This window comes from Lissotriton vulgaris, unplaced genomic scaffold (assembly GCF_964263255.1).
Source record: "Lissotriton vulgaris unplaced genomic scaffold, aLisVul1.2 SCAFFOLD_1555, whole genome shotgun sequence".
NCBI lineage: Eukaryota > Metazoa > Chordata > Amphibia > Caudata > Salamandridae > Lissotriton > Lissotriton vulgaris.
Genome location: NW_028240693.1, coordinates 117,447 through 405,804, shown reverse-complemented (window position 1 = coordinate 405,804; position 288,358 = coordinate 117,447). Strand labels below are relative to the sequence as shown.

General features: G+C 47.0%; 1 protein-coding gene across 2 annotated transcripts; it reads right to left on the bottom strand.

Moving 5' to 3' along the window:
- Positions 1–63,728: 63,728 nt before the first annotated feature.
- LOC147672903 (E3 ubiquitin-protein ligase TRIM39-like) lies at positions 63,729–286,120 on the bottom strand. 2 transcript variants are annotated; one of them, XM_086947932.1, is made up of 6 exons: positions 285,650–286,077; positions 226,234–226,329; positions 108,094–108,324; positions 95,468–95,490; positions 90,313–90,362; positions 63,729–69,021 (listed from the first exon to the last, which is right to left on the bottom strand). In XM_086947932.1, the coding sequence occupies exons 1-6, from the start codon at positions 286,049–286,051 to the stop codon at positions 68,486–68,488; spliced, it is 1,338 nt and encodes a 445-aa protein (XP_086804058.1). In that variant the 5' UTR covers positions 286,052–286,077; the 3' UTR covers positions 63,729–68,485. The 2 variants fall into 2 exon arrangements, with proteins under 2 accessions (XP_086804058.1, XP_086804059.1); XM_086947933.1 differs by lacking the exon at positions 108,094–108,324 and having other exon boundaries at positions 285,650–286,120.
- Positions 286,121–288,358: the final 2,238 nt, after the last annotated feature.

Here is a 288,358-nt window from a genome sequence, read left to right as displayed (position 1 = left end):
TTTTTACCTGCACCAGACTTGAAATGTGCATATTTTAGTGCTTGCAGTCACATACGGAACATTGCAACAGTGGAATACAAAATTTGCTATTCACCCTGTGCTAGAAAGGACAAAATGTAGAGATTGTATTGACCAATCGAAAATGTAATGAGATTATTGCAAAACGATGCTTTTTTAATTTAGTTTGTCTAATTTGCCAGGTCAGCTATTCAACACTTGAGCTATGTGTTGTTTGGCCAGCCTGGGAAGGAGGGTCACGGGCTGCAGAAGCATGCAGGAATTGAAGTGTGTCTGAGCCATGGTCGGACTGGCCTTTAGCTTGTACGACGTGTCTGTGTGGAACCTTGTACAGTTTGCAAGCATGTCACTTAATGATGCACTTTTATTTTCGTGCCTGGGCCTAATGTCTTTCTGTCCTAGTCTGACTCTAGTCGAAGTTCACAGAGAGTCACCGGCAGTGTGATCTCTCCTCTCTGGGAAATGTTAATCATCCGGTTTCTGCGAGCCAAGAGACAGACACTAATTATGTAGTGACACTTACAGGACCACGCGTGCCCCCTCAAAAACACTCAACCACGGCAGCACGAACTCTTCTGAATAGCGGAATAAACAAGACACGGTTAAACCCCGACCCTAATAGAAGACGCTCAGTTAATTTACACACTTCGCACATTACCTTTTCCACGTTCCCAAGACGTGCGCGGCGCCCCTGGCGAGTTCTAACGGCGCACTGGGGCGTCGCGGCGCACAGTTTGGGAACCGCTGCTATATATCATTAGAAAGGGTTCCCCGCAGCAAGTCCAACAAGACCAAACATGACAGACTTCTTAGGTCCCTGTCAGAAGTTATCCCACAAGGGGGGGCTCCCAATATTAGCCTATGGAGGATTAGCCTTACTGCGGTAGCAGTGGATTGTGGCAGATATGCCAGCCTCACAAGGTTTTAGGGGAGAGCACCTGCACCTCAGCACAGTTTAGCAGTGGTGAGGCACCCTGAGTCCTAAGTCCAACAAAATGTAAGGTAAAAATGGGAGGCAAAAATGTAGGGGAGACCACCCTAAGGCTGACAGGTCGAACATGAATACACAGCTGTGCTCTCGCAACTACAATAAGGTGTTACAACAATAGTACAATGACCAATGTAATATGATGAACAGAAGCAGAATCTTTCGTGTGTTTCTTATCACAGCAAGGTGATGGTTTATTGTGTCCAGACTTGAGGAATGTCACAGTAAGCCGACACGTGTTTCGTCGTGTACAGTTGAGTCAACACGACTCTTCAGGGCTTTAAGCTCAACTTGGTTGAGAATAGTCTGGACCTTGTAGTTGAGGTCTAAGTAAGTGGATTTGGAGAGAGACACTGAGTCTTAGAACAAGTTAGTGACTGAGTAGGAATGGTATATCCAGTGGAGTCACGTGCAAAAAGCAATGCTTGCCATTAGATTCCGCCCTATTAGGTGGGTCAAATTCTTCAAGTTTTAGCACTGAATACGTGTGCGTATCAGGCGGTAACCGGGAGGGGATCCTTCTGTGGAAATGCTTCGGGAAACGGGTTCGTTTCCTCCTTAGCGTAGTAGCGTAGTGCCGTAGTGCGGTATCCCTCCTCTTTTGGTTCCCGGTCGGCGTCTCTCGTGTCCCCCCCAGCTGAAAGTGGGGAGAACTACCCAACCTGCAGGGAGTTCTCATCACTAAGGCAGAAAAACCGAGAGAGACCATCAGCATTGCCGTAGTCTACTCCGGGTCTGTTTTCCACCCTGAAGTCCATCCCCTGTAGGGAAATGAACCACCTCAACAATTTGCGATTCTCGCCCCTCATTTGCATGAGCCATCTGAGGGGCCGGTGGTCAGTCTGAATCAGGAAGTGGGAGCCAAACAAGTATGGCCTCAGCTTCTTCACAGCCCAGACCACCGCAAAGGCTTCCCTCTCTATCGCACTCCACCGCTGTTCTCGGGGAGTAGCCTCCTGGAGATGAAAGCCACCGGTTGGTCCCGTCCCTCCTCATTGAGTGGCGAAAGTACTGCCCCTATGCCATGCTCTAAGGTGTCCGTTTGACAATGAACTCTTTGGAGAAGTCAGGGGCCCTGAGCACAGGAGCTGTGCACATGGCCTGCTTTAGAGAGTCAAAGGCTTTTTGGCTTTTTGGCAAGCCTCTGTCCAAATGACTTTTCTAGGGTATTTCTTAGAGGTTAGCTCAGTCAAGGGGGCCACAATGATGCCAAAGCCCTTGACAAATCTGCGGTAATAACCTGTGAGGCCCAGGAATGCCCTGACCTCAGTCTGTGTTTTTGGAGGCTCCCAGGCCAGGATGGTTTCTACCTTGGCCTGTAGGGGCTGCACCTTGCCCCCGCCCACCAAGTGTCCTAAGTAGACTACCGACCCCTGCCCTATCTGGCACTTGCTGGCTTTGATAGTCAGGCCTGCCTGCTGCAGGGCCTGAAGCACTTCCTGGAGGTGACTCAGATGGTCCTCCCAGCTGCTACTGAAGACAGCTATGTCGTCCAGGTAGGCAGCAGAGAAGGCCTCTAAACCAGAGAGGACCCGGTTCACAAGCCGCTGGAAGGTGGCAGGAGCATTTTTCAGTCCAAAGGGCATCACTCTAAACTGGTAGTGGCCCTCTGGGGTGGAAAAGGCGGACCTCTCTTTAGCTCCATCTGTTAGGGCGATCTGCCAGTACCCTGACGTGAGGTCAAAAGTACTCAGGTATCGGGCAGCCCCTAGTCGGTCAATGAGCTCATCCGCCCTAGGGATGGGATGAGCATCAGTCTTGGTCACAGAGTTCGGTCCTCTGTAATCCACACAGAACCTAAGTTCTGGTGTGGTGCCCGGTGGGGCAGCTTTCGGTACCAGAACCACCGGACTGGACCAAGGGCTGTTGGAGGGCTCTATCACCCCCAACTCCAGCATCTTAGTGACTTCACTCTGGATGCTGGCCTTCACCTTATCTGACAGCCTGTAAGACTTGGACTTGACGGGGGGCTGTCTCCTGTGTCCACATCATGGATGCACAGGTGGGTAATCCCAGGGATAAGAGAGAACACTGAGGAGAACTGCTCCAGGACCAGGCGGCAGTCCCTCTATTGCTCAGGAGTCAAGGATGGGGAGAGGACCACTCCCTCCACCGATCCATCCTTCTCTTTGGAAGCAAAGAGGTCCGGGAGAGGTTCACTTTCCTCTTCCTCGGCCCCATCAGTCACCATCAGTAAGGTGAGCTCAGACCTCTCACGGTGGGGTTTGAGGCGGTTGGCGTGTAGCACCCTTGTAAATGTAAATTGATACTTGTATAGCGCACTACTCACCCGCAAGGGTCTCAAGGCGCTTGTAGGAATACCGCTGTGTAACCCATCCTGGCTTTCCCTGTGAGGCGTCCACTCCTGGGCACCCCCAAGGTGGAGGCCAGGCATCCTTAGTGTTGTGGGGGCCGTTGTGGAGATTAGGCAAGCTATTGCCCAGAGTTGCAGAGTGGGACTCCATGATTGAAATAGGCACCGAGGCGAGAATTATCAGGTCCGTGGAATTTTGAGCCCAATACCCGCCGAGGCGGGGAATTGAACCCTGGTCCCGGGCTAGACCTCTGCATCAGGGTCTGCCGCTCTAATCATTCAGCCTGTGGGGCTGCCTGGGGGTCTTAAGGTCCACTAGGTAAGTGGTCTTACCCTTCTTCTCCAATATCTAATAAGGGCCTGTCCAGCAGTCCTGGAGGGCACTGAGCTCTCCAGGCTCCATGACCCACACCTTCTGTCCAGGCTCTAGCTCCACAGGGTGAGAGTTCTGGTCGTACCATTCCTTCATCACCGCCTGGCTGGCCTCTAAGTTGTCAGAAGTTTGTTTCCACAACTTAGCCATTTGGCTACTGAAGGCCAGCATGTAGCTCACTACATCCTGGGGAAGCCTCCTTGGAGTCTTCTCCCACCCATCCTTCACTAGACTGAGAGGTCCCCTAACGGGGTGACCGTACAAGAGCTCGAAGGGGCTGAAACCCACCCCCTTCTGCGGTACCTCCCTGTAGGTAAACAGCAAACAGGGCAAGAGGACTTCCCACTTTTTCCTCAGGCCCTCAGGCAGACTCCTGATCATGCCCTTTAGGGTCTTGTTAAATCTCTCCACTAGACCATTAGGCTGTGGTCTGTAAGGGGTGGAGAACTTATAAGTAACCCCACACTCCTTCCACATGGATTGCATGTAAGCAGACATAAAATTGGTGCCGCTGTCGGACACCACCTCTTTCGTGAAACCCACTCTCGTAAAAATCCCCATCAGGGCCCGGGCCACTGCAGGTGCAGTGATGGTTCTCAGAGGAATAGCCTCTGGGTACCGGGTGGCGTGGTCCACCAGAACCAGGATGAACCTGTGACCAGAAGAAGTCGGTGGATCCATGGGCCCAACAATGTCGATGCCCACCCTCTCAAAGGGGGGTGCTAACGACAGGCAGTGGTTCCAGGAGAGCCTTCAGCTTAGCCCCTATTTTCCCACTAGCTTGGCAGGTCAGACAGGTCCTGCAGAATGTATCTGAGGAGACCCTCATCTGCGGCCAATAAAAATGTGGGACAAGCCTAGCAAAGGTCTTGTCTTGGCCCAAGTGTCCTGCCAAAGGGATCTCATGAGCAATTCCAAAAGAAAGGCCCTGTAGCACTGGGGGACAACTAAGGCCCTTGATCACCCATGCACAGGAGCCTTGGGCTCACTGTAAATGAACCCATCCTCCCAGTAAATATGATACTTCGTGGAGGCATTGCCTGCTGCTTGGGCTTTGGCCTGTCACCTCATGCCCTCAAGGGTGGGAAACTCCTGCTGTGCCCGGAAAAACTCCTCCCTGGTGGGCCCTCCTTCCACCTGCCACTCTGCAGGGGTAGGTAGGTCCCCCAAGGGAGCAACGTCCCCCTCCATGGACTCCGGTGCAACCTCCTCAGGTGCCCCATCCATCTCACGGGGTGACTGCCCCGGGGCGGGCTTCCCACGTCCTCTGGCTTCTCCCTTCTTAGCAGCTGGCTGGGCCATTTTTCCAGGCTCCAGCCAAGGTTGACCCCCTTTCCGGGCAGCCATAGACCGCATGGTAGCACAAATCCACTCCGGTAACCCCAGCATCTCCACATGCGCTTTGAGCTCTACCTCCTTCCAGGCAGTATGCTCTAGGTCATTCCCTAACAGACAGCCCACTGGCATGGCAGGGCTCACGGCAACTCTTAAAAGGCCTAAAACCCCTCTCCACTCGAATGGAACCTGTGCTATGAGATAGTGACCCCCCCTGTTGTCAGCCATCACAACTGGGTGGAACACATCCGGAATTATTTGCTCTGGGGACACCAGCTGACTCCTTACCATAGTCATGCTGGCACCTGTGTCCCTCAGGGCCTCCACCCCCGACCATTGAGGGTGACCCACTGCCTATACTTGGCAGTATTTGAGGGCAAATGGACCTTAGGAACCATGCCACTGTCTCCCAGAGACACTAGGACAAGCCCTGCCCCCTCACTCCCATCATCTAGGGACAGCTCCTCCCCAAGCGCTACACTAGCCACCCCGGGGTTTTTACCTCCAGTGGCCTGTGGTGCTATCTTGCGACACTTGGGATCCCCCTTGTAGTGTCCAAGTTCACCACACTCATAGCACCGGACAGTTCTGGGCTGCTGACCTTTGTCAGGATAAGTGGGCTTCTGGTGGCCAGATTGGGGCTGGGACCCAGACCCTTTCCCTTGTGAATTATTTTGTGGGCCTTTGGAGAAATCTTTCTTTTTATCTCCCCCCTCTTTCTTCTGGTGGGAACCCTGACTACCCCTTTGGGAGTCCTCCCCAGAACCCTTGTTGGACACCCTGGTACTGACCCAGGTACAGGTGGTAGTGTTCCCAAAAGGGAAACGCCCGCACACACTCTACAAGACAGTTTTGGTATCTCCAGATTCAGTACACATCAAAGTATATATTTTATAGAAAAAGTAATGAAAAAAGGGTGCTAAAGAAACTCAAGGCACCTACCACCTCGAGGTGCCGTTAGTGCACACAGAAGTGATACACATACAATCAAGCAAAGTTTTGAGCAACTATTAACAGCACTCCTGTAAACAAATAATGCTAACAGTTAGGGCAAAAGTTATAAGCCCTGCTTATTTCCAATATATCAAGCTCTACTCGTTATAGAGTTTTACAAAAAGGGACACTGATGACAGAGTAATATTCAAATAAGTGTTGTCAACACAGGGGGTTCCAAAATATAGTCCACTTGTTTCGTTTTCTTCAATCTTTATTCTTTCAATTTTCATAAAAACAGATATTTCCAGCAATAAATAAAGATCACCAACACGTGTTTCGTCCTACACAAGGACTTGAAGAAAACGAAACAAGTGGACTATATTTTGGAACCCCTTGTGTTGACAACACTTATTTGAATATTACTCTGTCATCAGTGTCCCTTTTTGTAAAACTCTATAACGAGTAGAGCTTGACATATTGGAAATAAGCAGGGCTTATAACTTTTGCCCTAACTGTTAGCATTATTTGTTTACAGGAGTGCTGTTAATAGTTGCTCAAAACTTTACTGACCCAGGTGTCCGCCTCCTCTGCAAGCTTTCTAGGATTGGTCAACTTGCGGTCAACCAGGTGTTGTCGCAGCTCTGGAAAACATTTCTCTAGAAGGTGCTCTCTTAAAAACAAGTTATACAATCCTTCATAGTCATGCACATTGCTGCCCCGCACCCAGCCCTCTGAAGCTTTACTAGCGTAGTCCAAGAAATCTATCCAGTTCTGTGTGGAAAGTTTGTGGCTATTCCTAAACCTCTGCCTATACCTCTCAGGGGTAAGACTGAACCTCTTAAGAAATGCTTCTTTCATAACAGAATAGTTGGTCTGGTCTTTCTTTTCTAGGTTAAGGAGTGTGTCCCTAACTTCCGGAGGTATGTACTTGTACAGACCACCCCCCCAGTGACTCTCTGGGACCCCATGGGCTCTTAGTGACACCTCATAGGCAGCTAACCACTTATCAATATTATCCCCCACCTTAAAACTGGCCATCACATCTTTAGGCATAAAGACCCTGGACTCACGTGAAGCTTCCGTAGGTATGCTGCCACCACTCTTGATGCTGTTCGACCCTGCTTGTAGGGCTCGAATTTCCAGTTCCTTCAGGTTGAGCTCATGGGTAAGTTTCTTCTCCTCCATGGCCCACCTTTCTTTCTCACGCTCCCTTTCCAATTTGGCGAGTTCCAATTTAAACTGTCTCTCCTCTCTCCGGACCTCCAATTCCTCTGAGGACAGGGTCCTTACTGACACACTACTGCCAGCCCTGGAAGGTACCCTTGTACCTGGTAACCAGTTGCCATTTTCCACCAAGGGCAGTAGGTCAAGTTCTCCTGTGGCACCTTGCTCCGCTCCCTGCCTGTCCCCTTCTCCTTCTCCTTCTGGGTGGGTCGTTACCCATGCCCTCAAGGCTTTCTGAAGCTCTGTCTTCTTAGCGCCTTGCTTAAAGGGCACCCTTTTCTCCTCGCAGAATTCCTTGAGCTGCGCCGCCGTGTAAGTTTCCAGGTTGGCCAGCTCAAATTCCATCTTGCCAGGTAGGACCTCAGACGTTCGTAGAGAAAATCAAATGGGACTTAGGCAAAAGGACTTTTAAAAAGACAGCCAGTCAGGGAGAATTAAAAAAAAATGCCAATTGGAGAGGGTAGACAAAAATTCAGTGTAGTCAGGTGTAGGGTTATGGTGTACACTGTGTCCCTGCGTGATGTTACACAAGCACAAGTCCTATCCCACCGCTCGATCACCAATGTTGGAACCGGGGTCTCTAGTTGGCAGGGGTATGCACCCCAGTCCAAGTAGGGGCCACAGCTTCTGACCTGGTAACTTGGCGCAGAGCAGCAAAGGCGTAACTCCAGAGGCAATGTGTAAAGTATTTGTGCAACACACAACGGCGATGACACAGTAAAAACGCTCACAAAAGGAACACCACACCAGTTTTGTATAAGAATAAGAATTTCTTTATCTAAAAGATATGTGAGAACCAAAAGCAGGTAAATCCAGCTCCAGGCAAGATCAATAATAAAAAAGATTCCAGTTTCCAAGCAAGATCAATAATTAATAAGAATGAATCCAATTCCCAGGCCTGATAAAATCACCAAAAGCTCAGGTGTGCCTAGGGCTCATGCTGGTAATGTCTTTCTCACAGTGTCCTTGGATGGCAAAAGTTCACTTGAGGTAGGTTCTTATGGTCAAAATTCACTGGGGGAAGGTTCTTTGGCCAAAGTTCCCTCGTAACGTAATAAGTGTGCCTCTCATAGAAATGATGCTCCCAGCGTAGGAAGTGCGGTTGCCCAGGCACTGCTGGTAATGCAAAAAAATGCCCCAGTGTCAATTACCAAGTAATTATGCCCCGTAGGCCAGTCAGTGAAGGACGGTTCCCAGCCAAGCACAAAGCTCACACTCCAGGTCCCCGGCCAACCCGCACCCCGCCCCCTCGTAGCAGCCTGGTTGCACTGAGGCGTTACCTGGGGTGGTGGTTGCGGGCGTGGGTGCGAGGCTCCTCTCCCCCTGGGGCCTCGGCTCAGCAGGGGCTGCACGGGTGGGGGTCACGGCCACACAGCGCTCCTTTAGCCAAGCGCTTAACAGTGCCTCCAAGTCCGGGGCAACGACGGAGCCTCCTGCCACAAAGCGCTTCGCTTCTCAGCGCTACACAGCGCACTCCGGTCCCAGTGGCGGTGACCTCAGGCCCAGTTTCAGTCAGCTTGCGCCAGAAGCAGAGGCAATCACAGGGCCCTCGGGAGGATCACGGGGCAAGCAGTGCTGAGGGCAGGCACAGTGTTGCAGGGCAAATCTTGAGAGTGTTGTTGCTGTCCCAAAGGGCAGTCTTTAAAACACTGTGGTCCAAGGACAGATAGTTTCCTTTAGCTTAAAAAGGGTGCAGTCCCAAAAAGGCAATCTTTAAAAGGTGGAAGACTCTTTAAAATGTGGTTCAAAGAAAAGTAGTTCCTTTGGGATGTTGTGGAGACACTCTGGTGGTGATGTTGCAGTCTCCCATGCAGGGCAGGATCAGCAGACAGTAGGGCAGCTCAGCAGGTTGTGGGGCAGCAGTTCCTTGGAGCAGTCAGCCTCCTTCCCAGTGGCAATCCTCTTGCGCAGCAGTCCTCACTCCAGCAGGAATTCTTCCAGGTCCAGCAGTGTAACAAGAATGTGAGGCCAGGACCCTCCCATATATATGTGTTGTAAATAGGTGCCTGGAGCCTGGTATCATTTAGGTTTCTTTATTCAAGTCAGTCAAGTCTTCAAGATGTTAAGATAAGATATAAGGAAGACCCACCAGGAGTGACCAGCTTGCCACTCAGCCTGCCTGGTTCCAACTGCCAGTTGTCACCAGGCTAAGCCCCAAACACTCCATGATGTCACCAAAGGTTCTAGTGGTGACATCATGTGAATGGCAGTGAAATTCACAGGCAGAAAAGAGACAGGCTAAATACAACACATCTCCTTTCTTTAGGGAAATCAACAAGTTGAAAATAGAATAGATAAAATTAGCTTGAGTGTACACATCCATATAAAAGTACACAGTACATTCTAAAAGATAGGTTATTAAGATTAGTGTACAAATGGATTTAAAAGTACATAACACCCATTCCAAAGATAGAGTTACTAACACATCCCAAACACAACTCGTCCCAAACACAACTAGTCCCAAGTCCCATCCCCTTTCCTTGGGAAAACACAAAAACAAACTGATTTTTTTGTGCCAAAATTGATGGAGTCCACTTTGCTCCGTAACGGGGTACAACCCTCCCCGTGAACTGCACCTTGGAGTAGCCAATGCTCCGCCCCCAATTTCCTAATGGGGTACTCAACGGGGTACAACTCTCCCCGTGAACCACACCTTGAAGTAACCATTGCTCCGTCCCCAATTTCCTAATGGGGTACTCACCACCCTTAAAGTAAACACCTAACTAGGACACATATAGTCCCAAAGACCAGGACACATATAGTCCCAAACACCTCACTTCATGAATCATTTGAGTATACAGATTCTATCTCTAAAACAATGCGAGTAACTTAAGGGCACACGCCTCCCATTAATGCCCAACTTTACGCCACCCCAAAGACACCAAATTACGTCACTCATCACACGCTTGCCACTCATCACACCAAAAACAGAAAAAAATGCGTCACTCGCCACTCACTCGTCACTCACCACCCCTAAAGTATACTACACGGGGGCAACCACCTGCCACATAAAACTCTTCGCCCTCACACTAAGCACTACTAACTAATCCCTTACCACTTACTCAACCACGCAAACCACAAGACAAACATCAAAATGACCAGCATAACAATGTTAAAGAAAGTCTCGTGCTCCGGTGAGCGATCTCTCACCCGAGATCTCCTCAGGATTCGCTGTTTCCATCATGCCAGTAGCGGTATTATCCCAGTTGAAGGTGTGTTTAATCCAAAAGTCAGACGAGAATGAACAAATCTCAAAGTTCGCGACGTCTCCCAAAAAAAAACTTTCATGTAATAAAGTATTGGTGACATGGTGAAAGTAAACTGAAAATAAAGCAAGCTCAAACATTCCCATGACTCCTTCCAGGTCACATTAAACTTATGAAAAATGGTGAGACACCGGGCAGTCCCGTTGTCTAGGTGGTAATGTTCTGCACACTTTCACTTGAACCGCTTGGTTCTCTTCAGGTATACTCATAAACAATAATAATCCATGAAATGATCCTTATTTCAAACTTTCGTGTTTATTTCATCATTTTAGTTAATGTGAATCCTTTTATTTCCAGGACATCTCATATTAACATCTCCCATTTACCCAATGCATTTCGGGTCTATGGTGACCCTTCCTCGGGGGTCTCTATTAGAAAAATCAAGAAAAATGCAATCAGCCTCATAACCATCTTAGTATATACATTTACATTCAGATGCATTTATATCCACTCTGTTATTTTATGCAAACAAACATCAAAAAATCATGGCATGTAGTCACATAACGATCCCTAAATAGCCAAACTTGCAGTGTTCATCCTGTTCCCAAAAGTATATGAGCAAAGATGTCCGTTTTTTAAAAATTAGCGCTAAAAACGTAACAAACAAGGAATTCTAAATAAACGCTCCATGCAAGCCTAACTTAACCTAGTCTAACAAAAATAATAATCTTTAACAAAAAGAAAACTAGTTGAGCCCAACAAACGCCCTACTCCTCCATAGCGCTTCACTTACTAGGAAATGCAAACGTCCCTCGTTTACGCGATGTCCACCAATCCGCTGCTCCCTAACTTTCAATGTGAAGCTATTTAAAGCTACGCGCGCTCTAATTGGCTCAACATGCGATCACGTGATTGCGACGACGGACTGAAGTATAGTCCTCATCTGATTTCTCAAAACAGACTTAAATGTCGGTAAATTGATATAAAGGAATACCTGATTGAAGTAAAACTGTGATATCAAAGAATGACTAATGCATAAATAAAATTCAATGCGTAACTCAAAGCATCTACATTGTCAATATAAAACAAGCTGCATATTATTAATAATTGTGATTACACAAAGTCTGTTACTCTGAAACACTGCATCATGTTGAACACAAATGCAATAGCACATATATACAAAAATAAACAGTTGCTAAAGAAAGTGGTGTCGGCCATTTTGGGTAAGGGAATTCACACTATTAGCGTCATGCAAGGAAATATTATCGGCTTCCCAAAGTCTATTTATAAAAAGCAGGATAATTCTATCCTGTCATTCAGTCCATTCGGTTGTAAGCTGCCCATCTTCTTTATACAAAAGTATTCAGATCTCAATCTTAGTTTATGTGAATCTTTCTCAGGGTGATGTTTGATAACTTCCAGTATGGTAAACCGTAATTGTGCCACATTATGTCCTGCTTCCAACCAATGTGCAGCCAATGTAGATTTCAAGTGTTTCAAGCGGATGTTACTCTTATGCTCTGTTATTCTTACTTTTATTTTTCGTTCAGTTTGTCCTATATACAATTTTCCACATGGAAACTTAATTCCATAGATAACATTTTTGGTGTCACAGGTTCCTGAATGTAACAGGGTCACCTTCTTGCCAGTCATTGGATGTGTGAACATTTGTCCTACGATCGCATTGTTACAATGGATGCAATTTTCGCATCTCTGCATACCTTTATGATTGGTTTCATTTGGTTTATTTTTCTTCTTTAACAGTTCTTTCAAGTTCTTGGACCTGTTATATGCAAACGTTATCCGATCGGCAAAAAGTGGTTCTAGATCCGGTTCTCGTGCTATCAGTGCCCAATGTTTTCTCATGATGTTGGCTATTTTTACTGATTGTATAGAATGTTTTAGAACACATACTGTCTTTTTTGTTTCACCTCTCTCTTTGGTAACAAGTAAAGACTCTCTCTTCATATTCAAGACTTTGATTTTGGATTCTTCCAATAAAGGTATGGGATAGCCTCGTTGTTGGTACTTTCGGATCTGTTTGTCGATGGTGGAGAGTAGATCTTGAGGATCAGAGGTAATCCTTTTTTGGCGAATAAATTGAGATGTTGGAAGATGTTTCTTCAAAGAAAAATGATGGAAGCTTTCATAGTGTAGACCACTGTTTCTATCCGTTTCTTTAGTGTGCACACTAGTTCTTATCTTGTTCTGTTCAAGATGAATTTGTACATCTAAAAAAGCCAATTCTTTCTGATCCATTTGATGAGTGAATTTGATACGATCATGAACTCTATTCAATCTTTGAATGTTGTTGGTTAGTTCTTCCTTCTTGCCCTTCCATATGAGGAAGATGTCGTCAATGTATCTTTTGAATACCATTAGTCCTGTTGTCCAATTTGTGTTTTGGATTATATGGTCATGCTCGAATTTTGCCATAAAGGTGTTTGCGTAGGACGGCGCCCCCGCAAAACCCATGGAGGTCCCACTGCACTGTTCATAGAAGTTGCCTTCCCAGTTAAAGTAACTGTGTAGTAGAGCAAACTGTAACAATTCCAACATCAGTGTTTTTTCTCCTCCACTCACTTCATTGTTCAGTAAACACCATTCCATGGCTTCAATTCCTTCACTGTGTGGGATTGAAGTGTACAGCGCTGTCACGTCAATAGAACATAACCATATTTCTTCATCGGTTGGAATGTTTATTGTGGATAACATGTTGAGAAATGCGGTGGTGTCCTTTATGTGTGTGCTCCATTTTTGGACTAAAGGCTGTAGGAACCAGTCCAGGTATTGACCCAGTGGTTCTGATAATGATCCACAAGCTGAAACTATAGGTCTAAAAGGAGGTCTCTTGGGATCCTTATGTATCTTCGGGAGCATGTAAAATTGAGGTCTCCTAGGATATTTAATGTGTAAAAATTGGTATGTTTTCAGAGTGATACACTTCATCTCTAAGGCTTTGTCTAGAATTATTTTGAGTGTCATTCCAAAAGTTTCAGTCGGATCTTGTTCCAACCTATGGTAAATATTTTCATCTTGAAGATGGGCCTGTATACTCTCTTTGTAGTAGGTAGTGTTCATTACCACTATCGCTCCCCCTTTATCCGCCTTTATTATAGTGATGTCGTTGGCGTCTCTCAAAGTTTGTAAGACTTGCCATTCTTTTCTAGAGAAGTTACTGGTAGTGCCACTGGAATAGTTGATTTTTTGGATTTCAGATGTTATAATCCGTTCATATGCATCAATGGTTTTGTGTGAGGTGGGGGCACAGAATGTGCTTTTAGGTCTAAATTCCTTCAACTCCATATCTGGTCTTTCACTCGGTGGAAGTCTTCAAGATGTTAAGATAAGATATAAGGAAGACCCACCAGGAGGAGTGACCAGCTTGCCACTCAGCCTGCCTGGTTCCAACTGCCAGTTGTCACCAGGCTAAGCCCCAAACACTCCATGATGTCACCAAAGGTTCTAGTGTGAATGACAGTAAAATCCACAGGCAGAAAAGAGACAGGCTAAATACAACAATATTCTACAGTCCAGGGGCTAGAAAGTGGTGGAAGTCTCTGGAAGGGTCTGGGGCAGGGGCTTCTGGAAGAGTCCAGGGAGTTCTGGTATGTTCCCTGCCTTCCCTGACCTAGCTGTCACAGGAACGAGAGACAGGCCGTTAAGGCTACAGTGGGCAGCCCATCACAGCTCATCCCAGGGAAGAAGGTGTGAATCACCACTCCCACCTCCCAACCCAGGCAGGCTATCAGTATGCAGAGGGGAGGGGGAGTCTGCAGAGCCTAATCTAAGTGTAGGCAGGAAAAGGCCCACTTTGTAAAAGTGGGATCCCTAGCGTAGTAATGCCCAAACCCTATATATCATTGGAAAGGGTTCCCCGCCCGAGTCCAACAAGACCAAACATGACAGACTTATTAGGTCCCTGTCAGAAGTTATCCCATAAGGGGAGGTTCCCAATATTAGACGATGGAGGATTAGCCTTACTGCGGTAGCAGTGGCTTGTGGCAGATATGCCAGCCTCACAAGGTTTTAGGGGAGAGCACCTGCATCTCAGCACTGTTCAGCAGTGGTGAGGCGCCCAGAGTCCTAAGTCCAACAAAATGTAAGGCAAAAAGGGGAGGCAAAAAGGGCAAAAATGTAGGGGAGACCACCCTAAGGCTGACAGGTCTAACACCTTCTGTGAATACCAAAAGTAGTAAGTTTAGGATTTTGTCTTAAGTTAGTTCTGTGAATCGGGCCCTATGTGTGGGTATCGATGGAGTATGTATGTGTTCCAGAATGTATACATACGCACGTACGCTCATCAACACTATTACTGTTGTTCACTTGTTAAATAAAAAAAGAGGTGGACACTTTTCGCTCTGATAAATTCCTCCTTATATTTCTGATGGTTCTAGTGCATTAAATACCTTTAGGATGAAAGAAAAGTGTAAGAGCCGCGCTCTAGTGGGAAAGAGGGAGCTGTGACATCATAAAGGGATTTAAGCTAAACAAAGGAGTCACAGCTTACCCTCTTAAGACCTGCCAACCTCAAGGAGAAACTCATTATGTGAGAGGAGGCAACTAGGAGGGCGTGGCATGGTGAGTGGGTGGGGCTAAGGAGCATGGCCCTTGAGTAGGGGCAGGGCTTAATGCAGGTCACCGCCCAAGAGTCCCCCGAAAAAATAAACTGAGGCTTCAAAGGTTGCAGCTGATGTCCTGGGGAGATTGGAACAACCTGGAGAGCGTCCGCTGTGCTCAGCCTTACACACGATGTGTGTTGGAAACGCTCTCCTCAGGGACATCCAACTCACATTGTGCACCACCATGTGACAGCGGCTCCTCACTGGGTGACATGTGGAAGGAGCCCATATCATGTGCAACATATTGTGCGAGTTGGCAGGTCTGTCTCTCGCATGGGAGTGGGGTGAGATGTGAACATCACTAATGCATTTAAGATGAAGTGTGAGGTGGAGCATTTAATCTGGTCCGATAAGAAACCAAGACTAGGCTGAGAACTAAGCTACAGGCCCCCTGGGAAGGGAGGACTGGGAATTCCAAATCTCCAAGACTATTACTGTGCAGCTCAGATTAGGTCATTTGTGGAGTGGTCCCATCCTGAATCTGAAAAGCACTGGCTATTTATCGACAGGACAGTGGATGGGGGAGGCCACTGTGGAACAACCGTTTCCTAGACAAGCTCTCCCCAAGAATCTCTATCTCTCGCTAGTCACAAGTGTTGGACAGGCCTCATGGAAGGCCCGATCCCTCCCCGCATGGCGGGGCCCGGACCCCTGCTCCTCCTGTTTCCTCGACAAGGACTATCCCGGCAACCCACGGCCTATCTCCGACGGAACCCCAACTCCTGAACACCCCGGTATCGGCTGGCCCGGACCCCTTCCAGAACCCCTGTCCCCGGCCCAGCCGCCATCTTGGACACTACACGACCAGGCCGCGTGGCCTCGGATCGACCTCAACCTCGGGCCTGGCCAGGCCCCGACATTGAGGCACCACCATCCGCCCAGGGGGTGAAGAGACCACTTGGCAGGTCAATGGGAGAAGGAGTGTCAATGGCTCCCCTCCGTCAGGTGTCGATCGCCCCCAGCCTCCCCGGGCACTGGCTCCACCCCCCTGCTGGGTGTCTGGACTCCCTCAACCCGAACCTCCCGACCTCCAAGTGCGAGGGTCCGGACATCAAAGGGCGCCAGACCTATAACTGGGGCAGCCCCAGAGCAGGAAGGCAGTTGTATCCTGGAGTCGAGAGACACCGAGACGAACTCATCCTGGGAGGCCTGCTGGCGCTGCCGCGGCTCCTTCTCGTGAACCATCTTCGTAGCCTGCTGGCGCTGCCGCAGCCCTCATCATCGTGAACCACCTTCGTAGCCTGCTGGCGCTGCCGCGGCCCTCATCATCGTGAACCATCTTCGTAGCCTGCTGGCGCTGCCGCGGCCCTCATCATCGTGAACCATCTTCGTAGCCTGCTGGCGCTGCCGCGGCCCTCATCATCGTGAACCATCTTCGTAGCCTGCTGGCGCTGCCGCGGCCCTTGTCATCGTAAACCATCTTCATAGCCTGCTGGCGTTGCCGCGGCCCCTTCTTACGAACCCTCAAGCTCGAGGATTGTGAGCTCCATCTCCGGTTGCTACCGTACCAGACCAGTTCTAAGACTGTCCCGCTACCCCTCTTTCCCCAAAGAGACTAGAATTACCAGGATCCTCGGACCCTGGTTCCGCTGTACCGCCTATTACTTTGCCTCAAGAATCCTATATAAAGAGTGCCAACCTCATCTCTGTGTGGTGTCTATCTGTGGGGGGGACGTTACTTGTCTGTACGATCACCGGAGAGGGCCTTTCCCCGAAGGCCTCTCCCCTCGCTCTCGGCCGACCCCCCGGGTCTCTGTCTAACATTGGTGGCCAGCGGCGCGATCCGAGCCGACGCATAATCGTACAGAGAGTAACTCACCCCACGACACACAGCCACAATGTTGACAAAAGAGAATGAAATGACAGAAAAATTCCTGATGGAGAAACTAGAAGAGTACAGCCACAAGGAACTCAAACATTTCTGTATAGAACTGGGCATTGCTACCACAGGACTGAGTACGAAAGATGATCTCAAACACGCCTTGGAATCTTGGGCGGAGACGGAAACGCCTGTACCCCAAAACCAAAGCCTCGAGACCACCGAAACAAGCACCGCTCCTATAGAGGAAATAAGACCGGGCCCCCTGTCCGAAGAGGCCCGAGAACGGAAGAAGAGCCGGCTCCACGAATTGGAACTGGCTCGACTTCGTTTAGATGGAGAACTCAAGTTGGCAGAACAAAAAATAACACTAGAACACTTACGACTCCGAGAGGAGCGAGAAAAAAAAAAGTCAGAGAGAGCTGGAAGAGAAAAGACTAGCCTACGAGCATGAGCGCAACTTGAAAGAACTAGAAATTCGGAGACAGAACAAAGACCTCGGAGCCTCCGGGCCCCAGAACCCCCCTGTCCCTACGGACCCGAAGGTCCACATCCCCAAGGATGTTGTCAGAGAATATTACCGGAACGATGATATCCAGCAATGGTTTAAAGCTTACGAGGTAGCAATGACCTCCCACCAGATCCCACGGAGCGACTGGGGAGCCGGGTTATGGGGGAGGTTTGTCAACGAAGGGCGAGACGCCCTGCTGCAACTCCCTGACCATCAGATGACGTCCTACGACCACATGAAGGCCGCCCTCCTCACTCGATACGGGCTCTTGCCCGAGATGTACCGCCAGAGGTTCTGCGACTGCAAACGGATCCCGGGTACAACTTGGGTGGAGTACGTGAACTTCTTTAGCCGAGCCTTCGAGGGGTGGATCAAGGGCAGCCAGGTGACCACTTACGAGCAGCTATTCAACCTTATTGTATGGGAGCACCTCTCCAATAACTGCTTCGTCGAGCTCAGGCAGCACCTCCTTGACAGTAAACTGACTGACCCTCGGAAACTCGCCATCGAAGCAGACCGATGGGAGAGCACCCGAGTTCCTCGAAGCTGGCCCAGCGAACAGAACCGGACCTCCCAAGGGCTCCACCGTCCCCGAGGGGGAGGAGGAGGCCAGGGTCGGGGCAGGGACTCCGTCCCAGTGGCAACCACCAGCAGCACCCCGCCCCCGGCCGGAAGAGGAAACGCTCCGACGCGACCAGGGTTCCGAGCCAACGTGACCTGCCACTGATGCCAACGACCCGGCCACTACGCAAATGATCCCAACTGCCCGAAGAACCCGAGTACCATGCCCCGCCAGGTCGCTGCCGCCGCCCTGGGGGAGGAACACGCCCCAGAAGACACCGAAGGATATGAGCCAGACCAGCCCGAGTGGGAACCTGCCGCCATGTCCCTGGTCTGCCTGGGAGAAAGGGACATGGTTCAGCGGGCGCCCCTTCCCGCCAACACGCAGAAGTACAGCCAGTGGGTCAACATTAATGGACACCGAGCTGAAGCCCTCCGTGACACCGGGGCCAGTGTGACCGCAGTCCGCTGCCATCTGGTGACCCCAGACCAGATCTTACCAAATATACTTTGCCCAGTAAGATCGGCCGACAACTCCGAAAGCCTGTGTCGGATGGCCTGCGTCCCCTTCGAGTGGGGAGGGGTATCCTGCATGCTAAAAGTGACTGTCCGCGACGATGTCCCCGCAGACTGCCTCCTGGGGAACGACCTCGAAAGCTCCCCCTGGTCAGCCGTGGAGCGAAGAGAGCACCTGGGGATGCTGGGCCTCCCTGAATGGGTCTGCGTAACGACCCGGTCCATGGCCGCCTGCGCCACCTCCAGCCCCGAAGAACCAGAATGGCCGGCACCCCCTCCGCCGATCGTCACCGAAGAAGCAGCCCCAGGGCCCGGTTCCCCAGAGTCCAGCGAAGAAGGACTCGATCGGCTCCGGGACCTCCCAGAGCTGGCCCAGTGGCGTCAAGAGGGTGGCCCTACTCAGGAACAATTCCGACAGGAGCAGAGAACGTGTCCCTCCCTCGAGGGACTCCGACAGCAAGCCCTCACCCAGAACGCAGGAGACACCTCGGGGGCCCACTGGATTTATTGGGACAATGACCTGCTCTACAGTGAGCAAAAGATTGCCGAGGTAGGGGCCACCCGGGTATTGGTGGTCCCCCTCTGCTTCAGAGACTTCCTCTTGAACCTGGCCCACGATGTGCCTCTTGCCGGTCACCTGGGGCAGGACAAAACATACAGCCGCCTGATGACCCACTTCTACTGGCCAAAGATGCGGAACGATGTAGCAAACCACTGCCGGGCCTGCCCAACCTGCCAGGCCAGCGGGAAGAGCGGCCGAAAACTCAAAGCACCACTGCAGCCCTTTCCCATCGTCACCACCCCGTTTGAAAGGGTGGGAATAGACATTGTGGGGCCCCTGGATCCCCGGACAGCCCAAGGACACCGCTTCATCCTGGTCCTGGTGGATCACGCCACCCGCTATCCCGAGGCCATTCCCCTTCGAACTGTGACTTCGCCCGTGGTGGGCCGGGCCCTGATGGGGATCTTCTCGCGGGTGGGCTTCCCCCGGGAAGTTGTCAGTGACAGGGGCACGAACTTTATCTCCAAGTACATGAAGTCCCTATGGCAACAGTGTGGGGTCTCCTACAAATTCACGACCCCCTATCACCCGCAGGGGAATGGGCTGGTAGAGCGGTTTAACCGTACCCTCAAGGGGATGATCATGGGCCTGGAGGAACCCCTACGTCGCCAATGGGACGTGCTGCTCCCGTGCCTCCTGTTCGCTTACAGGGAAGTCCCCCAGAAATCCTTGGGCTTCAGTCCGTTCGAACTACTGTATGGACACCCCGTCCGGGGCCCCCTCAGCCTGGTCAAGGAAGGGTGGGAGGTGGCCCCTCAGAAGACCCCTCCGGATGTATACAAATACCTCCTAGCGCTCCGTAACCAGACCCGGCGATTTAGAGAACTTGCCAAGGCCAACCTTGAAGCCAATCAAGAGGACATGAAGAGATGGTATGATCAGCATGCCTCCTCCATCGAGCCGGGACAACAGGACTGGGTGATGTCCCCGGTTGAACCCTGCGCCCTACAGGACAAATGGATGGGGCCCTTCAAAGTGGTCGAGCGCAAGAGTCCAGTCACCTACCTGATCGACATGGAATCACCCCGAAACCCCCTCCGGGTCCTCCACGCCAATAGACCCAAACCCCACTTTGTGCGCTCAGAACTTAGCCTCCTGATGGCTACCGACAGTGGGAATAAAGAAGAATCCGAGCCCCTCCCGGACCTGCTGAAAACGCTCGAAAAGGACGGCTCCGTGGACGGGGTCGGACTCTCCGATGCCTTGTCCCCAGAGCAACGCCAGGACTGTCGAGACCTTCTGCTCCAATTTGCCGACCTGTTCTCCCTCATCCCAGGGGTCACCCCCTGGTGCCTCCACGACGTGGATACCGGAGATAGCCCTCCTGTTCGACACAGGGCGTACCGGGTACCGGATCGAGTACGCGCCTGCATCCAGACCGAAGTCGCCAAGATGCTGGCTCTGGGAGTAATTGAGCCATCCGACAGCCCCTGGGCCAGCCCTGTCGTGCTGGTCCCCAATGCCGCCGCCTCGGGCGTCGCCCCCGAGCTCAGGTTCTGCGTGGACTATCGGGGCCTGAACGCCGTCACCAGAACCGACGCTCATCCCATCCCCCGGGCAGATGAGTTGGTTGACCGCCTGGGGGCCGCCCGCTACCTGAGCATCTTCGACTTAACAGCGGGCTACTGGCAGATCGGCCTCACCCCCGGGGCCCAAGAGCGATCCGCTTTCTCTACACCGGATGGCCACTACCACTTCAAGGTGATGCCCTTCGGCATGAAAAACGCCCCCGCCACCTTCCAGAGACTCGTGAACCAGGTACTGGCGGGCCTCGAGGAATTCAGCGCCGCCTATCTGGACGATATTGCTGTGTACAGTCGCCACTGGGCGGACCACCTCCACCACCTCCAGGAGGTCCTGAACGCCCTCCGGCAGGCCGGGCTTACCATCAAGGCCAGCAAGTGCCAGATTGGCCAAGGGTCCGTGACCTACCTGGGACACCAAGTGGGAAGCGGCCTGGTGGCCCCCCTCCAGCTCAAGATCGCTGCCATCCAGGCCTGGGAACGTCCGGTCACCCAAACAGAGGTCCGAGCCTTCTTGGGGTTCACCGGGTACTACCGGCGTTTTGTAAAAGACTATGGCAGCATTGTGGGGCCCCTCACGGAACTCATATCTAAGAAGAACCCCAAAATAGTCAACTGGACTCCTGAATGTCAAGCGGCTTTCGAGAAACTAAAGTCCGCCATGTGCACTGCCCCCGTGCTCCAGGCCCCCGACTACGGCCGGGAGTTTATAGTACAGACGGACGCCTCAGATCATGGCGTGGGGGGCCGTCCTCTCCCAACTCAACCCCGAGGGGGTCGATCAGCCGGTGGCCTTCATCAGCCGATGCTTGCTGGCCCGGGAGCAGCGCTGGAGCACCATCGAACGGGAGGCCTTCGCCGTGGTGTGGGCCCTCAAGAAGCTTCGGCCCTATCTCTTCGGTACCCACTTCCGGGTGCAAACAGATCACCGACCCCTACAATGGCTGATGCAAATGCGGGAAGAAAACCCGAAGCTGTTGCGTTGGTCCATCTCCCTGCAAGGGATGGACTTTACTGTGGAGCACCGCCCCGGCCAAGACCACGCCAACGCAGACGGCCTGTCCCGCTTCTGCCGGCTCGGCGAGGAGAGTACCCAAGAGGATGGGTGACTCTCCCTGCCTTCAGCTGGGGGGGACGCATGTTGGACAGGCCTCATGGAAGGCCCGATCCCTCCCCGCATGGCGGGGCCCGGACCCCTGCTCCTCCTGTTTCCTCAACAAGGACTATCCGGGCAACCCACGGCCCATCTCCGTCGGAACCCCAACTCCTGAACACCCCGGTATCGGCTGGCCCGGACCCCTTCCAGAACCCCTGTCCCCGGCCCAGCCGCCATCTTGGACACTACACGACCAGGCCGCGTGGCCTCGGATCGACCTCAACCTCGGGCCTGGCCAGGCCCCGACATCGAGGCACCACCATCCGCCCAGGGGGTGAAGAGACCACTTGGCAGGTCAATGGGAGAAGGAGTGTCAATGGCTCCCCTCCGCCAGGTGTCGATCGCCCCCAGCCTCCCCGGGCGCTGGCTCCACCCCCCTGCTGGGTGTCTGGACTCCCTCAACCCGAACCTCCCGACCTCCAAGTGCGAGGGTCCAGACATCAAAGGATGCCAGACCTATAACTGGGGCAGCCCCAGAGCAGGAAGGCAGTTGTATCCTGGAGTCGAGAGACACTGAGACGAACTCATCCTGGGAGGCCTGCTGGCGCTGCCGCGGCTCCTTCTCGTGAACCATCTTCGTAGCCTGCTGGCGCTGCCGCGGCCCTCATCATCGTGAACCACCTTCGTAGCCTGCTGGCGCTGCCGCGGCCCTCATCATCGTGAACCATCTTCGTAGCCTGCTGGCGCTGCCGCGGCCCTCATCATCGTGAACCATCTTCGTAGCCTGCTGGCGCTGCCGCAGCCCTCATCATCGTGAACCATCTTCGTAGCCTGCTGGCGCTGCCGCGGCCCTGGGGGAGGAACACGCCCCAGAAGACACCGAAGGATATGATCCAGACCAGCTCGAGTGGGAACCTGCCGCCATGTCCCTGGTCTGCCTGGGAGAAAGGGACATGGTTCAGCGGGCGCCCCTTTCCGCCAACACGCAGAAGTACAGCCAGTGGGTCAACATTAATGGACACCGAGCTGAAGCCCTCCGTGACACGGGGGCCAGTGTGACCGCAGTCCGCTGCCATCTGGTGACCCCAGACCAGATCTTACCAAATATACTTTGCCCAGTAAGATCGGCCGACAACTCCGAAAGCCTGTGTCGGATGGCCTGCGTCCCCTTCGAGTGGGGAGGGGTATCCGGCATGCTAAAAGTGACTGTCCGCGACGATGTCCCCGTAGACTGCCTCCTGGGGAACGACCTCGAAAGCTCCCCCTGGTCAGCCGTGGAGCGAAGAGAGCACCTGGGGATGCTGGGCCTTCCTGAATGGGTCTGCGTAACGACCCGGTCCATGGCCGTCTGCGCCACCTCCAGCCCCGAAGAACCAGAATGGCCGGCACCCCCTCCGCCGATCATCACCGAAGAAGGAGCCCCGGAGCCCGGTTCCCCAGAGTCCAGCGAAGAAGGACTCGATCGGCTCCGGGACCTCCCAGAGCTGGCCCAGTGGCGTCAAGAGGGTGGCCCTACTCAGGAACAATTCCGACAGGAGCAGAGAACGTGTCCCTCCCTCGAGGGACTCCGACAGCAAGCCCTCACCCAGAACGCAGGAGACACCTCGGGGGCCCACTGGATTTATTGGGACAATGACCTGCTCTACAGTGAGCAAAAGATTGCCGAGGTAGGGGCCAGCCGGGTATTGGTGGTCCCCCTCCGCTTCAGAGACTTCCTCTTGAACCTGGCCCACGATGTGCCTCTTGCCGGTCACCTGGGGCAGGACAAAACATACAGCCGCCTGATGACACACTTCTACTGGCCAAAGATGCGGAACGATGTAGCAAACCACTGCCGGGCCTGCCCAACCTGCCAGGCCAGCTGTAAGAGCGGCCGAAAACTCAAAGCACCACTGCAGCCCTTTCCCATCGTCACCACCCCGTTTGAAAGGGTGGGAATAGACATTGTGGGGCCCCTGGATCCCCGGACAGCCCAAGGACACCGCTTCATCCTGGTCCTGGTGGATCACGCCACCCGCTATCCCGAGGCCATTCCCCTTCGAACTGTGACGGCGCCCGTGGTGGGCCGGGCCCTGATGGGGATCTTCTCGCGGGTGAGCTTCCCCCGGGAAGTTGTCAGTGACAGGGGCACGAACTTTATCTCCAAGTACATGAAGTCCCTATGGCAACAGTGTGAGGTCTCCTACAAATTCACGACCCCCTATCACCCGCAGGGGAATGGGCTGGTAGAGCGGTTTAACCGTACCCTCAAGGGGATGATCATGGGCCTGGAGGAACCCCTACGTCGCCAATGGGACGTGCTGCTCCCGTGCCTCCTGTTCGCTTACAGGGAAGTCCCCCAGAAATCCTTGGGCTTCAGTCCGTTCGAACTACTGTATGGACACCCCGTCCGGGGCCCCCTCAGCCTGGTCAAGGAAGGGTGGGAGGTGGCCCCTCAGAAGACCCCTCCGGATGTATACAAATACCTCCTAGCGCTCCGTAACCAGACCCGGCGATTTAGAGAACTTGCCAAGGCCAACCTTGAAGCCAGTCAAGAGGACATGAAGAGATGGTATGATCAGCATGCCTCCTCCATTGAGCCGGGACAACAGGTCTGGGTGATGTCCCCGGTTGAACCCTGCGCCCTACAGGACAAATGGATGGGGCCCTTCAAAGTGGTCGAGCGCAAGAGTCCAGTCACCTACCTGATCGACATGGAATCACCCCGAAACCCCCTCCGGGTCCTCCACGCCAATAGACTCAAACCCCACTTTGTGCGCTCAGAACTTAGCCTCCTGATGGCTACCGACAGTGGGAATGAAGAAGAATCCGAGCCCCTCCCGGACCTGCTGAAAACGCTCGAAAAGGACGGCTCCGTGGACGGGGTCGGACTCTCCGATGCCTTGTCCCCAGAGCAACGCCAGGACTGTCGAGACCTTCTGCTCCAATTTGCCGACCTGTTCTCCCTCATCCCAGGGGTCACCCCCTGGTGCCTCCACGACGTGGATACCGGAGATAGCTCCCCTGTTCGACACAGGGCGTACCGGGTACCGGATCGAGTACGCGCCTGCATCCAGACCGAAGTCGCCAAGATGCTGGCTCTGGGAGTAATTGAGCCATCCGACAGCCCCTGGGCCAGCCTGGTCGTGCTGGTCCCCAAGGCCGCCGCCTCGGGCGTCGCCCCCGAGCTCAGGTTCTGCGTGGACTATCGGGGCCTGAACGCCGTCACCAGAACCGACGCTCATCCCATCCCCCGGGCAGATGAGTTGGTTGACCGCCTGGGGGCCGCCCGCTACCTGAGCATCTTCGACTTAACAGCGGGCTACTGGCAGATCGGCCTCACCCCCGGGGCCCAAGAGCGATCCGCTTTCTCTACACCGGATGGCCACTACCACTTCAAGGTGATGCCCTTCGGCATGAAAAACGCCCCCGCCACCTTCCAGAGACTCGTGAACCAGGTACTGGCGGGCCTCGAGGAATTCAGCGCCGCCTATCTGGACGATATTGCTGTGTACAGTCGCCACATGGCGAACCACCTCCACCACCTCCAGGAGGTCCTGAACGCCCTCCGGCAGGCCGGGCTTACCATCAAGGCCAGCAAGTGCCAGATTGGCCAAGGGTCCGTGACCTACCTGGGACACCAAGTGGGAAGCGGCCTGGTGGCCCCCCTCCAGCTCAAGATCGCTGCCATCCAGGCCTGGGAACGTCCGGTCACCCAAACAGAGGTCCGAGCCTTCTTGGGGCTCACCGGGTACTACCGGCGTTTTGTAAAAGACTATGGCAGCATTGTGGGGCCCCTCACGGAACTCATATCTAAGAAGAACCCCAAAATAGTCAACTGGACTCCTGAATGTCAAGCGGCTTTCGAGAAACTAAAGTCCGCCATGTGCACCGCCCCCGTGCTCCAGGCCCCCGACTACAGCCGGGAGTTCATAGTACAGACGGACGCCTCAGATCATGGCGTGGGGGCCGTCCTCTCCCAACTCAACCCCGAGGGGGTCGATCAGCCGGTGGCCTTCATCAGCCGACGCTTGCTGGCCCGGGAGCAGCGCTGGAGCACCATCGAACGGGAGGCCTTCGCCGTGGTGTGGGCCCTCAAGAAGCTTCGGCCCTATCTCTTCGGTACCCACTTCCGGGTGCAAACAGATCATCGACCCCTACAATGGCTGATGCAAATGCGGGGAGAAAACCCGAAGCTGTTGCGTTGGTCCATCTCCCTGCAAGGGATGGACTTTACTGTGGAGCACCGCCCCGGCCAAGACCACGCCAACGCAGACGGCCTGTCCCGCTTCTGCCGGCTCGGCGAGGAGAGTACCCAAGAGGATGGGTGACTCTCCCTGCCTTCAGCTGGGGGGGACGCATGTTGGACAGGCCTCATGGAAGGCCCGATCCCTCCCCGCATGGCGGGGCCCGGACCTCTGCTCCTCCTGTTTCCTCAACAAGGACTATCCGGGCAACCCACGGCCCATCTCCGACGGAACCCCAACTCCTGAACACCCCGGTATCGGCTGGCCCGGACCCCTTCCAGAACCCCTGTCCCCGGCCCAGCCGCCATCTTGGACACTACACGACCAGGCCGCGTGGCCTCGGATCGACCTCAACCTCGGGCCTGGCCAGGCCCCGACATCGAGGCACCACCATCCGCCCAGGGGGTGAAGAGACCACTTGGCAGGTCAATGGGAGAAGGAGTGTCAATGGCTCCCCTCCGCCAGGTGTCGATCGCCCCCAGCCTCCCCGGGCGCTGGCTCCACCCCCCTGCTGGGTGTCTGGACTCCCTCAACCCGAACCTCCCGAACTCCAAGTGCGAGGGTCCAGACATCAAAGGGTGCCAGACCTATAACTGGGGCAGCCCCAGAGCAGGAAGGCAGTTGTATCCTGGAGTCGAGAGACACTGAGACAAACTCATCCTGGGAGGCCTGCTGGCGCTGCCGCGACTCCTTCTCGTGAACCATCTTCGTAGCCTGCTGGCGCTGCCGCGGCCCTCATCATCGTGAACCACCTTCGTAGCCTGCTGGCGCTGCCGCGGCCCTCATCATCGTGAACCATCTTCGTAGCCTGCTGGCGCTGCCGCGGCCCTCATCATCGTGAACCATCTTCGTAGCCTGCTGGCGCTGCCACGGCCCTCATCATCGTGAACCATCTTCGTAGACTGCTGGCGCTGCCGCGGTCCTCGTCATCGTAAACCATCTTCGTAGCCTGCTGGCGTTGCCGCGGCCCCTTCTTACGAACCCTCAAGCTCGAGGATTGTGAGCTCCATCTCCGGTTGCTACCGTACCGGACCGGTACTAAGACTGTCCCGCTACCCCTCTTTCCCCAAAGAGACTAGAATTACCAGGATCCTCGGACCCTGGTTCCGCTGTACCGCCTATTACTTTGCCTCAAGAATCTTATATAAAGAGTGCCAACCTCATCTCTGTGTGGTGTCTATCTGTGGGGGGGACATTACTTGTCTGTACGATCACCGGAGAGGGCCTTTCCCCGAAGGCCTCTCCCCTCGCTCTCGGCCGACCCCCCGGGTCTCTGTCTAACACAAGGGATCCCCTCGTAGCCTGGGAAAAAGTAGCTGAAAAGAAGGGCTTTAACAACTTTCCCATCTCCTCTGACACCCATAGTAGCAAACCCATGGTACGAAGGTGGAGACTTTTTATTGGTGGACCGGGGAGGGCTGTGGATCAATCAGCATTTTTTTGACAAGTCTCGCCCCTTGAAATTTGTGGACTTTCGTCAACACCAGGGCCTTCCCAAAAAAGAGCAATATCTTTACCAGCAAATCAGACACTGGGTGATGCACCCAGATATCCGCCCTCAGCACAGCGTCATCTGATACCATTTGAGAAATGACTGCTAGCCAAATCATCAGACACCAGCCTCATTTTGGAATTATATAGCCAGTTGAGACCCCCTCCACCTGGCACCTATCAAATCCCCTAGTCAAAGATGATGGGAATCAGAGTTGGGCCGGGAACTCACGCTATGTGAATGGGAAGACATCTATTATAGGGCTAGGCACACAGCGCGAAACGTCGGAGGCATAGAGACAGCTACCGAAGTAGCCACTTACTGGTATCTTAAGCCCTTAGGCTCCAAAGGGGGGATCCTACAAGAGACCCCTTGTGCTGGCGGGGGTGGGGGACTCGGGGAACTCTGACGCAAATACTATGAGAATGTTTAAACTTAGCTAGTTATTGGAAACAAGTTCTCGATGAGGTTGATACTTGCTCGGACACACAACTTCCCCGTTTTCAGGCCTATATTCTCTTGGGTCTGCCCAATGCTCTCATATTCCCTCTTAAATCCTGCAGTGGCAGGCAGATAGACCTATCCCTAGGGGCAGCCCTCCAAAATATAGTGGCGCAACGGGGTACAGACCGTCTCTGGCTGGTTGCACCGCATATGGTATGTCTTAAGCCTGGAGCGTATTTCTCTCTCCCTCGCTAACCAAGGGGCCTTGTTCCCAGATCTCTGGAAACCATTTCTAACAATGCTTTCATCTGAATTTAAAGAACTCACATGTACCAAGTATCTACGATCCCTACGACTCACAAAGCTGTCCACGGCAGAATCCCATTAGAGTGTACCGACACATGTCTGCAGGGGGATGGGGGGTAATGGGAGGGGGGGGGGGGTCGGGGGAATGTTTGTTTTTGATTAATTCAACAACTTCTACGCACCCTCTGTGCACACTACTTGTATAAGATTTAGCTGTTTCCTTTTGTACAACTAAATTACAAATTCAACAAAGAAATTATGAACATAAACTCTATATCCTGTGCTCTTTTCAGAAATACATAGGTTTCCTCGATACCCATTTTTCGCTCTAAATATTTCTCCATATGAATTGGTCTGTACTCGGTACACAATGAAAACCATTGTACGGTGCAGCTCAGTTGTTGGTTCTGGGTGCCTTGGGTTCTTGGTACACCTACAATCCATATATATTCCGGCAACCAGAAGGGCCTAGCGAACGTAATGGTGTATTGCTTTAGTAAATCCCCCATTGTGACAAAAAGTTACAGATGAAAACAGTGTCCCACATGCAGTTCTATCCTAATCATTTTCAATATTTCATCATTTCAACAGTTAGTTGCTTTGGAAAAACCTTGAGGGATATATGACCCCTTGCTGAAACCTTAATTTTGTAAACTTTCCAAAAATGTATAGCTTTTCTAGATCACCCATGGTTTCACACTGGGTTCCACCACAAACTGGAAGTAGGCTGAGAGTATAAGACGGGCTACCTCTTTGGAAAATGCCAAAACTGTAGTAAAGTAATGTTTTTTACTCAGCGCTGCATGTTCCTGAAAGGTGGAAAGATGGTGAGTTTAGCACAGCAAACCGTTCATTGGTTCTGATTTTTCCCAGAAAACTCCAAATGTGGCTATATTTTGCTTATTTTCTCCATCCTCTCCAGAGGAATCCACAAACCCTGGGTATTTGTAGAATCCCCAGGATGTTGGGAACAAATTTGGCATGGAGATATTATGTGGAAAAAAAGCTATGGAGCCCTAAGCGCAAACTTTTCCAAATAGCGAAAAATGGCCCGCTCTGGCGGGGAGAGACCCAGTACCCAAGGGGTTAACTTGAAGTGTGTCAGCCTGCCCTCTAATGGGGGTTGGAGCGGTGACATCACAAAGGTTTTGGAAATAATGTATGGCCACATGCTATCCAAAGGGAAAAGGGGAGATGTGACATCACAAAGGTTTTTTAAATTACCTGTGGCCACCTGCGTTCCTAGAGAAAAAGGGGAGCAGTGACATCACAAAGGCCCTTAATTTCAAGTGTGACAGCCTGCCCTCTAATGGGGGGAGATGGAGCTGTGACATCACAAGGGGTTTTGAAATAATGCATGGCCCCATGCTCTCCAAAGGGAAAGGGGGAGATGTGACATCATAAAGATTTTTGGGATAAAGTGTGGCCACGTGCTGTTCAAAGGGAATGGGGGCGCTGTGAATTCACAAGGGCTTTTAGTCGGTGACAATGTGTTGCAGCCTGCCCTCCCGTGAGGAAGGAGAGGGGTAGCAGCGACACTACAAACTCATTTAGTTTACAGTGGCAGCCTGCTCTCCAGCAGTGGAGGGGGAGCTATGACATCACTCTGGAAGACCCCTTTCCTCTGTAGACAAGGCCCTTAAGTTAAATAGGTAGCTATGACATCACATAGGCCATTAAGATCAAGCGGTAGCTATGACATCAGAAATGCCCTTAATTTAAAAGGGTAGCTAAGACATCACAAAGGCCATTAAGATCAAGCGGTTGCTATGACATCACAAAAGCCCCTAAAGTTAAAGTGTGGCAGTCTGCTCTCCAGGTAGTTGGAGGTGCTGTGGCATCGCAAAGGCCCGCTAAAGTGTGGGTCCCTGCCCACCAGTGGGGGAGCTGTTATTATTTATTATTTTGGTTTTTGTAGAGCGCGTAGTCACCCTCGAGTATCCCAGCGCTAAAACCTCGAACTCCTAAAGGGGGGCACAGGGAGACTTCGAAGAAAAATCAGGGAAAAAGGAGGGTTTTGAGGGACTTCCTAAATCGTAGGAGGTTTGGTTCAGCTCTGAGGTTCGAGGGGAGAGCGTTCCATTTTCTGGCCGTGTTTACCGAAAATCTGCCGCCGATGCGGGTTTTCTTCACCCTAGGGACAACGATAAGGTTTCCCTGTTCAGACCGGAGCGCTCTCGACGGTCTGTATGGAGTGATCCAAGTGCTCAGAATGGGGGGACCCGCATTATGCAGGACCTTGTGTGCCAGACAGAGGGCCTTGAAGGCGACTCTTTCCCTCACGGGGAGCCAGTGAAGTTTTCTCAGGGCAGGTTTGGCCGATGTACTTGCTGGGGTGTTTGTAAGCAGGCGGGCTGCGGCATTTTGGGTTTTTTGTAGTGTTTGCAAGGTGGCTTCCGGTGCCCCGAGGTAAATAGCGTTGCTATAATCCAGCCTTGCTAGCACTAAGCCTTGAATTAGCAGGAGGCGGGACTGAAATGGTAGTAGAGGGAGCACCTTTCTGCATGATCTCAGGAGCCCATAGCAGATGCCGGCTGTTTTCCTAGCCTGTGTCCGGAAAGTGAGATCTGTCTCTAGCCACACTCCCAGACTCTTGACCTCTGTCTTAGGGGAGGGGGGTCACCCATACAGACGGGCCAGATGTTAGGGGGGAGACTCGGAGTTTTGTGACCGAGGAGCAGGATCTCTGTTTTTGACCCGTTAAGCTTTAGGTCAGAGTCGCCCATCCATTGATGGACGGTGGATAGGCAGTCTTGCAGGTTGGAGGGCTTTAGCTTGGGGTGAGAGAGGGTCACTACCAGCTGAGTGCCGTCAGCGTAGCTGACGATCGTGACTCCGAATGGGGCGACCAGCTCCTCCAGTGGGGCCATATACACGTTGAAAAGTGTGGGGCTCAGTGAGGAGCCCTGGGGCACTCCACACCGGAGGGGGATTGAGGGAGAGCGGCTTTCTCCTTCCCAGACTTGGAAGGAGCGTTGGGAGAGAAAAGATGTGAGCCATCTCAGCGCACTGTCTTGTACGCCCGTGTTCTCTAGGCGTTGGGCTAGGACCTGGTGGCTGACAGTGTCGAATGCCGCGCTAAGGTCCAGGAGGACCACTGCCACTGATCCTCCTGTGTCCATGATTTCCCTCGCTTTTTCTACAGCCGCCAGGAGGGCGGTGTCTGTGCCCTGACCTGGTCTAAAACCTGTTTGGGAGTTTTTTAGGAGATGGTTTGCTTCTAAGAAGTGGGACAGCTTTTTGTTTGCGAGCTTCTCCGCGACCTTACCTATCCAGGGGAGGAGCGAGATGGGTCGATAATTGGATAAGTCCGCGGGGTCTAGCGACGGCTTCTTCAGAAGACCTTTAACAACGGCCTCCTTCCAGCTTTGTGGGACTTCTCCTTGGGCGAACGAGGTGTTAATGAGGGCCGTGAGCCTAGCTGTGATGGTCCGGGCTATGTTTTTAGTGAACCGTACGGGAACTGAGTCGCTGGGGGCCCCACTTTTCGTGGCTGCTAGAGTGGTTGCCACTTCTTCTTCTGTGACTGGTCCGAATGAAGTTAAACAAGGGGATTCGGGTTTGTCCGTGGGGTTTCCTGACGTGAGGGTACAATCCTTGGCTATTCCAGATGTGGCCTGATTGGTAGCAGGTAGGGAGGAAAGGATTTTCTTAATTTTATTGTCGAAGAAGTTAGCCAAGTTAACGCATTTCTCCTCGGCTGCTTTGGAGTCCAAGGGTATCTGCGGGGGGGCTGGGACATGGAGAAGCTCTTTAAGGATGGAAAAAGTCTCTTTAGCAGAGCACGAGGAGTTCTGTATTCTTACCTCAAAGAAGGAGCTTTTAGCGCTGTGGAGGGCTTGTTTGTAAGCCTTCATGGTTGTTTGATAGGCGTTTTTGTCCGTCGCTGATTTGTTTTTTCTCCATGTTCGCTCCGTCTTTTTGCACTCCTTCCTAAGAATGTTCAGGGCCGGGGTGTACCAAGGAGCATGATTGATCCTCTTTACATGTTTAAGAGAGCGTGTTAATGGAATGAGGCTGTCTAGGGGGTTGGTGAGCCAGCTGTTAAATTCTCTATCAGCGGTGTTAGGGTCGGTTGAGAGGGGGCCATCGGAATCCCTAAGCTTCGCTTCCCATTTTTCTGGACTTAACTTGTGCCAGCGTCGGGTTAAAATCCTGGTTTTCTGTTTAGGGACCGAGGCGGGCTGATAGGACCAGTGCATAGGGACCAGAAAGTGGTCAGTCCATGGAAGGGGGGAGGGGTCTTGGGTTTGTAGGTTCCTGATGTTGGTGAAAACTGGGTCTAGGAGATGTCCTTTCTCGTGAGTAGGTTTCGAGTTCAGGAGCTGGAGGTCAGCTGACATAAGGTCTGCTAGAAGATTCGCTGCAGTGTAGTCTGCCGGGTCTAGAAAGTGTAGGTTCAGATCCCCTAAAAGAAGAAAGTTGGGCGTTGCTATTGTTTTTAAAAGGATGTGATCCACCAGAGTGCTTGAGAAGTCACCTATTGAGCCTGGTGGTCGGTATACCAGAAGACCCGATAGTGAGGTGGTGGGGGAGATCTGGAGAGTGAAATTACAGTTTTCACGGTCCTTGACCGTACCGTCGTTGATCCTGCAGCTGAGATGGTCTTTATAGAGAATGGCGAGCCCGCCACCTCTTCCAACTGGTCTATTAAGGCAGCAGATTTGGTAGCCAGGGGGGGTTGCATTAACCAAGTCTGAGCCGTTGTTGGGGGTCAGCCATGTTTCGGTCAGAAATAGGGCGTCTAGCGAGAGGGTTAGGGTGAGGAGGTTTATCTCGTGCGAGTGCTTTACTAGTGACCTGCAGTTCAGTAGGCCCAGTCGAAGCGTGTGGCTAAATTCCGTGGCTTCGGGGATGTCGCAGAGGGGACATCCTGTGAACGGGGTGTCATCCTTAAGGATGAAATCACACTGAGGATTTTTCTTTGTGTTCCAGAGACGGAGGGTATCCGGGGGGTAGGATAGGAGGGGCTGTGAATCGGGCATAGTGTCAGGTCCTGGGGCCGTCTGGGCCCGGACGGGCCCAGACGGGCTTGCCTTTGGCGCGCCTTCGGCGCGCTGACGGCGCGCCCGCTGCGCCCGTCCGCTGCGCGTCCGGTAGTTGCACATCTTTAAATGTGTTGGAAAGGGGCGGGTGGGCGTGGCCTCAAAGTGGGCGTGGCCTCTCTCCCTCGCCGTGAATGGTGGCAGAAATGTTTGTTTTCCTGGGTTTAGAGTTGCAGCGAAGGGGTCGCTGTTTCGGCGATGCTGGGCCCGCTCCAGTGGTGGCAGACGGGTGAGTGATATTTAAAAACACAAAGAATTAGGCGGATTGTGACACAGATGTACAATTTTAAAATAGGTGCTAGTCTCCCGGCTTCCGCCTCAGGAGCTTACGAGATTCTAGTATGTGGCGCTGAAGGCAGCGTTTATATACCGTGGGCGGCGGGTGGGCGTGGCCTCAAAGTGGGCGTGGCCTCTCTCCCTCGCCGTGAATGGCGGCAGAAATGTTTGTTTTCCTGGGTTTAGAGTTGCAGCGAAGGGGTCGCTGTTTCGGCGATGCTGGGCCCGCTCCAGTGGTGGCAGACGGGTGAGTGATATTTAAATGGCACTACACAGGCATGTGCACCCAGGCCATCACTAGACGAGGTGACAACAGCAAGTGCTAAGAGCGGAGGAACAGAGAACAGGTGAGAGTCCCAACTGCAGGAGCGAGAAGCAGGCACCCCGGGGGTACAATACAGCGGTGCGTCCTACTCTCCGGGGGCCTGCACGAGTGGGTGCCTCAAATCCATCCACTGACACATGTGTGCAGGGCACAAGCCTTCCATCTACTGCGACTGGCGGAACATGTGGCAGAAACAGTGAGGAACGCAGCCAGCGTCACACGTGTCCTGGCCTTAAATATACATCAACTTTAACCCTTCCGGCTCTGAGGAAAAAAACATTGATAATCTGGGACAGCGGCGCAATTCCATCTTCCAAGTGTGGTCAAGTTTCTTTTACTTCTGAGCAAAAATCGTTTTGCTACCAAGGACCGAGCTCTAATGCATATGTCCTAGCTGTTAATATTCGGACCCCTTCCATTACGACATTAAAACACTTTCTATTTACATAACCAACCTCGAAGCTGCAGAATGCAGTAGTAGGCGCTGTGTGATTTCTGATCCTGTGGTAGAAGGGATCTCACGCTTTCATGATCATCCAGAGTGAGTTCAGAGTGGTACCCACCGCCGTAGGAAAAGGCCCCCAAATTCACAGAAGCCGTCAGTGATACCAGTGCAGGAGATGCTACTAATGTGCATGTGAGGCGGTGCTGGGGGTATGTCTCTTTAGATGCTGGGCGGTGCTGCCGGTATGTCTCTTCAGATGCCGGGCTGTGCTGACGGTATGTCTCTTCAGATGCTGGGCGGTGCTTTCTATTTACATAACCACCCTCGAAGCTGCAAGTCTGCAGTAGTAGGCGCTGTGTGATTTCTGATCCTGTGGTCGAAGGGATCTCACGCTTTCATGATCATCCAGAGTGAGTTCAGAGTGGTACCCACCGCCGTGGGAAAAGTCCCCCAAATTCACAGAAGCCGTCAGTGATACCAGTGCAGGAGATGCTACTAATGTGCATGTGAGGCGGTGCTGACGGTATGTCTCTTCAGATGCCGGGCTGTGCTGACGGTATGTCTCTTCAGATGCCGGGCTGTGCTGACGGTATGTCTCTTCAGATGACAGGCTGTGCTGACAGTATGTCTCTTCAGATGCCAGGCTGTGCTGACGGTATGTCTCTTCAGATGACAGGCTGTGCTGACGGTATGTCTCTACAGATGACTGGCTGTGCTGACAGTATGTCTCTTCAGATGACAGGCTGTGCTGACAGTATGTCTCTACAGATGACTGGCTGTGCTGACAGTATGTCTCTTCAGATGACAGGCTGTGCTGACAGTATGTCTCTTCAGATGACAGGCTGTGCTGACAGTATGTCTCTTCAGATGACTGGCTGTGCTGACAGTATGTCTCTACAGATGACTGGCTGTGCTGACAGTATGTCTCTTCAGATGACTGGCTGTGCTGACAGTATATCTGTTCATATGACTGGCTGTGCTGACAGTATGTCTCTTCAGATGCCGGGCTGTGCTGACGGTATGTCTCTTCAGATGCCGGGCTGTGCTGACGGTATGTCTCTTCAGATGCCGGGCTGTGCTGACGGTATGTCTCTTCAGATGACAGGCTGTGCTGACAGTATGTCTCTTCAGATGCCAGGCTGTGCTGACAGTATATCTGTTCATATGACAGGCTGTGCTAAAAATATGTCTCTTCAGATGACAGGCTGTGCTGACGGTATGTTTCTTCAGATGCCGGTCTGTGCTGACGGTATGTCTCTTCAGATGCTGGGTGGTGCTGAAGGTATGTCTCTTCTCTTCAGATGACGGGCTGTGCTGACGGTATATCTCTCCAGATGACAGGCTGTGCTGACGGTATGTCTCTTCAGATGCCGGTCTGTGCTGACGGTATGTCTCTTCAGATGCTGGGAGGTGCTGAAGGTATGTCTCTTCTCTTCAAATTACAGGCTGTGCTGACGGTATGTCTCTTCAGATGCCTGGATGTGCTCGCAGTATGTCTCTTCAGATGCTGGGTGGTGCTGAAGGTATGTCTCTTCAGATGCTGGGCGGTGCTGAAGGTATGTCTCTTCTCTTCAGATGACGGGCTGTGCTGACGGTATGTCTCTTCAGATGCCGGTTTGTGCTGACGGTATGTCTCTTCAGATGCTGGGCGGTGCTGAAGGTATGTCTCTTCTCTTCAGATGACGGGCTGTGCTGACAGTATATCTCTTCAGATGAGTGGCTGTGCTGATGGTATGTCTATTCAGATGACAGGCTGTTCTGACGGTATGTCTCTTCAGATGCCGGGCTGTTCCGACGGTATGTCTCTTCAGATGTCTGGCTGTGCTGACGGTATGTCTCTTCAGATGCCGGGCTGTTCCGACGGTATGTCTCTTCAGATGTCTGGCTGTGCTGACGGTATGTCTCTTCAGATGCCGGGCTGATCTGATGGTATGTCTCTTCAGATGTCTGGCTGTGCTGATTGTATGTCTCTTCAGATGCCGGGCTGTTCTGACGGTATGTCTCTTCAGATGTCTGGCTGTGCTGATTGTATGTCTCTTCAGATGCCGGGCTGTTCGGACGGTATGTCTCTTCAGATGTCTGGCTGTGCTGATGGTATGTCTTTACAGATGACGGGCTGTGCTGATGGTATGTCTCTTCAGATGACAGGCTGGGCTGACGGTATGTCTCTTCAGATGCCGGGCTATGCTGATGGTATGTCTCTTCAGATGACAGGCTGTGCTGATGGTATGTCTCTTCAGATGCCGGGCTGTGCTGACGGTATGTCTCTTCAGATGCTGGGCGGTGCTGAAGGTATGTCTCTTCAGATGCTGGGCGGTGCTGAAGGTATGTCTCTTCTCTTCAGATGACGGGCAGTGCTGACGGTATGTCTCTTCAGATGACAGGCTGTGCTGACGATATGTCTCTACAGATGACGGGCTGTGCTGATGGTATGTCTCTTCAGATGACAGGCTGGGCTGACGGTATGTCTCTTCAGATGCCGGGCTATGCTGATGGTATGTCTCTTCAGATGACAGGCTGTGCTGATGGTATGTCTCTTCAGATGCCGGGCTGTGCTGGCGGCATGTCTCTTCAGATGCCGGGCTGTGCTGATGGTATGTCTCTTCAGATGCCGGGCGGGTCTGATGGTATATCTCAATGACATCAGGATGCTGTTTTTCCAATCCTGGGCTTTTCTTTTACATATCACTGTTATCATGTGTGTTACCGCAGGTACATGTTCTGGAATGCACAGAGTTTTTAATTTATATCCCATAATTGCAAAAGGTTTATCCCTGATAAATCGCCAGAACCCCTCACCAACAGCAATTGTGATCAGCACAGTTTGTTTTTTGGCGAACATCACGGGCACAACATACAATTCATATTAAAAGTGATGGGCCTTTGGTAACCTAATAGTAGGATCTTTCTCGAGAGCCCCAAAATAACCAGGGGTTACTGGCCCCAATTTATGAGAGCCTTTTACCCAGTGCTTAATTTAAGCCAGTGGTTTCGGCACCGGCACTTAATTGCCAGCACCGGCACTTGGAACAATCTGCCACAAGGTGGTGCTGTAAAGATTCCTACAACAAGTTAATTATTAATCTATATATATGTATAAAAACGAATGTATGTCTATCTGTTTGTTCTTTATGCATTACTACACCATTAATCCGATCGCCATGAAACTTTGGGAAGTTGTTGAGTACACTCCCGCGAAGGTTTCTGCCATGATTTTTTTTTCAAGATCGGCCCCCCAGGGCCCTCATAATCTTTCGAATACTGAATTTGCAACAACGACTTTGCAACGGTACAAGACTTTTGGTGAAAAAGATGATGAACAATGTAATCACAATTTTGAATGGGAAATTCAAGGGGGAAGATGTACTGTTGCCACGTATTCCAATGATCCCAACTGATATGCCATTTAAATTCAAACGTTTACAGTTTCCGGTGCAACTCGCTTTTGCATTCACCATCAACGAAGCACAAGGACAATCGCTGCAAGTGTGTGGACTAGATTTGGAGAATCCGTGCTTCTCACATGGACAACTGTATGTGGCCAGCTCACGCGTCGGAAAACCTTCTGACTTATTCATGTACGCGCCAGACGGAAAAACAAAAAATATCATGTATCCACAAGCACTCGAATAAATGAATAGAATTCAAGCGACACTTTGAAATGTTTTCCATATTAGGATTAATATCTTTCAATAAAAATGACACAATGTAAATTGAATGTTATCATAACGAGTTTACTTGAATTTCCTTTCTTCTGAGATCGCAGCAACGCGCGACGGGTAAGCTAGTGCAATATATTCATTAAAAAACTATTGCTTGCAGCCCAAGCCATCATTATAGCTTTGGGGGCCTGAAATAATCCGAATCCTCACACTTATAGGAGGGTGATGATTAGTTGCTGTGTTGTTGCTATCATTAGCAGTATAGCAGGGCAGTGTGTGGTGGAAGCTGCAGTGGTCTTCTGACAAGGGCCCTGGCACTTACTTTTTTACGAATCAAGCACTGCTTTTTCCTCTGCAGTCCAAGGCCTTACCTTACTGTTGAACCCAAAACACCTGCGGCTCTGGGTACCGCGGTGGAGCCCCCAAGTCTTGCTTCGGGAGGTGGAGTACGATAGAGACTCGCTCGCCAATAAGAGTTAAAAACTCATTGTCCAGCGAGTGCATTCACTTGTAAACTCAAAGTGCTTTAATAATGACACCTGCAACACACGCAAACACTGCACACAAACTGCAGAGGGCAAAAATAATGCTCACAGTTACACCTCAGGAAAGCTCTGTGCTGGGGAGCCAGTCAGTTTTGACTTTAGACGACTCCAAGACTTTTGTAGTTAAGGACACTGTAATTAATCAAACAGTGTGATGTCTAATAAAATGCCCCGGCGGGACTGGTAGCATACAATATCCTGACATTCCTTCATGGCCGACACTAACATCAGTCTGGATATGGTGCGGCTGTTTGTAACTATCCCAGCGTCTCTTACTATCTGGTGTCCTGGCTCCTTACTGAGTTCTAAACATGTCCCACTCAGTCTTTAGTGTTTGTTTCAGCTGACCCTAAATAGTTTTGATTTTCTTACCCACTTTTTAGTTTTCAGCAGCAATCCTTCAGCTTGTCCCCATTGCACTGAATTTGAGGAGATCGAAACTCGGGTAAGAAGACTGTAACAAAGCCTTATGCCTGACGGAAAGTGGAAATGTTGGGATAAAGTTGTCCTGTTAATAATTCAGGCAGGCCTGAGGCTTGGATTTTTTTAGCAAGCATTGGCACAGCCACAACACTTGGTTGCTTTTTACATCTGTAAGCCAGACCGGCTATTTTTGTCAATAATAAGAACACAATTTAAATTAAAGTGACTTATCTTGTAGTCCCTAACCATTATCCCTTTTACAGTCCATCTTTGCTTCAGTACACTTTAAAGTCCACCCGCTTCTTTCCCCTGAAAGTATGTTACAGTCCCCGCCCCATATTTATGCATAGAATGAATGAATATATGTTATTGTATGATTACCTAAATTCATTTACAAATGCAATGCATATTGCTCTCATAGTTAAAAGAGTAAGTTAATAAGTTAAGAAAACAACTAAAAAGAAAAGGCATCTAAAATGAGATAGTATTTAAAAGAGAAAAACATCTAGAGACGTATACATCTGTTGATCAACCAATGCCCTAATATTAGTTCATCTTAACTTACAAGATCACTGAGGGCCGTAACGTGCTCGTGCACGTAATAATTGTTCAACGAAAATAGCACTGTTCTTGACCATTGGATTTAGCACAGAGTCACTAATGGTGATGTAGATACTCATCAACAGTCGGCACGTAGATAGGGTTATTTTTCCGTACATTGAGTTTGACATAGATTCTTTCCATCAGCTGCAAAAAACTTCCTGGCACGTGCAAGCTCCATTGGTACTGTTATAGTACATATGTGCGTTAAAGTCTCCTTGTATTTTCTTACTTTATTTAGGTTGAACATTGCCCTTAAGTATTTACGCCTCAGGCTTACCAAGGCTGGACAACAACAGATGACATGTTCGGCTGATTCTGTGTGGTATTGACACAGGCGACATCCTCTATTTCCAGTTGGTGTGGATTTCCAATGTGCCCTATAATCCTTTATTGGTAGGGTTAGTAGCCTGGTCTTCGGAATATTTTGAAGTGCTTGTCTACCCAGGCCGGCTTTCAGGTAAGGTTGCCATAGCGTGGCTTCGTGTGATTTGGCCCGGCCCTCTGCGCCACGGGTAGCTTTGATCGTATCTATGTCCTGGTTCCTTGAGATGATCTTTCCCTGTTTTTTAACAGGTTTTTCAGGCTAGCTGTTGGCAGTTGTAATATCGCTGTGTGATCAGCTGTCAGGCAGTGTTTTGTTAGCTGAAGCACGGTACCCAGCCCATTGACTAGTTTGGTCCGTGAAGAGTATTTGAAGTGTTCCCTCATGGTACCCGCACTAGCCTCGTTCACACGGTGATGCAGCTTCACTATGGTTTTTTTGCATTCTATGTCCATTGAAGTCAAATTAAACTCAAGTCGGATCAGTGTACGCCTTGTTGAGAATGGCAGCCTAAAGACTTTCTGGAAAGCCATGATATATAAGTGATCCGATTTATCGGGCAATAAGCTCGGGAAGGCCAGGTAGCTAATTGTTGAAAATAGCTTGGCTTGTATTGCTCTTCGGATACCCTCCGTTGAATGGCAATGAGATTCTAGTGTATTTTGCATAGGGCGTGCGTGACCTTTGCCGATTTTGTCTCCAGTGATTTAGCCTGGGGTGTTGTTCTACCAGTGTCTGAGAATTGTACACCCAGATAAGTATATTTATTTGTGGTTGCAATTCTTAGTGGTCCGATATTCCAGCACAGCAAGGATTTTTTTAGTTTATGACCAAAAACCAATACTTTGGTTTTATTTGCTTTGGTTTGGGGTTTATCTTCTGAGTTGTAAAGATGAAGAGTCTCCAGAGCCCTTTTAATGCCTATTGAGGTTGGGTCCAGGATGACAAGGTCGACCGCGTATTGCATAATAGGTATTCTAAGGTTACCCAATTTGGGACGGAAGATATTGGTTTTTGAGACTGGTTATGACTGTAGCCTGCTTCCAGGAGTTATATTTCTCTTGGCTTACGAGACCCCATTTTATACGTTTTATCAGTGCGGTATCTATGTTTGTATGGATCATTTTACCCGCAGTTTAATGTTCAAAGTGCATTTTTGTGCTTATATTGAGGAGGATGGTTAATGGGTTGTGGTCACTCGTGGTGGTGTTAGTCACCTTGTAATCTTTGCACCTCCTCTGTAAGTCCTGCCTCAAAAAGATATAGTCCAGTGTGGAGATGTTTTTGAAAGTTGGTTGTGGTTTCGTGTTTGGCTGCACCACTTGATTTGCCGGCTACAGGCTAAATTTATTGATGCAAGCTTCCATGATATTCTGGCCTTTATCTCCTCGGTGGCTGGCCGAGTTGCACAGATCGCTCATGTTAAAATCCCCTGTGATAATGCATTTGTGACCTGGGTTTTCGTAGAGATATTCTCTATTTAGGCTAGTGATCATCCTTGTGCATGCTGTTTTTGTCTTATTATTTGGGTTAATGTATAGGTTAATTACTGCAGTTGTGGTTGGAATTCATTCTAACCTTATTCCCTTTATGGTGACGATCTGGATGTCGGGTGAATTTGTGGGCCATTCTTCCAACTGTACTTGTAAGTTCAAATTTAACTAAATTGATACCCCACCAATAGGTCTTTCAAATATGTTTTTCTTACATGCTAAGGTGTGTACGGCCTGGAAGCCTTTGATGGGGGTTGGTGATGTTGCCCATGTTTCCTGTAAGCATAAGATGTCTTCTGTTTTGAGTAGACTTATGGTCTCCTTGTTTGCTATGGTTGATTTGAGGCCTGCAACATTCCAGCTTAATAATCAGAGGTTTGTTCTTGTTTTTACTACTTGTGTGCTAGGGATTTGCCTTCCCTTTAGTGTGCAGAGCCATTGAGATCCAGGCCCAATCTTCTGTGGTGGAGCCCAGAGTCGCTCTTGTCTCCATGCATTGTCTAGTGGCTTCCCCTTTCGTAAGTTTGATTTTGATGTTGTTGTTCCAGTGTGGGCTCGCGGTCGATCTTACGCCCTTTAGAATTCAATTGTGTGGTGATGCTGCGGTTGGTTTTTGTAGCCTCTGCATCTTTATGCGTAGAGAGTGAGGACAACGTCATCATGCAGCCTACAATTTGCAGCTCTGCATTCAATATGTGCTTCTTGTTTCCCAAATACCTATGAGGGACAACTGACGGGCCCTCTTTGTAGGACAGTAAAGTGTTTGGGACACTTAGGGCCACATTTGTGATCACAGCGGCAGGCCAGCGTGCAGCAGAGAGTCCTGAAGAAAACTCTAAAATCAATCATTCTGTTCTCAGCTAGGAATGTGGGCTCCCACTGAAGAGGAGAGTACAAATACACACAATGTAAAGCAAAACATATACCATAACAGAACCCCTTTTATTTGGACACCACTTATATTGGGGCCCTGGCCATTTCCAGGCACTGCTAAGTTTGATTTACCCAGGATCACACATTGAGGTTAAATTGAAATGCTGTGACTGGTATGTAGATCTAGCGGATCCCCATGGGTCGCTCTGCTGCAGACAACATTTGCTCATTACCCGTGTGGTAGTTCAGGGGCATCTTGGACAATCTTGATGTTTCTTGAAGCTTCTGTGCACCTACACACGTTTAGGGCTCTTTAATGACACATTAGGAATCGCGGACACTGGGATCAAATCAAATCATTTCATTTGTAAAGTGCACTACATACCCGTGAGGGTTTCAAGGCGCGGGGGGGAGGGGCTGCTACTGATCGAAGAGCCAGGTCTTGAGGAGTCTTCTGAAGGCCAGCAGGTCCTGGGTCTGTCATAGGCTTGTAGGGAGAGTGCTCCAGTCTTGGTGGCGAGGTAGGAGAAGGATCTGCCGCCGGCTGTGGTTTTCCGGGTACCTGGGACTGTGGCGAGGGTGAGGTTGGGAGAGCGGAGGCTGCGGGTGGGGGTGTAGGAGCTGAGTCGGTCGTTGAGGTATGCTGGTCCGTCGTTGTGTAGGGCTTTGTGTGCGTGGATGAGGAGTTTGAAGGTGATCCTTTTGTTGATGGGGAGCCAATGCAGGCCTCTCAGGTGTGGTGTGATGTGGCCGCATCGAGGGATATCGAGGATTAGTCATGCCGAGGTGTTCTGGATGCGTTGCAGCCGTCTCAGGATCCAATAAGGAGTTGGCCACCGTGCCCACTCCGTGCTTTTACTATTGTGTCTCTGATTCGAGTCATGCTAATATTACAGTTTGGCACAACTATGGCCAATAATACATTTTTAACATTTATAAACTTTATTTCGATTTAAAAGAAATCCCAAAGGTCAACACAGTACAAGCACAGGGGCTAAAAATCATCAATAAACATTACTATCCCGACACACATGATTGTGACTATCTCCTATAATACACTTTGTTAAAACTATAAATAATTTAATACAATGCTAAAACCCACCTAGGTAGTAGGCCAAGAACAGTTCAGCTTTAAAAAGAGCCTCAAAAAGTACAATGAAATTCATATGCAAGGAAGTAACACATTGTTAAAAAGAAAAAAGGGGGCGGAAGATTACGTGCGCCTCCCTACAGGCCAGCGAATCACCCACACCCAGCCCAAAAACTTAGCGATGGCAAACACATATCGGCCATCCACTGCGGTTTTAAATAACCTGAATGCCTCGCTGTGGGCCCTGACACAGGGGTTTTAGCCAACATCTCCTCGGGTTATCATACGCTGGACATGCAAATAGCATATGGGCCACAGTTTCATCCCTATCTGAGCAAACAGGACATTTGCTAAGATTGGCATGCAAATTAGACTACTTTGAGGTGAAGGCCTTGGTGGGTAAAGTTCCCACTCTGAACTGATGGAATAATTTCCGATCACGAGTCGAGGAGATTAGATCACAGTACTGATCGTAATTAGGTTCGGATTTAATGTGTAAGAAGGTGCTTGACAGGGTAAGACTACTGAAAGAGGTGAACTGTCGGGAATAGATCTAGTGCCAATAAGCCATCTTTAGCTACTTGGAAAGACACTTCCCTCTGGGGAGGTCTACAACCGATTCAATCCCAACTCACTGAGATTGTTTTTGACACCCCTAAACCACTCAATTTTATTGTTCACATCCATATCCCGAATTCCCTGCATGGCCAACGCATAGTTGACTAGTTCAGAGGTCACCCAGAGTCTTCTCAAGTATAATACTGATCTGTAACGGGCAACATCTCTGTTGGAGTGACAGCCCAAGTCCAAATAAAGAGGAATTAGGGGGGTTGATTGCAGCAAACCCGTTAATGATCATAAAAATGTGTTTTGTGCTACCACCAGCGCATCCAGATTCGCATGCGCCCACAACTCTGAACCATACAAAATTGCGACACTGATTTTAGAATTAAAAATTCTGCAATATTGGGGCCACGGGTTTGGTGTAGGAGCGACTATTTCTCTATGGGATTTTTGAAAATTCTATGTCTAATAACTTTGGCGTTTGTGGACGGAATTGGCTGAAATTTTCAGGAAAATGGAACATTTTGTTTCTGAGCAGCACCTGACAATTTGGGGGGGTTTCATCAAGGGGGGGGCGAGAAAAAAGGGGGGTCCCAAAACGCGTTTTTCCCATGTTAATTTCCATAGGGCGGTTGGCCTCACTTTTAGCTCGAACGGCTGAATGGATTTGCACGAAACTTGGCAAAATTGTAGGGACTGTTAGCCCGATGTGCCTTTGCTAGGTCTCAATATATGTGCTCCAGTGGATTTTAAGTAATTTAGGTTCAAAAAAAGATATATATCTGGGCGGAGCCTAACCACACATCTGATCTGATTGGCTGTCAGCACTTCATCCAAGAAGTGTTGGCAGCCATCTTGGGACCAATATACATGATAGCACCTCATTAAAAAGCATTGTAGTTAATAGAGGGTTTTAGGACTTTAGTTACATTATAAGTCATTTGTTGATGGTACCATACTCGTTTTAGGAATTGTGGTGGGTTCTAAGGTGATTTTACCATGTGAAAAAACCTTCTGCTGTGATATCATGAATATTGTTTGAAAGAAAACTAATATCTCATGATTTTCCCACAGTGGTTTGGAAGGGGATCTAAACGCTAAACTGAAAGCATATTTTCTGTAAATTCACATTATCTTTCTCAGTCATGTGAAAATGAAGTCTGACATTCTCAGTAAAACATGTACATCCAACAAGGACAGAGACTGTCAGTTGATTCCTTTGTGTTCTACTGCAGCCTCCTAGAGTGTTCTAAAGAACAACTAGAGCGCTAACAGTCCTACTTATTACAAAGGTATGGCACACCTGAAGCCATCTTGATTGGAATAAAGTGGTAACTCTTAAAACATTTAATTTAAAAAGAAACAACATGAGGGGGTATATTTTGCCATAGAAAGTATGATTAGTGCTGCAGAATGAAAAATTAGGGCACATTTTGAGTGACTTCTCAAATCCTTTTCTATTTCATTAAAATATTCTGACATGCAGTCTCCCAAAATGGCCACCAGAGACAAAAGAGCCCAAATGTAGCCCAAATATCACCCAGATGTAGCCCAAGTATAGCCCAATGACAGAATGTCCCAGAGTGTTCTAAAGAACAACTAGAGCGCTAACAGTCCTACTTATTACAAAGGTATGGCACACCTGAAGCCATCTTGATTGGAATAAAGTGGTAACTCTTAAAACATTTAATTTAAAAAGAAACAACATGAGGGGGTATATTTTGCCATATAAAGTATGATTAGTGCAGCAAAATGAAAAATTAGGGCACATTTTGAGTGACTTCTCAAATCCTTTTCTATTTCATTAAAACATTCTGACATGCAGTCTCCCAAAATGGCCACCAGAGACAAAAGTGCCCAAATGTAGCCCAAATATCACCCAGATGTAGCCCAAGTATAGCCCAATGACAGAATGTCCCAGAGTGTTCTAAAGAACAACTAGAGCGCTAACAGTCCTACTTATTACAAAGGTATAGCACACCTGGAGCCATCGTGATGGGAATAAAGTGGTAACTCTTAAAACATTTCATTTAAAAAGGAACAAAATGAGGGGGTATATTATGCAATAGAAGGTATTATTAGTGCTGCAGAAAGAAAAATTAGGGCACATTTTGAGTGACTTTTCAAATCCTCTTCTATTTCATTAAAAAATTCTGACATGCAGTCTCCCAAAATGGCCACCAGAGACAAAAGAGCCCAAATGTAGCCCAAATATCACTCAGATGTAGCCCAAGTATAGCCCAATGACAGAATGTCCCAGAGTGTTCTAAAGAACAACTAGAGCGCTAACAGTCCTACTTATTACAAAGGTATGGCACACCTGAAGCCATCTTGATTGGAATAAAGTGGTAACTCTTAAAACATTTAATTTAAAAAGGAACAAAATGAGGGGGTATATTTTGCCATATGAATTATGATTAGTGCTGCAGAAAGAAAAATTAGGGCACATTTTGAGTGACTTCTCAAACCCTCTTCAATTTCATAAAAAAATTCTGACATACAGTCTCCCAAGATGGCCACCAGAGACAAAAGAGCCTAAATGTAGCCCAAATATCACCCAGATGTACCCCAAGTATAGCCCAATGACAGAATGTCCCAGAGTGTTCTAAAGAACAACTAGAGCGCTAACAGTCTTACTTATGACAAAAGTATGGCACACCAGAAGCCATCTTGATTGGAATGAAGTGGTAAGTCTGAAAACACTCATCAGTGATGTCATCAGTGATGTCACTGACCATGTCATGAATGATGTAATATGTGACATCATCAGCAGTGGATTGTGGGTGCGCGATATATAGTTAGTTAATCACAAAAGTCAACACAGTACAAGCACAGGGGCTAAAAATCATCAATAAACATTACTATCCCGACACACATGATTGTGACTATCTCCTATAATACACTTTGTTAAAACTATAAATAATTAAATACAATACTAAAACCCACCTATGTAGTGCGCAAAGAACAGTTCAGCTTTAAAAAGAGCATCAAAAAGTACAATAAAATTCATATGCAAGGAAGTAACACATTGTTAAAAAGAAAAAAGGGGGTGGAAGATTACGTGCGCCTCCCTACAGACCAGCGAATCACCCACACCCAGCCCACAAACTTAGCGAGGGCAATAACCTATGGGCCATCCACTGCAGTTTTAAATAACCTGAATGCCTCGCTGTAGGCCCTGGTCCCCATAGAAAGACACAGGGGTTTTAGCCAACATCTCCTCGGGTTATCATACGCTGGACATGCAAATAGCATATGGGCAACAGTTTCATCCCAATCTGGGCAAAAAGGACATTTGCTAAGGTTGGCATGCAAATTAGACTACTTTGAGGTGAAGGCCTTGGTGGGTAAAGTTCCCACTCTGAACTGATGGAATAAATTCCGATCACGAGTTGAGGAGATTAGATCACAGTACTGATCGTAATTAGGTTCGGATTTAATGTGTAAGAAGGTGCTTGACAGGGTAAGACTACTGAAAGAGGTGAACTGTCGGGAATAGATCCAGTGCCAATAAGCCATCTTTAGCTACTTGGAAAGACACTTCCCTCTGGGGAGGTCTACAACCGATTCAATCCCAACTCACTGAGATTGTTTTTGAGACCCCTAAACCACTCAATTTTATTGTTCTTACCCATATCCCGAATTTCCCGCTTGGCCAACGCGTAGTTGACTAGTTCAGGAGTCACCTAGAGTCTTTTCCAGTATAATACTGATCTGTAACGGGCAACATCTCTGATGGAGTGACATCCCAAGTCCAAATAAAAAGGAATTAGGGGGGTTGATTGCAGCAAACCGGTTAATGATCATAGAAATGTGTTTTGTGCTACCACCAGCGCATCCAGATTCGCATGCGCCCACAACTCTGAACCATACAAAATTATGGCACTGATTTTAGAATTATAAATCTGCAATACTGGGGCCACGGGTTTGGTGCAGGAGCGACTATGCTCCCTCAGCAGCACACCCGAAATTTGGGCATGTCTAACCGTGAGAACGTCAATTTGGTGCTTCCAGCTCATCTTTTTGTCTAGGGTTACCCTTAGATATGAAAAAAATCTCTGTTTGCTCTAAAGCACCTTCCTGCATCCTTACTTCACCAATGTGTTTAAATGAGTTCTGGAGGACCATAACCTTCGTTTTGTCAACATTGACAACAAGGTCATGATATTCACAGAACTCTTTGAATCTTATCAGGGCACGTTGAAGACCCTGTCTTGTTTTAGATACGATAAGAGTATCGTCGGCGAACATTAGGAGTGGGATCTTTTTTCCGCCTAGACTGGGGTATCAGTGGGGCAGTTTTCAAAGTATTTCAATACCCCGTTTATATAGATGGAAAATAGGGTGGGTGAGAGCACGCACCCCTGCCTGACCCCCTTCTCGACCGGGAACCTATCAGTGGTGTGACCTACCGTATCCCACCTAACCTGGGCAAAGTTGTCTGTATGCAATTGAACAACAAAAGACAAGATTTCCAATGGCCTGCCCAGCTTTAAAAGGCTGTGCCACAGTTTGGAGCGTGGGACTAGGTCAAATGCAGTCCACAAAAGCTGCGTAGATGGAACCTCTCCCCAGAGTAACAGTACGCCAATAAATGAGAATGAACCTTAGCACCTGGTCCACTCTACTGATACATCGTCGGAAACCAGCTTGTAGGTCTGACAGGATGTGACAATTGTCCATCCATGCCTGCATTCTACCTAGTATCACTCTTGCCACAACTTTCTGAATGCAATCAATCAGGCTTACAGGCCTGTAGTTTGCTGGTAGTGAGCGATCCTCCTTTTTAAAAATGGGAAGGATAACTGCACCTGCCCAGGAACTAGGAATTACTCCCCCTTTATCGATGGCATTCATTAAAAGTTGGCTATACTTTGCCCAGGATGCCAGATCTTGTACAAAAAGCTCTGCAGGAATGCAGTCTAGGCCCGGAGCCCTTCCTTTTGGGACTTTGAGGAGGGCTACTTCTACCTCCTTACTGGAGATGCTAAGGGGAAGAGGGGGCGATTGCACAACAAAGGTGTCCTGAGCGCCCGAGTTGTTAGCGAATTGACCTTTGAAGTGGTGGACCCACTGATCGGGCTCCACATAATTAGTGGGAACTTTACCGGGGTCCCCACTCCCCCATTTCACCAAGTGCCAAAATCGTGTCATATCCCACCCAGAACAGGCAAGGAGAAGTTCCGCCCAGTGGCCCTCATCCCATTCCCGTTTAGCATTAGATTTTACTACCTTATAAACCTGCCTCTTCTCTCTTATAGAGGCCTGGCCCTTACTCCTAATTGCGGCTCCCAAGGATTTGTAAGCCTCAATTCTTCTTATTTGTCACAACACATTGGAGTTAAACCAAACATGGAACCAAGACTGTCTTGGTCCCATGTTTGGTTTAACTCCAACGTGTTGTGACAAATAAGAAGAATTGAGGACAACAGTATTGGCAATTGTTCAGTTTATGGTTAGGTCAGTGGCTTGGCCTTACTGTTGGGAGCCCGTACCCAGTAGTGTTTTCGAAGGATTTGTAAGCAGCAAGACATTTGGAGTTATACCATGATGCTGCCTTGCTGGCAGATGATAATGGGACTTTTTTGTTATGTGTAAGAAAAAGACCTTTCAATTGATTAAAAAGATGCTCCTGTGTCTGCAATACCCTATCCCTAGCTTCCCCCAATTCAGCCTCTGCCTGAAGGGTAACAATGGAATTTGCTACAAGGTTACTCATAGCTTGCAACTTCTCTGGGTCAAGTGCAACCTTGCACAATTTAAGGCGTCTGGTATCATTAGTCAGATGGCCTTCTACGAAATCCGGGCTGTTTTGCAGTCCTTGTAAGTTTTTAAGGGCAATAGCCCGCATAGAAACTAAGAGTGGGTAGTGGTCACTCTCAGGCCGGGATACCACCATCATATCAAGCAATTCTGGCCATAATTCCATATTGATAATAAAATAGTTTATACGACTAGCACGGTGCCCGTTGCTAAATGTTGGGACCCCAAGCTTGTCGGACTTCGTGCGGCCGTTAGCTGCTCTTAACCCGTGTTCTAGGCAGAGAGCTTTTAACTCGAGTGCTGCTCTGGTCCACTTTTTTATGGGAGAAAGATCCAGTGGTGGGATTGACCATTGATCGTTCTCCTCAAAACAACTAAAATTCATATCCTCACAATCAAGTGGTTCATATGTGCAATTGAAATCCCCTGCGATTATAATGTTGCTATTCCCTCTGTGTTGTGTTAAAAAACATCTAAAAGGTCGACTGTGTCAGACGCCTTCCCACCTTGCTGACCCCTAGAATAAACATTAATAAATACAATGTCCTGGGTATTACCATAGGATAGCTTGAGAATAAGAATGTCCCGTGAATCAATAACAATCTCCTCTAAATTGTAGGAGTGGGACTGCCTAATCCAGATTGACAAGCCCCCCTTCGGTCTACCCCTTTCTCCCTGGACCGCTGGTTTAGAAAAATGAAGGTATCCCTCAAAGAATACCTTGTCCACTGCCCAGGTTTCTTGGAAAAATATGATATCCTGTTCCTCAATGAATAAGGTCCATTCCGTAGAGGCTAATTTGCTTACAAGCCCCGCAATGTTCCAGGATGCTTTTTTAAGAACTGCAGGAGGCTCCAGTGGTGTACTTAATGGTAGGCCTGTATCAGAAATTGGCGTAAGAATGGGTAGAACATTATCACTGATAGTACAGAGTCGAACCATTTCGTTGGAGCAAGACCCTGGTGTGGCCAGACTACCCAAACTACTAATGTATGACACTCGATTTCCCCTACCACAGGTGTAGTGCACTCGATTGCTCCTTCTTTCCTGAACCCGTCGTGAGGAGTCGTTGCTTGGCTGGGACGCTAGATCCAGTCAATCAATATCCTCCAAATTGTTGAATGATTCCGCCGCAGCGCTAGGGGGCAGGGGGGGCCGTGCGGCGCTCGCATGCTTGTGACGGAACCGCTCCGTCACGAGCATCGGGCGCGCTGTGCTTGTGATGGAGCGGTTCCGTCACAGCCCCGCCCGCTCAATGGAACGCTCAGCGCAGGCGCGTAATCGGCGCAGGCACGTAATCAGCGCCGCGCAGGCGTGCGGAGCGGGCCGTAACGGAACCGCTCCATCACCAGCACAGCGCGACTAAGGCTGGTGATGGAGCGGTTCCATCACCAGCATGGGAGGGGTTAAAAGTTGGGACAGAGTGCTCATATATCCCCTGAGCAGGTGGTACACACTTACTAACAACCCTCGGTGTTTGCACGAACCTTGTGTCTTGATAAAAGTACCCCAGAGGTAGGATGTTTATACCTTCCTCACTTAAATACTGTGAGCCGGCCCTATCAAGAATTGTCTTGACTAGATGGGGAGACCCAAAATTAACCACCACACAGTTGCCTCTACTTGTTTTCTTTGATTTGCCTATCCACGCAATTCTGTGTGCCATTTTGTAGCCCCCGAATAACTGACCCCCCAACCTTGTTTTGGAATCTATTAAATGGAGGGCCTTGTTCCTGAGAGAAACGCAGTTTTCCTCAGCACCAGATTGTAAATGGGGTACATTAGTGAGGACAAGCGTATAGGGTGTTGCCTGGGGGGGTAGATTAAGAGTTTCATTACAGTAATGGCTATTCGAACCTCCCTGTGGGGCCCTGCAATGAATGTCGCTCCCTAGTATTTCTCTTCTGTGTGTTACTATTGTGTCAGGAACCAATTTATTGCCCGTTGGATGCTGGGGGTCTCTGCCACCATTGTACCCGCCAAAGCCTTGTTGCTAGTAGGTAAAACAGCAGGAACAGTTGGAACTGAAGCCAATGCTTCACTAGGAGCAGTAGCACAACTTAGGGTGTTACTCGATAGTTGGTGCTCAATGTTAGTTAATCTTTGACCAATATCTGACAATTTTAGTACCGATGGATCAAACTTTGCCTGTAGTAGTTCTTCAAACTTAGCGATGAGCCTCACCTCCATATCACAAGGCATCTGATTAGAGCTGATCGGGGAGCTGATGGATGTGGGACTGGGAATCTTGACAGTGGCAGCCTCTTGTTGGTGGCCTTTCTTGCCACGGGGGCCCTTTGGTTTTGGCCACTTCACTAGCCTGATGCAAGGTAGTGGGAGCCCACCCGCCTTCCTCTTTTTAGATGGAGCTGAAACTCGACCCTCACCTTTTTTGGCCTGTGTTTGGCGCTGCTGACTAGATAAGATCATGGCAGGAGAGGTAATAGTAGTGGTATGATCACTCGCTAAAGGTGAGGGTGAGGGAACAACTAACAACGAGGGAGAATGGCCAGAAGATGATTGCAGTGATAGTTCTACAGCTGAACCCACCCCCTCTTTGGGACAGATTGAAGGAGCCCCAGCAGATACTCTACGGGGATCAAGAGCTAATCTTCTTTGGGTGAGTTCGATCTCTTTAATGAGAACAGATTCGGCTCTGAGGAGAAAAGCATTGAGTGTCCCAACGACCCCCTTTAGGGTGGTCTTACTCATATTTTACTTTTAAACCCGAGACCTGATTACCAAGAAAGAGACAGGGGACTACAAAGGAAAACTTCAACAGATATCAATCACTAACCAGCACTGCATAGAGGCCAATTGAGAGGTGAAAAGGGGGTGGCCCAGCCCAGCCTCTGCCAGTTGCGGATGGGCGCGGACTGGCCCGCACTTGGCCCGGGCTTCACCTGGGTAGCGCCCAGGCATGCCCACGCGCGTCCCGTGCTGCGTGGGGTCCAGTCAGTTTTTAAGCACCTCCTGGCGCAGATCCATGATGCGTTGCGCCGCCGGGGATTCTGGGTATTGTAGTCCCCCCTGGCGCTGCAGTATGGGCACTGGGTGAAGGATCTCAGCCGCCGACAAGAAGCAGCGAGCCCCGCAGGAAGGAATCAGCAGTCCCCGCAGCAAAAGCAGAAGGCAGGGATTTCCCCCCAAAAACAGGTCAGGCTGCAACAGGGAATGAGTCAATATGGCCAATAATAAGTTTTCTTTCAAACTTTCTAACTTAACACCGACCTGGAGAACCCTTATCCAACTCAATAGTACTCTGTAGACCCGCCTCTAAAGGGCACCACTATTTAGACACTAAATGTGGATAAAAATTATTAAAATGAGCATTTTTGCCAATATCTCCTTTTATATTCATAAAACACTTTACATTACTAGCTTTGAAAGTCAGCTTGCTCTTAGTTACGTTGGTGAGTCTGCGGCTGTGTTTTGTGTGTGAAAGTATGCCAGTGCCGTGCTGTGTGCTGGGCACTGTGTGTTATTACAGGGCACAAAGGACACTATTCTTTGCGTAAAGGAAGCTTCCATTAGTTGTTGTGCTGCTGCATTGAGGCAGAGTTGTGCCAGCTTTGGGGCTTTGGCACTGGAACTGGTTCATCACCGAGGGTGGCGTCCGATCACTTGGTAATGAGCCAAGCGATTTAGAGCTGCACCTGGGTATGAAAGGCTGTGCCAGGCACAGAGGGCTGTGCCTGCACCGGCGATGCCACATCTGGGTATGAAAGGCTGTGCCTGGCACGAGGGCTGTGCCTGCACCGGCGATGCCACATCTGGGTATGAAAGGCTGCGCTGGGCATGAAGGGCTGTGCCTGCACCGGCGATGCCACATCTGGGTATGAAAGGCTGTGCCAGGCACGGAGGGCGGTGCCTGCACCGGCGATGCCACATCTGGGTATGAAAGGCTGCGCCGGGCACGGAGGGCAGTGCCTGCACTGGTGATGCCACATCTGGGTATGAAAGGCTGCGCCGGGCACGGAGGGCTGTGCCTGCACCGGCGATACCACATCTGGGTATGAAAGGCTGTGCCAGGGATGGAGGCGGTGCAAAGTGTTTTCTCTGCATGAGTTCTATTCTTGACAGGACTAGGGATAAAACTTCAGCATTAATTTAATTTAATGATAGAATAATGTGTGCCCTTCAGGGCACTGACGGGATCACAACTAACAACATACAAAGCATTTCGTTTAGAATGAACCTTCCAAGTTTCCGAACCATTGCGCCTGCGGACGACAACGTTTTGTGTGCACTTATCTTTGTATTTACATAAAGGCGCACAACTCCCACACGGGCAGAGCACATATTCAGCAGTGATGCTGTCAGAGGTACCCCGGAGGACAGCACAACTGTCCAGCAGAAGCCTGAGCAAAACATGCCTCCTGCACATAGCGCCGATCATTGAAAAGATCCACTCATTCAGCGCGTTCATGTGTGTTCACTCAATTCAATTCAAAATCTTTGTTTCGATACAAGGTATCATAAAAGATGCAATAAAAAAACTTTTCATAGCTTAAGGCGCAGGAATAAAAAAGTATTAACATTTCATCATTATTACCATTATTACGACCTCCAAGGATATATAACCACTAGATTTCATCAAAATGGATCAGGGCATCAATCATTACTAAAACCATATAAATAATTAAAAAGGCATGTCATTATATAATAAAAATTGTGTTCCCATTGAACTAATATACATCATGTTCCACATAATACAAGTTGAGCAGTACATTTTGTCTCTTCTTAACCGTGCTGTGTTGGATTTTACACCGTTTATACCCCTGACAGTTATAAACAACATATCAACTCTCTGTACAATCCTAAAGCTTCTCACCAGCCTTAGTCCTAATGTAACTTACAGCCAGCAAAAACCGGCTAACTCCGAAAACAATAACCTGGCGGGTATCAGTTTTGAAGATCCTTTCGGCTTCTCTATAAGATTTCACGCCCAAGTTTACACATAGAGGTTTAATCCATCTCTTCATAACAATCGAGTAAGCTGGGCAGAAAAATAAAACATGCGTTAGATCTTCCTTAGCTTCCCCTGTGCACAACGTACATAAGTCGGTGCAGGAGTGATCCCACCTTTTTATATTTGATTTTAACATCAGATCTCCATATCTGTACTTCAAGTACAGTGATTTCGCCAAGGGAGGGTTCACTTCATCGATAAAGGTTTCAAAACAAGGACTGTCCTTGAACAAGAGAAATTCCATCGCCAAGGATCCTTTATCACCTCCATTCGATCTATTCCGATCCATAAAAGCCCAAAAGGTTACTTTTGATGTCCTTTTCGAGTCTGAGGTTAATGACAAGGGGCTGTTCCAAAAATGGGCTAAGCCAATCTTCTTAAACCAGGTACCCACATGTTTAAACCATGCGATGGAGTTATTTCTGTCCATATCCTTGATCTCTGTTAGTGCTGCCCTATAGTCTAATAGTTCAGGCGTTATCCATAGCCTAATCCACAGCATCAACGGTCTAATGATTACCTGGTGATCTGTACGCTTGATATCTAAGTCAAGCATTAACGGAATTAACGGAGTACGTACAGGAATTTTTAGCAGGGCTCTTAAAAATGTATTCTCATTAACCTCAAATGGCTTCTTACTTGATGGGTCCCACAATTCGTCACCATAGAGTGCTGCCGATTGTGCTTTTGATCGGAAAATCTCCAATGCAGGAGTTATAGCTTTGTTATGGCTGTTTCGATCTCTTTTCAGGATTGGTAGTGTGTTTTGGGTTAATAACAACTTGCTTTTATCTATTTGTGTTTTCCATGTTGTTTTAGAATCAAGTGAGACTCCCAAGTAATTAAACATTTCCACATATTCCAGTTTTTGTCCATTAAGGGCCACATTTTCTCTAAAATGCTTGTGGGGATTTATTGCCATATATTTTGCCTTGGTGGCATTTATCTCTAACCCTTTTGTACTGCAATATGTTTGGAAAGTGTTAAGCAGTGTTTGGAGGCCATTCGGTGTTTGCGAGATAAGAATACTGTTGTCCGCAAATAATAGGGCCAGTATTCGCTCACCATCCAATTTGGGAGAATCATTATTGCAACCTTGCAAGAAACAGGGGATGTCATTAACATATAGTGAGAACAATGTTGGTGCCAGGACACATCCTTAGCGAACCCCCCGTTCTATTGGAATAGGACTGGTTAGTTCGCCACCTGGTCCCCATCTCACCTTAGCATAGTTATTTTGATGTAATCTCACAATTGGTTCCAATAGATTTGCCGGTAGGCCTAGGTTGTTAAGCGTTTCCCATAGTAGATGTCTGGGGATGAGGTCGAATGCTGCCCTTAAATCGACGAATACCATATATAGGTGGCCTTTCCTCAGATTCACATATTTCCAATAGATACACCAGAACCTAAACACCTGATCTATCGTACTTGTTTTTGCTCTAAATCCCGCCTGGAATTTGGAAAGGATTGTCCATTCATCAATCCAATAATTAATACAGTTTATAATATGCCTAGCAAAAATCTTTTGTGAAACATCAATTAAACTAATTGGGCGGTAGTTCGAGGGTTCGTTTCTATCGCCCTTCTTAAAAATACAAATCATTTCTGCCCCCCTCCATGTCTCAGGTATCTCACCTCCCTCGGCTATAGAGTTACACAGGTAGTTAATATAAGGACCCCAGACTCCAGTATCGTATTTATATAGGTCCCCGGGTAATCTTGTCTAGGCCTGGGGCTTTGCTGGTTTTAACTGTGGTAATAGCCAAAAGTGTTTCCTGGAGGTCAAATTCAAGTTTTTCTTCACTCGGATTAATAGAAAACCCGACCTCTGTGCGAACTCCATTCCCAGGGGCAGCATAAAGGTTAGTGAAGTGCTTTATCCAGGTGGTTTCATCAAGGAAGACTTCTCTAGAGCCCCTTTCGTTACCATTCCCACTTGCAACAATTTTCCAAAAGGCCGTTTGGTCCCTGCTTTGAGCTGCTACCAGTAGGTCTAGCCAGATCTTGTCATCCCAATCTGATTTAGCATTCTCTAGAACTTTCTTATAATTTTGTCTCGCACCCTTAACTATCGAGCTATTATTGTTTTTTATTGCAAAAACGAACTCCGTTTTAGCGCCCCGACAGTCTTTATTGTACCACGGTTTACCCATTGGTTTTTCTTTAGTGTTTGCACCTTTGGTTCTAGGCTTTTTCGTTACTAGTGGTACCAGTGCTTTAAAATAGTCCTTATGAAGTTCTAGAAAGATATGCTTATCTAATTCCATAATAGTATGGTCAGAAAAAGTGTTTGCCAAAGTGCTATAAACACTTGCTAGTTTCTCGCCGTTTTCAAGCATATGGACCCATTTAACAGAGCGGCGATCATTGCTGACTATAATATTATCAATATCATTGGGAATAATACCCCTAGAATCAACTGAACTGGTCAACATGCTACAGTTTATGGCTAGTTCAAGGGGACGATGATCGCTCTCCACCCTTGGTGCTATTTTAAGATCCATAGCATAACTCCACAGATCAAATGATTGAATGAAGTAATCTAAGTTACTCCTAGTGGTGTTTCTAAAGAAAGTTGGTCCTTTTAGCATGTCTGAGGGGAGGCGACCGTTACACACCCTCAGGCCATAATTCACTGGTATTCGCATTATTTGTTGTGTTAAGGCAGTGCCTGGGATAGAGTTGCAGTTAGACAAGATCGGGATCTTGTTTGCCAAATCTTCGTCTTCTAGAATTGATTCAAGCCCCTTAATGGGTTCGTAATTACAATTAAGATCGCCACCAATTAATATGCTAACACTGGTGACTAGTCCACTTTATCCAATATTAGGGACTCTCTTGAAGCTAGTCCTGGTCGATTATAGATGTTATATATGTTTAGGACCCTTTTATCCTTTGTCACTATTTTGATACCCAAATGTCTGGAGAATCTATCATTATTTGGGTTATCATAATATCAAGGGTTACCTTGACCCAAATGAGTAGTCCACCTGAAGCTCTTCCTCTTATGGATGGTATCGCTAGTGTATTAAAATGTTTGTATCCCACTCTATGTATAGTCTCTGTTGCCCATGTTTCCTGCAACATGCAGATATCGCTACTTCCAATATAACCATTCCACTCAGGATCTCTAAGGTTCTTTTTGAGACCCGCGATGTTCCACAAGACAATATTTAGAACTGGGCTAGCTTTACGGGCAGTTTTGTTTATGTGTGCTGGACTTATTACTGTCTTAACACAATTTGAGGACAATTTCTCTGCCTTACTCGCTTCGATCCTCGTCTTTCCACCCAATTTTATAATTAGCGTTTCCAAATCTTTAGTTAGCACTATAGGTGCATTTATAGTGGAATTTGGCGGATGTAGTCAATCCACTTCTTCCAGCAGAGATAGCTTGTAAAATCTATTTGAGGTTGCAGGCAACATCAAATTTGCTAGATTTTTCAACGTTTTAAATCCCACAGGTTTATAGAAATGGCCTAGTGGGACAGCGCAGATGTTAGTTTTCCAAATTGGTGTTTCCTCATGTGCCTTCAGTAGTGTGTGAACTGTGTGGGGGTATCTGAAATTTACGACAATACAGTCGCCCTGTATGTCTTTGGGAGAATCACCCACCCACCCAACCCTGCGCACCATCAAGCTTTCAATCGCTTTTTTGGGATTAAACTTTTTATGTTCACTCTATCATCAAAGCACCTTGAGGAAAGAGATAGTTTTCTACATACAAGGCAGGCCTCCCTTCCAGAGGGAACGTGAACTCCTTCACCGCATAAGCAAAACTCCTGTAAGTAGGCAAGACATGCAGAACTGAGGTCGAAACCTCGCCATCACACAGGTCTATAACTAAACAGATGTACTGTGGCTCTTGTCTTCCAGCAGGGGGGATGTGACATCACAAAGGACTATAATTAAACAGATGTACTGTGGCTCTTGTCTTCCAGCAGGGGGGATGTGACATCACAAAGGTCTATAATTAAACAGATGTACTGTGGATCTTGTCTTCCAGCAGGGGGGCTGTGACATCATACTGGTCTATAATTACATAGATGTACTGTGGCGCTTGTCTTCCAGCAGGGGGCTGTGACATCACAAAGGACTATAATTAAACAGATGTACTGTGGCTCTTGTCTTCCAGCAGGGGGCTGTGACATCACAAAGGTCTATAATTAAACAGATACACTGTGGCTCTTGTCTTCCAGCAGGGGGGCTGTGACATCACAAAGGACTATAATTAAACACATACACTGTGGATCTTGTCTTCCAGCAGGGGGGCTGTGACATCACAAAGGTCTATAATTAAACAGATGTACTGTGGCTCTTGTCTTCCAGCAGGGGGGCTGTGACATCACAAATGTCTATAATTAAACAGTATACAATGTGGCTCTTGTCTTCCAGCAGGGGGGGTTGTGACATCACAAAGGACTATAATTAAACAGATACACTGTGGATCTTGTCTTCCAGCAGGGGGGCTGTGACATCACAAAGGTCTATAATTAAACAGATGTACTGTGGCTCTTGTCTTCCAGCAGGGGGGCTGTGACATCACAAATGTCTATGTTAGACCTGACATCATTGGCTTGAGTCTCTCCTCCCCTCCACTGTTTACGATGTTTTTGCTGGTATACTGCTTTGGGCACTGTGCCACTGCTGATCAGTGCCACAGAGCAAGCGCTCCCTATGTTAAATTACTGTATTGATTGAATTCCATGTTTGGCTTATTTGGTTTACTGTCAGCCCCTAGTCTAGTGCACCAGGAGTGCCAGGGCTTGTAAATACAAATGCTGCTCGTGGGCCTGCAGCACATGTTGTGCCACCCACAAGAGCGGCCTAGTAAAAGTATGTCTACAGGTCTGCCATTGCTAGACCTACGTGCAGTCTGGTACTGTCACGCTGACTGCGCAAGTACACCTACTTGCCAGTCCCTAAACCTTCCCTTACACTTCATGTTAGTCACCCCTATGGTAGGCCTGAGGGCAGGGTGCATTGTAAGCATAAGGTAGGACAAGCCTAACCAAGTTGGCATGTCCTAATAGTGAATTACAGCCATATTCGTTTTTCACTATTGTAAGGTAACCTGCTCTCCATTAGTTAGAATGGGCTGCCTGGGTTATTAATGCTATAATCCTAGCTGGCTCGGGGAGCATGGTGCAATGTCGAGTTTGGTATCCCTGAACTTAGGGTTTAATCACGCATCCATTTGTGTGGATGGTTTTTGGAATCTGGGTTTGAAAATAGCACTTTTAGAAAGTGGCTATTTTCTTGTCTAACTAATTCTGGTTTCTGCTGGTTTGGTGTGTGTGTGACAGGAGCTGGGTGGCTCCAGAGATCTGCTGAGTCAGTGTGGGATGAGTGGGAGATTTGCATTGAGAGTAGGGGGAGATTAGCTTCTGATAGCCTGCCCTGCCTGATACAATGCTGGCTCCACCTCCTGCCAGGCGACTGATGGCTCTGTGCCTGCCAGGGACGATCCTAGCCCCACCTCCTACCGGGAGGCTGATAGCTCTGCTCCTGCCAGTGACAATACTGGCTCCACCTCCTACTGGGCGGCTGAGGACTCTGCCCTGCACAGTGAATAGGCCAGTTGCCTCTGCCTGGCTACACCCACAACAAACCCAGGATGTTGGGAAATTCCCCTGCATGGACAAAGGGATCAAAGACAAAAAGGGGTATAAGAGAAGGACCCCTGAACCAAGACTTTAGACAGGGGCGGCTCTAGGGTCATGGTGGCCCTGGGCAGGGAGCGTAGGTAGGGGGCCCCGGAAGAGGGGGCCCGGGTGGGGCAGAGCGCGGAGGGCAGTAAAGAGGGGGCGGGGGGGTCAGGGTGTTTAGAAGTGGAACTGAGCCAAATCCCTGCCAGGGGCCGCCACACAAATATGTATCCATCCTCAGAGGATAAATATATTAAGGATAAATATTGGTGTGGTGGCCCCTGGGGTTTGGTGGCCCTGTGCAGGTGCACAGCTTGCACATGCCTAAGACCGGCCCTGCTTTAGATCACTTCTGACAAGGAACCCTGAAACCAAGGACAAGAAGCCTGCTGATCCAAAGACTTGCCTACCCCTTCTGCCAGTGTGCTGTTTCCTGGGGGGAATCCTGCATGTGCTTCTTTATTTTTGCCAAGGAACCAGGAGAGAGGAACTGTGTGTGTACTCTCAGACTTTGCTAAGAAAATCTCCAAGGACTGGAAGAGTGCCAGTCTCCTGTTGAAGTCACAGGGCTAAAGGACTTCATCATTTGCTAAAAGTGCTTGTTGCTGGAACTTGTGAATCCAGCACCTCTGAAAGAAACCAGCAATCTCGACGCCGACGGACGCCGCCGAATCCAGCTCGACATCGTGAGTAACGGCTCCAGTGTCCCGCTTCCTCGACGCCGGCCGCCGGGCCCGATCGTCGCCAGCAGCAACGCGAGTGAGTAGCGAGTTCGGCTCCAGCTCCAAGGGACCCCGTGTCTGCACCGCTGCTGATCGCATCGACTTCGAGCCCTCTCGACGCCGTGAGCGCTGCTCACTCTTGCAACATCATCGACATCGACGACGACGCCGTATCCTGCTTCGCCTCGTGAGCGCTGCTCCTGCCTGACATCGATCGACGCCGCTGCAGGTCGCCCGGACTCCGAGGCCGGATCGACGCCGAAGACGCGACGCCGGACATCTCGACGCCGCTGATCATCGAGTGCTTCACTTTTCCAAGGTACTGTTGTGGGAGTCCGTGTGACTCCGGGCTCGACGTAGCGCTCCTCGCGGTCGACGCCGAACCTTTGGATTAACTTTGCCTCAACGTCGTGTGACTCCCGTGTGGGTTACATTGTTGCCAAGAACTGTGTTTTTAAGAAGAAGAGTTACTTTTGTTACTAAAGACTTTGTGCTAAGAAGAAACTACACTTGAACTATTATTTTTCCTTCCAAGAGTATTTATTAAGACTGTGGTATATTTTTGTCGTTATTTGGTCTTGTGCTAAGCCTTATATAAAAATCCTTATTTTTATAATACTACTGTGTCGTGTCCATTTGTAGTCTATTCACTTTATTACTGTATGTGGTCATAAATGCTTAACGCACTGCCTCTGAGATAAGCCTGTCTGCTTTGCCAAGCTACCAAGGGGGTGAGCAGGGGTTATCTAAGTGTGTGATCCCCTTGCCCTGACTAGAGGAGGTCAGTCCCTATTTGCCAGAAGTGTATACCTCTGTCAACTAGAGACTGCCAAGTCTAACAGTCTATAACTAAACAGATACACTGTGGCTCTTGTCTTCCAGCAGGGGGGCTGTGACATCACAAAGGACTATAATTAAACAGATACACTGTGGATCTTGTTTTCCATCAGGGGGGCTGTGACATCACAAAGGTCTATAATTAAACAGATGTACTGTGGCTCCTGTCTTCCAGCAGGGGGGCTGTGACATCACAAATGTCTATAATTAAACAGATACAATGTGGCTCTTGTCTTCCAGCAGGGGGGGCTGTGACATCACAAAGGACTATAATTAAACAGATACACTGTGGATCTTGTCTTCCAGCAGGGGGGCTGTGACATCACAAAAGGTCTATAATTAAACAGATGTACTGTGGCTCTTGTCTTCCAGCAGGGGGGCTGTGACATCACAAATGTCTATAATTAAACAGATACACTGTGGCTCTTGTCTTCCAGCAGGGGGGCTGTGACATCACACAGGACTATAATTAAACAAATACACGGTGGCAGCCTCTGCCTTGAAGGGGGGCTGTGACATCACCAGATTCTATCATTAAACAGATGTGCTGTGGCTCCTGTCTTTCAGCGGGGAAGGGGAGCTGTGACATCACAAAGGACATCATTAAAGAAAACATGAAGTGTGGTGCCTGCCTTTCAGGGAGGGGGGGGGAACTTTGACATCACAAAGGGTGTAAGATGAAGGATGCAGGATACCCCTTACACAAGATTTCTAATCAATCAATTATGAAACATGCAAATCCTGCAATAAAAACCTTCTACACTCTTTGTGGAATCACAGAGTCCATAAGTGAGTCCACGCTCATCCAAGGGTTTTCATGCCACAATAGAAGAATGTGTTGCATCCATCTCAGTATCACTCTTTTACCAGATTTGGGAAGATGAACCGTGGAGATGACACCAAGTGTTGATCTGTGACCTGAAGTCAAATACAGATCTCTGCAGTAGGTGCATTAGTCCTCTGAGCAGCAGACTCTGCTTCATAGAAGCTGCGACCGTCCTTAAACTCGGGGGACGTCTTAGCAAGCTTTTTCCTGGCAAATGGGACTCTATCCAAAAGGTGAAGGAAATGCTTCTTGTGTGGCCTTGGGCACATCTGTATACATTAATGGAATTACTGTTACGTATGAAACCAATGATCTCCTAGCCCTCTCTCGAACAGACGCCTCTCTGTCAAATAACGTTCCTAGGCTCCTTTTATAAGTTTTGATTGCGTGTCCTTTACGGAGCTTTCTAAAATTAACAATAGGCCCCACTTTGGCTTTTCGTCCACTAGTTATTCAATGAACCCTTGTTGATTGTTTAAAAAACAATAACTTGAGAAATGAGAAATGAAGCCATAGAAACTATAAACATAAAGTAATATATTTGAGCAACTGAATTATCACATTTACAATGAGATCATTATTTAAACAGCTGTAACGGCGACTCATCCCTAATTGAAAGAATATGCATTTAAATCTATGAATATATAAAAGATAATGGGGCATACCTAAATAATAAAAATATAAAGGTTACATCAATGCAGCTGGTTGTGGTCGCAGGCATTCTATACACCATGACTTTATGCTATATATTTAGTTTGAGATCGCACCTCCTTGGCCATGTTCGGAGCTGGGACTGTCTGCCGAAGACACCATTTTTGTTGGTAGTCTAGTGTTCGGCCCAGACTTCCCTACTTACTGTACCTAGAAACGTGGGTGCGCAGCGGACAGGCTTAGGGGGAGGGGCGGGGAGAGTTGCCTCAGCCAAGCCTGCATGCACCTGTCTGCGACAAGACCGCGTCAGGCGCTAGGACCCCGGGTCAGTTCTCACCCCAGGAGTCCTCCAGGGAGCTGCTGTATCAGGTCACTAAGGGGAGCCTTTTTAATGCAATATGTTCAACCCCTGTTACCACCAAGATCATTTACATTGTTCTCACTGGTTGTGGGTCTGCCAGGCTGAACAAAGCCTTTTAGTATATAGGACTGTGGGTTTTCTTACTTCAAGCTCAGGTTCTCTGGGGTTTTAGAGTGAAATGCACACTGATAAATACACTCTCTCGTATTAAGCATAAGATAGATTTTTTATTAATCACTTAGAAATACATTCATCTGATATGGCATTTTTAACTTAGACATGGGCGGACGAACGTTCACACTAAGACCTGGTTGAAGCTCTTCCAGTGGGATTTTCTATTCTTAGATTGGACGTGTGGTCAAAAGGGGGGAGGGGACTGTTGGTGATTTATCGGGTCCATATGAAAGTCACATGTGAACCGGCCTCAGTACCTGCATGTCAAGCAATGCGATTCAGGTGTAAGACACTAACCAGTCCTTTTTAATGGATTACTGATCTACCGGCCTCCTGGTCCGAAAGCGAGTTATTAGACAGTCTGGGAGACATTTTGGAATCATGTATAAGTATGTTTACTTTACTTTTTTGGTTGATTTTAATTTCCAGCCGGAAGATAGTAATACCAAAGAGTCCGAGCAACTTCTGGATATCCTAAGTGGTGTTGGCCTCTCTCCGAGGGTGTCCTCTGCTACACATATATCAGGCCAGACCCTTCCAATAATCCAGAGCTGAAGGTGGAGGATGTCTTACCTATTGGTTGGTCTGATCATAAAGCCCTCAATTTTATTATGAAACTGGTCTCGTCCACTATGGACCAAAAAAAGCAAGGGCAACTCAAAAAAAGTTCAAGCATGGAATAAGATTTGTAAAACGGATCTAGTAGATGTTTCAGACAGCTCCAACCCCTAATGTATGAAAGACACAAATCCAACAGCAGAGTCGTATTTCGAATGGTTAAGGGCAGTGGTTACTAAACTTGTGCCTGTTGAAACTATTAGAAACTATAGAAAAAATTCCTCTGCTCCCTGGTTCTCATTCCATCTTAAGGAACTAAAACAAAATGTTGAAAACAGGAGAGAGCACAGAGGAAACATTATCGGTAGGAGGAAAAGGTTAAGTACAAGGAAGTCATTCAAGAATATAAAAAACTGATCATCTTGGAGAAAAATAAATATTTCTCAGATAAAATCCTTCACCCTATGAATTCTTCAAGAGATCTTTTTAAAACTGCTCAGATTCTCTCCAGCTCATCTCCTAACGTTACCTCGGTCCCCTGTCAGCAGTTTTGTGATCAACTTGTAGACTTCTTCAAAAATAAGGTGCAGGAAATCTATGACACACTAAATGATAAATTCAAGTCCACAGTTCCAGGCTTGGGAATAATTAGTTCTGTGCTCGGTAAAAATATTTTTTGTAAGTTCCTCCTGTTCACAGAGGAAAGAGTAGCTGAACTAATAGATCTAACGAAATCTGGGGCTTCCTCTGATCCCTGCTTTCCGAAAACAGTTCCTGAGGTTATTCGGGTGATTACCCCCCCCCCCCCCCCCCCACCTGTTCTCTTGAATTATATTTGCGAATCTAGTCAGTTTCCGTTAGAGAGGAATAAGGCTTCCATATTGCCTCTATCGAAGAGATCCAACAGAGGTGGAGAACTATCGCCCTATTTCCCGGTGATCTTTTTAAGCTAAGATTCACCAAAACATATGAATATTGCCTTGTCTAGGTCTAGAGGAAAAGGAAATCCTAGATTCAGTAAAATTTGGCTTTTGGCCAAATCACCGTTCAGAGTCTGCTTTGGTTGTTGCTGGAGACAAGTTGAAGAGTATTTTATATAATCGGAGGGAAGGCAGCCTTCGACACTTTTAACTCCCGGATCGCCTGATAGAGATTGGAATAGGAGGCTCGGCACTAGATTTGTTCTGCTCTGGAAGCAACAGTTGCTGTTTCAGGAGGCAGTTGTTCAAGTGTTTTGAATCAGCAGTGCCTGTGCTTGGGCGTTGCATAGTCTGTGGCTGGAATCATCATTACGTGTGCTAGAATCAGAGGTGCTTGGAATGAGGGATGGCTGCTTGAAGTCAGCAGTGACTCCGCTTGGATTGAGGACGGCCCCTGATTGGGGTTTGCGTTATCTGTGATTGAGTGAGCAGTGCCTGTTGGTGGAGTATGAAGATATGCTTAGTGCTCAGAAGAGCATGCGCTTGGAGTCAGCGTTAGATGCAATGGAGTCCACAATGCATGTGCATTGAATCAGTATTTGTGTTTTTCATAAGCAGTGCCTGGGACTGAAACCAGCAGTGCCTGTCATGAGTCAGCGGTTTCTGAACTTTGACTAAAACATGCTTGGATATTGCAGTGTCTGTGCTTAGAGTCAGGAGTGCCGGTGATAGGAGTCTGTAGTGTCTGTGCCGGGAGCAAAGGTCAGCTGTAACTGAGTGAACAGTGCCTGTTCATGGATTAAGCAGGAACTGTGTTTTCATCAATAGTGATCCGCCGCTGGGCTTGGAGTCAACATTATCAGTAATAAGTCCGGAGTGAGTGTGTTTGGAGTCACCAGTGTGTTTTGAATCAGAATTTCTTGTAATCCAGTGAGCAGTGCCTGTGCCTGGAGTGAACATTAAGTGTACTGGAGTCGTGAGTGCATATATATGGTGTAAAGAACATTTCATTATAATTTAGTGAGTAGTACCTGTGCCTGGAGTCAGCAGGACCTGTTTGGATCCAATGCATGTGTTTTGATTCAGCAGTGCCTGTTTTTGACGTCAGGAATGCCTGTAGCGCTCATTCTGGGAGACCTGAGTGCCTGTCACTGGAGTTACCAGTACCTGAGTTTGGAAAGAGATTATCTGTGATTGAGTGAGCAGTGACTCTGTGGATTAAGCATTGACAGTATTTCACATAAGTAGTGCCCGTGTTTAGCAGCGCCTGTATTTGCAGTCAGCATTATTTGTAATCAGTCTTGAGGGTGCAGTGCCTGTGATTTGAAAGAAATGTGGCTAGGCTTGGAGTCAAGTGCCATTGCGTGGATTCAGTAGTGCCTGTGTTTTGAGTTAGCAGTGCCTGTATTTCGAGTCAGGGGTATCTGTAACTGAGGCAGCAGTGCCTGTGGTTGGGAGTCAGTACTAGATGCACTGGAGACAGTGGTGTTCTGTGTTTGGTGTAAGAATTATCTATACCTGAGTGAGCAGTGCCTGTGCTTAGATTCAGGACTACTGCCTATGACGTGAGGGTTAACTGACATTGCGTCGCCAGTGCCTGTGTCTGGAGTCAAGAGTACTTGTTATTTGATTCAGTAGTGCCAGTGGTTGAGGTCATAAGTGCCTGTATCAGCAGAGCCTGTGGTTGAGGCAGTAGTGCCTGTATCAGCAGAGCCTGTGGTTGAGGCCAGTAGTGCCTGTATCAGCAGACCCTATAGTTGAGGCAGTAGTACCTGTATCAGCAGTGCCTGTGGTTGAGGCCAGTAGTGCATGTATCATCAGTGCCTGTGGTTGAGGTCATTAGTGCCTGTATCAGCAGAGCCTGTGGTTGAGGCCAGTAGTGCCTTTATCAGCAGTGCCTGTGGTTGAGGCCAGTAGTGCCTGTATCAGCAGAGCCTGTGGTTGAGGCAGTAGTCCCTGTATCAGTATAGCCTGTGGTTGAGGCAGTAGTGCCTGTATCAGCAGTGCCTGTGGTTGAGGCCAGTAGTGCCTGTATCAGAAGTGCCTATTTTGAATTAGCAGTGCCTGAGACTGGAGACAATAGTTCCTGTTTTGAATCATGTTTCTTGCATCAGCAGTGCCCGATTGGACTCAGTGTTAACAGTATTGTAGTTAGCAGTGCCTGTGGAGTGACTGTGATTGGAGTCAGCAGTGCCTGTGCTTGGAGTTTGGGTTTCCTGTAATTAAGTGAACAATGTCTGTTTGCGAAGTAATCTTTAACAGTGTTTACATCAGTAGAGCATGTGCTTGGAGTCAGTAGTGCCTAGTCAATGAATAGGCAGTGCCTGTGACAGCAGTCAGCAGTGCCAGTGTCTGGCATGAGTGCCTGTGTTTGGAGCCGGTGTTATGTGTGAGCAGTGCCTGTTTGTGAAGTAAGCAGTGACAGTGTTTTACATCAATGCTCGACATGTTTGGAGTCAGCAGTGCCTGTTCTTGAAGTCCATGTTAGGTGTAATGGAGTCAGCAATGCCAGTGACTGGAATCAGCAATGTCCACTTTGAATCAGCAGTAATTGTGTTTTGAACCCGCAGTGCCTGTGCTTGGAGTTAGCAGTGCCCGTGTTTGGGTTCAGAAGTGCGTGGAGTTAGCAGTGCATATGGTTGAAGTCGTGAGTGCCCGTGAGAGGAGTCTGTTATACTTGTGTGCAGAGTTAGGGTTATCTGCATTTGAGGGTGCAGTGCCAGTTTTTGGAGTGTGTAGTGACAGCAGTACCCAGGGTTAGTTAGCAGTGCCTGGATTTGAAGTTAGGGATAACTGTAACTGAGCCAGGAGTGCCTGTGCCTCGAGTTGTGCGTGGAGTTATCATTATTGTTAATGAGACTGAGGAGTGCCTGTGGCTGGAGTCAGTAGTGCCTGTGGCTGGAGTCGGTACCGCCTGTGGCTGGAGTCGGTACTGCCTGTGGCTGGAGTCGGTAGTGCCTGTGGCAGGAGTCGGTAGTGCCTGTGACTGGAGTCGGTAGTGCCTGTATTTGGGTTCAGTGTTATTTGGAATGGAGCCGCCTGTGTCGGTCAACAGCAGTGCCTGTGGTCGCAGTGCCTGTATTTGGAGTCTGGTGTGCCCGTGGAGTCAGTGCTGAATGTTAATTAAATGACAAATCAGGAGCAGAAGGGGTTAAATCTGAGCTGGGAGATGGAATGTTACTACCCCTCCCCCACACAAGGAACAGCCCCTCCCCCACAGGAGTCCAGCAAGGGGTGCCCTTCCCCCAGGGACCTCTATGGGTGGAAGAGGGGAGCATGAATGCAAAGTTCAGGGGAGGGGGGCTGCAGCTCCTACACCAGCCTCAGCTCTGCTGCTCCTGATTCAGGATACAGAAACCCTTCTTCGAGATTGAAGATCGGGAAGAGCCTGTGAGTGAAGGGGGCCCGGGGGAAAGTGTAGAGAAGCTCCATGGAGTCCGCATTGTACAGGGACAGCCGCCCCCCCTCGTGGTCCAGATACACCCCCAGCTTAAGGGGCCTCTCATGGGGGGACAGAGGGGTCACAGGGGAGGTGATAGCCCAGTACAGACCCATCCACCCATGCACAGCCCAGACTCCCCCCTCAGGAGACCATGTGATCTCTTCCTTCCTCTCCACAGACTCTGCTGCGACCCCCACAATCCATCCTTTCCCCTCCTCCAGCAGCTGCACCTCCCAGTAATGTCTGCCGGATGTGAACCCCTCGCTCCCCAGCACACAGGGCCAGGAGGTGAATCTCTTGGGGGTGTCCGGCTGGGGCTGTGCTGTGTCTGTCCGTCTCACTCGTCTCCCCTCCTCAGACAAGCGGAGCTCAGGATGCGCTGTGTCTGGATCCAGAGTCACCGTCACTGCAGAGAAGAGATTCAGAATTAGAGATTCAAGCTGCAGCGCAGAGGACCAATCACAAAGAACCACACTGCACTAGACACTGCACTAGACAGCACCTACGGGGAAGGAGCGCACTGTACTGTAATTCAGTAGACAGTACCTATCCTATAGGGGCCCACTGTACTGCACTGTGCAATACACTGCACTATACAGCACCTATCTGGAAGAAGCAAACTAAACAGTACATTTTACGAGACATCATCTGTGTGGAAGGAGTGCACTGTATTGTAGTGCACTAGACAGCACCAATCTGGAAGGAGCCCACTTTAGTGCACTGTAAACTGAACTAGACAGCATCTATCTGGAATCACTGCACCATACAAAATACTGCATTACATTGTCGCTACCTGGAAAGAGCACAGTGTACTTTACACTGCACGACACAGGACCTATCACAAAGAACCACAATGTACTTCACACTGCACTACTCAGCACATATGTGAAAGGAAGACACTGAACTGTCACTATACCACACTATACAGCACCTACTTGGAAGAAGCAAACTGCACTATACCACACCCACCTCAAAAGAGCACATTCTTCAATACCGCACTAGACAGCACCTATATGGACAGAGCACACTTTTGTAATGTACACTGCACGGGACAGATCCCATCTGGCAGGAGCCCATTGACCGGTCAATATCCTGCATTACAGAACACCTGCACAAAAGGAGCGAACTGAACTGCCAATATACCACACTATAGAAGACCTACTTGGAAGAAACACACTGCACTATGCAATACTGTGCACTATACCACACCCACCTCAAAAGAGCACTAAACAGCACCTATTTGGACAGTGCATTCTTTTGTAATATGCACTGCACTAGAAAGTTCCCATTTGGAAGGGAACACACTGACCTGTACCGGACAGCACCTATCTAGAAGGTGTGCACTGTACAGTGCACAGCACTAGACAGCAGCTATCTCAAGGGACCACACTATACACTGCACTGGACAGTACCGATCTGAAAGGGGCTCACCCTACTGTCAACAGACTGCACTGTACAGCAACTACGTGAAAGGAGTGCACTGAACTGGACTGCAGTGTCGGCACCTACCTGGAAGGATACACTGGACAGCACTAGACACCACCTAATCTGAAGGAAACATACTTCTGTGTAATGTACACGGCACTAAAAAGTACTTATCAGTAAGGAGCGCTCTGTACAGTACACTGTGCTAGACATCACCTATCAGGAAGGTGTGCACTGCACTGAACACTGCACTAGCAGCACCTATCTGGAGGAGCAGAGATGTGCTTTATACACAGATCTGTTGTAAAAGGAGCAGCGCACCCACGAGGCGCTAGATATGGAACGTGAGGTGGGTGGGGCCAAGCCTAAACAGGAACCCGTCAGTGCACTGCAGTACAGAATACAATGCAGCGAGTGCAGTGTGCTTGAGAGCCATCTGTACTAAACACTGCACAACACCCACTGCCCTAGGTGAGACTGCACTACACAGCTCACTGTACTACAGAGAGCCCTGCAGACAGTACACTATACTAAATGGTAGGGTGCACAGCAGTATGTACTACTGTAGGCCACAATGCAACCAGAACACTGTGCTAGGCATCCACTGTACTAGACAGAGCACTGCACCAAATGGTAGACTGAACTAAAAAACCTCACTGTAATACATACCACACTGTAAATAATACACTGCACCAGATCGTGAACTGTACTGAAAATGGAAATTGAACTAAAGAACACTCTGTAGACAGCACACACTGCACCAGACGAAATACTGTGCCAGGTGGTAGACTGCACTAAAAAGATAATTGTACTACACAGAACACTGCTGGACAGACCACTGCACTAAATACTGCACTAGAGCATCCACTGTGCCATGAGGACACTGTCCTAGATGGAGCACTGCACTAGAAAGCTCGCTGTACTACAGAACACACTGCAGAGAGTACACATTTGTAAAGCACCCACTGTCCTAGACAGTAGACTACACTAGACAGCTCGCTGTACTACAGAGCACACCACAGACGGTGCACAGTGCTAGATTATCCCCCACTTTCCTAGACAGAACACTGTGCTTGAGAGAGCACTGTACTACACACTGTGATAGATACTCACAGTACGAAACTGCAACCTGCTCTAGGCCACTCTTGGCACTGGACGATACTCAGTAATACACTGTATAGGTTAGTATACATCTCTATGCACACGGCACAACACAGCACACTTTATTAGATCGTGCACAGCTTCGGATAGCACATTACAAAAGACACTGTACTTGATGTTAAGCTGCACAATACATCACAACGATAAAGAAAGCACACTGTACAAAATGACACAGCACATTGTTGTATAATGTAGTAGCAGGAACACTGTGCAAAGCTGCACACTGCTCTAGACAACACATAATGATAGGCAGCACACAGCAGTAGCTGGTGTACTGCACTTGACATTACGGTGGGCACACAGTTGTAGATGCACACTGCACTATTAAGCATTCTGTACTAGACCACAGTCTCCATTCAACTGAACCCTAAAATAGTGCAACAGACAGGGAACTACACCAATTAGCACACTGCATGAGATCGCTCTCTGCAATAGGCAGACCAAAGTGCTACACAATACACAATACACTGCACTAGAACTAACACTGCATTAGCACACTGCATAAGAAAATACACTGTACTAGACAGCACATAGTTCTGGGCGGCATACAGCACTAGAGAGTACAACACAATAAACAATACACTATTTCACAAAACACTTCACCAGACAGCACACTGTGTCACACTGTATTAGATGACGCATTGCTCCAGAGAGCACACTGCACTACACAGTACACTATACTACACTGACCACAGTGCTGCGCTAGACAGCACACAGTACTAGGGAGCTCACTGCACCAGATGACACACAGTAATAGACTGTAGACTATATTAGAAAGCACACTGCACTAGACACCTCACTGCACAAGTGGATTCATTGTATTAGACAGAAATCTGCACTATCCAGTGCACTGTACAAGGTGTCGCACTCTGTTGAAAGGTATGCTGCAGTAGGCATCACACTGCCCCAGAGGGTACACTGTACAGGACAGCACAACTGGCAGGAGCACGGTGCTGTGTGGAACATTGTACACAACAGTACAGTGGACAAGACAGCATTAGCAAGAACCTTGCACTGTATGGCACACTGCCCTAGAGGGCACACTGTACTCGACAGTACAGTGAGCACGAGAGCACTAGCAAAAGACTGCAATGTATGGAACACTGCACTAGAGAGAGCGCCGTACAAGACAGTGCAGTGCACAAGACAGCTCACATTGCTCTACATACCATAGTTTACTAGAGATGCCAATAACCAGATACAGCCACAATTTCAGGTACCATTTTCAACCTACCATTATTTTGGATGTTTTTAAATCGGAGAGGTAAGTGTGTATGTGTGTGTTTATAATATATTTGTAAAGCGTGCACCTGTGCATCTGTTTTCTGAATGAGAGAAGCTTGCTCTTCTGTATGTGTATATCTGGCCTGTGTGTGAGAGAAGCTTGCTCTTCTGTATGTGTATACATGGCCTGTGTGTGAGACCTGTTCTGAGTGTAGGAAGCTTGTATGTCTGCGTACGCCATCCATTCACCTACCCCTGCATGTCCTAGGCAAGTTCTGACGAAGGGAAGCTTGCACCTGTGTGTGTTAACTATTATGAGTAACGGAAGCTTGCACGTCTGCGTCTCGTGGACATGTGCACAGTGAGAGAAGCTTGCACCACTTTTGTAACTGGAAGGCCTGTTCTGTGGGAAGGAAGCTTGCACTTCCATGTATGTATTCCTGGTCTGAGTGTGGAAAATGTGAACTTTCTGAATGTCTTAGGCCAGTTCTGAACGACAGACACTTGCACTTCTGCATCTTCTAAACATGTTCAGTCAGGGAAGCTTGCACCTAGGCTAAGCAACACTACAAAACACACGGCATCAGTATACATTAAACAGCACACTCTATGAAACCGCAAACACAGTACTAGAGTGTCCTAGATAGCACACTGCACCAGACTGCATACCGAGCACATAGTGTAAAACACCCACTGTACTAGAAAGAGCATCAGACATCACACTGCACTAAACACTGCACTAGAGATGACACTGCAAACTACAGTACACGGAGTAGAGCAGGACTGCTTTTGATTGAAAGTTCACCCTATGCAGCCTCTCCCTGTGAGAGGCCTGCACTGCAGCTTATACAGGCTCCAGGGTCTGACACACTTTAGTTTTATTGTGTCCCTGATCGAGCTCCGCCCTGAAGGGACCCCTTTGGATTGTTTGTCATTTTCATGGCTCCTGTTCGGGACCACGGTCAGAGGTTTTGGACTTAGAAGGGGTCTTATCACAGACCGTGGGGTGGGGGTGGATGGGACCTGTCAGCTCAAGTCCTGTGGTTCTGCAATTCTCAAACCTGACTCCATTTTGTTTGTGACTCCATTTTAGTCTTGCCCTCACGTAGGCCTGTGATTAACTTGGGTTTTTCTGACTCTGAATGAACTGCAGAGAGAGTGACCCTTTTCACCTGAAACTGACCTTTTGCAAAACCAGTTTCACTAGCTGATCGTTGTCTGAGTTTTTCAATCACTGTTCAGGACTTCGTTAACTTTTAGTTTCCTTGCACATATCTTATCCTAATCAATATCTAAATTGTTTCTTTCCTTACGACTTTTCATTACATGGGTAGTGCTTTCAATTATGGGTTTGACCGGCTCGTGGAAATTGAATTTAGGACAGTCCTAATAATTAACTTTTGGGTTGGGTTACTGTAAATTGGGTTTTTGTTAATGTGATACTCAGTTAGAAAATGTGTCCTATTGGTCAGAATTTGGTGCAGTGGGTGTATATTTATAATGAGAATATTGTGTATAAAAGGTGATGTCTTGCTCTATGAAAATTGAGCAGTTTCTTGAGTTGTACACCGTGTTGTATTGCTGGGATTTCTGCTACTAGCTGCAGCTAATAAATTTGATCTCTGACGCCACCTAGAAGTATTCCGTGTCTCTGTATACCAAGGCAAGGGAACCCAGAGGACTTTGGGCGTGTCCCTGGCGCCGCTGGGTACTTGAAATCCCAGTTCCTCAGTTGACGCCGACAACATGGCTCGACTTCAGTGGTACCGGTCCAAGCCCGAAGATTGCGAGGAGCCACGTGAGGAAACTCTGGAGGAGGGCCCCCACTTCATCGACCCCTGTATGTCGACATGGACCGAAGGTTTTTCTGCGAGGCTGCACGCTTTCCAACGGCTACGAAGGACTGCTGACCTGACTGTCGCCTTGTCTTGGACCCTCCGATTGATGTCTGTAAAGCGAGACGATAGACGGTTTTCTGGTGGCGTGACAGATATTTGGTTAAGTATAAGTGGGTCGCTCCCACGACTTTGTTTGGTTCCTTGGTTTTGATTTGGTTGCTGCAGTACCCAAAGCCGAAGGGCTTGTATATTTACGAGTGTATCATTTTTTGATTCCCTTTAAAGTTTGAAACCAGACTAGTGAGCAAGATGCCTGGTCTTGGTAAATTTGGTAATTGGTTTGTTTGTGGTAGTAACAGGGATTCCCGATTGGAGGATTCATGTCCGATACCTCCGGTTGGAACTCCGACTTATGAGCTCTATTCTAAACACGGAGTGGGTCCCATTACTTATAATGAAGTATGGGTCCGCTACTCTAAAAAAGATGGGGTTTTGCAATGGTCCCCAGATGGTAGTTTTGAAACTGAGATTTTAGACAATCTAGAAGTTAGTCTATTTAAGAAGAAAGCCCGGCCGGCAATGTTTGACTCTTTCCGCCTTTGGCGTAAGGAAGCCAAACAGTGAGAAATTAAGCAAGCAAAAAGAGATAGGAAAGATAAGAATATGTCAGTATTACAAGCTCCTAGGCAGTTTAAGGAAGATGGAGAAGAACGTTTGAGTGAAGTCTTAGATAGGCAGCGTTGCATGGCCATAGATAAATGTTATCCGGCCTTGCCGTCTTCTCCTCCAAAAGTGAATGAAGACCTTGAAAAAGATCTTTTGATCTCTCATTTACTGAGATTGCCACCTCCTTATGTGCAGGGTGCTAGTGCGCCTCTATTACCCCCGGTTGTTCCACCCTTTGTTGTTCAACCTCCTGCTGTTGTTCAGCCACCCGGTGCTCCACAGAAGGTTTTGCCTCCTCCTGCACAGCCCATTCTAGGGTCGCAAGCCTTGCTACCAGCTTTGCCTCAAACTCCTTTGCCTTCTGCTTCTTCGATTTCTACTGTATTTGTCCCTACACCTTCCTTGCCTCAGAATACTTATTCCCCTAATCTTATGTCTACTTCTTCCCCTTCTGCTCGAAAACGAATGACCGAGACTGTTGTTAATCTGTTGTCACCATTGTTTGGTCACTGAATATGACCCCTGTTTCGGAACGCAGACAGAGTCGTAGTCAGCTTCCTAGTTCTGAAGAACGGACAGTGTTGGATTTGTTGGCTCGTAGGTGGATTTTAAATGCTCCGAGGTATGATTTACCAGCAGTTATGGATGTTTTCTTTCAGTGGGAACCGCCTAAGCAAATGTATGTTTTTGATGTAATGTGTAATTTTCTGCATCAGGAATGGGAAGATAATGATTTGGGTTTGATCCTGCAGGAACTACTTGATGTTCGGTCGGATTTTGCTAAAGGGATGATAGTGGAATCTGATATTACAGATGCCGTAGAGACGATACTGGCTTTTAGATCTAGCCTTCCGCCTCAGACATTGTACGAACCTGATTCCTCCGTTAGAAGAAAATCGAGACAGTATCCCATGAGAGAAGTTCCTCCTGTATGGAAAGAAGCAGTTCAGGCTAATGTAAATCAGGGTATTCAGGCCGCTCCGGCTCATTTTTAACAAATATGGGTACATGTCCCTTGGAAGAGAGCAGAGGTCTTGGCTCTTAAGCAGACCTTACCTGACCCTCGTAAGAATCCTGCTGGTTATTACAAGGAGTTGTCCCAGACAGTTGAAGCGTGTATTATGAATTTAGCTGGCATCGATATGTTGATGGGTAATGTAGTCCCTCAACCTTTGTGGACGAAGATTCATCATGAGAATCATGCTGCTGAATTAGGTGATACCTGGGCGAACATTGTTGCTGCAGATGGTAGACAGGAGGGAGGTGCTAAACCTGAACCTTTAGTTTCAGAATTACCAGGTAGAATTTTTAATCTGATGAAAACGATGATGCCCGCTTTACGAGTGATTTGGGATAAGTTATCAGCATGTAAGCAGAAGAAAGACGAGAGTGTATCTGATTTCTTCACTAGGTTTGAAGAGACGTTTATTGATGATAGTGGTCAGGATATGAGTACGGAGGGTGGTCAAAGGTTGTTTGTGGATAAATTTGTCTTTAATTTTCTTCCCAAACTTTCTAATAAGTTAAAGGACTCTGAGAGTTCATGGGCTGTCTCTTCGTCGGCCCAGATATTGGCTACTGCACAATATTACGAGAATAGGGATAAATATGAGAAGGATAAAGTGGAGAAGACTAAAGAGTTAAAGACGAAAGTTCTTTTGCAGCAAGCTTATCCGCCCCGTCAGAATCAGCCTCAGTTTCAGCAACCTCCACAATTTCAGAGATTGTTACAGAAGCCTGAGCCTTATGTTCAGCGATTCTTTCCTGGCCCAAATCAGTGTGCTTATTGCAGAGAGGAAGGTCATTACAAGAATAGTTGCCCGGCTTTGTTACAGCGTGCGAATGGTGTATCTGGTCAGAGAGGTCGTGGTAGTTTTCAGCAAGCACCTAGGGGTAGGGGACGTGGTGTGATCCCCCAAAGTGAGCGTTCCTCTTCCCTACAGAATTCTGCAAATTATTTTGACAGACAGAATGTTCCGAGTGGTCAGTCTGCCCAGTACTTTGTTGAGGATTACTGTGTTGGAGGTGAGAGTACTGGTTATAATGATTGCTAGGACAGCCATGGGCAAAGAGAGGGAGTAGTGTCAGTTCCAGTAGACCAGAGTGGACCTTATGTTGAAGTGATTACATCAGGTGTGGCAGAACCTTTTCTTTTGGATACTGGTGCGATGAAGAGTTCTATCATGCACTCTAAACTTCCTGGCGCACCTTTGTCTGGCTTGACCAATGTTTCGGTAGGATTTTCAGGCGCCCCAGTTCGTAATCCGGTTTCTAGTCCTTTGTCCCTTTCCATTGGCCCTTGTGAATTGGAAGCTCCACTTATTCTAACGACTGGTTGTGGTGAGAATCTGTTGGGTTTGGACTTGTTGAAAAGATTGTATGCAACATTACATTGTTCTCCTTCAGGAGTACAACTTACCCTCGGTAAGAAAGTGATTTCCCCAATGTATTTGTCTAAGGATTGTTTGCCATTGGAATTACGATCGCTTCCTGATACACTTTGGGCTACAGGTCCAAATGATGTTGGTCTTTTGCAGATTCCTCCGTAAGTTGTTACCCTTAAGTCGAATGCTAGGCTACCTCGTATTCCACAATACAAGATTTCGAGCGATGGTGTGAGAGCTCTTTTAGCGATTGTTTATGATTTGGTTGAGAAGGGTGTAGTTGAGGAAACGAGAGGTAATGTGTGTAACAGTCCTGTTTTGCCTGTCCTTAAACGTACTGATGCTTCTCAGCCACCTGTTTACCGGTTCGTGATTGACCTTCGAGAGGTAAACAAGATTGTTGTGCCACAGTTTCCTGTGGTGCCTGATATTACTGCTTTGTTGACTTTGATTCCTGCTTCGGCATCTTGATTTTCTGTCATCGATTTGAAGAATGCTTTCTTCATTATTCCTATTGCTGAGGAGAGAGGGATATTTTTGGCTTCTCATTAGGAGGCCGAAGATTCCGGTTTAAGAGAGCTCCCCAAGGTTATTGTGAAAGTCCCTCCATTGATAGTCAAGCGTTGAAAACTCAGCTTGATGGTTTTGTGTTACCTGTTGGTGCTACTCTTATTTAGTACGTCGATGATTTGTTGATTACTGCTGATGAAAAGATTTGTAAAGAGGCTACTCTTTCTTTGTTGCGGTATTTGTCTGACCTTCATCATAAAGTGTCACCTTCAAAGTTGCAATATTGCCACCAAGAAGTGACCTACTTAGGTCATCTCTTGTCGAAGGAGGGAAGGAGATTGACCCCAGAACGAATTCAAGCAATTGCGCAAATGAATGTACCATCCACACAGAGAGAAGTGCGTGCCTTTTTAGGTATTACATCGTATTGTAGACAGTGGATCCCCAATTTTTCCTTGCTAGCGAAACCACTGTTGGCATTGACTCTGAAAGATACTCCGCATCCTCTTCCTTGGTCTGACGAATGTCAGAAAAGTTTTTCTGCATTGTGTTCGGCTCCTGTGTTGGGTACTCCAGACTATAGTAAGCCTTTCACGTTGTACGTGCACGAGAGAGAAGGTTGTGCGTTGTCAGTGTTGACACAATCATTTGGGGACAAGCAGCGTCCACGTGCGTATTTTTCAGCAACGTTAGACCCAGTTGCTAAGGCGTTGCCGAGTTGTCCGAGAGCTACAGCTGCAGCGGCTGTGTCTATCCGACAGTCTGCTGGTTTGGTATTGGATAATACGTTGATTGTGATGGTCCCACATGCAGTGGATACCTTATTAAACAGGACTAAGACACAGCACCTTACTAGTGCACGTCTTTCAGGTTACGAGTTGACACTGTTGGCTAGCCATGTTCACATTAACAGATGTAATGTGCTGAATCCAGCTACGTTGTTACCGATCTCTACAGAGACGGATCCTCAGGAACAGCATGATTGTTTTCTTCGTACAGAGGAAGAAACGAAAGCTAGAGTTGACCTAAGGGATACTCCCCTTACGGATGTTGATGGTACCCTATGGGTAGATGGTTCGTGTTTTAAGCTTGAATGGTGAAACGACAGCAGCGTATGCTATTACAACTTTACATACAGTTGTTGAGACAGCACGCATACCACAGAATTCTGTGCAAGCAGCAGAATTGATTGCACTGACTAGAGCGTGCGTGTTGTCAGAAGGAAAGCGAGTGAATATTTACACCGATAGCCAGTATGCGTTTGGTGTTGCCCATAGTTTTGAGCGTTTGTGGAGAGAGCGTGGGTTCCTTACTTCGCATGGGACAAAAATACAGCATGGGCAGTTGGTGAATGAACTTTTGGAATCTCTCACTCTCCCAAAGCAGATTGCAATTGTGAAGTGTAGTGTGCATAAGAAAGTTGTGGACGTTGTTGGTCGAGGGAATGCGTTTGTGGATGAAGTTGCGAAGGAACCGGCGAAAGACATGATGAGCCGTATGTAAGTTGCAGGCCCAGGTAATTGGGTTATGGCTGGTGGAATGTGTGAAGACACAATAGAAAGTGTGAAAATGATTCAGGCTGAAGGGACTGAGAAAGAAGTGAGTGTTTGGAGAGAGACTACGGGTATGTTGGATTCGACAGGTTGTTGGGTTGAGTTGTCAGAACACCAGCAATGGCTGTTGCCTGATGCGTATGTGCTCCCAGTGGTTACAATGGCTCATGGAATGGCTCACATAAGTTCGAAGGGAATATGCAAGTTGTTGGCTCCAGTTTGGCAGAATGCTGGAATTCCGAAATGTGCAGAGAACGTGGTGAAACATTGTATGATTTGTTTGAAGTATAATCCTGGTAAGGTAACTCCAACTCCAGCTGGTCATTTTGCTCCTCCAACGTATCCGTTTGAAGTGATACAGTTAGACTACATTCACATGGAGAGATGCAATAATTTGAAGTATGTCCTTGTGGTTGTTTGTGCCTTTTCCAGGTGGATAGAGGCCTACCCCCTAAAGGATAATACTGCCTTGTCTACAGACAAGGTTTTGCTGAGAGAATATTTCCCTAGGTATGGATTGCCGAGAATTGTATGGTCGGACAATGGGAGTGAATTTGTGGGTCAAATCATGAAGAAAGTATGTGCTGGTTTGGGAATAAATCAGAAGTTCCATGCAGCGAATCACCCCCAGTCTGCTGGACTTGTTGAATGTTACAATGGTACCTTGAAGCTGAAATTAGCTAAGGTACAAGCGAGCACTGGTCTTACATGGCCGGATGCCTTGCTGTTGGCTCTTTTGTCAACAAGGACGACTGTGCATTCTCGAGTGGGACTTGAGTCCGTATAAAATCGTGTTTGGTCGTCCTGCGAATGTTTGGGGTGTGCCTCGTCCTAAAGAATACAGCAGTATTGAGTACCCTATGTTGGTGGATTACTTACATGACTTGACTGCTAAATTACGTAATCTCCACCAACAGGTCCATGACAGTTTACCGACAGCTACTACAGATCCAGGCCATTCCATTGAACCTGGACACTACATTCTCGTTAAGAATTTCCAGCGCACCAAGAATCTGGAACCGAGATGGACTGGTCCCTACTTAGTTCTTCTGGTCACTAGAACTGCTGTTAGAGTAGCTGGTAAAAAGAACTGGGTGCATGCCACCCATACGAAAAAAGTTCCTTTGCCGTTACCGTATGATCAGTGGGTGAGGGATGGTATAGCTGACACAGATTGTGAGCAAGTCCCTAGATTTGTTCCATTTAGTGATGCTCATTTGACATGGACACGGTCAGAACGCGAGGATGATGATGTTCGGCAAGCTGCTGTGCCTCCTCATCTAAGATCCCAACCAACCAAAGGGGAGCAAAGGGATATCGGACAATCAGATAACTGACCCTCCCGCTTCAGTTCAAAACTTGCACGGACCAGCCTGTGAAGCTGCTGACTGCGCCAGTAGCACTAGACCATCCCGGGAGGGACCGGATAAACACCAGGACTAAACCGGTGAGTGGTGTGTTGGCGTGTTGGTGCGGGGTGTGCAGGGGGGGGGGTGCAAAAGGGCTAGCGTTTTTTGCCACTGAGACAGCAAAATCAAAATCGCGGTCAGTGTGCACCCTAAGCCTACCCAGCTCTCCCCAGCTCCCCACCTTCCACCTTCCACCTTTCACCCTCCACCTTTCACCTTCCACCTTCCACCTTCCTCCTTCCACCTTCCTCCTTCCACCGTCTGTTGGTCGGTTGCAGCCTAGAGCCAACAGCCAACAGCCTAACATGAGATCTGGCAAGATTCGAGGGGGCCTAATGAATAAAGGAGGGCCAAACAAGCGAAAACAAAGGACTAAGCCATCTAAGGGGGAGATTGAGGCTCAGACAGACGTGTCCACAGCTATAGAGAAGAGCCCCCTACCAGAAACAATTGACCTAACGGTCTCAAGCGAGTTAACGGAGCAAATACAGGTCCAAATTGCCACGACCAAACAAACAAGAAAAACGACGAATAAAGAAGGGGGAAATAAAATGAACATAACTTTGGTCCAGCCTAAAATCTATACAAAATTCGGTTTTCTAAAGAATCCAGGGGATGTTTTATTCTCAAAGATTAATAAAGTATCAGGCCTTCAATCACCTCTTGAACCATTCCAATCCAGCCTAAACCACCATCCTAGAGATAAGCGGCCCGATTGGACGACAGCTACAGTAATAGCATCGGCAACAGAGGAGGAGACAAAAGTATATCATCTATAACACCACCCCAAAAAACTTCAACACCTCAGCGCAATAATATCAAAATGGGGCAAAAATTTGAGATGGCAGGTACCCCGGCAGGACGGAAAACGACCATAGACGCAAATTTAATACAAATACATCACCCAAAGGAGGCCGTGGAAATGCTGTCATCAAAATTGGAGAAGAAGATCTCTAACAACAACAGTAACATCGAGAATGCATCGAGCAATGAACTAGGCCATGAGGGCCACGAGGGCATAAGCAATAAGGAGGAGGGCATGAGAAAAGCGGGAACTGTAACCCCACCAGCACGGTCATTAGAGATGGAACCCTCATTAGTAGTCCTTGATACAACAAACAACGAACCCACACTAGCACCCAAGGCGTCAGAAGGGACGCGAAATATAGATGTAAGCCAGAGGAATTGCTCTCCAGAGGTGATCGAAATCTCTTCTTATCTAAGGAAAGAGGAGTGGGAGGAACTCATGGTGCCTACCCAAAAGACCTGAGCACAAGTAGGACGGCCAGTGAGACATCAAAAAGTGGAATGGCCCACCTGCAGATAAATATAGCAGGAATGGTGGGGCCAGAAATGGCGCAACCCTTCAAAATGCCTCCCGTGCCCCAGGAAGCGGGGCTCAAAGAGTGTCATGGAAACCAGGATGCAAATCCAGCTCAGGCCAGGCAAGAAAGCGCATGGCCCAGTCTCCTTAATACAGTACAACTTCTGGTGGACGCAGCACACTACCAATCAGAGAAAATGGACACCCAATTAACGTTGTTAGACACGCTGGCAGTATTCGTAAATGCTAAAGATGGGAAGCTGGGCACGTTAAATTCGCTTCTTCAGAGTAAACTTAACCAACTTGAGGATACCAAAAGGAGAAATGGCATTGAGTGTGAATGTGGCCCAATCATCGACAAACTGGCCACCCTGCCAACACTAATGTCAGACTTATGCGGACATCTCAAACGATCTGCCGAACATAGTCAGAAGATCAGCAGTGACGTATTGGGTTGCCCAAAATTAAATGGACCTGGCAAAGTGCCTACTGCACAAACAGGGGCGGCTGAGGTTGATGCAACCCTCAGCAAGGATACTGCTGCCAAACGGCATGATAAAACATCGAAGACCGGTGGCCATGATCACTCAAGGACGGAAGAGAAAACCCAGGACACAGGGGAGAACAGGATGGAGCCGATAACGCCTCTATCAGCAGGTGTCGAAGACGATGCAGACACAAACCATAAATTAAATGGCAAACAGAGGAGAGCGAAAAAACGCAAAGGGAGAAAACATAAGCTCTGCTCTAAACGTGAAGGCTTTAGGCAACTTTTTGGGCAAACTAAGACCGCAGAACAAAGCACGAGCAACTTGGTGGAAGAAATATCCCCAAACCGTGAATACGATGAAATAGGCGGCACATCTGAAGACATTGCCCAACCAGCAAATAAAAGCTCAGTGAAAATAGCAGCTGATTCACTAAGCAATCAAGCTACGGTGCCCCAACATTCTGGGTCCATCACTTCACTGGCCGACCCTGGGTCACGGAACCAGCTAACGCACAATATCCAGCCTTGCACAAAACCCATGGGAAGCCCAAAAGCTTTCACAAGCCCAAGGGGAGAAAAAACAGGAAGACAAGATCTAGGACTCACTGAAAACCAAATATCAGCTATCACTAAAGAAACGGTGTCAACTTATCTATAAGTGGACCAGCCAATGTCAACAATTGCCCCAGTAGCCCTGACTTTAAAAACGCAGCTTCCACGCTGTGAAATCTCTGATCCAACTGAACGTGCAAGGGATCAAAGCTCAGCATGGGAGCACAATCGAGAGGGCTTTCGGGCATCAGTAAATACACTAAGTAATACGAAGCGGACAGCAACACTAAGCACGGACAATGTATCTGGAGGTGCTACCAACCAAGGGGAAGTTTCGGATGCCATATGGTTCACCCCTGATTTTACCTCCAAAGGAAGACACGATATCCTTAAGAGAGGCAACATCTTGCGATTATTGGCCCATATCCCTTCACTGGCATTTGTGGCAAGCTCTGACCTGAAGTCTATTGAATTTATAGCTGCGGAAGGCACAGGAAAAGAAGCGACAAAGGCAATTTGGGCTTCGGTAGACCTGGCACAGAAGATCCTTATGGAATCCGAGACCTTTAAAAACTGGGGCATCACGTTGAAGCCCTTTACAAAGCCACAATACCCGGACGTACTGTGCTCTGAGTGAAGCCTGAACCTGAGGGAGCACGCAGAAGGCAGTAAAATCTCGGTTCTAAGGGGTGCTGTCGGGCCAAGTTGCACTGACAGAAATAGGTTCACTGGATTCACTCACGGGGAACGACATGGAAGACAAGCCCCTAACGGGTGGCAGGAACAAAGACGGTTCGTGAGAACCATAACAAACAGTAATTGACAAGTGCAGCGGACAACAACGGAGCACCTACAAGATCAATTGCGTTTATGTTCCTGGAATATAAATGGCCAAGCATCCAAAATGCTTGACTCGGACTTCACAGCTTATATTCGATCCTTTGATCTAATTGCGCTACAAGAAACCTGGCTTGCCGAGCCCCCGCACCTTCAGGGGTACCTACGCTTTTTCTCCAGCGCAAAGCGCTTAGCCAAGTATGGTCACTTAAGAGGGGGTTTGGTAATATATGTAGCTACAACTAGCTTTGCGATGGCTAAAGAAATCGGGCCCTCGGCGACAGCTGCACTTGCAGTTAACCTGACTCTGACAACAGGACAAGGCAAAACAATTAATAACTGCATCCTGGTCAATGCTTATATTCACCCCAAAGGAAAGAAAAAAGCAGCGGAGGAGTTATATGCATACATAGAAGAGTGCATCATGGGGGAAAAAACAGCGAACTTAGTACTCACGGGGGATTTCAACCTCAATCTTATGGGAACAACACAAGAGGAGGGTATCATGGCACAAAATACATTCTGGGCCGTGCCACAACAAGGCAAGCCACGAACAGCCAATCAATCAAAACTGGGAAAGAAGGTACTCGAAGCACTAGAAAACTTCAACATCAGGGCATTAAATGGCAGGTTTGCAGGGGATAACCCGCCAGCCTCAACTTTTCACTCAAGAATAGCGAATAGTATGCTAGATTATACCTTCATGTCACTTTCACTCTTCCAATTTACAATATCTTATCGGATTGGGAATCAAACAGATAGTGATCATTGTCCTCAGGAAATCACTATGGACCTTGCAAAACCAATTTACGAGTGTTCGACGGCTCCTAAAGAGTCCATCTACACCGTAAATTTTAAAAAGATCAAGTATTCGGCCGCAATGGGTGAATTTTTGATTGGACTGGCAAAACAACATTACATGGAGCGCACAGGACCCAATGAAGTAGCGAAATGGGTGCAGTTTACTACCACCCTGGGACAATATGCAACAAAGCCAAAAGGGCGCACAAGGACGAACAAGCTGGGCACCCTTCCCCAAGCATATAGAGGGAAAATAAAAGAAATGAAACACTCAATCTCTAAGTTAACTAGAGCAGTACAGCAGGATCACAATAACAAAGGGAAGCTGCATCAACTCTCTAAATTAAAAGCTTCATTAAAAAAACTAAAGTGGGAAGCAAACAGAACTATAGAGGAATAACTCTGGGCAACACTTCATGAGGACATAAAAAAGAATGACGGTGCAAGTTTTTGGAAAACAATAAATTCATTAACGCACCCTGCAAAAATGGAGATTACATCAAACATCACAGAGGCAACTTGGGCAGTATATCTCGAAAATCACTTTAACCGTGATCTGGCGGCCAATCAGAATATGAGCAAACCTTTCCCTGTACGAGCCCATGACGTTGGCAATAGGCTACAAAGGTGCCCAATTGACCAGGACACGGCAGGGGACGTAGATCATATATTACTGGAACCCATAATAAAGCGGCAAATAAAGAAAGGAAGAAGGGAAGGCGCGCCGGGTCCGAACGGGATTCCGCCCGTCCTCTTCAAACAAGATATGGACTATTGGGCAGTGGCACTTGAACCCCTTTTTCGGGAGATCAGGACCACTAACATCTTACCAGACACTTGGAAGGGTTGCATCATTGCCCCCATATATAAAGCAGGGGATAGAGGCCTTCCTCAAAATTACCGGCTAGTTGCCCTAATCGATAATGAAGTGAAGTATTTTGCAGGTCTAATACTGGAAGAACTAAAGGCATGGGCCATGAGGAAGTCTCTTATACCTGTTAATCAAACAGGCTTCTTTAAAGCAGTGGGGACAACAGCAAACATACTGACTATGGGAATGCTTATAGATAAGGCAGAGATGAAAAAATGCCCCTGCACCTCTGCTATATTGACTATAAGGCAGCATTCGACAACATTAACCGCAATCTACTATGGACAAAACTCAATGATTGGGGTATCCCAAAAGGGTTGTTGGAGCTGTTAATTAATTTACATACAGACACTTGGATTCAGATTAAGGTGGGGGATGGCTCAATGCTGTCAAGGCGGATACAAACAAACAACAGCCTTAAACAGGGCTGCGTGTTGGCCCCCACACTGTTCAACCTGTTCCTGGCGGACTTGGTGCCCCTATTAAACAACTGCAACTCACACTCGCCAAAATTAGGAGGCCTAAAACTACCATGCTTTTTATATGCAGACGACCTGGTGCTAATAAGCCATACAAGAGTAGGGCTCCAAAATCTCTTAAATACGACCCAGAGATATTCCGAGTTAAATGATTTAACAGTGAACCTCGAGAAAACGCAAACAATGACAATCAGCAAAAACAAAAACAAGAAAGTCTTCTCGTGGTTCTGGAATAACACCCGCATTAAAGACACGTCATCGTACAAATATCTAGGTGTGAAAATTGACAGTGGTGGCCAATTCAGCGAACAAAGGGCCAGCATAAGAGGCAAAGGCCTCGCTCTGGCAATCGCCTTAAAAACACTAAATAACAACCTCTCCGGCCCATCTGTGACCCCTTTACTACATGTGATATGTGCCAAACTGCTACCAACACTAACTTATGGGAGTGAGGCCCACCGAGGCAGAGATGCCGTAACACTTGACAGTACAATCGTGTCGGCATATAGAATCATATTCAGCCTACCAAAGCGAACCTCCCCAGCACAGATCAGATTGGAGTTTGGTATTCGGTCACAGTTTTTGGCACGACAGGGGGCATATATCTGCTCATGGGACAAAGTAAGGAAAACGACTGAAGGAACGTTGAACGAATATTTATGGAAAGAGCTAGAGCAGACCCAAAACTCACCAGCAGCAAAATATCTGGAAAAGAGCATAGTGAACACTGGGCTGGCAGAACTCTGGGCGTCCCCTGCAGATCACAAATCACTAAATAAATTGGTGAAGAAATCGATCAAGCTTCAGTCATGGGTCCAGGATAAAGCCACCTTATCAAAAAGATCTCACGCATGGATGGTATTAAACACATACCTGACACAAGCCCCCCAGCCTTATCTCGGTCTAGGCTATACAAAAAAAAAAAACTGTCCTTTTTAAGATACAGACTGGGCCTGCTACCATGCATCCTACACCTCCCTCACTGGCTGAGATCGAAAGCAGGAATACTATGCAGGCTATGTGGCATTGGGGCTGAAGACATGATGCATCTGCTATGCTCGTGTGAAGAACTGCAAGAAGAAAGGAAGCTCCTGCTGAAACGCCATTTTATTCTACAGTGTGTACGCACACGAAGGAGTGCAGTGCTAACCTGCTTCTCAGCACAGGACCCTCAGCTGAGCTGTAGCTTCGTGAAATTTTTAAAAGCAGCGGAAAAAAAACTACCAAAAACTGACCCATGAATAATCTCCAAACAGGACATATGATTTAATTTACATTGATGAACCATCTATGTTGTAAATTTTAATGAATTTTACGGGAAATACGAATAGCCTAATAGGCCTACAAAGTGGATGAGAAGTACAGAACGGCCTATTGTGGGCGGCAGGCAAACAAAATCATTTTTTATGCTGAATAGCTTATGCTTATCGCACTATAGTATAGAATTGATCTTAAACGCATGTTTTTTTATGAGCATTTTAACTTTCTTATTGTGTACTGTATCGCATTGGTTTTAATTAACTGTGCAATAAACTATAAACTGTAAACTGTATCATTTAAAGATTGACACCACCAATCCGGATCTTCTATTCAAGGACCAGACTGTACCTGATAAAGAACGCTACGATCTAAGACCACGAAAGACTGTACATATGGACAAATAAAAGTGTCCAAAAGTGAAACTGGAATATTTTTTTAGATAGTGAATTTACACTTTGGCAGATCAAGAAACTTTTTTTCTTTTTTCTTTTTCGAGTCACCATCCGGACTCCGCTGCAGGGTCACGGTAGGAAGTTCTTAAGGGGTGAGCCGCGTATTGACACAAGGTCTGTGGTTTAGGGTCGTTAGTACGATCTTGACGCACACTTAAGTGAAGAAGGAAAATTGCCGTGAGCAGCACGTTAGAGGATGGAGTTTCTTGAGTCTGATAAATGTGTTAGGAAAGTGGATTCTAAAATCTGAATATGTATATTGATTCGTAGCAAATGTTTTTTAATAATGTGTTTTCTTATGCTTGTAAATATTACGTTAGCTTGTGTGGGTTGGATTTTCTATGTCACACAATTGCCGCTTACATCTACCTCCCAACCTACTCTTTCTTTTTCTACTGTTTCTCCACATGAGATTCATACGTTACCTGAACATGAACAGACACGAAGATCAGAGTTTGTGAACAATTCGTTTATACAGATGTTGCATCAGCATCAGCTAGTCATAAATATCACAAATTTTTGGGTGTGTGGTCTTATGCCACATACTACAGATAAGGGAATGCCATATTTGGTTTTGCCTTTTTCGCCTAACGGGTCAGTTTGGGCACTCCAATCAATGTTTATATATGCGAATGAAGCCTCTTCTGTACGTTCTGTCAAAGACAATGCAAGTAATAATGCCTTGATATGGAGAACAGTTGATATGATTAGAGATATCAATGCGTATAACGCTATCCCTAGAGATGAGGTACGAGCATATGTCGGTTGGAATAAGACGACATATAGTGTTAGCTTGACGGAGAAAGAAAGGCAGCGAAGGTCTCCCCCTATTTGGATTATACCCCACCGAGGTCATCTTTGTTTGCAAGGCAATGGTCAGAATCCGAGAGCTCAGCTTGGTAAGAGTGTGTGTGTTCACACATACGTTTATACGTCCCAGAAATCTCCTCCGTTTGTGCCAGCTAAAGGCACGTATTTTGTTTGTCACGATAGAGCATACACATGGTTGCCATCTGATTTTCCGGCACATATTACGTGGCGTTTTTGCTTCCCCCTACATACACTGCTGTTTTCGATTATCATAAGACAAGATATGGTAGAGGTGTAATCGATGCGAAAGATACCGTCGCACAAGAAGCTGGAGACTTCTTTAAGGGTTTCCTACCCTTTTGGGGTCCTATGGCTAATAGTAGGAATATTCGTCAGCTTACGAGAGTGGTTGAGGCCACTATAAATGAGACTGCAGGTGCCCTTAGCAATATTACAGCTGAGCTTCAAGCGGATCGCCTTATGACATTACAGAACCGCTTTGTTTTAGATATTATACTTTCAGATAGAGGTGGGGTATGCAAATTGATTAGATCTAGTTGCTGCGTTTTCATACCAGATAATGCCCCGACAGTGTACCAAGCCATCTCTAGACTACATACGATCTCTGAGTCTATTCATGTGGACGAAGGAGACTGGTCGTTGATGGGATGGTTATGGGAATTGTTGTCCAAATGGAGATGGAAGGTTCTGATGTTCCTTGGTATGGCATTAGCTATCCTTTTCTCGTGTTGCTTATGCATCCAGTGTGGTCCCGCCATTTGTAGTCTTTGTGCTACAATCTGTGTGAGAAGACCAGTCCCGAGAGAAGTGAAGGATAATAGGATGATGTTACAGCAACACCTTGATGGTCTGATGAAAATAGATATAGACCTAGATTCAGATTGACATGAGTTTAGGTTATTGCCTACATAATGGCAAAAGGAGGGCCTGTGGTTCTGCAATTCTCAAACCTGACTCCATTTTGTTCGTGACTCCATTTTAGTCTTGCCCTCACGTAGGCCTGTGATTAACTTGGGTTTTTCTGACTCTGAATGAACTGCAGAGAGAGTGACCCTTTTCACCTGAAACTGACCTTTTGCAAAACTAGTTTCACTAGCTGATCGTTGTCAGAGTTTTTCAATCACTGTTCAGGACCTCGTTAACCTTTAGTTTCCTTGCACATATCTTATCCCAATCAATATCTAAATTGTTTCTTTCCTTACGACTTTTCATTACATGGGTAGTGCTTTCAATTATGGGTTTGTCCGGCTCGTGGAAATTGAATTTAGGACAGTCCTAATAATTAACTTTTGGGTTGGAATACTGTAAATTGGGTTTTTGTTAATGTGATATTCAGTTAGAAAATGTGTCCTATTGGTCAGAATTTGGTGCAGTGGGTGTACATTTATAATGAGAATATTGTGTATAAAAGGTGATGTCTTGCTCTATGAAAATTGAGCAGTTTCTTGAGTTGTACACCGTGTTGTATTGCTGGGATTTCTGCTACTAGCTGCAGCTAATAAATTTGATCTCTGACGCCACCTAGAAGTATTCCGTGTCTCTGTATACCAAGGCAAGGGAACCCAGAGGACTTTGGGCGTGTCCCTGGCGCTGCTGGGTACTTGAAATCCCAGTTCTTCAGTCCACTTACCTTTATATTTCCTGATCTTTTCTGGACCCTGAATCTTCACCTCCTCACACCTGAAGGGACACAAATGTTAGTGTTACAGACACTCAGAGCTAAAGGGATGTGAAAAAGAACAGCACAAACATCCTAGTATTAAAAATAAAATACTGACGTCACAGGACAGCACTTGATGTGTCTTACTACACTCACACACACACACTCAACACCCGCACCTCTAGGGGGCCTCCGAAAGTGTCACACACTATCCCTTCCACTCTGACCGCTCCTCTGCTCAGATCCTTGCAGGGATTCGCACCTGATAACACAAGCTTCAGGATCTAGGAGGAAACAGTGAAAAACTCAGCAACCAACACACACACCCACTCTCTCGCTCTCTCTGTTTCTGTCTATTTATCTAATTACCTGTGTCACTCTCTCTCCCTGTCACACCCCTTTGTGTTTCTCTCTCTTGCTGCCTCTATAAGTGTCTCTTCCTAACTCCCTCTCTTTCAGAAAGCTCCAGGGATCTCCTAGGTAACTGTGAACATTCCTTGTTACTGCAAATGTAAACACTCACACTCACTCTATATGCCACACTCTACTTTGTTTCACTCTCTCTCTCCTTCCCCTACTTTGTCTCTCTCTGTGACTCTAACAGCACAAAAGATTATTGTAAACTATTGTTTTTACTACACTCAGACTCTCTATCTCTGTTTTGACATCTGTATCACTCTCTCTGCCCCTCGTTGCTTCACTGTTTAACTGAATAACACTTGTCACCCCACACATACGCTTGCACGCATGCGCACACACAAACACACACACACTCTCTCTCACTCTCTATATATGCCTTCTGATCTTGTGCTCACTTTCACAATCTCCTGTCTCCTGTGTCTGTGTCTCTCTCTCTCTCTCTTTCTGTGTCACTGTCTCTTTCTTGCATTCTCCCTCTCCCTCTTAGATGTCCTGCACGTCAAAATCTCAGTAGTGCTGACTATAAATATCTGTGGAACCCTTCACCAGGACCCTGCACATTGGACTCACTGAAGTTCTGCACCTCAGAGGTTATCTGCCCTGCACCTTGTAGGCTTTGAGCTCCGGCACCTTCTGCACCTTGGAGTCTATACGTTTCTGCACCTTGGAGTATCTGAGGTCCTGCACCTTGAACCCTGCTGATAATTCTGTTTGTGATATCTCATTTTAGTCTAAAGCCTTTGGTTTGACTCTGTCTTGCAGGCTGCTTCAAACACCTCCCTAAAATGGGTCCCTGACTTTTCTTCTATCGTGTGTTGTTGTGAACTCTTCCCAGGTGTCTTTCTTTAAACGATCAGAGGATTAGCCCCTCTGTTACGACCCAAACTGCTTTCAGATTATCCTAAACCACGTGCACTGGATATTCACTCCAAGGCAGCTCCAAAAGTGAAATGGTGCCACCAGAAAGCAGGTGCTCTTCTCTCCAACTCCTGTCTGTGTCTCTATCATTCTCCTCTTCTCCACCTCCCTCTGCGTTTCTACCTCCTACTCACTCCCTTCCTGGTCAATCGCCTTTGTCTCTTCTTCTTCTCCGCTTTCTTCTTCCACCTTCTCTCTTTCTCTCCCTCCCCTGTCTTTGTTGACTTAAGCGAGGGTTCTTGAACACTTTCAAAGGTTTGAGGATTGATTGGGTGCTGACCCAAGGATGTTGTTGGCTGATGGGAAGTCACTGAGGGACAAAAAAGGTTTCTTTCCACCAAAAGCAGATTTGAGGAACAGGGCTGGGTTAATGAGGAGCGGAGGAGCGCTTTGAAGACTAGAGCGATATTACTACAGAATGGGTAAAAATAGAAATATTCAGGTTAATTAACATCCAGATTAATGGCACTAAATCTTACAAGTTTATTTTTTATTTATTTATTTATTTTATAGTTTTGTAGAGCACGAATCAGACCCGTGAGGGTTTCAGAGCGCCTTACAGTATTAAGGGTGGAGTACAAAGCATTGGGAAGGGAGGGATCACTTGGGTAAAATAGGGGATACATAATGCAAGAAAAAAACACGCAGTCTAAAGTCCCGGCTACATGTGGGAAAGAAATTAAAACAGATAGATACATTGTACAAGAAGGCACATAGTCTCAACTCTCGGGGGAATGCCCAGGTGTGCAGGAATAGGTATCCTCCATAGAAAGATAATGTAATGTGTTCAGTAGGTGAGGTATTTACCCAACAAGAAGGTTTTGGTCTCCTTCTTAAAGTGTGCCAAGGAAGGAAGTCTTCTGATGGCGGGTGGGAGAGAGTTCCAAATCCTTGGCGCAGCTCCAGTAAAGGCTCGATTGCAGGTTCTTTCTTCCGGAAGCGTGCAGGTTGCAGCAGTAGGTCTTTGGAAGCCAGTTCAGCGCTTTGAGGTGGGGAGAGATGTGGTCGAATTTCTTTGAGCCGGTTAGTAGTCTGGTGGCGGTGTTGAGGCAGGCTTTCAATGGGGCCAGAGAATTCTTGGGTAGCCCTGCAAGAGTAGAGCACCCATATTCTAATCTGGAAATTACGAGTGCCTGTACTGCCGTTTTAAGGTCAGCACACATCGAGGAAGAGTTATAGGTTTCTTAAGTAACTCAGGTGGAATCTAGCCGTTTTGGCCATCGAGTTTATATGTCCACGCATGTTCAGGCTGCCGTCCATGGTTATTCCAAGGGATTTCGCTGAGTCAACAATGGTAGGAGGGCAGTTTACTGCTGAGACGGTCTTGATCCATTCCTGGATGTCTGGATTGGGTTTGCGTGGAGAGATCAGAAGAAATTCAATTTTATTTGTGCTGAGTTTAAGCTGGTTGGCGGTGAGCCAGTGGACTGTCAGCTTAAAGGCCTCATCCAGGGAGAAAATGTCCTCAAAGGAAGAGATTTTTATGTAGAATTGTGTGTTGTCGGCGTACATAAGGTAGAAGATATTGGCAGCACGTAGAACCTCCGTGAGAGGTTCAAGGTAAAGGTTGAAGAGGGTAGGGGACAGGGTTGAGCCTTGGGGGACGCCAACCGGAGAGGGGGCGGATAGATTACCGTTGATGAGGACTCTCTGTGAGCAGTTTTGGAGGAAGGATCTAAACCATTCAAGGACAGTGACATCCAACCCCATACTGAGTTTGAGACGTTCAAGGAGAAATTGATGGTTAACCGTGTCAAAGCCAGAGAAAAGGTCTAGGAGGATTAGGAGGCAGGTTTTACCTTGGTCGAGGGCTTGGAGAGCGTCATCTACAATGTGGAGGAGGGTGGTTTCCGTGCTGTGTCCCGATCTGAACCCGGATTGGAAGTCATCTAACAGGTAAAATTTGTTGATGTGTAGGCTCAGTTGCTGTTGCACACATTTTCCAGAACTTTGGCTAGGAGTGGCATGTTAGATATGGGTCTATAGTTCTCAGCGGAAGCAGGGTCCAGTGTGTTTTTTTTAGGATGGGGACAACTTGGCCAGCCTTGAGCGAATCAGGAATTGAGCCCTGGAGGACGGAGGCGCTGATTATTGCGGCCCAGGAAGGGATGATAGCCTGAGAGGCTGCAGCTAGGCAGTTAGATAGTAGAGGATCATTGAATTGATTGTTCAGGTTTAAGGAGGCAAGAATTTTTGAGATAGAGTGTTCATCATTGATTTTAAAATTGGACCAGTGCGGTAGGTTTTAGGGTAAGGTTTGGGAGGGCAACGCGGAGAGAAGAGGTAGAGCAGGCAGATTTAGATTTTGGTGGTGAGTTGCGGATTTGAGTGCGTTACCTAGGGCAGAGATTTTGTCGCAGAAGAAGGAAGAGAATTCCTCACTTGTTATTGGGGGTTTAGGTGTTTCTTTGGAGGTTTTCGCTAGTTTGTTGGATTGGTGCTTGACCAAGTCGAACAGCCTTCGAGGTCGATTTTTGGCGTTCTCCAGTTCAGTACTGAAGAATTATATTTTTGAGTTGAGGAGAGAAAGCATAAAGTGTACTTTTTATAGAATGACCAGTGGATCTGTTATACCTGTATTTTGGACAGTACATGCCATTGTGACTCAGACACAGGTAAAAGCCCATTTATGTGTTCAGTGTACTAATGCACGCAAGACATCTTAATCAACTGCAACTTTCACTAGCCCAGGGCAATATCTTCGAGTGTGATTCATTTATGTGCATCTTTATTTTTTCTCGTTATTATAAACGTTTTTCTTTTGAATCCCTCTCCAGGGCTGAAACCAATGGATTGATGTGCAGTGCTTTACACATGTCAGGTGAACATATCACCATAAGAGTAGAGGTTTGCTTTAAAATGTAATAACTGTTCTAAAACTTTTCCCTTGGGAAAGCACTAGTATTAATCACAAGTGGGTGAGACGGTTTCGGCACAGCCTTCTGAACATAAAGTATTTGTTCGGAATGCACAATTATGTGTAAACCTCTGAATGTGAAATATTAAGCCTAACCAGAAACCACATCACTTTGCCTCAGTTTGATCAACTGTAGTACGTGTCTCTCTACTATACCCGTCATTATCTCAGAGGGAGTGCTTTCATATAGCTGCTAATTGCCCAGTAAAAGTTGCAAATTGTGTCCACTCATTTCTATTGGTAATGTAACTCTGAATACTGGAGCCACTTGCAGTCAGACAGGCACCAGCAATACGTAATGTATGTTCCTTAAACTATGGTATAAAACTAGGGATGTAGCCATCTACGGCCCTACACAGGCTTCTTACTAAAAGATGATATAGAAGATGTGGGTTTTAGACATTTCCAATGATGTTTCAAAGCACTAGAGGGACATTTGAGGAATGGCAAGGGCGTCTGAAAGTACTGAAGGAGGTTTTGAGTACTCTGTGATTGTGGAAAACTTGAGGTAGTTTCTGTGGACAAAGGGGCTTTTCCTGGACACAAGAGAGTTTCCCTGGAGTGAGGGGGTATTTTCATAAGACTAGGAGTTTGTCGAGTCTCAAAGTATTTTTTAGAAAACTCAATTAATGTTTCTTAGAATGAAAAGGAGTTTTTAAAAACTGTGGATGTTTCGCGAACAAGCCAGGGGCCCTCAACACTGTTTGTAAGGGAGGAGAGTAGTTGTGAGGTGATCTACATATAATAATTGTGTGAGGTAATATTGCTCTGGCAGCAGAGTAGATTTCTGTGAGCTCACCACTGACATTTCCACACTGCAGCCAGACCTGCTCCTTACACACTGAGAGGAGGACAATAAACCAACCTTACCTGTCTAGGGTGTTTCTGACATCCTGCAAAACAAAAAAAGGACATCAGTTTCGACAACCAATTTTAAATTCTCAGAGACATTTAAGTGTTAGTTGTGCAATTCATGTTAATTCAAGGATCTCATCTAAGGAGACACTAGGGGGCCAACCTCACACCTCATCACACAAAGTCTGTGATATTCTGAATAAGGTCACGTGACACAGATCAGTTCATGATATCCCAAATGAGCCCTCAAGACAGCAGAACTTTTAAATTCCGAGTGAGGGCAGATGGAGTACAGACTAATTCTGAATGTGTCATGTATTATAGCCTCTCGTTCCTGAGATCATGCGGCATATCCTGCTAAAACTCCTGCATCACTAGAAATAATTGGTGATACACCAGAGAAACAACTAGTGTCCATACTCAAAGTATACCACTCCAAAATACTTCGAACACTCTTATATGGAATTTAAATGTACACCTGTAATTAAACAAGTATTTCGGATAAAGCACAGGATAAGACCTTTAAGTCCCTTGTTTCTGTTAGAAAACGTCTATCCATTCAAGCTGCAAAACTAGTACTGGGTATAACCCCTACTCAGGAAAATGCACCACTGTCTCCTAAACCAGGGTGTTTTTGTTGTTGGAAACAGGAGGCTCTTAACCCTTTGTGTGCTGGCGTCGGCCGTTGGCCAACGGGAGCACTACCTCGCTAGTGCTGCCGTCGGCCAACGGCCGACGTGACCCCACCCATTTTGCGGAAGTGCCGCACTGCCGTGAAATCACAGCCGCGGCAAAGGGGTTAACACTCTGTTGAGAATTGGTGACACTTGAACTGGAACAGCCTCAGTCATTAAATGATGTTCTATGTAAAAAATTGGACTTTGCTCTGATTCGTTTCAGTTTGAAGAACAAATTATGAAACGAATGGACGGACATAATTCAGGTTAGGAAATCTTTAGGGGAGGCCTTGGAATAATCTCGCAAAGTATTCTGGTGGGCAAGTCTTTGTTTTTTCTAGCAGTCTTAATCCCTATGATTGAATTGAAACCAATTGCAGAACGTGTAATGAAGAGATTACAGCGACCTTGGACAAAATAGTCCCCTTATTAAGTTAAAACCCTGTAAACATCTATCTGCTCCATGGTATGATGAGTTATTAAAAGCAACAAAACTAGAATGCAGACAATTAGAACTGAAATGGCATCAGTCTTACATGGAAGAAGGCAAACAACATTAAATAAGTATAAAAAGGAGATACACACAGCAGAAGCGGCTTTTACATGGATTCTATTTTAGCTGCCGCTAATAGCACAAAGAAGGCCTTTGAGATCTTCCGGGGCTTATCTATTCCGCAGGGCTTAAAACATGATATTATTAACACGCAGCAGCCGTGTGATGATCTTGCGGTCTTCTTTGAAAAGAGAGTCCGCAAGATCTTAGAGGTCATTGGTAATTCTTCTGAGGTGGAAGCTGCACCTTCCAGGTAATAGCATCACCATGACTGCTGCTTCTTTGTCTAATGGAGATGCTTTGGAAATGTCGAGACTCTGGAGTGGTGAGGGCACCCATTGGAGGATTGAATTGAGAAAGCCAATTACAGAGGAAATCTTGTTAACAATCGCTTTGTCCACAGCGTCTGAAATCCCATTAGACCCTCTTCCACCTAAACAGCGGAAAAAATGGATGGATGAATTGGTGCAGCCACTAACATTACTCTGTAATCGATCACTAAAAGACTAGTACCACTCAGCTGGAAGAAGGCTGTGGTTCTGCCTCTGCCGAAAAAGCCATCACCAGACCCAGCGATTTTGAGTAATTATAGGCCAATTTCTCTCCTTCCTTTCCTGGTGAAAATTCTGGAGCGTCATGTTAGTAAGATCTTAAGGTCCTTCTTAGAGTCTTACTTCTTGTTTGAGGAGAAACAGTTTGGCTTTAGATGGGCCATGGTACAGAGACTAAATCACAGAGAGCCACCCAATCATTCCCCAGGTACTGGGTATAATCAATAACAGAATCCAATTGTCCCTCGAGGAACTATTTCAACTTCCTTATCATTCAAAATTATGCCACATACGTGATCAGTAATTAACCTGCAGGAGAAGAGTATATAAACATATACATATCCCCCAATATATCAAAACATCATATTTTTTTTTTTCGCATCTTCTTTTTCATGTATTTTTTGATATTTGGCAACAAACACAATACTGAAAATTGTAAACTTATTTACAGTAGTGTAAAAATACCTTCTGCTAGAATTATGGACAACTGAAATACCATATCAGATGAAAATCAATCATAACATTTCATCAAATACATAATCTCAAGAATAGAAAAATAAGCAAAACGGTGATGGGCGTCGACGTTTCCGTCCCCCGTTGGTCTAACAGATCCACAGGACCATCATCAGGACGATGAAGTTGCACATATATACATCTAATATAAAAAACATAAACTTACACTTAATAATCCCTGCATATAAAGGTATCGCTTGTGCTTCACACAGAAAGACAACAAAAACCACCCAAGTGGATTCAGCAAAATCAAACCATAAATAATGTCATACCTAAAAACCTCTAAACATGCCACCACATATCTATGTGCCAGACCATCTGAAGAAATCACTCCAAAGTTATATATCACTTACAAGTAAGCGTGAGAGTAACAGGAATCGTGTCTTTACTCCTCCCACTCGGACTTTGGTAGTCGAGGAAACTGATTCAGAGACACGGGTCTGGCAGTACGAGTCTATTTAAGTAAGTATGCCGCGCTAGTTTATAATATGTGTATATAATAGTCCCTGGGTGTACTGCTGGGCTCTGTGAGCCGATTACATTGTATTGAGACTTTGTCTGACTCTATTATAGGTGATGAGAAGGTGATTGTTAATAAAACGTGAATAGATATATTGTTGTTATACATTTATGGTGTTAGTGGATTATTTTAGGGGCTATAACCACTGTCACTGATTAGACATGGCTAAGTGTGTAGTCTGAGTTGTGTGTCTCTATATCATGTCGTTTCAGGTGATAGGTGATCATTGATGAAGACAATGTGAGTACTGTCCCTTACTTAGTTCCGTATAAGAGTGTCTTGAGTAGCTAGAAGAGGGTTTAGACTAAAGGGTTTTCTCAATATTTTCCATCTATAATCTTTGCAGAGTGACATTGCTGGATAGTAAGGACACGATTCCTGTTACTCTCAAACTTTTGATGATCGTCTTTCCTTGGAAAAGTATGTGAACAAAGTGGCTGGAGTTTGTTTTGCTCTGCTTCAAGGACTAACAAAACTGTTCCCTGTCCTGCCTGATCAGGCTAAAGCAATAATTGTGTGAAGTGTCACACTCAGTAAAGTAGACGACTGTAATGATCTCCTATCAGGAACCCCTGACTACTAAATCAAGAGACAACAGAGTTCAGGTGGCTGCAGCAAACCTGGTATTAAACAGGCCACAGAGACCCGCGGCTTTCAAGGCCGTGTGTATTGTGTCTCATTCAGGCCCTTAGAATAAGGCAGGGAGACCAACCGTCCGTAAATTTCACGGACAGTCCGAAATTTCGGCCGTCGTGTCCGTTGTCCGTGAAGAATTCTTTAACGGACACCATTTGTCCGTAATTTTACTGCTGGTGTGCGACAGCCTTTCATTTGGAGCCTTTCAATCAACAATCACGGCGTTTGTTAAACAAACGTGTGAGGAGTTTGCTCACTCGCTGGTCTTTCTCTCTCCACCCACGTCTGCTTACGTTTTACAAATGCCGTGATTCCCCTTCAGACTATGCCTCAGTCTCCGGTGACCGGAGAGAGTGAGGCAGAGTCTGAAGGGGAATCACGGCATTTGTAAAAGTTACACAAACATGGGAGGAGAGAGAGACCGGGGAGCGAGTTCCCTCACTCCCTGGTCTCTCTCTCCACCCACGTTTGTTCAAGTTTTATAAAAGCTTTGATACCCCTTCAGACTCTGCCTCCCTCTTTCCCGTGCCGGAGACATTTCCTCTGCTTGCAGGCGACTGGCTGGCTGGTGATTTAAGGAAAGAAAACTTTAGAAAACACCATTAAACAGAAAGTTTGGTGCACCTTTTATTTGCATATTTCAGCGTTTTTGTTTTATTTTGGATTCTTAAATATATGAATCAGATGATTATACAATAGTGTGGGTAAGAGTGCTGCTAAAGAACTAACACTGGCAGAGTGGTGTGTGTCCTTATGAAATGGCAGGATGCCTTTACGGCCACATGCGTCCTAAGACATAGCTTTGATTTAGGATTTTCATTGCAAGATTATTTTATTGTCTTCAACAGCCAACATCTCTGGGGCCCATGTCTCTTAATTCCCTACCTAAACAAAGCTTTATTTGGCTTTCAGACTTAAAATTATGTGTCTCTAGTTACATGCACTTTCCCTATCTCTTCCCTTTTGGAATACATTCAAGGAAGCCTCCTCACTCCCCAATCTCTTTCTCTTCTCCCACATTTAAGTTTTACAAACACCGTGATTCCCCTTCAGACTATGTCTCGGTGATCAGATCAGCCTAAAAACAGCTGCTTCTCTGGTCACAGTATTATATTGCGTTGTGTGTTATGTGCATGATATGTTGAACTAATTACATTGTGTTTACTAGAGTGCTGAGTTGCATTACTTTAGGCTGAGTATGTGGAGCTATTTTTGGTTGAGTTGACACGTTGCACATTGTGTTTGGTGTGGTTTAATTCATTTTATAGGTTGAGTTAATTTACGTTCAGTTGAGATGATTTTTATTTTGATATGCCATGTTGTACCATTTCATTTCATGTGCAATTCCATGTCACATCTTAAGGATTTGGGGGGTCATGGGCCAAACAAATTTTGGGAGCCCCTAACAACACCTTTGAATTTATCATCAATTTCACCACTTGCATTCCCTATTTGGTGAGGTCACTGAAAGAGGCAGGCTGATACAAATTCAAGTTCAGCCCAGGGTAGCGATGTGTGTTCTCAATATTATAATTCATCAGCAGGTCACTAATGTTGTTGCTAATAAATATTTTTTGTGTCTCCCCTCCTCCCTCCACCAAAACCAATCTGTTGAGACAAACTAAAGGTTATCAGCGCAAGTGCAGAGCTTGCTCTATCGCTGAAAAGCTGGCATCCTGGCAGGGCATAGTTTGAACCGCTGTGATCGCTCTTCAAACTATGCCTCACTCTCGTCTCCGCGCCAATGGATATTCGAGGACACAATAAACATAATCATGTAAATGATATGCGTTTTAAATAGGGCATTATTGTATTGGATAAAAGCCATAATTGCACCATAACCGTTATTAAACGATACAGCACATTACATATCAAGATGCCACTTTCAACCAAGCTTTACCGCTGCATTCCTTAATTTATTAGCCTTACACCCAACATACATATCCTGTTCTGTGCTGAGGTGTAAAACAAGCGGGGGTCATTTTTGGATTGCTAAACTTTCAGAAAGTTGCATTTTTGGATCTCAAAGACTTATTGCGGGAGAGCATGCTCTTCCTTTGCGTAGTACTGCCTCTTGTGCCGAACTTTACCTACTTATATCTAAGGATGTCTTTGCTTCCTGCTGTTCGTAGACCTCACCTTCACCGCTGTGATTTCCCTTCAAACTTCATTGCTTAGCTTCACACAATATTTTTTATTGTGGACTTGATGTCAATATGGGGCTGCACTGAGCAGTAGATGGGGGGTCAAAGGAGCCTGAAAGGTGGATGTTTGTGGGGTGTTTTTTTGGGGGGTGGCAAGTGTTATGAAAAGTACAACAGTACTTTTGAACTATTTCAAATCTGCCTAAGCATTGAGATATCAGTATGTTTTTTTACAAATAAAGGTAGCTCAGTCGCTCCCCCCTTCAACACAGCCCCAAACTGACAGCAGCATTCTTGCCGTTGCCATGTTGTTTTGATGCCAAGACTGTGTTTTGCTGTCATATTTTTCAGCCTGTCTTATCTATTTAACACAAAGGCTAGCTTTCCTACCCTTTACGACCCAGCTAATACATTGGATAGCTCGCTCTGCTAGCACAGGCCTGAGTGTGTAGGACTTGTGTAAACTTCTCTGTGGCTTGTTAAGGAATGAGGCTCCAGCACAAAGCTTTAGAGAGAGATTTTTCCCCCATAGAATCAGTGTTGTCATCGTCAGCAGGAACCCAGGACGCAGACCCTTCCTTTTGTTTTCATCTTGTCACAACTGCTATGTGTTCAGAGGACTAATGTCAGGCTGTGTCTCTTGACTAATTTCTGCTAGTGACACATGTTTGCTTATACCTTTACCATGTGGATTGGTGTTCGCAAAAATCCCAAACTTTGCAGTTAAAACATAATAGAAAAGTGGAGTAGTTGACAATCTTGTTGCAGTTGTACTGGTAAAGGACATGTGAAAACAGAGGATGTAAGCTGTAAGCAAAGGGCTGCTTTTAAAATGACCTCAGGCTTCAGCAGTGCACACAGGCAAGTACAGAAAGGCCTGCTGACCTCTAAACTAAAGGCCCTATTATATACTAGGGACTTATAGGGTAGATTTAATCCCCCTACCCTATTATCTACTACGGACTTATAGGGTATGTCATGCCTATTGTAAGTGCACCTTATATATTTTACCCTAATATATTTTACTCTAATGCATGTGTGTTTCCAACTTAACACTGGGTCTGGTTAGACAGAGCCTTTAAGACTTCTACCACTTAGCTCTTAAAAACAAAGAACTTTGAAGTGTGCTAGTTCAGAGAAAAAGTATCATTCCAAACACTAGCACTAAAACTAATATTACTGGAGTAAAAATCCTGTTACTTTTTTTTTACAGAGTTTTATATAGCGCAAACTTGACCCGAATCGGGTATCAGAACGCTTTACATAGCATCAGTTACGTTACATGAGGACACACATTCATTTTTGTTAGGCATAGGGATATTAAGTGATTTGGCCAGAATCACAGGATGTTCAGCGTCATTGCCAAGACTCAAACCCAGTTCCCCAGATTCGAGGTCGACCACCCTAGCAGTTAGGCCAACTCCTTTCCCGTGGACAAATTTTGCCTGGTGTGCGGTCCTACTTTTTTAACCTAGTATAAACTTATTTTGACTTGTACTTATGTTTGTTGTCTATTTACTTACATACTATTGCACAACCTAATTTGTAGTGTCTGTGAAACTTGCCCTTTGTCTCGAATATTTGTCCTGAATTTTAACCCTCTGTCCTGAATTTGTGTCCTGAATTTTGACCCTTTGCCCTGAATTTTTACTCTCACCATCCTGAATTTACACCCATGCCAGCCGGTCTCCCTAGAATAAGGGCCCTACATCGCTGCAGCGTAGACTGAAAATATATCCTCTGGGGAGGGCGCTACGGTCTGCAACCGCTAATTGTATTAAGGAACACAAGTTCTCTTGGTTCGACAAGGGGTTGCGCCTTCCCAGTGAAGGCTGCCTAGAGTTGGAATAGGATACCGTCTGAATTGAGGCCTCGACAGATTTGTGGAAATTCAGGAAAGCCTTGAAGACCTGGCTGTTTCCTAAAAAATGGATGTCTGGAACACTGCACTGTCTTGCCGCCATATTCATGAAAATCGGCATTTGCGATTCTGAAATAGCGAAAAATAGCGAATCGCTATTCAGAAATCGCAAATCTGAATTCATGAAGAATTGCGATAAAAAAAAGCGATTCGCACGCGATCGCAAAATCCGATAGCGATCCGATTGAAATTGCGATTAATCGCAGATTAATCGCAATTTCGGCCTACCCGCGGCTGGACTGCGATCTCGCAAATAGCGATATCGCTATTAGCGATATCGCTATTTGCGAGATCGCAAACTCGCGAGATCGGGAAAATGGGAAGTCGCATTTCGAGCCCAGTGATGACATCACAACCAGGAAGCTGCCGGTTCCCAGCACCATTTTGCACATTGAGGCACAGAGACAGGGAGCACATAGGAGAGCTGCTGCACATCTTGGCTAGTAGAGTGATCCACAGAGCCACAACCCATACCATGGCTGAGGAAGCTGCACCTGGGACCAGCAGCTCGTCTGGGAGAAAGCGAAAGCTCAAATTCTCCGAGCAGGAGCTGGAGCACCTTATCGAGGGTGTTGTGGCTAACCACGACCAACTGTTCGGTGCCAATTCCAGGAGGGTCCCAGAAATGGAGAAGAGGCGCATATGGCAGGGGATAGCCTCAGCAGTAAACTCGGTGGGAGTGGCGGCCAGGTCCCTGGAAGAACTTAAAAAGCGGTGGTACGACCTCCGAGGCCGTGCCAAGGAGAAGGTGGCGGCGCGCCTTGGGGAGTCCTCGGGCACAGGAGGAGGAGGTCCGACGGTACCACCGAACATCGCCCTGGAGGACCAGGTTGAAAACACCCTGGAGAGGGAGGCCTGTGTGGGTTTCACTGCACTGGACTCATCCGGCCCCACACAAGACACCCAAGGTAAGTGGCATGCGACTGCGACCCTGCCCCCTATGGATGTCCATGACCAAATAGGCTCCCCCAATGTCCCATAGGCATGTCATAGTTGCACATCAAGGAATGTCCTGAAGCATTGTGGGAGATGTAGTCTGGCCACAATGTTGTAGTACCACAATGCAGCCAGTCAGGTCCCAATGCACACAAAGCCACTGCCATTCAGGGAATGTCACCCAGCATGCATGTAGCAACTGCACGTCTGCCAGATGCATACAACTAATGGTCCTCCACTTACCCCCACAGGTGGCGATACCAGTGACAGTGGCAGGCTGGTGATCGACGACAGCGTCCTGGAGGTGGAGGTGCCAACACCTACCTAGGCACCAGCCCCTTCCGCTGCAACTGCCCCACCAGCAACTACCACCAGCAGCGTCCCACCTGCAACTGCTGCAGCGCCCTCATCCGCTGCCATGGCAGCCCCCAGTGTGCCCCCTGCCACCGCTGCTCCTCCCAGAGCTGCAGCCAGGTCAGTCACTCCTGTGGCCCCTGCAGCGACTGCTACTGCCACACCAGCAGGCACACCCCCTGCGACGAGCACACCTGCAACACCGGTGGCCTTACCCCCAGCAGCTGGCGCCTCAACATCCGGGGCTGCGCCACTGTCCACTCAGCCCCCAGCCTCACAATCAGGCCAGCAGGGCAGGCGTGGCAGGTCACGCCAGCGCTCCGCAGCTGCTACCAGGCGGGCCAATGGTGATGGACTGGCGCGGCTCAGCATCGAGAGACGGATGCTGCGCATACACCAGCGCCAGGCACGGCAGCAGGGAGCAATTCAGCTCCAACTACACAACATTGGCCGCAACGTGGCATGTGTTGCTACCCACATTAAAGGCATGAGGGCCGACCTGGCCGGTGTGGGCGATGGAATGGCCCGCATTGCTGCAGCCGTGGAGGCCAACACCCGTGCCATGAATAGAATGTGCGGTAGGCAACGCCGGCACCACCGCCAACTGTTGACCCAGCTTGGCACCTACAGCAGGGCAAGCTATGTGTTGGCAAATGCCACATCCCTATTGGCGCGGCGCTGTCTGACACAGCAGCACACTGTCATCCAGTGCAGTGTGGACATGACGAGGGTGCTGGAGACCCTCACCACGGCTGTCGTGGCTCTTCACCCTCCACCTATTCCATCTGTTGTGGGGGGTGATGATGCGAGTGAGGGGGCGTCCAGCCTGAGCTCACAATCAGCCTCACAGGCCCCACTACCCACCCGCAGCACCAGGACCCCCCCATTGCCTGACGCCCCGGAGGAGGAAGCCCCTCAGAGGCGTTATGGAGGAACACGCTCTAGGCACACCTAGAGAACTGTAATCACCACTGGCACAGGCTGAGGCCAAGCCTGCCATGCACAGCAGTATGGCGTAATACTGTTTGTGGGACTAATTTGGCACAGACCCTTATATTTAATTTTGTGAATAGAACACGTACTTTTATGTTGAACTTTGGCACAGACCCTTATATTTCATTTTGTGAATAGAACACGTACTTTTATGTTGAACTTTGGCACAGACCCTTATATTTCATTTTGTGAATTGAACACGTACTTTTATTTTGAACTTTGGCACAGACCCTCATATATCATTTTGTGCATTTAACAAATACATTTATTTTCCAAAACACATTAGCGTTGTGTCATCATTACATTTTGCATGCATTGTTGATTTGTGGGGTGATGGCAGTGGTTGTACTAGAAACTGTTCACTGTGATGTGGTTGCGACGTCTGTGCCCTTCTGCTGGGTTCTCCCCTTGTGCATGGCGCGCATGTGCAGGTGGCCGGTTGTTCACTGCCAGAGATGTCAACAGGTATCCGGCGCTTGGTTGCAATGTTATGTAGTATTGCGCAGACAGCCACTATGCGGCAGCACTTTGCAGGACTGTAATACATGGCCCCACCTGTCTTGTGCAGTATGCGGAACCTGCTCTTGAGCAGGCCAAATGTCCTTTCTATGCAATTCCTTGTCCGTATGTGAGCAATATTGTAGCGCCGTTGCTGGGGTGTAGCAGGGTTGAGGTATGGGGTCAGGAGGTATTCACGGAGGGCGTAGCCACTGTCACCTGAATGAGAGGAGCAGATGGTGATTGCCTGTGCTGCGCTGTTACATCTTTGCAATGTGACATTTCAATCAAAGTGTACTTACCAAGTAGGTGTCCTTCCCCAAACTCTCCCCTGACCAGTCGTGTGTGGAGTCCGCTGTGCCGGAAAATGAAGGAGTCATGGGTACTCCCTGGGTACCGTGAGACGATGTCAGTGATGTATGTCTTGGCATTGCAGACCATCTGGATGTTGAGGGAGTGGTAGCACTTTCTATTGCGGAACATATACTCCATGCCAGCTGGTGGGCAGATGGCGACGTGGGTACAGTCTATACATCCGAGCACATGTGGAAAATGGGCTACATTGTAGAATTGTAGCTTTGTCATGTCCAATTCCTGTTGGCTGGCGGGGAATTTGATGTGACGGTGTAGCATGGCGTCAACAAAACTGTTGAGGCAGCGTGACATGGTGGGCTGGGATATTCCCCCAGCAGCCGCTACTACCCCCTGGAAGCTTCCGGAGGCCAGGAGGTGCAGGCTACACAATACCTGCACATGTGTAGGCACCGCATTGGTATGGTTTGTTGGGTGCTGCATCAGGGGGTCAAGGTCCTGTATTAGCTGCATTATCATTTCCCCATTCAGCCTGTATTTAGCATATATCTGCTCTCTGGTTTGGCCCAGCAAGGTGACCCGCTGGCGGAATATCCTGTCCTGGATCCTGCGTCTCCTCCGTGCTAATCGCTGTAGCCTGTGACGCCTCACCACCATGTACATTCCTGGCATTGTGGGACTCCTAATGCTGCTGCTGCTGATGGTCCTTATGTGTGATTGGTCAGGCCAGTACCTGTTGGTGATAGGACAACGGTTTTTTGAATTTTTTTTTCAATGGCTTTCATGGTTACCACCTGCTTTGAGTTGTCCTTATTTTGCGAGGTGCAAATAGCGATTTTTGGGTTTTTCGCTAATTGCGAATTTTCTTGAATGCCGATAGCGATTTTTTTTGCGAATTCGCTATTATTTTCGCAGATTCCGTGGTGTGTCGCTATTTCCGAATTGCTAATGCTCAGCGGCAGGGATTCTGCGATTATATTAGCGAATTCGCAAATATGTGTTTGCGAATTCGCTATTTTCTTGTTGAATGCCGATTACGGAAATTGCGCCCGCATTTGCGTTTTCGCAGCGATTGCGGGCGCAATTTCACTTCATGAATCAGGCTGCAGGTTCTTTTTTCCCCCATGTATGCAATTGCTGCTACAGTCCAGACTACCAGTCCGGTCACAGTGCGCTCTGTAAATAATATAAATAAATACATTTAAGACCTCGGGAACCGGAGCCTAATTACAGTTTGGATAAACAGCACTGACCCTGATTAAAAAGCATGAAACCAAAGTATGCAGCCATATTTCACAATGTGACCGTTCTACGAAAACCTTCTTTCTTCATCTATACAACCATGGTTTGTCGGTAAATGTAAATAAGGGGAGATGGGACAGTGCTAGCGGGACTGACCAAAACTGCACACACTGCAGTAATTATATGTAGAGTCTCAACCAGTCAATGAAAGTAACCAGTGCTCACTCTATTTATTTGAAAATTCCATCGATAATAGCATTATTAGTAATTTATCAAATGTGTTATTATGATATTTTAGTATAACATTTAAATGTATTTATATTTTGCACTGTTTTAAGGGTGTTCATTGTTGACCTCCATAGGAGATTTTTAGCAATAATCTATAACCACAATGAGGTCACGCGACACAGCACAGTGTGATATTCTGAATGAGGTCATGTGACACAGCACAGTGTGATATTCTGAATGAGGTCACGTGACACAGCACAGTTTGATATTCTGAATGGGATCGTTTGACGTAGTACAGCTGTTCTTTATACCATGTTGGGCTGTCCGTATACAAGTAGGCTCCTCTGTACTGAATCAGTCTGTACATTGCGTTGGCTGTCGATGCAGAAGGATTTGCCGTTAAACTTGTCTGTATATTTAGTTGGGTTGTCAGAATACAGGAGGCCAATGTAAATAAACCCTGTCTGTTGATCATACATGTTCTCCACTAACATTCAACGCCTCACACACCGTGTGAATGTATCTCTTCTGCACTGTCTTGTTTTTACCAAGCGGTGTCTCACCTTCAGGAGGTCCAGCGCTGATCCCTCACATTTCTTTTCCAGATCTGTTATCAGAGCATTAAGAGAAGTGATTTGATTGGACAGTTTGGAGATATTTGCATTTTCTACAGCAGTAATCCTCTTCTCCATCTCCTCCAGTCTCTGGTTCAGCGTCTGCTCTTTGTCTCTCAGGAGCTGGTGCAGCTTTTCAATCTCAGACTCAATTTTCTGCTTCTCAGCTCTCACCTTGTTCTGTCGGATCAACAAAATGATGGTTAGATTCTGGGAAGATTTCAATGAGCACCCCCATATGTAGAGTACAGGCGGGGGGGGTCGCAAGGCGGTCTGAGAGAAACCAACAAAACTAGGGCTGGTACCATATTTAGGGGCACAGGCAGTGCGAAGCTAAAGCTAAGCATGAAAACTGTGTTTTTGTAGCTGCACACTCTTGCTGCCTTCCCTTCTACTGTCTTAGTTCTCCACTCCCACCAACATTGTATAATACCCAAGCACACAGACCCCCCACTAAGGTGTGTACTACTGACCCACTTATCCCTCCACTGAGCTGGGCGCTGCCCATGGGTGCAGCCTTCCCCTGATGTGTGCACTGCACACCTACAGACCCTCTCTAGTCTGTGCATCGCCCACACTGCACCTGCTGCATAGAGTTGCTAATTGCCCACACACAACTCCCCGCTTAGCTCTGTACTATTCACCCACAACACCTCCCCCACTGAGCTCTGTGATGGTCATCCATACAGCACCCACTGAGCTGTGCGCGGCTCAAGCCCTCAGTTCCTCAGTCAATCTGCTCACTGAGGTCTGCACTGCTCACCCACACAGACCAGGTCTGAGCTGCGTACAGTCCATCCCCAAAGCACCCCACTGAGCTTTGCACTGCCCACCCAAACCTCCCTCTCACTGAGTGCACTGGAACTGATTGATCATATTAGTGGTAGTGCAAAGGACCTACATAAAATGAATGACTGTTTTACCTTTGATGGATGGAGCATCTAGTCTTGGATGAAAAGTATATTTTACGGAGGGGGGAGATGCTTGAAATAGTTCTGGCGGTCCTCCTGCCTGAAGTATTTCCAGGCAGGAGGACGGCCTTGTCCTTTCATTACTTTATATCCTCAACACACTAGAGAGAGTCCACTTCAGTGATGATTAAAATAAGAAATCTGATTATGGATCCCTTGAATCTGATGATAATGATACGTTTAAGAAAGATAATAGAAGTGATTAGACTAATGATATAATTGATTTGCAATCATAGTATTAGGCCGCACTTGAAGTCCCGATCTGCTACCTTTCTCACCTACTTAAAGACTGTGAGCTGAACTGCAAAGGCTCATAAAACGTCTTACATTGAAACTCATCCACACATAATGCAGACACCCTAAAATCTGAATACAAGACCATTTGAGATTCAGACCCATCATAGAAACGCAGAGAGCCTCTGTAATTTATGGAGTGAGAACAGAACCCACTGCTTTGCTCAGTACGTTTTCTTCGTTAGTTCTGTCCATTGGTCCAAGAACACACTTGGTGACGAGCTGTCACTAAGATATCCAATCACCTTTGCTCAAGCAATTAATTCAACTCAACAAATAACTGGTGCTGTACAAACATTTGTGCAAGTGCGTCTCTCTCATTCTCAGTTAGATCCTAAGGTTCTTAAAGACTCAAATGAGTCATTTACCTTCCAAGGAGATGTGTATTATCAACAAGAGTCTCTAATCCTTCCTACCAAGGAACTTGTAATGACACTGCCACAGCCTGCCGTAGAGTACCTACAGCCGCTCTCCTGTTAGCACTGAGATCCTCCTTGTGGCCAAACGTAAATAAGTATATTGAGCAGTATTTTCTGGCTTGATGAACTTTGCACTCAAGGAGCATTATATTTAAGCCAGTCCCTCCTGGACCACGGCACAAGGTGCCACCTGCTTTTATTCTTACATCACCTCCTGCAGGAGGAAATCTATTTATTATGGTCATCATGGAGTCCTCATTTTTCTCCTCATAAAACCATACTATCCGCTCCCACCGCGGCTAAACTCTTTCTAACAAATTTGGGTTGATCACGTGGGCTTTAGGACAAAGACTATGGAATGTTAGAATCTGTTAGAAAAATTGAAAATGGTGAAACTGCTCAGAACTAGTATCATAACTAAGCTGCAGGAACGCTCAATGTCTCTGAACTTCATAAAACTTCCTGTGAAGAGCTTTCTTGACAAGAAGCTGAGGCAACACACAAGCAATAACTGGGATATTCTTTAGAACACCAAAGTTAGAGTAGCTACTGCCAAATCCCCTTGCATGGAGAAGATTCGACCAATCTGCCAGGATGGGTGACCTTGACCCTGCTTTGAAAGAGTGACCTGACTGATTACTGTGGAGACACACTGGAGATATCCTTGCATTGGAAAGAGACATCCCAGAAGAAAAGGGGATGCAAAGGATGCCAGACAACTTTAAACTCACACTGTAATACAAGACAAGGTCATTACCGCTGTACTACAGGTGAGGTCCGAGGTACCGGAAATATCTCCCTAGTGAACAACTGAGGTCCAGAGTGTCTTGGAACTCAACAAGCTTCCAGTTCTGCTGCGCGGTCTAACACAAAGAAGCACCTGAAGAACTGAAGAAGTTTTGGATACCATCGGTAGTAGGGAAGGAAGAAGTGACATGCGCTGGAAGAAGTTTGGCACCATCAGAAGACTTCTGCATCTGCACGGAGCGCTCACCCCTGGGACACAGATGGTGGGTAGATGCTTGCTTGGGTGCGGGTTTGAGATTGGACCCAAGAAGAATGCAAGCTTGGGGTCAGGATCTCCTTGACCACGAGCAGCTCAATCCCATCACAGCCTCCTCTTGAATGGTGCTGGCATTGCCACAGCTTGCTTAAGGTTGTGCTCATCACCACCCTTATCATGAATTGTACCCTCCCCATCGACTGGGCTGGGGCAAAGATTGCGGCATCACTGCCCAGTGAGTTATGCATGGCGTACAGTATACGGAATGAAACAGAACCCACTCAATAGAGACATCGGTCGTCGCTGCCGGCACGAAAGAACTTCACATACTTTTCCACCAAGGACAGAGATGCACCTCAACATTCCAGGACAGGGAAGATGCATGACTAGCTGGGGACTGAAACAGAATATTCAAAGTGAGTGCCACTAATTGAATGGCCCCAATAGTACCACTGAGAACCCCCATGGCAGAGCCCGGGGTCAATGTGACTTACAGCTTGAGATACCCTGTTAGGGGAGTCATGGGGAAGGCAGAGGGTAGAGGATCTCAACCATAGGTCTCTGCAAAGTGGGTCAAGCACAACCCCCAGCTCCAGGCCGTGCAGGTAACAGTGGTGGGGCCATCGAGGAACGATGCTGAGGGAAAATTAAATTAATAATTTTCCCTTGGCATCATCCCTCAAAATACCCCCTTACACAGCCCCACCTCTGTTACCTCACGGACCGTGGCTGACAACCCCATCACATTTGACACTCAGGGTAGCGAGAGTGAGCAGTCACAGGCCTCTCAGGACAGTAGTGTTGTTGTGTTTCTATCTAGGACCCTAATTCGATATTCTCGATTTATGCCCTTATATGGTTATAATAAATAATATCCTTATAAAGGCATAAGAATCATATCCATACTTAGTAATAGCCCATGCAGTCCAAATACGGCAAGGCTACTCCCCTAGACTCCTAGAAAGTACAACGTGTTCTTTAAACAAACCAAGCCTCCAGCAGCCGGGGAAATCCCCCTGCTTTTGTTTTGATTTGAACAAGAACTCCTGGAGTCCAGAAAGAACTGTTAGTTCTTAGTGACGTCTTATGTCCAACCTTACGTCAAACCCGGCACCTTTCAGGTATAAATATACCAACGTTGCCTTAAGCAAACACACGGTGGTTTGGAGCAGAGCGGCTATCTAGTTGCCCGAAAGCCCAGCTGATGCGAGAGCCCACAGAAGCTGCCACTCCCTTTTGACGCACTGAGAAAGACGCTGTCTTTTTCTCCAGCTGAGAAAATTCCAGCTCCGGGGTTTCCAGGCACCCTTGCAGGTTTCTGGGATATCGAGTACTGAGAGAGAGATAGCAGACCTCCTACATTCTATTACCAAGGTACGGAGCTGACTAAACCCTTAAGAGAATTCTTGATTCAGATTCTTGGCAAAAACCAACTTAACTTTAACTGCTACTTATTTACTCCTTCCCAGGTATTAGGCTTAGGTCAGGTACACCGGGGTAGGCATAGTTAGAAGCACCAGTTGATTATGTTAGTCAATGTTTTTATGTATGTATATATTTAATCCATTTTAAAGTATCATTTGGCTAAGAAACCATATCAATGCTTTTACAGCATTATTTCATAATACTACTTTTACTGTACGCACTTTACTTCATGTTAAGTATTGCAATTGTGGCAATTCATTTCTCTTGCATGAGAAAGAAGACTGCTCAATAAAGGACACCTTTTATTGAAAACGCCCATCTTTCTATTTCTCTGCACTCTGGTGAAACTAAGTATGCACAATTGACTGAGTGAAATAACCGTCTATTGTTTTCACACTCTTTATTCTGAGGGAGCAAAGTTGTCATGTTTATGCGGTTGTCAGAAGCTAATCCCTTCTAGTCTAAATCCGGAGAGTTAACTCTTTCCTAAACATTCAAGAAAGTTTCTAGTGACCTCTGAGCTAGCTGGCAAAACTAATTAAGTCTAATATAGTCAGTAGAGACCTAGATAACCTCAGTCCTACGTCTACACTGCTGTTTATATTATTCCAATGCGCAGAGCCTATTGGGAATATAGGAACTACACTACATGGCGCCCAACGTTTGGTAAGGCGATAATCTAACGCAAGACATTAGAGTATCTCAGTCGTGCTTTTCACACAGACCCCTTTTTCCCGTAAAAACTCCAAAAGACGTCTGGAGTGGGTAAAAGGTTAAAATCCACCAAACTTAGTAGGAAGAGATTCCTATGTATAGTTTTTGGTTCAGTCAACGTTGAAGGATACAGTGTTCCAAAATATTGTGCACCTAATCTTTGTTTCCTTGAAACTTGATCTGCAACAAAAACCTTTCAGTCAGTAAAATGCCGGAAGGCATGAGAAAGAGATGCTTTAGCGTCTCCACTGTTGTTAGATGACACAACTCTCCAACAGAATGACCCGAATGCTATAATCATTCTGGAAAATATAAGAAAAACTATAACTATTAAACTTATAGAAAATGGACTAACACCAAGAGGTGGTACAGTCATATTCGTGGTAGAGGCCCATGAATATCGGCAGACAGAGGTATTCTATTCATGGATAAACTTTCCAGCAGCAAACGCTGTAACACACGAATTCCACTATTACAAAATAGAGGAACCTCCGGATGAATACATTCCTTTCGAGGACGTTGAAATCCCACTAAATTACCAAGAGCACCTGCTCTGGTTTAAAGGCACCATAAAACATCAAAATCACATCACCAGGCTAGGTCCACTAGGTAGACCAGGAGCCACGTGGCCGGTTTTAGCCAGCTACACACCACATCCAGACATTGAAAAAATGTCAAGCAAAGAACTCTTAGTTAAACTAAAAGAATTAACAAAGGCATTTAGAGAGTTAGTTCAATTGGCAATGGACAATATAACATATCGTTACAACAAACGGGTAGCACGGAGTCAAAAAGAAACTAAGTAAAACCCTAATGGTGCCTCAAAGAAACAACAAACATAAACTGCTAATGTAAGGAAAGAAAACAACGATGGGACCACTCGGCTCTTTAGGAGAAAATTCCCATCAGTCACAATTCGATACCGCCCTTCATCATCTGGGAGTTATCACCATCAGAGACCAAAGGTACTCTCAGTGGACTGGTCAGGTGTTAAGACCTAATCTCACCTGTGTAAAACTATGATGAGGGGGAAAAACCTCAAAGAAAAGTAGTGTGGTGACTGAAAGCAGTGCTAGAACTAGTGAAGTGCAGTGTGCAGGGGTGAAAAATGTGAAATGTAAAATTAGGTAGGGAAGTGAAAAAGGGTAGTTTATTAGAGAATCACTTCGCTCCTAAAAGTAAAAACACGAGTGCGTGGGTGGTCTAAACAAATAACCACAGATGGAAAAAAGAGGTCGACATGTTTCTGCAGACTAACAAGATCAATATAGTATCCAGCAGCTTCTTCAGGACCAAGAACGCTACTGCTTAAAAGACATACACAAAACATATATCATAGGAAGACAACAGATATCACCTGTGATCCAGTGATTCTATCCTTCTCCTGGCTTGGATGTTAATTGTCATGACAGGTTGATCAAGAGGCACACAACAAGGGAAAAACAAAGTGCAGAAAAACAAATTATTATGGACAAAGTGCTGTGTTGAAAAACGTATGTAACTAACACAATTCACTGTCATATGTCAGGAAAGGACCAGAGTGTACCAACATGACCTGACAACACATGGTTATATACGCATGATTACTCACTCACCAATTAGGCAGGAGAGAAAATCCCACCTCACCTGGCATACAGCGCAGGTAAAACGGGGCACCGCTCTGAAAAGTAGCGAGAGAACATATATGAGAAAGGAAGCTCAGTAAAAATGAAGTGTCTCGATGTTCCAACACCAACTCAAGATCACACAAACATACTGCGAAGTATAGAAGGCAGCTTAACATGCCTTGATTAGTATCATTGTGCCGCAAATCGAGCGCTGACCTAATCTTACTTTTTTGCCATGCAAGGAAGTAACAGTGAGCAACAGGCAGCAAGTAAGAATGCAAATATGGCAATTAGTATCGGGACGCCTGCCCTGTTCGTGGCGGTAGAAGGCGGCAAGTAAAAGCGGCCCATGGGAAGGATCGTTTAAGTATCGGGACGCTTACCCTGTTCATGGCGGTAGCAAACGGCAAGTGAAAGAGGCCCATAGAGAGGAACAGTTAAGTATAGGGACGCTTACCCTGTTCGTGGCGGTAGCAAGCGGCAAGACAAAGCGGCCCATAGAAAGGATCGGTTGCGCCTACCTCTCCGTCGGTACCCCGGGCGTCCCTCTGGGCTGTCGTGGGAGGTACCGACGAGGCGTCCGACCCTTCCTTAAGTCTCCGCTTCCTCTCTCCGTCACGGGGCGCGGACCTGTGACATCATGACGCGCGCCCAAACACGCGGCTTCATGGGAGTTGAAGTTTTGTATAGCGCGATAGGAAAAGTAGTGCACAATGTCCATAGAAAAGCTCGTGGACCGATATTCAAGTTCATGGAACGATAGGAATGCCAGAACATACAAGTCCAGAGTCACTTGGAACACAGGAAGGGCAGCAAGGACAAAAAGAGAGATAATGTGCACACTGTCTAATGTATTGTTCAGAGACCTCTATTATGCCAAGCACATCCCTGAATGTTTGAATTGCTTACAGGCTCAAATGAGAGTGCGTGCCAGCTCTAATGAAGGGGAATTATTCATTCAGGGGTTGCAGTCAGAAGATGATACCTAAAATAGGCAGCCCCTTTTAAAATATTGTTGGTACAATTAAACAGCAGTACTAAGTTAGTATAGGATCATCAATTGAGTGACAACCAGGGGATGTCCTCATTAAGACCCTCTTTATCAGATTTGAGTTTGAAAACCCATCTCTGTTCCTTCTTAAATAGGAACCCGCTGATGTCTGTAATATGAGGTGGAATTGCAGGTTGTTCTATTACTGTCCATTTAAGTTCAGTAGATGAGTGGCCAGCTTCTATATAGTGCGCAGTCAGCCTGGTAGTTTGTTTATTGCATCTAATAGAGCTCCTATGTTCAGATATTCTTGTTTTAATCTTACGTGTGGTCATGCCCACATAACGCTTGCTACACGGGCAAGTGATCAAATAGATTACATTTTGGCTATTACAGTTGGTGAAGCGTCGCTGTTCCCACGGGCGACCTGTGCCAATATCAATGTGTGTAGATCTATTTGTCAGAGGGCATGCCACACAATTACCACAGGGGTGATGACCTGTGACTGCTGGCATATCCCAAAGTGTGCCAATTTCTCGTGGACAGTGTTTCGGTCTGGTATTGACCAGCTGATCTTTTATATTGCGTCCACGCTTGAATGCAAACAAAGGGGGAGGTAAGGTGGTTGTATCTCCACCAGTGTTTAATATTGCCCAGTGCTTTTTCACAATCTTTTGGATTTGATTTGACTTCGTGCTGAAAGTATTCACGCAAGTTATCCTATTGGATGCAGGCTTGGGGGGTAGTAGTTCAAGTAAGCCCTCTCTATTATTGTTTGCAGCACGTTTTTTAGAGGCTCTCACCAATTTGGTCGGATACCCCTTCTCAAGTAGCTGGTTCTCTAAAGTCTTAGAATGCTCTTCAAAAGCAACTTTCGTTGAGCAGTTACGTTGGACACGGAGAAATTGTCCGTAGGGCAAATTATTGACAAGTGCTTTAGGGTGAAAGCTCTCATAGTTCAACAGTGAATTTTTGGCTATAGGCTTGCAGTATATTTCTGTTTGCAAACCCATAAGGGTAGCCGTGATGAGCAAGTCAAGAAAAGATAACTGTTCCCTGTTGTATTCCATAGTGAATTTAAGGAAAGGATTCCTCGCATTGAGCCACTCATGAAATTTGTTGAGGTCATCCATTGAGCCGTGCCACACCACCAAAACGTCGTCAATGTATCGTTTCCAAAGACGCACGCTTTCAAGGAAAGGTTTGGTCACATTGAGCACATGTTGTTGCTCAAAACTGTGCACGTACAGATTAGCGAGACTAGGAGCAAAAACGCTGCCCATGCTAGTCCCGCTAATCTGTAGGTACACAGTATCCTCATACATGAAGAAGTTTTCCGTCATGGCTAATGTAGCCAGAGTCATGATCAATCTCACAGGTGTTATAGAGTTAAGATCCTGAGTGTCAAGTAGGGCCTCTATAACCTCCAGGGTTTCAGTTTGTGGGATGGAGGTGTAGAGACTCTCTACATCAAATGAGACCAACCAGTCTTGTGCTGTATCAAAAGTCACTTCTGGCAGCAGTCTAAGTACAGCCTTGGTATCTTTTAGATAAGTAGGCATTTTATTTACCAAGGGTTGTAAAAAACAGTCCACAAAGGTGGAAAGAGGTTCCAACAAGGAACCTATGCCAGATATTATGGGGCGCCCCACTGGTGGTCTCTGGGGTTTATGCACCTTGGGCAGAACATAAAAATAAGGCATCACTAGATTTTCTGCACATAGAAATTGTGCCTCCTTTGTCGTGACCCAACCCTCGGCCAGAGCTTCTTCAACAATGGTCCCAATGATGGTCGTCAATCTGGGAGTGGGGTCTGTGGTCAATTTGCGGTAGAATTTTTCGTCACCCAATTGTCGAAGGCATTCTTGACGATAGGTCTCAGTGTCTAAGATGACCGTGGCACCCCCTTTATCTGCCGGCTTAATTGTAATAGCTGAATTATTCGCTAAGCCGTTAAGGGCTGCTTGTTCTTTTTTACTTAGGTTGATAAAGGGTTTATGGTGCTGTTGTAGAAGCCCCTGTAGATCATGATTGACAGCTTCCTCAAATGCCATAACCTTTGCTGGTAGGCCTGTAGTGGTGGGATTAAATTTCGAAGGATTTCTCAGGCCTGTGTTGTCATCGACAGTTTCTCCAGTGTTCTCGAGTGTCTCTTTGTTTGCATAGAGAAAGTGCAGTCTGATTTTTCTGAAAAATCTGTTCATTTCGATATTGGTTAAGAAAGGATCAGTAGTGTTGGTAGAAACAAATCCGAGACCCTTGTTGAGAACTTGTACTTCAGTTTCATCAAGGATGTGGGAACTCAGATTTATTATGAGGGAGGGCCTGCTGATGTTCCCGGTGTTTCCTGAGGAATCCTCTTCCCATTCCTCAGATCCATTGTTTGGGGAGGCAAGTTCCATTGTACTTGACCCTGTTGCTGGGTTCTGCATCGGCCCCTCGGTCTCCCATGGCCATAGCCTAAAAAAGGCTGCTGTGGGTATTCTGAATAGAAGTTTTGGGGGCTGAAGGGACCTGCCGGAGGCGGATAAATAGGGGTGCCCCATGGTGATGGTTGCCACCATGGAGGTGGGACTGGTGGGCCATAGTTAGAGTTTTGCCCTCTCCAATTCCTTCTGTTGTACCCTCTGCCTCCCTTGGTGTTGTTAGTGGTGTTGGAGGTGTCAGAGTCAACTGATTCTGAGTCGGAACTGGATGTACCGTAGGTGGAACCTACTTTCCTACCCTTTTTATTGAAAACCACAGGTGTATAGTTTTCATGAGTATAAGGATAAACCTTATCCATTGCGAATTTCTCAAGATCTTTCTTACATTTCTCGAGTTTAGTGAACAGAATGGAGTCTTTAAACTCTTTGTTGGCTTTATTGCTCTCTTCTTGATGTTTGGCAAAGGTTTTTGTTGTGAGGGTTGTTTTAATTTGGCCCTCTAAGAGCTGGATCTCTATAAGAATTTTATCGGCCGCCTTCTTTGCTGTTTTTATTATAAGCACCAGCCAGTCCCTCGTGCACTTCCAGGCAATGAGGGACCAGTCACGCAAGAAATCTTTATCGTCAAGAAACAATCGTGGGGTGTTAGTGACAATGAGTCCACTCGGGGCCCCATTGCCTCGCAAATATTCTGCCATACAAATGCCATGTATACAGATACGTGACTGGCTTTTCTTCAAAATCAAGATCTTGGCCCACCCATCTTCGTTAGTGACAGGGGCAGGTGGTAACATGTCCAGTACACTTGGATTATCAGATAGTATGGACTGGATTTCGGTCTCATCAAATGCCAGTCCCGGGATAGTGGCCATGATTGTATGTGGTTAGCGTGGTCTACAAGCTGAGCCAGAAAAAGAAACACCTACAGTCCTACAATGCCCTTCTCATAAGTACAAGATCTATATAACTGACCTTGACATATAACATATCTCCAGAAATTGAAAGAAACAGATATAGCAGACCAACCATTTGAACTTGCCAGAATCATAGAAAAATCCTATAAAGAACTAGGTAGAGATAGTTTGGGTGGGGAACCAGTAAAACCCCAACTAACTGAAAAACTTGAAAAACATTTATTAAAAATAATCTAAATAATCCAAAAAAGAGTTGGGATGGTAATAAACAAACCACTCCCAGAGAAAAACGATTCCAGTCCAGAGGAAGGTCTCCGCAACGGAGAGAAAGATCTCCTGACCGAAGAAACGAGTCTCCCCAAAGGGAGCCCTCTGAGAAAAGATACAACCTTAGAAATAGGGATAATTTGAAAAAACCTGATACATATCAAGATATTGATACACGTCCCTTTTCAGACTTCCTCACAGAAGTCGGAAAGAAGAGGACGGTCAGAACACAAGGAAGAGCACATCAAGTCCAAAGACAAGGAACCTGCTCATCAAAGTAAAAAATTACAATTTCCAAGAAAGAAGGAAGCCAGCATTATAATTAAACATTCCGAGGATTCTGAGGACACAACTGAAAAACGGAGAGTGGACCCAGACAATGCTAGACAGTGCAGCAGAAGTGACCATAGCTCGCAAGATCCTGATGAATCTTCCGGAGACAGTGGACACGAATGAATACCGCAGATACCAAAGTTAGCAAACCTCATAAAATATACGAATTAACATTGCATATAGAGGGGGACAAGACTAGGAAAATAAGGGGTCTCTTTCGGGATAAACTTTTGAAAGGCTATGACATCCTGTTAGCTGAGAAAGACTGGCCACCAGAGTTTGTCAGGGAGTGCCCTCATGGCGAAGAAATGATTATGCCTGCCTTCTCAAATCATATTCCAATTCACAAAATATGCATTGGCAAGAAAATGGGCAGTGGCCCAAGCTCCTGCATTATATAAAAATCATGTAGGATGGGATGAGGATTCTCCTCCTCACAAAATCCTGTTAAAAAACCAGCCCACTGCACAAAGGCAGTACCCAGTTAAACAAGAAGCTAAAAAGCAAGTCAGGGAGATCTTAGATCAACTTGAATATCAGGGGATCTTAGATCAACTTGAATATCAGGGGGTGATTGAGACATGCACCTCACAAATGAACAATCCTTTGTTTCCTGTCTCCAATCCAAACGAGTCATATCGTCTAGCTTTGGACTACAGACACCTAAACTCCTGTTGCAAAACATTTGCAGTACAAAACTCACACAGTGCAGCACTAATGAATAACATCATGCGCAAAAAATACAAAACGACATTGGATATCTCTAATGGATTCTTTTGTCAAAACATAGAACCTGAAAGCAGGTATTTGACCGCGTTCTCAATAATGAGGTCTCAAAAACACTCTGTCGACTCCAAAAGGGAATAGCCCAGGATTATTCTCAGCAAGAGTAACAGAGTAACAACAAATATAAGATGATGAAGCATTATCTTATGTCGATGACATCTATCTCACAGATGATGACGTGGAGACTCACTTGAAAAGAGTGAACACCATAATACTTGGGTTTGCAGCTGAGGGTTACAAATTCAACTTTAAAAAGTCACGAATTGCCCATCTAACTGTCCTGTTTTTAGGATATGAATTATCAAGTGAAGGCAAAAGTCTAGCAGATAACTTCTAAGAGAAGTGCGCTGTACTACAAGCACCAAAAACGCTGAAGAACTTACAATCAATACTAGGTTTCCTGAATTTCGGAAGAACATACTTTATAAATTATGCAGAGAGGGTTAAACCATTCTATGAATTAATAAAACCTGATTTCAAACAAATTAATTGGACTCAGAAACGCACAGAAATTTAAAGATCATTGCAAATAGACATGTTAGCTAAAACAAAATTGCAAACTCGCGAAAACGAACGCAACCTTGTAATCCGAGTCATCCCAGGAAGATGCAGATTCACGTACCTGACCTCTAACGAGGGAGAAACGGTACCAATAGCTTACAAATCACACTTGTACACAAAAGCTGAAATGAAATTCACTTCTACTGAAAAGATTCTAATAGCGGTCCAAACTGCTGTAGCAAAAGAAAGAGCCCAAGCCCAAGGCAGAAGGATATCTGTTTTAACAGCAGAATCAGCCCTTGAGGCATTAACAAGCCCACGCAATTTGAATGCTGTGGCATTAGATCCAAAATGGATACAATGGGAAAATTCTCTTGCTGCAGAAGACGTGAAATACTATTTTGACCCGAAAATGAAAAAACTAGAAGATCTAGAATATGAAGAAGAATATCCTCTGCCAATCGAAATTCTGCCTCTCGAACAGTACACATGCGTAATCTACATGGACAGATTTGCACAACATTACGATGTAAAGAAAAAATCCTACAACGCAGCGTGCGCGATTGTTAAAGGTCGCTGGCGCTTTGGTAAATTCAGACCAATAGTCACCAAAACTGAATCACTCAGAAACTGTTCAACTCAGCGAGCTGAAATAAGATCTTTAAAGATGGCGCTTGAAAATGCTGATCATGAATTCCCGACACTAATAGTGTGCGATTCACATTTTTGTGTCAGGTCTTACAATATTGACTTGCAGAACTGGGTTCAAAACTATTACAAAGAAGACACAGGTGCCACAATAAAGCATAAAAAGCTTTGGGAACAGGTAGTTCTTTTGCAGAAAGAACTACAAAAGACTCACGTGATACATACACTGAGTCATCAATGTGATGGCGTTCATGTTGCAGGGAATTCATTGGCTAACAGAGCCACAGCGGAAGCAGCTCAAACAGCTTCTGTAGCCACAAAAAAGCGTTCTAAAAAACACATAGACGGAGAAACCATGCTGGCGGTAAAAGCGTCTTTGAAAGGCGACTATGCAGCATTACCTCTCGACTATCCACTCAATAATACATACATAATTGATGCAAACTCCGTTCCTTTTGCTCAAATCCCTGGAGTGGGGGACAGAGTAATTCCAAACACGAACCGGAGAGTCTTCTTGATAGAATACGCACACTTGGGATTGGGTCTAAGGCACCAAGAGATCGTGAAATCTCTAAAAGAATTACAATCAGAATACTGGTGGCCGGGGATGAGCCTTAAACATTACAAATTTGCAAAGAGTTGTCCAGACTGCAACAGAGATCGCAGTCATGAACCGGACCAGACTATTGCCAGGACACCATTATTAGAAAGCATCAGGCTATCTATACGCAGAAATCCAGCAGTAGAAATGCGTCCCCATAATATTTAAGACTAGATTCACTTAAAATGTAGACACCAGCGCTCGGCTGACGCCAGAACTGTTATACAAAGATTTGCGAGTCTTTATCGGCACATACGCAATTGGCATGCTACATTCTGACCAAGGTCCTGCGTTTAGCTCTCGGGCTTACAAGGAGGCCATGGCCAGCATGGGCATTGCATTGCGGTACTCTTCTCCATTCCATCCTGAGGGAAATGCGGTAGTGGAAAGAAAAAAACGGGACATAATGCAATCTATAACGGCGAGGGTATTAGGTTTGGGTGATGGGTGGGTCAAACATTTAACAAGTGTCCAACGTAGTCTTAACAATCTGCCAAGAAATTCTCTAAAAGGTCTCACTCCATACGAACTATTGTTCGGTACTAGAATGTACATTCAGGATTTAGATAGAAAAATCCTTTGATATCAAAGACCGTTTGGCTGTTTTACAGGACTTAAATGAAACAAGAAGAAGCCTGAGTAACATAAAGTTAAAGCAACAACCAATAGCCACTTAAGAAAAACCACCTGTCCCAGCAAGACCTGTCTGGATTCCAAAGATTGGGTATCTGGTCAGAGAGAAGATCGCGGTTAAGAAGGAATTTGGGCCTTCTTACAGAAAAGCAGTACCTGTCTTAGCTGTCAGCAGAACAAGATCAGTTGTACTACCGCCCCTTGCTGGTAAAAAGGAGAACCGAGTTGTATCCATCGACCTGGTAAAACCACAATCATGTGTCCAATATTAAGTAGTAGACCAAGTGGACTCCAAAGAAATAGCAGAATACCCAAATTTGCTACAATCCAAGAGGTTCAAACTGTGAGACTAATCACATTTGATAAACCTGCAGTGAATAAAAAAGGACTATGCAACAAAGCCATGGAACTTGTGCCTCTTGAAACCCAAATTGCAACAGTTCGTCAAGAAACACCTTTCTACAACGATGTAGCCTCAGACTATGCTAATGAAGCAAAGAAAGATCCAAAGACAATTGAAAATCCGGAAGCAATTCCAACAATTGACAGAACTGCATCTGGCTAATTCATCAATTTCGATAACTTTTCTGAAGATCCAAGCGAGCATGAAGAAACGCCAGCAACAAAAACTTTCAAAGACAAAATGACTGAGCTTTTTCACCAACTAAAAGAAACATATCTGATTTCACCATGGATTGAATTTTGGATTGTGTTAGGTGTACTTTTCCTCCTGCTTTGGCTCATCATGGTTCTATGTTTGGAAAATTCCTTGATGGAAAATATAGTACAATGGACACAGCAAGTCAGAACATCAACTTGGTCCTAAAGCCTCACACATCCTCTCACATCGAGAAAAGAGAACTGTCATCAGTGAACATCACCGCCAATCCAATACCCGGTGGGGTAGCATGGGACAGAACTGAATATGACATTTTTGGCCCGATTGAGCTCTTGAAATATCCACACCAGTTTAAGGTTTCCTTAAGTGACTTTGTGACACCAAGTACTTTCTCTGATGATTGGGACTTTGAAAACATTAATAATATGATGTCAGATTTAGTAATGTCAGCAAAATTTACAGAACATGATTATTTGCAGGGTTCATCAAATTATGAAGAGTTATATAGGTATAATCATTTTGGCGATCACTATTTGCATAAAACTGCTCAGCCAAGAAATGTTTTAACTTATAGCCAATGGGAACATTGTCCAACTCTGCCAAAAGGCAGCCCGAAAACATTTTATGAGAAATTCTAATACTTCCCAGGGTTTAACAACAGTGATCCAGAAACGTTTTATTTCAAAATGTTAAATAAGACAGGAATGAAAACAATATTGACAAATACTAAATTGATTTATTCTGAAAAGTTTTATGACAAAATGTCTACATTTGGTTTCGAATTTTGGAAAAACAACATTGGAACAAAAACAATCTGGGGTACCAAAGATTGGCAGGTACAAGGTCTAGAAGCATTATTTAGAGCCTGCATGATCCCAGAACAATTAATATTTCTGACTGACACAATTTATCAAACTACTTGTCTTGGCCTAGCTAAGATAAAAGACTTAAATAAACCGTCTATTCCAGAGCCAACACCTGACAGTAATAGCACTACAGATGTTGAGAAAGACGTATCCCATATTTTACACCAAAACAGAACACATCCTGATTGGAACAAATGGTTGATCTGGCCCACAGACACAAATAACGGTCAAGATAGATTCCTGAACAAAACACAGGGGTTCAAAATGACCAGGCCAGACCCAAGATACCCCCAGAGACAACATCCAGGGATAGTTACAACATACAGTGTAGGGAAACTATGCTACAGAAATCCACACTGGCTGAAATTAAGCAACACTTGACTTTACTTAAAGACGGTGCTGACTTGCGAGATTTCATACTGGGACCACGCAAACAGCGTCAAAAACGTTTCATATATGCCGGTATATATGCTGCTTACAATGAGGTTTGGAAAGTAACACAAATTGAAACAGCAGAAAAAATACGAAAAATGGATCGTATTAATTTGGAAAAATCACTTTCTGTACTGGACAATGGGTTAATGACTCTGTCCTCCAGAATATATTCACTGGACAGCATTGTATCATCTGCTATTGATATAATAGAGCAGGACTTGCTAATGTTACAACATGGTCAGTCCCAATTACGTTCTATTGTACAGCTTGGCTGGACGTTGCAAAATCTGCGTTCAGGCTACGTGCCATGGCGTTTAATCAACACAACGTCATTATTCTCTATCTTTAACCTTACTGATAATCAAATCAGTTTGGCTCAAAAAGGAGCAGACTATACGATTCTGAGCATTGAAAAACTTGAGAGATTACCATTGACAATGTCAGAAAGACCTGTCATTGAATGGATAATACACGGAACAATCACAATTCCGATAACAACTTTCCAGTTTAAATATTGCCAAGAGTATATACCAGCAGGCCTGTATGAAAGGTTGGGTAAAGGATACATCGAATCAACCTGGGATTTACCTTATACACACAAATGTTATAGTGAAGGAAAAAAGGAGGTATTCCTTAGTGGAAAAAATTGTAAAAAATCACTAAGTGGTACACTTCTATGTCAAGGTATTAACTTGCATGGAGCCTGCGAAGGGTCTTCAAACAACCTTTCATGTCACCTGCATGGCACCCCTGCAAAACAGATAGAGCCATTTTCAGACAGCTTTCCAACAGCAGCTACGTTCTAATGAGTGACCACAGCTGTTGTGGAATGGTGCCAGGAAAGCCTTATCTCGTCACCGTTAGTTCCAGGGTCATTTGCTGTATGCAAGTATTGTATCCACACAGAAATCCAGACATGGAGGCGTTGTGGCCTTATTTGAATATCTCTTCTATTCGAATTGATACTTTAAGCAGAATGAAGTCTATTCTTTTACAGACAACTGTGCCTTTTACCTCGTCCAAAGAGACGTATGATCTGCAAGTTGCAAGGACAGCGGCAGAGATGCATTCCTTATTATCAACGAATTGCCCCGTCCATTTCGTAGAAATGTTAAGTCAAATCTTAAACATGTCAGATACCAGTGGCATCGCACATGTATTTAAGACAGTTTTTTCGGGACTGTTAACACCCTTTGAAACAGTTCTGGGCATCTTTCAGAATTTTGTCCATTCTGTCTTTGGCGGCCTGCCTCTACTTTTGGGACTCGTAGCAGGAATTTTATTTTTGATCCTTCTGCTTCGATATGGCAAGCCAAGCCGCAGACAAGACTCCAGCAACGATGGGAGAAACGATCCAAGCTATACGCTACCAGGACCGCATCACTGAAGTCCTCGGATTAGCCCGGCTAAGAGATCTGAATATGACCTGGTTTCTTTCATTCAGACCAATCTGGCAAGATTGCATCTTATCTGTGCTTCGATGTATGCTAGGAGGAGAAGAATGCGTGTTGGACCTCTGTCTTACACTACCATCAGCAGTACCAATGGATATAGATACCTTGTTAGGTCCGGTAACGACTCATGCATCGTGTTGTCCCCAGCAGTTACCTATTCTGATGATGGCATTCGTTGAGACTTCACCACTACGAGTATGTGGCAAGTTCAAGTTCAAGTTCAAGGTCTAAAATTTGTATAGCGCACTACTCACCCAGAGGGTCTCAAGGCGCTTAGGGGAGGGGGGGTACTTTACTTATCAAATATCCACATTTTTAGTTGCTTTCTGAAGGAGAGGTGGTTCTGTGTAAGGCGGAGGTGGGTGGGGAGAGAATTCCAGGTTTTGGCCGCTAAGTAGTAGAAGGATCTTCCTCCCATGGTGGATCTATGGATGCGCGGAATTGCGGCGAGGGCTTGATTGGACGATCGTTGTTGGCGGGTGGGGGTGTAGAAGGACAGTCGCGTGTTGAGGCATTCGGGTCCTAGGTCGTAGAGGGCTTTGTGTGCGTCGGTGAGGAGATGGAACGTTATTCTCTTGTTGACGGGGAGCCAGTGGAGGTCTTTCAGGTGACCGGAAATGTGAGCTTGACGGGGGATGTCCAGTATGAGTCTGGCTGAGGCGTTTTGGATGCGTTGGAGTTTTTTCTGTAGTTTGGCTGTGGTTCCGGTGTAAAGGGTGTTTCCGTAATCCAGTCAGCTTGTGACCAGTGCGTGGGTGACAGTCTTTCTTGTTTCGGTGGGGATCCAGCGGAAGATTTTTTTGAGCATGCGTAGGATGTTGAAGCATGATGATGAGGCAGCGTTGACTTGTCTGGTCATCGAGAGGGAGGAGTCCAGGATGAAGCCCAGGTTACGTGCGTGGTCCGTAGGTATGGGTGCGGTTCCCAGGGCCGGTAGCCACCATGAGTCGTCCCAGGCAGCGGGGGATGAACCTAAGAGGAGGACTTCCGTTTTGTCTGAGTTCAGTTTTAAACGGCTGTTCTTCATCCACTCGGCTACTTCTTTCATTCCTTCGTGTAAGTTGGTTTTGGCGGTGTTTGGGTCTTTGGTGAGGGCGAGGATCAGCTGGGTGTTGTCTGCGTAGGAGATGATGTTGAGGTTGTGTTGGCGTGCGATGGATGCGAGGGGACTCATGTATATGTTGAAGAGGGTGGGACTGAGTGATGATCCTTGTGGTACTCCGCAGATGACTTCGGTGGCCTCTGATCTAAAAGGAGGGAGGCGGACTCTCTGGGTTCTTCCGGCGAGGAACAAGATGATCCAGTCCAATGCCTTTCCTTGTATTCCGACGTTGCTGAGGCGTTGTATGAGGGTGCTATGACAGACTGTGTCGAAGGCTGCGGAGAGGTCAAGTAGGATGAGGGCAGCTGTTTCTCCGTTGTCCAGTAGAGTTCGAATGTCGTCTGTTGCTGCGATGAGGGTGGTTTCAGTGCTGTGTTTGGCTCGGAAGCCGGACTGTGAGGGGTCGAGGGATTTGTTGGATTCGAGGAAGGCGGCGAGCTGACTGTTGACGGCTTTCTCAATGACTTTGGCAGGGAATGGGAGGAGCGAGATGGGGCGGTAGTTCTTAAGTTCAGTGGGGTCTGCTGTGGGTTTCTTTAGAAGGGCGCTGAGTTCGGCATGTTTCCAGCTTTACGGGAAGGTAGCGGAGTTGAAGGAGCAGTTGATGACGTCGCGGAGATGGGGTGCGATGATGGAGTCTGCTTTGTTGAAAATGTGGTGGGGGCATGGGTCGGTTGGCGATCCCGAGTGGATGGAGTTCATCAGGCGGATGGTGTCTTCAGTGGTGATTGGGTTCCAGTCGCAAAGGATGTTAGAGGGCGGTTTTGGTTCGGAGGTGGGTGGAGTGGACTGGTCTTCGGACTGGTTTCCAAAGCTGTTATGTATGTCGGCAATTTTGTTGTGGAAGAATGAGGCTAGGGAGTCGCAGAGGTCTTGGGAGGGAGTGATGCCGTTGGTGCCGGCAGTGGGGTTGGTAAATTCTTTGACGATGTTGAATAGTTCCTTGCTGTTTTGGGCATTGTTGTCAAGACGATCCTTGAATGCTGATTTCTTGGTGGATCGGATCAGTTGGTGGTGTTTGCGGGTGGCGTTCTTGAAGGTGGTCAGGTTGTCAGTGGTTGGGTTTTTTCTCCAGGCTTTCTCGAGGGTACGACAGAACTTCTTGGATTTCTTAAGGTCATCGTTGAACCAGGGGGCTTTTTTGCTACCTTGCTTGATTTGATGGTTTTTCAAGGGTGCTAGTTCGTCGGCGCTGTGGGTGATCCATTGTGTGAGGTTGGTGGCTGCTTGGTTTGGGTCTGATGATTTGGCGGGAGGCTTTTGGTGAAGCGATGTGAAGAGCTGGTCGGTGGTAATTTTGTTCCAGTTTCTTCGGGGAATAGGTTGTGGGGGGTTGCGGGTCGTGGTCTTTTTGTAGTTGAAGTGAACGCAGCTGTGGTCAGTCCAGTGGAGAGCTGTGGTGTGATTGAAGGAGATGTGCTTGCTTTGCTGGAGGTGAAGATTGGGTCGAGCGTGTGTCCGGCATTGTGGGTGGGGGTATTGACAAGTTGTTTGAGTCCGAGGTTGGCCAGGTTGTTCAGAAGGGTGGTAGTGTTGCTGTTGTTTTTCTTTTCCAGGTGGAAGTTGAGGTCTCCCAGTAGAATGTAGTCCTCGGAGGGGAGGGCGTGTGGGCTGATGAAGTCGGTGATGTCTTCGCTGAATTGTGTGCGGGGTCCTGGTGGTCTGTAGATGAGGGTGCCTCTGAGAGAGGTCTTGGGGTCGGTGTGGATCTGGAAGTGAAGATGTTCGACGGTTGCGAGGTAATCGTCGGAACTGGCCGTGATGCGGATGGTGTTCTTATGGACGATGGCGATGCCTCCTCCTGTTTGGTTGGTGCGGTCTTTTCGGATGATCTTGTAGCCGTCCGGGATGGCTATGGCGATGTCGGGCGCTGATGAGGCGTTCATCCAGGTTTCTGTAAGGAAGGCGACATCCGGCGATGTAGTGTCGAGTAGGTTCCAGAGTTCAATGGCGTGTCTGTGGACCGAGCGGGCGTTGAGCAGGATGCACTTTAGGTGGTTAGTGTCGGAGCTCTGTTTGGAGTTTGTGGATTTGGTGTGGGTCCTGATGCAGTCGAACTTGCAGGAGTGGCAGTTGAAGGGTCCATGGGTGTGTCCTGGGGCGGCTTGGTAGCAGTTTGGTGGGCGGCCGGGGTTAAGGGCTGAGAGGGTTGCGGCGTCGTACGTTATGCGGCCGGAGTGGATTTGCGGGGGTCTGGCGCTGGGCGCGGTCCAGGCGCGGACGGGCGTAGACGGGCTTACCTTTGGCGCACCTTCGGCGCGCAAGGGGTGCGTCCGCTGCGCGTGGATGCTGCGCTTCTGTTGCATTGACATATGTAGATAGTGGAGGGGACGGAGCAAGGGAGGAACAGCTGGGAGGCGGGAGCGGGTGGAGAGGCTGGCTACGAGGCACAACAACAAATATGGCGCAATAGCAAAACCCAAACAGGACGAGATTGGGGGCAGAAAGTTGGATGTCGCTATGGGCAGTGGCACCGGCACAATCAGGCAATAATTTGTAATTTTAAAATCAGTTAATGCGAGCGCTCCAATAATAGATGAGTTAGCACAGATTGAAAGGCAAGCAGCAGCAGTGAGCAATAGCAGGCAGCAATACTTGATAAGTTAATCGAGCAAAGCGCTACAATACCCAGGCACCAATTCGTAGCAGGCAGTGCAAGCAAAGCGCTTCGGTATTCAGGCAGGGAGCGTGGGGAGCGACCGCCTCTCAGAGAGACAGAACGGTCACAGCGCTACAGCTATCGGGACGAGCCTTATCAGTCAGTGGGAGGGAGGAGCAGCTGGGAGGCGGGAGCGGGGTGGAGAGGCTGGCTACGAGGCACAACAACAAATATGGCGGCGATAGCAAAACCCAAACAGGACGAGATTGGGGGCAGAAAGTTGGATGTCGCTATGGGCAGTGGCACCGGCACAATCAGGCAATAATTTGTCATTTTAAAATCAGGCCATGCGAGCGCTCTAATAATAAATGAGTTAGCACAGATTGAAATGCGAGCAGCAGCAGTGAGCAATAGCAGGCAGCAATACTTGATAAGTTAATCGAGCAAAGCGCTACGATACCCAGGCACCAATTCGTAGCAGGCAGTGCAAGCAAAGCGCTTTGGTATTCAGGCAGAGAGCGTGGGGAGCGACCGCCTCTCAGAGAGACAGAACGGTCACAGCGCTACAGCTATCGGGACGAGCCTTATCAGTCAGTGGGAAGGAGGAGCAGCTGAGAGGTGGGAGCGGGGTGGAGAGGCTGGCTATGAGGCACAACAACAAATATGGCGGCGATAGCAAAACCCAAACAGGACGAGATTGGGGGCAGAAAGTTGGATGTCGCTATGGGCAGTGGCACCGGCACAATCAGGCAATAATTTGTCATTTTAAAATCAGGCAATGCGAGCACTCCAATAATAAATGAGTTAGCACAGATTGAAATGCGAGCAGCAGCAGTGAGCAATAGCAGGCAGCAATACTTGATAAGTTAATCGAGCAAAGCGCTACGATACCCAGGCACCAATTCGTAGCAGGCAGTGCAAGCAAAGCGCTTCGGTATTCAGGCAGGGAGCGTGAGGAGCGACCGCCTCTCAGAGAGTCAGAACGGTCACAGCGCTATAGCTATCGGGACGAGCCTTATCAGTCAGTGGGAGGGAGGAGCAGCTGGGAGGCGGGAGCGGGGTGGAGAGGCTGGCTACGAGGCACAACAACAAATATGGCGGCGATAGCAAAACCCAAACAGGACGAGATTGGGGGCAGAAAGTTGGATGTCGCTATGGGCAGTGGCACCAGCACAATCTGTCAAAAATTTGTAATTTCAAAATCAGGCAATGCGAGCGCTCCAATAATAAATGAGTTGGCACAGATTGAAATGCGAGCAGCAGCAGTGAGCAATAGCAGGCAGCAACACTTGATAAGTTAATCTAGCAAAACGCTACGATACCCAGGCACCAATTCGTAGCAGGCAGTGCAAGCAAAGCGCTTCGGTATTCAGGCAGGGAGCGTGGGGAGCGACCGCCTCTCAGAGAGACAGAACGGTCACAGCGCTACAGCTATCGGGACGAGCCTTATCAGTCAGTGGGAGGGAGGAGCAGCTGGGAGGCGGCAGCGGGATGTAGAGGCTGGCTACGAGGCACAACAACAAATATGGCGGCGATAGCAAAACCCAAACAGGACGAGATTGGGGGCAGAAAGTTGGATGTCGCTATGGGCAGTGGCACCGGCACAATCAGGCAATATTTGTAATTTTAAAATCAGGCAATGCGAGCGCTCCAATAATAAATGAGTTAGCACAGATTGAAATGCGAGCAGCAGCAGTGAGCAACAGCAGGCAGCAATACTTGATAAGTTAATCGAGCAAAGCGCTACGATACCCAGGCACCAATTCGTAGCAGGCAGTGCAAGCAAAGCGCTTCGGTATTCAGGCAGGGAGCGTGGGGAGCGACCGCCTCTCAGAGAGACAGAACGGTCACAGCGCTACAGCTATCGGGACGAGCCTTATCAGTCATTGGGAGGAAGGAGCAGCTGGGAGAGCGGGAGCGGGGTGGAGAGGCTGGCTACGAGGCACAACAACAAATATGGCGGCGATAGCAAAACCAAACAGGACGAGATTGGGGGCAGAAAGTTGGATGTCGCTATGGGCAGTGGCACCGACACAATCAGGCAATAATTTGTAATTTTAAAATCAGGCAATGTGAGCGCTCCAATAATAAATGAGTTAGCACAGATTGAAATGCGAGCAGCAGCAGTGAGCAATAGCAGGCAGCAATACTTGATAAGTTAATCGAGCAAAGCGCTACGATACCCAGGCACCCATTCGTAGCAGGCAGTGCAAGCAAAGCGCTTCGGTATTCAGGCAGGGAGCGTGGGGAGCGACCGCCTGTGGAGTACGAGATGAAAGCAGCAACACACAGGTACAACCTTCTGTGAGCATTGCTGATCCTGACATTGATGATAGCAATCATACTCACACATGCACTGTTTCGGCATTTTCGAACTTGGTCGAACTTTCACCTGATGTTGTAGACCAATTTTTTGCGAGTCTGTCTGATATGAGGTTCTCTCCAGTCAACGAGAATAACTTTAAAAAAAAAAAAAATGAGCACACAGCGTTCCCTGAACTCTGAATTCGGCCTTCAGTTTTGATAAACAAAAGCTACTGAAAACATTTTGAACTATTTTTCCCCTGAAAGCGAAATTATTTTTCTTTCACTTCCAAAATATTTACCTTTTTTTGGCACATGTACTCTGCTTAAAGTAGAACTATTCTTAAAGAACAGAGCTTCTATTTTTAGGATACTAGAGACAATATTTTACCTCAGCCTCTAGCACATGTACAGCATTTGTATAAATATGTGATGAAATGGTCTCGGCCTTCTTTTCTGTATTCAGAGCTATTTCATGTGAAATTTTCACAATTCATTCAGCTGATATATATATGCATTTAACTGAATGATACCACTGCTTGAAAAGCGTACAGTACCAATACTCATTTTCGTGTATTTACCATATACCATTTCAAATGCGATTCATGTATTTTGGGGTGGGTTGGAAAACACACATTCATCGTTATATGTTTACTATTGCTTAGTTTTAGTAATGATGGACATTAATTCGTGGAGTGGGTGTTGTGTTTCTATCTAGGACTCTAATTCGATATTCCCGATTTATGCCCTTATATGGTTATATTAAATCATATCCTTATAAAGGCATAAGAATCATATCCATATTTAGTAATAGCCCATGCAGTCCAAATACGGCAAGGCTACTCCCCTAGACTCCTAGAAAGTACAATGCGTTCTTTAAACAAACCAAGCCTCCAGCAGCCCGGGAAATTCCCCTGCTTTTGTTTTGATTTGAACAAGAACTCCTGGAGTCCAGAAAGAAATGTTAGTTCTTAGTGAGGTCTTATGTCCAACCTTACGTCAAACTCGGCACCTTTCAGGTATACATATACCAACGTTGCCTTAAGCAAACACACAGTGGTTTGGAGCAGAGCGGCTATCTACTTGCCCGAGAGCCCAGCTGATGTGAGAGCCCACGGAAGCCGCCCCTCCCTTTTGACGCACTGAGAAAGACGCTGTCTTTTTCTCCAGCCGAGAAAATTCCAGCTCCGGTGTTTCCAGGCACCCTTGCGGGTTTCTGGGATATCGAGTCCTGAGAGAGAGATACCAGACCTCCTACATTCTATTACCAAGGTACGGAGCTGACTAAACCCTTAAGAGAATTCTTGATTCAGATTCTTGACAAAAACCAACTTACCTTAAACTGCTACTTATTTACTCCTTCCCACGTATTAGACTTAGGTCAGGCACACCGGGGTAGGCGTAGTTAGAAGCACCAGTTGAGTACGTTAGTCAATGTTTTTATGTATGTATATATTTTATTCATTTTAAAGTATCATATGGCTAAGAAACCATATCCATGCTTTTACAGTATTATTTCATAATACTACTTTTACTGTACGCACTTTACTTCATGTTAAGTATTGCAATTGTGGCAATTCATTTCTCTTGCATGAGAAAGAAGACTGCTCAATAAATAACACCTTTTATTGAAAACGCCCGTCTCTCTATTTCTCTGCACTCTGGTGAAACTAAGTATGCACGATTGACTGAGTGAAATAACCGTATATTGTTTTTACACGACTCTAGAGATACACTCTTTATTCTGAGGGAGCAAAGTTGTCATGTTTATGCGGTTGTCAGAAGCCACTCCCTTCTTGTCTAAATCCGGAGAGTTAACTCTTTCCTGAACATTCAAGAAAGTTTCTAGTGACCTCTGAGCTAGCTGGCAAAACTAATTAAGTCTAATATAGTCAGTAGAGACCTAGTCGACCTCAGTCCTACGTCTACACTGCTGTTTATGTTAATCCAATGCGCAGAGCCTATTGGTAATATAGGAACTACACTACAGTGTGGGGGGATCCCAAAATCAGAGCTCAAAGATCAAATAAAAGACACATCAATCTTAAAGTACCGCCCAGTGGTTTTCTTTATTAGTACAAAAGTACTTCAATCACACAGTTGTACTAAATTTTACACATTTCAATGAGCATACAACATAGTGTTCCTGCGTGTAATCCCTCAAAGGCTCTACCATCGCCTTCTCCCTCTATACTGCTCCCCCTGGATTGAGTTTCCCTTTCCTTCTGGTGAATCAGGATTAGAGGGAACCAAGCTCGGGTGCAGTGTATTTGTGCCCACAGTTTAAATGCTGTCAGTCGTTCCTTTTCTTACTCTTCCTTGAGAGGCGATACTGTTTGAGCCTTGAGGTTGTAGTCCCAGATGGACCTAAGCAAGGCGCAGCTCTGGCTAGGCCAACGGCAATCCCTCAGTGGCAGCCCACGTCAAGGCCTCTGCAATCAGGCAGTTGCTGCTCTCATCTGGTCCTACAGAAGAAATCTTGCAGTTGCAGCCCTCGGCTGTCACTATGGCAATCACTCAGTTACAACCATAACTGGACTGTCGGGGACCACAGAACAACCATTCTCACCAGGAACTGAAATGAGAGACTCCGGGCAACAGGGTTCTTGTGAGATCGCTCGAGTAGTCTGCTTCATCTCAGACACGTGGACCTCTCTCTTCCTGGAGAGTGTCTTCGCCTGCAGGGTCAGGAAGACCACTTACCACTCTCAGCAGGCAGCCAGGCTTCAAGGCACTACAGGGCGCAGGTCCACAGCTTCTCCAGTAGACAGGCCAGACTTCAGGTTATGACCCTGCACCTTTGGGAGAATGGCTGGCGGCAAACACCATTCCTGATTGCACAGCAGTCTTTTGTAATATGCGATTCATTTCGTCTAATGGTCATAATGTAACTAGAACACAGTGAATGGTCCCAATTTGATATACAACTTATAGAAAGAGAATGTGGATTCACTACTTCAAACTACAGAACCGGTTTGGGGTGACTTTTCTTTAAATGTAGCATAACATGTGTATTTGGAAAGCACACATTCGATCTTGGGTCTCTTTCCACTGAAATAACATGATTATTGTTAGCCAATTCAAAGGCACTCCTTTTATGGAGCTTAGAAGAATGAAAGGCTGAGTGGACCCATCGGGATGCCAACCTATGAACATTAGATGAACCCTCATTCCTGGAGTGGGTGTTTTAGTCCCCTGACCCACCAGACCCAGCAAGTGTTCTCCTCAGGCGTTTTCAAGAGGTCCCTTCAGGCTGCTCTCCAGACACAACCTTTGTGTAGAGTGATGGTTTTCACATCAGGTAGCACCGGGCCGTCTCCATCCTGGAGCATCCATAACAGAGTCAGAAAGCAGAGTGAGGTCTTTGCACCTAGATGTCATCAGCCCAACTGAAGGAGTAATACGGACAGACAAAAGTGGAGGCCTCACCTAGAGACTTACTCACCTTTCACAACAGAGTCTGTCAGTTTGAGGCAGCGCTTGTGCGGAATCCGCTGACAGTTTGTGCTCTCCTATGGCACTTGAGGCCTAACGATTTTTAACTCTTTTACCCTAATAATTTTAGCGAGTTTACTGCATGAATTGCACTGTGTCGAATCATTTTCTTGAGCTGTATGTAAATCCTTTCTTTTACCGCTGTGACTTTTTCGGTCACTTCCCCCGCTTTTCTCCAAGTCCACTGCAGCTGGCTGTGCTGTTTGAGTGGAGGGAGTCACGGGGTGAAGGGAGGATAGGTAGTTAATCCTCACTTCTGGTGGGACGTTTTGGGTGGACATTTTGATAGAAGATGCTCTAGTCTGCTGCACTTACAAACTGATCCTGCCTATTTTAGGATCGGATGGTGCCGACGCACAGCGGGCGCACCGCTGGCACGCCAAAGGTAAGCCCGGCTGCGCCCGTCCACGCCAGACCGTCGCCAGGAGCCAAGTACATTGCCCAATGCCCACCAGGTAACGTGCATAGTCTCTCCTATACGTTTGCACAACTTCTTCAGATGAGGAATGGCCTGATGCTATGCTCACATACTGGTATGCTTAATAATCTTGAAGGGCCGTTTGCCTGTCTGAATTGCCACTATGACTGTAGCAATATTGTATCCAATACAAGTGGCTCTCATGAGAAGAGTGTGACTGGAGTAACAAATGAGATTCTTAGCTCAACTGGATTTAACTCTATAAACCAGTTGTGTACCTGGAAAGGGCTGTTAGCTAACGTATGCTCTTTATCAAAACATGCCACTGAACTCTGGGACTTGTTTAGTTCAGAATCTCCTGATCTTGGCTTTTTAACAGAGACCTGGCTAAAACCGACATCCACGCCTGATATCTCCCTTGCGCTCCCTGAGAACTACCGTATTCTCAGACTTGATAGGGAAGGGAAAGTGGGTGGTGGACTGGCCATTATTTTTAAAAAACAGCTGAAAGCTACAATGGTTGACTCCGTTTCGGATAGCCTGATGGAAATGTGTATCTTAAAAATTGAGCTATCTATACAAGAAATCCTAAAAGGCACACATATTTATCGCCCTCCGGGCCCACTTAAAGATTTTAATTTAAAGTTAATTGAGAAAATTGAAACTCACATTGTTACCTCTAACCATTTTTTATTGGTGGGGGATTTCAATATGCATAGCAAAGATAAAGATAACAACGAGGCTGCTAGTTTTTTACCTGATATGGTCATCCTGGGACTGAGAAAAATTAATGCTGGACCCTCACATTTGGCCGGCCACACGCTGGATATTATATTCACTAATTCCCCTTTTATAAACGCTGATCCCCTTTGCCCATTGACATGGTCGGATCATTTCATGATCCCTTTTCGGATCACTAGTTGCAATGGACAGAAACTGGTTGAAGGCGCTCAGTCTGTCCCTCAAAGACGATGGCAAAAAGTCATGCATGACTCTTTTAGCAAATTATATACAACCCTGACATTCACAGAACATATGGACAGTACTATGAAGCTGAGGGGTTTTAATAACAATGTTAGCACAATAATTGATACATTGGCCCCATTGAAACATTGCACGAACAAATCTAGGAAAAAGAATGATGAATGGTATTGTAGTGTAGTTCCTATATTCCCAATAGGCTCTGCGCATTGGAATAATATAAACAGCAGTGTAGACGTAGGACTGAGGTCATCTAGGTCTCTACTGACTATATTAGACTTAATTAGTTTTGCTAGCTAGCTCAGAGGTCACTAAAAACTTTCTCGAATGTTCAGGAAAGAGTTAACTCTCTTGATTTAGACAAGAAGGGATTAGTTTCTGACAACCGCATAAACATGTCAACTTTGCTCCCTCAAAATAAAGAGTATATCTCTAGAGTTGTGTGAAAACAATAGATAGCTATTTCACTCAGTCAATCGTGCATGCTTAGTTTCACCAGAGCGCAGAGAAATAGAGAGACAGGGGTTTTCAATAAAAGGTGTTATTTATTGAGCAGTCTTCTTTCTCATGCAAGAGAAATGAGTTGCCACAATTGCAATACTTATCATGAAGTAAAGTGCGTACAGTAAAAGGAGTATTATGAAATAATACTGTAAAAGCATTGATATGGTTCATTAGCCATATGATACTTTAAAACGGATAAAATATATACGTACATAAAAGCATTGACTAACGTACTCAACTTGTGCTTCTAAGATACGCCTACCCCGGTGTACCTGACCTAAGCCTAATATGTGGGAAGGAGTAAGTAAGTTGCAGTTTAAGTTAAGTTGGTTTTTGCCAAGAATCTGAATCAAGAATTCTCTCAAGGGTTTAGTCAGCTCCGTACCTTGGTTCTAGAATGAAGGAGGTCTTGTATCTCTTTCTCAGCACTCGATCTCCCAGCAACCCGCAAGGGTGACTGGAAACACTGGAGCTGTAATTTTTTGGCAGGAGAAAAGACAGCGTCTCTCTCAGTGCGCCAAATGAGAGCCGAAGGAAGACGACCCGGCTTCCTTCGGCTCTCGCATCAGCTGGGCGTCGGGTAAGTAGATAGCCGCTCTGCTCCAAATCACCATGTGTTTTCTTAAGGCAACGTTGGTATATTTATACCTGAAAGGTGCCGGGTTTGACGTAAGGTTGGACATAAGACGTCACTAAAAACTACCAGTTCTTTCTGGACTCCAGGAGTTCTTGTGCAAATCAAAACAAAAGCAGGGGGATATCCCGGGCTGCTGGAGGCTTGGTTTGTTTAAAGAACGCGTTGTACTTTCTAGGAGTCTATGGGAGTAGCCTTGCCGTATTTGGACTGCATGGGCTATGACTAGATATGGACATGATTCCTATGCTGTTATAAGGATATGTTTTGTTATAACCATATAAGGGCATGTATTGGGGATATCTTGATTAGGATCCTAGATAGATTCACAACAGTATACTGTAGAGTTACGCAGGGAAAAATCCAGTTGTAAGTTGTTGGAAAAGAAAATGGCGGAAATTTCAACGTGAAAATGATAAACTTAGTTTTAAACTGGCCCTTGCTGCTTACCACAAGAACTTAAATATTGCGCCGAAAAATCATATTATTTTAAAACTGAACCGGCAGGAAATTCTGCTAAGGAATTGTATAAAGTTCCTAATTCTTTCACTAAGCCTACAACTTGCACCCAACAGATCACTCCCTCTCAGAGCCTTTGTGACAACATAGCGGTGTTCCTTGATGAGATAATTAATCGGATTTATAGTGAATTTCCGCAAAAATTTGACAATGCTGTGTCTACTGACCTGGGTTCTAAAGTAGCTGAGGATCTAAAAGTGGGCCTGGATAGTTTCCAGGCTATCCAGATCGCTCAGGTGGAAGCCATGCCCAGCACAGCAAAATCGGGCTCCCCCCTAGATATTATGCCAGCGTACAAATAAGCTCTGCTTGCCCCTCTTTTAGCCGCCCCGATTACGGAGACTTTGTATACCTCCTTACATGAAGGTATTTTACCTTTGGACTGGAAATCCGCTCAAGTGATTCCCATTAAAAAAAAGATCAGCTATATGATGACACACTCTCAAATTATCGTCCCATCTCGCTCCTCCCCTTGTTGAGTAAAATGGTGGAGAGCTGTGTCACTACTCAGCTTATGGACTATCTTGATAACCATACCATTTTAGATCCTTCACAATCTGGGTTTAGACCATACCACTCTACAGAGACAACCCTTATTGGGGTTACGGATCATATCAAAGTGGCGTTGGATGGTAATAAAGCAGTGATACTGGTTTTATTGGATTTGACAGCAGCTTTTGACACGGTCTCTCATTTTTCAACTGAGAGAGGCTGGGCTGCAGGGATAGGCACTTAACTGGCTCATCAGTTTCCTCGACCAGCGCACTCAGACCATCAACTTTGGACCTTTCTGGTCCCAAACCTTACAAATTACAAAGGGGGTGCCCCAGGGCTCTTGTCTTAGCCTGACTTTATTTAATGTCTATGTGGCCCCCTGTGGCCATGGTTATCAGGAAGCTCGGTTTTACCCCTTTTTCTTACGCTGACGATACCCAGCTGCTTCTGACCTTTGATAATGATTCTGAGGATATTGAGCAGCGTTTTGCTAAGGGTATGTTAGCGATATCAGCATGGATGACGGACCATTGTCTACAGTTAAATGCATCTAAGACGGAAATCCTGCTGTTTGGTACAGCTCAAGCCGTTTGGTCCCCCAGGTGGTGGCCTGATACATTAGGTCCGGCCCCGCTCCAACCTTAGTGGCAAAAATTCTTGGGATGCGCATAGATGTTCTGCTATCTATGAGGGACCAAGTCATGACCACAACGGGGACCTGCTACCATACCTTAAGTCTACTGCGAAGGTGTGAAGAACCTTGATTATTGGCCGCCTGGACTACTGCAATGCTCTGCTGGCATATGCTAATGAGTCTTTTCTCAGCAGACTACAGATTGTCAAAAATGTGGCCACGCGCCTGGCTCTAAAAAAAACTCCTCGGACCTCGACAGGCCCCTTATTAAAACAAAGTGGTACAAAAGGGGGTAGGGATGGACGGAGCATCTGAAGCAATCAAACACTCACACCCAGTCAACAGATCTGGGTTTGATCCATCACCGTTCTTTAGCCCACTCTGCCACCCCAGTTCAGACATGGCCATATGCAAATCAGTCTGACCCTGTGCCTCATGGGAACAGTCCAGCCCGAACTGCCAAGCCATGCCTTCCCTGGGCCGGAAACAAGCTTCCGAGGACCGGTTTCTGGCATTCCAGCCATCTTCAGCCCGGCTTGCTTGAATCCAGTGGCAAAGTGAGCAAGGGACTCACGTCTGAGCATACCCTGCCACACTTATGGCAGCCAAAAGCGGTACAAAAGTGGGTGGTGATGGACGGAGCATCTGAATCAATCAAACACTCACACCCAGTCAAAAGATCTGGGTTTAATCCATCACCGTTCTTTAGCCCACTCTGCCACCCCAGTTCAGACATGGCTATATGCAAATCAGTCGGACCATGCGCCTCATGGGAACAGTCCAGCCCGAACTGCCAAGCCATGCCTTCCCTGGACCGGAAACAAGCTTCCTACGACCGGTTTCTGGCATTACAGCTGTCTTCAGCCCGGCTTGCTTGAATCCTGTGGCAAATTCAAGCAAGTGGTAAGTGTTTGATTGTGGTTCCCCGATTCAAGAAGCTTAGGACTGGCAGGTAAAACAGTTGTCCATCTGGCCTGGAAAGTTTGGAACACCCTACCTGTGGACCTGCGTAAATGCTCCAATATTGTACGCTTTAGGAAACTCCTGAAAACTGCATTATTCAGGGTGTAACTTTTATCTGCACATGGTCATCTGACTTTCCCGCAATGGTAGCGCGGAGATACCCCTTCAGGGGTGATTCCTGCGCTTTACAAATTTTATACATACATACATTCTTCTATCCCACTCGTCACCCCCACCATCCACCAAACGGCAGTGCTCAGGAAGACTAATCAGCAGTTCATTCATTGCAAACCAATAGCCTCATGGAATTTTTAAAGGCACCCCTGTCTCCACTCCCCTCACTTCAGTGTCTGGTTCTTCCCGCTTCATCACCCTCCACTTCATTCGAGGCCTGTCCAGGGGTATCCAAAATGGATCCCACTGCCTTCCATTACTCTGACTCACTGACATAGCACAAAAGTGGTACACTCACAAACATGTGTGACATGCATTCGGGATGTCAGCACGAAGGGCTGAGCATGTTATGCCAATTTGTAGACCATGCTAATCACCCATTAGGGTATCCCGGCGCTGGAGCAGGAGTAAAGGTGAGAGTTCCCTGCAATGTTCTTCGAATAGCCAGGTCTTCAGTTTCTTGCGGAACAGAAGAAATGAAGAGGAGGCTCTGATGTGCTGAGGGAATTTGTTCCAAGAATTTTGGTGGGATGTATGGTCCATTGATCTCTCATATTGAGAACCATCACATTGATATTTTAACTTCCCCCTATTCCTGTATGTGTAATTTTACACATTTTTAGCACTGTTTTGCACTCCACTTCCTAATGTTAGTGGTATAATCCTGTTTGGGGTTATATGGATGGTGTTAATGTGAGTGCGTAACAACAGACACTGCCCTGCCACTTTATGGAGCACTTTTGGACAGAATATCGAACTCATATTCATCATTGACATTATGTCTATCTTGTATGTTTGTTTGTGTCTGTCTGTTTTGTTCTCTTTCCCATAGGTGCAAATACATCCTAAATCAGGATTTTTAGGGATGTGACAATTGTCCTCCCTTCCTTTTTGCACTTTTTCACAATTTTTTCTTTTTTCACTTTCACGTCCTCAGGTTAGGGTGGATGATTAGAGAATCCATACCGCCGGGGTTACACTAGTCCTGACGAATGCCGAGGTAAATTTAAACCATCTGAAGGCTGAAACAGGTTGACTGACTGTAATATTCTGAATTAAACCAATCCATTACCTTTGGCTGTAAATTTAGACACATAAGACCAATTTTAACTGTGCTATAGGGATCTACCAATAAAGTATTTTTTGAGATACCCTTTAGACACTTTTACTTTATCTTTTTCACTGCACGCCTTATCACACAACCTGCTCCGCAGTCTCCTGGTGTCGTAGCACACCGAGGAGGTACTCGGCCTCCGAGGTGGGGCCTCATGATGAAGCATGACCCTGACTAGGTCGGTGTGTGAGGGCCTTCCTTTCCTCCCAAATTGGGTTGGCTATCGTTTTCTTTACATGGCTCCGTCTCTGTGGCTTCTGAGACACATGTAACCTCTCTTTTGTTGTTGTATAGGGATGTATGAGAGCACATGCCCTCTTGCTGTGTGTTGGACTTGGCCCTTCTGGCAGGTTCACCCGTAAGCTTTTTGCTTTTAATTGTGACTTGGTGCTAGTTATTTTTGGCTTCTGCGCACTTTCACTGTGTCCCAGTGTAAAGTGCGTGCGCTCTCTGAGTGCGTGTGTGAGTGGCCTGCCCTCCCATAGGAATGCGTGGGGAGTGCAAGGTTGAGTTTGGTATGTGCGGATTCGTGTGATTAAATGCTGCGCAATGATGTGTGCGGCGTTAATGTGCCTAGTGTGGTAGTGCCACTTCTAGAAATTGGCATGTCTGTGTAATTTATGTGGATTGACTGTCTGGCTTGTGATTGGCTGGAGCTGGCTGGTGTGCCTGGCTCCAGAAGTCAGGATGGGTCTGCGCCAGTGGTGAATGGGGAGATCTGCATGTTGATGTGTAGGAGGGGTGCACCTGGGACCTGAATAGGGCTGGGCTTTCCCTCCAGAATGCTGGCTCCGCCCCCTGTGGTACGACTGATGGCCCTAGCCTGGCCAGTGAATGGGGAGAGGGGCTGAGCAACAGAGTGCTCCAGAACCAGCTGCGTCTGGTTTTTCCCCCACCCTACACCCTAGAGACAAAGGGATTTTGTTTAAAAAAAGAGTCTGTGACCTCATGCTAAATGTTCTTGTTTTCCTGACTAGAATCTACCAGGAGCGTGCTGCTGCTGGGGCCCAGGGGAAGGCTTGCCTCCCTGGGCCCTGCCCAGCCCCTGGATTGCTGATGGACTTCTTGTGGACCCTTCTTCCTGGCCCTGAAAGCCTTGTCCTGAGTTGCCAGCTTGTTGCTGGGACCCTGTTCTGTCTTGAGGAGTCCATCTTTAGGGGGGGGGGCTTGTGATTACCATGCCCCCAGCGCCTCATGAGCGCTTTATTTTTATTTATTTTATTTTTATTATTTCGGGGCAGAGCGCTGGCATTTTCCTGAGGGAAACGCTCCTGCCCTTTTTGTGCCCCTTAGCAGGTGCCTACCCTGCGTTCTGTCTGTTTTTATTTACTAATCCTATCGGGTGCCCACCCCGCCTCCTGGCCGCCTATTGGTGCTATTTTAATCATGGGTGCCTACCCCGCTTGCTGGACTTATTGTTTTGTAGAGAGCCTACCCCTCATTTGTGCCCAAGAAATCACCGCCGCAGCCGCGGGTCAAAAACAGGAAGCCAGGCAGCCCCTTGCCTGGCGGCGGGCGGGACTTCCGGTTTCATAGGAAGTCCCGCGCACGCCCCGGCAGCACAGGAAGGCTTCGATTGAGGAGGTGGCGGTGCGGGGCTCCTGTGAGCACTGAGAGAGCCCCGCAGGTATGGAGACGGCAACGTGGGGGTCCGACGCACATTGCCGGTGCCTGCCCCCCGCGTATAAGGAGTGTTGCCGCCAGAGTCTGCCCGGGTTCAGAACGGCACCAGAGCGGAGGCCAATGCGAGGATTGCTGCGGGGCTCCCGAGAGTGAGGGAGAGCCCCGCGGCGAGGATGGTGTACTCCGCATTCCGAGAGAAGAGGGCAGCACGGCGCTGCTACCCCGGGAACAGAGTCCTGCCGTCGCTCCCAGCCGGTGAGTGTCCGAGGGAGCTAGGGGGGAGAGACAGAGACCGAGCAGCTCTGTATGCCCAGAGGGCCGCTCCAACATAGTGACGTCGTTTTGAAGGCCCCAGTGGGGGTCCCAAGGCCTCGGGGGCCCTTTACTCCGATATTTGGGGGCCGTATTCTTTCCGCATTCTTGGGGGCATATGATTATTTGCAGAGCCCGTGAGGGGCTCCAACGACTGGCCATACTTGTCTATTTTGGCCCAGAGGGGCCCCTGCTTATTATTTGGGGAAGACAGTGTGCTCCATGGCCCCTGATCAACGTTAGAACCCCAGGGTTCCACCGTTGGCGCAATGTGCATTTTCAGAGCCCTGTGTGGCTCCAAGGATTGGCGCAATTTGTTTCTAAGGGCTAGTGAGAGCCCCTGTCGCAGTGTTTTATCCACAGCTGCCCAGCAAGTAGTGGGCAGCTGCTACGTTTAGGTCTATCTTTCTAGGGACCTGTGTTTCTGGACTCAGGAGTAAGTCACACTCCTTCATCCCTACCTTGGCCTTCCCCAGCTGCGCAGCACTTAGTGCCAACTGCAGCTTTTAGGCCCTGTTCGTGTCCCCCAGCTGCCCAGCAAGTAGTGGACAGCTGCTTCATTTAGGTTTTGGCGCAGTGGCGCCACCTGGACACTAATGTGATTTATGTGCTAATGTGATTTATGTGCTATTATGATTAATGTGCTATTGCTTTGGGTGGTAGGAAATGTACTATGTGTAGTATGTTTTGCGCACCCGGTGTTCTGATACCTCTAGTCATATGTTTATGCTTAGGAGGTTGTTTTATCTAGTAGGGGTTATACTAGTGAGTTCATGGTTCCCTGCGTGATATTTGCCTAAGGTGGTTAGGATTGCGTAGGAGGTACTTACATTTTACCAGTGGTTACTGGTTGTGTGCTACATTTGCTATTTGGTGCTACACTTGTTCTATGTTCCAAGCACTATTCCTACAAGTATTCTATGTTGTAAAAGTGCTATTTCTACCAAGTGCTTATTCCTGACAGTGGTCCATGTGGCCCTGACCTGTGTACATAATCCCTTGTAAATATTGCCCGTGCCAGTTGGCACAATGTACATCCTGTGATTATGATTCTGATGTGTTCTGATAATACAAAGGCTATTATTATATAACCTTGTGTGGAGTTCCTTTTGTGGGGGGCCTGGGATGTTGTTGCTGGTGGGTGCGTGCGCAAATGCTTTACACATTGCCTCTGAGATAAGCCTGACTGCTCGTGCAAAGCTACCAAGAGGGTGAGCAGGGGTTATCTTGGCGGGGGATCCCCTTATCCTGACTAGAGGAGAGGGTCCCTGCTTGTCACAAGTTCTTACCTGTGCCAACCAGAGACCCCCAAATCTAAAATTGTTGGTCAGCGGTGGTAAATGGACTTGTGTTTGTGCAGTACCACAGCTACAACTGGCTTCACTTCAAAACTCTGCATTTTAGATAGTCACATGGAAAGGGATTATTGTTTCTAAGTTTGTTCTAAATGTCATTTCTTTGGAAATGTGTTTCTTGTGCACTGTGAGTTAGGTGTCCCTAGCTCGGGAGGGTAGATCATCCCCTAAGTGCAGTGTGGGTTTTCTGGGTTCACCAGTAAGGGTGGGATCCAGTGGTGGTAGCGAAAGTGTGTCCAGTGCATGTGTTCCCCGTCCCGTTCCCGGAGTAATGGTACCTGTGTCACGTGGTGATCAGGTGGAGAAATCAGGGGCGGTAGAAACTGTCTTACCAGTCTGGGGGGGGGGGTGTGGATGAATGGTGTGTTGCACTGGACCTGGGTGTGAGTTCTCTGAGATAGGGAGCTTGCTGAATAATTGGGTGTGAGTTCTCTGAAATAAGGAGCTTGCTGAATAAATGGGTGTGAGTTCTCTGAAATAAGGAGCTTGCTGAATAATTGGGTGTGAGTTATCTGAAATAAGGAGCTTACTGAATACATGGTGTGAGTTCTCTGAAATAAGGAGCTTGCTGAATAATTGGGTGTGAGTTCTCTGAAATAAGGAGCTTGCTGAATACAGGTGGTGTGAGTTCTTTGGGATGGGGAGCTTGCTGAATAACTGGTGTGAGTTCTCTCGGATGGGGAGCTTGCTGAATACTCTGGTGTGTACTACTGTTTTAACTCAGACACCTAGGTTCCTTGTGTTAAACTTTTCTTGGGAACGTCGGCCAAAATGCAGCCTGCTTTTGATTTCTGTGGTCTGTTTAGATACAGTATGTTGGAGTTGGTAAGGTTCTGTGAAGAGAGAGACATAGAGGTGGGAGTGATTCCAAAAGGAGTGGCTGAGGTGTCTTCCAGCCCAGCGTGGTGGAAGAGGTTCAGTGTAGCCCAGATAGGTCTCGGTGTAGGGGCTCACGTCCTGTCTCAGAGGATAAGGAGTGGGTGGGACTGCGTGTCTCCAGGTGCCCGAAACCCAGTCTCAGGGCCTGGATTGTTTCTTAAGGGAAAATCAGGTCGGGAGCCTAGGCTGTACTGATAGGTCATTTGAGGAGGATCTCCAGGTGTCTAGAGAACGTGAAACATCTATAAGCAGGGTTCCAGTAGTTCTGGTGTCTGGCAGTACCGCTCCAGTTGGGAGGGTGCAGAAGTCCAGATGGAGGGGTGCGAGGGGGATAGGCCCCCCAGTGGAAGAACCAGTGGGTCAGGGGCCAGCCAGAAGGGCTGTTTCGCCGGGGAGTGACCATGGTGATGCCACTTCTGTCCTGGATAACAGGCAGACTTGTGACAGGACACATTAGTTATGTGTCACCCTCAAGGAAGTCCTGGTGCGCCAGGCATCTGACCAAAGGGTACGTCCCTCGGTTGGGGAGCCAGTAGCCGGTGTTTCCGGATCTGGACATCAGGGCAACTGTAACCAGTGTCCTGGCCGGTTTTGCCTTCTAGGGGTACCCCTGTGAACCCAGGTGGGGTTCATCTTAAGTGAAGAGACCCTGTGTTTCCCAGAAGGGGTGGTGCAGGCCTAGCAGGGATCTTTAGGGTCCTTGGCTGAGTGTTGTGGTACTACCCTGAGAGCAGGTGGGGCCTACCGTAAGTGGAGGGACCCTGTACTATAGTGGGAGGGTGCAGAACTCTGGAAGGGGGTGCAGAGGGAGGGAGACCTTGCCTCTGACCCCTGTGCATCAGGTGAATTTGGATCCCAGGTGGTAGACCAGTTAAGGGAGCTGTGACCTCGCCGTCATGACCACCTTGATGTCCTGTAGCCACCGCACTGAGCAACGTCCGCCTCAAGCCACGCAGCCTCTGCTGCTCGCCCCGACTCCGTCTCGACGCTGTCCGCGAGCCGCAGCCTGTGCCGCGACTGGCAGTGCACCGCAACGTGCAACGCCTCGCTACACCAATTTGGAATGGTCTGACCGTCGTCACTGCTGCTGAGGGAGTAAGGTCCCGAACTAGTGGGAGAGTTGTGTTCTGGAGGGTGCTTCTCCTGGGAGAGTGCGCAACCCAGAAGTAGAGGTAGGGTGGGGCATTCTTGCCCGTGACCTCTGGTCAGCCTGAGGGTGCTGACCCTAGGTGGAAGGATCAATGATAGTTTGGAACTACACTGAGAAAGGGAATGGAGAATGGCTATTGTATGCCAGGGGTTACCACCCCCCACTCTGCGGATGGGCAAGGACCAGTGGTATCTGGGTGGCCTAGGGCCTGGTCCTAGCCGTGGACAACTAAGGAGTACCAGTGGGGTAGCCTAGTTGAGCCTGAATTATTATTATTTTTTTAAGTGTGCTTGTTTATGGATCAACATGGCGTAGAACCGGCAGGTGTCCCTGCAGTGCGGGCCTGCATCCGTTTTCTATCTCCCTAAGCAGGGAAGCCCATCACAGTTGTGATTGGTTTGCCCTGCAGGTTCACCCCTAAACTTTTTGCTTTTAATTGTGACTTGGTGCTAGTTATTTTTGGCTTCTGCGCGTTTTCACTGTGTCCCAGTGTAAAGTGCATGCGCTCTTTGAGTGCGTGTGTGAGTGGCCTGCCCTCCCATAGGAATTCATGGGGAAATATGTGTGTCCATGGTAATTCCTGATGCGTGGGGAGTGCAAGGTTGAGTTTGGTATGTGCGGACTCGTGTGATTAGATGCTGCGCGATGATGTGTGCAGCGTTAATGTGCCTAGTGTGGAAGTGCCACTTCTAGAAGTTGTACAAAAGGGGGTGGTAATGGACGGAGCATCTGAACCAATCAAACACTCACACCCAGTCAAAAGATCTGGGTTTAATCCATCACCGTTCTTTAGCCCACTCTGCCACCCCAGTTCAGACATGGCTATATGCAAATCAGTCTGACCCTGTGCCTCATGGGAACAGTCCAGCCCGAACTGCCAAGCCATGCCTTCCCTGGACCAGAAACTAGCTTCCGAAGACAGGTTTCTGGCATTACAGCCGTCTTCAGCCCAGCTTGCTTGAATCCAGTGGCAAAGTGAGCAAGGGACTCACGTCTGAGCATACCCTGCCACACTTATGGCGGCCAAAAGCGGTAAAAAAAGGGAGTGGTAATGGGACGGAGCATCTGAACCAATCAAACACTCACACCCAGTCAGAAGATCTGGGTTTAATCCATCACCGTTCTTTAACCCACTCTGCCACCCCAGTTCAGGCATGGCTATATGCAAATCAGTCTGACAGTGTGCCTCTTGGGAACAGTCCAGCATGAACTGCCAAGCCATGCCTTCCCTGGACCGGAAACAAGCTTCCGAAGACCGGTTTCTGGCATTACAGCCGTCTTCAGCCCGGCTTGCTTGAATCCTGTGGCAAAGTGAGCAAGGGACTCACGTCTGAGCATACCCTGCCACACTTATGGCGGCGAAGCGATGTACAAAAGGGGGTGGTAATGGACGGAGCATCTGAACTAATCAAACACTCACACCCAGTCAAAAGATCTGGGTTTAATCCATCACCGTTCTTTAGCCCACTCTGCCACCCCAGTTCAGACATGGCTATATGCAAATCAGTCTGACCCTGTGCCTCATGGGAACAGTCCGGCCCGAACTGCCAAGCCATGCCTTCCCTGGACCGGAAACAAGCTTCCGAAAGACCGGTTTCTGGCATTTCAGCCGTCTTCAGCCCGGCTTGCCTAAATCCTGTGGCAAAGTGAGCAAGGGACCCACGTCTGAGCATACCCTGCCACACTTACGGCGGCCAAAAGCAGTACAAAAGGGGGTGGTAATGGACGGAGCATCTGAACCAATCAAACACTCACACCCAGTCAAAAGATCTGGGTTTAATCCATCACCGTTCTTTAGCCCACTCTGCCACCCCAGTTCAGAAATGGCTATATGCAAATCAGTCTGACCCTGTGCCTCATGGGAACAGTCCAGCCCGAACTGCCAAGCCTCGCCTTCTCTGGACCGGAAACAAGCTTCCGAAGACCGGTTTCTGGCATTACAGCCGTCTTCAGCCCGGGTTGCTTGAATCCTGTGGCAAAGTGAGCAAGGGACTCACGTCTGAGCATACCCTGCCACACTTATGGCGGCCAAAAGCGGTACAAAAGGGGGTGGTAATGGACGGAGCATCTGAACCAATCAAACACTCACACCCAGTCAAAAGATCTGGGTTTAATCCATCACCGTTCTTTAGCCCACTCTGCCACCCCAGTTCAGAAATGGCTATATGCAAATCAGTCTGACCCTGTGTCTCATGGGACCAGTCCAGCCCGAACTGCCAAGCCATGCCTTCCCTGGACCGGAAACAAGCTTCTGAAGACCGGTTTCTGGCATTACAGCCGTCTTCATCCCGGCTTGCTTGAATCCAGTGGCAAAGTGAGCAAGGGACTCACGTCTGAGCATACCATGCCACACTTATGGCGGCCAAAAGCGGTACAAAAGGGGGTGGTAATGGACGGAGAATCTGCTCACTTTGCCACTGGATTCAAGCAAGCCAGGCTGAAGACGGCTGTATTGCCAGAAACCGGTCTCAGAAGCTTGTATCCGGTCCAGGGAAGGCATGGCTTGACAGTTCGGGCTGGACTGTTCCCATGAGGCACAGGGTCAGACTGATTTGCATATAGCCATGACTGAACTGGGGTGGTAGAGTGGGCTAAAGAACGGTGATGGATTAAACCCAGATCTTTTGACTCGGTGTTAGTGTTTGATTGATTCAGATGCTCCGTCCATCACCACCCCCTTTTGTACCGCTTTTGGCCACCATAAGTGTGGAAGGGTATGCTCAGACGTGAGTCCCTTGCTCACTTTGCCACTGGATTCAAGCAAGCCGGGCTGAAGACGGCTGGAATGCCAGTAAATCTGGTCCTCGGAAGCTTGTTTCCGGTCCAGGGAAGGCATGGCTTGGCAGTTCGGGCTGGACTGTTCCCATGAGGCACAGGGTCAGACTGATTTGCATATGGCCATGTCTGAACTGGGGTGGCAGAGTGGGCTAAAGAACGGTGATGGATTAAACCCAGATCTTTTGACTGGGTGTGAGTGTTTGATTGATTCAGCTGCTCCGTCCATTACCACCCCCTTTTGTACCGCTTTTGGCCGCCGTAAGTGTGGCAGGGTATGCTCAGACGTGAGGCCCTTGCTCACTTTGCCACTGGATTCAAGTAAGCCGGGCTGAAGATGGCTGGAATGCCAGAAACCGGTCCTCGGAAGCTTGTTTCCGGCCCAGGGAAGGCATGGCTTTGCAGTTCGGGCTGGACTGTTCCCATGAGGCACAGGGTCAGACTGATTTGCATATACTAGAAAAACAAAACGTGTGTGGAGGGTCAACGGGAATATTTAATGACCTGTCTGTTCATACCCCTTCTGTCCAGATAACAATAAACACAACAGAACAGACCAGGTCTAGAGAATGGTGTGTAACTACATCAGTAACCGTGGACTCATGTGGTGCATGCGTGAGTAAATGTTGTTAAAAATAAAATTTCTTGAAAACAAATTAAAGACAAAGACTAGAGCAAAACCCATTAGACCACCCATATGGTGGATTTTACGTCATGTGGGAATTTGCTGATCCTACCTACCGACCAATCAGTGCCGGTGCAGGTATGGATAACAGTAATATAGTCATAATGTACATCCTAAAATGATGTTTAATAGAAAGGTGCAGTGCTCAAGTGATAGTGATATATCAAATTGACTACACGGACTCTTAAAAAAGTATAGACAGAAGTCCATGTGTCAAGGGTTAAAAACACGCCAAGAAGTACGACTACCCAGTGGCGCAGTGCAGAGCGGTCGACATGTTTCAGCCAAAGGGGTAATTGCCCCGGCTTTCTTCAGGACCTTAAACATAGAATGGCTACTGCAACTGCAATAGAGTGGAGAATACCAAGAATGTACTACAAAAAAGTATAAGGTTTACCAGGAACTTAGATACTTAAGTGTCCACTGAAGGTAGAGCAAATGTCTTCTTCCCAGCTTTGTGTGGGTGAAGACCTCACCTCACCCGGCGACCGCTCAGGAGTATGAGGCCCCGCTCTCTCCGTCGGTGCCCCGCTTGTTGCAAACTCGGGGGCACCGACGGAGAGAGCGGGGCCTCATACTCCAGAGCGGTCGCCGGGTGAGGTGAGGTCTTCACCCACACAAAGCTGGGAAGAAGACATTTGCTCTCCCTTCAGTGGACACTTAAGTATCTAAGTTCCTGGTAAACTTTTTACCTTTTTGTAGTACATTCTTGGTATTCTCCACTCTATTGCAGTTGCAGTAGCCATTCTATGTTTAAGGTCCTGAAGAAAGCCGGGGCAATTACCCCTTTGGCTGAAACATGTCGACCGTTCTGCACTGCACCACTGGGTAGTCGTACTACTTGGCGTGTTTTTAACCCTTGACACATGGACTTCTGTCTATACGTTTTTAAGAGTCCGTGTAGTCAATTTGATCTATCACTATTACTTGAGCACTGCACCTTTCTATTAAACATCATTTTAGGATGTACATTATGACTATATTACTGTTATCCATACCTGCACCGGCACTAATTGGTCGGTAGGTAGGATCAGCGAATTCCCACATGACGATATGGGTGGTCTAATGGGTTTTGCTCTAGTCTTTGTCTTTAATTTGTTTTCAAGAAATTTTATTTTTAACAACATTTACTCACGCATGCACCACATGAGTCCACCGTTACTGATGTAGTTACACACCATTCTCTAGACCTGGTCTGTTCTGTTGTGTTTATTGTGATTTGCATATAGCCATGTCCGAACTGGGGTGGCAGAGTGGGCTAAAGAATGGTGATGGATTAAACCCAGATCTTTTGACTGGGTGTGAGTGTTTGATTGATTCAGATGCTCTGTCCATCACCACCCCCTTTTGTACCGCTTTGGCCGCCATAAGTGTGGCAGGGTATGCTCAGACGTGAGTCCCTTGCTCACTTTGCCACTGGATTCAAGCAAGCCGGGCTGAAGATGGCTGGAATGCCAGAAACCGGTCCTCGGAAGCTTGTTTCCGGCCCAGGGAAGGTATGGCTTGGCAGTTCGGGCTGGACTGTTCCCATGAGGCACAGGGTCAGACTGATTTGCATATAGCCATGTCCGAACTGGTGTGGCAGAGTGGGCTAAAGAACAGTGATGGATTAAACCCAGATCTTTTGACTGGGTGTGAGTGTTTGATTGATTCAGATGCTCGGTCCATCACCACCCCCTTTTGTACTGCTTTTGGCCGCCATAAGTGTGGCAGGGTATGCTCAGACGTGAGTCCCTTGCTCACTTTGCCACTGGATTCAATCAAGCCGGGCTGAAGACGGCTGGAATGCCAGAAACCGGTCCTCGGAAGCTTGTTTCTGGACCAGGGAAGGCATGGCTTGGCAGTTCGGGCTGGACTGTTCCCATGAGGCACATGGTCCGACTGATTTGCATATAGCCATGTCTGAACTGGGGTGGCAGAGTGGGCTAAAGAACGGTGATGGATTAAACCCAGAATCTTTTGACTGGGTGTGAGTGTTTGATTGATTCAGATGCTCCGTCCTTCACCACCCCCTTTTGTACCGCTTTTGGCCGCCATAAGTGTGGCAGGGTATGCGCAGATGTGAGTCCCTTGCTCACTTTGCCACTGGATTCAAGCAAGCCGGGCTGAAGATGGCTGGAATGCCAGAAGCCGGTCCTCGGAAGCTTGTTTCCGGCCCAGGGAAGGCATGGCTTGGCAGTTCGGGCTGGACTGTTCCCATGAGACACAGGGTCAGACTGATTTGCATATAGCCATGTCTGAACTGGGGTGGCAGAGTGGGCTAAAGAACGGTGATGGATTAAACCCAGATCTTTTGACTGGGTGTGAGTGTTTGATTGATTCAGATGCTCCGTCCATCACCACCCCCTTTTGTACCGCTTTTGGCCGCCATAAGTGTGGCAGGGTATGCTCAGACGTGAGTCCCTTGCTCACTTTGCCACTGGATTCAAGCAAGCCGGGCTGAAGACGGCTGGAATGCCAGAAACCGGTCCTCGGAAGCTTGTGTCCGGTCCAGGGAAGGCATGGCTTGGGAGTTCGGGCTGGACTGTTCCCATGAGGCACAGGGTCAGACTGATTTGCATATAGCCATGTCTGAACTGGGGTGGCAGAATGGGCTAAAGAACGGTGATGGATTAAACCCAGATCTTTTGACTGGGTGTGAGTGTTTGATTGATTCAGATGCTCCGTCCATCACCACCCCCTTTTGTACTGCTTTTGGCCGCCATAAGTGTGGCAGGGTATGCTCAGACGTGAGTCCCTTGCTCACTTTGCCACTGGATTCAAGCAAGCCGGGCTGTAGACGGCTGGAATGCCAGAAGCCGGTCCTCGGAAGCTTGTTTCCGGCCCAGGGAAGGTATGGCTTGGCAGTTCGGGCTGGACTGTTCCCATGAGGCACAGGGTCAGACTGATTTGCATATAGCCATGTCCGAACTGGTGTGGCAGAGTGGGCTAAAGAACGGTGATGGATTAAACCCAGATCTTTTGACTGGGTGTGAGTGTTTGATTGATTCAGATGCTCGGTCCATCACCACCCCCTTTTGTACTGCTTTTGGCCGCCATAAGTGTGGCAGGGTATGCTCAGACGTGAGTCCCTTGCTCACTTTGCCACTGGATTCAAGCAAGCCGGGCTGAAGATGGCGGGAATGCCAGAAACCGGTCCTCGGAAGCTTGTTTCAGGCCCAGGGAAGGCATGGCTTGGCAGTTCGGGCTGGACTGTTCCCATGAGACACAGGGTCAGACTGATTTGCATATAGCCATGTCTGAACTGGGGTGGCAGAGTGGGCTACAGAATGGTGATGGATTAAACCCAGATCTTTTGACTGGGTGTGAGTGTTTGATTGATTAAGATGCTCCGTCCATCACCACCCCCTTTTGTACCGCTTTTGGCCGCCATAAGTGTGGCAGGGTATGCTCAGACGTGAGTCCCTTGCTCACTTTGCCACTGGATTCAAGAAAGCCGGGCTGAAGACGGCTGGAATGCCAGAAACCGGTCCTCGGAAGCTTGTGTCCGGTCCAGGGAAGGCATGGCTTGGGAGTTCGGGCTGGACTGTTCCCATGAGGCACAGGGTCAGACTGATTTGCATATAGCCATGTCTGAACTGGGGTGGCAGAGTGGGCTAAAGAACGGTGATGGATTAAACCCAGATCTTTTGACTGGGTGTGAGTGTTTGATTGATTCAGATGCTCCGTCCATCACCACCCCCTTTTGTACCGCTTTTGGCCGCCATAAGTGTGGCAGGTATGCTCAGAACGTGAGTCCCTTGCTCACTTTGCCACTGGATTCAAGCAAGCCGGGCTGAAGACGGCTGGAATGCCAGAAACCGGTCCTCGGAAGCTTGTTTCTGGACCAGGGAAGGCATGGCTTGGCAGTTCGGGCTGGACTGTTCCCATGAGGCACAGGGTCAGACTGATTTGCATATAGCCATGTCCGAACTGGGGTGGCAGAGTGGGCTAAAGTACGGTGATGGATTAAACCCAGATCTTTTTACTGGGTGTGAGTGTTTGATTGATTCAGATGCTCCGTCCATCACCACCCCCTTTTGTACCGCTTTTGGCCGCCATAAGTGTGGCAAGGTATGCTCAGACGTGAGTCCCTTGCTCACTTTGCCACTGGATTCAAGCAAGCTGGGCTGAAGATGGCTGGAATGCCAGAAACCGGTCCTCGGAAGCTTGTTTCCGGCCCCGGGAAGGCATGGCTTGGCAGTTCGGGCTGGACTGTTCCCATGAGGCACAGGGTCAGACTGATTTGCATATAGCCATGTCTGAACTGGGGTGGCAGAGTGGGCTAAAGAACGGTGATGGATTAAACCCAGATCTTTTGACTGGGTGTGAGTGTTTGATTGATTCAGATGCTCCGTCCATCACCACCCCCTTTTGTACCGCTTTTGGCCGCCATAAGTGTGGCAGGGTATGCTCAGACGTGAGTCCCTTGCTCACTTTGCCACTGGATTCAAGCAAGCCGGGCTGAAGACGGCTGGAATGCCAGAAACCGGTCCTCGGAAGCTTGTTTCCGGACCAGGGAAGGCATGGCTTGGCAGTTCGGGCTGGACAGTTCCCATGAGGCACATGGTCAGACTGATTTGCATATAGCCATGACTGAACTGGGGAGGCAGAGTGAGCTAAAGAACGGTGATGGATTAAACCCAGATCTTTTGACTGGGTATGAGTGTTTGATTGATTCAGATGCTCCATCCATCACCACCCCCTTTTGTACCGCTTTTGGCCGCCATAAGTGTGGCAGGGTATGCTCAGACGTGAGTCCCTTGCTCACTTTGCCACTGGATTCAAGCAAGCCGGGCTGAAGACGGCTGGAATGCCAGAAACCGGTCCTCGGAAGCTTGTTTCCGGTCCAGGGAAGGCAAGGCTTGGCAGTTCGGGCTGGACTGTTCCCATGAGGCACAGGGTCAGACTGATTTGCATATAGCCATGTCTGAACTGGGGTGGCAGAGTGGGCTAAAGAACGGTGATGGATTAAACCCAGATGTTTTGACTGGGTGTGAGTGTTTGAGTGATTCAGATGCTCCGTGCATCACCAACCCCTTTTGTACCGCTTTTGGCCGCCATAAGTGTGGCAGGGTATGCTCAGACGTGAGTCCCTTGCTCACTTTGCCACTGGATTCAAGCAAGCCGGGCTGAAGACGGCTGGAATGCCAGAAACCGGTCCTCGTAAGCTTGTGTCCGGTCCAGGGAAGGCATGGCTTTGGAGTTCGGGCTGGACGGTTCCCATGAGGCACAGGGTCAGACTGATTTGCATATAGCCATGTCTGAACTGGGGTGGCAGAGTGGGCTAAAGAACAGTGATGGATTAAACCCAGATCTTTTGACTGGGTGTAAGTGTTTGATTGATTCAGATGCTCCGTCCATCACCACCCCCTTTTGTACCGCTTTTGACCGCCATAAGTGTGGCAGGGTATGCTCAGACGTGAGTCCCTTGCTCACTTTGCCACTAGATTCAAGCAAGCCGGGCTGAAGATGGCTGGAATGCCAGAAACCGGTCCTCGGAAGCTTGTTTCCGGCCTAGGGAAGGCATGGCTTTGCAGTTCGGGCTGGACTGTTTCCATGAGGCACAGGGTCAGACTGATTTGCATATAGCCATGTCCGAACTGGGGTGGCAGAGTGGGCTAAAGAACGGTGATGGATTAAACCCAGATCTTTTTAATGGGTGTGAGTGTTTGATTGATTCAGATGCTCCATCCATCACCACCCCCTTTTGTACCCCTTTGGCCGCCATAAGTGTGGCAGGGTTTGCTCAGACGTGAGCCCCTTGATCACTTTGCCACTGGATTCAATCAAGCCGGGCTGAAGATGGCTGGAATGCCAGAAACCGGTGCTCGGAAGCTTGTTTCCGGCCCAGGGAAGGCATGGCTTGGCAGTTCGGGCTGGACTGTTCCCATGAGGCACAGGGACAGACTGATTTGCATATAGCCATGTCCGAACTGGGGTGGCAGAGTGGGCTAAAGAACGGTGATGGATTAAACCCAGATCTTTTGACTGGGTGTGAGTGTTTGATTGATTCAGATGCTCCATCCATCACCACCCCCTTTTGTACCGCTTTTGGCCGCCATAAGTGTGGCAGGGTATGCTCAGACGTGAGTCCCTTGCTCACTTTGCCACTGGATTCAAGCAAGCCGGGCTGAAGACGGCTGGAATGCCAGAAACCGGTCCTCGGAAACTTGTTTCCGGACCAGGGAAGGCATGGCTTGGCATTTCGGGCTGGACTGTTCCCATGAGGCACAGGGTCAGACTGATTTGCATATAGCCATGTCCGAACTGGGGTGGCAGAGTGGGCTAAAGAACGGTGATGGATTAAACCCGGATCTTTTGACTGGGTGTGAGTGTTTGATTGATTCAGATGCTCTGTCCATCACCACCCCCTTTTGTACCGCTTTTGGCCGCCAAAAGTGTGGCAAGGTATGCTCAGACGTGAGTCCCTTGCTCACTTTGCCACTGGATTCAAGCAAGCTGGGCTGAAGATGGCTGGAATGCCAGAAACCGGTCCTCGGAAGCTTGTTTCCGGCCCCGGGAAGGCATGGCTTGGCAGTTCGGGCTGGACTGTTCCCATGAGGCACAGGGTCAGACTGATTTGCATATAGCCATGTCTGAACTGGGGTAGCAGAGAGGGCTAAAGAACGGTGATTGATTAAACCCAGATCTTTTGACTGGGTGTGAGTGTTTGATTGATTCAGATGCTCCGTCCATCACCACCCCTTTTTGTACCGCTTTTGGCCGCCATAAGTGTGGCAGGGTATGCTCAGACGTGAGTCCCTTGCTCACTTTGCCACTGGATTCAAGCAAGCCGGGCTGAAGACGGCTGGAATGCCAGAAACCGGTCCTCGGAAGCTTGTTTCCGGTCCAGGGAAGGCATGGCTTGGCAGTTCGGGCTGGACTGTTCCCATGAGGCACAGGGTCAGACTGATTTGCATATAGCCATGTCTGAACTGGGGTGGCAGAGTGGGCTAAAGAACGGTGATGGATTAAACCCAGATGTTTTGACTGGGTGTGAGTGTTTGAGTGATTCAGATGCTCCGTCCATCACCACCCCCTTTTGTACCGCTTTTGGCCGCCATAAGTGTGGCAGGGTATGCTCAGACGTGAGTCCCTTGCTCACTTTGCCACTGGATTCAAGCAAGCCGGGCTGAAGATGGCTGGAATGCCAGAAACCGGTCCTCTGAAGCTTGTTTCCGGCCCAGGGAAGGCATGGCTTTGCAGTTCGGGCTGGACTGTTCCCATGAGGCACAGGGTCAGACTGATTTGCATATAGCCCTGTCCGAACTGGGGTGGCAGAGTGGGCTAAAGAACGGTGATGGATTAAACCCAGATCTTTTGAGTGGGTGTGAGTGTTTGATTGATTCAGATGCTCCGTCCATCACCACCCCCTTTTGTACCGCTTTGGCCGCCATAAGTGTTGCAGGGTATGCTCAGACGTGAGTCCCTTGATCACTTTGCCACTGGATTCAAGAAAGCCGGGCTAAAGACAGCTGGAATGCCAGAAACTGGTCCTCGGAAGCTTGTTTCCGGACCAGGGAAGGCATGGCTTGGAAGTTCGGGCTGGACTGTTCCCATGAGGCACTGGGTCAGACTGATTTGCATATAGCCATGTCCGAACTGGGGTGGCAGAGTGGGCTAAAGAACGGTGATGGATTAAACCCAGATCTTTTTACTGGGTGTGAGTGTTTGATTCAGATGCTCCGTCCATCACCACCCCCTTTTGTACTGCTTTTGGCCGCCATAAGTGTGGCAGGGTATGCTCAGATGTGAGTCCCTTGCTCACTTTGCCACTGGATTCAAGCAAGCCGGGCTGAAGATGGCTGGAATGCCAGAAACCAGTCCTCGGAAGCTTGTTTCCGGCCCAGGGAAAGCATGGCTTGGCAGTTGGGGCGGGACTGTTCCCATGAGGCACAGGGTCAGACTGATTTGCATATAGCCATGTCTGAACTGGGGTGGCAGAGTGGGCTAAAGAACGGTGATGGATTAAACCCAGATCTTTTGACTGGGTGTGAGTTTTTTATTGATTCAGATGCTCCGTCCATCACCACCCCCTTTTGTACCGCTTTTGGCCGCCATAAGTGTGGCAGGGTATGCTCAGACGTGAGTCCCTTGCTCACTTTGCCACTGGATTCAAGCAAGCCGGGCTGAAGATGGCTGGAATGCCAGAAACCGGTCCTCTGAAGCTTGTTTCCGGCCCAGGGAAGGCATGGCTTTGCAGTTCGGGCTGGACTGTTCCCATGAGGCACAGGGTCAGACTGATTTGCATATAGCCCTGTCCGAACTGGGGTGGCAGAGTGGGCTAAAGAACGGTGATGGATTAAACCCAGATCTTTTGAGTGGGTGTGAGTGTTTGATTGATTCAGATGCTCCGTCCATCACCACCCCCTTTTGTACCGCTTTGGCCGCCATAAGTGTTGCAGGGTATGCTCAGACGTGAGTCCCTTGATCACTTTGCCACTGGATTCAAGAAAGCCGGGCTAAAGACAGCTGGAATGCCAGAAACTGGTCCTCGGAAGCTTGTTTCCGGACCAGGGAAGGCATGGCTTGGAAGTTCGGGCTGGACTGTTCCCATGAGGCACTGGGTCAGACTGATTTGCATATAGCCATGTCCGAACTGGGGTGGCAGAGTGGGCTAAAGAACGGTGATGGATTAAACCCAGATCTTTTTACTGGGTGTGAGTGTTTGATTGATTCAGATGCTCCGTCCATCACAACCCCCTTTTGTACCGCTTTTGGCCGCCATAAGTGTGGCAGGGTATGCTCAGACGTGAGTCCCTTGCTCACTTTGCCACTGGATTCAAGGAAGCCGGGCTGAAGACGGCTGGAATTCCAGAAACCGGTCCTCGGAAGCTTGTTTCCGGACCAGGGAAGGCATGGCTTGGCAGTTCGGGCTGGACAGTTCCCATAAGGCACAGGGTCAGACTGATTTGCATATAGCCATGACTGAACTGGGGTGGCAGAGTGGGCTAAAGAACGTTGATGGATTAAACCCAGATCTTTTGACTGGGTGTGAGTGTTTGATTGATTCAGATGCTCCGTCCATCACCACCCCCTTTTGTACCGCTTTTGGCCGCCATAAGTGTGGCAGGGTATGCTCAGACGTGAGTCCCTTGCTCACTTTGCCACTGGATTCAAGCAAGCCGAGCTGAAGACGGCTAGAATGCCAGAAACCGGTCCTCGGAAGCTTGTTTCCGGACCAGGGAAGGCATGGCTTGGCAGTTCGGGCTGGACTGTTCCCATGAGGCACAGGGTCAAACTGATTTGCATATAGCCATGTCTGAACTGGGGTGGCAGAGTGGGCTAAAGAACGGTGATGGATTAAACCCAGATCATTTGACTGGGTGTGAGTGTTTGATTGATTCAGATGCTCCGTCCATCACCACCCCCTTTTGTACTGCTTTTGGCCGCCATAAGTGTGGCAGAGTATGCTCAGACGTGAGTCCCTTGCTCACTTTGCCACTGGATTCAAGCAAGCCGGGCTGAAGATGGCTCGAATGTCAGAAACTGGTCCTCGGAAGCTTGTTTCCGGCCCAGGGAAGCCATGGCTTGGCAGTTCGGGCTGGACTGTTCCAATGAGGCACAGGGTCAGACTGATTTACATATAGCCATGTCTGAATTGGGGTGGCAGAGTGGGCTAAAGAACGGTGATGGATTAAACCCAGATCTTTTGACTGGGTGTGAGTTTTTGATTGATTCAGATGCTCCGTCCATCAACACCCCCTTTTGTACCGTTTTTGGCCGCCATAAGTGTGACAGGGTATGCTCAGACATGAGTCCCTTGCTCACTTTGCCACTGGATTCAAGCAAGCCGGGCTGAAGACGGCTGGAATGCCAGAAACCGGTCCTCGGAAGCTTGTGTCCGGTCCAGGGAAGGCATGGCTTGGGAGTTCGGGCTGGACTGTTCCCATGAGGCACAGGGTCAGACTGATTTGCATATAGCCATGTCTGAACTGGGGTGGCAGAGTGGGCTAAAGAACGGTGATGGATTAAACCCAGATCTTTTGACTGGGTGTGAGTGTTTGATTGATTCAGATGCTCCGTCCATCACAACCCCCTTTTGTACCGCTTTTGGCCACCATAAGTGTGGCAAGGTATGCTCAGACGTTAGTCCCTTGCTCACTTTGCCACTGGATTCAAGCAAGCCGGGCTGAAGACGGCTGGAATGCCAGAAACCGGTCCTCGGAAGCTTGTTTCCGGACCAGGGAAGGCATGGCTTGGCAGTTCGGGCTGGACAGTTCCCATGAGGCACAGGGTCAGACTGATTTGCATATAGCCATGACTGAACTGGGGTGGCAGAGTGAGCTAAAGAACGGTGATGGATTAAACCCAGATCTTTTGACTGGGTATGAGTGTTTGATTGATTCAGATGCTCTATCCATCACCACCTCCTTTTGTACCGCTTTTGGCTGCCATAAGTGTGGCAGGGTATGCTCAGATGTGAGTCCCTTGCTCACTTTGCCACTGGATTCAAGCAAGCCGGGCTGAAGATGGCTGGAATGCCAGAAACCAGTCCTCGGAAGCTTGTTTCCCGCCCAGGAAAGGCATTGCTTGGCAGTTCGGGCTGGACTGTTCCCATGAGGCACAGGGTCAGACTGATTTGCATATAGCCATGTCTGAACTGGGGTGGCAGAGTGGGCTAAAGAACGGTGATGGATTAAACCCAGATCTTTTGACTGGGTGTGAGTGTTTGATTGATTCAGATGCTCCGTCCATCACCACCCCCTTTTGTACCGCTTTTGGCCGCCATAAGTGTGGCAGGGTATGCTCAGACGTGAGTCCCTTGCTCACTTTGCCACTGGATTCAAGCAAGCCGGGCTGAAGATGGCTGGAATGCCAGAAACCGGTCCTCGGAAGCTTGTTTCCGGCCCAGGGAAGGCATGGCTTTGCAGTTCGGGCTGGACTGTTCCCATGAGGCACAGGGTCAGACTGATTTGCATATAGCCATGTCCGAACTGGGGTGTCAGAGTGGGCTAAAGAACGGTGATGGATTAAACCCAGATCTTTTGAATGGGTGTGAGTGTTTGATTGATTCAGATGCACCGTCCATCACCACCCCTTTTGTAACGCTTTGGCAACCATAAGTGTGGCAGGGTATGCTCAGAAGTGATTCCCTTGATCACTTTGCCACTGGATTCAAGCAAGCCGGGCTGAAGATGGCTGGAATGCCAGAAACCGGTCCTCGGAAGCTTGTTTCCGGCCCAGGGAAGTCATGGCTTGGCAGTTCGGGCTGGACTGTTCCCATGAGGCACAGGGTCAGACTGATTTGCATATAGCCATGTCCGAACTGGGGTGGCAGAGTGGGCTAAAGAACGGTGATGGATTAAAGCCAGATCTTTTGACTGGGTGTGAGTGTTTGATTGATTCAGATGCTCCGTCCATCACCACCCCCTTTTGTACCGCTTTTGGCCGCCATAAGTGTGGCGGGGTATGCTCAGATGTGAGTCCCTTGCTCACTTTGCCACTGGATTCAAGCAAGCCGGGCTGAAGACGGCTGGAATGCCAGAAACCGGTCCTCGTAAGCTTGTTTCCGGACCAGGGAAGGCATGGCTTGGCAGTTCGGGCTGGACTGTTCCCATGAGGCACAGGGTCAGACTGATTTGCATATAGCCATGTCCGAACTGGGGTGGCAGAGTGGGCTAAAGAACGGTGATGGATTAAACTCAGATCTTTTGACTGGGTGTGAGTGTTTGATTGATTCAGATGCTCCATCCATCACCACCCCTTTTGTACCGCTTTTGGCCACCATAAGTGTGGCAGGGTATGCTCAGACGTGAGTCCCTTGCTCACTTTGCCACTGGATTCAAGCAAGCCGGGCTGAAGACGGCTGGAATGCCAGAAACCGGTCCTCGGAAGCTTGTTTCCTGTCCAGGGAAGGCATGGCTTGGCAGTTCGGGCTGGACTGTTCCCATGAGGCACAGGGTCAGACTGATTTACATATAGCCATGTCTGAACTGGGGTGGCAGAGTGGGCTAAAGAACGGTGATGGATTAAACCCAGATCTTTTGACTGGGTGTGAGTGTTTGAGTGATTCAGATGCTCCGTCCATCACCACCCCCTTTTGTGCAGCTTTTGGCCACCATAAGTGTGGCAGGGTATGCTCAGACGTGAGTCCCTTGCTCACTTTGCCACTGGATTCAAGCAAGCTGGGCTGATGATGGCTGGAATGCCAGAAACCGGTCCTCGGAAGCTTATTTCCGGCCCAGGGAAGGCATGGCTTGGCAGTTTGGGCTGGACTGTTCCCATGAGGCACAGGGTCAGACTGATTTGCATATAGCCATGGCCGAACTGGGGTGGCAGAGTGGGCTAAAGAACGGTGATGGATTAAACCCAGATGTTTTGACTGGGTGTGAGTGTTTGATTGATTCAGATGCTCCGTCCATCACCACCCCCTTTTGTACCGCTTTTGGCTGCCATAAGTGTAGCAGGGTATGCTCAGACGTGAGTCCCTTGCTCACTTTACCACTGGATTCAAGCAAGCCGGGCTGAAGATGGCTGGAATGCCAGAAACCGGTCCTCGGAAGCTTGTTTCCGGCCCAGGGAAGGCATGGCTTGGCAGTTCGGGCTAGACTGTTCCCATGAGGCACAGGGTCAGACTGATTTGCATATAGCCATGTCTGAACTGTGGTGGCAGAGTGGGCTAAAGAACGGTGATGGATTAAACCCAGATCTTTTGACTGGGTGTGAGTGTTTGATTGATTCAGATGCACCGTCCATCACCACCCCCTTTTGTACCGCTTTTGGCCGCCATAAGTGTGGCAGGGTATGCTCAGACGCGAGTCCCTTGCTCACTTTGCCACTCGATTCAAGCAAGCCGGGCTGAAGACGGCTGGAATGCCAGAAACCGGTCCTCGGAAGCTTGTTTCCGGTCCAGGGAAGGCATGGCTTGGCAGATCGGGCTGGACTGTTCCCATGAGGCACAGGGTCAGACTGATTTGAATATAGCCATGTCTGAACTGGGGTGGCAGAATGGGCTAAAGAACGGTGATGGATTAAACCCAGATCTTTTGACTGGGTGTGAGTGTTTGATTTATTCAGATGCTCCGTCCATCACCACCCCCTTTGTACCGCTTTTGGCCGCCATAAGTGTGGCAGGGTATGCTCAGACGTGAGTCCCTTGCTCACTTTGCCACTGGATTCAAGCAAGCCAGGCTGAAGACGGCTGGAATGCCAGAAACCGGTCCTCGGAAGCTTGTTTCCGGTCCCAGGAAGGCATGGCTTGGCAGTTCGGGCTGGACTGTTCCCATGAGGCACAGGGTCAGACTGATTTGCATATAGCCATGTCTGAACTGGGGTGGCAGAGTGGGCTAAAGAACGGTGATGGATTAAACCCAGATCTTTTGACTGGGTGTGAGTGTTTGATTGATTCATATGCTCTGTCCATCACCACCCCCTTTTGTACCACTTCTAGAAGTTGGCATGTCTGTGTAATTTATGTGAATTGACTTTCTGGATTGTGATTGGCTGGAGCTGGCTGGTGTGCCTGGCTCCAGAAGTCAGGTTGGGTCTGCCCCGGTGGTGAATGGGGAGATCTGCATGTTGATGTGAAGGAGGGGTGCACCTGGGACCTGAATAGGGCTGGGCTTTCCTTCAACAATGCTGGCTCCGCCCCCTGTGGTGCGACTGATGACCCAAGCCTGGCCAGTGAATGGGGAGAGGGGCTGAGCAACAGAGTGCTCCAGAACCAGCTGCGTCTGGTTTTTCCCCCACCCTACACCCTAGAGACAAAGGGATTTTGTGTATAAAAAGTGGATGTGACCTCATGCTAAATGTTCTTGTTTTCCTGACTAGAATCTACCAGGGGAGTGCTGCTGCTGGGGCCCAGGGGAAGGCTTGCCTCCCTGGGCCCTGCCCAGCCCCTGGATTGCTGATGGACTTCTTGTGGATCCTTCTTCCAGGCCCTGAAAGCCTAGTCCTGAGTTGCCAGCTTGTTGCTGGGACCCTGTTATGTCTTGAGGAGTCCTTCTTTGGGGGGGGGCTTGTGATTACCATGCCCCCAGCCCCTGGTGAGCGCTTTATTTCTATTTCGGGGCAGGGCGCTGGCATTTTCCTGAGGGAAGCGCGCCTGCCCTTTTTGTGCCTCTTGGCAGGTGCCTACCCTGCGTTCTGCCCATTTTTATTTACTAATCCTAGCGGGTGCGTGTCCCGCCTCCTGGCCGCCTATTGGTGCTATTTTAATCATGGGTGCCTACCCCGCTTGCTGGACTTATTGTTTTGGAGGGAGCCCACACCTCATTTGTGCCCAAGAAATCACCGCAGCAGCCGCGGGTCAAAAACAGAAAGACAGGCAGCCCCTTGCCTGGCGGCGGGCTGAACTTCCGGTTTCATAGGAAGTCCCGCGCACGCCCCGGCAGCAGAGGAAGGCTTCGATTGAGGAGGTGGTGGTGCGGGGCTCCCGTGAGCCTGAGAGAGCCCTGCAGGTATGGAGACAGCAGCTGGGGGGGTCCGAGGCACATTGCCCGTGCCTGCCCCCCGTGTATAAGGAGTGTTGCCGCCAGAGTCTGCCCGGGTACAGAACGGCACCAGAGCGGAGGCCAATGAGAGTAGTGCTGCGGGGTTCCAGAGAGTGAGGGAGAGCCCTGCGGCGATGATGGTGTACTATGCATTCCGAGAGAAGAGGGCAGTGCGACGCTACTACCCCGGGAACAGAGTCCTGCCATCGCCCATAGCCGGTGAGTATCCGTGGGAGCTGGGGGGGGGGGGTGACGGAGTCCGAGCGGCCCCGTATGCCCAGAGGGCTGCTCCAACGTAATGGCATAGTTTGAAGGGGTCCTTTACTCTGTTGTTTGGGGGCCCGTGTTCTTTCCGCATTCTTGGGGGCATATGATTATTTGCAGAGCCCGTGCGGGGCTACAACGACTGGCCATACTTGTCCATTTTGGCCCAGAGGGGCCCCTGCTTATTATTTGGGGAACGAAATGCGAAGGAACCTCATGTGATTCCTTTTCAAGGTGCACAGCCAAATTCCTCACGGAATGAATCCAATATATCGAAATGTATTTGTTTAATCTTCACTTTTTTCCGTTTACTGCTTCACTTTTCTCCTTATTTAAGGCAAATGTAATTGATTCATTTTACTCATTTCCGTTTTGATATAAAATTCTCCATACAAACACAGGAACTGTGTTGTGACGTCATTCCTCTCCACGCGCTGCCGTGGAATGTTGGTATGCCGAGTGTTCTATGCCGAGCGCCGGACGCCAGCTGTCAGTTGTCATCGGCTGACTGCAGGCGGCGGGCGCGCAGATGTTCTGCTGTTTACTCTAATAAAGGTTGCTGTTCAAACCTACACCCTGTCTCATGTTGTGGTCACAACATGTTCTTGGCGACGAGGTCAGCCTTTAATCCGCGAGCAGAAGGACATACAGCGAATATTGAGGCGTGAGAGGCAAGGCAACAAAACCTTCACTAGCGGACGGCAGTGGGCCTTCACGCAAAAGAGGGAAAGTCAAGCGCAACAGGAAAACAGTAAGAGATTGCATCTGCGTTGGTAGTTGTGTAGAAGTGAGAAGGGACCGTGTAAGACCACGCCTCTGACAAACGGAGTGACAGCTGATAAGCGAAGTGCTGTGGAGAAATTTGCACATCGTCTCAAGCTGTGTGAAAGTGACTGCGAGCAGCTGAGCGCTTGGAAGCAAATGTAACCGTCTTCTCATCATCGTAACAAATAACGCTACAGCTCCATGATTGATGTGATGAGCAGTATAAGGCTTAGCTTAATATGACGAAAATGAACAAGCCTGTGGAAGAGCTCATTTCTTTATGAGGAGGCATTGCTTCGCGCTGGTGATTATTGAAAATAAACAGAGTAACCAAGCGTGTGTGAACTTGCCGCACCTTGAGTAAATTAATGGTGGGGTGAGCAGGAGGCTGTTGTGGATTGCCATGCTCAAAGCCTGTTGTCATCGCGCACATAAATGATTAAAAATAAACAGAAATAGCTTGTCCTGTGAAGCAGAAAGGAGGCTTCTATCACACGCTTGGAATTAAATGTTTATTGAGCCTGTTCAGACACGTGAACGGCCTGAGCTGTTATGTGAGGAGAAATTCGTGATTTGTGTCAAGACAGCACGAGGAAGCAATACGCTAGTAGAATATGAGCGGTATGAGGGAGAGCCACAAATTCTAAATATTGGACACAAAGAAGAGAGAAATTGTGAGGTGGAAAAGTCACGCTCTGTCTGGAATTTACATTCACGTGTGGTTAGCACACTTCAACAGAGTAGTACAGTATGTATTAGGAAACGGCGCCACCTCATGGTGCATGGTGGTCTACACTAAAACACATCTACCTAAAGAAAGAACCTTGTGTATCACAGTGCCTAGTATTAAGACAATTGAATTGGCTGGGAGTATACAATTGAGTTAATATGGATATAAATGCTCTTGATGTGTCTGCTGTGTCTGCACCTCCTCACTTTCTCAATCAGCCAGGGAATCCAAGCATAGAGTGGGATGAGTGGATTGAGGTGTTCGACAACTATTTGGAAGCCTTGAATGCACAGGACTACACTAGCAACAGGAAAAAGGCAATCCTGCTTACCAACTTAGGGAAAGACGGACAACATATATTTAAATATTTGCCTGTTGCTAATAATGTACATGGTCAACCCATTCAGGATGTCTTTGAGGAGGCACGGAAAAGATTAGAATTGAGATTTGCCAAGGAAACAAACGTAGCGCTAAGAAGGTACAAATTTTATACTCAGCCGCAGAGAGTTGGAGAGTCCATTGATGACTTTGTCACAAGACTTCGCGAACTTTCTTTGAAGTGCAAATTCGGCCCTATGACTGAAGAAATGATCAGAGACCAATTATCGTTCAGTGTAGAAGCAGGAAGACCCAAGAATGCTTTTGGGCCGCAAAGGACCCCTCGCTTAAGGATGCAATTGACATTGCAAAAATAATAGAGGAGTCAGACTCTTGCATGAAAGAAATGGATCGTAGGGACAACAAGGTTAACATGTCTTGTGAAGGTGAAACATCTGTTGTAGAGGGTTGTGAAGGGGAAGTAGCTGCCTCTACCAAGTTTAAAAGTGTGAAGAATTCTTACAGGGGTAGAGCATATCTTGTAGAGTCGGGAACAAGGTTTGTGGAAATTGTGGCAGTGCTTACCACACATCCGACTCGAAGCAGTGTTGGGCCATTGGGAAAGAATGCAGAAGGTGTGGCCGCAGGGGTCACTTTGAAAGAATGTGCAGGGATACCAACAAGGGAAAGATGGCAATGTTAATAGATGAGTCTACTACATATGAATGCTTTTACAAGCCTGATAGGACTTTGTGTGTTGAACCTTCGTCATGCAGCGATGGGGAGGATGGAGAAGTTTTTCTCACTGAACCTCATAGCTTAGATGATAGGAGGAAAAAACGGCCTAAGGCAGGGTTTGTCATTGGTGATAAAAAAATTAACTTGATGGTTGACTCGGGGTCACTATATACTATCATATCTAAAAGGATCTTCAAACAAGAGTGGCCTAATAAAAAGCTGATGCCCAAATATATCAATCCTGGGGGTATCAGGGAGAACAGATAGACATACTTGGTTACATGGCAACTGTGATTGTTTTTAAAGGAAGATCTGTGAGGGGTAAGGTATATGTAGCAGAATCAGGACCCCCAATCTTAGGATGGTATCACCAGTTTGACCTCCATATCAAAATTGACCAACATGCCGTTGAACAGGTCATGGTGGTAGATGATCTCTCAGTGGCAGATATCCTGGAAGGAGGTAAGGGTGTTTTTAGAGATCAGCTGGGCAATCTGGAGGGATATGTACACAAGATAAAGATGAAAAGTAATGCGGTCCCAGTGCAACACAAACTGAGAAAGGTTCCTATCATGGTAAGGGGGGAGGTGAAGAAAATGTTGAATGAGATGGTAGCCAATGGGGTGATAGAACCTACTGAGTGCTCATCATGGATTTCCCCGGTTGTTATTTCACAAAGAGCTGATGGTAAATTACGTTTTTGTGTTGACCTCAGAAGTTTGAACCAGAATGTAATCCCTGACACCTTTCCCTTGCCCAACATAAATGAACTGATGGTGATGCTTAACGGGGCAAAATACTTTTCTAAATTGACCTTCGTCATGCTTACCATTAAATACGCTTGCACGAGTCATCAAAACACCTCACAGCTTTCATCACCAATGAGGGGATATTTCAATTCATGAGGATGCCCTTTGGGTTATGTTCGGCTGCGAGCGTGTTCCAGAGAATGGTCACAGAGATTTTCAAAGGTGTAAAAAATTTAATTTACTTCCAGGATGACATTTTGGTGTTTGGTGAGAGTGTGAGTGACCACAACTCTGCATTGAAAGATGCCCTTGCAAAAATCCTTGAATCTGGCCTGACCCTGCGCAGGGAAAAATGTACATTTTTGGTAAACGAGGTGGATTATCTGGGGTATTCCATCTCGTCAGATGGCGTTAAACCAAAGAGAGACTTACTAGCTTCCATAAAAATGGCTCCAGTCCCCACCAACAGAGACCAGCTACGCTCATTTATTGGGCTAATCGAGTACTATTCTAAGTTCGTGAAGAACTTTGCAAGTAAGACAGAACCCCTGAAAGTGCTCATGAGAAAAGGGATCAAGTTTTGTTGGGGGGATGATCAGGAGAAGTGCTTTGGTGATATTAAGGAAGAAATATGCAACGCAGGCATTTTGGTTCCATTTGATGAAGATGGGAAAACTGTTATTACTGTGGATGCAAGCGATACCGGTGTTGGAGCTGTGTTGTCGCAGCATGACGGCACCAATGAGAAAACAGTGGCGTTCGCATCTCGTACTCTAACTACCACTGAGCGCTGTTACTCAGTGATAGAAAAGGAAACTCTAGCAGCCGCTTGGGGTGTGGAGTACTTCAGGATGTATGTGTGGGGGCGTAGATTCAAACTCCGCACTGACCATAAGCCATTGTTGAAGATACTTTCGCCAGGTGGGACAGGAAAGGGGTCAGCCAGACTAGCAAGATTGGCCTCTAGACTACAGGAGTACAATTTTGATGTAGAGTTTATTTTGGGTTGGCGCAATATACAGGCCGACTGCATGTCACGACTGTCCTTGAATTGGGAGGAAGAAGACAGGACAGGTGTATCAAAGAAAGAAAGTGAAGGGGCCATCTCTAGTGTTGAGGATGTAATCCAGTGGAGTAGTGGCGCAGTCAGTGAAAAAGAGTGGGTGGAAGCTATGTCTAAGGACGAAATTCTTAAGAATGTTATGAATCTTGTGTCCAAGGGTAGACGTAGGGAAAGCACCTTGCCCATCAGCATTAGACCTTTTAATGCAGTAATTGACGAATTGTCTATTGTTGCTGATCAGGTTATCATGCGTGGAGGCAAAATAATTCCCCCATTTGACATCCGCAAAAGACTCTTTGACTTGGCGCATGAAGGGCATCTGGGGCAAACCATTACAAGGAAACGGTTGAGAAACAAATTCTGGTGGCCTGGTATGGATGGTGAGGTGGTCGATTGGGTGGAGAGGTGCAGTGATTGCTGCGAAAGTGAGAAGCGCCTCAAGGTGGGACCCCAATCCGTCCCTAATTTCATCCATGACCCAGGTGTAGTGTGGCACAGCATATGCCTAGATTTTATCGGGCCAATACCGGGTGTCCATCCCAGCAAAAGGTTTGGGTTAGTGGTAATGGATGTTCATACGTGGTGGCTCATTGTCTACCTACTCCCCGAAATAACCACTCGAGCTACTATTAAGGTTTTGCGTATGATTTTCAAAGAGGAGGGTCATCCCACTGTCCTTATTACGGATAACAGGACTCAGCTGACTTCTGGTGAGATGAGAGAATTTCTGAGTGAGTGTGGTATTAAACATACGTTCACAACTTTGTACAACCCGCAATCCAATGGGATTGTCGAGAGAGCCAATCGTATGATCAAGGGCGCGATATGTTTGGCAATAACCAATAATCTTGACATTGAGGAGACTCTGAGCGAGTTAGTATGGGCCTATAGCACGACGGAAAATGAAACCACAGGAGTTATTCCCTTTGTCGCCATGCGAGGTAGGAGGCCAGCTTCCAAACTGGTGCCTCCGTGGATCAGAGAATTGGTTGAAGGAAAGAAAGAGGATGGATGTGATGTGAGCATTCCTGAGCATGCTTCCTGTAGAGTGCACGACAAGGCGAAAATTGTGTCCAGCATTAATGCTGGTGACTGGGTCAAAGTCTGTTTTGGATGTTGGGTAAGAGGTTTATGCAAATTTCGAGGACCCTTCCAGGTAAAGGAAGCACACCCATTCTATGTTGTGTTAGAAAATGGTGAAATGTGGAACCTACGTAGGGTGGCAAAGTACTGCTCACGAGACCACGTTCCTAAAACCCTGGTTAGTAAAGGGGTTACGAAGAATTCATGTTCTGGGTACATGTTGGCTCATGACTGCCAATTGCTCGACAGTGCTCACACCAGTGTAGGAGTGAGGGCACCAGGCCCAGGTGGGGATAACCTGAGCAATGGTCAAAGGCCAATTTACACAAATGATGACACACCCGATCTTCATAGAGCTCAACCCTATCAGAGACCCTTGCGGGCTAGGAGACCCCCTCAGCATTTACAGGACTTCATTGTCGGATGATTTGTTGTTACGTTCTATGCTTCTGACATTTACATGCTTTCCCTTCCCTTTGTTTTCATGTTATTCCCTATCTGTGTGTAGAAGAAAGGGTGGTATGTTGTGACGTCATTCTTCTCCACGCGCTGCCGTGGAATGTTGGTATGCCGAGTGTTCTATGCCGAGCGCCGGACGCCAGCTGTCAGTTGTCATCGGCTGACTGCAGGCGGCGGGCGCGCTGATGTTCTGCTGTTTACTCTAATAAAGCTTGCTGTTCAACCTACACCCTGTCTCATGTTGTGGTCACAACAAACTGCATCAGTTTCCACATGTCACGTCTTTATTTAACAACTCTTCTTTTATCCTGGGTGCAACCCCAACCCACAAAAATTATTAAATAATCGCCATCAGCTTAGTTATGTTGCACGCCTAATGATTTCCTCATTCTGCATATGTCTCTTTCTGAATCACATGAGGTTCCTTCGCATTTCGTTCAGTTACACAGCGCTAATTGGGCGGGGCGCGAAGCAAGTGAGCACGCCAGTACAGATCTGAAACAGTTAAGCCTGTTTACATTGGAGTACATTGGTGTGCATCCCACCACCTTTGAAACATTTTGAATTACCCATTCCGTCCTAAACCGATGGGGTTGCACCCAGGATAAAAGAAGAGTTGTTACACCAGTCAAAAATGTCAACAAATACAAATAATGGATGATCTGCACAGGAGACACGTTTCCCTTCAAGTATAATCACCAGATATATGGACTTACCTGATGGCTATGACTCGTTGGTGTCATGGGAAGTTTACAATTATTTAGAAAAAACGGACTGTTTGAATAATAATTAAGGACAATCACACTTCGCAGGGTTTTATACTTTAAATTTGGCCCAAAGGGTTTGGCATGTACATTTACGGCAGCATTGGTTATATAGATGCATTTTTAGAGGCGAACAGGGTAGTTAAACATGTCAAGCAACATTATTTGCAAAGCAGGCTGGTAAATTGAGTATCCTAAGAGAAGAAGTGGGAGGGTTTATTATGATGTAATGAATGTTGTCCTTTCCGTAGTTTAGCATTCACACTAATGACACGTGATTTAGCACCTGGTTAGAACTGAGGGAAGTTAAAAGGTCCGATAACACTGAAACATTCAATGCTACCATGATCAACAAAGGAGAGACGTGCGTCAGCGCATGGTGGAAAATTCAAGTGGTATCTGACTACTGGTTTAACCACACTGATATGGGGCACAATTCGTAGGCTTACAAGTGAAAATAAACACATGTCACGGTGAGCGCTTTGTGATTATTAATGCAAACAACGTGAAATAGGGGTGGCATGGGTAATTACGGGTGACGAATATTATGACAATCAGGATTTTTAGAAATGTGTGATGCTTAGGTTGTACTAGCTAGCATGTGGAATAGGGACTGTTGGTGTTATCTAAATGCAGAAAATACTAGCAGAGCTGTCTTTTCAGAAACTGTGGGTTTAAGAACATGCAGTGTGGCTTAGTCCAAATGAATCTTGCACTAACGAAGATAGGAAAATAGACATATGCAGAATGAGGAAGTCATTAGGTGTGCAACATAACTAAGCTGATGGTGGTTATTTATTAATTTTTGTATTTATAGATGCCCCTGATGAAGGGAAGTATCTCGAAATGCATTGGGTTTTAAATAAAGACGTGACATGTGGAAACGGATGTAGTTCCTGTGTTTATATTGAGGATTTTGTATCAAAACAGAAATGAGTAAAATGAATCGATTACATATGCCTTAAATAAGGAGAAAAGTGAAGGAGTAAACGGAAAAAAGTGAAGATTAAACAAATACATTTCGATATATTGGATTCATTCAGTGAGAAATTTGTCTGTGCACCTTGAAAAGGAATCACATGAGGTTCCTTCGCATTTCGTTCAGTTACACAGCGCTAATTGGATGGGGCGCGAAGCAAGTGAGCACGGCAGTACAGATCTGAAACAGTTAAGCATGTTTACATTGGAGTACATTGGTTTGCATCCCACCACCTTTAAAATATTTAATATTTGGGGAAGCCAGTGTGCTCCATGGCCCCTGATAATTGTTAGAACCCCAGGGCTCCACCGTTGGCGCAATGTGTATTTTCAGAGCCCTGTGTGGCTCCAAGGATTGGCGCAGTTGTTTCTAAGGGCTTGTGGTAAATAAAGATTTACCGTATACTGAATTTCTATGCGGTATAAGATCAATAAAATAGCTCAATCAAAATGAGAGGCAGAGTCCGTGGAATCTGAGTTTATAAGGGTTTTATTCCATGTAATGGAATGGTTCGAACCATGGTATCATGTTCCATCACCGCGAAGGTTCAGGAAGGGATTGACAATGCTTTATTAACAGTGCACAATATATATAGTAAATGCATACAATGGTGATGGATACAGAAGGCGTAACAGCTGAAAGAAATGAGATAAGAACACATGTGCGTAACAGAAGGCGTGCACGAGGGCGTACACGGAGGTGTGTGCTAGAAACGTCACATGAAAGTGTCACAAGTGGGTGGATTAATAGAGGAATCCTGCAGCGTCAGCAGAAATATATGGCTGGATGCGCGCGCAGGTAACATGACGTGTGATTGACGTGGAACTGGAGGGTGAAGGGGACTTGACATTTAGCTCCAAAAGAGGAGACAGAAGTCTGGCGTGTCAGAACAACCTAAACCCAATCATATCTGATATCTTGTGTTTGAGGAACTGTATTATCTAGGAGGAAAGGTCTTTCGGGTAGAGGCTATTCTATACTGACTGCTAATGCGTGCCTATGTGTCTACGTGTCTGCGTGTAATGCGAGGGGCCATGGGCCTACCATGGTAACTGGAGCAATTAATTTCTTGCACGGAGACAAAAAGGCCGGGCCCTTTCCTCTGCAGCTGGGGGGATGTTTACCTAAATCACTAGACAGGAATGTATTGTCAAGGAGCGGAGCAGATAACTTGAAGGCTAAATTGTCTTGGCAGGCAAGCATGCCGAGCCGGGCACTGCTCGCCGCGTAGGGAGTAAGGCAAGGGTCACGGATGCAGATCCAGGCTGTAGCTTTCTGAGGCAGAAGGCAGAAAGGGCTCGATGGCAGAAATCAGGGCCTAACTCAACAGGGCCAGGAAAACGTGAAAGTGCACCATGTAAAGACGGTGGCACGGCATACTTAGGAACAGAATTATCGACCCATCCAGGGTGGATTTGATAGAGGACATGTCAACGTTGGACGCAAATGTATTTGCGTCTTCATATCTGGTCATGGAGGGAAATTACATGTACTTGAAGCACGTACATGGAGCCGTTGGGGTCTACGTTAGGGGACACAATTGACCATAAAAACTCCAATTACCTCATTCCCTCCTTGTCCCCTACGGACCCTTCATGATATATCAATCTTCATTAGTCCATCTATTTGTTCATATAACATCATTTGCTCTTCCTTTTTCAGGCGGGATTTAGAACGTGGACTTGGATGGGGAATACATGATGTGGCGCACAAGCCGCAAATCGCTGGCCCACACTGTAAACATAGGCAACAACTGAATACTATGAGAAGGGCTATTCCGAGGAAGGATAGGACTTTCCATCCCCAGGCTGATAACACGCTCCAGAGCCAACCGGACCAAGTCCAGGTGCCTGGGTTCTTGTGTATCTGACTTGCAATCTTATGGAGACGGGTTATGGCTCTATATACTGATGGTGCATTTTCTGGAATGAAAACACAGCAACTCGATCCGATGACTCTACAAGCTCTGCCCCTATCGGCCAGGATGACGTCAAGGACAAGACGATTTTGAAGAACAACAAGTCTCATAGCAGACTGTTCCTCTGTTAGGTTGCCTAGGGCGGAAGTAGTTTCATTCACTACTGCTTCAAGGGTTCTGGTTAATTTGCGTATCAGTTTACTATTCGAGACAGTACCTAAATAGGGAAAGAAACCTTTATTAAAGTCTGTGTATTGCCCCCATGCTGTTTCAGTATAGTCAACAATCGGTAGATCTCTCTTGGGTCTATTGTGTACTAGATGAGAGTCCCTATGATAATCAGGTGGGGCTAGGAAAACAGGGGGCAGAAGGAATGCAATGTAACAAGTACCATCCCAGCCTAAAGGTAAGCGAACATAAGCTGTATGACCACAAATGAAATAGGAATGACGGGAAGCTTTGAATGTAGACTTGCCTTTATCACTGAATTCAATCACAGTAGTACATTTACCATGACCTAGGTGTACTGAACCATTCTTTCTGACACATAATTCACCTTTGACTGGTAATACTGACATTGCGGGTAAGTCTGGTCTTGTATTGGACTGGACATTCAGAATCATGAGGTTAAGTGTAAAATTACCTAATCCATACACTTCGTTTTCTAGATCGGTCCCTGTCCTTTGTGGAAGACCCTCCTTGTCAGGGAAACATGCTTTATGCATAACTATGTTCAGATTTCCCCATACCCAATTGCCCTGGTAAACTATGGAATCAGAATTTAAAGAGTTCATTAAACTAAACCATGCACCACAGGAACCATTGTGTGTAAACGGGTACGGAAAGAGGGGCAGAACTCCCTTGTATTTCTGATAGGGAGGGAGTCGGCCACATATCCAACAATTGGTAGCATTGCTGGTCTGATGAGAATGATGTAACATACTGATGAAAGTATTGTTGCGCAGCGCAAGTCGGTATGATAACTCGTGAGGGGGCAATTCACTGAAAGTATGCTCGACAGTGTCATTTGGGAAAGAATGTGCACGTATGAAGATAGGAAAGTACATGTGCAATAATAAGCTTGCAGCAATAATCGTAAGACTCAGAAAAAACATAATCAATAATGTAACAATACAACGGCTGCGGAGAGATTTACAATATTTTCGTTTCTTGATCTGTTTCTGTCTATCTCTCTCTCTATTGGGATCTAACTTGTACATGTCAGGAACCTGTCTAACCGCTTCACCTAGGGGAGGACTTAAACAATTAAACTGTCTGACTTGCTAGACCTCAATTTCAGTTTGTACTCCTGCTGAGGAGTTTTCTCTAACAGGGGGAGTTTAGTATCAGTCTCTGGAATGGGGCAGGGCTGGGAGTCTGTATTTGGCGGTAGTCCATGGAATTTCTTGATGTGATTCGAGTGGAGCCAGCCTTTGCGGCCCTCCACCTTAACTGCGTCCTCGTGGTCAGCAGAACAAGCTTCGGCTCCTGCCAGCGGGGCTCCAGCGGACTCCTCCTATCGAAATTCCGGATAAATACTAAGTCTCCAGGGACGATCTCGTGTGGCTTCACCTCGGTGTTGTCGGGGAAAGCTGCAGCTACCTGTGAACGACAAGATTGTAGTGCAGACATCAAGGAGGCAAGGTAATCTGTCAGCATATTACAGTCAACATCTGTGATCTTACGAGGCAGAGGCATCCCCCACATATTCGGCGGCCTGCCAAAGACCACCTCGTACGGGGATAGCCCTGTTCTTGAATGAGCTACCATTCTCATATAAAAAAGAGCAACTGGTAAAGCTACTATCCAGTCTACGCCTTTCTCTTTACACACCTTGGCGAGACGCATTTTCAGGGTCTGATTGTGTCTCTCTACGAGACCTGCTGCCTCGGGATGTCGGACACAATGGAACTTCCACTGATAGCCTAGCAGGAGTGATACCTGCTTCATAAGCTCGGACGAAAATGGCTGACCATTATCCGAGTACACGATACGGGGCAAACCATACCGTGGGAAAAATTCACGTACCAGCTGCTTGGCAGTGGTCGGAGCAGTGTAATCTGGGACAGGATATGCTTCTGTCCATCGGGAAAGTGCGCATACAACTACGAGGACATACTTGAATCCTCGACAACGTTCCATCTGGATATAATCCATCTGGAGGACTTCAAAAGGGTGATCGGGAGGATGAAATCCACCTTGCTCTACGGGAATGCCTTTACCTGGGTTGAACTGACAACAGATCATGCAAGTACGCACTTTCTGTTTTGCTGCTGCTCGTAAATGCTTATTGAACCAAAGGTTTTGAATACTGTCTAGCATGGCCTTTTCTCCTAAATGTGCAGGACTATGTGCTGTGTTAATGATAACTTGAACCATAGAGTCGGGGAGAAACCATGTGGCTTTTCCCTTCGTCATCCGTCCCTGTTCTGTCTGTATCCCTCCTAGTTCAGTCCATTTCTTGATTTCGTCTGGTGTAGCATGTGTTTGTATGTCAATTACATCTAGGGCGGGATCCCTAACTGTCATGCAATGTGTCGGTGTCGGGACTATTGTCTTTGTCATATCAGTTGTGTGAGTATGAGTCTGAGCTGTATGCTTGGCTGTTCGATCTGCCAGGTCATTACCCTGGGAAATGGTATCTGTAACTTTCGTATGTGCTTTGCACTTCATGATGGCTATGGCTGTAGGCAAATGTATTGCTTCTAACAGAGCTTGAATGAGGGGACCGTGCTGGATCTTGGCACCGTGAGAAGTTAAGAAACCTCTCTCTTGCCAGAGGACTCCGAAGTCGTGTACAACTCCGAAGGCATAACGGGAATCTGTGTATATGTTGGCTTTCTTATTCTTGGCTCGAATGCAGGCTTGGGTCAGAGCGATGAGCTCTGCTGCTTGAGCTGACAGGGTGTCAATACGATGTGTTTCTATGACTTCAGTTTCCGTCGTGACTGCATATGCGGCCACTAATTCTCCTGTACTTGTTCTCATACATGAACCATCCACATAAAGTGTCAGGTCTGGATCTGGTAATGCGATATCTGTCAAGTCTTGTCTGGGTTTCGTCGTAATGGTAATGACTTCAACACAATCATGTGCTAAAGGGTCTGTCTCACTTAATGGCAAAGGTGTAGCAGGATTCAATGTATTGCAGCGCCTGATTTCTATGTGTGGCTGAAACAATGTCAATTCATAACCTGTCAGTCGTGCTATAGTCAAATGTTGAGTCTGTGTTCTGTTCAAAAGGACTTCCACGGCATGTGGAACTTGTACTGTCAATTGGTGTCCTAATACTATGGAATCACTTTGTCTAATCGCTAGAGCTGTTGCTGCTACAGATTTCAAGCACGCAGGCAGAGCCTGGGCTACTGGATCTAATGTACTAGAAAAATAAGCACATGGTTTGTGTGAACCTGCTTGATCCTGGGTGAGTACTGACAACGCAGTACCTTCGCGTTCTGTGACAAAAAGTGTAAAAGGCTTGTTGTAACATGGTGTTGCTAAAACTGGTGCTTGACATAAGGCTTTCTTTAATTCGTCAAAGGCTTGTGTATGTTCCTGAGTCCAAGGGAGGACAGTCGAAGACGCTGCCTCCTGTGTTGTCAACTGTATGAGTGGCTTAGCTAGGAATGCATATTGTGGAATCCATTGTCTGCAATAGGAAGTGAGTCCAATAAAGGCTCGTACTTCCTTCTGTGTCTTGGGTTGCGGAAGATGTGCAATTAACTGTATTCGTTCAGGTGTAAGCTGCCTACCCCACTTGGTCAGCAAGTGCCCAAGGTACACCACTTGCCTAGCACAGAATTGTAGCTTCGAAGGAGACACCTTGTGTCCCTTGTCCGCCAGGAAATGCAAAACTGTCAGCGACGCTTGTTCGCATTCTGGTTCGCTACGGGCGGTGATCAGTAGATCATCGACGTACTGAAGTAGGGCAGTGTTGGGTGGCATGTGAATACTGTCTAGTTGTCGTTTTAATGCTTCTGACTGTAGATGCTGGGGCTTTCTGTTAATCCTTGAGGTGCGCGTGCAAATTTGAAGCTTCGGCCATTTAAACAGAATCCGAAAAGGTATTGGCTTTCCGGATCGATGGGGACACTAAAGAAGGCGTTCTTGAGGTCGATTACGGTAAATAACGTCGCTTCGGAATCAATAGCAGTCAATAGAGACAAAATGTCGGGGACCACGGGATATTGTGGTACAATGCATTTATTCAATTCTCGTAAATCGATAACTAAATCGATAAACTGGGGGTGCATTTGGATCTGTACGTTTAAGAATTGGAATGATAGGGGAATTACAAATATTGGAGTCAGTTTCTACAACCACTCCTTGTGCAATGAGCTCGTCAATGATTTTCAGTAAAGCCTCTACAGCATCTGGTGGTAACTTGTATTGTCGAATACGTGGTAGTACTACTCCTGGCTTGAGTGTGACACGATATGGAGTAATGTGCATACAACCTACATCAGTGGGGCCTTGTGCCCATAAATGTGCAGGAACATTCTGTAACCTGGGGTCAATATCTCTCAACACATAGTGACCCTTAAAATCACGAAGGAACAACCTTACTCCTTCCGGAGAACAACAAATTACAGCTCCTAGAGCTTTCAGAGTCTTAATTCCAAGTAAGTTTTCTGGACATGATTTCGTGAGCAATAAATCTGTAGTGCGGGACAATGGACCAACTGCAAGGGGAACTGGTTTCGACACTTCATTAACAATGGGTTTTCCTGAAAATCCAAGGGAAACATTCTGTGAGCCTGAGAGGGGTGCCCCTGGAACCTCGTCGTGACTAATTGTCGTCCTGCTTGCCCCTGTGTCAATCAAAAACTTTCTATCCTTCCCTAATACCTGACTATGTACGTAAGGACCCTCTTGATCTACAGGAACCTCAATAAGAGGCAAGCCAACCTCCCTCTCTAGGCTGTTTCATGTGTATCGCTGATAATCGGGATAATCGGTTTGTGCATATTGGTACATCTGCTGTGTTGCATGTTGTGTGGCGGCAATGGGCTGTGGCTGTGGTACCGCTACGGTCTGTTGGGGAACCTGCATAGGCTGAACACTCTGTGGAACGGGTTGTTGGACCTGGTCCTGTCTAGGAGGACGCGGTCTCTCTTTAGTTTTACCTGTGGCTATGTTATGTTTCAAAACTGCACAATCGTTTACATAGTGACCTGGCTGTTTACAATAATTGCATGTCCCTTTAACAGGAGCTGTTGAAGTAATGGACTGTGATTGTGTCGTACCCTTTTTATGACCGTCTGTTGGGACTGACTGAGCAACTAGCATTTTCATTTTCGTGTCTTTCATACGTCTCTGTTCGTGGTCATGTTCTTCCCTGATTCTGTTCTGGTGATACTGTAACATTTGTAACATTTGTGAAGGCGAATTAGCTTGCCATGTGCTCTCGACTTTCAGTACACGGTTTTTAACCTGGGGCAATGAATTCTCGACCAATTTGGATACAAAAAGGTGTGGGTATGACTCGCTACTTGCTTTCAGGCCACTATTAATAATAAAACATTTCTCAAACCGGGAATAAAAATCACTAGTGTCTTCATCGGGTTTCTGTTTGCAGGCTGAGATAGCATCCCAGTCCTCCTTTTTAGTTGCTAATAATCGTGGCAAAACCTGTACTAACAATCCTGGTAATGCTTTAGTTTTATCCCCAAGGCCTAAACCTGGGGTTCGACCAGTTTCTTCGGTTTCTAATGCAGCCCAATCAATTTTTTGGTCTCCCACCTCCCATTCTTTTTCTTTGACTTTCTCGTAAATACCGGCAGGCAATAATACTTTCAATATTTTCATGATGTCGGGATAGGTGTAATCTCCCATGAGTAACATGTCTTTAATTTCACGGTGAAAACCTGCAGGGTCTTTATCGTGGCTGGGCACTATTTTCTTCATTTCCAATAATTCCATTTTAGTTATGGGCGTGTATACATACACACGTGTAAGGGTATCATCAGTATTCCTGACTGGGTGTACTTCTCGTAAGGGATTCTGTTTGTCAAAGTCAAAGTGAAATGGTTTCCTGACTGGGGGTGGAACGGAAACAAGGTGTGGAGTCAAGAAGGTTCTATATTTGTGACGTTGTTCCAAAATTGTTTCAATTAGATCGGTACCTAGACCTCTCCATCGTCTCAGGAGTAAGTCTTGCAATAAGTTATATAATGGACCTGGATCAGATGCTTGGTTTTCATACTGTATAATGAGATGCTGGGTCATGTATATACCAGCTAATCGCTGTTCTTCTGGAGTAAGACTTAAAAACGTTTGCACTACTGAATCGTCTTTATATATGCTGTCATCTCCGGCCCACTGTACTGCGGACCGGGCTAGTTCCTGATCACGTAGGGTATTGAGTTCTTGATAACCTATCCTTTCTTTTAGTACCTTGTCAGTCATTTGGAATACATGCTCGAGGGTACATCGTTCTGGTATCGGACATAGGTAACGTTTCTTGTTTTCGAACGTCTCTTGTTTACGAATGGGTCTATCGAAGGGCCTATCAAAAGGATGTGGTCTAGGAAGTTTCTCTCTACCTACATATGCTATCAGCTTTTTATCTGACTGTTGCGAGGTTTCTGCTAGATCCTCTGTATCATCCTCCTCCTGCGAGGAGGTTGGGCCGTCTGATTCGAGTGGCTCATCAGGTTCTCGACGTGCATGTATATCTATTATTTCTTTACGGATCTTTCTAACCATAGCATGTACACATGTCTCTCTATCATGTTTACCATCCGCAATATTCTGGCTCCATCTGGTCAATCTATCCATCTCATCTTGTGGAAAACCTGCCTGGTCTTGTTCTCTTATTAAACAATTAACCAAAAATCGCATGATTAGACCTTTGTTCTCAACTTTCTGACGTGACATGGCGTTACCCACACTCTCCAGTCCTTCTCCTGTTCTAATAAAATGATACATTTTGTCTAGATGTTCTGGCATTTCTGGTAGTAATAACAAATACTCCGTAACACGTCTTAAACGTAGTGACGCTAACAACATGGGTCCTGTTTTACCAGGTACTGTGTCATATCTGCAATCTATAAGGTCTTTTCTAAGCTGTTCGGCCGGGGCACCTTTAGGTGTCCGAGCCATCGCAAATTCTCTCATTGTCATTCGATGTAACGGAGGCGGGGTCTGATAACCTCCTGTAGCACCTCCTGAGGCGGAGGCGTGGGCATAACCTGGCTGTAGGGTCGGTATCTGCCGTAACTGGGTTGGAACCTGGACTGTGCCAGTCCCAAAAGGATTAAGTGGATGCAATTGTTGAATACCAGGGGGAACAACGGGTGCGGGTGCAGGAAGGGGTGCGGGAGGGGTCTGCTGCTGCGGACCGGGGAGCTGATGATTATCAGGTGGTAAGTTATTGTTAGCAGGTGGCACATGGCCAGGTACATTGGTGTAGGCAGGAGCTACATTGTCTAAATAGGAAGAAAGGAAAATGTCTGCGGCGGTCTTATGACGTAATTTGGTTGGAGCCAATGGAGGGGGCAGATCTTTCGGGGGGGTTTCCGGGGTCACTTTGGGCAGGCCCTCGGCCAGTACTGGATACAGTCCTGTCAAAATGGCATTACTCTGTCTGTCGTGTTGTTCCATTCTAACTCGTTCTCCTTCCTCTAATAGTTCTTTTTCTTTGGCTTTCTCAGAATCCTCTCTACTTTTCTCTGCTTTTCTGAGCGCTTTCTCTGTCCGTCTGTGTGCTTCTTTACGCCATAATTCAATGGCATCTTTCTGTGACTGTCTGGATTTCTTCTTCCACAACGCTTCTTCTACTCTCATGATGCACTCGGCATCCCATGTCCCTGTAACGGGCCATCTCTGATTCTCTGCCAAGTCCTTGGTGTAATCCACCCACAAGTCGAGATATAATACGGCATCTAAGCCGTGCTTATGGTACATAAAATGACCAGGAGTGTCCCTGGGTGGGATGGGAACAGCCCCCTCAAGTATCCCTTTTCTAGTTCCTATCTGGCGTAATTTCAAGAATAGAGGCATGGCTGCCTCGATCTAGACACTATACACAATAAACACAGTAGAGATAAATGCGAACAATCATTCATACCACGACATTAAAACACATTAAAACATTTTAAAACGAACAAAAACACCGTAATGAACAAAAACACTGTATACTTGATGTACTGCTAAACAGTACAGATACACTGCTAAAACAGTGCAGACCGGGTCTGCGTACCCAAACCCGTCTTGACCGGATACAAATAAATGCACCCGTCTAGATGCGTCCCCAGCAACGGTACTCACCGGGAAGCACGGAACGGAAGGCCTCGGAAACTCGACTGGACTGGACTGGACTGACGTCACTGCTTCTGCTGCGCACTACGCATGCGCCTCGACTCTACTGGTGGGCCTCTCGATACCTCGGACTCTGCTCTCTCGGCTGGGCTCTGGTCGGGATCCTCCGCACTCCTCACCGCCTCATCTGGATGTCGGCCGCAGTCTCCGTCACCTCCGTAGGCCTGAGGGAGACACAGGAAATCCTGCAGATGCGCATGGGGTCCGTCACAGCTGTGGTCGGGGGCAGAACCTGCGACGCATCTCCGGCGCGTGGGGTGGGGGAGGGGTCGCTATTCGGGCGCCAAATTATGTGGTAAATAAAGATTTACCGTATACTGAATTTCTATGCGGTATAAGATCAATAAAATAGCTCAATCAAAATGAGAGGCAGAGTCCGTGGAATCTGAGTTTATAAGGGTTTTATTCCATGTAATGGAATGGTTCGAACCATGGTATCATGTTCCATCACCACGAAGGTTCAGGAAGGGATTGACAATGCTTTATTAACAGTGCACAATATATATAGTAAATGCATACAATGGTGATGGATACAGAAGGCGTAACAGCTGAAATAAATGAGATAAGAACACATGTGCGTAACAGAAGGCGTGCACGAGGGCGTACACGGAGGTGTGTGCTAGAAACGTCACATGAAAGTGTCACAAGTGGGTGGATTCATAGAGGAATCCTGCAGTGTCAGCAGAAATATATGGCTGGATGCGAGCGCAGGCAACATGACGTGTGATTGACGTGGAACTGGAGGGTGAAGGGGACTTGACATTTAGCTCCAAAAGAGGAGACAGAAGTCTGGCGTGTCAGAACAACCTAAACCCAATCATATCTGATATCTTGTGTTTGAGGAACTGTATTATCTAGGAGGAAAGGTCTTTCGGGTAGAGGCTATTCTATACTGATTGCTAATGCGTGCCTATGTGTCTACGTGTCTGCGTGTAATGCGAGGGGCCATGGGCCTACCATGGTAACTGGAGCAATGAATTTCTTGCACGGAGACAGAAAGGCCGGGCCCTTTCCTCTGCAGCTGGGGGGATGTTTACCTAAATCACTAGACAGGAATGTATTGTCAAGGAGCGGAGCAGATAACTTGAAGGCTAAATTGTCTTGGCAGGCAAGCATGCCGAGCCGGGCACCGCTCGCCGCGTAGGGAGTAAGGCAAGGGTCATGGATGCAGATCCAGGCTGTAGCTTTCTGAGGCAGAAGGCAGAAAGGGCTCGATGGCAGAAATCAGGGCCTAACTCAACAGGGCCAGGAAAACGTGAAAGTGCACCATTTAAAGACGGTGGCACGGCATACTTAGGAACAGAATTATCGACCCATCCAGGGTGGATTTGATAGAGGACATGTCAACGTTGGACGCAAATGTATTTGCGTCTTCATATCTGGTCATGGAGGGAAATTACATGTACTTGAAGCACGTACATGGAGCCGTTGGGGTCTACGTTAGGGGACACAATTGACCATAAAAATTCCAATTACCTCAGGCTAGTGAGAGTCTAAATTAAATTAATGTTCAATGTTTTTGAAATTTTGTTTGTGGAATTACTTTTTTCAAATTCTTATTTGTTTTATAATTATCAAGTTAAATAAATAATTTGGTGCTTATTTTAAAATTTTGATTTTTTGTAGTTAGGCAAGTGAATGTTATAAGTAATTTTATTATTTATTTATCTATCAATCATTTATAAAGCGCAAGACTATCGTCCCTAAGGGGTATCTGGGCGCTGAGGTTGCTGCATCTGTATCAGAAAGCCAGTTCTTGAGTCACTTTCTGAAGTCTGCTAGGGAGGGTGCTGTTTGGAGGTAGAGGTCACTTCATGCTTTGGTGGCAATGTAGGAGAATGTGCGTCCCCCACTGCGGCTGTGATTGATCAAGGGACGTGTGCGAGGGCAAGTGAAGTGGAGCACAAGTGTCTCAAGGGAAGAATCCCCCAGCCACCTTCCAGAGGCTGCTGACCCAGATCCTTGCTGGTATGGAGGCCTTCTCAGCTGCGTATCGGGATGACATTGCTGTCTTCAGTAAAAGTTGGGAGGATCCTCTCTATCACCTCCAGGCAGTACTTCAGGCCCAAGCAGCAAGCAGGCCTGACTATCCAGGCCACCAAGGGCCTGATAGGGTAAGGATCCATAGAGTACTTGGGACACCGGGTGGGCCGTGGTAAGGTGCAACCCATTAGGGCCAAGACGGAAGCTATCCTGACCTGGAAGGTGGGAGCCCCCCAAAAGCGAAACGGCATCAGAGCCTTCTTGGGCCTTGCCAGGTTCTACCGGAATTTCATAAAGGGATATGGCACCGTTGTGACCCCCTTAAGGGAGCTGACTTCAAAGAAGCAGCCCAGGAGTGTAAAATCGATTGAGGCCTGCCAAACTGCATTTGACTTACTCAAACAGGCCATGTGCACAGCTCCTGTGCTCCGGACCACGGACTTCTCACAGGAATTCATTGTTCAGACGGATGCCTCCGAACACGGTATTGGGGCAGTACTGTCTCAGCTGAACAAGGAAGGTCTAGACCAGCTGGTAACCTTCATCTCCCGTAGGTTACTACCCCAGGAAGAAAGGTGGAGTGCAATAGAAAGCAAAGCTTTTGTGGTGTACTGGGCCCTGAAGAATGTTGAGTCCATATTCGTTTGGAACTCACTTTCTGGTTCAATCGGACCGCAGACCCCTCAGGTGGCTAATGCAGATGGGATGCAGAATCCAAAATCATAATAGGGGATGGACTTTAGGGTAGAGCACTGACCAGGGGTTGACCACTCCATTGCTGACAGTCTGTCTAGGTATTTCTGCCGTAGTCAGGAGGACTACCTAGAAGCCAGGCAGAACCCTCCCAATTTCAGCTGGGGAAGCTCTGTGCGGTACACAGGACTATGTGAGGTCTATCAATGTTGGCTCCAGTCCAAAGATATTAAAAAGAGTTCACTGAAAAAGCAGAATACCTCGAGAACCACAGGCCCCTCTTGGCCAACCACAAGTTAACCTAATCTCCCAGGTCCAAATCTTTTTCCCTAAATTTCCAAATCACAACCTGTATCACACCCAGGGGCCAAGCGTACCATCTGTGTCATGCCTTGCGGTCCTAGCACCCAATCCTTCCCACTTCTTTCAGATACCAACAGCGTTAAGAAACAGGTGGCACAAGAAACATTTTTAGACAAAAAAAAGATTGAGGTGCCAACTCTAGCCAATCAGGATAGCCTCCACAAAAATAACGTCCTCTGAGCCACAAAGAACTATAAATAAATATTCAACCTTCCTAGCGTGCTGACTATCGAAGAAAGGTGACTTCTGTGGGATCTCCAACGAGGCCGCCTTATGGCTACTCAGCTAGGACATATAAATAGGTAATATGCCAGATTTCTATCAGTGGCAAGGTGCTCAGGTTATCTTTTTACGCTTCTCCCTAGTTTGTCATACACCACATGCTTTACCAAGGTTATGATGTAGACTCTTACCCTCTGTGATGGCAGCTTTCTGAAAAAAAAAGAGCAAGAGGTGTTTGGCAAAGCAGGAACAGTTTGTTTAATTCAAACAGTGTGGCCGGGATACAGTTACAGGCATAGGGCATGAATGTGAACCACTGTCTTTGGAGCCGTAAATTAGTGAATTTGATGAGGGATCCAGGTGGGTCTTGACTTGCATGGACACATTGCGGCCAGCGGGTAAATTGTCCAGATGTCTGACATGGGGAGCGTGTGATTACTGCATGTACTGTGTGTACTTTGTCCTGATTGGCTATGTGTTCCTAACTCTATGTAACACCTGAATTTAAGTTGTTTTGGGAACGTGCATACCCCTCTGACCATGTGTAGATTATTGGGGCCAATCTCCCTGGATTACAGGGGTGCCGCTGTGCCTGAGGTGCCGCTGTGCCTATCGGTACGATTGATCTGTGGTTTCCTGTTCACGTGTTTGCCTGCCGGCTTTGTGGCACCCCACCTGTGAACTATCAATCAGTGACCTCAGGCCTGGGTCTCAGAGCATGCTTGACTACATATTTCGGAGTTCATAATGGGCGAAGTTGTTAATAAAGATACGATTTCATTTTTATACATGAATGTATCATTATTCATCTTGACATCTGCTTTCTCAATATTAACAGTGGTATTGAAGGTTACATACATTCCGGTTTGCGATTCCCAAATAGCGATTTCTACAGATTTGTAATTTTGAACTCGCTAATCCTGAATTTCATACATATGGCCCTTATTGCCTTTTTCCAAGATTTGTACTGAAGTCTGATTATACTGCCACCTTCTATACTCCCTAAGTAGCGCCCCTAAAAGACAATTACTTATGTTTAGAAGAAAGAAGTTGTTTCTTTATGGAACACCTGTTGTAATTAATCTGTTTCTTTATTGTGGTGGAGTCACAATTCTCTCAGTCTATTGCGACTTAATCTGCTGAGATATTTCAGGTTATCAGCTGCATTGCTGTACTTATTGAACTTACTTTTAGTTTGTATATATACTGGATTGATTGGAATTCCAAAATAAAACCCTTTAACTATTTTTGACGACTCTTGGTCCTTATTGTGGAGCCACATTGGCGTCACAAATAAGAAATGTATTATTGATGTCCATCCTAAAAGTAGGGGAATTTTACAACCTCAGAAAGAACTTCGCAGAAGCTGGAAAAAAATTAAAGCCTCTGCTTTTAGCAAGGTCTATACCCCACCTTCACTTAAGCTAGCCGAGGACTGTGACCAGGCGTTAGATTTTCTTTGAGGCCTCCCTTACAGAGGCTCTCGACTCTATCGCACCGCGGAAGCTGGTTGAATTACAGACCAGTGCAGCCCCAGCACCTTGGTGCTCCGATATTCTTAAGAAAGAAAAAACCATGTGCAGGAAAAAAAGAAAGGAAATGGAGGAAGTCTAAGTCCGAACTAGACAAGAGGAGTTATCTTGAGGCTCATAGAACCTAAATAAGTAAATGTAACACTGCTAGAAGAACACACTTAGGGGCCCGTATTGAAGGAGCTAAGGACTCCTCCTGTGAGGTCTTTATTATTTTAAAGGAGTTCACAAATCCCAGGGCAAACGACCCACTTACACCAGCAACGCAGGCTCTGTGTAATAACCTTGCGACGCATTTTATCAATAAAATTGATCTAATCTACCATGCTTTTGGCTTAGAAGTGAGAGCGCATGAGGGAGTCTCCGGCAAATTAAGTTCTTGCTCTCCGACTTTAGATCATTTTTCTAGCATCACCAGCGAGCAGGTTGGTGCGCTTTTGGCCCAGGTAAAATCTGGAACGGTTTTAGATCCAGCACCACGGGCATTTATGTCGGAGTTAACACCGGTCATTGCTGAGTCATTGGTAGAGATATGTAATATCTCACTTGAAACGGCAACTTTCCCACGTATATGGAAGAGAGCCCGTTTGAAACCTTTATTGAAAAAGGCATCAGCAGACCCAAGGGACCTACAGAATTATAGGCCGATATCCCTCCTCCTGTGTTGCTCTAAGATTTTGGAAACAATAAGAAATAGACAGTTGGCCAGCTATTTGGAAAATAATAACATCCAGGATCTGTCTCAGTCTGGCTTTCGGGCCTTGTATAGTACTGAGACGGCCCTCTTAGAGGTCACAAACTCGCTCAGGATGACGCTAGACAGGGACTCTCTGACCATGCTGGTGCTGCTTGATCTGTCAGCAGCCTTTGACACCATCTCTCATACTGTCCTGCTTTGTAGGCTTAGAGAGATTGGTGTCAGAGGATCGGCATTGGACTAGATGCAGAGTTACCTGTCTGGTAGAACTCAAGCTGTCCAGATGGACTCATTTGTGTCTCCTATCACAGCCGTGGACAAGGGGGTGCCTCAGGGCTCTATTTTGAGCCCAACGTTGTTTAACATCTACGTTGCTCCCTTGGCCAGTATCGTCAGAAATTATGAGTTTGAAACCATCTCCTATGCTGCGATACGCAGCTGATAGTACACATTGGGGACAATCCAGCCGAAACGAAGGCCAAATTTATGAGCTGCATGATGGCCATCGCCAAATGGATGAGAGACAATTTTCTACAGTTGAACTCCTCAAAGACGTTGATCCTGTTATTTGGGAAGGCAGTAGAACTGTGGAGCACCGATTGGTTGCCAACAGAATTGGGGGAACCCCCTGCCCCTAGAAGATGGGCAAAGAACCTAGGGATCAAAATGGACAACAGTCTTTCAATGGAAGAACAGGTCAAAACTCTAGCAGGCACCTGCTATGGGACCATGAGGTCACTCAGAAAGATCTTTCCTTGGATCCCTCTGACGGCAAGAAGAACCCTGATCCAGGCACTTTTGATGAGTCACCTGGACTATGTTAATTCCTTGCTGGTGGGTGTGAGGGAGAATTTGTTGGCCAAACTCCAGGTGGTACAGAATACCGCAGCTCGCCTGGCTTTGGACAAACCAGCCCGAACCCCCTCCCTTCCCCTACTGCGACTTTTGCATTAGCTGCCCATAAGAAAGCGTGCTATTTTTAAACTGCTTTGCATGATCTTCAAATCTCTGCTTGGGTTGGGTCCGTCGTATTTGGCTAACAAGATCGAACGTTACCAACCAGGAAGACAACTCAGGTCAAGTAACTGTAACCTGCTATGCGGTAGGAGAATCAAGAAGGTCAAAATGGGAGGACGTGCCTTTTTCTAACTGGCCCGACACACTGTAACAAGCTTCCTGAGTCTCTCCGAGCCTGCACTAATAGTGTCCATTTTAAAAAGCTACTTAAGACCTGGCTATTTTGAAAAGTGACAACTTACTTCTCCTCCAGCTGGTTCTTTCTCAGGTGCCGAGAGATCCCCTGGGGGATGATTTGTGTGCCTTAAAAATGAGTTTAATAATAATATTACTCCCTTTCCCTGCTTCACGTCAACCAACAAAGGGCCATATGACCAATGAGGGAAAATCTTTGATGACAAGAGTCAGAATGGCAGTACGAGACTGTGCTGATTATAGGTGGGATGCAGAACAAAACAAATTAAATCTAACATAATTGAAGGAACCAGATTAAACCCTGTATTGACAGTGAGGAACTTCACAAAAAATGTTTTTTATTGTCAACCAGTCCACCTTCTTCTTATTGAATGAGTGGTGTTGTTATCGGTGGAAGCTCAGTGGGAGCCAAGGCCCCCAGTGAATACAAGTCAACATCTTATGGGAGTGACTTCAGGGGTTTGTGCTCCTGTTAACTGGACTGTTTCTAATGCCCCAGATGCAATAACTGTTCCAGTTAGTATTGGTCGCACAGTTTCTTTGTATAAACCTTAGTCGTCAGGAATCACGTCACACGCTTTGATAGCTCCTACTGGAGTAAATACATCAACTATTGTTCCTATTGTCCCTGGATGGTGGGGAACGGGAAGTACTCCTTTAGTCCCGAATATGGTGACTACACCTTATGTCACTTGTGTATCGTCCACAATGAATCAGACAGGACTCACTCCTGTAGAGGAATCAGCTCAGAGATCACAAAATTCTCACCTGTCCTTTTGGAATTGGAATGAAAATGTAAATTAGAGAGTTGATTGTTGGCATCCAGATAATTAGTGTGTTTGGGCCAAAATGAAACATCAAAGGAAAGTGAAGGAACAACCTCCCCCGCCCTTGATAAACGGAGAAGGCGCTTCAAATTTCCTATTGAGGGAAGTGCCTGGTGGAGGTTACGTTCATGTCTCATGGAGTAGAAGTGACCTTGTGTCATTCACAAATGATTTCCCCAAACTGAGAGATATGCCAGGGGAGTGTATACTCCGGTTGATCAATTTGTGAATATTTCACAAGTATTGTGAGTAGATTTGAACACCCTTTTTGACATTGTGGTACCGAGTGATTTGTGGGCTGAAAGTAAAGTGCCTATTCAGTGGCTACAGAAAGAGACTCCGAGAAATCCGATATCCCATGCTCCATTGCCTTTAGTGATGAAAAAGTATCAACAGATGATTACCTTTTTGAAAGGGAGCATACCATTAACATTGATAGAACAACCCAAGAGCCTGAAGAGACAGTGCAGGCTTTTTATGAGAGATTGTTGCAAGTGGTTATACAGCCCAGTTGAATAGAAAATTTCAAAACTAAAGATGTGGGAAATGTTGTGTTCAGGTTTGTTACAGGATTGAGACCGGAGATCAGAATTACGATTCAACACAATTTAATAAGTTGGAAGAATAAGTCAATTGATTAGATGTTGAGGTATGTAAAATATTGCAGTGATGAAATGGAAATCAAACGGAAGCGTTTGCAGAAGAAGTAGATGCAGGTCCAGATGAAAGCAGCACAGCGAGGAAGTCAGAGAATGTAGGGAATGATGGTGCTATGCAAGGTGTGTATCGGCAGGAAGTTACTGTGATTAAAAGTAGAAATGGTTATCCACAACAGGGTAGAGGCTGTGGTGCTCCTACTTATCCGGTTACTGGGATAGATCTGGCTACATTGAAGAAATCGAATCCCTGTCATTATTGTAACAAGTTAGGGCATCCCAACAGAGTAGTGAATGAGAATCAGGTTTAAAATTCACGATTTATGCAGACACAGATTAATAAATCCGTACAGCTACAAAATGTACCAAGACAGAGAATGCAAAGTCCTAATGTGCAACACATTCCAGTGATGCAAGTTCCTCAAGCCCTGATTCTTAAGCAAAATATAAATGGTCCCAGATTTAATTCTAACCAGGTCCTGAAAGTTAATGAGATTTCCTCCTAGAACCAGAATCCATTTCAGCAATTTCCTGCGTTTGATTCCCTCAAGGGCTAATACTCTGATTTGTCGCAATGACTGTTAGAAATGTGGGTCTCTAGTTGGCAATGGTTTGCACCTTTGTCCAAATAGGGACCCTTCCTTCTAGTCAGGATAATGGGGATACACTACTGAAATAACCCATTAGTAGCTTGACACGAGTAGTCATGCTTATCTTAGAGGCAGTGTGTAAAGTATTTCCACATAGCCAACAGTAATACAGTGAAAACATCACACAAGTTTTAGAAAAATAAACAATATTTATCTGTACAAACAAGGCCAAAAACCATAAAAGACCAAGATTCAGTAATCAAAAATATTCACTTTGCAAGAATGACTTAAAAGTGCAGTTCCTTGAAGCCGGTAGTTCCGTACGGGGCTACTGCGGTTCTGAAAACAGAATCCAACAGTTTCAGCTGACTGCATTGGTGTGGACCAGTGGTAGAGTCAGCAGACTCGTAAATAGTACCTTAGGTTGTGGCTGATCGTGTTGGTGCAGGCCGGTCGTGGCAACTGCTGGGGTTGCAATGTGAAGCGTACCAGTGCGGCATGCAGTGCCCATAGGTCGCGGTGCAGGCAGCAGCTCAGTGACGGTCGTCCAGTGGCGTCAGTGAGACCAGGGCTGCAGTCCGAAGTGGGGAAGTGTTTGTCGCAGTGCTGAGATATCACGGTGCAAGTGACAGAGCCAGTTGATCAGGGCTGGAGTCGGTCGGCCTAAGCTGAGGTGTGGGATGGGGCTGTGCATTGTGTGACTCACAAGCAGTGCCCCTAAACTCCGGTGCAGACACGGGTGTCGAAGTCAGCATGCAGCAACACCGTCGATGAGACCAGGTTGGCGGAGTGAAGGGAATCGTTGCAGAGTGCGGTGCCCACAGGCCACAGTGCAAACACAGGCTCGGTGGCGGCAGCGGTCATTGCCGTCGGTGTGACGAGGGTGGCGGTGCCCTTTGCGGTGCCTTCAGGACACAGTGCAGGAGTGGTGTCAGTGACGGTGTCAGCTGCTTTCCCCCTCTGTAGCAACTGAAACCCACGGTTCCAGAGGCGGTACCCAGAGGTAAGTGATGTCTTGTCGCGTTCTAATCTAGGACCCTGATCGATACTGTGACCTTATACCCCTATACGGCTATAAATCCATTTATTCCTTAAATTGGCATAACCGATCAAATGCAATATTCAGAAACTCGTCTCTGGCCTCACATGAACAGAGCCACATTTCAGAATCGCTTCCTCTGCAACTTCCTTTGCAGCTCATTAGTGCAATGACATAGCAGAAGTTACTATCTAAGATTCCTAGATTAACACTCCGAGTTCTTCAACAAGATAAAAACTCAGCAACCTGGGAAAGCCCCGCTTGCTATGTTTTGATTAGTAATAGAACTCTAATGTGCACTGATAGACGATCACTTCCTAGTGCCATCTTCATTGACGTCTTATGTCCAAAAACTTACGTCAAACAAGGCACCTATCAGGTATAAATATTACCAACATTGCCTTAAGCAAATGCTGATGATACCATCGCTGCTGCTGTTATGCTGAAGCTATCGCTGTCAAGCTAATGCTGACACTATCGCTACTGCTATCGCTGCTAACGAGCGAACGTTGGTGTGGTGAGCACAGGAGCTGAATAGCCGTCCCCTGCAAGAGCCCAGCAGATGCAAGCTGCCCGCGGACGCTGCCCCACCTCCTCCTCCTTGACGCGCTGAGAGAGACGCTGTCTTTTCTCTTGCCGAGAAAATCCAGCTCCGGCGTTTCCAGCCCACTCTTGCGAGTGACTGGGATATCGAGTTCCCTGAAGGAGATACCAGACCTCCATCATTCTATTCCAGAGGTATGGTGTTGACTAAACCCTTAGAGAGAATTCTTGAAGCAAACCTTGGCAAAACCAACTTAACTTAAAGCTACTTACTTACTCCCCTCCCAAGTATTAGGCTTAGGTCAGGTACACTGGGGTAGGCGTAGTTAGAAGCATCAGTTGAGTATTTTAGCCTAATGTATATATGAATGTATATATGTTTTATTCATTTTAAACCATTGTATGGCTAAGAAACCATATCAATGCTTTTACAGTATTATTTCGCAATACTCATCTTACTGTACGTACTTTTTATAATAACAAGTCTTGCAATTGTGGCAATTCATTTCTCTTGTACGAGAAGAAAGACTGTTCAATAAATGTTACCCTTTATTGACAAACGACCGTCTCTCTATTCTCTACATATTGTGAAAGTAATCTGCACAACAACTGACTGAGTAAAATAACTGTCTATTGTTTCACACGACCCTAGAGATTGACTCTTATCTGAGGAGCAAAGTTGTCATGTTGCACGGTTGTTGGAAAACTGAATCCCTTCTTGTCTGTACCAGGGAAGCTGATCACTTCCTATTCAGAGAAGAAAGTTTCCAGTGACCTCTGAGCTAGTTGGTAACAAACCCAATTAAGTTTAGCATAGTCAGTAGAGGCCTGGAAGATCCGCACTTCTACGTCGATACTACTGTTTATGTTATTCCAATGCGCAGGGCCTATTGGGAAAATAGGAACTACACTACATGGCGCCCAAATGTTTGGTAAGGTGATAAACTAACGCAAGACGTTAGAGTAACTCAGTCGTGCATTTATCACACAGACCCCTTTTTCCCGTAAATACTCCAATAGACGTCTGGAGTGGGTGAAAGGTTAAAATCCGCCCGACCTTAGTAGGAAGAGATTCCTATGTAAAGCTCTGGTTTATTCAACGTTGAAGGATACAGTGTTCCAAAATATTGTGCACCTAATCTTTGTCTCCTTGGAGACCTGCTCTGCAAAAACTTTCCTGACAATATAATGTCAGACTTAGAAAACGGAACCACTGCGGGTGCAGTAAATGCGACTCAGCAGGGTCCCGACGGGACTACTGAACCGGTTGCAATAATCATCCCAGCACATTTAAGAAAATCTATAACGTTAAAACTTATAGAAAATGGACTGACCACACAAGGTGGCACAGTCGTCTTCGTGATAGAGGCACACGAATATCGGCAGACAGAGGTATTCTATTTATGGATAAAATTTCCAGCGGCAAACGCTGCAACACATGAGTTCCACTATTATAAAATAGAGGATCCACCAGAAGAGTACGCTCCTTTCGAGGAGACTGAAATCCCATTAAAATACCAAGAACATTTACTTTGGTTTAAAGGCGCCCTAAAACATAATGATCATATTACCAGGCTCGGTCCACTAGGTAGACCAGGAGCAACGTGGCCGGTTCTAGCCAGCTACACACCACATCCGGACATTGATAAAATGTCAAGTGAAGAACTCTTAGTTAACATAAGAGAATTAACAAAAGCATATAGAGAGTTAGTAAAATGATTTATTAAAAATAATTCAAACACTCCTAAAAAGAGCTGGGATGGAAATAAACAATCCACTCCCAAAGAAAAAGTTTTCCAGTCCAGAGGAAGGTCTCCTCGACGGAGGGAAAGAACTCCAACTTGAGAACACCAGTCTCCCCAGAGGGAGCCCTCTGAGAAAAGATACAACCTTAGAAATAGGGATAATTTGAAGAAGCCTGATAGATATCAAAGTATTGATACACGTCCCTCTCGATCTTTTTCGCAGAAATCGGAAAGAAGAGGACGGTCAGACCCAGGAGAGCACACCAAGTCCAAAGACAAGGAACCTGCTCAGAGTAAAAAATCTCAATTTCCGAAAAAGAAGGTAGCCAGTATTAGAGTAATCAACCATGCCGAGAATACTGAGGACACAGTTGAAAAACAGGGAGTGGGCACAGACAATGTTAGACAGTGCAGCAGAAATCACTATAGCCCGCAAGATCTTGATGAGTCATCTGGAGACAGTGGACACGAATGAATACATTCAGGTTGAAACTGCCGACATCAGACTTAGCGAGCCCCATACGATATACGAAATAACATTGCGTATAGAGGGTGATAAGACTAGGAAAATAAAGGGTCTATTTTGGGATAAACTCTCAAAAGGCTATGATATTCTGTTAGCTGAAAAAGATTGGCCCCCAGAGTTTGTCAGGGAGTGCCCTCGTGGCGAAGAAATGATTATGCCTGCCTTCTCGAATCACATTCCGATTCACAAAAAATATACTTATGCAAGGAAATGGGCAGTAGCCCAGGCACCGGCATTATATAAAAATCATGTAGGATGGGATAAGGACTCTCCTCCTCACAAAATCCAGTTAAAAAGTGAACCAACTGCCCAACGGCAGTATCCAATTAAGCAAGAAGCTAAAAAACAAGTCAGGGAGATCTTAGATCAACTTGAATACCAGGGGGTGATTGAAACATGCACCTCTCAAATGAACAATCCTTTGTTTCCTGTCTCCAAGCCAGACAATTCATATTGTCTAGTTTTGGACTACAGACACCTTAATGCATGTTGCAAAACTTTTGCAGTACAAAACTCGCATAGTGCTGCACTAATTAACAACATAGTTAGGAAAAAATATAAAATGACATTAGACATATCTAATGGTTTCTTTTGTCAAAACATTGCACCAGAAAGTAGGTACTTGACCGCTTTCTCAGTAATGGGGTCTCAGAAAAATTTCTGTAGGCACCCACAGGGGTTCAAGAACAGCCCAGGACTATTCTCAGCTAGAGTAACAGAGTTACTACAAATATATGATGATGAGGCATTATCTTACGTAGATGATATCTATCTCCCAGACGACGACCTGGATACTCACTTGAAAAGAGTGAACACCATTATACTTGGGTTCGCAGCAGATGGTTACAAATTCAACTTTAAAAAGTCTCGAATTGCCCATCTGACAGTACTATTCTTAGGATACGAATTATCAAGTGAAGGAAAAAGCCTAGCGGACAACTTCTTAGAGAAGTGCACTGTACTCCAAGCACCAAAAACACTGAAGAATTTACAATCGATTCTAGGCTTTCTGAATTTCGGTAGAACTTACATTCTAAATTACGCAGAGAGGGTTAAACCTCTCTACGAACTAATTAAACCTGATTTTAAGCAAATCAACTGGACTCAAAAACACACAGAAATTTTGAGATCACTGCAAACAGACATGTTAGCAAAAACAAAATTAGATACACGTGACAACACACGCAATCTTGTAATCCGAGTCATCTCAGGAAGATGCGGATTCACGTACCTGACCTCTAATGAGGGAGAAAAGGTACCAATTTCAATTAAATCACACTTGTACACACAAGCAGAAAAAACATTCAGTCTCACAGAAAATACTGTGAAAGCTGTGCGAATTGCATTAGCAAATGAACGAGAACTAGCACACGGCAAAAGGATTAATATCCTCACAGCGGAATCCGCCTTCGAGGCGCTATTCAGCCCAGTAAACCTGCCTACAGTGTCACTGGATCTGAAATGGATACAGTGTATAGATTCTCTTGGAGCGGAAGATGTGAAATACTATTTTGCCCCACAATTCGAAAAACTGAATGATTTAGAATATGAAGAAGACTATCCTCTGCCAATCGAACTTCTGCCTCTCCCACAGTACGCCTGTATAATCTATAGAGATAGATTTGTACATCATTTCAACGTAGAGAACAAATCCTACAATGCAGCCTGTGCGATTGTTAAAGGTCGTTGGCTGTGCAGTAAATTCAGACCGAAAATAACAAAAACTGAATCAGTGAGGTACTGTTCGGCTCAGCGAGCTGAAATCAGATCTTTAAAGATGGCGCTTGAAAATGCAGAACGTGAATTCCCGACACTTATCATGTGCGATTCTCATTTATGCGTCAACTCTTACAATAATAAGCTGCGGAGCTGGATTGAAAATGATTACAAAGATGACACAGGTGCCACAATAAAGCATAAATTGCTCTGGAACCAGGTAGCTCTTTTACAGAAAGAACTACAAAAGACTCACATGATACACGCACAGAGTCTTCAATGTGATGGCGTTCACGTTGCAGGGAATTCATTGGCTAATGCAGCCACAGCGGAAGCAACTAAACCGGTTTCCGTAGCCACAAAAAAGCGTGCAGAAAAATACATAGATGGGGAAACCATGCTGGCAGTCAAAACGTCCGTAAAAGGCGACTGTGCAGCACTACCCGTGAACTATCCACTCAATTATGCATACGTAATCGATGCAAACTCCGTTCCTTTTGCTCGAATCCCTGGAGTGGGGGATAGGGTAATTCCAAACATGAACAGGAGAATATTTTTAATAGCAGACGCACACATGGAATTGGGACCTAGGCACCAAACAATCAGGGACTCTCTGAGAGAATTGGAATCGGTATACTGGTGGCCGGGAATGAATGTGCAACACCAAATACATGCAAACAACTGTGAAAACTGCAACAGGGATCGCAGTAGTGAACTACGCTACTGGCTACCAATCAGAAACAGCGTAACGCTGTCTACATCCCATCCTGCGTCCTATTAATCAAGAAGGCTAAACACACTTAAAAAATGAGGTCCCCAGCGCTCGGCTGATGCCAGAACGGTTATAAAAGATCTGCGAGTCTTTATCGGCACATACGCAATTGCCATGTTCCATTCTGACCAGGGTCTTGCTTTTAGCTCTTGAGCTTATAAGGAGGCCATGGCCAGCATGGGAGTTGGGTTGCGGTATTCTTGTCCATCACACCCCGAAGGGAACAGTGTGGTAGAAAGAAAAAACCGGGACATAAAGCAATCTATGACAGCGAAGGTACTAGGTTCGGGTGCTGGGTGGGTCAAACATTTAATAAGTGTCCAGATCAGTTTTAATAATTTGCCAAGAAATTCTCTAAAAGGTTTCAGCCCATACGAACTATTGTTCGGAACTAGAATGCGAGTTCAGGACTTAGATAGTCAGGTATCAGTGGTACAAGATAAGAAAACAGACTTTGACATCAAAGATCGTTTGGCTGTTTTACAGGACTTGAACGAAACAAGAAAATCCTTAAGCAACATAAAGTTAAAGCAAAAGCCACCTACCACTGACGAGGAACCACAAGCACCAGCCCCAGCAAAGCTTGTCTGGATTCCAAAGATTGGGGATGTAGTCAGAGAAAAAATAGCGGTGAAGAAGGAATTTGGGCCTTCTTACAGAAAAGCAGTACCTGTCTTGGCAGTCACCGGAACAAGATCAGTAGTACTACCGCCCCTTGCTGGTAAAAAGGAGAACAGAGTTGTATCAATCGACCTGGTAAAACCACAAGCATGTGGCCTATAATCAACAGTAGGCCCAGTGGACTGCCAAGAAACAACAGAATACCCAAACTTGCAACAATCCAAGACGTTCAAACTGAAAGACTAATCACATTCGATCAGCCTGCAGTGCACAGAGAGGGACTATGCAATAATACCACGGAACTCGTGCCTCTTGAGACACAGATTGAAACAGTTCGTCAAGAAACACCAGTCTACAATGATGTGGCATCCGAAAGTGCTACCGAAAGACAAATTGAAAGAACAATTCCAACAATTGACAGAACTGCCTCTGGTTATTTCATCGACTTCGACAACTTTCCCGAGGATCAAAGCAACCCCAAAGTGATGCCAGAAACAAAAAAGACTTTTAAAGAAAAAGCAACAGAACTCTTTCATCAACTAAAGGAAATTTATCTCGTTTCACCATGGTTAGAGTTCTGGTTCGGTCTAGGTGTATTTTTCCTCCTGATTTGGCTCATCGTGGTACTTTGTTTGGGAAAATTCATTGAGGGAAAATATAGTACAATGGACACAGCAAGTCAGAACATGAACTTAGTCCTCAAACCACACAGATCATCCCACGTGAAGAAAAGAGAACTGTCAACAGTAAATGTCACAGCCATTCCAATACCCTATGGGGTAGTATGGGAGAAAACTGACTATGAAATCTATGGTCCGGTCGAAATCCTGAAGTATCCTCACCAACTCAAGGTTTCTTTAAGTGACTTTGTAAAACCTAGTACGTTCTCTGATGATTGGGACTTTGAAAGTATTAATAACATGATGTCTGATTTAGTAATGTCAGCTAGATTCACAGAACATGATTGACTAAACCCTTAGAGAGAAATCTTGAAGCAAACCTTGGCAAAACCAACTTAACTTAAAGCTACTTACTTACTCCCCTCCCAAGTATTAGGCTTAGGTCAGGTACACTGGGGTAGGCGTAGTTAGAAGCACCAGTTGAGTATTTTAGCCTAATGTACATATGAATATATATATGTTTTATTCATCTTAAACCATTGTATGGCTAAGAAACCATATCAATGCTTTTACAGTATTATTTCGCAATACTCATCTTACTGTACGTACTTTTTATAATAACAAGTCTTGCAAATGTGGCAATTCATTTCTCTTGTACGAGAAGAAAGACTGTTCAATAAATGTTACCCTTATTGACAAACGCCCATCTCTCTATTCTCTACATATTGTGAAAGTAATCTGCACAACAACTGACTGAATAAAATAACTGTCTATTGTTTCACACGACCCTAGAGATTGACTCTTATCTGAGGAGCAAAGTTGTCATGTTGCACGGTTGTTGGAAAACTGAATCCCTTCTTGTCTGTACCAGGGAAGCTGATCACTACCTATTCAGAGAAGAAAGTTTCCAGTGACCTCTGAGCTAGTTGGTAACAAACCCAATTAAGTTTAGCATAGTCAGTAGAGGCCTGGAAGATCCGCACTTCTACGTCGATACTACTGTTTATGTTATTCCAATGCGCAGGGCCTATTGGGAAAATAGGAACTACACTACATGGCGCCCAAATGTTTGGTAAGGTGATAAACTAACGCAAGACGTTAGAGTAACTCAGTCGTGCATTTTTCACACAGACCCCTTTTTCCCGTAAATACTCCAATAGACGTCTGGAGTGGGTGAAAGGTTAAAATCCGCCCGACCTTAGTAGGAAGAGATTCCTATGTAAAGCTCTGGTTTATTCAACGTTGAAGGATACAGTGTTCCAAAATATTGTGCACCTAATCTTGGTCTCCTTGGAGACCTGCTCTGCAAAAACTTTCCTGACAATATAATGTCAGACTTAGAAAATGGAACCACTGGGGGTGCAGTAAATGCGACTCAGCAGGGTCCCGACGGGACTACTGAACCGGTTGCAATAATCATCCCAGCACATTTAAGAAAATCTATAACGTTAAAACTTATAGAAAATGGACTGACCACACAAGGTGGCACAGTCGTCTTCGTGATAGAGGCACACGAATATCGGCAGACAGAGGTATTCTATTTATGGATAAAATTTCCAGCGGCAAACGCTGCAACACATGAGTTCCACTATTATAAAATAGAGGATCCTTTCGAGGAGACTGAAATCCCATTAAAATACCAAGAACATTTACTTTGGTTTAAAGGCGCCCTAAAACATAATGATCATATTACCAGGCTCGGTCCACTAGGTAGACCAGGAGCAACGTGGCCGGTTCTAGCCAGCTACACACCACATCCGGACATTGATAAAATGTCAAGTGAAGAACTCTTAGTTAACATAAGAGAATTAACAAAAGCATATAGAGAGTTAGTAAAATGATTTATTAAAAATAATTCAAACACTCCTAAAAAGAGCTGGGATGGAAATAAACAATCCACTCCCAAAGAAAAAGTTTTCCAGTCCAGAGGAAGGTCTCCTCGACGGAGGGAAAGAACTCCAACTCGAGAACACCAGTCTCCCCAGAGGGAGCCCTCTGAGAAAAGATACAACCTTAGAAATAGGGATAATTTGAAGAAGCCTGATAGATATCAAAGTATTGATACACGTCCCTCTCGATCTTTTTTGCAGAAATCGGAAAGAAGAGGACGGTCAGACCCAGGAGAGCACACCAAATCCAAAGACAAGGAACCTGCTCAGAGTAAAAAATCTCAATTTCCGAAAAAGAAGGTAGCCAGTATTAGAGTAATCAACCATGGCGAGAATACTGAGGACACAGTTGAAAAACAGGGAGTGGGCACAGACACTGTTAGACAGTGCAGCAGAAATCACTATAGCCCGCAAGATCTTGATGAGTCATCTGGAGACAGTGGACACGAATGAATACATTCAGGTTGAAACTGCCGACATCAGACATTCAGAGAAGAAAGTTTCCAGTGACCTCTGAGCTAGTTGGTAACAAACCCAATTAAGTTTAGCATAGTCAGTAAAGGCCTGGAAGATCCGCACTTCTACGTCGATACTACTGTTTATGTTATTCCAATGCGCAGGGCCTATTGGGAAAATAGGAACTACACTACAGTCTTTGCTGCCCCTGAGACTTCATGAACAAGAGGCAAGCTCTAATTTAAGCCCTTGGAGATACTCAGCACAAGTGGAGAAAGTTCAGTCCAGTTCTTTTACTGCCCAAGACAGAAGCAACAACTGCAGGCCACCCCAGCAAAGCAACAACACAGCAAAGGGGCAGTACTTCTCCTGGCAGCTCTTTCAGCTCTTCTTCGGGGCAGGTTCTTTGATCCAAGCCAGTTCTCTGATGTCTTTTATCTCCCTGAGACTTCCAACAGGAGGCAAGCTCTACTTCAAACCCTTTGGAGAAACTCTAACAGCATAATGATGAAAGTACAATCCAGTCCTTTTCCTGTCCAAGACAAAAGCAGCAAGCAGCAGGCCAACACAGCAAACTGGCAGTTCCTCCTGACAGCTGTTCCTGCCCTTTTTGCTGGCAGGTTCCTTAGTTTAGCAGTAATCTCATGTTCTGGGGTCTGGGCCCCAATATTTATACTACGTTTCTCTTCATTCTCTTGTGGCAGAGAGCGTCTGTGCTCAGTCCAAACCAGTTCTGGCCTCTCTGGCCAAGCTTCCTTGTAGGAGGGGGAGACAGCATTGTCCAAGGCAGACAGGGCCTATTCAGGTGCAAGGAAATCTGTTCCACCACTCTGAATGCAGCCCAAGTCTATTCCGCCCGGCCTTACTCTTCCAGGAGAGGCAGGACACAGCTCAAACATTCCACCTCCCCTCCCCGCCCCACTTGGTGGCTTTCTGCAGTGGAAGCCCATCCCCATCCCCTGTCGCTCCAAAGCCAGACAGCCAATACACAAACCAGCAGAGGCACACAGGATGTCTAAGCAAGAAAATACTTACTTTCTAAACTGGTATTTTCAAACACACAACATAAAAATCATCTGAAAGATGCATTTTTACATTCTAAGTTCAGGCATACTAAACTCCATTTCTCTGTCTTGACCCACTGGGAACAGTTATACTTGTAAGATGTTACAAAGTACCTACCATTCTATCCTATGGGACAGCTAGCCTTTCCATAGTGAAAAACTAAATTCACTGTATTTCATTATCAGGAGATGTCACACACACCAGTACATGTCCTACCTTTCACATACACTGCACCCTGCCCAGGGGGTACCTTGGGCCTAACTTATGGGTGACTTACATGTAATAAAAGGGAAGGTTAGGGCCGGGCAAGTTTGTGCACTTGCCAAGTCGACATGGCAGTAAAAACTATGTGCAGACACTGGAGTTGCGGGTCTGAGATACCTTTCCAGGACTGCTCCTGTGGGTGGCATAATCAGTGCTGTAGGCCCACTAGTAGCATTTGATTAGGCTGTGGGGTTTTAGGTTTAAACCCATAATAACTGATAAAACCCCACTGAAAGAGAAATAACCCTCACCAGTGAAAACATATAAACACTGAAAAAACACATGTACAACCACAAACTAAATGCCATTCAAAGAAAGGAAAAAGAGAGTGAAAGAGTCATTTTTTTCTTCCTGAAGGGGCCAATACAATGTAACTTCATTATACAAACTAGCAGTAAGAAAGACTGGGCTAACATTATTCTGCTTGAGTTTTGATGATTAGGATGCCACTAAAATATTGTTTCTTCTTCCTTTTGCTTGTTTCAGTTTTTGTGGTCTTTGGTCTAAAGATGCAGGGTTTAGAAGCATGTTTTAGGTCTTGTTTAATTATTTTATAAACTGTTGCGCATCAGAAAATATAAAAAATCTATTTGATATTTTGGCTGCTTTTGATTCTTTCACTGATAGGTAAAATGGCTGGTTTCAGAAGAATCTTTCCTAATATGTGTCATCACATTTACCCACAGAAAATGGGTAAAAACCCTTAATACATCAGCCCACATGATAGTAGGTGAACTGCCAACACCCCAGGCTTCAGACATTCAATGCAAGGTATAGTGACAAGTATATGTATAAAGTGTGCTATCACCAAGCATCTGGGATAGTGGTGAAAACATGGCACTAGACTTTTGTAAAACATGGCTGGCATGCAGTGTCACTTGGAATGCTGTGCAGAAAAAGGGTTCTTTCCAAGTTCAACAAAGATCGTAGTGATATTGTTTGTATTTGCAGTGATTCAGCTACGTATATGAAAAAGTTGCGTGATGACCTGTCAAAATTGATCCCCGAGCTGAACTAATTCCCTGTAGGAGATGCTTGCCACTTGTTAGATGGTATGCTGAAAGCATCTTTACATTCTTCAGAGTTAATGAGGGATGCTGTTTACTTTGTAGTCCATTCTGGAACACTGTTTTCGTATGCACAGGAACTGAAATGCAAATATTTATCATTTCTTGCTTTGTGTGGCATCAAAGAATGAGTCATCCAAACTGTGTACTTTAGCTTATTGTTCTCAGTCGAAGGTGCTATGAATGCTATATTATCCATGTGCCAACCGTTTACGGAATTTTTGCTGAGTGATGATGCCAAAGGCAAGACATGTGAGGATCTTTGGTCGAATATTGATAGTGATGTAAAAAAAAAGAACACTCTACTGCATTATTAGATTTGTACAGGAAAACATAACTGCTGTAGAGGACATGATAAAAAAACTAGAGTATGAAAAAACCCTTTTCTGCCAAGTGTTCAGCATAATTGGTGTAGATGTGAAACATCTCCTGGAGAGTAGTTTGGGCGACACCTTTAATGACTTTGGCACTGCAACATGTTCCATGTTAGAGTGCTTGCCACTTGGTAAGCAAAGCAATGTTGAAGAGCAATTCAGGAACGTTTATTTTACAACGTATGAGAAATGGCTTGCAATGATGCATAGAAATGTCCCTTCACCACCAATGGCATTTGAAGTCAATGAAATCTCACTGTGGTCCTCTGTACAAGTTCTAGATCCCTTCAGTAAAGGGGAGTTTCCTCCATAGTTTTGACCGCTTCAATAACTCTGAGGGCATAAGCGCCAGCTCAATGCAAATGTTGCAGAACCAGCCATGAGAATCGCAATGTACAAGTGTACCAGTATTGGCATGGAAAGCCATGTCAGTGGCCAGAGTTAAAAAATTGTGTACTGGCTGTTTTGGCGTTGCCCATCTCAAGTGCCAATGTTGAGAGGGCCATTTCACATAAGTTTACATGGAAAGGAAAAAGCAAGCACACATGATCAAAGACTCGCTGAAGAAGTATTGTATGATGTACTACAATAAGCTTAATTTGCAAAAATGTATTTGGACCTCATATACACTGTACGTACACTGGCTATATACCATGTTCTATCAGTGCAGAAAGCAAGCAATAATAAAAGCAAAACGTTCCATAAACACCGAAAAACCTATTTTTTTTGTTTTTAGTGGCGCGCAAATGTGTAACCACTGATAACAACTGTTTTTTAAGGTATTGAAATCACTGAAAAAACTTCACCAGAATTTACCAAAAATAGAAACTGAAAACAGGAAAGCCTACATTTGATTTACAGGCCCTGGCACACTCAGTGCACCTTACTAGGGGCTTTCCAGTAAATCAGATATGCAAATCATGGAAACACCAATCCACAAACACAATTTACAAGGAGAGCATATGCACTTTAGCACTGAATAGCAGTGGTAAAAGTGCCCAGAGTCCTAAAGCCAACAAAAACAGGGGCAAAACAGGAGGCCAAAAAACCTGGGGCTAATCCCGCTGAAGAAGCCAGGTCTAACAATGACGGTGCCAGGGGGAGAGGAAGATTGCGTACTTGGCGCGTTCTTAGAGGTTGACCAGAGTGGCCCATTCATGGAATGTAAATGTCCACCCCTTATAAGTTTGGATCAATGCTGGTGCTACTCAATCCACTGTTAGAACAGCAAAAGTTTCAAACCTACCCCTCTTGGGAAAAAGAAATAAAGTTGTAGAAGTTGCAATTAAACAAATGACAAACGCAGTAACATGACAAGTGCCTATTAAAACAGGGTTCTTTGAAGAGAACCACCAGTTTGCAATATGTGGTACTAGTCCATGTGACCAGGAAGTGTGCAGATCGACTCACAGGTTAGCGGTCTAGTTGACATGGCACACATTTATTTAAGTGGAGGCCTGCACATGGTGCTCTTTTGTTGCTCTGATTTTTGCTGCACAAGGCACTTTGATTGTATTTGATTAGGTTTCTACTTCTGTGATCATTTCTACAGTTTTTCTGGGGCTTGCAAAACCAACATTAAGAGTCATTTTAATACTTGAAAACTGTTAACTGGTCGGCAGTGGTGAGCTAGACCACGTAACCAGGAAGTGTGCAGATGGACCCTCAGGTTAGCTGTCTAGTTGAAATAACACTCATTTGAATGAGGGTGCAGCATGGCCTGGGGGGAATCCTTAAACCTGGGGAAGAGGGACTCACACTGTGGCCTGTTTCTCGATTTGGACCCCCACAGTGAAAACTGCCAGAACTATCCCTGTGTCACAATCCCATTAATCTTTTAAACTCTTCTCACTTAACTGAAGATCATTGGCTAAGCATGTTAGCCCTCTGCCAGATGTCATTGATCGATATGGTTTTTCCATTATTGTATATGCTGATGGCACACAGATTTTCATCACTCTATCGCAGAACAGCGACTCTGTGGGCTTTTCCCTCCACTTTTGCGTGTCAGAAGTAGTGGCATGGATGGACTTGAACTGTTTACAACTGAATTCCAGGAAGACAATTGCATTGGTTCTAGGAAAGCACCTCAACATTTGTTCACATGCAAGGTGGCCTGATAGCCTCGGTCCTCTCTCTCCTTCTTAGCCCAAGGTTAAGAATCTGGGCATCTGGTCCGACTGAAAACTCTCCCATATGCCCAGATTACTTGCCCCAAAAACTGTATTCCATCCCCTGGTGATATCCAAGCTGGAGTACTGCAATGTTCTCTATCTGGGTGTATCCCAATCCCATCTGAACAGCTTTCGACGGGTCCAGAATGCTGCGGCTTGGGCTCTGCTCAAGCTACCGAAGTGGACCTCTCTCAACCCTGCACTGATAAAGCTGCACTGGCTGCCGATGAGGCAAAGAGTCACCTTCATAGCGCTCTGGTATTGCTAAAAGGCCCTTTCCTTTTCAAGACCCTTACTTTCTTCAGTCGGTCAAACCTTATGTATCTTCGAGGAGCTTAAGATCAGCTGAAGCTAAATGGGCAATTATTCCGAAATTCAAAAGAGCCAGAATAGGAGGCTGTACCTTTGGCGTTCTCATGCCCAAAATCTGGAACTTCCTCCCTGTGGACATTCGGCTGGTCTCCTCCAAAATCTTTTTCAGAAAAAAAACGTACAACTTGGATTTTTTGATCTGGGTGAGTCCTCCTCATGTCTTGGGCAACTTCTTTCACTTGAGTTAGTTTCTTAGCGCTAGGACACTTTGTAAGGTGTAGCCATGTGCTCTATAAGTGGCATTATTATTATAAGTCCTGTGAACCTTTTGGGACATGATTATTTGTGCAAATTAAATTGCAACACATATTGCACATCGGAAAGTGTAGCATTTCAGACTCACGATGAAGATGTTGATTTCAAGTTGGCAAGGGTCAGGCATTGGACTGTACCCTTTGATGAAAACTGATGATCTGCAACCAGATCTCAGAGATTCAGTGAAGCCAGAAGTCTAGGACTTCTCAGGAAAGGACATAGGTCTCATAAAAGGGGTTAAGCCTGTCCTTATCAATGTTAGACCTAATGATGAATACTCGAGAACACCTTAGGACAGTTTGACACCTGAAACAATTGCGGAATTACACCTGGGATCGAGTCAAAGATACAGATAAACATGTTGAAATAGATAATGGGGAGTCCTTTTAACTCACCCAACATGGTCCTGCAAAACCTAGCAGTAATTACTGCATAATGCAGGGCCTGAGAAAGATTAAAAACATTGTTGTTTCCTGTTGTCCTGTGGTACTGAATCCAGCTGTGATTCTATTTCAGATCCCATGTGAGGTTGAGTGATTTATTGTAACCAATTTGAGTCAGGCATTCTTCTCTATACCCTTGCATGAGGATAGCCAGTACATTTAAGCCTTCTGGTTCCAGAACTGTGTTTTGGCATGGTGCGAGTCTCACAGGAGTATACAGAGAGTTCCTCGATCTTTATTCAGATCCTTAAAACGAACCTTGAGTCACTAGTGATGCCTTGTAACTCTGTCTTAGTACAGTACATAGATGACCTACTGGTCACATCAGATATACAGGAAGCTTGTACACAAGAAACCATTGCACTGTTGAACCACTTGGCTGAGAATGGACATAAAGTGTCCCCGATTAAGCTGCAGTGTTGCCAAAGAGAAGTTCTGTATCTCAGACCAATCGCTCAGAGAGAAGTCAAGATGCTTTTAGGGATGGTGAGATACTGTCAACAGTGGATATCCAACTTTTCCCTAGTGGGCAAGCCTTTACAGAGGTTGACACACAAGGACGTGTCTGATCCGGTACCATGGGATAACGATTGCTTGCTTGCCTTCGTAGAGCTGGGAGAAATTCTATGTTGTGCCCGGCATGGGGAAAACCTCATTATAATAAAGCTTTTACTCTTTTCTGCTGTGAGAGGGGAGGGTTGCTCCCCCTGAATACTTACACAGATGCATGGAAATACACGAAGACCTGTGGCTTATTTTCTGGTACTCTTGATCCTGTAATTGCAGGACACCCCCAAATACCTTAAAGCTGTAGCGACAGTAGGTGTTAACATAGTATGAAGTGTGTGCACTGTGTGCACTCAACATTTGACCAACAGTTGTTTGACAAAACATGAACAGATCATACGTGCAGTGAACATTGCTCTCCCATGTTGTGCTTCTTTGAATCCTGTTACTCTGCTTTCTCTGCCTGACAATGAAAATGATGGTGGTGAAGTAGAGCAAGCCTGTCTCGATGTCACTGAACTGAGCACCAAGCCAAGACTAGCTATACAAGAAGAGCCACTGACTGAGTCTGATTTGATACTGTTTGTTGATGGGTTCTAGACGATGGAGAAACCCTAAGAGATGCTACCTATGCAACCTGTACAGTCATGATAGTAGTAAAAGACTCCTGGCTCCAAGGGGTGTCTTCGGCATGAGTGTCTGAACTGCGCACTCTTACTAGAGCTGTATGGGTCTCTGAAGAGCTGAGAGTGACTATATTTACTAATAGCAAGTATTGGTGTTGTTCATGATTCCAGTTATTATGGTCACAGATGGGATTCATGACATCCTCCCGATCCCCTACTCGGAACGGAGAGGATGTCATGAGATTGTTGGAGGACTACAAAACAACTGGCAATCGATATGCTGATGAGGTTGCATGATGTTGTGCTTATGGGGCCTGAGCATTTAATGGTGAATGTAGGAGAGAAGGATCTGCTTCTTATAGTTACCCCCACTTTATGCTGAAGTTTCACTGTTTTTCGACTTTAGTCTGGCTGGCGCCCTGCTTTCCAGGACCCCAGCCTAGCTGCTTCCCCTCTAAAATGATTCCATGTACTTTAGGTACACTCCAGTTTGGTTACTGGGGTACCCTTATGAGTCCCTAGTAGATGGTACCCTGGGTGCCAAGGGCATTGGTACTTCAGAGGCCTACCAGGGACTGAAGCATGTAATATGCCACCCCAGGGAAGCCTTCCAAAATTACAACACAGGTCTGCTACTGCAGCCTGGGTAAGGTGGTGCATGCACCCCTTGCTTAGATATAGGTTCCCTATATCTACCTTATATCACTACACATATAAACATGTCAGTCACCCCCATGGCAGGCCTTGTCAATCCTGAAGGCAGGATGCTGGGTTTTGTGTGAGAGGGTGCCCATGCATGAGCAGGGCCCCTCTGTAGCCTTCGGAATCTATTCTCCGGGGTTGTTCTGTGATGCAGCCAGAGAATATACTCTTAAGTGAATTATAACCTCGCGGTAAATGCTATCTTTGGAATGGCTGCAAGGAAACATGTTGTGTTTGGTGGCAAACACTTTGGAATCATACCCCCTGCAAGTCCTGGCGGCGGGGGTATGACTCCACCCTTCTAGACCCGGTACCAGTTTAAAAGAACTCTGGCATCACAAAATGGATGTCACAGACACAAGTATGGCCCCCTGCTGCTGGACAAAACTCCGGCAGGGGAGGCTTGGACAATAGGTTTTCTGTCACATGGAGGTGTCACCACCTCCCAGACAGGCTTTAGTGTATTGGGGCTGGGTGGGTGCACTCCAAGAGTGCTTTGAAGTCAGCACTGGGGGCACATTTGGTGTCCCTGTGCATAGCCCAGTTCAAATCGGTTGCAGGAGCTACCAGCCGCTGCTCTGGCACAAAACTGGACAAAGGAAATGGGTGTAGCTACCCCTCTTTCCAAACCCTCCCACAGGTGGGTTCCCAGAGTTTGTCCCACCTCTTCCTTGGGTATAAGATAGGAACCCCTGGCAACAGGACTTTAGATTACACCTGGACAAAACTCTGATACTGAATTCTGGAACTTCGATGATCTGCACGATGCTGGATGACTGAAGAATGTCCCTTGAGTAAAGGAGTTACTCACCTGCGTGGCAGCCACCAAAGACGCATCTGACCATTTTGCATCTCTGAAGCTCCTGCCGGACTCTGAAGTATTTGCAATACAGAAGGTGGGTTTCCAGACTTCCCAGAGGCTGAGCCGAGTCCCCAGCAAAGATGAGACCCGTAGCCCTCATGGGTACCGTGGAACCGGAAACCCTGGACACCATGCACATTTGCAAGTGCATCAACTTCTCGACATTCCTTGAGGCTGTGCATTGGGTTACTTCTAGCCCAGACCCGAGCACCTTTTCCCACTGAAGATTGCTGGCCTACACTCCACGAGTGTTTCGTGAGCCGGACCTTTGTGTTTTCACTTGAGGTAACTTCGCTGTCCCTGGACCCTGAACTGATGGGTCCCTGAGAAAGCAACTTTGACTTTCCTTGGGCTTTCCTGATTGCTCCAGACCTGCCCTGACTGTACACCACTTGGTGAGTCCCCGGACCTTGCTCGTCCGCACCCAAGCATCTTTTCTATTCCTGCGTGGGTTGCTGTTGCCAAGGCTTGTTGGGTCCAATCCGGGCCTCGACACCGCAGCACTCGACATCCTTCATGGGACAGCTTGATTCCAGCTCCTGGTTGTTGTCAACGCCTCGTGGTCCTCGTGGCTTCAGTATCAAGCTTCACTTCTTCGCACCTGAATCACCGACAATGGTGGGCTTTCGCCTATGGTGCCCCTGGTCACTAGCAAATTACCCAAACTCTGTCTTTTCTGCTTTCAGGTTACTCACATCTTTGATCCAGGCTTGTATCACCCTCTACACTTCTCTTCTCCACGGCAGCAGCCCTTTGCAGCATATCGCCATTGAAATCAACAACGATTCCTGACACCAAAAGACACCTATGTACCCGGCTTCCCTGAGTGAGGTAACACGAGTACTACAGTGCACCCGTGGGCGTTGGCCCTAGAGCCCCTTAAGTCTTTCACAGAGTGAAATAGAGGCCACAATAGGTCGAATAGTACCGTCCAAAGCTGCAGGGCCCACTATATTTTACTTTTGTCAAATGCAATAGCTAGTGGTGCCCCAGTCCCCGATTCTTGGAAGGGTGCAGAGGTGGTCCCAATTTATAAAAAAGGAGCCAGAGAGGAACCCTCAAACTACAGGCCTATCAGCCTGATCGACGACCTCCAAAAGGTCTCCTGCAGAGCCACGCTGTAGAAGATCCAGACATGGGCAGATGAAAACGCAATTTTATCTCACTTTTGAGCTTGTTTTAGGGTGAAGACAGGGACCATCGACCAGGTATTCCAGCTTCTACTCCTTTATTGGAAAGTGGTTGTGATAAGCAAGGGCAACCTTTATTATCTGGCCTTTATTGACTTGAAGACTACCTTTGATTTAGGCCTCAGGTGTAAGCTTTGTCTGGCCCTCACAGATATGGGTATCCCATTACAGATTCTTAACCTGGTAGTTCAGTTGCATGAAGGGAATTATGCACAGATTAGATGGGGGCGCAGGGGCAACTGACTGATCACATCCCAGTCAGCAGGGGAATTCGGCAAGGCTGTGTCCTGGCCCCCACTCTATTCTCTCTGTACATGAATGGAGTGGTTAGCTTCCTGCAAGAAGAGCCAGCAGATGCATCAACGTTGGGAGGTGATAAGGTACGGACCCCTCTGTATGCAGATCACACCCTGCTGGTGTCGAAGACCCTAGCAGGGCTGCTGCGGCTACTCAACAGATTCCATCTTTTTTGTGATACCAGGCCTCTCCCCCAACTCTTGCGAGACCCAATAGATAAAACACCGATAAAAGATATGATTACTGAATACTTCATACTCAACTCCCTCCCTGACACCTCCCCCCACACCCTCAGTTACAGGTTCAAAGCTACCATACAGAGAGGGATAACCTCAATCTCCATAGCCAGGGTTTGGGAGGCACGCCTGTTTGAAGCGAAACTTATGGCGTACATCTTCTCCCTAGAATGCTCTGACAAACCGTATCCCACGCTGCGGGTCAAGCAGCAGCTGGCCATTCTGCAGGAACAAATACATGCGCATAGCATCCACAAAGCAGATCACCTCCTAGCACGCAAGCAAAAGTACTTTGAGAGGAACGAGAAGGTGGGTTTCCTTCTCACACGAAGGCTGCGCCAACAACATGCCAGATCCCACATCGCTAAACTCAAAATGGAGGACTCTACCTGGGCAATCAGAGAGTCAGAGAAGCAGGAGGCCTTTCAAGCTTTCTACCAGCGCCTACACGCCTCAGGGGGAGAAGACCAAACTGCAATAGCCACCTATCTTCAGAGATGACCCTTGCAACCTCCTGACCCTTTATTAGCTTGTGAACAGGAGGAACACTTCTCCCTAGCTGAGCTCCTTAGAAACCTTAAAGAGATCCTCAAGGGAAAATCTCCAGGCCCGGATGATCTTACCCTGTCCTTCTATGTGAGTTTACTGCCGCAACTCCAAGACTAACTGATCAAGCTTTACAACTCATTTTCACATGTCAGGGGCCTCACACCTACCATGTCTAATGCAGAAATCACGCTTGTTCCCAAACCCGGTAAAAACCCAACACTCTGTTCATCTTACAGCCCAAAAGCCCTACTGAGCACAGACACTAAACTCTACACCAACATGCTGGCCAACCGTTTAGAAACACCACTACCTGGTTTAATAGAGCCCTATAAGGTTGGATTTATACAATATAGACAGGGGTCGGACAATATCTTGTTTACTTGTGTATACCCTGAGGCGGAAGCCGGGGGCATCTTTCTTTGCACTTTGTGAAACTGGCAATCTTTGAGAGTGTGCGTGTGTTGTGACATTGACTTCTCTATACGCCTGGTGATCTACTACTATGTGTACAGACGCTACTCTGATCAGCTTATTTTAAAAACTGTTTATATTTTAATCAGAGCACTTTTATTGTAAAACAGACCTCTCTGCTGGTCCGGACGAGATTTCTTCGTCCCAGGGGCCCGACCTTGCTCTCTCTCCCCCCGCGCAGCCAAGCACAGCGCTCTCGCCGGCCGGGGGAATGCGGAACCGCCATCTTGGGGGGAGGCAGGGTAGCGCTCCAGCTCCTGGACGCCTCCCGCCCTCCCTCACTACTTAAGACCCTCCGCCCCTCTCCATTACAGATTACTTGTTTATCCCCTGAGGCGGAAGCCGGGGGCATCTTTCTTGGCACTTTGTGAAACTGGCAATCTTTGAGAGTGTGCGTGTGTTGTGAAATTGACTTCTCTGTACGCCTGGTGATCTACTACTATGTGTACAGACGCTACTCTGATCAGCATATATTAAAAACTGTTTATATTTTAATCGGAGCACTTTTATTGTAAAACAGACCTCTCTGCTGGTCCGGACGAGATTTCTTCGTCCCAGGGGCCCGACCTTGCTCTCTCTCCCCCGGCGCAGCCGAGCACAGCGCTCTCGCCGGCCGGGAGAACGCGGAACCGCCATCTTGGGGGGAGGCAGGGTAGCGCTCCAGCTCCTGGACGCCTCCCACCCTCCTCCCACTGCTAGATGGACACGGATATAAAGAAGGGACCATCCCGTCCGCGCAGCGGGCGGGCGCAGCGGGTGCGCCGATGGCGCGCCAAAGGCGCGCCTAAGGCAAGCCCGTCTGCGCCGGACCCGCGCCCAGCGCCAGAACCCCTGCCTCACACACCCCAAAAACTTCCTGGACCTCGGATCAACTGCTACTCCTTCGTCCTGGTACATGCATCCCCTTAACTTGCTGTAATGCTCTTAGCCTGGAATCAACGGCATATTCCTGCTCACACTGCAACTTCACTCTCCCTGTGGTGTCTAAAGCATCTCAACCGCCCTTGATTGTTAATAGCCAGCCCCTGACCATTTTAAAAGCTGCGTTAATTAATTGCAGATCTCTTCCGGCTCACGCCTCTGACATTTGGCTATCTCTTGACACCCACAAATGGGACCTATTGTTTCCTACAGAAACTTGGATTAAAGATTCTTCCAAATCAGATATTAACCTTGCTATCCCCCCTGGTTACTGTTTCGTTGGCATTAATCGAGAAAACTCCAAACCAGGAGGGGGTCTTGCGGTAATTGCTAAATCTCATTTTAAACTAAATCTCACTAAAATCCCCAATCTCGGCCTTATTGAAGCCGCTTATTTTACGGTCACGGACACCGCTAGTACCATCTGTGCAGGCATACTGGTCTACAACCCCCCCGCTGCGACCACCTCCTCCTTAAATGCTCTGACGCATTCTATTGCAGACTTTTCTCTCAAACACCCCCATTTTACAGTATTGGGAGATTTTAATCTCCACATTGATAATCCTTCTTGCACACAAGCCTCTTCCCTGCTAGAAACATTACAAGGACTCACCTTGCCCCAATTAGTCAAAGGCCCGACTCACATAGCAGGCCATACACTTGATCTCATCTTTTCTAATCATCTTGGTATCTCCACCCTTCCACCCACTCCCATGACATGGACTGATCACTTTCTTCTTCCATTCACCCTCACCGCTCCCTCCCCTCCTCCCCCCTCCTCTCTCAACAGAGACAGGGGTCGTAAATGGACCAAAGTCACCTGTGATTCCTTGGAAGCTCATCTTCATTTTCAACTTAATCAGCTGGAAGACCTCGACATAGAAACTATTAGATTTAATTCGACCCTTTCCGCCGCTCTTGACTCTGTTTCCCCTCTTGTTCCACTTACTTCCTCCAGATCACGTCCCTCTGCCCCCTGGTTTTCCCCCCTGCTTCGTGAGGAAAAAAGTAAGTGTAAGCAGTTAGAACGCAAATGGAGACAGGATTATGACCCTTTAGCCAAACTGGCCTATAAATCTGCCCGGAACAAATTTCACAAACTGAAACGTTCTACAATGAGAGCTTACTTCTCCAATCTCATTCAACAGGCGCAGAACTCTTCCAAAACTCTTTTCACCATCGTGAAAGACTTTGTAAACCCCCCTGCCTCGAAATCCCAATGTATCCCCACTCAAGATCTGTGTAATGGACTCTCGGATTACTTTCAGGACAAAATAGTCAAACTCTCTTCCTCCTTTGGTACGGTTCCTCCTAACCACCTTGCAGACATTCCATGTTCCATCCCCTGTTCATTCAACTCCTTTAGTGAGCTGACCCCGGACCTAGCGCTGTCTTTGCTATACAACGTTAAGTCTGGTTCCCCTTTGGACCCAGTCCCGGCAAAAGTCATGGGCAATCTTGCTCCTATTCTAGTAAACCCGTTTCTCTCCATCTGGAATTCCTCCCTGTTGCGCGGTCAGTTCCCCTCAGTGTGGAAACAGGCTAGGCTAATCCCCATTTTGAAAAAACCTGGTGCTGACCCCTCGCAATTTGGCAACTATCGGCCCATATCGCTCCTGCCCAAACCTGCCAAGATACTGGAGAAAGTGGTACAGAAACAGTTGGCGCAGTATCTAGAATCAAATCAGCTTTTACACGACTCCCAGTCCGGCTTTAGAACCGGCTACAGCACTGAGACGGCGCTGCTAGAAGTCTCTGAGATCATCAGGGAATCAGTGGATAGGGGCGAGGAGGCCATGTTAGTCCTCCTCGACCTATCCGCTGCATTTGATACTGTATCCCATAATATACTTGCCACCCGTTTACAACAGCTAGGGGTCGGCGGCACAGTGCTGGCCTGGACCAAATCTTTCCTGTCCAGTCGGTCTCAGAGGGTGACGATGCACCTATTTGAATCTGAAGACAAACCCCTCCGGTGCAGAGTGCCCCAGGGTTCTGCCTTAAGCCCTTTATTGTTTAATGCTTATGTGGCCCCTCTTGCCAAGGTAGTTGAGTCCTGGGGCGTCAGGGTGGTCTCTTATGCTGACGATACTCAGCTTGTTTTTTCATTTAGAGACCATTCTGACTCCCTCTTTTCCAACTTCAGAAACTGCCTTGGCAATATTTGCACTTGGATGTCAGCCAATCACCTTGCCCTCAATACCGACAAAACGGAGGTTCTCTTTTTCAGCAAGAAATCTCCTCCTCCTGCAATTCTATGGTGGCCTACCGTTTTGAATCCTCCACCCACTCCAGTACAGGCTGCCCGCAACCTTGGCTTCACCTTTGACAACTCTTTGTCTGGAAGTGCCCAAATCAACAAAGTTGTAGGGGCTTGTTTTTCCAAATTGCGCATGATCAGGAAGATTTTCCCCTACCTCCCTAAATCATCCCGCAAAACGGTTGTCCAGGCACTTATCACCACCCATCTAGACTATGCTAATAGTCTATATGCAGGTGCCCCCCTATACCTAATTGACCGTCTGCAAATTGTCCAGAACGCGGCAGCTCGGCTCATTGGTAATATTCCTGCCGGCACCTCGGTCAGAGCCTACCGGGATGAGCTTCACTGGCTCCCTATAGCCCGACGCATCGATTTTAAAATTCTGACCCTGACATTCCGTGCAATTCATGGAATTGGCCCGCTCTATCTGAGAAAACGCCTCAAGTTTTCTTCTTCAGTTAGACATCTGAGATCCAACAGTCTTCGTCTACTGATGGTGCCTAGATTTAGGCTTTCTCGAAGTGGCGGTAGAACTTTCACCGTCACTGCTGCCAAGCTCTGGAACAGCCTTCCTCTTGACCTCAGGTTCACTGAATCCGAGCCAGCCTTTCGACGCAAACTTAAAACCTGGTTGTATACTAAACGTTAGGTCTTCAGTATTTTTCTATCTCCCTCTGTTGGATTTGATCCTGGTTCTCTCTTTGGGGACACTCAGGTAATCTTAGCGCCGGGACACCTCCGCCGGAGGTAGCCGTGCGCTTTACAAGCTTCTAATTAAATAAATAAAATAAATATCTGACGCCTTGCCCATTTGGTTGAAAAAGCACACTGACACGCCATACATGCCCTTCTCCTCTCCCTCGATGCCAAGAAGGCAACATCAAGCGAAGGGGATGGGATGTGATTCAGGCCGTTAATGGGTAGGGTGTGTCGACGTTTCGACTCGGCTTGTGCATAGAGGGTGACTTAAACCTCAGCTGCAAGTCTTGAACTTGGCAGAAGGGATTCTATGAGGCGTGCAACGCCCGGTTTTTCTTTCAAGATCTTGACAGATTATTCAATTGTCTGATGACAATGTCATAACTAATTTACGGTTTTAAATACCGGTGAGGACTTCACAAGGTAGGCCCTCACTGGGGGATTTCATCTCACTACTATTGGAAAACCCTGACAGAGCCATTAAGTACTCAACCTCCAGTGTTGTACCTGAGATGCCTGTGTGGCACTAGGATTAGGTTGCCCCCCCGCCCTCCTTCGTCCTGAAGAAGACTCGCAGCAGAGGTTTAAGTCACCCTCTATGCACAGGCCGAGTTGAAATGTCGACACACCTCACCCACTATTGGCCTGTATCACATCCCATCCCCTTCGCTTGATGTTGCATTTATGCATTTACAAAAAGTACATACATTTTTTTATAAATGATTTGTTTGGTACAAGCCTTTCTGTACTGGTCACTTTACCAGTCCATTGCCAAAGCCGTAAAAATGTATAAACTCTGAATATTTGCGACTATTCACTTTTCCCTACCATCACGAGCATACCCATTCTTCTCTCTACCTTTAAGCAACCTTTGTACCTTCCTTATGAAATTAAATATACTGAACTTAAACAATTATTTGGCGATTTTGTGTTTTACATTGACTGTACATTTGGAACAATGCTATCTTAGACAGTAGGGTATGTTGTTGCATTTATTTTTGGTATCTTTTACCAGTGTTTGACTTATTTAAGCTTCACACACAGGATAAATTATAATTTTTTCTTCTCTAAAGCAGTCATGGACCACTTGTTTCATTACTGCATTGTACCCAGGTCTTGTGATGTTTATTGGGTTACCCCATTAATTTGTAATGGCAGAAATACCATCAGCAGATTGGATTATACACAGGTTTACTTCTCTGCTGATATCAACTTTTCACTTTAAATTCTGCTCACAACACCATCAAGTGGGCAGATATGAATCACTAGGAGAGGTCGTTGTACATGAGTCATGGCTCTTGCCTTTCACATACCAATGTAGGAATGGTGAAACTGAGGTTTCTATTACTAGCACAAATGGTGAGAACACTTTGGGCCATTCTTTTGTTTGCAAGGAGGATTCACTTCACTTCGCATGAAGTTGTCTTGTTATCTGAAGGGTTCCCCAGCTGCTGTAATTCATCCGGTATTCAGATTGCTTTCGAATGGAAGTTATTTGATGTTGAATGATCAATGTGGTTGCAGGATGAAGCTGGGGGTTGCGTATATGGTCACGGTTTCTGCTGTTGTGACCTATTCTACGCAAGTGCTATTTCCACCTGCCCGCACAGCTAGGAATGCGACAATTTGGCTTTCAATACAAATTTCAAATGTGAACTTTGATGCTACACTGGAACATATTCCAGAGAGGGTCCATAAGTAGTCCTTGATAATCCCTAAGAACTCCACTGGGAGACCATTGGGATCTGGGGTCCATCCCAGGTGGAGCTGAGGCAGAGCCAACCCCAGCTTCTTGCAGGTGATGTCCTTGTCCAGCACGTTTCAGTCTAAGTCAGACAGGGGCTGAATGGGCAAGTCATCTAAGAAACCACAAAGTGATTAAATTTCCACCCCTGGTGGTTGCGAGCACAGTAACAAAGGTGGCAAAGCACTGGGTCATGGCCAAATCCCCGGCATGCCTAACTCCCCTCCAGTCTGTTACATATGCAATATGTGTGCAATGCACTGTGTTAGCTGCAGAGTTTGACCAGTTTTATCCCCCCACTGATTCAATTCAATTCAATTCAAAATGTGTATAGCGCACTACATACCCAGAGGGTCTCAAGGCGCTTGAGGAAGGGGGGAGGTTTACTTATCGAATATCCAGGTTTTAAGCTGTTTTCTGAAGGCTAGGTGGTTTTGGGTAAGGCGGAGGTGGATGGGAAGGGTATTCCAGGTTTTGGCCGCTAAGTAGGAGAAGGATCTTCCCCCCATGGTGGCTTTGTGGATGCGCGGAACAGCGGCGAGGGCTTGGTTGGACGAACGCAGTTGGCGGGTGGGAGTGTAAAAGGAAAGGCGCGTGTTAAGACAATCAGGTCCAAGTTCGTAGAGGGCTTTGTGTGCGTGGGTGAGGAGACGGAACGTTATTCTTTTGTTGATGGGGAGCCAGTGAAGGTCTTTCAGGTGAACGGAAATGTGGTCTGTGCGGGGGGATGTCTAGTATGAGTCTAGCTGAGGCGTTTAGAATGCGTTGGAGTTTTTTCTGAAGTTTTGCGGTGGTGCTGGCAAAAAGGGTGTTTCCGTAGTCCAGACGGCTTGTGACCAGTGCGTGGGTGACCGTTTTTCTTGTTTCGGTGGGGATCCAGCGAAATGTTTTTTTGAGCATGCGTAGGATGTTGATAAATGCGACTCTGGGTAGTGAGCCAGGTCATTCTAGCCTCCTCTAGAAGCAATTACTGCAATGCCTCTTGTTGATGTAAAGAGTCTGCAAGGAAGATGTTTGATCTTCAAGTTTCAACGTCTTCTTCTGAGAAACAGTCGTTACTCCGCACCAGCTTCCCATGCCATTTCTGGGAACTTGTGCACCACATTTTTAAAATGTCTAATACTGCAGGGATAACTCACTTTTTAAAAATAATTGGTGGCAGGTTGGTTAGTACTTTCCAGACGGTCTTCTGAGTTTTTCCATCTTTCATACACTATGTGCTTGGAAGCATTTTTGAAGGTTTACCGCTTGTCCTGTTCCTGGTTGTCAGGACTCTGATTTTAATCTATGTGGTCCGCAATAGATGTTCCATCACTTGGCCAAATGGTGATGGCACTAGCAAATGTGCTATTTTGTTTGGCACACCCTTGCTTCAAGAAAATGGCAACTGGTTCTTATACTTTCAGCCTTTTCTGGTTACACTTGCAGCCCGTATTCTGCTGTCAGCTGTGCACTTTCGAGTGTGACCTGGACATATCATTGGGTATGCAACCAGTCCATTCTACGAACATAGAAATGCTGGTGGGTCCCTCAAGATTCATCTGTACAGCACAATTGCTGTTGCTTCTAAAGGCATTTTATGAGCCTTCTTGGGATGCTTCAGCTCCTGGGGATTTGGATCCTGGCTCATCCTCTGCGGCTGCACTACTGCCGATCCTACCTTCAGCGACGGCTGAGGAAGACGGATTTGAACATATTTGCTCCCTGAAGCTGGTTAGAGGGGTGCCAACGGGACAATCGTCTGCAGTAGCTGGGTATAGCAATATTTTGTCAACTCCTCAGAACATGTAAACAATCTGGCAGTTTCGAGCTGTGGAGTTTTTTAATTTGCCCATGTTTTTACACACAAAATTGCTTTTTAAAACAAACTTTGCCTTTTATTCTATCTTTTTCTATTTTACATGGTTTGGCTTTCGCTATGCTTTAATTATTAAAGAGCACAATGCTTTTTAGGTGTTAGGTTTCAATACTTTAAACTTATATTTTTAAGCATAGTTTTTAGGAAGCTTTTTAATCACATTATGCCCAAGGAGCAGGTGCCATACGGTCACATTATGCCCGGGTGAGAACACCACCATTTTACATGTTCAAGTTTGCTTACATTTACATTTCTTTGTAGTCATTTTGTCAAGAGCCGTGAACATTCTGTATGAGGGCTAAGTTCACTGTGCAAAATGTTATTTTTTATTGTACGCGTGTGACAGCTCGGTGGTCATAGCATCAATAGTGGCAGCCTGACTGGAGCTTCTGCATGGTAATATGGGTGAAGTTTAGTATATAAAGAATATCACTCCTTTGTTTAGAAAGTGGATCATTTTTCTGACACAGTCGAGGTCGCCCTGTGTCGGAATTCCAGCCCAGCAAATTCTTGTTTACCTCCTGAGAGAAATGGTGCCCAGCTCTCCACCAAGACGGGCTTCCTGATGACACTTATCCGCAGGCAACAGGGAAGTTAGCTCACCCTACAGGGATTCTGGCAGATTCACCCACCCTAGGTCCACTAGGAAAGGGAGCGCAGAGTAGGATACAAAATAAAACAGTACTTGTATGCAAACATGCAATCTATGTAACAGCACACTGGTTGAACTGTTTATATTCTTCACCATTCCCGTAATGCTGATTACAAAATTTTGTTTCCTTCTATTGATCATTGCATCGCACATATTTTATGCAAGAATCATTTTGCTTCAATAAATATTTAAATGCCAATCTGAGTATTTCTTGTGTCTCAAAAAGGTTCTTGATCTGTTTCCATGATTTACTTGGGGAGTCAGGGTTGTCATTTTCTGAGGTTGCACTTTCCACCTATTACCTTTTGGGTATGGGGTACTGATGGTGCGCTGTGAGCTATCCTGGACAAAGGCCAGCATATCCCGATGGACTGTATGGACTCAGTCTCGAACAGTTTTGACTTTATGTTGTCCAACAAATGCACAGTTTCACTGAGAAAGTATAAACCATACGACAAGGTGGTACAATTGTCCTTCAAGACCAATCAAGAACAGGAAATAATCAGTTTAAATAGATCTGAGCTGTCCAATAGTTCCTCAAGACCCATCAATAAGTTTCATTTTTCCTGACTAGCTCGGGTCTGAGACAAATATCTCTTTCCCAATGAGCTGAACACCACATCCCACAGAAAACACCAAAACTGACCTGCACCATCACAAGACTTCAGGTCATAAACTTGACCCACAATGGTGAACAAGCACAAATCTCAACAATAATAAAGCTCAATTCACCTAACAACAACACACTAAAATGTTGAACTGTAATAAATAGAAGTCCTTAGATCCAGTATAAGTAACAATTTAGGTTTATTGTAGAATAAAATCAGGTCAGGTAGATAAATAGAATAAGATTGTATAATGAGGGGGAGGAGCCTAGCCTGCAGCCGAGATGGCCGCTTAGCTCCTCGGCTTCGCCGATCCTGACGCCCTTCAACCAAGATCCTGTACAAAATCCTGCGCTTCCTAGCATCACGCTTCCCGGCGCTGCACTCCTGTCCACGATGCAGTGTCCCCGGTCGGAAACGGAGCTGCCACGGCGGAGTTAAGCCTCGGTCACCATTCCGGCCTTCTGCAGAGGGAGCAGCCGGGCCATTGCTGGTGGGGACGGCCGGAGGCGACTACGACAGCGGCGGCCGCTGCGGAGAGGGAGGAGCCGGGGCACCGGACCTGGAGCTCGGCGCTGGTGGATTTCTCACAGCAGCCTTCTCCCTGACAGCAGCCCAGCGCGACTCGTTCGCAACATTGTTTCCGGCTCCTGCTTCATGTATCCCGGCCCAGCAGAAGGGGTCCGGGATTGTCTCTTTGTTGCAGTTTGTAGCAGCGGTCGCCATCTTCTACGACGGACGCCCTGATCCTGCCGGTGGGACTCCCTGAGCTACAGTTTCCCCTATCCTTGCAGCCTCTTCACGACCGGCTGCCTTCACGTTTCCTGCACCATCGGGGCCTCACAGAGGTTTCATTATTTGCCTGATATCGATGGCTGGTGCCGGGGGCTTGCTTCCCTGGGCGCTCAATGGCAGTTTACCTAAGATGGCGGACACAGCAGCACCCTCCATCCTCGATCCACCGCTGAGGCTTTGCGACATCCTTGCTGCACTGGGGGACCTGCGATTGGCCTTCCGCGACTTTGCTACCGAATTGGGGGACCGGCTTGATGGGGCCCAGTTGGCTGGCCGGGATGGCTCTCCGGTGCGGCGCGTTAAGCCATATCCTCAGCCGACTGTCGGTGGATTACCCGAATTGGGGTGCGGGACGGTGGCGGAGGGACGTGTCCCGGAATCCGCTGCGGTACTCCTCGGTCCTTCTCTGGAGGAGTCTGACAATATTGCTTCCTTGGTGCGGCCGGGGCTCGGGTCCCCGTCGCCGCCTCGCCCATCCCCTTTGTTCTTGGGTGCCACGTTGCCGAGCGCCCTCCTGGACTTGCTCTCTGTGCACCGGCTGGCTGCTATTTTGGAACTAATACACCGTTTTGCTCCCTGTTGCTCTAGCCGTGGCTTGGCAATGCTACATCCTCTGATTCTTTACAGTCAAGCAACGCTCCAGTTTGCCTTGTCTCCTGCACCTCAACTTTTACGGTGGTCTCCATGGTGGTCCATTTCGTCCAAGCTGGCTGCACCTACACTGGTTTCGATTAGACTGCGGATTCGAAGAGGTCAAGGCTGAGGACGGGGACTTTCTTGTTGCACAATGGAACATATAAGCATTTTGCTCCATTGTTCTGTTGGACGGGTATCCGCTGGAATGGCCATTCCTGGAGAAGTTTCGTCGATCGGGCCAGGGTTGATGTGGCCCTTCATCTCGACTAGTTTGATCGGCTGGCGGTGACCTGGACTGTCTATCGTTTGGATATGGTGACTGATTTGCAATTGCAACCTCTTTCCCAATTGATCCTGTGTCTATCCTGTATAGCTGTGCTCTTTGATGAGGGGAGGGGGGTTCTGTCTGGGTCCGGGGTCTAAAGGGTGAATATTAATGTCTAGCCTCGACGTGTGCCCGCTATTATGTCGTGTTTGGGGTAATTAATGACACAATGCTTATCCGTGTGGGCTGCACAGGGATTGAATCTGCTCCTATAAATGTTGTGTGCACACATCGTGTATTGTTTTCTACCATCGCGCGCTCTGGCCAGGGCTGAAGGCCTCTGTTTTGTATATCGGGACTGACGAACTAATGGGACTCGTATTGGAACTTATTCTGCTACGCTTTGGATTGTGCGCACCGCAATGACCCACCCCGTCTCTATCATAATTAAGACTGCTATTGTTTTACTATCTTACGTAGTGGGGAGACACTGCACAGCGGGTATGTCCGGGAAGACTAATGTTAGGCCCTCCAATGACTTTCTAGTATATGCTGCCATGTTGTTTCTGGTTTTCAGGGGGGCGAGCTATCTCCAGGAACTCCATTCGGGGACGTACCCGGGATTAGGCCAGGGCTAAATCGCTCTTCCTTGTTATTGGTGTATGCGATGGTTGAGCTGGGACTGCCACTGTCTGAGCATGATACTGCCTTTTGTTTGATTTACTCCTAGATTTTGATTCGAAGGGCCGGGGGGGGACCGGAGATATGTTGAATTTGGCTCCTCCCTCCTCTTCCGGGAGTTGGGGAGTGGGATGTTCTTTCTCACTCTCTCTATTCTCTTTCCCATTTGGGGGTTCTCTTGGGGCGACAGGCATGCCTATTGGGGGGGGGTGGGCCGTGGCCTTCCGCTGGTATGCAGGGTGGGGGGATGGGTTGTGTTTTATGTTCTCTCTTTGTTTCTATGGCCCTCTTTCTCTTTTTCTTTTCTTCTTCCTCTTCTTCTTCCATGTTTCTTCTCCTCTTTGGGGGTCGGGGTTCAGTGTTCTTCGATTGATTATAGCTATCCTGGTCATTTAGTAGCCTCCACTCTCCTTGTAGTGTTATAATTCGTACTCGACAAAATCATAAAATTAAACCTTTCTCTATCCTCATACAATCGCTCGCTACTCCACAGTATACTCTTTGCTTATAGTTGGCTTTAACAGCGTTCTGTCCGAATGGCTTCCTTTATGTCCATCTTTTGTATGTCATAGCGGCCGGCCCTGCGGGGTTGTAGGCAGACGCTGTGTATTGTGCATTTCATAAATAAAGGTTTTAAAAAAAAAAAAAAAAAAAAAAAAAAGATTGTATAATGATAGAAAAGACCCCACCAGGAGCAGATGGACTTCAGCTCAGCCTCCAGATGTAACTGTTCCAGTTTTCAAGCCAATACAATTGGAACACAGATGACATTATAGAGACATGCAGAGATATAAATGAGAAACACTAAGGAAGGACAAAGAAGAAATGAAAGCAGGATGTAACATGAACTCATTTGATTTGATGTTCTAACTTTACTGATAGTATATTCTAGGGCTCGCCTTATTTTGGTACTTAAGGCACCCCAACATTGTAGCTGACTTCTGAGATCAAAGTTTGAGCTTCTTGACATTTCGGGTTCAGACTTTTAACTGCCGAGCAACAGTAAAAAGGCACATAGAAACATGCATGGACATTTTCATACACAACTGCACATATGCATGTACAAACTCACAGACAAACGTGCTCACACAGAGGCATGCATGCATGCACATACTAACACATTCTTTCACCCCGGAGCATACACAAACCTACAAATATATAGGTGCACACAAACACACATGCATGTGCATGCTGACAGGAAGGTGACTGAAAACAGACAGACAGACACATGCAGTCCCAGAGATGACTGGAACCATGCACACACAAACACACCAACAGACACATGCACATAAATGCACAAATACAGACACACACATGGCCACACTCCATGCCAGTTGGCCAAGATCTGTACATACATACTCCGTGGAAGCATGCGATTGTTGCCTAAAGGCTGGAAGAGTAAATCATTCTTTTGTGACTTTCATGAAGCCCCGCGGAAAGATATGGGTCCCTGGACGCTCAGGGCAGTGACTCTGCAGCCAGTATGTCTGGTGGAGGCAAATCCCATTTAGGAGGATGAACCACTATCTTCTTTGAATCTCTAACTTTGGCCGGCACATGCAGAGACCTGAACATACACAATGAAAGGTGTACAAATACAAGGAACTCAGGGCTGCCACTCACCCTCATGGTGTCATATTGTTCCTCTTCCTTGAGTTTAGACTCCAGAATGTATCTCGTCTCATTCCTGAGACGTCGCAGCCAGCCCTGGAGCTTCACCTGTAAAGAGGAAAGCACAAAAGTGACAACTGTTGATCTGTAAAAAGAAGCTGTTCATAGAAAAATAATCTCTACATCAACATCCAGACAGATGCAGATTGTACCTACCAAACACACATATTCACATTTAAAAATGCCAGTCACATATATCTTGATTACACATTTTAAGTACCAGGCCATATGTTTCCAGATCATGTGTACTAGGCCACATATGTACATATTGTAAGTTTCTGCCACACATGTATGATTGTAAGTACCAGGCCACATGTTTCAATGTCACATGTACCAGCCACTCATATCCAGATAGTGATTTTCTGGGCACTCAAAACTACATTAAAATACCAGAACAATCATATTGATTCCTGAATATGCCAACAGCATTATTATTGCAGTCTTTTATGTGTGTGCAGCACCTCAAAACTTTTTTCATCCCAATATCATTTAAAAGACATCACGATTTTCCTCTATAGAGCTGTCTCATCTACTACTAAATCTTATAGAGGGGCACAGGCAGCCTTGGTACAGGCATCACTCTTTAAAGGGGCCTGTCATATGCAGGCTGCAGTGCTTACAGTGTCTGTGATGGGCAGGCTGCAGAAATTACAGGTTCTGGGACAGGCAGGCTGCAGGCCGTATAGTATCTGTGATAGGTAGGCTGCAGTCCCTATAGGGTCTCTAGTAGGCAGACATCAGTCTTTAAAAGGCTTTGTGATAGGCAGGCTGCAGTCCTTAAAGAGTCTGTGAGAGGCAGGCTGCAGTTCTTACAGGGCCTGTGATAGGCAGGCTTCAGTTTTTAAAAGGGTTTGTGATAGGCAGGCTGCAGTCCTTACAGGGCCTCTGACCCTGCCAGCAGGCAGGTCACCCACACGCAACTGCATGGCTCTGCTTGCATTGTTTTTGCCTAATCTTGTATTTTTCCCCTGTGCCTAACTTGCTTTCTTGCCCAGACTTGTTTTTATTCCTCTGGGCCTGTACTTGCTTTCTGGCCAGATTTGTTTTTATTCCTCTGTGCCTGTACTTGCTTTCTTGCCCAGACTTGTTTTTATCCCTGTGTGCCTGTAGTTGCTTTCTTGCCCAGACTTGTTTTTATTCCTCTGTGCCTGTACTTGCTTTCTTGCCAGACTTGTTTTTATTCCTCTGTGCCTGTACTTGCTTTCTTGCCCAGACTTGTTTTTATTATTCTGAGCCTGTACTTGCTTTCTTGCCCAGACTTGTTTTTATTCCTCTGTGCCCGTAATTGCTTTCTAGCCCAGACTTGTTTCAATTCCTCTGTGCCTCTACTTGTTTTCTTGCCTAAACTTGTTCTTCCTTCCTGTGCCCAGTTCTCCCGCGGCCCCGCCCGTTTTTCCCGCCACTGCGTCCCTGCGGCCCGCTCCCCTGCAATCCCATTCAGCGCCTGCTCCCGACTCCCAGCTGCTCCTCCCTCCCACATCCCCTCATATGGAGGCCGTGCAGTAGCCGCGCATAGAGGGCATGCAGCTGGCGCACCTAGGGCAAGCCTGTCTGCGCCCGTTCGCGCCTTGACCGCGCCCAGTGCCAGGACCCCTGGACCCCGCAAACGCCACGACACCCAACACCACTACGATGCCAGAACCATCCACACACTCAACACCGGACGATCACACACCTGCTTCCTGGCTGCCCCGAAGCGCACCCACAGAGATTTCACCTGCCGGAACTGCAGCTTCACAAGCATCCACCCCACCATGCTGCCGACCAGGAAAGACCCAACCACCTCAGATGCATCCTTCTCAACACCCGCTCCGCCCGCAAACACGCTGTAGAACTCTGGGACCTACTCGGCTCAACCTCCCCAGACGTCGCCTTCCTGATGGAGTCCTGGCTGAACCCCGCCTCAGCACCTGACATAGCCATAGCCGTCCCGGAAGGCTACAAGATCACCCACAGGGACTACACCAATGGAGCAGGAGGAGGAATCTCCTTTTTCCACAGGAACACTCTCAGAGTCTCGACCAACACCGAAGACACCCTCAGCACTGCCGAACACCTGCACTTTCAGATCCACACCGACCCCAACACCACCTTCCGAGGAACCCTCATCTACAGACCCCCGGACCCTGACCACAGTTCAGCTACTCCATCGCCGACTTCAACAGCACACACGTCCTCGCCTCCACGGAATACATCCTCCTCGGGGACCTGAACTTCCACCTCGAGAACAGCAACAACACCAACTCCACCACCCTGATCGACAACCTAGCCAACCTCGGACTCAGACAACTCGTCACAACACCCAACCACTCCGCCGGTCACACGCTTGACCCCATATTCTCTGCAATCCCCCAAGACTCCTTCAACTCCACTGGACCGACCATCGCAGCATCCACTTCACCTTCAAGAAACCCACAGCCCACCACCGCACTCAACAGATGCCTCGCCGCTGCTGGAGCAAAGGCACCGAACATCAGTTAACCACAACCCTCAGCCAGAGCCCACCCGCCGACCCCACCGAGCCTGACACTGCCGCCCGAAACCTCAGACAGTGGATCAACGACTGCGCCAATACCCTCGCCCCAATCACAGTCACACCAACAAGAAAGCCAGCTGGTTCACTGAAGACTTCCGGGCCTCCTAGCAAACCTGCCGAAAGCTGGAGAAGATCTGGCTCCGTGAACGAACACCGGACAGCCATGCAGCCCACAAGGATGCCACCCGCAGACACCATCACCTCATCAGATCCGCCAAAAGGGCCTCCTTCAAAGACCACCTAGACAACAACGCGCACAACAGTAAGGAGCTCTTCAAAATCGTGAAGGAACTCGCCAACCCCAGCTCCAACACCAACGACCTCCCACCCTCGCAAGACCTGTGTGACTTGCTGGCGACCTTTTGCCACCACAAGATCGCAGACATCCACGATAGCTTCAAAGCCACGACCGCCCCGAGAACCACTGAGACCTCCGCCCCCACGACCCCCATCCGCACCAACTACCTGCTCTTTTGGACCAACAGCAACGACGACGACACCATCAAGATCATGAACACCATCCACTCCGGATCTCCGTCAGACCCATGCCCACACCACATCTTCAACAAAGCCAGCACAGCCATCGCACCCCATCTCCAGAAAGTCATCAACACCTCATCTGAGACAGCAACCTTCGGGGAGAGCTGGAAGCAGGCCGAGATCAACGCCTTTCTCAAGAAACCCAAGGCGGACCCCAAGGACCCCAAGAACTTCCAGCCCATCTCCCTGCTCCCGTTCCCAGCAAAGGTCACCGAGAAGACCATCAATTAACAACTCACCCGCTACCTCGAGGAGAACAACATCCTGGACCCTTCCCAGTCCGGGTTCCGCAGCAACCACAGCACTGAGACTGCCCTCATCGCCGTCACCAATTACATCTAGTCCCTGCTGGACAACGGAGAAACGGCGGCCCACATCCTCCTGGACTTGTCAGCCACCTTCAACACGGTCTGCCACCACACACTACGAACATGCCTCCACAATGCCGGGATCCAAGAGAAGACCATGTACTGGACCACCTCCTTCCTCTCTGGCACAACACAGAGCGTCCGCCTTCACCCTTCCGGTTCAAAGCCACCAAGATCATCTGCGGCGTACCCCCGGGCTCATCCCTCAGCCCATCTCTGTTTAACATCTACATGGCACCGCTCGCCCACGTCGCCCGTCAGCACGACCTCAACATCATCTCCTACGCCGAAGACACCCAGCTGATCTTCTCCCTCACCAAGGACCCCCACACCGCCAAAACCAACCTTCACGAAGGAATGAAGGCCATCGCTGAATGGATGAGGAACAGCCGACTGAAGCTGAACTCTCACAAGACGGAGGTCCTCATCCTCAGATCAACCCCCTCGGCCTGGGATGACTCCTGGTGGCCGACCGCACTGGGAACCGCCCCAACACCCACCGACCACGAACGCAACCTAGGGGTCATCCTCGTCTCCACCTTCTCCATGACTAAACAGGTCAACGAAGTCTCCTCCTCCTGCTTCAACACCCTCCGCATGCTCCGCAGGATCTACAAGTGGATCCCAACTGAAACGAGAAGAGCGGTCACACAGGCCCTCATCAGCAACAGGTTGGACTACGGAAACACCCTCTACGCGGGAGCCTCGGCCAAACTCCTGAGACGGCTCCAACACATCCAGAACGCCTCTGCACGCCTGATCCTCGACATCTCTCGCCGCAGCCACATCACACCCCACCTGAGAGACCTGCACTGGCTCCCGGTCAACAAGAGGATAACCTTCAAGCTCCTCACCCATGTACACAAGGCACTCCACAACACCGGACCAACGTACCTCAACAGACAACTCAGCTTCTACACCCCCACCCGCCAGCTCCACTCCGCCGACCTTGGCCTCGCCACACATCCTCCGCTTCTGAAGAGCAACCTTCGGCGGCCTATCGTTCTCCCACTCTGCTGCCAAGACCTGGAACACCCTCCCCATCCACTTACGGCAGACCCAAGACCTGCTGACCTTCAGAAAACTCCTCAAGATCTGGCTTTTCGATCAGTAGTAGCATTCCCCACCCCACCCCAGCGCCTTGAGACCCTCACTGGGGAGTAGTGCGCTTTACAAATGATATGATTGATTGATTGATTGATTAATTGACAGGCAGGGGGTGGTCCTTACAGAGTCTGTGATAGTCAGGCTGCACTCTATATAGTATCTGTGATAGGCAGACTGCAGTGCCTACAGGGTCTGTGATAGGCAGGCTGCAGTCCTTACATGGTCTGTGATAGGGCAGGCTGCAGTCCTTACAAGGTCTGTGATAGGCAGGCTGCAGTCAGTTGTTCCTGGGTCTGTGATAGGCAGACTGCTGTCCTTACAAGGTCTGTGATAGGCAGGCTGCAGTTGTTACTGGGTCCATGATAGGCAGGCTGCAGTCCTTACAGGGTCTGTGACAGGCAGGCTGCAGTCTTGATAGGGGCTGGGATAAGAAAGCTGCAGCCCTTACAGGGTGTGTGAGAGGCAGGCTGTAGTCCTTACAGGGTCTGTGGTAGGCAGGCAACAGACCTTACATGGTCTGTGAGAGTGAGCAGGCACCAGTTTCATACAGGGTCTATTTCAGGGAAGAGGCAGTCATAACCAGCGAGAAAGGACAGCAGCCTCTTACTGACAGGCAGCAAGCACTAGTGAACCAGCACCACCCCTGCCCCTTCAGTGTGGGAGCAACCACCAGCTTCATACAGGGTCTATGACAGGAAGGCGGTGACATCTTAAGGATTTGTGGGACCCTGTGCAATATGTACTTTAGGGCCCTCTGTTTGGAAGAACTTTGAATGTATTACTCCTCTTCACAACGTCAAACAATAGTGAATTATATGTTAAACATTCCGAAACCCTTATGAATTATATGGTAAACCTTGAGAAACAATAATGAATTATATGTTAAATCTTCAGAAATGGGCACACACAAAAACAGGCAAAAGTTCAAGCTGTCTGGTGTCCACCAACTGAAAAATATAAAATAAAAGCTTGAACAAACACTGCTAAATATTTTTTTGAGTTTGGATCAAGATTTTCTTCTTGCAAAAACAATATTTTTCGTGGAAACCAGTAACTAACCAACCTGTTTCCCCATTGTAGGAAAATGTTTAGTGACATTGTAGCTTTAGATACCAAATATTTGAAATCACAACTATCTCACCCTTCGCTACTGGCGTTCTTTCTGCAGCAGTGAAAATCAAAGTGCTGCTCCAAGGAGTTCACCCATTCCTTTGGTTAAAATGTAATATCTTTCTCCTACTTTCTAATCCCTGCCTTGTTCTGGTTTAGGGAGGGCCTGGCCTGGCAATTCGGGCTTAACTGTTCTCATAAGGTTTCAAGACTGATTTGCATATGATTGAGTCCAAAATGAGGTGGCATGGTGGGCAACAAAAACAATGGATTGGGATGCTGTCCCGAGCGATTGGCAGTGATTGAGATTAATACAAGCAGTCCATCCATCACCTTGTTGTTTTTTCAATCAGTTCCCCATGAAGAACAACTCTATACATTTTACACATACAACCAGTCTTTATATACTTCATGCACCTGAATAAAATCTTCACATATACATGAGATTTTTAGGGGCAGGCGGTATACTCAGTTCTGCCAGTGCAGATTTGCCACTCCCCATTCTGATTGGGAGCGCAGATGTGGAAATGAGCCTTTTTAGGGGCCCACTGGTGCAGGGGTTTACCCTTATCTGTTCACTGGTCCTTAAACCAACAAAATAGAGATTGGCACTGAAGCTGTAATATCAAATAACAAGTTTATTAATCACTCATGAGTGGGACTACATCAATACAACACCCTCAAGCAGGGGAGAAAGTAGTACATGGAATACAGAAACCAAGGGCCTTTTATACCCTATTTACCGCTGAGTAAGCATGGACACTCAACGAGGAGGTACTGACTTATACAGGAATAGTTATTGAGTAACATGGGCAGGCAAAAATCACTTGGTCAGCAAAGTGGGAGGGGAGACAGAACTGCTTCATCAGTTGAAAAAGCCTGACAGTTACATTCTAAAACAGGTGCATTCTAGCAGCTACAGGCCTTTCTGAGCATGTGCAATGCTCTGGCTCAGTACTGAAGAAGTTAACTACAGTTGATGACTCAAGCAGAATAGAAAGGCAAGCAACAGTGAATACGGCATTGTCACATGGCTATCACATGGCTAACGTAAATGGATGCCACAAACAAAATGGCTTCAGCATATGCTAAGGGTAATTTCTGCAATTTCCACACGGAGTTCAGCAAAAACTCCACCACCCACATTGGAAAGGAGTTTACTGGTGCCTCAGTGGCCACTGGCAGCATCATAAACAGTGACAGAGACACAGAATCAAACCGGCACAAAAATAGCAAAATTAAGGTGAACTGGGAAAATATCATGGAGTCAGTGTTAGTCTGGCACACAAGACCACTGAGATAAAAGGTCCAACCTCACCACTCTATTGGTGAAGATGAAAAACCAATGAGTGGCAGGAAATGCCTAGCAGAAAGGCCATAGAAGTTCGGAGAGAAGGTGTTGCAGTTCCCTACCCGAGCTCCGTCATGGTGCCCTGGTGCACTCTTCCAGCTCCTCCGCTGTTCGCGATGCCCCTCAGCAGAGACTCGGCTCTTGGGCTATGGAGATGAACACCAGCGCCCTGGAAGAGAGGCGATGTCTTTCAATTGCGGTGAGCAGGGTTTTTCTTTACTGGCTTTACCTTCACTACTGGTGGTGGACCCCGGAATCCGTGATGGGAGAAAAAAGTAAAACCACGAGGTGTGGTGCTGTTGTGGTGCATCCGGCCACTGTGGCCAGTGCACTGCAAACCGCAGTGCACTGGCCACTGTTTTGCTGCCTCTGTTTTGCTGCCTCTGATTGCTATTTTTTTTCTGCCCATATTGTATTTCCTGATTCTCCCAGTGCCCCCTTTTCTCCTGTACCCCACCGCTCTATTTTCCCGTCCTCGCTTCCCGCTGCTGCTCCCCTGTGGCCCGCCCCGTTTCCTTCTGTGACCCGTTCCCGCCTCGCCCAGCGCCAGAACCCCTGGACCCCGAAGCCACCACAACACCAGACCGCACTACGACTCTGGCACCCTCCACGCACTCAACCCCGGACGAGATCACTCCTGCTACCGTGCCACCCCGAAGCGCACCCAAGGACCCTTCACCTGCCGGAACTGCAGCTTCACCAGCATCCGGCCCGCCAAACCATCAACCAGAGAACCCAACCGCCTCTGATGCATCCTCCTCAACACCCGCTCCGCTCGCAAGCACGCCATCGAACTCTGGGCCCTCCTAGACCAAACCACCCCCGACGTCGACTTCCTGACAGAGACCTGGCTGAACACCACCTCGGCACCAGACATCGCCATAGCCATCCCAGAAGGCTACAAGATCTCCCGCAGAGACTGCACCAACAGAGTGGGAGGGGGAATCCCCATCGTCCACAAGGACACCCTCAGAGTCTCAACCAACACCGACGACACCCTTACCACCGCCGAGCACATACACTTCCAGATCCACACCGACCCCAACACCACCCTCAGAGGAACACTCGTCTACAGACCACCCGGACCCCAGCCACAGTTTAGCAACTCCATCACCGTCCTCATCAGCATCCACGCCCTCGCCTCCACGGACTACATCCTCCTTGGGGACCTGAACTTCCACCTTCGAGAACAACAACGACGCCAACTCCACTGCCCTGATCGAAAACCTTGCCAATCTCGAACTCAAACAGCTCATGACGACACCCACCCACGCCGCTGGACACACACTGGACCCCATCGTCTCCGCAAGTCCCCACGTCTCCTTCAACCACACAACTGAACCCCACTGGATAGACCACAGATGCGTCCACTTCACCTTCAGGAAACCCACCACACACCCCCGCACCCAACAGATGCCACGCCGCTGCTGGGGCAAGGTCACCTAGGACCAACTGACCACCACCCTCGCCCTGGGACCACCCGCCGACCCCACCGACCCTGACACCGCCGCCATCAACCTCAAACAGTGGATCAACGACTGCGCCGACACACTTGCCCCACTCAAGACCTCTGCCACCAATCACACCAACAAGAAAGCTGCATGGTTCACCGAAATCCTCTGGACCTCCAAGCGCACCTGCGGGAAGCTGGAGAAGAGCTGGCTCCCCGACCAACCACCAGACAGCTACACAGCCCACAAGAACGCCACCCGCAGACACCACCAACTCATCAGGACTGCCAAGAGTACCACCTTCAAGGACCGCCTAGACAGCAATGCACACAACATCGTGAAAGAACTCTCCAACCCCAGCTCCAACACCAACGACATTCCACCATCACAAGACCTGTGCAACTCACTGGCCTCTTTCTTTCACCGCAAGATCACCGACATCCACGACAGCTTCAACACCGCCATCCGAAATTCCACCGCCAAGACCACCACCCCTGCAACCACCACCCGCACTAGTCGCCTGACCGCCTGGTCCAACGTCAGCGACAAAGACACCATCAAGACCATGAACTCCATCCACTCAGGATCCCCATCTGACCCATGCTCTCACCACGTTTTCAACAAAGCCAGCGCAGCCATCGCACCTCATCTCCAGAAAACAATCAACATCTCCTTCGAGACAGCTACCTTCCCAGAGAGCTGGAAGCACGCCGAGATCAACTCCCTACTGAAGAAACCCAAGGCGGACCCCAACGACCTCAAGAACTTCTGGCCCATCTCCCTGCTCCCTTTCCCCGGGAAAGTCACGGAGAAGATGGTCAACAGACAGCTGACCCGCTACCTCAAAGACAACAACATCCTAGACCCATCCCAGTCCGGCTATCGCAGCAACCACAGCACTGAGACCGCCCTCATTGCCGCCACCGACGACATCAGGATCCTTATGGACAAAGGAGAAACAGCCGCCCTCAACCTTCTGGACCTATCGGCAGCCTTCGACATGGTCTGCCACCACACCCTAACAGCACGCCTCCATGACGCCGGAATCCAAGAGAAAGCCATGGACTGGACCACATCCTTCCTCTCCGGCAGAACCCAGAGCGTCCGTCTCCCACCCTTCCGCTTCAAGACCACCAAGATCATCTGTGGCGTTCCACAGGGATCATCCCTCAGCCCGACACTGTTCAATATCTACATGGCACCACTCGCCCACGTCGCACGACAACATAGCCTTAACATCATCTCCTACGCAGACGACACCCAGCTGATCATATACCTCACCGAAGACCCCCACACCACCAAAACCAACCTCCACAGAGGAATGAAGGCCGTCGCCGAATGGATGAAAGACAGCAGGCTGAAGCTGAATTCTGACAAGACGGCGGTCCTCATCCTCTGCCCGATCCCCTCAGCATGGGACGACTCCTGGTGGACAACATCGCTAGGGACAGCCCCAGAACCCACCGACCACGCACGCAACCTAGGGGTTATCCTCGACTCTGCCCTCTCCATGACCAAGCAGGTCAACGCCGTCTCCGCCTCCTGCTTCAACACCCTCCGAATGCTCCGCAGGATCTTCAAATGGATCCCCTCCGACACGAGAAAAACCATCACCCAGGTCCTCGTCACCAGCAGACTGGACTACGGGAACGCCCTCTACGCAGGAACGACAACCAAACTCCTGAGACGGCTGCAACGCATCCAGAACGCCTCGGTACAACTGATCCTCGACATCCCCCGATGCAGCCACATCACACCCCACCTGAAAGGCCTGCATTGGCTCCCTGTCAACAACAGGATCACCTTCAAACTCCTCATCCACGCACACAAAGCCCTACACAATGCCGGACCAGCATACCTCAATGACCGACTCAGCTTCTACACCCCCACTCGTAGTCTCCGCTCTGCCAACCTGGCTCTCGCCACAGTTCCACGCATCCGGAAAACCACCGCCGGCGGCAGATCCTTCTCCTACCTCGCCGCCAAGACCTGGAACACTCTCCCTACCGGTCCACGACAGACCCAGGACCTGCTGGCCTTCTGAAGACTTCTCAAGACCTGGCTTTTTGATCAGTAGGGCACCCCCCCTCACCCACCCCCCAGCGCCTTGAGACCCTCACGGGTATGTAGCGCGCTTTACAAATGGAATTGATTGATTGAATTGTACAGAGTTTTTCAGTAACTCCGTGGAATTCTGCAGAGTGCTATTCCACGAGCTCTGCCCGGGCCTAGTGATTACTTGCTGACTTGAACCTTGTTTTTACCCTCTGGTTGTTTTCGATCCAGCAAGCAAACTATCCCTAAATGCCTTGTTCTTTTTGGTGTAAATGTGTGCACATGCCACTAGAGCAAAGAATTCAAGAGCATCGATCTGCTTCACGTGGTGCATTTTACACCTATCCCCTCAAACCCACAATTGTGTTTAATCTCTCATAACCGTTTCTTGTCTTCACTTCTTCCTCCACTCGTTCTTGCTTTTAGAAAAATGCTTAATTTATTTAAAAAAGTGCTGGCCCCTTTTCAGGAGGCCACTGCAGACTGCACTACACATTGCCACTGTACTTACACAACTACTAACCATTACACTGTTACAAGTGTGACAATCCAGACTGTCCTAGGCCGCCAAATCTTTAAGAATGGCTTGGGTGGCAGGTATTAATTGTTTTTAATGAATATTGAGCAACTGTTTTTCTGCTCATCTTCAAATTGCATAAACAGCGCCGCCATATGGCAGCTGTCATAAGTGCAATTAAGTGCTGGTACAGAGCACCGGAAACCACCAGCTCAAATTAAGCACTGCTTTAGATCCCTCTCAATGATCATCTCCTTCCTCTGCTCTAAGTTGTCTTTCCACGAAGTGACCCTTCTTTCTACCCCACCCTCCTGTCTCCATCTTGACCTCTGTAGACCACCTCAACTTTCTTTCTCCACCTAACCCACTCCTCACCCTCTTTCCTTTTACTCCACCTCGTTTCTCCATATCACCCTTCTGTAGTAGGGTCTGGTGTATGGGAAATCTGGGGGGCAGTGTGAGGGAGCTGAAATATTTTTTTAAAAGAAAACGTACCTGCCGGTCTTCTGCTCCTCACGCTGCTCCCCGGGCTTCTCCTCTGGGCACAGGCTGAAGCTCCCAGCTTCCCCTGTGACCAATCCTGATACTGCTCTCAATATGAAAGCAGCATAGGGATTGGGCAGAGCGCGCTGGTTTTGTGCTCCTTCGGGAGCTGAGAGCCTGTGCCTGCGCCTGCTGATCTCTCCACCGAGCAACACAGCTGGGTTGGAGAGATATCAGTGCGCATGACTGATATGCCCGACCAAACCATTATGCTTGCTGACAGCAGGGCCCCCCACTCCTCCTCCCCTGCTTCAGTGCTGTGGCCCCCTCCCTCTGACTCAGCCGCAGGACGAAAATTAACAGCCTAATTCATGAAGCTGAATTCGGCTCGCAAAGGGCCAGATTCTGAGAATCTGGCCCTTAGCGAGTGAGATTTTTGCATTTGGGATTCATCATCCCAAATGCAAAAATCGGTAATTGCGTTTTCGCAAATTTGCGATGGATTACATTTAAGGAATCTCTATTTGAGATTCCTTAAATGCAATTCATCATCCATTTAAAAATTGCGAAATCGCAATTTCGGGCCGCTATTTACCGCGAGGTCAAACCTCGTGGTAAATAGCGATAACTCAGAAAAATGCTTTTAAAAGCATTTTTCTGAGTTGCATGTTGCACAAACACATGTCCTGTGGACATGTGTGTGCGCAACCCTGTTCATATTAGCATTTAAGGGGTGCTACAGGGTATCCTTTGGACACCCCTGGCACCCTTTAAATCGCTATATTATTTGCGATTAGCTAATTGCTAATCGCAAATAAGGAATACTCCCCATTCATTCCTATGGGCCTTTAGGCCCATAAGAATGAATGGGGAGTTATTCCTTATTTGCGATTAGCAATTTGCTAATCGCAAATAAGGAATTAGTAGGAATCGCATTTTTTTTGCATATTCCTACATGAATCCCGTTTTGCGAGTCCTTAATAGCGATTCGCTATGAATCGCTATTAGGGGCTCGCAAATCGGGAGTATGATGAATCAGGCTGAAAGTGATCTGCTTTTAGATCATTTTATTTTTCATTTGCATCTGCAGTTAGTGGGGCATTGCTCCTCCGCCAGAGCGGAGGAGCCGCCCCTGCCCTTCTGTCCCTTTCTATCACCACCTACAACTTCTTTCACCCTCCTGTCGCCCTCCTCTCACCTCTCCAACCAGCACACACCATCCCACTCCAATATCATCCTCATAAATTCAGACCCTGGAATTACTGACACCGGGATTACCAGTAGAGTGAGTCAACAGGGATTACGAGGGGGCCCTGAGGGGGCCCTGAGGGGGCCCTGAGGATGCCCTGAGGAATTTGGACCCACCTGAGGGAGTCAGAAATGTTGGCCTGATTTCTCTTTCAATCCCTGTTTTCCCTCCAGCGGTTTACCAGACACAAGCTCTGCTTTCAGGAGGTCGAATCTGAAGGTGAATGAAACATAAAGGCCCCAGAGAGGTGCTGTGGACCTTGTAATCCTGATTCACCAGTAACTCCTGGTACGAGGTGAGTTAGGATTACCAATATGATTGGAATCAGCCCCTGAGTGCACACATACTTTAACTGCAGTAAGAACAACCTTGGAGGTGTTTTCTATAAAACAGAAGTACATATATGCAAGACAAATTATAATATTTTACCAGTTTGAGTCCAATTTACTTACACTACACCACATTTTGCAATAACCTGTGCGCCGAAGAACTTTTGCAAAAACACAAATAGCATTTCTTCTGGGGTCACCTGCAGGCGATTTCTTGAAAGTGCATGCCCACATGTACAGTCTGTTGCAGGTGATTTCTTAAAAGCGTATGCACACATGTACAGTCTGTTGCAGGTGATGTCTTTAAAAGTGCATGCACACATGTAGAGTCTGTTACAGGCGATTTCTTAAAAGTGCATGGACACATGTACAGTCTGCTGCACGTGATTTCTTAAAAGTGCATGCACACATGTACAATCAGTTGCAGGCGATTTCTGAAAAGTGCATGCACACATGTACAGTTTGTTGCAGGCGATTTCTTAGGAGTGCATGCAAACGTATAATCTGTTGCAGGCGATATCTTTAAAAGTGTATGCACACATGTAGAGTCTGTTGCAGGCAATTTCTTAACAGCGCATACACACATGTAGAGTGTTACAGGCAGTTTCTTAAAAGTGCATGCACACATGTATAATCAGATGCAGGCGATTTCGTAACAGTGCACGCACATATGTACAGTCAGTTGCAGGCGATTTCTTAAAAGTGCATGCACACGTATACACAGCACAGGCTTCTTCGCATGGAAAGCACCTGCCTGCCTGCAGACAGCACAGTACGGTGCACGTCAGTCTGCCAAATGGTAAGTGGCTGATAGAGTGAAGAGCTGCAGAGGGAAATGGTGTGAAGGGGAGAAAAGAAGTCATTGACATACTTCAAATATCCCTACTCCTTGCACAGATCTAGAATTGTTAAATTAAAAGTCTAAAACTTTCAGAATCAAAACATTGGCAATTCTCATTATTAAAAAAATAACTGCTAAACATTGATCAGATTCTGCTAAAAAGCATTGGTGATTCCAAGAGGTATGGACACAGTGACTGAAAACTCACAGAGACACTCAAATACTGGTCATCGCTTCGATTTATTCGCGATAAAGTGTCAGTTAAATGTCACTCATAACCAGATTGAAACCATAGAACTGTCATACATAAGTGATCTGAAACCTTGCCAGCTATGCTCTCTCGATGCTCTGCCGAGCGAGCGGGCTGATAAAAGGAGGGTCTTGCATCCCAGTGGTACCTTGATACCTGGACACCAGTCTGCTAAACTCTGTTAGTGCTGTGTGCCCGTGTGCTGTGTAACCAGTACTGGTTCCCGTGCTCCTGCCACATTAAAGCGGTGACAACAGTGTCCCTAGAGTGCCCCACAACCTCCACTAACCCATGTGAACAGCATCGGCAGTGCCAATGGGCTTTTCCATGAATATGGCCACCATCTTGTGCCTTCTGGCACGGTGCTGCAGAGGAAGCTACGGATGCCTAGCTGGGCCAACCTTTTCAAGGTGACCTCGGATCTAGTAGTAAAACAACCAGATCTCCTGTGGAGGAAGATGACCACCGTAAATACATCACAGCCCATTCCCAGCCAATCAGAGCAGGCTGAAGAAGGCATTTTATTGTTGTTATGCATGAATCTGTGAGCTGGTAAGGATCTGGGGGCTGGTGAGGATCTGTGAGCTGACTAGGATCTGTGAGCTGACGAGGATCTGTGAGCTGAAGAGGATCTGTGAGCTGGTGAGGATCTGGGGGCTGGCGAGGATCTGTGAGCTGGTGAGGATCTGTGAGCCGGCGAGGATCTGGCGAGGATCTAGGTGCTGGTGAGAGTGAGTATCTGGGGGCTGGTGAGGATCTCTGAGCTGACTAGGATCTGTGAGCTGACGAGGATCTGTGAGCTGAAGAGGATCTGTGAGCTGGTGACGATCTGGGGACTGGTGAGGATCTGTGAGCTGGTGAGGATCTGTGAGCTGGTGAGGATCTGTGAGCCGGCGAGGATCTGGCGAGGATCTAGGTGCTGGTGAGAGTAAGTATCTGGGGGCAGGTGAGGATCTCTGAGCTTGTGAGGATCTGGGTACTGGTGAGCACCTGTATCCTGTTGACCCAGAAGAATGAGATTTATGCTCAAGGGAGATGAGAATGTCATTTGGAGAAATGAATAGTTTCATTCAGCATGAGGCAATCATATCCCTTAAGTTACTATAGGAACTTTCGGATTTTAATTGATGACCTTGAATATGTAGAAAGGCTTTATTGTTATGTGATCAAAACCCCTTACAATATAAAAACAGTTGCAGCATATTTTTTAAAAGAAAAAACAGTATATAAAATTACACAGAAGTCCAAAATTTGCATTGTACTTTGGAACCTTGGAGACCTTCTTGGCGGTTAATGTTCCAACCGAGGGCCAGCTTCGGGTCGGCAGGTTTTTGGTAGTTAAAGAACAGATGTTGACACTAGAGATGGAGTGCCACTCTGCCATAAAGGGGAGTGGTTGGAAACAATAATGGCTTCCAACTGTTTTAACGCCTTCGTTACAAGTTTTGTTAATCCGATGTTCAGCTTCGTATTGCTCGGGTTTAAAGCTGCTTGAATATGTGCTTACTGTGTCTGCTGCTATGGGAGTCTTCTCAGTCAAGGCAGATACTGGCCGATGCCATGTCCAAATTAAGGTGGCCAAACCAGTGCTGTGTCAAACACAGAGAAGAGCAGGGACCCTCTGGAGGAAGACGCTCTCATGGTTGTGTATACCAGCGAGAGCTGAAGTCAACCAATCAATTTGGATTTGTAGAGCGCAACTTATCACCCCAGGGGGTATCAAGACACTGAGGATGAGCCGACTAGTCAAACTGCTAGATCTTGAGTGCTCTCCTGAATCCAGCGAGGGTGGTGGAGGTCCCGCGGTGGAGGGGCAGGTCATTCCAGAATTTGGCAGCGAGGTAGGAGAAGGATTGAACCCTTCCTCTGGCCCCATGGATGTGTGGGACATGTGCGAGGACTAGATGGTTGATGTAGGCTGGTCCTATGTTGTGGAGGGCCCTGAACGTGTGGGTGAGTAGTTTGAAGTGGCATCTCTTCTTCATTGGAAGCCAGTGTAGGTCTCTGAGGTGGCGAGTTATGCTTGATCGTCTTGGTAGATCCAGTATGAGTCTGGCTGCCGTGTTTTGGATGTTCTGGAGTCGTTTCAGTAGTTGGAAGTTATGCTTGATCATCTTGGGAGATCCAGTATGAGTGTGGCTGCCTTGTGTTGGGTGTTCTGGAGTTGTTTCAGTAGTTCGGTTGTGATTCCAGCATAGAGTGAGTTTTTGCAGTCCAATCGGCTGGTGATGAGGGCTTGTATTACTGCTTTCCTGGTACTGGGTGGGATCCACCCGAAGATCTTATGGAGCATTCAGAGGATGTGGAAACTTGAGCAGGTTACTGCGTTCACCTCCTGATTCATTGAGAGCTAGCTGTCCAGAATGATAACCAGTTTCCTGGAGTGGGTGGTGGGGGTAGTGTGGGACTGAAAATTCTGGACCCGTGCTATAAACACCGTCGAACCATGACGATTTTGGTATCGGCAGACCGGTAATGATTCGAACACTGTGCGTAAGCATTTTCGTCCCGATCGAGTGACGAAATCGCCCTGAAAACGGAGTTCCCGTCCTGAACCCTTGGGTTCCATTTTGTGAACGGCAGTCATTTTGTGATTGCCCTCACATAGCCAAATGACTAAAGCCTAAGTCGTCTCTGAAAGACACGTACACCTTCGCTGACTCCTTCGTGACCCGGGCAAGCTGATTCCACTGCCCAAAGCCAAACCTGTTCGGCCAGGTCCTTTCCCAGTGGCCGAGCGAGATTAGTATCAAGGCACAGCATATCATGAACCTTTCATCCCACACAAATCATGCCTAATCTCACACACACCTGTCCCTGTCCCTTGCTTTATGACTAGCTTTACGAGGAGGAGGTGCCCGATTTTATTGGGGGTCCGTCGATATCTGATGAAAATACTGGGCCTTGCCGGGTAATTGATTATTGGTTGGACAAACTGAAATGTGGGCTTGTCATCATGACTCTGCTTTTTCTTTGTAGTGAAAATATGCAAATGGTCTACTGTAAAATAAGGAATGCTTGCCTGAAGCTTATTATTGTGTATAAAAGAAGAAGACTGGCTTTGTAAGATTGAGCAGTCTCCTGAGAACATACATGCTGTTGTACTTCTAGGATACCAGTTACTGGCTGCAGCCAATAAATAGGATCTTTGACTTCACCTAGAAGACTCTGTGTTTCCGTAGTCTGAAACAGGAAGGACTCGAAGTCTTCGGGTGTTGTTCCCTGGCAATGCTGGGTTCTTAAAAACCTCGGTACTTCAGTTGGCGCCCAACGTAGGGCGATTTCAGGGGTACCGGTCCAAGCCAGAGGTTCGTGAGGAGCTTCGTGTGAAAATTCTGGAGGACGGCCAGCCACTTCATCGACCCATGTATGTCGACATGGTCCGAAAGTCTTTTCTGCGAGGTTCCCCGCGTCCCGACGGCTACGAAGGACTGCTGCCCTGACTATCGCCCTGTTTTGGACCCTTGATGATTGGTAGAGCAAAACGATAGACGAGTCTTCTGGTGACGTCATCGATACCTCAGTTAAGTATAAGTGGAGCGTCTCCCAGTCCTTAGTTTGATTCTTAGTTTTTGATGTCCTTCGGGATTACTTTGTTTGGAACTTGCAAGCGCCAAAACCGAGGGACTCGTGTATTCACGAGACTATCGTATTCGATAATCCTTCGAATTTTGAAGCTAGACTAGAGAGCGAAGATGCCTGGTCTTAGCAGACTTGGAAATTTGTTTTGTCTTGGTTGTAATAGGGATTCCTGATTGGAGGACTCGTGCCCGGTTCCTCCGATTGGAACTCCGACCTATGAACTATATGTGAAACATGGCGTAGGTCCCATCGCATATAATGGAATATGGATCCAATACACCAGGAAAGATGGTGTTTTAAAATGGCCCCAAAATGGTAGCTTTGACACAGAGATTCTGGATAATTTAGAGGTTAAACTCTTTAAGAAGAAAGCCCGGCCGGCAATGTTTGACTCTTTTCGCATATGGTGCAAAGAAGCCAAACAAAGAGAAATGAAATTAGCAAAGAAAAATAAACGAAGTATGTCAATGGTACAAGCTGCTGTTGCGTTTAGGGATAATGAGGAAGAGCAGGAGAACAAACAGATGCTTAGGATTAGGAAATTAGCGGTAGATAAGTGCTACCCAGCTTTGCCGCCTAAAGAGCGGGAAGATAAGAAAGATTTTGAGAAAGATCCTTTAATGTCGCATCTCTTAAGTTCGCCACCCCCTTATGCACAAATTGAGACGGCATCACCGCCACCAATTGTGGCTATTTAACCTACAGTTGTTGTTCCCCCTGCAAATCCTCCTCAGCCAGCGCCTCTTCCGTTGGCTCCTATTCCTCTCGTACAGCCCCATCAAGGGCCACTGACCTTGCTACCTGCTCCACCTTTACCTACTGCGACTTTTCCACCTGTGCTTGCTACCTATCATACTACTGCTCCTACATTGACCTTTTCTCAATCCGCCTTATCTCCCGTCTTGTCAACCTCTCCTTCTGTTCGGCAGAGAATGACAAACACTGTTACTGGTCTTCTTCCTTTCCTCTTTGGGTCGCCTAGTGCGACCCCTAATGCGGAACGTACACAGTTGCGTAGCCAACTGCCTGATTCAAGGGAGAAAGAAATACTGGACCGCCTGGCGCGTAAATGGGTCGTTCGTCCTTTAGAGTATGATGTGGAATCTGTTACGGATGTCTTCCATCAATGGGAAGCGCCGAAGCAGAGATATTTTTTTGATAAGATGAGTGCTTTCCTTCGTGAGGAATGGGAAGATGATGATGTGAGACAAGCTCCTTCTGAGCTGATCAATATACAGTCTGAATTTGCGAAGGTAACTATTGTGGGTTCCGAAGTTGGGAAAGCGATCGCAACGTTGTTGTCGTTCAGGAGTGAGTCTCCTTCTCAGCCCTTGTTTGAGCCTGTTGCTTTTGCTAGGAAAAAAACACACCAATATCCGATGCGTGAGGTTCCTCCCGTTTGGAGACATCAGGATAGAAATGTTGCCGCTCACTTTCAACGAGTATGGGTACATGTTCCTTGGAAGCGTGCTGAAGTTTTAGCACTTAAGCAAACTTTACCTGACCCGCTCAAAAATCCGGCGGGATATTCTAAAGAGCTCACTCAAACTGGGGGTTCATGCGTCATGAATCTAGCAGATATAGACATGTTGTTTGGCAATGTTGTTCCTCAACCTATTTGGAGTAAGATCCGCCACACGGATGATGCCCAAGAATTGGGTGATACCTGGATTCATCTTAGAGATGCCGACAATAGGCAAGTAGGTGGTGCTAAGCCTGAGGATTTGATTACTGAGTTGCCTGGTAGGATTATTACGTATAAGAAGACCTTAATGCCCGAATTGCGTGTTAATTGGGACAAGTTGTCAGCATGTAAGCAGAAGAAAGATGAGACTGTGTCTGACTTTTTCACATGGTTTGAAGAGACTTTTGTAGATCATAGTGGTCAGGATATGGCTACAGAGGGTGGCCAGAGATTGTTCGTCGACAAATTTGTACATAATTTGCTTCCTGAATTGTGCAGTAAGTTGAAGGACTCTGAGAGTGCTTGGGCTGTTTCCACATCGGCACAGATTCTAGCTACGGCCCAGTACTATGAAAATAGGCGCAAAGATGAGTTGGAGAAAGCAGATAAAAAAACTAAAGAATTAAAAACTAAGGTTCTTCTACAGCAAGCTTATCCACCCCGTACAAATAGTCAGCGCGAATATCAGCAGCCTCAGCAGTATTCGGGAACCTCGCAAAGAAACGAGTTCCCTCAACAACGTTTACAGTACGGACCTAATCAGAGTGCGTATTGTAGAGAAGAGGGTCATTTTAAGAGTAGTTGTCCGGTTTTATTGCAGCGCACAAATGGGTTTGGTGCGAGGGGCCGTGGTGCTCAATAAACGCCTAGAGGTAGGGGACGCGTTCCCGCAAAATGCACGATCTTTTCAGCCTCAGAATTCAATGAATAGTTTTGATCAGCAGAATAGCGCATCTGGTAGGACGACTCAGTACTATGCTGACAACTACTATGCAGAAAATGAGAATATGGAAGGTAATGATTGCTAGGACAGCCATGGACAAAGAGAGGGAGTTGTTTCAGTTCCAGTAGATCAGAATGGACCTTATGTCGAGGTGATTACATCAGGTGTGTCAGAACCTTTTCTGTTGGATACTGGTGCTACAAAGAGTTATATTATGCACCCCAAACTCCCTGGCGCACCTTTGTCCGGCGAAATGAATGTTTCAGTACGTTTTTCTGGCACCCCGGTTAGGAACCCGATCTCTAGTCGCATGTCTCTTTCTGTTGGACCTTGTGAATTGGAAGCACCCCTTATTCTTACAACAGGTTGTGGTGAGAACTTGTTGGTATTGGATCTGTTTAAAAGATTGTATGCGACCTTGTACTGTTCTCCTTCGGGAGTACAACTTACACTGGGCAAGAGAGTGGTTTCTCCAATGTATTTGTCAAAGGATAAAATTCCGACAGAATTGTCTTCTCTTCCGGATTTTCTTTGGGCTACTGGTCCTAATGATGTGGGTCTTTTGGAAATACCGCCATATGTTGTGACATTGAAAGCCAATGTTAGAATGCCGCGCATTCCCCAATACAAGATTTCTAGTAAAGGTGAAAAGGCGTTGTTAGCGATCATTTATGATTTGATTGAAAAAGATGTAATTGAAGAGACAACAGGCAACGTTTGCAATAGTCCCGTTCTGCCTGTGTTGAAGCGTACTGATCCTTCCCAGCCACCTGTTTACAGGTTTGTGATTGATCTTAGAGAGGTGAATAAGATTGTTGTGCCAAAGTTTCCAGTTGTCCCAGATATCACTGCCTTATTGACAATGATTCCAGCCTCAGCGACTTGGTTTTCGTTGATTGACTTAAAGAATGCTTTCTTCAGCATCCCGATTGCTGAGGAGAGCAGGGATATTTTTGGCTTCAGTTTAGGAGGCCGAAGCTTCCGCTTTAAACGCGCTCCTCAAGGCTACTGTGAAAGCCCATCAATATATAGTCAGGCTCTGAAAACACAGCTTGATACGATTGTTTTACCTGATGGCGCTACACTTATTCAGTACGTCGACGATTTGTTTGTTGCTGCAGATACTGAGGAGATTTGTAAAAAAGCCACCTTGTCGTTGTTGCGTCATTTGTCTGATTTGCATCACAAAGTGTCTCTTACGAAGTTGCAGTATTGTCGACAAGAAGTGACCTACTTAGGTCATATCTTATCGAAGGAGGGAAGGAAACTGACCCCAGAAAGAATTCAGGCAATTGCAAGATTGAGTGTGCCGAGGACACAGAGAGAAGTACGTGCTTTCTTGGGCATCACATCATATTGTAGGCAATGGATAAAAAAAATTCTCTATTGGCCAAACCTTTGGTGGCATTGACCTGTAAAGATACACTGAATCCCATTCCATGGTCTGAAGAGTGTCAGAAAAGTTTTTCCGAATTGCGTGATGCGTTGTGTTCGGCTCCTGTGTTGGGTACCCCCGATTACAGTAAGCCCTTTACATGGTATGTCCATGAGAAAGAAGGTTGTGCATTGTCAGTGTTGACACAGTCTTTTGGGGGCAAGCAGCGTCCATGCGTGTACTTTTCGTCGACTTTAGATCCGGTAGCTAGGGCGTTGCCGAGTTGTTTGAGAGCCACAGCCGAAGCAGCTGTTTCTATTCGACAGTCTGCTGGATTAGTGATGAATAACGTGTTGATCGTAATGGTTCCACATGCGGTGGACACTTTGCTAAACAGAACCAAAACACAGCACTTAACTAGTGCTCAATAGTCAGGTTATGAGTTGACACTCCTAGCGAGTCACGTGCACATAAAGAGGTGCAATACACTCAATCCAGCTACGTTATTGCCGATTTCAGTAGAGACAGGCGATGTTGAAAAGCATGATTGTTGTCTTAGAACTGAGGAAGAAACGAAAGGGAGAATAGACCTCAAGGACACTCCTCTTCCAGAATGTGATGGTACTTTATGGGTGGATGGTTCATGCTTCAAGTTGCCGAATGGTGATACGACTGCGGCATATGCTGTTACGACCTTACATACGATTGTTGAAACTGCACGTATCCCACACAACTCAGCACAAGCAGCAGAATTGATTGCACTTACGAGAGCGTGTGTGTTGGCGAAAGGAAAACGAGTAAATGTGTACACTGACAGTCAGTATGCCTTTGGTGTTGCTCATAGTGTTGGACGATTGTGGAAAGAGCGTGGGTCCCTGACTTCGCATGGTGCTAAGATCCAGCATGGACAGTTGGTGAATGAGCTTCTCGAGTCACTGACCTTGTCGTTACAAGTTGCGATTGTGAAATGCAGTGCACACAAAAAGGTTACGGATGATGTTGGTCGCGGAAATGCGTTTGCGGATGAAGTTGCAAAAGAAACCGCAAGGAATGTGATGAATCGAATGTATGTCGCAGGCCCTGCAAGATGGATTGGTGACGACGGAATGTGCGAAGACACGAAAGAAAGTGTGAAGTCTATCCAAACCGAAGCTACAGAAAAAGAATTGAGTGTGTGGAGAGAGAGTACGGGTAAATTGGATGCGAATGGTTGTTGGGTTGAATTGTCAGAGCATCAGCGATGGTTGTTACCCGATGCGTATGTGCTGGCAGTGGTGACAATGGCCCATGGAATGGCCCATATCAGCGTGAAAGGGATTTGTAAGTTATTAGCTCCAGTATAGCAAAATGCTGGAATTCCTAAGTGTGCAGAGAATGTGGTCAAGAATTGTATGGTGTGTCTGAAATACAATCCTAGCAGGGGAACCCCAACTCCAGCTGGTCATTTTGCGCCTCCAACGTATCCGTTCGAGGTTTTGCAGCTAGATTTCATCCACATGGAAAGGTGCAACAATTTGAAATACGTACTCGTTGTTGTTTGTGCCTTTTAAAGATGGGTAGAAGCATATCCCTTAAAGGACAACACTGCCTTTTCCACAGCTAAAGCCCTTGTCAAGGAATTCTTCCCCAGATTTGGAATGCCGAGAATGGTCTGGAGTGATAACGGGAGTGAATTTGTGGATCGAGTGATGAAGAAAGTATGTGAAGGGCTAGGCATTCGGCAAAAGTTCCACGCTGCAAATCACCCCCAATCAGTGCTACAATGGCACCTTGAAGCTTAAATTGGCCAAAATCCAAGCGAGCTCTGGTCTTAAATGGCCTGACGGTCTGCCCTTGGCACTCCTATCAACCAGAATGACTGCGCATCTCGAGTGGGACTTAGTCCCTATGAAATCGTGTTCGGCCGCCCGGCCATCATATGGGGAGTGCCAAGGCCAACCAAATTCAGCAAGATAGAATACCCTGTACTGCTTGATTATTTGTACGAATTGACGGCTAAATTGCGTGTTTTACACCAACAGGTCCACAACACCCTGCTTCAGGTCTCTGAAACTCCAGGACACCCGATCGATCCTGGAACTTACGTGCTGATTAAGAATTTCCAGCGAACAAAGAATGATCAGCCCCGGTGGACCGGCCCTCATCTAAACCTTCTCTCAACAAGATCAGCTGTTCGAGTGGAAGGGAAAAAACACTGGGTCCACGGCGTACACTGCAAGAGGGTTCCTTTGCCTCTACCGTACGACCGGTGGACCCAAGAAGGGATCGCTGACTCTGAGACTGAGACTGTGCCTCGTTTTCTGCCTTTTAGCGATGCACGTGTGAAAGGAACAACTTCTGAGCAGGAAAGCGATAATGTTTTGCAAGCAGCTGTGCCACCGTCAATTCGATTGAACACTACAGAGCCTGAACTCTTGTTCCGAGACCAGACAGCACCTGGAAGAACACGTTATAATTTGAGGCCGAGAACTATGACTACGGACAATAAATTTTTTTCTCTCCTACCCTTAAAGGTACAGCTCTCTCACCTGAGAAACTTGCTTATTTTTGTTTTTCGAACCGCCATCCGGGTTCAGCTGCTAGGGTCGCGGCTGCCCAAGTCTTTGGGGTGTAGCCGAAGACGTTAGGTCGACGGTTCTGATTGGTCTAAGGGAGTTGCTCTAGACTGACAGAAGCATTCCTTAGCAGAAACACCCTACCGCCGCGGGCAGCAATTATAGAGGATGGAGTTTTTCAAGATGGAGAGACCTGCCAAAGAGATGAACTTTAAAGCCAGAATGTGTATAATAATGACAAAGACACGATTTTTGATATTATGTATTTACTTGTTGCTTAGCGTTATGATGTTTTTAATAGGATATGTTTTATTCACTTTTCAAGTGACATTTGCATCCACTATACAGCCCTTAATTCCTTCTACTGTTTCCTCACATTCTTTTTACCCTCTGCCTGAACACGAGTCCGCTAGGAGATCAGAATTTGCCAATAACTCATTCATTCAGCTTTTACACCAACACCAACTAGTGGTGAACACGACTAACTGTTGGGTGTGTGGTCTTATGCCACATACTACCGATAAGGCTATCCTGTACTTGGTTCTACCATTCAGCTACTATGGTTCTTTGTGGGCGTTTCAGACAATGCTCATATATGCCATCGAACCATATCCCCCACGTTCTGCAAAAAGTAACTCGAGCAACAAAGCGTTAATAGTGGGAATCACCAATATGAGCAGAGACATCGACTCGTATAGAACCATTCCCAGAGATGAGTCGCAAGCATACACTAGATGGAACATAACAGGATATAGAGTTGCTCTGAGTGAGAACGAGCAAGTGAAGAGGTCTTCCCCGATTTGGATTGTACCCCATCAGGGGCACCTATGTCTGCAAGGTAATGGCAAAAACCCCAGAGCTCAGTTAGGGAAAGGTGTCTGCACTGAAACATATGTTTTTACATCCCAGACTTCTCCTTCGTTCCTAGCAGCTAAGGGTACCTATTTCATCTGCCATGATAGAGCCTATACATGGTTGCCCCCTGACTTCTCGGACACATGTTTTGTTTCGTTCCTGTTGCCTCCCACCTACACGGCCGCAGCAGACTACCATAAGACAATGATAGTTAGAGGTGTCGTGAGTAAAGACGACACTGCCGGACAAAAGTTTGGAGATTTTGTAATGGGTTTTCCGCCGGTTTGGGGGCCTATGGTGAACAGCAGGAACATAAGGCAATTGACAAGGGTGGTTGAATCCACTGTAATTGAAACAGCTGGTGGCCTTAGTAACTTGACTGCTGAGCTCCAATCGGATCGCCTTATGACTCTTCAGAACAGAGTCGCATTAGACGTCATACTTGCAGACCGAGGTGGGGTATGTAAAGTGATCCAATCAAGTTGCTGCGTTTTCATCCCAGATAACGATCCGACAGTATACCAGGCCATTTCCAAACTGCATAAAATCTTTGAATCTATTCACGTGGATGAAGGAGATTGGTCATTAATGGGGTGGTTCTGGGGACTGATATCAACTTGGGGATGGAAGATTCTGATAGTCATTGGGATGATCTTAGCCATTCTTTTCCTGTTCTGTCTGTGCGTACAGTGTGCTCCTGCAATATGTGGCCTCTGTGCTACATCGTGCGTAAGGAAGCCTGTATCAAGAAACGAGCTAAGTAACAGGATGATGCTACAGCAACATCTCAATAACTTTGTGAATATAGACCTGGACTCAGATTAGCGTGAGTATCGGTTATTTGCCTATGTAAGGGCAAAAGGAGGGTCTGTGGGACTGAAAATTCTGGACCCGTGCTATAAACATCGTCGTACCATGACGATTTTGGTATCGGCAGACCGGTAATGATTTGAACACTGTGCGTAAGCATTTTCGTCACGATCGAGTGACGAAATCGCCCTGAAAATGGAGTTCCCGTCCAGAACCCTCGGGTTCCATTTTGTGAACGGCAGCCATTTTGTGATTGCCCTCACATAGCCAAATAACTAAAGCCGAAGTCGTCTCTGAAAGACACGTACACCTTCGCTGACTCCTTCGTGACCCGGGCAAGCTGACTCCACTGCCCAAAGCCAAACCTGTTCGGCCAGGTCCTTTCCCAGTGGCCGAGCGAGATTAGTATCAAGGCACAACATATCATAAACATTTAATCGCACACAAATCATGCCTAATCTCACACACACCTGTCCCTGTCCCTTGCTTTATGACTAGCTTTACGAGGAGGAGGTGCCCGATTTTATTGGGGGTCTGTCGATATCTGATTAAAATACTGGGAATTGCCGGGTAATTGATTATGGGTTGGACAAACTGAAATGTGGGCTTGTCATCATGACTCTGCTTTTTCTTTGTAGTGAAAATATGCAAATGGTCAACTGTAAAATAAGGAATGCTTGCCTGAAGCTTATTATTGTGTATAAAAGAAGAAGACTGGCTTTGTAAGATTGAGCAGTCTCCTGAGAACATACATGCTGTTGTACTTCTAGGATGCCAGTTACTGGCTGCAGCCAATAAATACGATCTTTGACTTCACCTAGAAGACTCTGTGTTTCTGTAGTCTGAAACAGGAAGGACTCGAAGTCTTCGGGTGTTGTTCCCTGGCACCGCTGGGTTCTTAAAAACCTGGTACTTCAGTAGGTGCATGTCTGAGGGTGGAGGCCCAGCAGTTTAGAAAAGTACCTTTTAAGGGGTACACTGGTGCAGGGTCACCCTTTTGTCCACGGGTTCAGAGACCAACGAAATGGAGATCAGCACTGGAGTTGGAAATAGAAATCAAGTTTATAAATCACTCATGAGTGGGACCACATCAACACAGCACTCCCAAGTGCTGCCTGAGGTAGTACAATGAAGTCACAGAACACAGGTCTTTCATTCAGGTTTTCTGCACTGTGAGCATGTGAACAGAAATATGAAGACTGGGTAAGGATGCCAGCGAAACATACTCATTGATGAGACAAGATATCTCAGCCATTGAATAATTGTCATTTAAAATAACACGCACACCTCCTGGAGAACAACGTATTGTGGCACGAAAATATTTAAGCATGTTGATACCCACAATGTTGTTCGGTGTGGTAGGGAAAAGCAAAAATGGACATGCTGCAGTGAAGTTATCAAGTCTGAATTCAAGTGTCTGTGAAAGTAGGCTAGGTGTAAGTGTTCCATTGAATCCTACCGATGTTATCATTGTACCGGGCAAGGGAGCCCTAGAAACCAAGTATTTTGACAGAGAACTACGAGTAGCCCCTGTATCAACCAGAAACCGATCAGGAGATCCTGTTTGCATCAACATAAGGAGACTACCATAAGACAATGATAGTTAGAGGTGTCGTGAGTAAAGACGACACTGCCGGACAAAAGTTTGGAGATTTTGTAATGGGTTTTCTGCCGGTTTGGGGGCCTATGGTGAACAGCAGGAACATAAGGCAATTGACAAGGGTGGTTGAATCCACTGTAATTGAAACAGCTGGTGGCCTTAGTAACTTGACTGCTGAGCTCCAATCGGATCGCCTTATGACTCTTCAGAACAGAGTCGCATTAGACGTCATACTTGCAGACCGAGGTGGGGTATGTAAAGTGATCCAATCAAGTTGCTGCGTTTTCATCCCAGATAACGATCCGACAGTATACCAGGCCATTTCCAAACTGCATAAAATCTCTGAATCTATTCACGTGGATGAAGGAGATTGGTCATTAATGGGGTGGTTCTGGGGACTGATATCAACTTGGGGATGGAAGATTCTGATAGTCATTGGGATGATCTTAGCCATTCTTTTCCTGTTCTGTCTGTGCGTACAGTGTGCTCCTGCAATATGTGGCCTCTGTGCTACATTGTGCGTAAGGAAGCCTGTATCAAGAAACGAGCTAAGTAACAGGATGATGCTACAGCAACATCTCAATGACTTTGTGAATATAGACCTGGACTCAGATTAGCATGAGTATCGGTTATTTGCCTATGTAAGGGCAAAAGGAGGGTCTGTGGGACTGAAAATTCTGGACCCGTGCTATAAACATCGTCGTACCATGACGATTTTGGTATCGGCAGACCGGTAATGATTTGAACACTGTGCGTAAGCATTTTCGTCACGATCGAGTGACGAAATCGCCCTGAAAATGGAGTTCCCGTCCAGAACCCTCGGGTTCCATTTTGTGAACGGCAGCCATTTTGTGATTGCCCTCACATAGCCAAATAACTAAAGCCGAAGTCGTCTCTGAAAGACACGTACACCTTCGCTGACTCCTTCGTGACCCGGGCAAGCTGACTCCACTGCCCAAAGCCAAACCTGTTCGGCCAGGTCCTTTCCCAGTGGCCGAGCGAGATTAGTATCAAGGCACAACATATCATAAACATTTCATCGCACACAAATCATGCCTAATCTCACACACACACCTGTCCCTGTCCCTTGCTTTATGACTAGCTTTACGAGGAGGAGGTGCCCGATTTTATTGGGGGTCTGTCGATATCTGATTAAAATACTGGGAATTGCCGGGTAATTGATTATGGGTTGGACAAACTGAAATGTGGGCTTGTCATCATGACTCTGCTTTTTCTTTGTAGTGAAAATATGCGAATGGTCAACTGTAAAATAAGGAATGCTTGCCTGAAGCTTATTATTGTGTATAAAAGAAGAAGACTGGCTTTGTAAGATTGAGCAGTCTCCTGAGAACATACATGCTGTTGTACTTCTAGGATGCCAGTTACTGGCTGCAGCCAATAAATACGATCTTTGACTTTACCTAGAAGACTCTGTGTTTCTGTAGTCTGAAACAGGAAGGACTCGAAGTCTTCGGGTGTTGTTCCCTGGCACCGCTGGGTTCTTAAAAACCTGGTACTTCAGTAGGTGCATGTCTGAGGGTGGAGGGCCAGCAGTTTAGAAAAGTACCTTTTAAGGGGTACACTGGTGCAGGGTCACCCTTTTGTCCACGGGTTCAGAGACCAACGAAATGGAGATCAGCACTGGAGTTGGAAATAGAAATCAAGTTTATTAATCACTCATGAGTGGGACCACATCAACACAGCACTCCCAAGTGCTGCCTGAGGTAGTACAATGAAGTCACAGAACACAGGTCTTTCATTCAGGTTTTCTGCACTGTAAGCATGTGAACAGAAATAGGAAGACTGGGTAAGGATGCCAGCGAAACATACTCATTGATGAGACAAGATATCTCAGCCATTGAATAATTGTCATTTAAAATAACACGCACACCTTCTGGAGAACAACGTATTGTGGCACGAAAATATTTAAGCATGTTGATACCCACAATGTTGTTCGGTGTGGTAGGGAAAAGCAAAAATGGACATGCTGCAGTGAAGTTATCAAGTCTGAATTCAAGTGTCTGTGAAAGTAGGCTAGGTGTAAGTGTTCCATTGAATCCTACCAATGTTATCATTGTACCGGGCAAGGGAGCCCTAGAAACCAATTATTTTGACAGAGAACTACGAGTAGCCCCTGTATCAACCAGAAACCGATCAGGAGATCCTGTTTGCATCAACATAAGGACCCATTTAATCTACTGGCACCTCAACCAGTTCCCTACCCCATCCTAGGCATCCCTGTGTGCAATCAAAATCTGCAAGGACCTCATCAGAATAATCAGACATTTGAGTAATTTGGTCATTGTTCAACTGCCTCAAACTTGGGATGGGCTCCTGTACCTCCCCCGTTTCCTGAATTCCCTGGGCTACCTCTTATACCTTTTCCCGGTGATACTGCTGACCTCGCAAAAGAGGGTACTCAGAACGCCAATGCCCACTCTTTTTACAATAAGCACAATGATCAGGGGAGACATTTGCTCAAGGGAGAGGGGGCACCCCAGGTGTATACATTGCACGTCTGCCTCTTCCACCTCCCCTAAATGGTGGACCATATATTTCAGCCAACATAACTTTTGTCTTTAAGGCTTTCTCCTTCTTATCCTCCCTGCCTTTCGCTTCCTGTTCCTATCGCTCATAATATTGGGCCATAGTTAGGCTGTCCTGTTTTCAGTTTCTATTTTTGGTAAATTCTGGTGGGATTTTTTCAGTGTTTTCAATATCTTAAAAAACAGTTGTTATCAGTGGTTACACATTTTCACACCACTAAAAACAACAGAAAAAGTGTTTTTCCGGTGTTTATGGAACGTTTTGCTTTAATCATTGCTTGCTTTCTGCACTGAAAGAACATGTTATATAGACAGTGTATATGAGGGCGAAAGAGATTTTTGCAAATTAATCTTATTGTAGTACACCATACAATACTTCTTCAGTGAGTCTTTGGTCATGTGCACTTGCGCTTTTCTTCCCATGTAAACTTCTGTGAAAAGGCCCTCTCAGCATTCATAGACCCTTGGGCAGAGAACCATCAGCTAAGAGACACAGTTGGGATTACTCTTTCTTTGATGCCACACTAAGCACGAAATGATAAATATTTGCGTTTTAGTTCCTGGGCATAAGAATACAGTGCACTAGAATGGACTAAAAAGTCAATAGCATCCCTCATTAACTCTGAAGATTATAAAGATGCTTTCAGCATACCATCTAACAAGTGGCAAGGATCTCCTACAGAGAATCACTTCAGCTCGGGTATCAATTTTGACAGGTCATCACACACATTTTTTATATAAGTAGCTGAATCACTACAAATACAAACAATATCACTCCAATCTTTGTTGAACTTGGAAAGAACCTTTTTTGCAGAGCATAACAAGTGACACTGCATTCCATGTTTTCCAAAAGTCTGGTGTCACGTTTTCACCACTATCCCAGATGGTTGGAGCTATATATACTTGTCACTATACCTTGCATTTAATGTTTAAAGGCTGAGGTGTTGGCAATTCACCTACTATCAAAACTGACCCACTAGAAACTATGGTCTGATGTATTACGGGATTTTACCCATTCTTTGTGGGTAAATGTGATGACACATATTAGGAAAGATTTTGATGAAACTAGCCATTTTACCTATCAATGAAAGAATCAAATGCAGCCAAAATATCAAATGTGAATTTGATATGTCCTGATTCTCTACAGTTTATAAAATAATTAAACTAAACCTAAAACGTGAAACTAAACCCTGCATCTTTAGACCAAAGGCCATAAAACTGAAAAAAGTAAAAGGAAGAAGAAACAATATTTTAGTGGCATCCCTAAAAAACAAAACTCAAGCAGAATAATGTTAGCCAGTCTTTCTTACTGCTAGCTTGTATAACAAAGTTACATTTTATTGACCCCTTCAGTAAAAACAAAATGACTCTTTCACTTTCTTTTCCCTTTCTTTGAATGGCATTTAGTTTGTGGTTGTGCAGGTTTTCTTTAGTGTTTATATGTTTTCACCGGTGAGGGTTATTTTTCTTTTCAGTGGGGTTCTATCGGTTATTATAGGTTTAAACCTAAAACCCCACAGCCTAGCCATAGTCAAAAGGGAAACCGGGGAAGATGTGATCCAAGAACTCTCGCTGACCTTTAAGCGACTAGCTATTACTGGTAACATGCTAGCGACAAATTTATCGACAAACAAATGTAGACCCGTATCATCGGCCAATGACTGACCACAAAAATCATGGAATGTTTCCTCAAACTTTTGAAAGAAATCAGAAACAAATTAATCCTTTTTCTGCTTACAGGACGCTAACGTGTCCAATCTATTTTCGTGAGCAGTATGAGAGTCTTTAACTTAGTCACAATAGCTTTAGGAAGATCTAATATCTCCTTCTGAGGTTTCTGCGCAGGCTCCCTTTCTGCATCTATTTGTTCTAAATGTTCCCAGGTATCACCTTAGGCTACATTATCATCTATTTTACATATCGTTCTCCACATATCAGGAGGCAAAATAATCCTAAAGAACATATCAATATCTGGCAAGGTCATAGTGCAGGAGCTAATGGCTCCTTCCTCCTCCTCATAGAAGGCGGCAACAATTTTCTGGAGGTCAGGCAAAACAGCTTTTAGAGCCATCATGTCAGCTCTACTCCAAGGAGTGTAAACCCAATTATATATGAAATATCCCTTTGCATCATCCAAAGTTTTATCATCATTGGTTACGCACCCTTCGGAGGAACATACATGGGTGCAGCTTCACGCATAGGTTTCAGAGTAACTATAGTACTTCTGGGGTTAGCCTCTTCCACCGGAGAATCTATATTCTGTGCTTGAGATTGAACTGCTTCTATACCTCTCTGTTTTTTAGCTAATTCTTCCTCCTTTCGTAAATGTAATGTTGTGTCTCGTATTTTAATCACTCGTCTAATCATATCAGATAGGTTTGAAAAAGGAAAAGTCCCATCTGTTAATCGTTTATAGTCCGTATTTATATTAGCAGGCTCTAGTTCCTGAGAAATTTGTCTATAATCAAATATTACCCCCCAAACCAATTTTTCTACAAAATAAAATTGTTCCATATTTTGCCACTGCTGAACCATAGTTACAATGAGCGATGCAGCGTGAGGCCGGTGAGCCTACGCCCTTACAGTGGTTTTTAATTTATCTTTTTCTGCTCTAGTCAAAGTAGAGCGAGTCTTTTGCCCATCTTGTTTAGCTTGTTCTTTGTCGTCTGAGGACAGGTGGTCATCGTCATAGATCTCATTAGGGGCACCTGGAGTGGAAAATTTATACGTGGATTGGAGGCGTTCTAATAGGATGCAATCATCCTTAGATGTATCGAGTAGGGAATAGAGAGGGCGCCTAATAGGATACTGGACATTTATCTCTAATTGACGTTCTCTATCTTCTTTTTCTGTCTTTTCCTTCTTTTCTTTATTTTTTAATTCTAGCGCTTTTTGATATATCGTTTTTCGTTGTTCTTTTTCTGTTATAGCTTCTGCTCTTTTTGCTCTCTCTCGCACTTCTTTCTCCCACATACACACACAATCAAACATATCCTGCCTACTTTTTCTTTTAAATGAACACTGCTCTACATGTTAAACCTTTTTAAAATCAAATGACCCATTCACTGGCCATTGTAGATCAGAATCATCAATAGCTCTCTTCAACAAGGATCCATCCCTGATGCCCTCAAAGTCGGACAAGTCACACCTCTACTAAAAAAAACAACAGCAGACCCCGCTGATCTAAACAACTACCGCCCTATTACAAATATTCCCACCCTCACCAAACTGTTGGAAAAATGCGTACAGCTACAACTGACTAAACACATAGACAAGTTTGATCTCCTCAACGCTCATCAATCAGGCTTCCGTGCAGGGCACAGTACCGAAACAGCCATGACGCACATAGTGGACGACGCCCTCCAAATCCTAGACCAAAACGAAACCTGCCTCCTCATCCTTCTGGATCTCTCCTCAGCATTCGACACAGTTAAACATGAGAATTTACTCGAACTGTTAAACACAAGAATGGGCATCTCAGGGACTGTTCTCAAGTGGTTTACCTCCTTTCTACACAACCGCTCACAAAGATTCAAAAGCAACAACCTGATGTCCTCTCCGGTACCTGTATCACTAGGCGTCCCACAAGGATCCTCCCTCTCCCCTACACTGTTCAACCTAGTTATGGAACCTCTCACTACTTTGCTACAGACATCCAATGTTCACTTCCACATGTATGCCGACGACACCCAACTCTATCTTAAAATACAATCCCCCAAGGACATCATGCTTTTGAACACCACGATCAGAAACACCCAGTCCTGGCTTGCAGAGAATCACCTCAAACTCAATGCCCTGAAGACTGAGTTCCTCCTGATCTCTCCTCCCGCAAAAATCTCCACGGCTCAAACATGGCTTAAGCAGTTAACAGCTTTAAATGTACAACCTACCGTCGTAGACTCAGCAAAATCCTTAGGCATAACACTTGATGCCAATCTCAACATGCAGCAGCACATCAGCAAGGCAACCAAAGGAGCGAACTTCCAAATCAATACCTTGAGGAAACTTAAAGCCTTCCTTCCAGCCAAAGACTTCCAAACTGCAGTACAATCTATAGTCATCCCGCACATAGAATACGGAAGCACCGCCCTCTGCGGGCTCCCACTAACAACTACGGCACCCCTTAGAGCGTCCCTTAACGCTGCAGCGAGACTCATCACTGGTTCAAAAAAACACTCGCATATTTCCCCTGACTTTAAATCCCTGAACTGGCTGCCTTTTGAAGCCAGAATACATCTGAAAATCGCCTGCATGACTCACAAGGCTGTACACCATAACTCGCCCAGCTACCTCACTCAAAAGCTGACAATCTCGGGTGGCTCTAGAACTACTAGAAGCACAAACAATCTTCTGCTGAAACCTCGAAGATTCAGAAAGGAAAAAACCTATAAACGCTCCTTTTCAGGAATGGCGCCCAGGATCTGGAACTCACTCCCTCCTGAAACCAGGCTCATCTCCTCCAACAAACTGTTTAAGAAAGAAGTAAAAGCGATCCTCATGGCTAAATACACATGATCTATTACCCTGTATCTCTCATGAATCCGCTCCATAATACCGGCCTGACCCCTTGGTCTACTAGTACTATTTGTATTATGACTTATTTGATTGTATATGTTCCCTCTTTGTACTACTTGTACCACTGGTATTATGACTTATTTGATTGTATATGTTCCCTCTTTGTATTTTGATGTACTATTGACGCACCTGTCTGACTTGCACACTGTACCTACACCACCTCAACCATCCCTACTTTTGTACTACTGATGCACCTGTGTGACTTTACATCCTGCACGCACCTACCTCAACTATGCCCACCTTTATGTTATCTCCAAAAACACTTGTAGCACGTTTAAATAAGTATATGCATACTTTTGTACTTTTATATTATTGGCGCAACGGTTTGACTATGTACCATGTACTGACACTACCTCACCTATGATCTACCTCCGGTTTTTCTTTGACCTACCTATGTAACTATGCATATTGTACCTAACTACCTCAACTGCTACATGCTATTACTTCATCTCCCCCTGTAAAGCGCTCTGATATCTGCAAAGATCTTGTTCGCGCTATATAAAACTTTGAAAATAAATAAATAAATAAAATACATCTTTTTTAGTGTATTTGTTCCACAGTGGACCGTACATTATGGAAAAAATACCATATTTGACATATATATCTCTATTAGGTGTACCCTCTGGGGGAGCTGGCTGACTCTTTTTTCAAGTTTACTTTGGCACCACCAGAGCAGCAGCACTACCTACAGAGTGTGCTAAGAACAGGCATGCTTTACCAATATGTGTTAAATATTACAACTTCAAAATATTTCAAAAGGAGAAAAATCTCCCCATTACCTGCCTTCAAACTTTGCAAAGATTGAATAACAAATTCCAAGAAAAAGCCCAGGCTTAACAAATCAAGAGTGCTGCTTTAGCGACCTTATCAAACAAAAGACTCCACCTCTCACCTGCTGGTCTCCGGTTGACCTAATAGTCACTTCAAAATTGCACCAAAGAAAACCCCATTTGAAACGGACCACCACCTGGAGGGTCAAATCAGTAAAAAACAGAAAAGTCACGTTGGCCTGCAATGACAAAGGTCTCCTCATGCAGTGTGCTTCCTCAGTAAGATTTCAGTATTCTGTCAAGACCACTCCTTCGGACGGCTGCGTCTCCAATGGGGCCCCACAAGTCAGGCCCCAAATGTGGAAATTTACCTTTGTAGGGGTACACTGGTGCACGGGCACCCTTTTGTCCACGGGTTCAGAGACCAACAAAATAGAGATCAGCACTGGAGTTGGAAATAAATAACAAGTTTATTAACAACTCATGTGTGGGACCACATCTAAACAGCACTCTCAAGTGCTGCCTGAGGTAGTACACTGAAGTCACAGAACACAGGTCTTTTATACAAGTTTTCTGCACTGTCAGCATGTGAACAGAAGTAGGAAGAACACGTTTTAGAAATAGTTATCAGCAAACAAGGACAGATGATAAGCCAAATGGTCAGCAAAGTGGGAGGGGGAGCAGGAATGCTTATGGCCGCAGTAAATGATTGACAGTTAACATCTGAGACCAGGTGCTCTGGCAGCTACAAACTCTCAGCAGGTACATAGCTTTAAGCTGAGTCAGGAAGTCAACTAAAATAGATTGCACAGGCAGAAAAAGATGAGCCGCAGAGGACGGGAACATTACAAAGGAAGCAAAATGGACACCACAGCCAAAATGGCTGTTGCTTATGCCAAGTAAAATATTACACGTTTTCCACACCAGAAGTCATCCCATGGGGAGGGGTTACAACCAAAGATGAGCACTTCCATCCTGAAAGTATTCATTTTTAGGGAGTTGGACTTGATCCTACATCTGACATAGCATTCTGGAAGTTTGCTCTGGTGGTTGAGGTGTTTTCGGTGAGAGAAGGATGAGTTGGGTGTCACATTTGGAAATGACATTTAAAAACGTAAAACCCAGAGTCTATGAGGGGCTGTAGTTATATCAAATATTCCCACATAACTGATGAAAGAGTAACATGGTATTTCATGTATTTTTTTTTCAGTTGTACCCAGTTCTTAGTCCTGAGGAGACACCAAAACTACAGGGCTCGAAACGCGTTGACACCACACATAAGAGCATTGCATGATTTTTCTTTTTGTACATGCAACCTGATGAAAAATAAGTGCCTTGTTTTGTTTTAACAAACACATTGTTACATCCCCTGTTGATGCTTCATTTTAGGAATATGGATAATGGAGATAAATATGACACTCACAACGTTCAGAAAGTTGTGAATTGGTAAATTTTATATTTGTCAGCTGTTAGTTTTTGAAAATATATAATTTAGGCTTTTTGATGCAATATTGAAATAAGATGTGGGTTGTTTAGGTAAATCTGACAATGACTCATGGTTATGTTGTGCAATGTATATGATTTGATGTACAAAATGTGTAACGAAAAAATGTTGGAGATATACGCTATGGAAAGAGAATGTGGTCATGCTAATTAAATATCTTGATCACGCAATAGTAATCTTTTGTGTTTGTGAAATTGTTTCAGATATAGTACCTTGTTGTTTGTTGTTGATTTTCATGTAGTCTAAACGTGCTGAATAGACAGACCCAACCCCTTGGCATATACTTTTAGAAAGTTGGCATTTTCTTACTCTAGCCATTTGTAAGCCTGGGCGGAGTTCAGCGGAACTCCGCGAAGTGCAAAAAAACTCAGCCGCACTACATGGAGCTCCGCAAGAGGTGGAGTGCGTTAGAAAAATCCCGTTCACAGTGATTTTTAGCACTGGGTGTTTGTCCGCACTCAGAGCCGGTCCTAGGCCTTCTGAGGGCCCGGGCGAAAGGGAAGATGTGAGGCCCCTCTAATTGCATATTGCGTCGCGAAAAGTGACATCACAGAAAGTGACTTCGCAGAAATTTTGATCCTAGTTATTTGGCATTACTGAAGCAAACTAATGTGGATATCAGTAACATGGACACAAAGTAGAGGGGATTGAAAACAGGTGAGCAAATATCCATGAGTGTAACACTTGCCGGCTCCTTGAATGATTAGTTGGACATGCCCCCAAATTCCAAAGGAACCAGAGGGTCAAGAAAACAGCAGTATAAATTTCACAGCTTAAAGGCCTCTAAAGTACATATCACAGGACAAGCAAAGAAAGCCTGATTGGGAAAGCAGCACAATGAAATTGAAACTGAAGTAAAGTCGTGAAAAATATGTAATAAAAACGAGCAAAAGTGAGTATATCATTTGTCATTTTTAGGCATCATTAGTAGGTACATTTGACATTTTTGCCTAATTCCCATATGTTTGGACATGAGTACTTTGCATAAACATTTTGTCTATGTTGCATATTTTAGTAAACTTTTCATCCTCTGCGGCAAAAATGTCATGCGAGAACTGTGAAAAAGATATTCACATATTCATTGATTCAAGCATTTTTTGCTGGGACCAGTCTCTCCGAAGTTGATTCACTCAGCGAAACATTATTCCTGATTCACTTTTAGTGTATAAAATGGTTCATTTTGAAAACTTTAAATGGATAAAAGACCAAACTACGCAATGTGAAGTGACCTTTGACCAGTTCTTTTGGCACGATGAAAAGGGGACTAGGGCACCGCCTCTTAGGGTTGGGGGTGCCTTTTGAGATCTTAGGTCTCTTAAGAGGCTCAGCCTACAAAACTAACTTTGTGGCCGGATGCATGTGGTTTAAAATCCTTCCTCTCATAAATGTGTAAGTGGAGCTTTATTTATAAGGAGTGTAACAAGAATGAGTGAGCACCGAGATACTAAGCAGCTCGTGTAGCACCCTTATCGTGGGACACGAGCAATAATTAAGTTGATACAGGACACGTAAAATTGAAGTAGCCCTATGCATTGAAATCCTGTACCTTTGGAATGTTGACTTGTATCTGATCGCCCTTGTGAAACGGGCTCGTCCATTCCACACAATCTATAGAAGGGCAAACAGCGGTACATTTTTAACATGCTTGATGGCTGCTGCTGTGTTAATTAGTACAGTATTAGATGTTATCCACCTGTGTGGCACTCGTTTCTTGAACCTGAAAAGGAGGAAAAGCTCTATTGGTCAGGTGCACCAGCTGAAGTTGATTAAGACCCGGCAAACTAACGTGAGCTTTGAGTGAACCGTCCACAGGTCACTGAAGGGAACCATAGATCACCAAATGGCAGTTGAAGTTCTCTGTATAGTATGTATGCAATGTATAGTCAGCACTGTCTGCAGGCCTTTCTTACCTTAAGACGTACGGTTCGTTATGCCGAACAACGGGCCCCGAACCGAGTCCGACTCCCACGCGGCCCGAACCGTCCGACTCCCAACTCCACCCTGCTCTTCTGGCCAGGGAACACGTACGGCGTGCATGCTGCGCAGCGTCACTGCAAAGCGGGGGCTGGCCAAAATGATGTCCAGGGCCGTCATTGGTAGCGCTTTCGCGCGCTACCAGACTGACGGCCCTGGGAACCACATCATTAAAGGCCTGCCACCCGCGAACTGCGAACTGCGCACGGCACCACCACCACTAAGCTAGGTGGTGGGGTGCGTGCGTGCACTGTGACAGAGTTCCCTAACTGCCTGCGCCGCGCGAGTGCTCACAGCGCTTTTCGTCACATTCCCGCAACTTCATGTCGGGCAATACATTTATTGTCGGGCTGGGCCCCCTGCTCTGGATTGGTTTGGAAATGGATTGATTTGCTATTTACTCGGCAACCCTTGTCCTGCTATGTGGTCTACTGCGGGGCCGGCGGCGGGGTCCCCTCAGCGCGAGGCCCTGGGCAGCTGCCCATACCGCCCATTCCTAGGACCGGCCCTAGGGGATCTGTACAGCCACGGCCGGCAGTGAGAGTACCTGCAGGGCGGTGACGTGAGGAGGGGGAGGGCCAGGGAGGGGTGTAGTAATGTATGGATTACGGAGTTTCACAGGTAAGTAAACATTCAAATAAATAAAATGAATTTTGTTGTGCACACTGCATCGCAATTGGCGGATGCAGTGCTCTCAACAAAATTCGTTTTATTTATTTAAATGTTTACTTACCTGGGAAGCTCCGTAATCCATACATTACTACCCCTCACCCTGCCCCTCCCGCTCCCCACGTCACCGCCCTGCCGGTACTCCCACTGCCGGCCACGGCTGGATCTGTATATCTGTATATGATAATTTGATGTGTTCGTTTTTATTCATCTCATAGTACCTCACCTTGTGCATCTCGTATTTATTCACATGATATTTTTATTCATCTCATGATAGGTTTATTCACCTTGTGATATTTTTATTAATCTTGTGATATGGCCCTCATGATATTGACCCCCAAAGGATTAACAGCTTAGTCTGCCTTGCCAGGATTCGGAGGTGGAAGAGTTTGCTGGGATGAGGGGAAGAAGGGAGCTCTGCATGTGGACTGCATCCTTGAAGCTTAGAAAGGGTGATGTGCACGAGTGTGTGAGTCGAATGAAAGTCAGTGATGAATCTTTCTGGGCAGCTTTATACCTGCCTGGCTGTGAAGCCGCCACTTTTAATATTGTTACTCTGCCTCAGCTGGCTAGCAAAAAAGCATTGGCAAAGCCTATGGGTTTCACTGCTGAGACGTATTGGCTTTGCCAGTGCTTGTTTTAATTGGCTTGGTACATTTACATACACAAACACCCGTGGCAAATGTTCTCACAGGTCCTAGAACTAATGTAAACAAAGTTGCACAAAGAGCAGGGTTCCTCCCTCCCTAATGACCAGTGTAGCTCCTTGCAAACGATGCCTGTGTCAAGGACCACTAACAGTAAATGCAATCCTGAATCATCTATGGCACACTTGTGTCTGTTTATGGCTTAACAGTGGCAATGGCATAATAATTGTCATCCCTGACTATGTCGGGCATTTGTTGATAGTTGTGGCATACGGGCAGCCATCATTGACATATTAAGAGCATGAGCAGGCTATTTACAGCCATCCCTGATATAATAGTGTATGCCCCTCGCATAATAATTGCCATGACTAATATATGGTGGGCTTTCTGGCTGCTATGGAGTCCAGCCTTGGCATAATGGTGGCCCTCATATAATAGTGGGCTTTGTTGACATATTAAAGGCATCCTGCTGCTTTGGCAAGTGTAATAATTGGGCATTTGAATCAGAATCACTTCATGTGAGATGTTTGTACATGTGAGCACCCAATGAAAAGTACAACCTGAGGCTTCTGGACAGTGTGATTCCTAAAAATGAAAATGTATATTTTTAAGGCAAAAAATATGTTTTTCAGAAAACCTTTTTTAAGGAAACTGAGTTTGCATGCCTAAAATGGAAATTGATAATTGTTAGAAAGATGTGTGTATTTTCCGAAACTGATATCCTGATGAAGACAAATGGTTGCAATTCTAACACACATTTAAAGCTTGATAGTTGAATAATAGATGAAGGTGAGAGTTATTGCTGTGGTTATGTCCTTCGGCCCTTCAGCTTTATGATTGTGCTACATGTTCTTGGTCACCTACTCACAGACATGACAACGCTCAGTCCACTGACTTTCTTTAAAGGGCTGGGTTAAGTATAGAAGGAATTGACCAAGCCACAAGGCACTGCATGAGAGATCCCTTTAGGACTGTTTGAAAGGTCTGTGATGAAGTTCTCGACTGGTGGGTCAAAATGGACAGTTAAACCCGCACATGACTACTTGTTCCTGAGCCTAGACACATGAATTATGAATGAATTACGGACTTGTACCGCGCACAGCTACCCGAAGGCATCCCGGCGCCTTTTCGCTCACTCATTCAATAGATTAGGCAAACAGGTGAGTTTTTACCAGCCTCCTGAATTTTTGGTGGTTGGATTCCAACCTGATGGAGTCAGGAAGGTTGTTCCAGAGGTTGGTCGCTTGAAGGGAGAAGCATCTCCCGCCCGTACGTACTTTCCTTGTTTTTGGGACCACTAACAGATTTTTGTTGCTGGATCTGAGGGTCCGTGAAGGGAGGTAGGTGGAGAACATGGCTTGAATTAGTCCAGGGCCAGTCTTATAGAATACTTTGTGTACAGTGATCAAAGCCTTGAACTCTACCCTCCTTTGCACAGGTAGCCAATGTAAATGGCGCAACCCAGGTCTGGCGGATGTTCTCCGTGGGATGTCCAGCAATAGACGTGCGGCATAATTTTGCACAGTCTGAAGGGTTTTCAAGGTACTTTGCGTGGCTCCCAAGTAAAGAGCGTTAGCGTAATCAAGCCATGATAATATCAAGGCTTGTACCAGAATCCGCCTGGAATCGAATGGGAGGAGTTGGATGACTTTTCTGAGTTGTCTCAGCAAGGCAAAGCAGGTCCCAGCTACCTTGCGAACCTGTACTCCGAGGTTAAGAGCGGGGTCGAGCCAAACCCCAAGGCTCTTAATTTGGTTTCTTGGCGGGGGAGGCTGACCAAGGCATAATGGCCACCAATCATCGATATTAGACGGGGGCTGGTGTCCCAAAAGCATCACCTCCATTTTGGCACCATTCAATTTTAAGAAGGAACTGTCCATCCAAGCATGAATGTTTTCCAGACAAGAGGAGAGGTTATTATAGGGGGCGTTCTTAGATGATAGCGAGATGATCAATTGTGTGTCATCTGCATATGTCACCAGTTGTACTCCCCAGGGAAGAACCACCTCAGCCAAAGGCCTCATATAGATATTAAAAAGCGTGGGGCTGAGGGAAGAGCCCTGAGGAACACCACACTGGAGACACATTTGAGGGGAGGACACATTGTCCTCAAAGACTGCAAAGGTCCTTTCCGTTAGGAAGGAGCAAAGCCAGTTAAGTGCCTGGTCCCCAACCCCTACTTCTCTTAGCCTCTGGAGCAAGATGTTATAATTCACGGTATCAAAAGCCACGCTGAGGTCTAAGAGAAGTATTGCGACGTTACCTCCGTTGTCGAGGATTTTCCTAGTTTCCTCTACTATCGTGATGAGGGCGGTTTCTGTACCCTGGAGGCTACGAAAACCAGTTTGCGTTGAATGAAGAGCATTCCTTTCCTCCAGGAAGGTTGAGAGCTGGGAGTTCACATATTTTTCTGCTAGTTTGCTGACACATGGTAGTAGAGATATCGGCCGGTAGTTTGCCCAATCCTCAGGATTGAGATTCGGTTTTTTTAAGAGTGCCTTTATTCTGGCTTGTTTCCACACAGGGGGCACCATACCAGATTTCAATGAGGAATTTATCACCTCCTGAACCAGTGGGGTAACGGTCTCTGAAACCAGATGAAGGAACACAGGGGGTGCAGGGTCAAGAGGAGAACCCGATTTTAAATTTTTAAGCAGTGCCTGAGTGGTCGGGCCATCTATAGGAGGGAAATCCTTAAGCTCTGCCATGTCTTCTGTCGGCCCAACACAAAATTCCGGAGGGGAATGAGGGAAAGAGGAGTAGATATTTATAACTTTTTGGGAGAAAAAGGTGGCAAGCTCACTGCAGCGTAATTGTGCTTTACTGGGATCAACTAGAGAGGCAGGTGGTGTAATCAGTGATTTAAAGATTTTAAAAATTTCGCGGGGAGCATTGGCTGAGGTGTTAATTTTTTCCTGGAAATAGTTGGCTTGGGTAGTTTTAATTTCATGTTTATATCTCTTCAATGCTAACTTATAGCTCTCCTTACTAGCAACAGTGAAGCTTTTCCTCCATTTCCTTTCCTCTTGTTTACAGCACCGCTTAAGTGCTCTAAGTTCTTTGGAGTACCATGGGTTTTTTTTCTCTCCTAGTTTGTGAGAGCGTTGAGACTTGGGGAGGGTCAAGTCTAGAGAATTTTCGACCCACTGATTGAGTTGGGCGTTAGCTTCTGTGGGGTCGTTTTTTAGACTAGGTAAGGATTCCCTAAGGCTGGAATTCCAGCTGTCCACCGGGAGCTTGGACCAAACTCGAGTTATCCTCTTAGAGGCAACTGCAGGTCTGTCCTTTCCCATCATGGACAGACTGAAACGTAGCAGTTTGTGGTCTGACCAAGGGATACTGATTGTGTCGGTGAACTTCAAATTTCCTAGATTAGTGTAGCAATGATCCAGGGTATGTCCAGCTTTATGCGTGGGCCCTACGACTAGTTGAGTTAGCTGGAGTGCTTCCAAACTGGAAGTAGTTTGAGACAGGCGGGGGAATCGGGCTCATCAAGATGTATATTGAAATCACCTAGGATTGTGAAGTTGGAGGAAGTGCATGCAAGGGTGATTGCGTTAGTAAACAGTTCCTCACAAAATTGCCCATATGTGCCTGGGAATCTATATACTAGCAGTCCTGATAGGGTGCAGGTGGAAGAGAGTGCAATGGTGAACATAAAACTTTCAGCATCAGAGATGTTCACTTTCTCAATTCTGCCTGTCATTTCTTATCTTAGAATAATGCCGATGCCTCCACCTCTCGTATCAATCCGGTTTTGCCTTAGGATAGTATAGCCAGGGGGGAGTGCGCGGACAATATCAGGGTCGGAACTCTCGGTGGTCCAGGTTTCCGTAAGAAATAGGACATCGAGCTCTTGTTCCTCTAAGAGTAAATGAAGCTGGATCGCGTGACCAGGAAGGGATCTACAATTGAGTAGTCCTAAGGAAATTGGGCGGGGAGAGGCTTCATTGTGCCTGGTAATATCCTGGGTGAAGCTGAACTCGCACCCTGTACATGAAGGTAAAGTTCTGGTGTGTGTTGTTAGTATTCCACATTGAATGTTTACATTATTCCTTAGTGACAGTAGGGTATTGCGACTGTACGTTATGTGAGGGTGGATGAGGTCTGAAGAGGCAGAGTGGCTGGGCCCTGGGTCCGTCCTGGCCCGGACGGGCCCAGACGGGCTTACCTCAGGCGCACCTCCGGCGCTATTACGGCGCGTCCGCACTGCGCGTCCGCTGCGCGGAGGCATGGGGGCGTGTTTAAGTATCTGCACCGAGTGCCTGGGTTAATCAGGACTAGAGCGCCAACCGACCATGGGGAACCTCCCCAGGATGGCCGCCGCGTACAGTGCCCTTCGCCTCCTAGTTCGAGGCTGTACTAAGCCCTATGTGGGTCTAAAATGAAATGTCAGCGTGTCCCTGATTAAAATTGCCACAAAGCGAAAATAAAATGAGAACACAATGACAAAATGCAATTTTTAAAATCGGCCTGGAAGCAGGCTATGTAGCGTGTATAATGCGTGTCAAAGCTGGTCTGAGCTCTCCCGGCAGCCGCCTACGAAGAGCGAGCGAATCTTGCGAGGCCTGAATCTGGTTCCTTAAGTATCTGCACCGAGTGCCTGGGTTAATCAGGACTAGAGCGCCAACCGACCATGGGGAACCTCCCCAGGATAGCCGCCGCGTACAGTGCCCTTCTCCTCCTAGTTCGAGGCTGTACTAAGCCCTATGTGGGTCTAAAATGAAATGTCAGCGTGTCCCTGATTAAAATTGCCACAAAGCGAAAATAAAATTACAACACAGTGACAAAATGCAATTTTTAAAATCGGCCTGGAAGCAGACTATGTAGCGAGTGTAATGCGTGTCAAAGCTGGTGTGAGCTCTCCCGGCAGCCGCCTACGAAGAGCGAGCGAATCTCACGAGGCCTGAATCTGGTTCCTTAAGTATCTGCACCGAGTGCCTGGGTTAATCAGGACTAGAGCGGCAACCGACCATGGGGAACCTCCCCAGGATGGCTGCCGCGTACAGTGCCCTTCGCCTCCTAGTTCGAGGCTGTACTAAGCCCTATGTGGGTCTAAAATGAAATGTCAGCGTGTCCCTGATTAAAATTGCCACAAAGCGAAAATAAAATGAGAACACAATGACAAAATGCAATTTTTAAAATCGGCCTGGAAGCAGGCTATGTAGAGAGTGTAATGCGTGTCAAAGCTGGTGTGAGCTCTCCCGGCAGCCGCCTACGAAGAGCGAGCGAATCTCGCGAGGCCTGAATCTGGTTCCTTAAGTATCTGCACCGAGTGCCTGGGTTAATCAGGACTAGAGCGCCAACCGACCATGGGGAACCTCCCCAGGATGGCCGCCGCGTACAGTGCCTTTCGCCTCCTAGTTCGAGGCTGTACTAAGCCCTATGTGGGTCTAAAATGAAATGTTAGCGTGTCCCTGATTAAAATTGCCACAAAGCGAAAATAAAATGAGAACACAATAACAAAATGCAATTTTTAAAATCGGCCTGGAAGCAGGCTATGTAGCGAGTGTAATGCGTGTCAAAGCTGGTGTGAGCTCTCCCGGCAGCCGCCTACGAAGAGCGAGCGAGTGATAACATTTTAGTCTAAAAATTAAAGCACACTATGGATTAGCCAGTGTTATGTGAAAGTTTTATGGGTCCTGGAATTGCTGCTGAGAGTGAGGGGGGGGGGGATTCTCCACTGAACAGCACAGGCTCAAGACTTCCTTGATATTAGCTACAGTACGAAATGAGAATTACTCGATAACCCATTTATTCTCATCTGTTTAAATATTATAGGAAAATCAAATATCTCCACCCAGCTTCTATCTCCTGTCTGGCGTCATTCTACCTCACCTCTGAAGGACAGAAAAACAAATAAAAATATTAAGTAGAGCTCTTACAAATTATGTGTTTGGCTTTATGTGTTGCTGTTCGCTTTTTTCCAAAATTAGGAGCACAACAATGTAATCTTATTCTTTTCATCTGTCCATTAACTTAGTAGTTGCAATCACTCTTTTTTCACTTGTGTTTACCAAGCCTCCTAGTAAATCATCAAGCACTGTATCTTATCTTAAGATCTTTTATTCAATCCAAAACATCACTTTACTTTGGCAGACCCAGGCAACACGTTTCATCCCTTATAGGGACTTCATCAGGACAAATGTCTGAGGTTTCATTTCTCCATGGCCATTGTTTCAATTCCAGTCACTTTGATTCATTGATCTCACGTCTTGCTTGATGTGCCGCGGGTTCCTGTATTGCATCCGATAGCTCGAGCTAAAGATAAGATACGACGCATGATGATTTACTAAGAGGCTTGGTATAGACAAGTGGAAAAAGAGTGCTACTGTCCGCTATTTTTAAATCTGTGCTTTATTTTTAAAGTACTGATTGACAAGAATCTTTCAAAACTCTGCTTTTAAATCATTTCATATTGGAGCAGCTCGGCAGCATGAAGGCAACACAGAAAAGATTTCCTGTGAAAGTTGCTTAAATTAATTTTGTTAATCCTTGGCAGCTCTAGTATTTTAATTCACTTAATGTTTTATGAGCTCTTTCCAATTACTGTACCCTTTACTGAGAGCTGTGGGCGAAAATGTCTGGGCAGCCTCACGACGTCACACTTGACATGCGCACCCTACAAGCATGGAAAACAAGACTATAATGAATGGAGAGGAAGTTCAGCCACAGTATTGCTGTGTCTTACAGGACACGTAAAATTGAAGTAGCCCTATGCATTGAAATCCTGTACCTTTGGAATGTTGACTTGTATCTGATCGCCCTTGTGAAACGGGCTCATCCATTCCACACAATCTATAGAAGGGCAAACAGCTGTACATTTTTACCATGCTTGATGGCTGCTGCTGTGTTAATTAGTACAGTATTAGATGTTATCCACCTGTGTGGTACTCGTTTCTTGAACCTGAAACGGAGGAAAAGCTCTATTGGTCAGGTGCACCAGCTGAAGTTGATTAAGACCCGGCAAACTAACGTAAGCTTTGAGTGAACCGTCCACAGGTCACTGAAGGGAACCATAGATCACCAAATGGCAGTTGAAGTTCTCTGTATAGTATGTATGCAATGTATAGTCAGCACTGTCTGCAGGTCTTTCTTACCTTAAGACGTACGGTTCGTTATGCCAAACAACGGGGCTCGAACCGAGTCCGACTCCCACGGGGCCCGAACCGTCCGACTCCCGACTCCACCCTGCTCTCCTGGCCAGGGAACACGTACGGCGTGCATGCTGCGCAGCGTCACTGCAGAGCGGGGGCTGGCCAAAATGATGTCCAGGGCCGTCATTGGTAGCGCTTTCGCGCGCTACCAGATTGACGGCCCTGGGACCCACATCATTAAAGGCCTGCCACCCGCGCACTGTGAACTGCGCACGGCACCACCACCACTAAGGTAGGTGGTGGGGTGCGTGCGTGCACTGTGACAGAGTTCCCTAACTGCCTGCGCCGCGCGAGTGCACGCAACGCTTTTCATCACACTCCCGCAACTTCATGTCAGGCAATACATTTATTGTCGGGCAGGGCCCCCTGCTCTGGATTGGTTTGGAAATTGATTGATTTTCTATTTACTCGACAACCCTTGTCCTGCTCTGTGGTCTACTGCGGGGCCGGCGGCGGGGCCCCCTCAGCACGAGGCCCTGGGCAGCTGCCCATACCGCCCGTGTCTAGGACCGGCCCTGTCCGCACTGTGCAATCAATGTGAACAGCACCATGCAGAGGGAAAGTGGGCGCAAGCGGGCGCTGCTTCCTTTCTGCCCTCTCGAGTAGATTCTTTTACCAGAGCGGCAACATTCTCAATGTGAACAGACAGTTTCTCAGTGCGAGTAGTCGCAAGCATAGTGTTCAAAAGAAGCAACAGTGAGGGTAGCACACACTGTAGCACAGAAAATAACCCAAATTCACAAATAGAGATAACTCAATTGTCTATTTTGGTTTGACGTCCGCTCAAAACTCCAAGTGGATCCACCGTCCTAAGATCCAAAAATGTCCAATGATTCCTGAATTGACAATTCGAAATAAGGAATGACCGGGGCGGACGGTGGGAACGTGGAAGTTTTAGTGAAAGTTACGAACTAGGAACTGGATGAGAACGGGGTATAATGACGAGCGCTGTTATGATTGGTGTGACACGAGGGCTACAATAAGCCTGATTGGTGGCTCGAAATATAAATAAATCAAGGTAAACAATAACAAACTCGAGGTTAAGAAATCGCAGATGTGTAAGAACTAACTGCAAAGAAGAGCGCGGTCGTGAGTGGCTGCAATAAAAGGGTGCATAAACTAGTAATAATACGAATGAAATTTTAGCTTTCATTTATTTGGTGGTAGGACGATGAACTCTTCATCCGGGAATATTCGAGTAGAGAGGGAGGTAGTGTCAGAACTAAATGTAAGGAGGAGCGCGGTCGTGATTGGCTACAATATGAGGGTGTGAAAACCGGAAAGAATACGATGGAAAGAGTTGCTTTCCTCTGATTGGTGGATGAACGATGAACTCACTAGCCGGAAATACTCTAGCAGAGAAGGCAACTTCAAGTTTGTTTCGAACGGAAGCGAGGTGTAGCGGACCTAAGAGGGAACTACATGTGACATTTTAGCGCGAAAGCAAAGGACAGTGATTGGTTGCATAAGGATTTAAATATCAGGAACAAAAGTAGGTTAATTGCACGGAGGACAAAAGATATGCCCGTCGCTGCTGACTGAGACTGCCCGCATTTGAACTTTTTGGTGTTGGATTAAGGTAATAGGAGAGGGAATTGAGTTTGTGTGTTCATGGATTTGTTTTGATAGTTTTAATTGGTAAAGATAGAGATTAAGAGTTGGTGTATTCTTTATTTTGTTTTTGTGTGCATTAGGAACTGCCAGCAAGAGGAAAAACGAGGCGTTGGATGGTTTGGCTTAGTTTAATAGTAATTTTGAAGCCACAAGCACGTCCTTTGGATTTTAATATATGTGTATACATATATATGTTTTTCAGATCTGAATAGGAAACATAGAGAGTGGGTATTTGAGCAAACGCGGAAGGGAATTATGGATAGCTAAATGGTAAGCAAACATTTGTGGTGAATAGGGGAAAGTACTATGGTACATGTCAGTAGGGAATATACATGGATAGTGAATTGGTAGATATTATGTTGTATTTTACAGAGAATTTAACAGAAGAAGTAAAGAAACAAAGGGAAGTTGAGGTCCTAACCTGGATCCTATTCACTAAAGAGGTGAGATTCAATCTGAACTCATGTTAGGAACCTGCTTTTTGTAACTTTAGAGTATCCTAGAAATTGATGGACATGAGAGTAATGCTCAGCAATAATTGACTCTTTTGAAGTATATGATGACAAACATGGCATGTACCATATATATCATTGGGATGTTTTCATTACAGATATCGAATTGTGGTTAATAGCTATTATAAACTGGGATTAGAGAGATTTATCTGTCGAACAAACTATTAAAAGGTAGGCGTTTCTGAATTTTTGAGGCATACCACAGTATTTGTTAATTCTGTGAGTTTGGGGAACAGATCTATGGAGTTCATTTGAAGGTATTTTGAACAATACTTCAGACTGCCAAGTAGGCAGGGGGTGAGGTATACAGTATCAATAAATGTGTACTGTTATGGTAATACTGTGATGTTGTTCATTGAAATTTCGTAATACTTCAGACTGTCAAATAGGCAGGAGGAGAGGTATAAAGTATAAATGATTGTGTACTGTCATGGTAATATTGTAATTTTGGTTATTGGGATTTCAAGTGTATAATGCACTTTCCTTGTTTGATTTATATTCCAACAGCCCTGATGATGTCCTTCATTGGACGAAACGCGTTGGCTGTCTGATGTTTTGAGTAAATTTGGATTCATTTATGTTGAAATTCACTAAGGAAGCTGTCGTCAGTTGATGAATGAGAACGTGAATAAAAAAATTGGGAATCAACAATCTTTGGCCCTGTGATATTTTCAAGAAGTATGGACCGCTCCCTCTAATCATTGGAATAGTCGCACGCATACATGACCACTTGCAAAGAGAAATCTGACTGCTCATGTTGAGAAATGTCTCCCGGCATTGACTTTACACGCTCACCAACTTGACGTTGACGAATGCGAACGATGGAAAATCTCGCTGGGAGGTGGATTTTCCTCGCTTGCCAACTTGACGTTGACGAGCGAGGAAAAAAACTCTGTGAGCTCACCGCCCCGGCTTAGCCATTTGTGTCTTTTGACTGTCACTGAATACATGTCTGGGTTGGGTGACAGCTAGGCTTTGTGCATTCCCTCAGACAGCCACAGAAAGAGGGAGCTTAAGTGTGACTGATGTGCCATCCACATCCTGATGGGCCATCCAAGGCAGGATGGGAGGAAGGAGCTGACACCTGAATAGGCTGTGTCCTGTCCCCACAGAAAAGAGAGCTTAACTGCCTGTAGGGAGTCCGGAGTCCTGCAGGGAGGGCAGGGACTCTGTGCAGTTCAAAGACCTCTCTTTGAAGTCTCCCCCACTTCAAAGACACAACTGGGTATAAGTACTGGGCCTCTGACACCACAACCTCAGTACACTTCTAGATGTGTGAATGCTCTGCCAGGAAGAAGGACTGCTGTGCTGCTATAGGAGTGCAACTCTGTTGGACTTATGCTCTGGAAGAACTGATTTTCTGCTGTAATGACCTGTCTGCTGCCCTCCTTGCCTAAGTGAAAAGGACTGGACCTACATGAACCTAGAGTTGCGCAAAGGGACATCAACGACTTCACTCCACTCATCAACAGCACCTGGACTCTGCCATCTGAAAGTTTTGCCCTGTTAAATGGTGACAATCCAGTCCTGAGGCCTTGGAAGTGGGGTTAAAGGGCTGCAACAGCAAAAAAAAAAATGCTGTTGTTGCGTGGCTCAGAACCAGTGCATTTCAATCAACAATAAAACATGGGCGCAGCTGCCAGGTTCGAGGACATCACATCGCTGTTAGACCTGGCATCATTGGCGTGAGTCTCCCTTAAATTTTGTCGGATTGCCTCCTCTGTTTTTGATATGTTTTTGCAGGGGTTATGCTTTGGGCACTGTGCCACTGCTATTCAGTGCCACAGTGCAAGTGCTCCCTATGTTGAATTGATGTACTAATTAGTGATTCCATGATTGGGTTATTTTATTTACTTGTCAGACCCTAGTACAGTGCACCATGTGTGCCCAGAGCTTGTAAATCAAATGCTGCTGGTAGGCTTGCAGCACTGGTTGTGCCACCCACAGAAGTGTTCCTCAGGCCTGCCATTGCAAGGCCTGTGTGCAGTTTGTGATGGCCATGTCGACTTGGCAAGTGCACCCACTTGCCAGTCCCTAAACCTTCCCTTTGCTTCATATCAGACACCCCTATGGTAGGCCCAACGGCAGGGTGCATTGTACGTTTAAGGTAGAACCTGCCATGGTGTGTGTAGCACGTCCTAATAGTGAATTACAGCCATTTTCATTTTTCACTATTGCAAGGCTACCTGTTCTCAATAGGCCAGAATGGGCAGTTAGATTATTACATTTTATAATCCCAACTGACTCAGGGAACATGGTAGAAATTCGAATTTAGTATGCCTGAACTCAGAATGATAAAATACATCTTTTAGTAAAGTGGTTTTAACATTCTGTGTTTGCAAATACCACTTTTGTCTGGTTTTGTGAGTGACAGGGCTGGGGGATTCCAAGAGATAGGCTGAATCACCCAGTGGTGAATAGAGAGATCTGCATCTAGATGAGAGAGAGGAGTTGCACCTGAACCTTGAATAGGGCTGTGCCTGCCTTCCACAATGCTGGCTCCACCTCCTGGGGTGCGGCTGATATCTCTGCCCTGCACACTGAAAGAAGAGAAGGAAGACTGTCAACAAACTGCTCCAGGGCTGTACTTGCCTTCCACAATGCTGGCTCCACCTCCTGTGGGGCATCTGATGTTCCTGCCCTGTGAAAGGAAAGGAGAAGTCTGGTAAACAGAGTGCTTCAGAACTGGTTTGGACTGGGCACAGGCCCCTCTCCCTTCAGAGAACAAAGGATTTTGGGGTATAAATATTGGGTCCCTGATCCCAAGAAATTAGATCACTACAAGAAAAAACTTTTGTTGAGGAGAGGAACCTGAAGAAACTGAGGAGAGACTATTCCCAAGCTGAAGTGCTGCTTGGGGGATTGGCTTGCAGTGGTTGCCTGACTGCCAAAGACAGGAGAAAGAACTTTGTGTACTTTACTTTCAACTTGTGAAGGATCTCCAAGGGCTTGGAAGAGAGCTTGCCCCCTGACAGAAGTCTCAGGACCACTAGACTTCATCAGCCTTTGTGGATTGCTGCTGGAAACGCTGTTTCAGTGGCTTCAGAGGCATGGCGCTGTAACCGACTCTCACGACCGGCCCGGTGTCCTGTAGGCACCGCATCGAACCACGTCCACCTCGAACAACGCAAGCTCTGAGCTCACCGACTCCGTCCTGATGCCGTCACCAAGCCGTTGCCTGCACTGTGACTGGTGGACACCGCGACGTGCAATACCTCGCTACACCGACTCATACTGGTCTGACCGACGCGGTCACTGCTGCTGACTTCGAGTCCTGTGAACACCCCGGAGTTGGGCACTGCCTCGCACACTTCGCGACGCACCACCCGACTCGCACCGCTGTCCGGACTGATCAACGCCAGCTCCCGAACTCCGGCTCTGTTGCCGGACCGCAAGCTGGGAGCACCGCAACGAAGCACTGTCTCCTCCTGCAACGCACGCCTTGGATCCACTGACTGTGTCAGTGGGCTGCTGCCTGCACCGCATCGAGGGACAACGCGTCCTGCAACGCTTTCTTTTCTGCACCGCGATGAACACCGGAACCGGCTTGCAAGTCCGTGCCGGCCGCATCAAGTAAAAGGTACTCTGACTGAATCTGTCGACATTTGAGTGTGCCCAAACCGATGCGTTCCACTGAATTTGTTGGACTCTGTGTTATTTAAACAACGCTGAAGCCGGACAGGGCTACCGACTCGCAAAAAACCTTGATTTAATCCTTTTTAACCAGAACTCTTGAAATGTAATAGTATTGTGGATTATTTTTGTCATTTATTGGTCTTGTGGTAACTCTATATAAAATATACTTATTGTTATAACTATACAACCTGTGTGGTGTCCATCTGTAGTGTTGTCACTTGATTACTATATGTGTTCACAAATGCTTTACACACTGCCTCTGAGATAAGCCTGTCTGCTCGTGCCAAGCTACCAAGTGGCTGAGCAGGGGTTATTCTAGGAGTGTAACCCCCTTACTCTGACTGGAAGAGAGGGTCCCTATTTGTCACAAGTACCTACCTGTGCCAACCAGAGACCACCAATTCTAACACCCTTCTACCAGGAATTGCAAAGTGGACCATTGTTCCTTATGCGACCCTCTGGCCGGGTTGGAATTATCACCGGCCTCGCGACACCGCATTGCATTTCCGCCACACAACCCTGAAGAAGTCACAGGATACTTCCCTCTTGTGATGAAACACGTGTTGGCTGGTTGTTTTTCGTTGTTGCATCATTAAAAACATTTGAATAATGTACTGGTGTTGACCAAGGATATTCGCTAAATACAAGACATTTCAACTATTGTTATATCCTTATTACGTGTGTACAGGACTGTGTTCTCATTACTGGTGTGGGTTTTCGACTCAAACATTTACGGGGGTTACAGGGTATTTCCCCCCGACCTCACAGCACCGTGCACAATCTGAGCAGAATAGACACAATGCGAACAAGTCTGAGCGCCAAACTTCCTGTCTACTAAAAACCCTACAGCGATTTAGTACAATCAGTAACAATGCAGCCTTCTCTCAAACTCAACAAATTGATGCAGCATGAGAAACACCAATGCAAGTACCATAAACACACACGCACAATAAGAACAGCACAATCAGTTACAATCCAGGCTTCTCTCGCACACAGGTCCAGCCAGGCAACACCAGTGTAAGGATCATCTCACACACAAAATACGAACAGCACAAGCAGTACCAATGCCCCCTTCTCTCACACACACACACGAGACGCAGCACTAGAGGGCGGGTGTATATGCTTCAGTCACAAAGCCGAGGTACAGTATAGTCAGCAGCAGAGAAGGATGAGCTTTAAACAAGCACAAAACATGCAGCAACGGTGCAGCTTCACATACAGATGGCCAACAGGTGATGAGCTCCGGCCGGGAGCTCCCTGGCTAGGAATTGACTTTTGGCTCTAATCCCCTGGAATCTACCCCCACATCTGACCTTTTTACTCACCTGGGGTAACTTGGATTGCGGTCCTTTGACTCTCCAACTCCTGCGATTGAATTTCGAAATCTTCTGATGAACTGTAAATAATATACCGACCACGGAGCCCAAGCAACATGGCTGATGCCAGTTGGAGCTACCTAGATTGCTATATAGGAGATTGGCTCTGGTTCACAACCCCGGCCATCACCTATCCAGCCAGACGTTGGACACGGTTTTCCTCGTCTCTCCGCTGTGTCTCCTTCCTCCCCCACCTTCCTGATGAATCACCGAGGATCTGCGACCGAGGAGCCAATTTCAGCGCGGCCGATGCCCGTGGAGATACTTGGGTGCTGTGGTGGGGATGGTTTGTGGATCACCCCTCTTGGCTGTCTCCTGCCTTTCTGAGCTTAACTGCTGTTGCTCGACCTTTTGCGTCGTCTCCTGAAAGACGACTGGGACACACAGGTCTTGTTTCCCACAGTGGTGCAGCGGCGGTGATTGCTGCACTGCAAACCGTTACCCCCAAGCTTGTTTTCACTTTTCGAGCATGGTGAGGCACGCCCTCCTGATCCCTGCTGTTGCCCCCCTCTCCAGAGCTGCTGCCTAGGCACCCAATATGACTTCCCCTGACTTTGCAACATGCTAAACTATGACACTGCTGCCCCTATTGACCCGAGCCTGAGCACATTGACGACCCGTTTGTGATCGGTGATCTCCAGCCCTCCTCCCCCCCCCTTGATCCTGTGGATGCCTCCTCCATCCAGCCCTGCTCCATGGAGTCTGCTCCCTTGTGGTTTCTTTGGATGGGATTTTTGTGAATCCGGCCATTTTGGGATAATGTTATCGGTGCCCGCAACCTGGGTCCTCCTTTTTGGTGGTTTCGACGGATCCTAATTGCTGCTGGACTGCTCCCTTTTCGCCTGACTGACCTTACCTCAATATTGAGCCCCCCTTTTTTGGTCTCCAACGTCCCTCTCATTTTGTTCAGTCACTGAGATACTGGATGTTGAGATTGTTGGTCCCCAGTCGGTTAGTTTATCCTTCACTTTGACTGTTTTGTTCCCCTGAAGTGATTAACAACAAGGTGCTAAGAGGGAACAATAGTCATAGGTCGCCCTCCACTCAATTATGTATTCACAAAACAAGACCTAGACCACAACGGCATCAAATCATAAATCACTTAATGGTGTACCAACACATGCAAATCTTTTGCAAATCACTCCTCTCTTTTAATAGATGAGGTAGGAGGTACATCCATGTTATGCCCTGTTTAAAAACATATGCCCAATCCCATGGGAAACATAAATACAGTTGTGAGACAACAAAAACCACACACCTTGGTGCCAAATTGAGGTAGGTAGAAAAAAGTGTGTGTGAGCGAGATGGCGCCTCACGGGCGAACCACCAACGGGAACCTGGCAGGTACTCACCAGGATTGCCCTGTTCTCATCATTGGCACCATCAAGCTCGAAAGAAGGAGTTGTGTCCATAACACAAACAAAACAGTGTTTGTGAGGGAATGCAGTGGGTGAGAACAAACGAAAAACAACAAACATATAAAACCCACACAAAGCTCATTGAGACAGCACACGCTATGATCACTGGCTCGGCCAACTTCACGGTCTTAGGAGACCTCAATCTCCACTTAGACGACTCTTCAGATGCTCAAATCAGCAACTTCGTCGCAGACCTAGCGGCCCTGCAGATAATCCAGCTCGTCCGAACCCCCACACATGTTGCGGGCCATTTGCTTGACCCGGTATTTACTAACATACCAGAGGCCAAAGCTGACGACCCCAAACCCATGGCCTGGACGGGCCACTCGTTAATAACCCTCTCATTCCCGAACAACTCCCCTCCCGTAAAAAAATCACCCACCGCACGCCTAAAACGACCGTGGCACAAACTCCAACAATGTGACCTAGCGGTTAGTCTAGGGGCACCTAACCTGGAGGATATAAACGACATTGAAACATCATATGCGTCCTTCCAGGACTGGATCACCAAGGGATTGGACGCCATTATACCAGCCAAGTGGACAAAGGGCGAAACACCCCTTCCAACCCCTGGTACGATGAGAACCTTAAAACGATGAGGAAATCTTGTAAAAAAGCGGAACAGAAATGGAGGAAGGAATATAAGCAGGAGGACAAAAACGCATACTTGGCCACTCTCAGAACATACCACAAGGCAATTCGGGTAGCCCGTGCTGCCTTCTACGCTACTGAGATAAAAGCTAGCCCCAACCCCACGAAAACTATTTTCCAAATCGTGCAAAAACTGCAAAATGGTGACAAACCGCCTCTCACATCACCTCCACGCAGCAATGTGAAGACCTGGCCACCTTCTTCACGGAAAAAGTAAAGAAAATTTACAACGCCTTCACCCAGGATAGTCCAGAGGACAACGCCGCCTTTGGAGACTCCAGGCTCACTTGCCTACCCGCTATCTCAGGTGAAGAACTCACCAAACTGTGTAGGAAGGTGAAATCGGGTGCCCCCACAGATCCGATGAGACCAATTCACTTCCTGGGAGCCTTGGAATTTTTCCTCCCATCCTTGACCTCACTCCTTAATCTCTCATTTACCACAGCCACGGTACCCACCTGCTGGAAACAGGCCTGGGTAACACCGATAATAAAAAAAACCCTTCTAGACCCCTCTAAACCGGAGAACTACGGCCCGTTTCACTGCTCCCATGGGTAGCGAAACTAGCGGAAGCCCACGCGAACAAAATTCTCAGTGATCATATGGCAAAAAACAACATCCTGGACCCCTCCCAACATGGGTTCAGGCCGGGCCATAGCACGGAATCCGCGCTCCTCACCTCCACGGAAAACTTAAGGGAAATCATGGACACCGGTAAAAGTGCCGCGCTGATACTGCTCGATCTCAGCGCGGCCTTTGACACGGTCTCCCATGCCATCCTACTAAAACGCCTTGAAAACATCGGGATCGTAGACTCGGCACTTCAATGGTTCCGATCATTTCTAACTAATAGATCATTCAGGGTATCTGCCCCTCCGTTCATCTCCCAACCCCAAGACATAGGACAAGGAGTCCCACAGGGCTCTGCCCTCAGTCCCTCCTTGTTTAACCTATATATGCAACCCTTGGCGGAGGTTGCCAAGACATGGGGCCTCACAATGGTGTCGTACGCCGACGACACTCAGTTGGTCATCAGCCTCAATGAGGCCCCCTCTCCGAGGCCACTAGATTCAGGGATGGACTGACTGCCGTTGCAAATTGGATGACAGCAAACTGCCTCCAACTCAATGGTGGCAAAACCGAGGTGCTGATAATGGGGAAAAACAGTGACAACTGGAATGACCTCTGGTGGCCCCAATCATTAGGCCCAGCACCCCCCCCCGAAAACTCTAGCAAAAAATCTAGGAGTTTGGCTGGACTCCACTCTGAGCTTCCAGTCGCACACCAAAAAAGTTGCCGCAACTTGCATTGGTTTACTGAGAAGTCTCAACCCTATCTTAGGCTACTTTGACTCCAAAACGCGACAACTCATTGTGCAATCTACCATCCTGTCCAGGCTGGACTACGCAAGTGTCCTGCTGTTAGGAGCAAACAAATCTGAAATAAAGAGATTCCAACGGATCCAGAATTCGGCTGCAAGGGCTATAGTAGGTCTCCCTAGAAGGTGCTCGGTGAGAGCGACCATTCACAGACTACATTGGCTACCCATCGAAGCCCGCATCCAATTCAAGGCTCTCATATTCGCCTTTAAAATACTGAAGAACGAAGGACCAGAGCTCCTCCGTTCTCTGTTGACCCCCTATTATCCCAAACGGAATCTCCGGTCCAAGGGGCAACATTTAGCCATGATACCCCACACAAAGTTCTGCCGCATCGGAGGGCGTTCCTTCAAACTACTGGGGGCCAAGTTATGGAACTCCCTTCCCCTCCACATCCGATGCATCGACAATATGCTAGCTTTCCGTAAAGCGACCAAAACCCATCTCTTTCCCTCTTTGTAGGTCTCGTCTCTCGTCTCAGTTGGTTGTGTTATGGTTCTAGCGCCGGGACGCCCCGTTGCTGGGGCAGCTGTTTGCGCTTTACAAAACAGATAACATAACATAACATATAACACAAACAACACAGAGCTTCACATACACACATACTTCCCTCACTATAGACCAGACAGATACCTGAGATGCAACAACGTAAACCTAATTCCAAAGATTTAGATGTCAGTGGTGCAGCAAAAGAACGATGGATTTAACCCAGTTCTCTTGACCATCATTTGTTTGCGTAGCACTTTTCACCCTAAGTGTGCCAGGTATGCCCAGACGTGGGTCCCCTGCTCACTGTGCCGATGGATTCAAGCTAGCCTGGCTGATGAAGGGTTATACCCTGAAACCGGTCCCAGGATGCTTGTTTCCGGTCCAGGGAGGACGTGGCTTTGCCGTTCGTTCTGGACTGTTCCCATGAGGCAGAGGGTCAAGGCTGATTTGCATATGGCTGGGTCTAAACTGGGGTGGCGTGTTGAGCAAAAGAACAATGGATTTAACCCAGATCTCTTGACTGGGGGTGAATGTATGATTCATTCAGCATTCCGTCCATCATTCCCTTGCGGGTGCAGTGGTGCCCAGGCCCAGAGGCAGGAAGGGGTCACCTGCACTGGTTATTGCTAAGCTTTCTGATGATAGTCCGTGGGACACAGCGTGCTCTCTCTCAAGCAGCACTCAGCTCCCAGAAGGTGTTCAGTGTGAAAGGTGCGCTATACAAGTGTGTGAACTTGTTCATGATGCTCTGTTCCTGATTCTGCCTCTGGTTGCTACTACCCAGTCCTTGTGCTCAGCTCCTCCAAGTAGTTTAGTGTGAAAGGGGCTCTACACAAGTACGTTTATTCGCTTGTGACCCTCTGTTCTACATTCAGGCTCTGTACTCTCATACCCTGTACTCCTGCTCAGCGCCTCAAAGCACTTTAGTGTGACAGGGGCGCTATACAAGGCCCTCTGTTCTATATTCTCATTCCAGCTCCTCTTACCTTGTACTCCTGCTCAGCTCCTTGAAGCGCTTTAGTGTGACAGGGGCGCTATACAAGGCCCTCAGTTTTATATTCTCACTCCAGTCCTCCTACCTTGTACTCCTGCGCTGCTTCCTTGACAGGGGTCACACGGTGCTCTCTGTGGCCCAGGGACATCCAACAGACCAAACACAGGAGTCCACTGTCGGTGTCACAGAAGAGCTGCAGCCTCTCCCCGTGCTCCTCACACAGACTTCCAGGCGCTAGTTGCATTCTTTTCACCGTTTCTACCATGTTTGCTAATCTCTTATTCGGCTTCAGTTCTCTCTCCGGGTCAAACCTGTGTCTGCATTCTGGGCAGGATTTCTCCAAATCCTCGCAGGCCTTGAATCTGGTGAAGCAGGAGTCACAGAAGATGTGTCCACAGTCTAAGGTCACGGGGTCAGTGAACAGCTCCCTGCAGATGGAGCAGGTGGCTTCTTCTAGGAGCTTCGCCCTGGGGTCTGCGGCCGCCATGTCTGCTCTGAGCTGGGCTGTTCTCTCCCTCTGACATGACCTTTGCACCTATTTGAGCAAGGTGTGTCTGCTCAGGCAGCTGACGAGATGTTCAAAGGTAGAAGTGTGTCTGCCCCGCCCTCGGGTCACTGCTGCACACAGTGACTTTAGAGTAAAACTTTAGAGGTGGAAAGGGTGTTTGTGGCGCCGCCCAGTGGTCACTGCTGCTCACAGCGTCTGCACAGTAAAACATTTACAATAAAACTGCTTAAAACAGGTAACTGATATTCGAGTCCGTTTTGCCTACTAGGCTAGTAGTACTAGAACAACCCGGATCTGCAAGTTCAGCTCTTTTGTTTTTCGCGCGTTTAAGCCGCGAAGAACTAGGAATGCCGTCAAAAGAGCAGAGAGCCGTTTCAGTCATTAAATATGTCAAGTAAAACACGCTAACTCCCCGGTTTCGGAAGGCTATAGTGGAAATACTAAATGTATTTATTATGTAAATACATTATGTAAGTATTATGCACATGTATTTATGTAGTTATTACATTATTATGAGATGGAATAAAACAGCGCTCACATAATATAGCTAGTCACAAGCTTGTAAATAGCTGGCATGTCTGATGTGGCGCAAAGTGCGAGCGCGTCTGTGCACCTCTAATTGTGAATCGGTTGAACAGTTGGATGAGCACTTTGTGCATAGAGCTTAGCTTTGGTGCAAAACAGCACGAAGTGTGTTATGGACTCCTTCCGCCCACTGTGAGGTCACAGAGGTGGGAGGTGGGAGGTGGGACAGCTCGTAAGGACTTTGGAGATATACGTTTTGATTGCTTAAATACCTAGACGAAATTTTAGGAATAAGGTGCGGAGTGTCTCGGAGCTAATGTCATTCAGGTCTCGTTCCAAGCCCTGGGAGTGCTGAGTGTACAAATAGTTGCAAGAGCGGAGGAGCATGCTGTCCCAATGCGTGTCATGCTGTCCCAATGCGTGTCATGCTGTCCCAATGCGTGTCATGCTGTCCCAATGCGTGTCATACTGTCCCAATGCGTGTCATGCTGTCCCAACGCGTGTCATGTTGTCCCAGTGCTTGTCATGCTGTCCCAACGCGTGTCTTGCTGTCCCAGTGCGTGTCATGCTGTCCCAGTGCGTGTCATGCTGTCCCAATGCTTGTCATGCTGTCCCATTGTGTGTCATGCTGTCCAATGCTTGTCATGCTGTCCCAATGTGTGTCATGCTGTCCCAATGCGTGTCATGCTGTCCCAATGCGTTACAAAAGGGGGTGGTGATGGACGGAGCATCTGAATCAATCAAACACTCACACCCAGTCAAAAGATCTGGGTTTAATCCATCACCGTTCTTTAGCCCACTCTGCCACCCCAGTTCAGACATGGCTATATGCAAATCAGTCTGACCCTGTGGCTCATGGGAACAGTCCAGCCCGAACTGCCAAGCCATGTCTTCCCTGGACCGGTAACAAGCTTCCGAGGACCAGTTTCTGGCATTCCAGCGGTCTTCAGCCCTGCTTGCTTGAATCCCGTGGCAAAGTGAGCAAGGGACTCACGTCTGAGCATACCCTGCCACACTTATGGCAGCCAAAAGCTGTACAAAAGGGGGTGGTAATGGATGGAGCATCTGAACCAATCAAACACTCACACCCAATCAAAAGATCTGGGTTTAATCCATCACCCCAATGAGTGTCATGCTGTCCCAATGTCATGCTTTCCCAATGCGTGTCATGCTGTCCCAATGCGTGTCATGCTGTCCCAATACGTGTCATGCTGTCCCAATACGTGTCATGCTGTCCCAATGCGTGTCATGCTGTCCCAATGCGTGTCATGCTGTCCCAATGCGTGTCATGCTGTCCCAATGCGTGTCATGCTGTCCCAATGCGTGTCATGCTGTCCCAATGCCTGTCATGCTGTCCCAATGCCTGTCATGCTGTCCCAATGCATGTCATGCTGTCCCAATGCCTGTCATGCTGTCCCAATGCATATCATGCTGCCCCAAAGCCTGTCATGCTGTCCCAATGCATGTCATGCTGTCCCAATACATATCATGCTGCCCCAAAGCCTGTCATGCTGTCCCAATGCATGTCGTGCTGTCCCAATGCGTGTCTTGCTGTCCCAATGCATATCTTGTTGTCCCAATGCGTGTCATACTGTCCCAATGTGTGTCATGCTGTCCCAATGCGAGTCCTGCTGTCCCAATACGTGTCATGCTGTCCCAATACGTGTCATGCTGTCCCAATGCTTGTCATGCTGTCCCAATGTGTGTCATGCTGTCCCAATATGTGTCATGCTGTCCCAATGCTTGTCATGCTGTCCCAAT

What these genes read in the sequence shown, in the direction of transcription:
- LOC147672903 (XM_086947932.1), bottom strand. Translation starts at nt 286,051, where the DNA reads ATGGCGGCCGCAGACCCCAGGGCGAAGCTCCTAGAAGAAGCCACCTGC. An exon ending in AACAATATGACACCATGAGG is followed by an intron (nt 108,325 to 226,233) that starts GTGAGTGGCAGC and finishes TTGATCCGACAG; the next exon opens with AACAAGGTGAGAGCTGAGAA. An exon ending in CAGCGCTGGACCTCCTGAAG is followed by an intron (nt 95,491 to 108,093) that starts GTGAGACACCGC and finishes TTTGTTTTGCAG; the next exon opens with GATGTCAGAAACACCCTAGA.